Genomic DNA, 288,358 nt, shown 5'->3' on the forward strand with positions numbered 1-288,358 from the left:
TGAGAGGTATGTCTTATAAATTGCCTCAGCTTATTGCCTCAAGGAGAGAAAGAACAGAGCCAAGAGTGTTTGTAGGAAAGAGTATTAAAAAGGAGGGTACTGCACACACATAAACTGAGAAGTCTAGAGATGTGCAAAAGTGTTTTTGCAAATTCTCTTGGCTGAATATTGATGATAAATATTATATCTGGATGGAAAATTCACTAGATAGGTCTAATAGCAGATTAGACACTGCAGAAGAAAATATCAGTAAACTTGGAGATACTGCACTAGACTCTCTCCAAAATGAAGCACAAAGAAATGAAGAATTGTAAAAATAAGCAGAGCATTGGTGACATTTGGAGCAATAGCAATTAGTCTAAGTCCTACATAACTGGAGTACCAGACAGACTGGGCGGAATGGGCAAAAAAGAAATAGTTAAAGAAATAATGGCCAAATTTTTCAAAATTTGATGAAAGCTATAAACTCTCATATTAAGATGTTTGAGGAACTCCAAGAAGAATAAATATAAAGAAAACCAAGCTGAGGAATATCATGAAATTAGTTAAAAAGATAAAATCTTAAAAGCAGCCACAGGAGAGGACAGTGGGGACACATTACATACGGAAGAGCAAAGGCAAGACTGACAGCAGATTTGTCATGAGAAACTTTGCAAGCCAGAAGGCAATGAAGTTACAGCTTTAAAGTACTAACAGAAAACTTTTTGATCTAAAGTTCTATACCCAGAGAAAATAAATTTCAAAAATCAAGGCAAAATAAAAACTTGTTCAGTCATACAAAAGCTGAAAGAATTCACCATCAGAAAACAAGCACTGCCTGCAGTGTGAAAGGAAGTCTGTCAGACAGAAGGAAATGACACCAAATGGAAATTTGGAGCTACAGAAAAAAATGAAGAGATTGGAAATATACAATCATGGCAACGTATAAAAGACTTTATTTTAACTAATTTTAAATCACTTTAAAAGTTCATTGATTATTTGAAGCTACAATAATAGCAAATGTATTATGAAGCATGTATGATAAAATGGCACAATGCATGACAATATGTAAGAAACTTTAGCAAAAACGATAGGAGGAAGGAAATGAAGATATACTATTCTAAGGTACTTACACTATATGTGAAGAAGTATAATGTCATTTGAAGGATAATTGTGATAGATTAAATGAGTATATCATAAACTTTATAACAACCACTAAAAATGTTAAACAGAGATGTACAACAGATAAGTCAACAGTGAGGAGAAAATAGAATGCAGGCATACCTCATTTTATTGCACTTCACTTTATTGTGCTTTGAAGATATCACTTTTTTTTTCTTTTTTTTACAGATTAAAGGTTTGTGTCAATTTCCCATCAAGCAAATCTCTGAGCACCATTTTTCTGAACAGTATGTGCTCACTTCATGTTGCTGTGTCACATTTTGGTAATTCTCACAATATTTCAAACTTTTAAATTATCCTTTTATCCATTATGGTGATCTGCAATTAGTGATCTTTGATGTTACTCATGTAATTGTTTTGGGGTACCATGACCCATGCCCATATAAAGTGGAGAACTCAAATGATAAATGTAGTGTGTCTTCTGACTGCTCCACTGAGCAGTTATTTCTCCATCTATCTTTATCTCTACAGGCTTCCCTGAGGAGGACACAACAATATTGAAAATAGGTCAATTAAGAACCCTACAATGGCCTCTAAGTGTTCAAGAGAAAGGAAGAGTCACATGTCTCTCACTTTAAATCAAAAGCTAAAACTGATTATGCTTAGTGAGGAAGGCATGTCAAAATCTAAGATAGGCTGAAAGCAGACCTCTTGTGCCAAACAGTTAATTAAATTGTGACTAAAGAGGAAAAGTTCTTGAAGGAAATTAAAAGTACTACTTCCATGAACACACAAGTGATAAGGTGAAACAGCCCTATTGCTGATATGGAGAAAGTGTTAGTGGTCTGGAGAGGTCAATCAGCCACAGCATTCCCATAAACTGAAGCCTAATCCAGAGCAAGACCTTAACTCTCTTTAATTCTATGAAGGGTAATAAAGGTTTGAAACGTGTGGAAGAAAAGTTTGAAGCTAGCAGAGATTGGTGAATGAGACTTAAAGAAAGAAGTCATCTTTATAATATAAAAGTGCAAGGTGAAGCAGCAAGTCCTGATGTAGAAGCTGCATCAACTTATCCAGAAAATCTAGCTAAGATAATTGACAATGGTAGCTACACTAAACAACAGATATTTGATGTAGACAAAACTGCCTTATAGTGGAAGAAGATGCCATCTTGGACTTCACTAATGAGAGAGTCGAAGTCAATGTAAGGCTTCAAAGCTTCAAAGGACAGGCTGATTCTTTTGTTAGGGGCTAATGCATCTGGTGACTCTAAATTAAAGCTAATGCTCATTTACGATTCGAAAAATCCTAGGGCTCCTAAGAATTATACTAAATTCACTCTGCCTGTGCTTCTCTACATGGAACAACGAAGGCTGTGCGACAGTACATTTGTTTACAATATGGTTTACTAAATACTTTAAGCCCACTGTTGAGACCTATTGCTCAGAAAATAAGAATCTTTTAAAAATATTATTACTTATTGACAATTCACCTGGTCACCTAAGAGCTCAATGGAGATGTTCAATAAAATGAATGTTGTTTTTATACTGTCAACACAATGTCTATTCTGCATCCCATGGATCAAAGAGTCATTTTGACTTTAAAGTTGTATAATTTAAGAAATAAATTTTATAAGGCTATAGCTGCCATAGATAGTGATTCCTCTGGTGGATCTATGCAAAGTCAATTGAAAACATATGCCATTCTAGATATTGTTATGTACCTCTGTGATTCATGTGAGGAGATGAAAATAACATTAACAGGAGCATAGAAGAAGTTGATTCCAAGCCTCATGAATGACTCTGAGGGGTTTAAGTCATCAGTAGTGCAAATAACTATAGATGTGATAGAAATAGCAAGGGAAATAGAAGTGGAGCCTGAAGATGTGACTGAATTGTTAGAATCTCATGATAAAACTCTAATGGATGAGGAATTGCTTCTTTTGGATAAGTACATAGAGATGGAATCTACTCCTGGTGAAGATGTTGGGAGCATTGTTAAAATGCAAACTAAAGATTTACAATATTACATAAACTTAGTTGTTAAAGCAGTGGCAAGGTTTGAAAGGAATGACTCCAATTTTGAAAGAAATTCTACTGTAGGCAAAATGCTATCAAACAGCATTGCTTGCTACAGAGAAATGTTTTATGAAAGGAAAAGTCACTGATGCACAAAGCTTCATTGTTGTTGTACTTTAAGAACTTGACTCAGTCATCTCAATTTTCCACTATCACCATCCTGATCAGTCAGTAGCCAGCAACATTGAGGCAAGATCCTCCACCAGCAAAAAATATTACAATTTGCTAAGGGCTCAGATGAGAGTTAGGATTTTCTAATAATAAAGTATTTTTAAATTAAGGTCTGTACATTGTTTTATTATACCTAATGCTATTGAACATTTAATAGTCTACAGTATTTAGCAAACATAACTTTTATATGCACTGGGAAACCAAAAACTTCATATGACTTGTTTATTGTGATATTTCCCTTACTACAGTGGTCTGGGACCAAACCTACAGTATCTTTGAGGTATGCCTGTAATAAAAAATACCAAATTAACCCAAAACAAAAGAGGAACAGAAATCAAGTTGGGCAAATAGAAAACAAACAACAAGAATGTAGATTTAACACAACTATATGAATATTTACATTAAATACAAATGAGCTAAACACTTCAATTAAAGGGCAGGGACTTCCAAATATAAAAGCAAGACCTATCTACAATGCTTCTATGTAAAATACATTAAATATAAAGAAATAGAGGCATTAAATAAAATGCTTTGGGAAAAGATAGGCCATGAAAACATTAATAAAAAAAAATAGGAGTTGTTATATTAATGTCCAAGTAGATTTCAGAGCAAGGACTAAATTTCTGGAACAAATTTGAGAATAAAAAAAGATATTTCTTGACAATAAAGTTGTCAATTCATCATGAAGATATTACAATATTAAATGTTTGCGTACCAAATAAAAAAGCTTCAAAATACATCAAAACTGATAGAACTAAAAGGTGGAATAGAATAAATTGACATTTCAAAATTCATCTCTCAGTATATGATAGGACAGTTAGACAGAAAATCAGTAAGAAAAATCAAAGATTTGAACAAAGCTATCAACAAAAGTTGACTAATTGATGTTTATCACACATCTACCCAACCACAGAAGAACATTCAGAAAGATAAACCATATTCTGGGTCATATATTAAGTATACTTATTTAGCCCTTATTTCAGAATGTTAACTATAAAAACATGAGAAAATTTTCAGTTGAATATTGCTGTTATGATAAAATGAAATTTTTTTGTGATAACAAAGAATAAGTTTATAACATTTTATTATGTCTTCTTATATAGCAACATCTTTAATTTCTACATTGAAATGCTTTTTTCTTCTTGTATTATATATGCCACCATGTTGAATTGTATAAAATTATGAGTGTATGGTATTGATAAATTTCATGACATAGAAATGAGTATTACAAAGTAGTCATAAAAAAGGTGGGGCAAGATGTGGCTTAAAGAGGTATGAAATTTATTTAGTCCTCTAGAGCAGCTAGTAAATAGCTGGAATTGTCTGGAATAATTGTTTGGGGAAATCCATGACTGGACACACATCATACACCAGTCTGGAACGGGTGGAAGAGCCGAGATCACAGTGCAGAACTGTAAGTAAAACTCCCAAACTTAGGAGGCTGGTTTCTGTCCCCCACTGGCATGGCAGGCTGTTGGAGACATATCCCTGTGGGAAAAAGAAGCAATCTCTATTAGGAGCAAGGGAAGATAACTCAACCAAGCTCCATTTGCAGGTTTAATTAACAAATTTGGACTGTTGAATATAATATAGATAAACCCAGAGAAAGCAGGAAAGTAACCCTGAGGTCTTTCCCAGCAGAGAGGAGGTGGAGCTGATGAAGAAAAAAAAAACAGAGGCTTTTGGAGCCATCAAAGCTCAAAAAAGTGGAAAAAGGCTGTGCCCCAATAAAAGGGGTACACAGAGCTGAGTACCAACTCTGGTTCTTGACTGGCAAATGTTAGGGGCTGGAGACTGGCTCTGAAAAGGAATTTTACCCCCCCCACACACACCCTCTTTCTTTTATAAAAAGGATTCTAAGCAGCTCATTAGAGAAAACCTCAAGCATTTCCAATTGTCAGTGCTGACCTAGGCAAGGATGAGTTAAGATAAATCTGAAAGACAAAGTAACAAGTCAAGTGAAGGAGATAATTCTATAAAAGACATATCTTCCCAAGAAAAGGAGGGCAGAGCCCAGCTCAAGTGGCAACCCTCTTTCAGAGAATTCAGACTCCTGAGGCCAGGAATCAGAAACAGCCTAAGCTTGCCTCTCACCTCAGCCTCTGTCTCAACCATACCCCTGGCAGGAACTGGGGTTGCTGAGAATTAAAGGCGCCACACCACCTTACATTGGTGGGGAGCTGTGGGCTCAAAACCACCATCAGCTGAGAAGAATAGGAAAAGCAGAGCCTAGAGACTCCACAGGAAAGTCAGAAGACTTGCTGGGTCTCATCTTCAGGGAAACTCAATACTGATTGCATCCTTCTCCTGAGATCTGGGCCTATATTATCTGGGAAAATCTTTTTTTTTAACCCATATATTTTACTCATCTGTCCATACTATAAATAAAAGGAGCATCAGACACAGGGTTTTCACAATTACACAGTCACATAACAAAAGCTATATCATTATTCATCATCTTCAAGAAACATGGCTACTGGAACACAGTTTCAGGCAGCTGAATACACCTTAAACTAAAAGGGGATATCTATATAATGCATAAGAATAACCTCCAGGATAATCTCTTGACTCTCCTTGAAATATCTAAGGCACTGATATTTTATTTTGTCTCATTTTTCTCTTCCCCCTTTTGGTCAAGAAGGTTTTCTCAATCCCTTGATGCTGAGTACCAGTTCATTCTAGAATTTCTGTCCTATGTTGCCAGGAAGATTTACACCCCTGGGAGTCATGTCCATGTAGAAAGGGGGAGGACAGTGAATTTGCTTGCCATTTTGGCTGAGAGAGATAAGCCATATCTGAGCAACAAAAGAGGTTCTCTGGGGGTGACTCTTAGGCTTAATTTTAAGTAGGCTTAGGATATTCTTTTTGGGGATGTTTCATATGAACAAACCCCAAGATTGAAGGCTCAGCCTATTGATTTGGTTGTCCCCACTGCTTGCAAGAATATCAGGAATTCTCCAAATGCAGAAGTTGAATTTTCCCCCTTTCTTGCCATTACCCCAAGGGGACTTTGCAAATACGTTTTTATTCACTGTTCAAATCACTCTGGGATTTGTCAGGGCATCACTCTGGACAAACCTACAAAATCTCATGCCCTACTCAAGGTTCCATATACTTATCATGTTCAATTAAGCTTTCCACATAAATTACATTAGGAAATACACTAGTCAAAATATACATTTTGTACCAAATAAACGTTTTTTGCTTTAGTCTCACACATAAATTAAAGATTTAAAATATTAATTACCATCTATTTTCAACATCCTGCAGTATTGACATTCCTTTGTTCTTCCCCATGCAAAAACATTTTTAAATTTGTACATTTAGTTACTATCATTATACACTCTAGGCATTCCTAGATTATACCATCTCAGTATTTATTGTCTATCTTTCCTTCTGATTTCATTTGTACCCCCAGGCCTCCTCCCTCTATCATTCTCACATTCAGCTTCATTCAGTGTTCTAACATTATTGTCTTACAGTTAGGTAGTATTATGCTATCCGTTTCTGACTTTTTATGATCAGTCCTGTTGCACAATCTGTATCCCTTCAGCTCCAATTACCCAATATCTACCTTATTTCTATCTCCTGATAGCCTCTGTTCTTAACTGAAATTCTCCAAGTTCATTCATTAATGTTAGTTCAGATCAGTGAGACCATACAGTATTTGCCCTTTTGTTTCTGGCTAATCTCACTCAGTATAATGTCTTCAAGGCTCATCCATGTTGTCAAATACTTCATTAGTTTATTCCATCTTACAGCTACATAATATTCCATCATATGTATATACCACAGCTTGTTTAGACACTCATCTATTGATGGACATTTGGGCTGTTTCCATCTTTTAGCAATTGTGAATAATGCTGCTATAAGCATTGGTGTGCAAACTGTCCTTGCCTTCATGTCCTCTGAGTAGATACCTAGCAATGGTATTGTGGGATCATATGGCAATTCTGTACTTAGCTTCCTGAGGAACCACCAAACTGCCTACCATAGTGGTTGTACCATTTGACATTCCCACCAACAGTGGGTAAGTGTGCCTCTTTCTCCACATCCTCTTTAGCACTTGCTGTTTTCTGTTTTATTGATAATTGCCATTCTTGTGGGTGTGAGATGATATCTCATTGTGGTTTGGATTTGCATTTTCCTAATAGCAAGGGAAGTTGAGCATCTTTTTATGTGCCTTTTGGCCATTTGTATTTCCTCTTCTGAGAAGTGTCTGTTCATGTCTTTTGCCCATTTTGTAATTGGGTTGTTTGCTTTTTTGTTGTTGCATTAAAGACTCTATTTATATAGTCTTTTATCTAGACCCTAACTGACATATCATTTCCAAATATCATCTCCCATTGTATAGGCTGTCTTTTTACTTTCTTTACAAAGTTCTTTGATGCACAAAAGTGTTTAATTTTGAGGAGTTCCCATTTCTTTCTTTCTTTTTTCAATGCTCGTGCTTTGGGTGCAAGATCTAGGAAACCATCTCCTATTATAAGATTTACAAGATATTTCCTTTTGTTTTCTTATAAAAGTTTTATGGCCGTAGATCTAATGTTTAGTCTTTGATCCATTTTGAGTTAATTTTTGTATACAGTGTGAGATATGGATCTTCTTTCATTTTTTTGCATGTGGATATCCAGTTCCCCAAGCACCATTTATTGAAGAGACTGTTCTCTCCCAGGTGAGTTGACTTGACTGCCCTATCAAAGATCAATTGTTCATAGATGAGAGGGTCTACATCTGAATAATCTATTTGATTCCATTGATCAGTTTATCTATCTTCATGCCAGTACCATGCTGTCTTGACCATTGTTGCTTCATAATGTACCTTAAAGTCAGGCAGTGTGAGACCCCCGACTTCATTTTTCTTTCTCAGGATATTTTTAGCTATTTGGGGCACCATGGCCTTCCAGATAAATTTGGTTATTGTTTTTTTTTTCTGAAAAGTAAGTTTTTAGTATTTTAATTGATATTGCATTGAACCTATAAATCAATTTAGGTGGAATTGACATCTCAACTATATTTAGTCTTCCAATCCATGAACACAGTATGGCCTTCCATTTATTTAGGGCTTCTGTGATTTCTTCTACCAATTTCTTATAGTTTTCTTTGTATAGGTCTTTTGTATTCTTAGTTAAATTTATTCCTACATATTATATTCTTTTGGTTGCAGTTGTAAATGGAATTTTTTTCCTTGATTTTACCTTCAGATTGTTTATTGCAGTGTATAGAAACTACAGATTTTTGAGTGTTGATCTTGTAACCTGCCACTTTGCTGTACTCATCTATTAGTTCTAGTAGTTTTGCTGTAGATTTTGGGGTTTTTTGACATGAAGTATCATATCATCTGCAAACAGTGAGAATTTTACTTTTTCCTTTCTAATTTTGATACCTTGTATTTCTTTTTCTTTTCTAATTGCTCTGGTTAGAACTTCCCTTGCAATGTTGAATAACAATGGTGTTAGTGGACATCATTGTCTTGTTTCTGATCTTAGGGGAAACTTTTTCAGTTTTTCTCCATTGAGGATGATGTTAGCAGTGGGTTTTTCATATATTCCCTTTATCATGTTGAGGAAGTTCCCTTCTATTCCTATCCTTTGAAGTGTTTTCAACAAGAAAGGATATTGAATTTTGTCAAATGCCTTTTCTGCATCAATCGAGATGACCATGTGGTTTTTCTGCTTTGATTTGTTGATAGGGTGTATTACATTAATTGATTTTTTTTATGTTGAACCATCCTTGCATACCTGGGATGAATCCTACTTGGTCACAGTGTATAATTCTTTTTATGTGCTGCTTGATTTGATTTGCAAGAATTTTGTCAAGGAATTTGCATCTATATTCATTAGAGAGATTGATCTGTAGTTTTCTTTTCTTGTACTATCTTTGGCTGGCTTTGGTATGAGGGTGATGTTGGCTTCACAGAATGAATTAGGTAGATTTCCATCCTCTTCAATTTTTTTGAAGAGTTTGAGCAGAATTTGTACTAATTTTTTCTTGAATGTTTGGTAAAATTCACATGTGAGGCCATCTGGTCCTGGACTTTTCTTATTGGGGAGCTTCTTAATGACTGATTCAATCTCCTTACTTGTTATTAGTTTGTTGAAGTTGTTTATTTCTTCTAGAGTTAATATTGGTTGTTCTTGCCTTTCTGAGAAGTTTTCCATTTCATCTATGTTGTCTAGTTTATTAGCATAAAGTTGTTCATAGTATGTTCTTATTATCTCCTTTATTTGTGTGGGGTCAGTGATTATGTCTTCTCTTCCATTTCTGATTTTATTTATTGCATCCTCTCTCTTCTTCTTTTTGTCAACCTTGCTAAGGGCCCATCGATCTTATTGATTTTCTCAAAGAACCAACTTCTGGTTTTGTTGACTTTCTTGATTGTTTTCATGTTCTCAATTTCATTTATTTCTGCTCTAATCTTCATTATTTTTTGCCTTCTTATTGCTTTGGGGTTAGGTTGCTGTAATTTCTCTAGTTATTCCAAGTGAACAGTTAATTCCTTGATTTTTGCTCTTTCTTCTTTTTTGATGTAGGCATTTAGGGCAATAAATTTCCCTCTTGGCACTGTCTTTGCTGCATCCCATAAATTTTGATATGTTGTGTTTTCATTTACATTTTCCTTGAGATATTTACTGATTTCTTTTGTAATTTCTTCCTTCACCTGCTAGTTGTTTAACAGTGTGTTGTTGAGCCTCCATATATTTGTGAATTTTCTGGCCCTATGCCTATTATTGATTTCCAGCTTCATTCCTTTATGATCTGAGAAAGTGTTTTGTATGATTTCAATCTTTTTTAATTTATTGAGACTTGCTTTGTGACCCAGAATATGGTCTATTCTTGAGAATGATCCATGAGCACTTGAGAAAAATATATGTCTTGCTGTTGTGGGGTGTAATGTTCTATAAATGTATGTTAAGTCTAGTTCATTTATTGTATTATTCAAATTCTCTGTTTTTTTGTTGATCCTCTGTCTAGATGTTCTATCCAGTCATGAGAGCAGGGAATTGATGTGTCTCTTTCTCTCTTATGAACTATTATGGTAGATGTGCCTATTTATATTTTCAGTGTTTGCCTCATGTATTTTGGAGCACTCTGGCTCAGTGCATAAATATTTCTGATTGTTATGTCTTCTTGTTGAATTGTTACTTTTATTAATGCACAGTGTCCTTCTTTGTCTCTTTTAATTGTTTTACATTTGAAGTCTAATTTGTTGGATATTAGTATAGCTACTCCTGCTCTTTTCTGATCGGTGTTTGCATGAAATATCTTTCCCAAACCCTTCACTTTCAACTTATGTTTGTCCTTGGATCTAAAATGCATCTCCTGTAGACAGCATATAGATAGGTCTTGTATTTTAATCCATTCTGCCAGTCCATGTCTTTTGATTGGGGAGTTTAATCCAATAACATTCAGTGTTATTTCTGTAAGGGCAGTGATTTATTCTACCATTTTGCCTTTTGGGTTTTATATGTCATATCAAATTTTTTTTCTTTTTACTTATAGTCTTCATTTCTACACTCTTCTACACACCTCTCTCTGCTGTCTTTTCCTATCTCACCCTAGTGCTCCTTTTAGTATTTCTTGCAGAGCTGGTCTCTTTGTCACAAATTCTCTGTCATTTTTTGTCTGAAAATATTTTAATTTCCCCCTCCCCATTTTTGAAGGACAATTTTGCCAGATATTTATCTGGGAAAATCTGATTAGGGTCAGCCATACCTGGGGAGACCCTCCTCAAAAAAGAGTTCCATGTAGACCGGGCAAAACAAGGGAAAAACAAGAACTGAAAAATTCTGATAAGTTAAACAGAAGCTATGCTAGAGGACTAAGATAAGTTGAATTGAATGCCAAAAAACAGATAGAGAGCAAAGTCATCCAACAAGAAAACCCTAGGTAAAAGAGTGGAAATGACCTCCAGAATAAACTAATCAAGGAAATCAGATGCCTAGACATCTGCAAAAAATTAGGAACCACTAAGATGTTGCCCAGTTGAAGGAACAAACTAACATTTTAAATGAGATACAGGAGTTGATATAATTAATTAAAGATGTTCAAACAAGCATGATAAATCAATTCAAAAATCAAATCAAGAGTTGAAGGAAGATATGGCAAAACAGATGCAGGATATGAAGAAGACATTGGGTGAATATAAAGAGGAATGATTAAAGCTTGGAAAAATGGCAGAACTTATGGGAATGAAATACACAATAGGAGAGATGGAAAACACAATGGAGCCTTAAAACAGCAGATGTGAAGAGGCAGAAGAAAGGATTAGTGAACTAAACAACAGGAAATCTGAAATCCTACACACAAAAGAATATGAAGGGAAGATAATGGAAAAATATGAACAGGGTCTCAGGGAACTGAATGATAACTTAAAGCACACAAATATATGTGTTATGGGTATCCCAGAAGGAGAAGATAAGGGATTTGGGGCAGAAAGAAAAATGGAGGAAATAGTCACTGAAAATTTCCCTGCAATTCCCTACATAAAATTATAGATCCAAGAAGTGAAACGTACCCCAAACAGACTAAAGCCAAATAGACCTGCTCCAAGACACTTACTGTTCATATTTGTCAAGTGTCAAAGACAAAGAGAATTCTGAAAGCAGCAAAGACATGCAATCAATTACATACAAGGGAAGCTCAATAAGACCATGTGTGGATTTCTCAGCAGAAACCATTGAGGTGAGAAGGCAGTGGAATGATATATTTAAGAAACTGAAAGAGAAAAGCTGTCAGCCAAGAATTCTCTGTCTAACAGAACTGTCCTTCAGAAATGAGGGAGAGTTTAAAATATTTTCAGGCAAACAGACACTGAGAGAATTTGTGAACAAGAGACCAGCTCTACAAGAAATATAAAGTGAGCACTATATCAGATCAGAAAAGACAGGACCGAGAGGTCTGGAGAAGAGTATAGAATTGAAAACTATTAGTAAGTGTGAAAAAGAGAGAAAGAAAATAAGATATGATATATCAGAATACAGTCATGATGCCTGCAACAAATGTGGATGACCCTTGAAGACATTGCGTTGAGTGAAATTAGCCAGAAAACAAAAGGACAAATACTGTATTTTCACTAACATGAAATAATATGAGCAAACTTGGAGAGTTAAAATTGAGAATGCAGATTTTCAGGAGACAGAAAGAGGGTAGAGATTGGGCTTTTGATGCCGAAAGAATACAGAATGTTCAACAGGATTGATTGTAAAGATCTACAAATGGATGGCACAATACTATCTGATGTTTGGACAATACTGTATGAACATTGAACAAAAATGAGTGTGAGTATTGTTGAAAGAGGAAGGCTAGGGGTATATATGATACCAGAAGGAAAGATAAAAGATTTAGACTGGGACTGTGTAACTTAGTGAAACCTAGAGTGGACAGCGACAGTGCCTAAATGCACAACTATAAGAATGTTTTTATATGAGGAAGAAGGAGTGAATATCAACAGTGCAAGGTGTTGAAAATTGAATAGTATATGGAAAAAACTACAATCAATGCAAACTAACTTCTATAGCTATAAGTAACATTATAATATGCTTCCATTAAATGTAACAAAGGCAATATACCAAAGCTAAATGTCAATAAGAGCAGGGTTACAAGGAAGGGGTATGGTCTTGGTGTTGTTTCTCCTTTTTATCTTATTTTTTATTTTTTCTTCTTCTTTTTTCCTCTTCTTTCTTTGCAGAAGAAAAGGAAATGTCCTCATATAGATCTTGGTGGTGAATGCATAGCTATGTGATTATATGCTTACATATAATCAAGACTACTATTGTTTACTTAGGATGGATTGTATGGTGTGTGAACAAAACTGTTAAAAAATAAGCAGAAAAATATAAGTGCTGGAGAAAATATGGAGAGAGAAATGTACCTATTCATTGTTGGTAGGGAAGTAGAATGGTGCAGCGCCTCTGGAAGGTAATTCCAAAGGAGGCCAAGTATAGGGTTGCCATATGGTCCTGCAAACCCTGTTATTAGGTATATATTTGGAAGAACTGAAAGCTCTCTTGTTGATCTATAACAGAAAGAGGCACTAACCTGGGGCAGAGAGAAGTCTTTTGTTCAGTGGTAGCTGGTAGCCATTTTTGTCAGTTAAGGTAGCAGTAGAGGTGGGGAGCTACTTCAGCAGTCCAGGAAGTGACCACCTCTTTGATAGTACCTTTCTTAGTTTTGCAGGGCTGTTATGACAAATCCACACAATAGGTTGGTCTGAGCAATAGGAATTTATTCTCACAGTTTTTGGCATTAGAAGTCCAACATTGAGGTATTGCCAGGCTATGCTTTTTCCCAGAGTTTATAGCATGCTAGTGCTGGCTTGCTGGCAGTCCTTGGGGTTTCTTAGCTTGGAGATATGTCTCTGCCTCTGACACTTAATAATATTGCTTTCCTTCTCTTACTTATCCTCTGGTTTCCATCTCCTCTTGTTCAGTTGTCTCCCTATAAGGACTCCAGTCATAACGGATTGAGACCTACCCTCATTCTATTTGACCTCACTTTAACTAATAACACATCCATAGATCCTATGTGCAAATGGGTTCATATCCACAGGACCAAGAATCATGACTTGAACATGTCTTTTGTGAGGGACATGATTCAATCCCCAATGGCTACAATCTGGTAGAGGAGACGTCTACATTAGATCCAGAACCAATAGTATAACGGTAGGTGTAGACTCAGGGTCATGAACTTCAGTCAACTGGGGGCATTTTCAGTTTCTAATCTTTTTACTCTTCTGCACCAACCCCCTTCATTCTTTTACTCTTCCAGCCTTTACAATGCATTTGAAACCAGCTCCTTCTATTAAATGCCCTCTTTTTGAAATACGTAGGGTGGTCTCTAGTTTTCTATTAGACCCTGACTGATACAGTGACTTTTGGAAGGCATTCTTGAAATAACAATTGTTTCAGAAAAAAAAATAATAATTCACTGGTAATTATAACATGCCAGGCATTTTGTTAAACACTGGAAACATAAAATTGAATAAGATATGATTCCTACCCTAAAAAGAAATTTCAGTACACCCAGAAAGAAAGAAATGAAAAGAAATGGTTACTGTCATAAGATACATGTTAAATTCAAAATATGTATTACATGGGTATAGAGGGGGAATAACTAAAAAAAAAAGTTGGTGACTCAGGAAATGAATCTGGGGTAGGTGATGCTTGTGAGAAATTTTGAAAGTTGAATGAGAGAGATGTAGATGAAGGTGAGAAGGGCATTCCAGGGAGTCACAATAGATTCAGATGTGAACTACATCAGAACTACTGTGCTGATGACTTTGGAATGTTATATTCTGAATGCTTAGAGTTAACTGATTCACATAATGTTAACAAGATACCAGTCACCTACTGATGAGCCCCAGCCTTCCATGGATTGCCTTCCTGTTTCATGTCCACAATTTTCTACACTTAGTCTAATGGGAACTCAAGAAAAGTTTTCCTGATTAAGTTCTTGAGAAAGGATACTAAGATTCATTTACATTCATGAACACACCATTGGACCTTTCTTTCAATGAGGAAATATTTTGGTTAATCCTACCAAAAATTCCCCATGTCTGCATAGTAAAGGCAATAGGTTCCAGCTTACCTTTATTACAGGTGCTTAAATAAATTAACAATGAAACTACTAGAAATCCCATGGCTTGCAATTTACTCATCTCATATTCATCTGAATGGGATGATTTTAGTGAGGACATATTTGAAGGTAGAGCATAGGTATTCTCTTCTGCTGCCTACAAAATTTAAATATTAAGAAACAATGGAAAGTGAAATGGCTACAAGATGAAAGGAGCATTATTTTAATGGCAGTTTTTTCTTAAAATGAAGACTATTTCTCATTTGTTTATAAATTTCTTAAAGGCAGGAACTCCATTCACTCAACAGATATTTATTGAGAGCCACTTCATGCCAGATACTCTTCACATGCATTGTATCACTTTAATTCTCCTTGGAGTACATTCATTGAAATCTAGGACAAAACAGGATTCCCTATTTTTAACTAGTGCAGTGGATTGCGAACTTTTTTTAATTTTTTTTTTTTTTGGTCTTAAAATTCTTTTCTCAAGTGAGAGTTCATTTAGAAGTTCAATATCCAATAAATTCCCCAGATATGTATAAATCTGCTCATTTAAGCAGGTATTAGGAGGAACCTAGGGCCTAGCAACTTGTGTCCACTGCCCCCATCCCACTCTGTGGTCCTGAAGGATAACCATAGACACTTCAAGTGTTTACAGAGCACAGTTCAAGAACAACTGACCGATTCAACCCCTCATTTTACTGATAAGGGACTGAGAACTAAAGAGATACAGAGATCTGCCTCTGGCCACATAGTCGCTGAGTTGCAAAATTATCACAGAGTGTGTTATGATCTTGGTTCATGGGGCACAGAAATTAGCAAGTTCTAAGTCTGAACAGATTTAACTTGGCCAAAAGGAACCCACGTGTAATGTTTAAGTTCATGTGTCAAGTCAGCTAGGTGGTGGTGGTGGTATTTGATCAGGGAAGACCTGTCCTAATTGTTACCGTTAGAGTGTTTCATAAATGGATTTACATCATTAGTCAGTTGATTGCATCTGCAAATAATAAAGGAGATTGTCCACAGCAATGTGAGAAGTCTCTTCATCCAATTGTTTGCAGGTCTTAAAGAGAGAACTGAGGATTTTAGTTGTCAGAAAGAAGAATTTCTGCCTCATCTTCAGCCAGCCAGCTTCCCTAGGAAATTTAGACTCAGCATTAGTATCACCTTTATCAAGAGTTTTCAGCTTGCAGCCTGCCCTACAGAATTCAGCTTTGCCAGCCTCCATGGTCTCATGAGCCAATTCCTTATAATAAACCTGTTGGTTCTGTTTCTCTAGAGAACACAGATATAACACCATGTTATATATTAGAAAAGTAAGAATTTTGCAATTGAAAATACAAGATAATGAGACTGAATACTATGTCTGATTATTTATGCTTATTTTCTGTTTTTGTCATATTCATAAATGTAAGAAGAGAAATTCATAAAAATATGTTGCGCTAAGAAATTTTTAGGAACTAAGCTAAAAAAATAACCTAGCATTTCATTTCAATGTATGACTGATTGGTGATTAAATACGAATTCTGGTTGGTTTGTTTTAGGAAAGTTTACCATTTCCTAGATTATGAGCCTAGCTGGAAGTGTTTCCCCTTTGGAAGTGAATGAAGTGGCATCAAAATGTTAAAGCAATTTAAAGTTTTTTAGTGTATGGTTCTAGATTTACTTTAAAATTACTTCCATGTGCTGAAACTTGTTTCATGCAGTCAAATTTTAGTAAAATTTAAATTATGCAAGCACATGAGCTGGAAATGCAATTATATATAATAGACTTTGCCAGGGTATTTGAAATGCCTGGCCTTACTGTATAATTTACAAATCTGTACACAATTAGTTTTTGCAATCTTTTTTTTATCTCTTTTTATAAAGCTATACTTCCCTAAGTTATGTGAGATGCAAAAGCCTGTTACTGAGGGCGTTTTTAAATAAGTGCACATCTCTAACACCTTTAGTGAAATACCTGTACCCTTGCCATTCTGGCCCTTGGTTTGAGTGATTAGTCTCTGGATAAGAAAGCCAAGTTAGTTCTGTCCTTAAAAGAGGGGAATTATATTCTTCTTCCTAATTACCTCCATTCTCATTGCAATACCCTTCTACCACACCACTATCAAGCAAATCATTGATTAAATATTTCTTTGTACCTTCTGCAGAGGCTTCACAAATGTATATTTACTGCCCTCCAGAAAATAATAAATGGAATATATGTTAATAAGCTGCATGAACTTGTCCATATTAGCAAAATCTTTACTGCCTCTACTGGTATTTTAAATAGTAGTTCCAGGAAACCAAAAGTTTTGGGCTATATGTATACCATGGAGAAGGAATTTGCTCTATTCTGTACAAAGGTTGATTTCCTAAAGATGTCACAGTATCGGATCATGACTAGAACTTCTATTTCTTTATCTTCAATAAAATAATAATTATAAGCAATTATCTTCAATAAAATAATAATTATAAAAAATAGTCTTCAATTATTTAAGTTGATCTTAATATGGTCATTCTCTCAGGAGCCACTAAGGATTGGTTAAGGAGGAGTCATTGACATTTGTTTGGAGCTTTTAAGTAGCTGGCACATTCCAGTTTGCATCGCTGTTCTCCAGTTCTTCTTCTGTTAAGAATCTCTGGTTAGTAACTGTACTCTCTTTGGTGGCTTTAGAGTTTTATGCATCTATCTTTTCTCCTTTTGGTATATGGACATTAGACCCTTGATTATAAGGAACAGAGATTCACTGACATCACCTTAAGAAAAATGGAGACCTATTATAAAGATGTGTGGGTGCCAGAATTTAAATGTTAAGATGTTGGGCAGCTCTTCTCTCTGCCTCACCCATGACTCATGTGGTCTCACGTTCATGGTACCATTGCTTCAACCTATGTGTCTGCCCAATCTTTCTGTGAATCCACTCTGCATGCCCCAGAAACAGTTTTGGAAGAAACTAGTCTCATTGGCTTGCCTAATTATATCCTCTTATAGGGCAAAGCCCTTCATAACCAGGCCTTGGGTTGGGTGTTCAGTGCTGCACCCATCAGAGAGGCGCCCTGTCCAGCTTACAGGTGGGCACTGCTGCACTAAGCTGGGGGCTGTAGCCGTGGTGATTTCTGCTAAAAGGAAAATGGCAGTAGGCACTGTTATTAACCTCCCCAGTGCAGGTATAATCAGAAGGCACAAGTGCTCCAGCCTAGTTTAGCTAAGAGAGGATCTTCCAGAAAGAAGTTTGATGCTTGCTTTTTATGGCACATTGAACTTGTGATTCACAAGCTTTGGGCTTCCAAAGAGGAAAGGTTTGGTAAAGCTCAGTCCTGTTTTACCTTGAATGGTATATCTAGAGCCACTTTCCTTTGTCCAGTTACCCATTTGCATTTTGAATAATTTACCTGAAATTTGGTCTGAATATTCTAGCCATTTCAAATTCTACTGGCATATCTGTGTAGTTAAAAATTATTATACTCATGGGCACTTACTCATGGACAGTTTACTGTTCTCTCCTGCCTTCAGAATTTTAAAGGGTAGATTACCCTGCTTTTTGCCAAATTTCTAGGAACAGTGATTTTGGAAATAGACTCAGCTTTCAGAATAATAAAAATAAATTTACCATTTGAACATGTAATAATCCACCAAGATTTCAGAGGGTTGAAAAGTAAAACATATGCAAATTTTTCTAATCACTTTCTCCCTCTGTCTCTTCAGATTCCCCTATATGGAAAACAGACTTCTTCAAGAGCAAAAGAAGCTGCCCAAAAGTGTTCAGTTAAAAGGACACTGGAAAAAACAACCCCGCACACCCATGAATAGTAGTTTGGAAGTGATACTTCCTGTTCATTTTATTGTGACTGTTTCCCTTAAAAAATAATAAGCGGACAAACATGCGGTATTTCTTTGTTCCATGAAAAATAAACTGACATGAAATTAAAAAGAAGGTAAAAATGAACCCTATATTGTGGGGGTCAACAAAGCTGTCTTGTTCTGATGTGATGATGGCACACTTGCTCTTCAGTTCCGTGCATCTGCTTCTATTTAATATGTACACATATTTACCCTGAGGAAATGGGAAAGCTAAGCTGGGCACAGGGCAGCAATGTAAACAGTGCCCAGCCTTCTCTCCGCAGGAACCATTTGCACACCTGTCTTTTTTGGAAATAGTTCAACCAGTTATTTTCTTAGGTACATGTCCAGTTTCATTAGGCTCTGGAAACACCTATTCTGTGTCAACTTTGTGTCCAGGAGAGTCTCGTTTGTTTCAGAGTGAGGAGGTGGGGAGGGGGTTGGTGTTGAAAACTAAGTCGTGCCTATTTGAAAAACACCACTGAGTTCCCAAAGCTTGGGTCTTACCCTCTTTGAGATAATACTCTCTGAAAGACCCTCCCTCACCCTCAGAAATTTGAGTCACAACTTAAAATTTAAAATTTAAATTTTAAAAAGGAACAGGAAGAAGAAGGAACTAGAGAAATGGGACTACCGATAGAAAAAGTGGAGTAAAACTTCATTTATCCACAAATGCTTACTTAGGTCAGGCCTTGAGCTAGTCTGTAAGGTTACAACAGCAAACAACTTTCCACTTTTTGCCTTCTGAATGATAAAAAGCAAACATGTAGCAAACTCTCTGAAGAATAAAATAAAGAGAATGAGACATTAGGAAAGGAATGCCTTTTTATTAGTGTGGAACTTCTGCAGGTAAGAGAATTTTCTAATTTTTTCCATGTCATTCAGGTACTATTTAATAATGGAAACGAAACATAAACTTTGGATAAAATTGTTATTTGAAGGAATTTAATTTCTTAATCCAATGGTGAAAAACACTGATCCATCCACTCATAAATGTGTACATACATACAGGTATATGTATGAGTATGTATATGTGTATTTTATACTGAGAGAGGGAGAGAACATTATACACCAGGTTTGCTTTTAGATGCTTGTTCAATGCATGTTAGATGCAAATACATAAACTAATAATTACAAAATATAGGAAATGTTAATAGAGAGCAACATACATATTAAGGGGCAAAGAAAAATAATCCTAACCCAGCCCGTGAAGGAGTAGGAGAAGGGATCAGGGAAGACTTCTTGAAGGCAATGACCACTGTGTGTGCCAAGAACAGGAGTGAGGTGGAAGGAGGGCATTCCTGGCAGAGAATCTAGCAGTATAAAAGACCTGGAGATAAAAAGCCATCTTTTTTTGGGGGGTGGGGGGGCACTGCAGTAAGGAACTATAAGAAATTTAATATTGCTGGAACATAAACTGTGAGTTTATGAGGATTGAGAGATAGCTAGAGAGATAAGCAGGAACACAAACATAGAAAGTTTTGAATGCCACCATGCTAGGAAAAGCTGCTCAATACAATGTAATAAAAACTAATTATTCATGAGGGCTCATCCAAGAAACATCCTGTCACTTTAATACTCAGGCAGGATATTAAAGATATTTCCCTATTGAACTCTTTTATGGGGTACTCATTTCTGTGATGCTGCCACCTACTCTTTCATTTTCAAATTCTAGCTATTTAGGCCTAATTGCAATTCTGTAGAAGTGCAGAAAAGGAAGAACAAACAATTAAAACTACTTAGAATTTTTTTTCTAAATAAAACAATCAAGAAAAGTTTGCTTAGATTTTTCTTTCTGGATTGCAAAGATCATGACAGAATTATCACACCCAAAGAAGGGTAAACTGGGCTCATTTTCACAAAGGTCAACGATTCTTATAACTAGTGTGATGATATGTTCTGGTTTGCCAGACATAGGATCGATTTATGTCTCATTCTCATTGTAAATACCAATAGTGACCCCTTTCACTCTCAAAAGTGTCTCTATTTGTATAGTAAGTTATATAGTCACCCTGTTTCTAACCAGTTTCAGTAGAAGTTCAACCTCTGTAATACAAAGTGCTCACGCCTCTTGCTATCTATTTCACATCATAGTCAATATGATGGAATTCCAGAGAAACATAAGAATTTGAACAGTGTCTTAGGGATGATGATTAACAGTTTGATCTATAATTTCTGTGATCCATGAACCTTAAATTCATTTATAAACTACATTTAATAAAAAATGAACCCTTGTTGCACCCTTCTGTAAAATAAATAGACAATTTAAATAAAATATAAGAGAGTACAAAAGGACGTTATTGAGACATGAAAAAATTGGAATATAAACTGTAAGCTTTACATTAATGTTAAGTTTCTTGAACTTGGCAACCATGTTTAAGGTGATTACAAAAGTGAATATTCTTATTCTTAGGAAATGTTCATGGAAGTATTAAGTGCTTAAGGAGCATGATGTCTGTAACCTATTCACAAATGTTTAAAATATTAGATAAATATTTAGATAGACAGACAGACAGATGGCAGATGGATAGATAGATGGCTAGATAGTGTGATAAGGCAAATGTGGCAAAATGTAAAGATGTGTGGATCTTTGGGGGTATGTATGTTGGAGTTCTCTAAAAGGGTTTTGTATTATTATTATTATTTTTTAATTTTAATTTTTTATTTTTATTGACAAACCAAAACAACATACAAACACAAACATTCTTAGCATGCAAATATTCCATATATGGTGTACAATCAATGGCTCACAATATCATCACATAGTTGTACATTCATCACCATGATGATTTTTTAGAACATTTGCATCACTCCAGAAAAAGAAATAAAAAGAAAAAAGAAAAAACTCATATATACCATACCCCTTACCCATCCCTTTCATTGACCACTAGTATTTCCATCTACCCAATATATATGTATATAAAATATTCTTATTGACAAATCTTCACAAACATACAGCATACAGTCCATACATGGTATACAATCAATGGCTCACAATATCATGACATAGTGGCGTATTCTCCACCATAATCATTTTTTTATGAAACATAACCACATACAGACACAAACATTCTTACCATATGATCATTCCTTTCCTGTTATATAATCAATAACTCACAAAATCATCACATAGTTGTATATTCATCATCATGATCATTTCTTAGAACATTTGCATCAATTCAGAAAAAGAAATAAAAAGAAAACAGAAAAAAACTCGTACATACCATACCCCTTACCCCTCTCTTTCATTGATCACTAGCATTTCAATCTACTAAATTTATTTTAACATTTGTTCCCCTTATTATTTATTTGTTTTTAATCCATATGCTCTACTCGTCTGTCGATAAGGTAGATAAAAGGAGCATTGGACACAAGGTTTTCATAAGCACACAATCACATTGCGAAATCTATATCATTATACAATCACCTTCAAGAAATATTGCTGCTGGAGCACAACTCTACATTTTCAGGCTGTTTCCTCCAGCCTCTCTGGTCGCCTTAACTAAACAGATGTTATCTGTTTAATGCGTGAGAATAACCTCCAGGATAACCTCTGGACTCTGTTTGGAATCTCTCAGCCATTGACAATTTATTTTGTCTCATTTCACTCTTCCCCCTTTTGGTCGAGAAGGTTTTCTCAATCCCTTGATGTTGAGTCCCAGCTCATTCTAAGATTTCTGTCCCACGTTGCCAGGAAGGTCCATACCCCTGGGAGTCATGTCTCATGTAGAGAAGGGGAAGGCAGTGAGTTTGCTTGTCGTGTTGGCTGAGAGAGATAGGCCACATTTAAGCAACAGAAGAGGTTCTCTTTGGGGTGACTCTTAGGCCTAATTTTAAGTAGTCTTAGCCTATCCTTTGTGGGGTTTATTTTCTTATTAACAAACCCTAAGATTGGGGGCTCAGTCTATTGCTTTGGTTGTCCCTAATGCTTGTGAGAATATCAAGAATTCTCCACTTGGGGAAGTTGAATTTTCCCCTTTTCTCTCCATGCCCCCTAAGGGGATTTTGCAAATACTCTTTTGTTCACTGTTTAAATCACTCTGGGATTTATCAGGGCATCACTCTGGATAAACCTACAAAATCTCATACCCTACTCAAGGTTCCAAGTATCATGGTGTTCAGTTAAGCTGTCCACATAAGTTATATTAGAAAATGCACTAGTTAAAATATAAATTTTGTACCAAATAAACACTTTTTGCTTTAGTCTCACACATAAATTAACGTTTTAAAATATTAATTAACATCTACTTTCAACACTCTGCGTTATTGACATTCCTTTGTTCTTCCTCATGCAAAACATTTTTAAATTTGCACATTTAGTCACTATCATTATACACTCTAGGCATTCCTAGATTATACCATCTCAGTCTTTATCATATAGCTTCCCTTCCAATTTCATATATTTCATATATTCCCAATATATTATAACCTTTGTTCCACCTATGGGTTATGTATTATTTTTGTAACTGTCCGGTAAGTTTGAAATTATTTCAAGATAAAATTGTTCTTAAAGATACAGAAATAAAAGTCCATCTCCCACTCTAAAGCAAAGATGATCAAAGGATTCCAAAAACCTGGGGAAAGCCTATAGTAAAAGTGTAATTAGGAGGCAAGTAGAGGTGCAGATCATTTGCTCTCATGTCTAGTTGGCAGCTTCATACTAAAAATGGATTCCCCAACCTCAATGGCCACTATGAATGGCATATCCAGCACAGCTCAGTTCCTTTGGCCCACTCTCCTTCTCTAACTCTGCGTCTTTTACAGAGAAGAATGATAAGTTTTGAGGTTTGTTTACCCCCATGAAACCATCACCATAATCAAAATAATAAACATATCCATCATGCCCCCAAAGTTCCTACCTGCCCTTAGGAATCCTTTCTTTCTACCCTCTATCCAGTCCTTTACTCCCATCCCCAGCCAACTTTCATATGACTTAAAAAAAAAAACTTTAAAAAAAGCTTTTCTCTTCAAATACTTTTGTAATTACCTAATTTAAACCTTCTGAAGGGCTAAGGTTTCTTGCTAATCCATGTGAAACATACACAGCAATCTGCCTACTTACCTGGCATACTTTCTCATTAAGACTAAATAAAATGCAATGAATTCCAAGGAAGTGAAAATATATTCAGCTTGTTTAACAAGCATAAGGGAAAGAAGTATTTGCTTTAGCGTAAAGCCATTAAAAGCATTCTTTCCAGTGGAAAACGCAATGCCAAAAGCAGTTAGATGCTGAAATGGCCCAAGTTTTTATCGGCTATATTTCACCTGAGTGGAATGCTTTCTGCTTCCATGGAAGTGTCAATTATAGAGCAACTTCCCCAGCCATATCTTTTCCAACAAACTAACTGGAAAGTTTAACTCTGAAGTTTATTTTTGGTTTGAATTATATTTACATCTGCATTCGTTCTGAAAAATAAAATCCCTTTTCTCTGTAATTGTGAAAAGCATTAGGAAAAGCACAGGTCTGCATATCTAGAGATTCTTCTGTTAACTCAGGTTGTGACCCTAAAAGCCATTTTGCCTCAGCTCTTTATTTGTATCATGAGAGAACTGAACTAGAAGAATCTTCCAAGTCCCTTTAGCTCTATATTGTGTAGTTGTGTGGCCTTTCCAGGAACATTTTGTCTAACAATCGGCTCTGCTGGTTTGGATTTGCCCTGGAATGGGAAGAAGAGAAGCATTCAATCTAATAACCAGCTTTCCCCTTCAACAGCACTTCTCTGGCATAGCTATTGGGTCCAGAAACCACTGGTTTAAGCAGAAAATATATTTTCTAAAAATTAAAAATAGGTCCAGAAAGAGTGGAACACCATGCCACAGGGAAAAAACAAAACAAAACACTGTCCTGTGAGAAAGTACTGCTGCTCTTAGAGGGGCCGTGACCTACCCCAGGGCTTGGTATTGTGGCAACAATCATGTGCCAGAGAAAGAATGTCCCCAGGACACTATATATCGTTGTGTCATGGATCTTAATTCAGTTTCTTAGGTCAGCAATTCCCAATCTTTTCATGTCATGACATCATAGAAAATTACATTATTTTACAGTACTATGGGGTAAATGAGGATGCTATGGTCAGAGGTGACCTGATCGGGGATTTTGGCCACCTAGGCCTTACGCAGCCTTTCCAAGGACTGAAGAAAAGATTCATTCTCAACCCCCTGCAACGCATTCATGGTCCACCATGTTGCCATGCACACTGGCTGAGAAGCACTGCCCTGACTGTTGTGTAGTCTAGGTCATATTCCTCAGCTACAAAAGAAGCTGGGAAAACAAGTATTGATTTTTATCTTTTACTTCTATGTGTCTGATAAATTGGGTCATTCTCAAATAGATGTAGGGCAACAAAAAGATAAAAAAGGAAGAGTTGCAAGGAGCATATTCCTGTGCACATATTGATTCCAATAGACCTTGCCAGAGCCAATCAAGCCATATGACAGCAGGAATTCTCTTTGGGCTTGAAGACATGATTTCAAGAGTGCCTGACACCTCCTAATCATATAATCTGTTTGCCTCCCTGGAGCTACTTAAAACAGCAGTACTAGAGTAAGTGGAGTTAGAATTCCATGCTGCATATTTTATACAGGATTGTTCTTTGAACCAGGCCAAAGTCCCTGCTTCAGAGAATCCTTTTATGGCCCTTTTCTGGTCACATCCTCCTGCATCACCTGTGGCGCCACCAGGGACCAAAGGATGTGAACACTCTGAGCCACTCCACCTACTCCTTTTAGACCATGCTATAGATATCCAGGACCCAGAGTTCCCATGCAAGTCACCGTGAGCCCACCTCTGTCCTCTGAAAAAGACCTGCCCTTTCTCAGAGGGCAGCAAACTTTACACAGTTGGTTGCATGCACTTATGACTGACAGAGGCCAATGGGGGATTGTGTAAGCCAATGGGGTTAGAGAGTTTTGCACTCATGCCCCAGTTCCTTGCAGTGAAGGACAGAGCTAGGGTAGAAAGAGAAGGAAGTGGGTGGTGAATGCAGAGTTTCTATTTGTGCTCTTGTCTCAGATCTTGCATCTCCCGTTCCTATTGAAAAGTCAAGACTTCCAGGCCATCCCTGCCCTCAAAGACCATCAAAGTCAGCCAGCCTGTCAAAGCTTCCTCTATACACAACCCTTCACTCCGAATGGAAAAGACTAATCCAGAGGTTGAACAACCTCCATGTACCCACTAACTGGAATCCAACAAGAGACCCAACAGGAAACAATGTGGCCCTAAGAAACTGGGGGAGTGGTTTCAGGTCCCAGATGGTTTTTCAGACTTCAATTTTAATTGAAATCACTACAGTTTTATTGATATTAAATTTTCCCTCCTGCTCTTGGAGTCAATGGCATTTCCATAACCTTATATACACATACATACTCACACACACACACACACACACACACACACACAAAGACAAAAACAAGGAAAAAAACACCTGCTTTCACTTGTACACCCTTGAAAGTATGTCTGTGACTTGTGACTAAATGACGTATAATTAGAAGTGTCTGCAGTTAAATATTGCGTTTTGAGGTCCCATTAGCCTAGTAATGCCTGTCATTAAATACTGTATGAAGCACTCTTGCTCATAGGATGCCCTGGTCACCTACCAGCCCTGAGTTTCCCTGCAGCTCTTCCACAACAAATCACTTACCCAGAGCTCTTCCATCACACATACTAGAACACAAATTCTGGTATGGCTCCTTTGGGCCAGGCAATATCATGCGCTAGGGAAAAGGCAGTTTTCACGGCATCAGCCCCTTCTTTAAGAAACTGCTTATAGTAACTCTTCCTCACATTGTCCTGCCCTCAATCTTCAAACTTCTCCTTAGACCTAACACCAAACACTGTTCTTCTGGATATATCTTTGGCTTCCTAACATCTATAATTGGGGTTGACACCATCTATACTCCTCTGAATACCCTTTCCAGGCTCCCATCTCAGTAGTGATCCTTTCCTTATCCCTCCATCGGGAGAAGTATTCTCCCAATTTGACCCAGATACCAGCCGCCAGATTTTACAATTGTACATGCCCCAAACTGGAAACTATTTGGAGAATACAGTCAACCCATCCCTGCAAATTTTTGAAGAATGAAAACCCTATTGTCACAGCTGCACACATTTCACGCCGAAAGTAAAAATCCCATCAGACGCGTCGCTTATACAGATTCACCTTTTAAATATAAGCTGTCACAAAGGAAGTCACAGAAGCAACGGTCCAGAGAAAATGTCATTATCTGCAACTGAAGGTCTTAACCTGACTGGCAGTGAGTGAAATTATCCACAAAGGACAATTCTCCAGAGAAGGCCCTAATGACATCAGTAAAACAACCAAAGAGATTTTTTTCTGGCAAAGAAGCTAAACCTAGAAACCCTGATCACTAATAAAAGGTGTCCCTCTCTGTCACAGTTTAAGAAGTGGTTAGAGCTTTATATCATTAAACAACTGCCTCCCCCCACCATTATTTCTGTTTCTGCTTTTCAGCTTAGGTCTTCAGTCAGCTGCCAGTCATTCTTATCTGGGAATTCTAATTTTACCATAACACAATAGTCACCTGAAAGCAATGGAGGCTTTTGCCAGTTGAATGAAACTGAAGCTGTTTGATGTTACCGGGAAGCCGGGCACTTCCTCACCTCTGTTCCTTTGTTCCCGCCATCAGTCTGACTGGTAGCCCCGCCCCTCCTCCTTTGCTATTGAAACCCCAAATCTTCAAGGTCCAGCTCAAATTCCACCCTGTTTGGCAGTGCTGTTTCTCACAGCTCTGAAATCAGTGTCACTGCCCATGTCAATAATTTGGTATCTACCATGCGTTGTGCTATGATGCTGGTTTTCTTCTGAAGTCAACTTTCTTACCCTGCTTAGCCTCCTTGAAACTCTAATGCCCTTAGCATTCACTCTCTTAGTTTTGTGACCTATACATAATTATTAATAAATTCATTTTGATTAAATGAATGAACATATAAATAAATGGCTGTTTTAATGCAGAGTAGACTGTTCTCTAAAATAACAGACTTGTTATACGCTTTTAATGAAAAATATAAGACCAATATTTAAACTGATGAACACTGAGACAATACAAGAGCCTTAATTATTAAAGAAAGATTCAGTTCAATGAATTCTATATAGTTAGTCTTAAGTGGAGGCACATATTTTAGAAAGATTTTGAGATTTGAAATAGATTGGGTTTGTTCAAATCCTATTCTTGAATTTGGGGTCAGCTGTGTGCAATGGTAGTATGCTGGGGCACCCTAATCCTGGACTAGCTTAACTGGGGGAGGAGTTAAATCAAAGCAATCTCAGGAACTGTAGATGCAGGGAAAACTTGGACTGTGATCCAAAGGAACTCAGAGGCTAAGCACCAAGCTCAAGATTCAAAGGTTAACCTAGAAAATGGCAAACCAAAGGAAGGAACAGGTCAAGGCAAAGTGTTTCAAAATTAAAATTATCAGCTGGAGAATTCTGAAGAAATGCTTTTATATGGTGCCTGGGTCATTACTTAAGGGTAGAAGTGGAGGCATAAAATAATCACCCAAAACTGAGCCTGGATCCTTAAGCACTAATCCCCAAGGAGCCAGAATACCCTCTTCTATAGATACTGATGTGCCCTCTACCTACAGATACATTCCATCATTCATTTAGTCCCTGTGCTTGCCTCTAATCAATGCACCAATTATTTATTTATTTATTTATTTATTTATTTATTTATTTATTTATTTTCACGGGCAGGCACCGGGAATCGAACCCAGGTCTCTGGCAAGGCATTCTTTTATTTCTTAAAATAATTTTACGTTCCTATTTCAGCCTCCTCCTACTAGACTAAACTTCTTAAGGGCAGGAGTGCTCTCATTTCTTCTTGGTTTATCTCCATAGTACAGCAGACTGCTTTGAACATAGTAGATATTCAGTAATAACATATTTAACTCTAAACTCTAAACTTAGCTGTCTTGTTCACAGTTCTATTTTCCTATCTAAAGAAGTGCCTGGCATATAGTAGACCCGGGAAGTATTTGCTGAGTGAAAGAGATTGAATGCATTGGTGAGTGAAGGTTTGCCAATGTGCCAGACCTTCTCTAGGTGTTGGGGACATGAACTTTCTCACCAGGAGGGTAAAAGATTTAAATTATTGTCACATATTTTATTCTTTGTCATGCTCCACAGGCAGTTTTTAGGGGTGGGGCAGAGTGTGTTATTAAATAGAGATGAATGTAATAATCATTGAGTCATTTGAAAATAAATACCTTCAGATACTCTAGATCAAATGCTAAAAACAATGAAATAAAAACTCATCCAGTCAACAATCTATGGCAGACATTGACAGTCTAAGACTTTATCACTTAATATACAAAGCAATCAAATATTAGTCATAGAAAGTCTAGGTTCACTGTCACAGTTCACCCCCCAATATTTGTGAGAACCAAACACCTCTCTAAATAGCAGTCACACGCCATAAGAATCAGATCAGTAACATCTTCTTTCCCCCAAGGACCTTAAGCCCAACTCTAAAATTACATGCACCTTCCCTTACACTTGTATTCCTAAAAAAAAAACACTACTATCCAATCCAGCAAATCCTTTGACATCCAACACACACTCACATCAACACATGCATGCACATGCATATTCCTGCATGTGCACTCAAGCACACCCACACACACAAGTACACACACATACACACATATCATTGGAGGCAATAGTTAAAAATTTCTCTGAAAAAAAAAACACCTTAAAAATTACTAAATTAGTGGGTCTCAGTCAATTATTAATTTTTTTCACCTATTTGTTCTTCATTCATTAGACGTTTATTGAGTCCCTACTCCTGCCAGGTGTTTTTCCAGGCAGTGCTGAAGATGCAAAAGTAGAAATAAAATACACTCCTAATCTTCAGGGAGTCTAAAAAGCAATGGAGGAAAAGGACAATCAAAATCTGCTATGGTGTGAGAGCTACACTAAAATAGAAATATCAAGAAAGGATTGTTAGTACATTGAGAACAGGAACTCACCTTTACTGAGTTCCCGTTCTGTGCCAGGTGCTTTTCAAAGGGCTTCTCACTCATTTTAGAACACTCTTATGAAATGGTTATTATGTCATCCATTTTCCAAATTTAAAAAAGGAGACTAGGAATTTAAGTACTTGTTCCAAGTCACGCAGCTAGCAAGTAGCAGAATTTTAATCCAGAACCAGGATTTTAATCTAGTTGTTTAAGACGTGCAAACCTGCTCCCTGGATATTAGGGCCTGGCTTCACTGGGAAGATGAAACTTTAACCAAAAATTGAAAGATTAAAAGTCATTGATCAAGCAAATGAGTGTCTGGGTGAGAGGTCACGCTGGATAATATGTATAGTATATTTAGAGGCCCTGGGGAGGTAGAATGCACTGTATATTTAAGGAACGGCAAGTAGATCAGTGTAGCTGAATGAAGAACAGTACAAGATAAGATTGCATTTCATCTGCATAATTTTTCTATGTCTCCTTATTTCTTTCAGAAGTTATTATTCTGGATCAAATATACAACCTTCTTCTCCATAATCAATCTGAGTTTGCGAACTTATGTCTCTTGCCAAAGGGATTCTGTCACTCTCCCTTTGCTGTCAGCTTCGATCTGTTTATTTTTCATCATTGTCTCTAACTCATTAACCTCACTGTGAAGAATGCAGGCTCGTCAAAGCAGCATTACCAATATTTATGTCAGTTTTCAAACTCAATTTCTCAGCATGGAGCAGAAACAACGTAGCTGCGGAATGTTTTTAGTTCATGTGCCCAGAATTTATATAATTGCTTTTCATTTTGGCTACAATTAAAGATATCTCCCTATTTCTCCCGTTGAAACTTTGACTTCCTGGACTTCATGATAAGAAGATAAATAATAATGACTCTTATGGATCGCATTAAAATGAACTGCATTTTTGAGTTCATTGTAAGCACTGGATAACACATCCAAAGTCAAATAAGATATAATTAGGAGGATGACCGTTGACCCTCCCAGAGGCTGGTCTGTCTCTATTTTCTAGGAATACAGATTGGATAGGGTGAGGCCTGGAGAAAGCCTGAATCATCTCTGCTCCTTGACTATCTCTACATCCCTTGAGGACAGGGTCCATCCCTAGTTCACCATTTTTAGTCCCAGCATCTACCATAGTGTTTTATAAAGTAGGACCATGATGAGTTTTTGTTAAATTAATGATTCAGTAAATTGTCCCCGAGTGTCTCTTCTACCTCCTGCTGTGGTTACTGAGAAGTTATCTGCTATTAATACATTGAACAAACCCAATAGGACAGTTGATTTAAGACAGACACCCTATAGCAATAGGGCATCTCTTGGTAGATAGACAATGATAGAGGATGGACCTTGGATGAAATTATAATATATGACTAATCTGAATGCTCACCTCTCTCTTCAGGACTTCAATTCTCTCCTTTAAATCAATGTCTCTGTACAGGTCAAACTAGAACCAAAAGTTATTTTCTTCTCTTTTTTTCTCATCAATATTCTGCATTGCCTCACTGCCCCAATCACAGCTAGATGGTGATAAGGATGGGATGCTGACAGAGACATGACTTTTTAGAATAGAGAGTGTGTTAGTTAGATTCAGTTGTCAACTTGGCCAGGTGAGCATACCTAGTCTTGTTGCTGCGGACATAAGCCAATGATACGTGAACCTCATATGTTGCTAATTACATCTGCAGTCGGCTAGGAGGTGTGCCTGCTGCAATGAGTGACGTTTGACTTAATTGACTGGTGCTTAAATGAGAGAGTGCAACATAGCACAGCCTAAGCAGCTCGGCATTCCTCATCTCAGCACTTGCAGCTCAGCCCAGGCCTTTGGAGATGCAGACAGAAGTCACCCCGGGGAAAGTTGTTGGAATCCAGGGGCCTGGAGAGAAGACCAGCAGAGACCATCCTGTGCCTTCCACGTAAGAAAGAACCTCAGTGGAAAGTTAGCTGCCTTTCCTCTGAAGAACTGACAAAATAAATCCCCTTTTATTAAAAGCCAATCCATCTCTGGTGTGTTGCATTCTGGCAGCTAGCAAACTAGAGCAGAGAGGATGAGGGCTCATAGGTTGGATTTAAGGGACATAAGAAGACATTCTGAGATCAGTAGTGAATGTCCTCACCCACATAAATGAGAGAGTAAGGCTCCTGCATTATCCTAATGTGATTGAGTGGTGAGAAATAGGATTGAAGCAAACTGCCCAAATGGCACCTATGCAGTCACTTACTCAAACTGCATCATCACCAACTGCAGTTAAAGGAAGGGATGCTATCATAACAATGGTGAACCAGTTCCCAAGGCCCAATGTAGTTATGGCTACTGGGTCATGGAGTCCCCAAAGCTAAAACAATGGAGTCAACAATGAAGAACTTGCTCTTGGTTATAGAGCTTTGGTGAATGGAAAACATTAGAAGTTTATTTGGCTGAGCTGCAAGCAAGTGATTGCTCATAAAATAAAAGTGAGCACAAAGCCTGGCCAAATGGCACAAAGCTAGCGATGCTTATGTGACTGAACCCTACTGCAGCCCAGCTTGGCCAATGAGGAGTTGGGGTACTGGTGCAAGAGTAGTCAAAGTCCCCAATGTTGTGATGACATGCACAAGCACAGAAGAAAAGAGGCCTGTGGGTGCAGGCACTCAGAAATGCGAGGAGGTACTTGCGAGAGGAAGGTGTGTCGGCACTCAGGTGCTGGCCCTAAAGCAAGGGATCATGGGAGAAAAAAGGCACCCCACTGTGCCTTGCAGTATAGCCTTTTCCATTCTGCCCTGCTGTTCCTCCCAGACAGGGATTTGCCAGTGGCTGTTGCTGTAGCTCTCATGTCAAATGTGTTTGACTCTTGTCCATATTCCTGCAGAGGAAATGATGCCTGCTTTCAACTGATGGGGTTAGGAACTGGCTCACAGTGGGGAAGTGAAATTAAAGTGACTTTGTGGATGAGATTCGATGTATTATTATGTGGCTGCTGCATCTGCATGTATAATAAAGTGGACATGTGACATGTTGCATTACCCTAAATCCCTTAAGTGTCAGAGTGGATTCTCCCATCCAGGAACTGAAGCATTTGAAAGATGCTAATAAGACATATACATCCCCACTCCAATGACTTGCCTTCCTGTCCTTTCCCAGGTGGTCAGCAGAAACACTATGCAATCCCAGAAAGGGAAAGAGAAATCATAGCATTATAGACTCAGTGGATGATGGGACCTTTAGAAGCCAGTTCTTGGTGCAATATCACCCCCTGCTTGATGCAGCTACCAAGTAAATCCCTTTTAAAACTGAAATGGCAGCTATTCACCTTCTGCTAAGTTCCTCTTGAAACTGGAGGTCTTGTGGTTCTCTGGCCAGATATTCCCATTTTGGGTTGGGTCAATTTTGGGTTGGGTCAATTCAGACTCAGTAGCTAAAAGATGAGAAGACTCCCCAAACCTCATTTGTCAAGTGGAAATAGTTTACTCAAGAACAGCTACCTTGGCCTTAGTGATCTCAATTACAAAAGAGTGATGGCTGCCGTTTAAAGAGAACTTTATACCCCCACTCCACCACTTGAAGCAAACCTGCTGGCTCAATGAAACCCTCATTTTACACAGGTCCCCCCTAGACACTGAGACCTGGTTCACAGGTGGTTTGACTTAGAAACCCAATGGTATCCACTGAGTTGTGGTGGCTGTTTGAACTCTGCCTGAGCTAGGTTGAACTGAAAACGGATATTGTTTCTCTATTCCATGGGCAGAATTCAGGAAGTCCTCATAACCCTTGCCAACACTCTCCCTAATGAAATGTGCAACATTTTTTGCTCTTGGACTGTTGCCAGTGGCCTAATCACCAGGTCTGCTAAAAGCCTACTGACTGGCATACTACAAAGACACCCATCTTTACTCTGTGAAGTGTGGAAACAAGTCATGGTTGCTGATTAAATCGTCTAGGTCACTCATGTAGAAGTCCATGGTAAGGGCCTTTTCTCTAATGAAACCAACTAGAATCCAACTGCTGATCCAGATGGCTGCCATTGCCAAATGGATCCATCACTGCACTGGACATGGTAATGCATGCGCCATCATAGTCTGGGCATGCAACACTACATGTTGCTAATGCGTAATTTCCACTATAGCTTGTGAGTTCTGCAAATGTTGGATTATTTGTCTTGTGGCAAAAGGGTTCATGTTGCATTTGGCATTGACCCTGCCAGAACTGTATCAGACCTTTAACTTTCTCTATGGGTACTGTTGGTACCTCACCACTGTTGACATTTTCCAGGCTACAGTGTTGCTATCTATCCAATCATTCAACTCTGGCTATACCACTGCTAACCTTTAAACTAAATTGTGTCGTATTTTCTGCATTCTGGCTCATTTAAAATCTGACAATGGTATGGCTTTTGTTGCAAAGGTCAGCCAACGATGGGCCAACAGTTAAAATATTTGGTTGGCATTTCATTCTCCACCCTGTCTACAGGCATCAGGTATCACACTGGGATGGCCACTCAAAAACCAAATAAAAAAAGATTTCTTACTCTACTTCTTTCATATCCTTTTTGTCCACACAACTTAGGCAGTTTAGCCACAGAAGAAAGCTACTCCCTGAAAGAGTTCATCCTGGTTAGTAATCAGGATAAAAAGGATGAGAAGTTATACAGACCTATTTTGTAAATTCAGAATTCTACCCTGCTAATTTCCAGTCATGATATGTCTCTCTATCCCAAAACAGCAAGCCTAAGCCAAGCTAGTTTCCACACTTCCGGGTGGCAGTCCAGCCAAAAGGGGGCCCTGGATCCTAAGGTAATTTTGCTTCAGTCACCTGGATTCTCTTGTTGGATTGACATAGTCCTAGAGTATGAAGACAATGACCAGTTGGTTGAGTACATTGCTCACTGAGTTCCCCTACAGTGGCCCTCATGAATGGAATGATAGGGCAAATGTAGCCAAATATTGAAATTGGTGGATCTGGGTATCTGGGTGGAGGGCTTGTTGGAGTTCTCTGTATAGGTATTATATTATTTCTGTAATGATCCTGTAAGTTTAAAAATATTTCATATTAAAAAGTTAATAAAAGGGCAATAGGAAAAAAAGGTAATAGAGAACAAAAGAAAAGTTTAAGCTATGGAGTTGGGCAGTTATTGCTTTAAATTAACTTTGTGACCCAAATAAATTATTTAAGGTCTCAGAACCTCAAGTTTCTTCATGAGCACAAAAGAAATATTGACATCTATCTACCAAGGATTAAGAGATTAGTTATTTTGTGTAAATCATGCATCCTTGAGCCTGATGCCTCCTTCTTTCCCTCACCTACAGCACGTGAAGAGAGCATGTGCTATGTCTCAGAAACCTTAGAAGCCTTTTTCAGTCATTCACCCCTCCACCCCCTATGCCCACATACTCATGGGTGGATTTTCTCCACACCGGCACAGAAGGTCTTTTCTTTACATGCCCACATCCCAGAACACCACCACTTGTGGACTCTGAGGGAGGCTTGTATGTGTAACAAAGTCAGGCATGCCAGGAACTTTCTTTCCTTTGATTGTGGCAGCCCTTACCTTCATCTTTTGGTCCTGAACCTGTGGTTATGGGACAGAAAAACAAGATTAAGAAAGGCCTAACTGCCACTTTCTATGCTGGTGTCAGGGAGTCGGAATCACCTTTCTGGGGCCTCACAACCACTGCCAGATGGAAAAATACCTAGCACTCAGTGCCCCTCCCTCCCAGTGTCCCCTCCTCCTCCTCCAAACCCAGAACGCTTGAACTAACTCCAACACCGCCCCCCCCCCCCCTCCACCTTCTGCTGCCCTACTTCTCACCCTACCCCTGCCAGAGCAGTTGAGCCTCCCAGGGGTGGACAAGAAGTCTTGCCCAGGCTACCTCAAAGTTCTGTACTTGCCATTCTATATATCCTTCATTTGATTTATACTTAAGTTGTAGGTTCTTGGGGACCCTATTTCCCTTCTCCTCAATAATGCATCGCAAAGTACTTTGCATGTTGGAGGCACTGTATGAAAATTTGATGCTGGCCCAGCACTACCTCAGCTCTGACTCAATGCTTTGAATCTGCCACCCCAGGAAATCCAGATTTGGAAGAGACCTCGAGAAGTTGTCTGTGTCATTCCTGTGCAAATAGGCAGGTGAAATGTTTTTGCCTTCATTTTACAGCCAGGGAGCTAGAGAGGATTACTGACATGGCAGCAGGTGATTAGAAGGAGGCATGGGGTTAAGGACAAGCAGAGGAGGGATTAGGGTGGGGTCATCTTTGAATTACATTAAATAAACTATGATTTGCCTTAATGATCATTGAGTTTACAGAAATAAATGTTTCCAGAAAACTCTGGAAAGAACATCCATAATAGCATTTGCTAGAAATGCATTAAAAGACATGGATCAGTATAAAGAATGGCTCCAGCTGCCCAAGAAAACCTGTTTAAAGTTTACAAAGGACAGAAGTAGAAAAAAGTTATTATGCCTTTTCCCTAAAATGCAGCCAAGAGCCAATTGGCACTCACACTGAGTTCTTCTAGAGGCCTCCTTCCTTCAAGCCAAAGAGGAGGATTGTGAGAAGCAGTCAATGAAGGTTTATATAATTTTTCTATCAAATCTAAATAATGGCTTTTTATCTGCTGATCTTACCAGCTTTCCTCTTTTTTGTCTTGTATTTCTTTTTCCTAACAGAGACAGCAATGAGGAAGCGTCCACAGGAGCCTTCCTGTGACTGTACCACCTTAATCTGGTGTAAGAATAGATTCGAAATTCCGCTGATTTGTTTGTATTCCATGTTACTTTTTCCATAGGTAATGGTTTCTATTAAATCCATAAAGCAGTCATTTGCAAATGGTCTGGCATGTTTTTCCTCGTCATAAAATATCTTATGCTACTAACAAGGTTAACTTCATCCACTTGATATTTTCATTGGGTATATATATTTTAGCTCTGAGTCATAAGAAAATAATATAGCAGACAAAAGATACATTCCCTGAGGCAAATGACAAGGGAGATTTTAAACACAGATTTCATTGAGTTGGGCCAGCCCATTACAGATATTAATAATTCCCTTCTGTTGACAATTTGAAGCCTATTTCTGTGAATACATAATACAGTACTATAATTTTAAACCTGAAAGAAATGTTCATATTAATATTCTTCCACCATCTAATTTTCCAGGATGGAAAACTGAGGCTTGGATATTAAATATTGGCTGGACACAGAGCAGAGTCAAAGGCAGGATGGCAAATCAGGTTTCTTTGTTTTTAAGCAAGTTATTCCTGACAAAACTATAATATTGTTCAATAAAAATGTATCACTAGTATGAGGACAGCCTGAAGGAAATTCCTCAAATTGTGGAACTGTAACCCATACTGTACTTTGAAGTTTTTTCTATAGCTACTTGTTAAGCTGAACTTTGAACTTTATCACTTTTCTGAATATTTATTTCCATAGTGATGCCTTGATAAATCCCAGAAGGATTTGAACAGTGAAAAAAAAGTATTTGCAAAATCCCCTTGGGGGAGTGGTGAGAAAGGGGGAAAATTCAACTTCCCCAAGTGGAGAATTCTTGAAATTCTCACAAGCAATGGGGACAACCAAAGCAATAGACTGAGACCCCAATCTTGGGGTTTGCTCATATGAAACTTGACCCCACAAAGGATAGGCTAAGCCTATTTAAAATTAGGCCTAAGAGTCACCCCCAAGAGAACCTCTTTTGTGGCTCAGATGTGGCCTCTCTCTCCAGCCAACACAACAAGCAATCTCACCACTCTCCCCCTGTCTATTTGGGACATGACTCCCAGGGGTGTGGACCTTCCTGGAAATGTGGGACAGAAATCCTAGAATGAGCTGGAACTCAACATCAAGGGATTAAGAAAACCTTCTTGACCAAAAGGGGGAAAAGAAAAATGAGACAATATAAAGTCCTACTAATTTTGAGAGGTTATCCTGGAGGTTATTCTTATGAATTAAACAGATGTCACCTTTTTAATTAAGGCATAACAGAGAGGCTGGAGAGAACAGCCTGAAAATGTAGAGCTGTGTTCCAGTAGCCATGTTTCTTCAAGATGATTGTATATCGATATAGCTTTTGCAATGTGACTATGTGATTGTGAAAACCTTGTGTCTGATGCTTCTTTTATCTACCTTATGGACAGATGAGTAAAACATACGGATTAAAAAATAAATAAATAATAGAGGGAACAAATGTTAAAATAAATCTAGTAGATTCAAATGCTTGTGATCAATGAAAGGGATGGGTAAGGGGTATGGTATGTATGAATTTTTTTTGTTTTCTCTTTATTTCTTTTTCTGAATTGAAGCAAATGTGCTAAGAAATTATCATGATGATCAATATACAGCTATATGATGAAAAAATGTTCATATTGTATATTGATTGTTTTTATTAATAAAAATTTTTTAAAAGGGCATCACTGGGTGGGCCACAGTGGCTCAGCAGGTAGAGTTCTCACTTGCCATGCTGGAGACTTGGGTTCAATTTCCGGTGCCAGCTCATGCAAAAAAAAAAAAGCATCACTAATGTCTTGCACATATAAGCCCTAAGCACCTGTTATTAAGTAAGTTTTTCATGATATTTGCAAAAAATCACTGGTGATAAATTAATAAATGGGAAGAAGAGATAAATCTCCCATGAAGAAGAATTCAAAGTAGTTTATGTAGCTACTCCACCCTCAGGAAGGTGAAACATTAACTCCCTACCCTTTTAGTGTGGGCTGGACACAGTGACTTCCTATGAGAGACAGAGGACAGATGGACAGAGGGCAGACAGAAAGGGGAGAGAAGAATAACTTCACAGTGGAGAAAGCTGAGGAACACTACCTCATCCACATGGTCAAGGGTAACAGTGGTGACAAGTCGTGTTGATAGTGTGCATTCTTGATATGAAGTGATGAGAACGACACTTTACCGTTGTAGTCTTCCTCCCCCAAATTTATAACCCAGTTTAACTATGAGAAAAACACCATACATATCCCAATTGAGGGGCAATATAGAAAGTACCCGACTAGTTACTCCTCAAAACTGGCCACGTCATAAAAAAAAAGGAAGTCTGGGCAACCATCACAGCCCATGACAACTAAATGTAATGTGCGATCTTGGAAAAGAAAAAGGACATTAGATAAAAACTAAGAAAATTTCAATAGAGTATCAACTTTAGTTAGTAAAAAGTGCTTCAGTATTGGTTCAATGAGTGAGAACAATGTAGCATGGTAATATAAGATGTTATATTAATAACAGGAGAACATTGATGAGTTTATTTGGGAATTCTCTATACTATCTTCTCAATGTTCTAAATCTGAGTACCTATGAAACTCTTCTAAAAAATAAAGACTATTCTTTTAAAGAAATTATGGTGAAGGGGTCAGGAGAAGTAAAGCAAATGTTTTATGATGTATCCAATGATCTACTGGCTTGCCACAATATACCTTTCTCCAGTATTATATCCCACGGGTAAACATGCCTCTTGGGATGTTTGTAGAAGACAGACTGATGCATAGTTGGTGCTCAGTAAATATCTGTTAAATAATATTTAAGTTTAAGTTATCCATTAAATATATACATATATATATTAGATTAAATAAGATTTAAAATATTATAACTGATTTTTCAAAATAAATGCACCAAAATTTATATACTTAGCTGAGGGTGTCATGTGCAAAGTAGAGCTTTTGACAGGTTCACGCTGAATTCATTCTTGTTATTATAACTTCAAGTAATTTTAGAAATCTTCTCTTGGAATGTTTTAGCATCTATAAGATCAAGCCCAAACATGTAGGATGAGACCCTGTATGATCTGGGACCTGCCAAGCTCTCAAAACTCATTGCTATTCATTCTTCCTTAAAACATGGCCCTAAAGGCAAATATCCTCCTGCTTGAAAACTTCTCCCCTCCACCAACACACTTCATCCATCAAAACAATTCCAATTCCTCCTTTACCTCCTAGCTGAAGAAACACCCTCTCTGAAAATCTTCTTCACTATCACATATCACTACCTTCCCAAGAGAGAATTAATCATTTTTCTGGTGCTAAATCTTTTGTCTGTTATTGCTGTTATCATAATGAGCTGCATTTATTTGTTCATCTCTTTATTTTCCATATTAGCCTGTGAGCTTCTCAAAGGAAGGAGCCTGGTATCCTTCATCTCTATGCCCACATATACCTACAGAAATGCTAACTTAGTAAGTGCCTGTCGAAGTGAATGGAGTGGAACAATGTTAATTAAGTCTAGAGTTTTCTGACATATTCTTTTTAATAATCTCCATGGTGGTAAATGCTTCAAGGATGGGTAGATGTTTGGGAAAAGATCATGTAATACCCAGTTTGGTGAACAAAGTGGGTAATCAGATTGAGCAATGCGGCTTTGTACAAATCCAGGGACATTCACAAATAATGAGATTAATGTCCTTATATGACTTAGAAGGTAAGTAGATTCATAAACCAGTAAAGACCTTATAACCAAATCTGTACATACTACAAAATACACACACAGATAATAGAATCTGGCTTCTGCAAGTATTAATTCATTTGTTTATTCTACAAAGTACTTTTTATTAAATTCAATAAGAATAGCACTGTCTAGGTGAGGTATTGTAAGAATTAATATGACCAGGTCCTTATACTTCAGTGGTTCACAGTCAAGAGGGTAGAAACAAATCTACACAATTATCAAGAAGTCAGACTATTATGATAAGTGAACAAAAAAAGTGCCAACACTGTACTTTAGAACACAGATTCCAAAGTAGCTAATTTTGATTGGGAAAGTATTAAGAAAAGAGACTCAGAGAAATTATTGCCCTTGGCCAAATTTCATTTATATAATTTGAGTATGGGGTATATGAGGTGGGAGATGGATGGTGTAAGCCAGATTCTGATCACCTTTAAATAAAAGTGTTATTCTGTATAGCAAATGAACCCATTGGACGTTTCTAAGCTCACAGTGATTGCCAGGCCTATGTTTCAGAAACTTAACTCTGTTTCCAGTATGGAGGACAAACTTATGATGATTGGGGTAAGAGCTAAGACTGGAGATGTGTGAGAGGCAGGGAAGCCTGTTAAGTAAGGCATTCATCTAGGCCAACATTTCTCATACTTTTAGTCTCAGGACACCTTGGCACTCGACATTATGGAGGTCCAAAGCAGCTTTTATTTATTTGGGCTATATCTACCTCTATTGACTGTAGTATAACTTAAAATTTTTTAAAAAATTAAAGCACATGAATGCATAAGTACACATTCCCTTAGCCATCAAAAAAATATCATTAGGTTGGGCCCAGTGGCTCAGCAGGCAGAATACTCACCTCCCATGCCAGAGACTCAGGTTCCATTCTTGGTGCCTGCCCATGCAAAAATATATAGATATATATCATCACACAGACTGGAGCTTCTGTAAAACTCTTGATATGAAAATATTTTGAGCTTGTCGCCTTCCAGAAAAAAGGTTTCGGGGAACTTCGGAACACACTTTGAGAATCACTAATGTAGGTACTAGACCCAAGGCAAAGATAGCACGGGCAAAAAGAGCGCAGAGATTACACTTCATAGGTTGACTCAGTAGGACTTGGTGACAGATTTAATTAGTAATGGGGTTGGGTGGGATGGTTTGTGAGCAGATCAATGGGAGAAAAAAAAGCTAAAAATGACTCTCAGATTTTTATTTTGGGGTTCGTGTAGATGGTAATGCTTTCTCCCAACCCCTCCCACCTTTATGTTTGGGATTAACAAAATAAAATTTATATATGTTCACATAATCCTTTAAAAACTTCCCTTTCTTGTTTGTCTTCCGGTTGAGATTCTTCAGCAAACTTAAAGCATTCTACATAGGAAGTACTAAGTCTAGTAAGGACTCAGCATAAATGCTTAACAAATGAATGAGCATTAATTAAACTAATTGAGACAGGTAAATACTTTTCTGATGCCTTGGATAAAAAAAACATAACAAGTGCCAAACACTATTCCTAAACAACGAACCACCTTTTAAAAACACTATTGAAATTATTTTCATAAGGGGGCATCTCTCAACCCTGCCAGTCCAAGAACAACAGTACTAAACCGTCTTTAAGAAACACTCATCAGGGCGGGCCACAGTGGTTCAGCAGGTAAGCATGCTTGCCTGCGATGCCTGAGGACCTGGGTTTGATTCCTGGTACCTGCCCATGTTAAAAAACAAACAAACAAAAAAAACACTCATCACTTAACTGTGCCTTTCTTCAATAAGGTGTGTCCATTTAATTAGCACTAATTTAAGGATTGGTTAGCAGAGTTTCAACATATAACCACGGTCAATTGTTTTATTTCCTGGACTACTGAATCGTCTGATGATTCTGACTGAATCTGAATTCATTTTCACAAGAGAACTTCTTTTCTGAAGTCTTTAGGGAACCCACATTTCATTCCCCTTCCCCTATTCTGTTCCAAACTCTTCTGTTTTTCACCACTAACCTCAATGTACATGTCTGGTTTGCCATTTGATTTCAATCGGTCATACAAAGTAACTGTAATGTTTTCACAAGGCCTGATGACCCCCAGGATTATGCAATAAGCCTCATGGCACAGTATAATAATTAACGTGTTTTAAAAAATTTTCCCCAGAGCATGCAGGCTGATTGTAAGACCTTAGTTCATGGTCGGTTACGTCCCTTTCCCAGCTTTCTATGCACCTACCTCTGCCAGGACAGATGACTCTTGCTCCTCCCTAAGCACGTCTGTGCTTCTGTGCCCTTTCTTATGCCCTTCCCTTCATCTGGTTGTTTTTCCCTCCCTCTTTCACTCTCATTGTATTTTATTTCATTTCATTTCATTTACAAACACTCCATGCCTGCCATACATACACTCCCCCTTCTCCTCTCCCCACATCCCCTGGTAATCTCTAATCTACCTTTTGTCTCTGGGTTTGCTATTTCTATACATCTCTTATAAGTGGCATCATATAATATTAGTCCATATGTGTCTCATTTACTTCACTGAGCATAATATTTTCAAGGCTCCTCCATATTGCAGCATGTCTCAGAACTTCATTCGTTCTTATAGCTCAATAGTCCGTTGTGTAAATACACTACATTTTATCTATTCATCTGCTGATGGACACTTGGGTTGTTCCCACCTTTAGGCTATTGTGATTAATGCTGTTATGAATACTGGTGTACAAGCATCTGTCTGTGACTGTTTTCACTTTATCCTGTATTTCACTTTTTGAGGAACTGCCGTATTACTTTCCATAGTGGCTGCACCATTTCACATTCCCACAAATCTCCTTTTCTTTTTCTTTCATGGTGCAGTTCAAAGGTCCCTTCCTTTGGAAAGCCTCCCCCAGCCCCTCTGGCCTGACTCTTTCCATAGCCCATGATAAGAACTCTTCTCTAGTTGTTTCATGTTTTTGACCTCATGACTAATTAGGCAGTGGCTGCTTTGAGCCATAATGTCACGTGCACAATCAATCCTTCATAATTGTTGCTTAAATGGAATGGAACATGAAACAAGGATTAAAACCTCATAACTCTGCAATTGCTCAAGAATTTCCCACATCCCTGTCCCCATTTAATCTCTCCCCTTGTCAATAAGAAAAGACTTCTCTGTAACATTTAGTACCTATTCCTTAACAAACCATTATATCTTAAGAAGTATTAAATTTCCAATTCCCTTTCTCAGAGTAGACAATAAGGAAGCTCCTAGGTAGGGAAACAAACAAATAAGGTCCAAAGCAATGAGGGAGGCTAAGATGCATCTCCAGATACTCTTTATATTGACCCACCATTTCCTGTCTCTACTCTCTGTGCATACCACAGTACCTTGCCTTGTGATCCAATATTATTAGGCCTTTTACCACTCCAGGAATACAGCTGTCTGAACACATCTCTGAGTCTTTGCTTATGTCACTCCCTTTACCTGGATTGTCCTTCCTCCATTTCTTTGATTATTCTTTCAAGACCAAGTTCACATGGATGCTCCTTCAAGCCTTCCTTGACCAGAATTCAAGAATGTTAGCACTGAAGCAGACCTGCGAAACCCACTGCTCACTCTCTTAATTAACAAATGAGGAAATGAGACCAGTTACTTTGGGTGACTTGTCAAAAATCAGGCAACTTCCCTGGAATCTGAGTCTCTTGACTTGTAACACTGTTCCCTTTTCACCATAAACCCCATGAATCTTTATTCAACTTGTCTCTCAGCCTCCTTATCTGGTCACAGTTGTTTCATGTGCAATAGGTTTGTAATTACCACTAGCTGGTAAAGTCCTGGCAGAGGATGGTGGGAATCGGTGTGGTGCAATGGGAAATACAGGGTATTTGGAGTTAAACCCAGATTCAAATGCAGACTGTACCACAACCTGCGTGTCCTTGGTTATGCTATATAACCGTCTGAGTCTCAATTTCTTTATCCAGTAAAATGAGGTGAAATACAAGTGGGGATCTGTGGGACATCAACACATTGAACAAACCATCAGAAGAGCTGCGCCTCCCACAACGGGCCATGTAATGAGGGTAAGTCCCTCACCTCAATGCACGCAGAGGGTGGGGGCCCCATCTGTAAGGGCCCCTACATTTCTAAACGTTCTAATCATGACTCCATGATTCAGAGCACTGTCTACTAAAGCCAAACACCAGCTTGCTTTTTAAGGGAAATATTTATTCTGCCGCTGAATAAGGTCATAAAGAAAAACAACAGATATCCTTCCAAAGACACAGTCCACAAATTAACAATTAAAAATAAATAACTTCCAAAAAAAAAAAAAGCCCTGAAGCCTGAACTTACGGTCAAGGTCAAGGGCATCTACCTCACACTGTAACTATTTTGCCCTCTTTCCCTGACCTCAGGGACTACATTTCCTACTCGGCCACATATGATCTCCTGTAACCCTTACCTCTGTGCCCCTATACATGGAATTCAACTTTTCATCAACTTTTTATCATTGAAAAGCTGAGCTAAGCAGCAAAGACTGTCCCTGAGCTCTAGGCCAGAGTATGTCATACATCTACTTCTTAACAAGTCACTCCTTTTAGTTTTTAAGAAAACAGGCATTGATTATTATTCTTGTTATTATTGTTTTATCTCCAGGCTTCCCACCACTGGCCCCACTTCCCCATAAGAAGTTTAGGAGATGGTGAACAATTTGATCTCAGGCTCACTAACTTAACAATTTTTCAAAAGTCTGATGATAAGGCATTATTCTGTTTACCCTTTTCTTTTTCTTTCTTTTTTATTATGGGGATATTTATAGCAAAATTGCCTATTTCAATCATTTTTAAATGTACAATTTGGCAGCATGAATTACATTCACAGTGCTGTACCACCAACACCCATTTTCTTTGTATTTTTTATAAAGTAGCCATTTGCGGGTTCACTTCCCCTGTTCAATATTCACTTAATTTAATGATTCAGTAAATGGAAAAATAATTCCAAATTTCAAAGTGCAGCCAAACTGAAGTTTCTCATTTCTTTGAGATTACTGTTTATTGCTCCCCACATAGGTTCTTTAGGACCTTCAGAAGATACTGTTCGGGCCTCGTCTGGTCACTTTACTGGGATGATGCTTCCATCCCGCAGCCGCTACAGGGGTTTCTTGCTATGGCTCACACCTGTCCCCTTCTTTGGAAAACTATCCTGAGCTCACAGGAGCCACCTTGCCTAGAAATGCCTAGGAGGATATATGCCTCTGTACTCCTAGGGCAGACATTCAGGCTTCAGCGTTCCCCTTTAACTTCAACTAAAGCCACATCCTTGCTTAGCTGCTAGCCCTGACCTCACTTCCGTACACATGTCTCCTGTGGACACTCTCAATAAACCACTTGCACAACATAAATAAATCACTTGTTGCAGGCCTAACACAGTAAATGCCTTTGGTTATCCTAATCAGGAGCACTTCAGTATGATTTCTATTTAATTCAAACTTAAATTCTAGAAGCAATCTTACAAATTAATACAAAGAAACAGTCAGCTCATTCACCTTCCCTTCATATTCAAAAATTAAGATAACATTGCAGTTGTTATGCCTGGCACACATGGTGGTTTTAATAAACATTAAACAACTAAGACATTTTCTGATAAATTTTACTTGATTGGAAATAATATCCAATTCAAAATGAAAGTAACTGATAACTGAATGTTTAAAGAAAGGTTTTTGAGACTTTTATATTGCCCACTAACATGTCAGGTTTGAGGATCAGAAGGGAGGTTGGGCTATACTCCAGTCTTCAACTCCCCATTGCCAATTCAAACATGACCCCATCTCCAAATTGTCCTCCCCTGGGGTTAGCCCAGAGAAAAATGTGAACCCTGTCTGGGTCTCAGAAGAATCCACTGTATCTCCAAATTCACCTGGGCAGCAGGATTAACAGTTCATTGAAATAATAATAATATACAAGAATGTGTTAAAAATTTAATTGAGCTTTTTGAAATCTAGTTCAATGATAAAGTGAATAAAGGAATAAAGGAAAAATTCCGGCATGCTTGATCAATTATTCAAATAGAACATAATATTTTTTATTCATAGAATAAGTTGAAATTTTCCTTTTTTTTTTTTTAAAAGGAAAATCCATTTTTATAGCATCATCCTGATCCAGGACAATTCATGTAAGTTGAATTTTAGTACAGAAAAATAAATGACACCTGTAATGACTGTGGATTCAGAGTCATAGTGCTAAAAACCAAAGGAAAATATATCACATTCCATGAAGAATGCAAGGAAATTTCAGGAGTGTATTTTAATTATTTCTGCGATGCGTAAAGAAGTTAATCCTATTTTCAGTACTCTATGAGCTTGTAAAACAATTCACATTTAAAAATAGATATCCATGACTTGAACAACCAAAGAGCAAGTCTACATTTAAAGGAATCAGTCCAGGAGACTCTACACTTTTTCCAATGTGGTTGCTATTGTTTAAACAATTCAGGAAAGGTTCTTTTGGAATTACCTTCATGGACTACAGCACAGTCTTGAGAAATTTTAGTGGTGAAAAATCATTGCCTTTGAGGTTGGATTTGTCCTTCAAAAACAGCCAAAATCTATGTCAGCCAAGTCTGAGGAAAACTGAATAATAGGGTTAGATAATTAAGGGGATTACAGATATTTGGTAATATACAGTGACACTCAAGCAAACAAGGGGAGCTAAAACAAAGGTAAGTGCCATAGCCTGGTCTTCCACATCCTGGACCAATTGTCCATCTCTGAGATCAGTTTGTCTCCATGGTGCTTTCTTTAAGTGAACACTAAAATCTGCTGAGCTTTTCTTATAGCCCTGAAGCTCAGACCTCAGAACACAAACAGAATCACATAATATGACAGTAATACTGTCCAGCAGTAGTCTCTTTCTGAGTGATAATAGCTGGAGGTTTGACTCTTTGCAACCTGTGTGCTTACCAATCATGTTATCGCAACTCTTTCATGATTTGCAGGAGAGCATGGATACTGGAGCCACCCCCGTCCCAGCACTTAATATTAGGGTAAGTTACCTAATCTTTTGGGGGTCTCAATTTTATTGACCATTAAGTACCTTTCTCATGGAGTTTGCAAATGCTTAGATGTTGATGTCAAATGCTTAGAACAGTACCCTGGTACATAGTCAATATTAAATAAGTATAATCAATCAATTTAGTCGATACTAAATATCTGTAATTATTTTATGATGTAGCTGTAACAGGCAAGGAATGAGACACAAGGTTTCAGAAAATCAAAAACAAAAAACAAAACAGAACAGAATACCCCAAACCTAATCCTTTCTTGATTCAGACACTATACTGTCCTGGTTCAAGTTATAGGACCTTAAGAGAACTGGAAGACCTGCTGTGATTCACAGGGCTCCCAGCTATAACAGTCATGAAACGCTGTTCAGAGTCACTTAGGAGAACTATAGCTGTAGGTCCCAATGTGATTTCAGGAGCCTCCAAAGAGGTAGTTGTAAGGTTTAGGAGGCGAAAGAGAGAAGAGGCAGACCAAAAAACCTTAGCGTGAGCGAGTTTATTCCTGCGCTCCCGGGCAGAGCTCACAGAACGCAAGGTAGGGAGTTGTGAGCTCACGGCCACCGGGTCCTGGTGCAGGCGGTTTTTAAGCAAGGGGGTTAGGTGACGTCTAAAAGGGGCGGCACATTTCATACAGCTTGAGTCATGGTGACCTTCCTTGTTCCCCCAACCTAACAGTAGTATTATTGCTGTTATCAGAAAATATTGTATTTTACTGAATATAAGATGTTACAGATCAAAACATGTTTCTGCTCCAGAGCACTAATAGGAAAAACTATTGTGCCTTAGAGTCAATGACCTATGGCAATAAAAGTAAAAAGGGAAAGTTTAGCTTGTTACTAGAAAAAAAATTTTGTTTAAATCAATAGAACTGCACAACATAAACAGTGGACCCTAAGTTAATTCATTAACTATAGCTAATAGTATCCCCCCACTGCCCCAGAAAAAGTTAATGAGAGACATTGAGCGGTCCAGCCTCAGTGGATTCTTCTACATTCTGGAAGGAGGGAAAAGGGCGCCTGAATTCTGAAAAAGAAAACCTCAAGAAGCAATTACAAAAGTAAAAACTGAGCTTCGAATTTAGCTCAGTGAGAAGGGGAAAGCCCCCAGGGAAGACCCTGCTTTATTTGAGGTGAAAGAAATGTCAAACAAAGTGGAAAATTTTGAGTGAGCATAAATGTTTCCTAATGCAGGTGTTGAAAAACTAACCAAGTGAATTTTGAAATTCAGAACTATTTTTTCCATCTGTGGACAGAATACACTGTTTCAGTCAAAACAAAGCAACCATGCAAAAGGGAAGTGTTCCAAAGCTTCTCTTTCCACGTTGAACATTGGGTTTCTGCGTAGGTTTGGGTTTGGACCACAACCACAGTAACCTAAACAGTTTGGTCTTCATCAAGTAGGACCAGAGCCACAGCATATGCTGCAACGAGCATTAATGAATGCAAATGGATCAGGAGACTCCAAAGACCCAGACTCTTTTTGTAGCCGTTTGCTTTTCTATTCCATCCAACTGGATCAGTTGAAGAATATTTCCCCTAAGGGCCAAGAGAGGAAATTAAGTTTAGCATCCACCTGGAACTCCATCCTTTGCAAGGGTATGAAGAGAATATGAACTAGAAGACAGAGAGGGTTACATCTGTAAACAATCCAATTTTCTTAGTATTACAGGTTGAATTGTGTCCCCCCAAAAGATGAGTTAAAGTCCTAATCCCTGGTCCCATGAATGCGACTCCATTTGGAAATAAGATCTTTGAAGATGTGATTCGCTAAAATGAGGACAAATTGGATTAGGGTGGCCCTTAATATGACTAGTGTCTTTCTGAGAGGGGGAGAGTAGACAGACACCAAGGAGAAGACCATGTGACAATGGCCTATAGGTGCAGAGTTATGCATCTATAAGCCAAGAAACATTGTGGGCAAACATCAAAACCTAGAAGAGGCAAGGAAGGATACTTCCCTACAGGGTTTCAGATGGAGTCTTGCTCAGTGAATACCTTGATTTCAGACTCCTGACTTCCAGCATTGTGAGGAAATAAATTTCTATTGTTTTAATCCATCCAGTTTGTGGTACTTTGTTAGGGCAGCCCTCACAAACTAAGACATTTAATGTCCTGAACTGCCCTAAGGAGAATTTTACACAGAAGTGTAGGGAATCCTTCCTTCCAGGAATCCATTGTTTTAACTCACTAATTAATTTTAAAGGAACTGAAAAGTTGTCCCTAAGTTCCTTTGCAAAGTATTCTCCTTCCACCTATTGCACATGCTCTGTATAAAAAGATGACTGCAGGACCTTCTCTTCAGCTGGATTTGGAGGCATTTTTGCACATAGTTTAATCTCTCAAGCAAGCTCCTGAGTCAATCTACTGTTTTTTTTGCAGATAACGAGTATCTTTTAAGACTGATTTATTTCTTTGTCAGCATAAAACCTGGAAGAGGAGCATCAGTATAATGTAACATTATTTTTTAAAGTAGGGTAGAAGTTTTTTTATTCTGTCTTATTTTTACCCATTAAAAACATAACTTCTTTCTATGAAGAGATAATAGCTATGTTTCAGCACTTTCATAGGTATTTATTAATAATATTGCTCATTACCTATTGCAAGTCATTCTAAATTGACTGCTTAACATCTTCCATTTATGATATGAATCAATTACTTGAATCAAAAAACTGAACATCTGGGCCTGGAAATCTTATATTTATACAAGGATATTTGGAAAATAATATTGGCATTTGTTAAAGTAGGAATCAGCAGTGATCTGTCAGAACACTGTCTCAGAACAACATTTACATAACAAATTCTGCAAGATTTTTTATTTTAGATATTTTTAAGAAGCAATTTCCCAAAATATAGAAGTTAACATGTATTGTTAAATTATCTATAGTCTCTTTATAATTAACCCTTAAAGTCATAGTTCAAGTTTTCATGTTGCACTTTTATCCTTGGCACTCTCAGAGTCGGTAACACATTCAAAGCCTGCCCTAGCTTATTGATTATCTTTAATGCTTGATGACCTCCTAGCAATGGATTTGAAACACTCTCTTCCAAGCCCACTTTCTGGTATTTTTCTGAAATGTCAAGGTTTAATCTGTGGTTTATATCACTATGCTTGAGTATCTAAAAGATGGGAGTGATAAAGCACATGACATCACGTATACTATGTTATTTTGACTTTTAAATTTTCCTTAGATATAAATCCTGACTACGGCTGCCAAGAGGTTTGGCAAACATCAGCCTGGTTTTATTACTCATAAGTGGATGAAATCAGAATTCCTTGGCCTTGCACATTCTTGTGGTCTCCATGAAGAGCTCCTCCTTTCTAACAGCGAGTTCATCTGCAATGTTTACTCAAATGTGCTTGGCCCACTAATACTTCTTTTAATGAGAATGCAGTTCCCTGCCAGAAGTACCATTTGGATAATTTACTCTTTCTTTGTTGATCATATCAAGCAAGTCATTGCAAATAATAATACTGTAATAACATATTTCTTTCCAGGAAATGTCATCTGGCTGATGGCATCTAAAACTGGATATTATTAAAATCTGACTTTTTTTTTCATACTGGCTACATTGAGTTTAACACCCCTTGAAGAGGGAATACATGGAGACATTCTCTGCTTGTGATCAGCGTTTTGAGTTGGTGATTAAAGAAAAGCTGTCTGATAGAATGCTTTCCAAGGATCTGTGGTACACTTTCAGGTTCCTTTTTCTATATTGACTACAGCTGTTTTATAAAATACCTCTGAAAAATAGGCCATTGAGGCAGTTCAGAATTTTTTAAATTTCATGTTGTCATTTTCTGAACTTGTATAATCCAAATAACTTTACTATTATCCCTTAATGACAGATTACTGAAAAGTTACTGGCTATGAAAAATTCCATAAACACGGAATTACAATATGGCCCAGCAATTCTACTTCTAGATATATATCGCTGTGTTAGTTAGTAAGCTGCCAGATGTGATATACCAGGAGCAGAATGGCTTTTAAAATGGGGTATTTATTAAGTTGCAAGTTTACAGTTCTAAGCTATAAAATTGTCCAAACTAAAGGCATCCAGGGAAAGATACCTTAATTCAAGGAAGGCCTATGGGTCAGGAACACCTGTATCAGTCGGGAAGTCACGTGGCTGGCATCTGCTGCTCCCTTGTTCCTGGGCTCCATTGTTCTCAGCCTCTGTTCCTGTGGGGGTTCCTCACTTGGCTTTTCTGGGGCTGGCTTTCATTTCTAGGCTTCCTTTGGCTCTCTCCAGATTCTTGCTTGCTTAACATCTCATGGTGATGTCTGCTGGGCTCCAAGTATCTCTAAACATCCATGTCTCTGTTCTCTGAAGCAATTATTCTCCAAGGATCTACACCTACATCAGCTCCACTCTGAAGTTTCTGTCATTTCTGAGGTTTCTCCAAAATGTTTCCGTTTTTAAAGTCTCTAGTAATCAAGACCCACCTGGAATGGGTGGAATCATATCTCCATCTAATCAAAAGTCATGCCTAAGATCGGGTGGATTACATCTCCATGGAGATGATTTAATCAAAAGTTTCCCACCTACTCAGGATTAAAAGAAATGGTTGCCTCTACAAGATTGAATCAGGATTAAAGCTTGGCTTTTCTGGGGTACAGCCAAAGAACTGAAAGCAAGCACTTGGACAGATATTTGCAATCAAATGTTCACAGGAGCATTATTCACAGTTGCCAAAAGGTGGTAACATGTAAGTGTTCATCAATTGATGAATGGATAGACAAAATCTGGTACATACACATACATGGAAGATTATTCATTTGTAAGACAGAATGAAATTCTGGTATGTGCAAAAACATGGATGAACCTTGAAAACATTATACTACGTGAAAGAAGCCAGACACACACAAAAAGCACATACTAATTCCATTTCATAAAATATAGAGAATGAGCAAATTCATAGAGACAGAAAGTAAATTAGAGGTCACCAAGTTTGGGGGTGGGCATAGGGGAATGGAGACTTACTGCTTCCTGAGTAAAAAGTTTCTGTCCAGATGAGATGAGCAGGTTTTGGTAATGGATGGTGGTGAGGAAGCGCCATGTTGTGAATATGATTAGTGCCACTAAGACTTTAGAATGGTTGAAATGAAAAATTTCATACATATATTTTTCATTGAAATGAAAAACATATATATGTATGCGTATATATGTATAGAAAGAGAGATCCACAATTAAAAATAAATTTTAATTTCATTCTGAAATAAAATAATTTGACTCCATCTTATGTTTCATTCTCTCTTATTCTGTCTGTTCTGATGTTATACTAATTACACAGAAAGAAAATCAGAACTAAAGAAAGAAATGTTGATGGTTTTGACAAATCCTATAAGCTCCTTGAAGATTAATAGTTGTTTTCAAGAGAAATTTGTAGAGCACATGTATTAAATTATTTCTCAAAAAAAATGGCAAGAAATACTTATTTGGCAATAGAAAGATGACAAGGAAAAGGGTACAGTCTAGGAAAAAATGTTAAATCTTACTTTCACTATGAATTTGACGATAATTATAGAATACCCAATCAAAACTAACAAATAGAGACTGGGGGCAAGATGGTGGCATAATGAGGTATGGAATTTAATTAGTCCTCTAGGACAGCTAATAAATAGCCAGGAACTGTCTAAAACAACTGTTTGGGGGACTTCAGTGACAGGACACACATCATACACCAATTTGGAATGGGTGGAATGGCTGAGCTTTCATGTAGAACTGTAAGTCTTCCAAACCATGCAGGCTGGTGTCTCCTCCCCCACAAGTACAGAAGGCTACCTTGGAGTTGGTTCACTAATGGAAAAAGAAGCCCTCTGTACTAGGAGCAAGGAAGGTACCTTAACCAAGCTCCAACTGTAGACTTAATTAACCAATTCAGACTGTTTCAAGCTCCAAACACAGATAAATCTGGAGCAAGAATGAAATGAAGTGGGAGGTTTTTGCACTGACAAAGAGGAAGAGGGGCTGATAGGGAAAACAAACAAACAAACAGAGACTTCTGGATGAGCTAAAATTGGAAAAGAGCTGGACCCTAAGAAAAAGGGGCACATGGATCTAGGTAGCAACCCCAACTCTTGACTGGCAAACCTGGTGGTGGCTGGGGTCTGGCTCTGAAAAGGACCTTTTTTTTCTCTTTGGCTTTGTTTTTTTTTTACTTCTTAACAGCTTATTGGATGGAACTGTGGGCATTCTCAGCCTTCAGCATTATGGCAGGCAAGGGCAGAATTAAGGTATGTCTGAGAGACAAGGTAACTAGCCCGGTGATAGAGATAATTCTCTAAAGGGTGTATCCTTAAGTAGTCTTTACTGGGAGCAAGGAAATGAGGCTCAACCAAGTTCTAATTGCAGTTTTAATTCCAGCAGAGAGGAGGTGGTGCTAACAGAAAAATAAATAAATAAATAAAATGAAATAAAATAAAAATGAATAAAAACAGAGGATTTTGGAGTTGGCCGAACTCAGAATATTGGAAAGGGGCTGAGTCTCAAGAGGGGGGTCACAGAGCCAGGTACCAACTCTGGTTCTTGACTGGCAAACCTTGGGGGTTAGGGAAAGGCTTTGAAAAGAGATCTCTTTTTTATTTTGGATTTATTTGTTTGAATTTCCCTCCATTTTTTTTTTCAAGAACTAAGGAGCTCTAAGAAGCTCAATTGCCAGTGGGACCCAGACAAGGATGACTTAAGATAGGTCTGAAAGACAAAATAATGAGTCAAGTGGGGGAAATAATTTCCTAAAGGGCATATCTTCCCCCAATGAAAGGGGTGGGGTGGGACCCAGCTCACACAGTAGACGTCTTTTGGAGAATTCAGGTCCAGGGGCTGGGAATAAGAAACAACCTACACTTGCCTTCTACCTCAGTCTTTGTCTTAACCTAGAAAAGAGGGCCTGCTGAAAATTAAAGGCACCACATAACTTTACACCCTTGAGAAGCTGTGGGATAAGAGGCACCACCTCCTGGGTAGGATAAGAAAAGCATAGTGTCTAGAAGCTTCACAGAAAAGTCTGACAACCTGCTAGGTATTACCCTCAGGGAAACTTGATACTGATCACACTCTCCTCTTGAGACCTGGGCCTGTATAGTCTGGAAAAATTGGATTAGGGTTGATCATATTTGGGGACTTCCCTGAAAAAAAGGTTCCATATAGGCAGGGCACATGAGAAAAATAAGAGCTGAAAAATTCTGATCACTTAAACAGAAGCTATGCTCGAGGCCTAGAATAAGTTGAACAGAATGCCAAAGAATGGATAGAGAACAAAGTAAATCAACAAGAAAACCCTAAGTAGAAGAGTGGAAATGACCTCCAGAATAAACTAATGAAAAAAATCAGCTGTCTAGATACCAGCAAAAAAATATGAGACATTGTAGGAAAAATGAAGATATGGCCCAATCAAAGGAACAAACTAATACTTTAAATGAGAAGCAGGAGTTGAAACAACTTATTAAGGATGTTCAAACAGACATGCAAAATCACATCAAAAATCAAATCAATGAGTTGAGGGAAGATATGACAAAAGAGATATAATGTAAAGAAGACATTGGGAAAACATAAAGAAGAATTTAAAAGCTTGAAAAAACAAATGACAAAACTTATGGGAGTGCAAGGCACAATAGAAGAGATGAAAAACACAATGGAGACTTACAACAGCAGATTTGGAGAGGCAGAAGAAAGGATTAGTGAACTAGTGGACAGGACTTCTGAAAACTTACATGCAAAAGAACAGATAGGGAAAAGAATGTAAAAATATGAGCAGGGCCTTAAGGAATTGAATAACAACATGCAGTGCATTCATATGCATGTGTTATGGGTGTCCCAGAAAGAGAAGAGAAGGGAAAAGGGGCAGAAAGAATAGTGAAAGAAGTAATCAAAATTTCCCAACTTTTATGAAAGATATAAAATTACAGATCCAAGAAACACAGCATACCCCAAACAGAATAGATCTGAATAGACCTACTCCAAATACTTACTAATCAGCTTGTCAATTATCAAAGAGAATTCTGAAAGCATCAAGAGAAAGGCAATCCATCACATACAAGGGAAACTCAATAAGACCACATGTGGATTAACTCAGATGAAACCATGGAGGTAAGAAGCCAGTGGCATTATATATTTAGGATACTGAAAGGAAAAACTGCCAATGCAGAATTCTGTATCTGGCAAAACTGTCCTTCAAATATAAAGGAGAGTTTAAAATATTTTTGGCAAACAGACACTGAGAAAGTTTGTGAACAGGAGACCTTGCTCTATAAGAAATACTAAAGGGAACACTACAGGCAGATAGGAAAAGACAAAAGAGAGCAGTATCAAGAAGAATGTAGAAATGAAGACTATGAGGAAGGTAAAAAGAGAGAGAGGGAAAAAATAAGCTATGACCTATAATATAGAGAAGACAAATGGTGAAGGAAGCACTGCCTTTACAGTAATAACATTAAATATTAATAGAATATACTCTCTAATCAAAAGACACAGACTAGCAGAATGGATTAAAAAGCAGGACCCATCTATATGCTGTGTACAACTCACTTTAGACTCAAGAACAAAAATAGGTTCAAAGTGAAAGGTTGGAAAAAGATCTTTCATGCAAACAATAGCCAGAAAGAGCAGAGATAGCTATACTAATATTAGACAAATTAAATTTCAAATGTAAAACAATTAAAAGAGACAAAGAGATGCTACATGTTCATAAAAGGGACAATTCATCAAGAAGACATAGCAATCATAAATATTTATGCACCAAGCCAGAATGCCCTAAAATACGTGAGGCATACACTGACAACAAATGAAGGGAGAAGTAGACTCCTCTACAATAATAGCTGGAAACTTCAATACACCTTTCTCATCAATGGATAGGAGATTTAAGACAGAGGATTAAAAAGAAAGAGAGATGTTGAATAGAACAGTAAGTGAACTAAACTTAATAGAACACTACACTCCATAATTGCAGGATGCACATTTTCTCAAGAGCTCATGGCTTGTTTTCCAGAATAGAAAACACGTTGAGTCACAAAGCAAGTCTCAATAAATATAAAGAGACTGAAATTCTTCAAAACACATTATTTGGATCATAATGGAATGAAATTGGAAATTAGTAACAGGTGAAGGCCAGAAACTGCACAAATATATGGAGGTTAATCAACACACTTTTAAACAACCAGTGGGTCAAAGAAGAAATTAGTAAATATCTTGAGGCAAATGAAAATGGAAACACAACATATCAAAACTTATGGGATGCTGCAAAGGTCGTGCTAAGAGGGAAATGCATTGCAGTAATCACCTATATTAAAAAAAGAGGAAAGAACAAAAATCAAAGAATTAACTGTTCACCTGGAAGAACAGCAAACTAACCCCAAAGCAAACAGAAGGAAAGAAATAACAAAGGTTATAATAGAAATAAACGAAATTGAGAATGTGAAAACCATAAAATGAATCAACAAAACCAGATGTTAGTTCTTTGAGAACAATAAAATCAATGGACCTTTAGCTAGACTGACAAGAAAAAAGAGAGAAGATGCAAATAAATAAATAAAAAATGGGAGAAGGGACTTATCTACCAACCACACAGATAAAAGGGAGATAAAGAAAGGATACCATGAGCAACTATATGCTAAAACACTAGGCAATGTAGATGAAATTCTTAGAAAAGCATGAACAACCAATACCGACCACAGAAGAAATAGATAACCTCAACAAGCCAATCACAGCTAAAGGGATTGAATCAGTCATCAAAAAGCTCCCAAAACGGAAAAGTTCAGGACAAAATGTTTTCATTTGTGAATTCTACCAAGTATTCAAGAAAGAATTAGTAACAATATGCGCAAACACTTCAAAAAATTGAAAAGGAGGGAAAGCTACCTCACTCGTTCTATGAAGCCAACATCACCCTAATACCAAAGCCAGACAAAGATACTACAGGAAAATAAAATACAGTCAGTCTCTTTAATGAATATAGATTCAAAAACCCTCAACAAAATACTTGCAAATTGCATCCAGGAGCACATTAAAGAAGTTAAAACATTGTTCTAGTTTGCTAGCTGGTGGAATGAAATATACCAGAAACAGAATGGCTTTTAAAAGGGGAATTTAATAAGTTGCTATCTACAGCTCTAAGGCCAAAAAAAAGTCCCAATTAAAACAAATCTATAGAAATGTCCAATCTAAGGCATCCAGGGAAAGATACCTTGGTTCAAGCAGGGTTTCTCTCTCAAGTGAGAAGGCACATGGTGAACACAGTCAGGGTTTCTCTCTCATCTGGAAAGGCATGTGGCGAACATGGTGTCATTTGCCAGCTTTCTCTCCTGGCTTCCTGTTTCATGAAACTCTCCCGGAGGCATTTTCCTTCTTCATCTCCAAAGGTTGCTGGCTGATGGACTCTCTGCTTCTCATGGCTACATCATTCTTCTCTCTCAGAATCTCCGGGCTTTTTCTCTCATAGTTCTCTTTTATAAGATTCCAATAAAATAATCAAGACCCACCTGGAATGGGTGGAGACATGTCTCTACCTAATCCAGTTTAACAACCACTCTTGATTGAGTCACATCTCAAGGGAGATAATCTAATTAAAATTTCCAACATACAGTACTGAATAGGGATTAGAAGAAATGGCTGCCTTTATAAAATGAGATTAGGATTAAAACACAACTTTTCTAGGGTACATAAATCTTTTCAAACCAGCACAAACACCATAACCAATTTAGATTATTCCAATATGCAAAGGTGCTTCAACACAAGAAAATCAGTATATGTAATATACCACATCAATAAATCAAAGTGGAAAAATCACATGCTCCATCTTGATTGATACAGAAAAGGCATTTGACAAAATTCAACATCCTTTCTTGCTGGAAACATTTCAAAGGATAGTAATAGAAGGGAACTTCCTTAACATGATAAAGGAAATATATATTTAAAAAAAAAACAGCAAACATTATACTAAATGAGGAAAGAATGGAAGCTTTCCCACTAAGATCAGAGATAAAACAAATATGTCCATGGTCACCATTATTATTCAACATTGTGCTGGAAGTTCTAGCTAGAGCAATTAGGCAAGAAAAATAAAAAGACATCGAGCAAAACTTTCACTGTTTGTAGATGACATGATACTATAAGTGCCAGTTTGAAACTGTTGTGTACCCCAGAAAAGCCATGTTCTTTAATCCTGATTGAATGTTACTGAATGGGATCTTTTCGATTAAGTAGTTTCCATGTAGATGTGACCCATCCAATTGTGGGTGGGACCTGTTGATTAGATGGTTTCCATAGAAGTGTGTCTCTACCCATTCAAGGTGGGGTCATTTACTGGAGTCTTTTAAGAGGCAACCACTAAAGCCCACACAGTCAGAGACCTTTAGAGATGTAGAAGAAAAACACACCCATGGAAGTCCTTTGAAATGAGAAGCTCAGAGAGAAGGCTAGCAGATGTCACCATGTGCCTTCAGATGACGGAGAAACCCCAAACATCATCAGCCCTTTCTTGAGTCAAAGTATCATTCTCTGGGTGCCTTAGTTTGGACATTATTATGGCCTCAGAACTGTAAACTTGTGACTTAATAAATTCTCTTTTTAAAATTTATTCCATTTCTGGTATATTACCTTCTGGCAGCTTTAGCAAACCAAAACACTATATGTAGAAAATCCTGAAAAATCTTCAGAAAAGCTACTAGAGCTAATAAATGAATACAGAAAAGTGGCAAGATACAAGTTCAACACCCTCAGATCAGCAGTGTTTCTATGCACTAGTAATGAGCAGTCTGAGGAGGAAATCAAGAAAAAATTTCAATTACAATAGCAACCAAAAAATCAAACATTTAGGAATAAATTTAACCAAGACCACAACTGACCTATACATAGAAAACTACAGAAAATTGCTAAATAAATCAAAGATGGCCTAAATAAATAGAAGGACATTCATGCACATGGATTGGAAAATTAATTATAGTTAAGATGTCAATTCTTCCCAAATTTATTTATAAGGTCAGTGCAATACCAATTAAAATCCAAACATCTTATTTTTCAGAAATAGAGAAACCAACAAATGAATTTATTTGTAAGGACAGGATGCTCTGAGTAGCTAAAAATATCTTGAGAAAGAGGAATGAAGTGAGACATCTCATGCTACCTGACTTTAAAGCATATTATAAAACTACAATGGTCAAAACAGTATGGCACTTGCATAAGGGTAGATATACTGACCAATGGAAGAGAATTGAGCATTCAGAAATAGACCCTCTTATCTATGGACAATTAAACTTTGATAAAGCAGTCAAGCCTACTCAACTGGGACAGAGCAGCCTCTTCAACAACTGGTGTTTGAAGAACTGGATATCCATGTCCAAAAGAATGAAAGAGGACCCCTATCTCATACCTTATACAAAAATTAACTCAAAATAGATTGAAGACCTAAGCATTAGAGCTAAAAACATAAAACTTCCATAGAAAATGTGGGAAAATATCTTAAAGATCTTATGATATGAGATACACGCACAGCATGAGTAATGAAAGAAGAAATAGGTAAATGGGATCCCCTCAAAACTGAATACTTTTGTACATCAAAGGACTTTGTCAGAAAATTAAATATGTGAGGCAATATTTGGAAACCACATATCAGATAAGGGTTTAATATCCAGAGAATATAAGGAGATCCTACAATTCAACAAGAAGATGAACAACCCAATTGAAAAATAAGCAAAAAGTTGCTCAACTTCATTGGCTATTAGGGAAATGCAAATCAAAACCAACATGAAATATCTCACATCTACTAGAATGGCCATTATGAAAAAGAAAAAAAAAACAGAAAACAAGAAGTGCTAGAAAGGACGTGGAGAAAGGGGCACACTTATTCACTGTTGATGGAAATGTAAAATGGTACTACTCTGGAGGGCAGTTTGGTGGTTCCTGAGCTAGATATAGAATTGCTATATGATCCGGCAATCCCATTACTAAGTGTATATTCAGAAGAACTGAAGGCAAGGACATGAACGGACATTTACATGTCAACGTTCATAGCAGCATTATTCACAATTGCCAAGGGATGGAAACAGCCCAAATGTCCATCAATGGGCAAGTGGATATCCATATGATAGAATATTATGCAGCAATAAGACAGAATGAAGTCATGAAGCATGCAACAACATGGATGAACCTTGAGGAAATTACGTTTTATGTTGAGTGAAATCAGCCAGAAATAAATAGAAAAATATTGTATTGTCTCACTAATATGAACTAACATTAATGAATGAATTTTGAGCATTAAAGTTGACAAAAAATTTTTCAGGAGATGGAAAGAGGGCAGAAATCAGGCATTTGATGCTGAAGGAGTACAGAATATTCAACAAGATTGACTGTATAAATCCAGAGATGGATAGCATAACACTATCTGATGGTGGCACAACATTGTAAGCATACTAAACAAAGATGAATGTGAGTATGGTTGAAAGTGGAAGGCTAGGGTCATGTATGAGACCAGAAGAAAAGATAGAAGATAAAAACTGGGACTGTATAACTTAGCGAAACCTGGAGTCGTCAATGATGGTGATTAAATGTACAAGTATAATACTGCTTTTACATGAGGGAGAAAGAACAAATGTCTGCATTGCAAGGTTTGAATGTGGTATGGTATATTGGAAAAATATAATCAATGCAAACTAGAATCTATAGTTACAGTAAGTTGTATTATGTTTCTAGTAACTGTAACAAAGGCACTAAACCTCAATGTGAATTAGAGGGGGATATAAAGGAAGAATATGGAATTCTCGGTGTTGGTATTGTTGTTTCACTTTTTTATTTGTATTATTTTTTATATTTTTAATTTTTCTTCCTCTTCCTCCTTCTATGCAGAAGAAATGGAAATGTCCTCCTATAGTTTGTGGTAGTGAATGCATAGCTGTGTGAGTATATTGGGAACCAGATGGATGGTATGGTGTCAGAGTAACACTTAAAAAAATAACCAGAAATATGTTAGTGTTGTAGAAAATGTGAAGAGAGGGATGCACTGTTTCCTATATGCTGTTGGTAAGGAAGTAGAGTGGTGCAGCCTCTCTGGAGGGCAGGGTGGTGGTTCCACAGGAGGCTAAGTATAAGATTGCTATGTGATCCTGCAACACTGTGGACAGGTATATACTTGGAAGAACTGAACACAGGGACATGAATGGACATTTACATATTTGGTGTTTATGGCCGCAGTATTCATAATTTGCAATGGATGGAGGTAGCCTAAGGGTACATGACTGATGAACTTGAAGGGCAAACTGGTAAATGCATACAATGGAATAGTGAGCAGCTGCAAGAAGGAACGAAGCATATATCTAGGTGAATGGACCTTGAGGGCAGTAGTGAAATAAGCCAGAAACAAAAAGACAAACATTATAATGCTTCACTAATATGGACTAACTATAACGTGAAAACTTTGAGAACTGAAATTGAGAGCACAGGTTATCAGGGGCAGGCTTATTGTAAAGATTCCTAGATTGTAAGCTCTTAAACAGGCACATCTATTCCTGAGTTGTAATGGTTATTTAAATTCTGAGATACTGAGCTCTTTGTGTATATCCTTATCATTCCTTGGAACTTAGGGTATCTGTGTGATACCTGAGACTCAGAACTAGAGTTCTGTAGCTCTGAGAGTCAGCATTACCCAATATAGCAACTGTTTAAAAAGCTGCAAAGGAGATTAGACTTCAATCAGAGAGGTGAATGAAGCAGATCTGGTTAGGACTAAGGAAATCAGACTAAAGGATAAAGCATGATATTGACTGTGTTTTAAAACTTCAATTTTTGAGTGAGACCAAAGGAAGAGATATTTATTTGGTGCAAAATTTATATTTTCTGAAGCATACTATCTAATTTATCTTGTATGGTCACTTTATTTGAACACCATACTTACATGGAACCTTGAATAGGGAGTAAGATCTTGTAGGTTTGTACAGGTTAGTGTGATGACTTGATACATCCCAGAGTAATTTGGGCAGAAAATAAAACAGTATTTGCAAAGCCCCTTGAGGCACTGAGGAAAAAGTTGGAAATATTAAACTTCCCTACCTGGGGAATTCCTGATATGCTCACAACCATTGAGGACTAACCAAGTTAATAGGCTTAGCTCTTGATTTAGGGGCTTGATCTTATGAAATTTATTCCTGCATAAGAGAAGATAAGCCTACTTATAATTATGCCTAAGAGTCACCCCCAGGAAACCTCTTTCATTGCTTAGATGTGGCTTCTGTCTCAAAGCCAACTCGGCAGGTAAACCCACTGCCCTTCCCACTAAGTGGGACATGGCTTCAAGGGGTATAAATCTCCCTGGCAATGTGGGACATGACTCCTGGGGCTGAGCCTGGACCCAGTATCATGGGATTGAGAAAGACTTCTTGACCAAAAGGGGGAAGAGAAATTAATTTTTAGTATATTTATTGCATACTAAGTGTACTTGAGTATATATATATATTATATTATATAATTTAGTATGTTAGAATAACTAGAAGGAAATACCTGAAACTGTTGTACCGTATTCCAGTAGCCTTGATTCTTGAAGACAATTGTATAACTATTTAACTTTTACACTGTGACCATGTGATTGTGAAAACCTTGTGGCTGACACTTCCTTTATTCAGAGTATGGACAGATGAATAAAAAAATAAGGACAAAAAATAAATAAGTAACAGGGGGCACAAGGGGCATGGACGTTATTTTTCATCTTTCATTTTTATTTGTATTCTTGTATGTTTTTTTTTTGGAGTAATGGAAATGCTCAAAAATTGATCATGGTGACGAATGCATAAGTATATGATGATACTGTGAATTACTGATTGTACACTTTGGATGATGATATGGCATGTGAATATAAACGCCAATAAAATTGATTTTAAAAAGAATATAAACTGGGCAGGCAATGGTGGCACAGTGGTAGAGTCCTTGCCTGTCATACCAGAGACCTTGGTTCAATTTCTGGTGCCTGCCCCTGCAAAAGAAAAAAAAAGAATATAAACTAACAAATAATACAGGAATTTCTGTCTCACTAAATCAGAAGATTTGAAGTAGGCCATGACATAGGATTGATAGCACAGTTCAACAATGTCAAGACTCTGGGTCAGGTAATATCTACTGAATGCTTCATTCATTTAACATGCCTTTAATAGCCCCTTGGCCCCCCTGGTGCCAGCCTTTGTGCCAGGAGAGGGTGACAGAGTGTTGGCCCTGGGCCTCGTACAAGGCTCTAAAGCTGCTACAAGCAAAAGGAAAGTTAGAGTCTTTGTTTTTGAGAAGCTAACACTGTTTTCATAAGGAAAAATCTCATATATATGAGACCACAGTAAAATAGACAGGTGTGTATTCGATTGTCACAAATGTACCAGCTTCTGGTTCCTCCCTGTGGCTGTCTCTCAATAGATCTGAATTTCTTCTGCTTATAAAGTTCTCCAGTAATCTGGACTAAGGCCCACCCATAGTCACCTGGGCCACGCCTTAACTAAAATGATAACTTCAAGAGGCCCTATTTACAATGGGTTCACATCCACAGAGTGTGAAGTAAGATTCAAAGCACTTTTAAATTGGAATGCATAATTCAATCTACCACAGACTATGGTTGACTTCTGTACTTCTCTCCTGGACATTTGCTAAAATGTGTATAATGCAGTAAAAAGAACTGAAAACCAAGGAGTAAAACCAAGAAAATCAAATTCCAAGCAGGAATCTGGGAAAGAACAAGCATGGGAACTGGCCCAATCCATTCTATTTTGATTCCTGTTTTACAGATGAGCGTAAAGAGGCTCTAGAGTTCAAGGGGAGATACTAGCGAGCTAGCCGGAAACAACCTCAGTTCTGTCTGACTCCAAAATTTGTCCTAAATTTGTACCACAGTGAAAACAATTTCAAGTAATATATATATATATATATACATATATATATATATATTCTTCCATCCACTTTTCTATGCTCTCATACTTGGTTTTCATGAAGAAATCATGTCAGGAAGAAAGAGCCTCTTTATCAACGACTCTAGTCTGAAGAACTCCCTTTAGTATTGTTTATAGGCCAGGTATAATGGTGATGAACTCACTCAGGTTTCATTTATCTGGGAATGTCTTAATCTCTCATTTTGAAAGACTGTCTTAGTTGAACTTTCAAGTTTGCCTCTAAATCTCTTTCTGAAATTTTGAAAATTTATTTCAAGTATTTTCTCTCTAACATAACATACTTAACTTCCCTTATGAAGAATGATGGATTAAATAATTTTCACTTTCCTTATTTTCTGAATTTACATGTATTTATATAATCCATAAATACTTTGCTTTAAACTTATTTGTTAATAATATTAAGTCTGTTGACATGTCATCTGATCTTCTCAACACTTGATTTCTTAAACAACAAAATGAGAAGATTGGATAGAGGTGATCTTTAAGGTAACTTTCTATAGTTAAACTGAATTTTGAGGAAAATTCTTTCCAAGAAAACTTAACTTATTCACATTATGCTTTCCACTTCACACCTTTAAGAAGGAATACAGTAAATCTCAAGGTCACTATTAAATGGACATAAACCTAAAATATTCCACACAGTTGAATAATTTATTTTTACTCCAAATTCCTCACATTAAGATTCCTCAATGAAGCCCAAGTAAAAGTTATCAAAGTTAAAGAGAAAATTAAGTTATTCTATCTTTGGCCCTGAACTTTCCCATCTTCATCTCTGTGGAATTTTTGTAATTTTCCCATATTGGTAGAGTTAAAAGTTACAAAAAGCTTCTGTATGGTCTGAACTCATAAAATGACCTCATTCACATGGGAAAGCATGTTAAAATACTTCATTAAGAATTTCTTTACCCAATATTTCCAACACTAAGTCTTTTGTAAAAAAAAAATTGGTTACTTTTGAGAGGTGCAAGTAAGTTCTGCTTCAAATTATGTAAAAGAAATAAAGATTACTCTTAATGATATAATGGAGATTCTGTACCATGTAAAATAACATTTATGAAGTTAATCTACTATGTAGTGATTTAAATGTTTCATGACTTTCTGGGACACACTAAATTATTTCTATTATTAGATTCAGGTTCCTTTATCTCCTAAAAGCTATTATTGTTTCTAGACATATCATATCACTTACGAGGTAGCTAACTTCGTGACAGTAGGCGTATCAATGGTAAAATGATTGTTTAATACTGCAACAAATGTAAATGAAAAGATCGTGCATATTACACCAAAATAAATTCCAGATAGATCAAAAATGTACAAGGAAAGGAAGAAAGGCAGGGAAAAAAAAGAAGGAAAAAAGACAGGAAGGAAGGGAGAAAGGGAGGAGCAAGGATATTTCGTGGCTGGTTGATGAACTGAAAGGTTGGTATAGTAAACCATCAGTCAATTAATTGCAGTTGTGTCTGATTGCATCTGTGAACAACTAAGCCCTGTTGCCCACAAACAAGATAATCAGTTGAAGACTTTTAAGGGGGGAGAGACTTTTTCGCTGCTTCTTCAGACAGCACTCCTCTTCTGTGGAGCTCATCCAGATCCTTCATCAGAGCTGCCAGCTTCACAGCCTGCCCTACAAGATTTTGGACTCTTCCATCCTACAGTTGCATAAGCCGCCTTTATAAAATGCATATTTACAGATATCTCCTGTTGATTTTGTTTCTCTAGAGATCCCTGACTAATAACAGCTTGGTACTGGGAGTGGTACTTGAGAACAGAATCTTAAAAACTGGGTTTTTACAATTGGTTTTCTACTCTGATTGACTCAAGGGCACTAATGACTCTGCTTCCAATAATCAAGATGGCACTGACAGTCCATGGTGTGAATTGGCAAGACAGATATGCAAAATATCACCATTAGATTCTGTTAATTTTACACTTATATGAGGCAAGGGTGTGGGTAACAATGTTTTTGACATCTTTACAGAGTTTTGTGGAATTAAGAGATATAATGATGATGGCTGGTTGTTGTCAGACATGCTGAATACAGTGATGAGGGAAAAGGATGAGTTGAAGGCTTCAAATTTGCAACGTAAACACCATATGAATGATGTAAAAGTTTCCATGTGTGCCCTGAAAGAAAATCTTATTTTCTGTGATTGCAGACTTGAGATCTCTGAAAAACAGACTTAGATCCTAATTGTGCCAGTAGCAGATTTACAACATAAACTAAAATCTCAAACTGCAGGTTGTCTGCTGTTAAGTAAGGGCTTCAGTTGGGAAAGACTGAGATCCTGAAATGTGGGATCAGGTTATATGACTTGATAATGATGATTATGGGGAGATAGAGTCCCTGGAATCTGTTGAGTCTTTGCTAGATAGACCTGTAATGGAATGCCCTGAAGAAAGCGATTTCCAACCTCCAGTCTTCCTTAAGGAAACAGCTTCTAGCCTCCAGTCTACCCAGAGGTGTCTGCCATCCAACCTTCACCTAAAGAGATTAAGCCTTCAGTGCCTGCTAAACCTATAAGCACCTCCCCTGGGGAAACAGCCCTCAATTCTCTGCTTGGAGCAACTAATCCTGTTTCACCAGATTAGACTGCAATGGAATGCCCTGAGTTAATTGCCTTTAAAGACACTTCTATTTCTTTTCATGACCCCCTCCCCCCCAGCACCACCCCTCTTTTCTTCAAGACCTATAACTGGACTAAAGACCCAAGAGGCCCGGAAAGTGTGACTGATGAGGAGGTTATGTTATATTCCATAGGAACTGCATGAGTTTTCCAATCTATAGAGACATGAATCAGGGAATATGTGTAGGAATGGATATTAAGGATGTGGGATAATGGTGGAAGGAATCTAAAGTTAGATAAGCCAATTTTTTTATATTGGCTCACTAAACAGAGATTCTGCATTCAGTGTTGTAGTTCAAGGAGTTAGAAAGGGCATTAACAGTTTGTTTGGATGGTTGACTGAAACATGGATCAAAAGGTAGCCAACATTATCAAAATGTCAGAACTGCTTTGGTATACTATAGATGAGGGGATCCAGAGGCTTAGAGAGATTGGAATGTCAGAGGGGATTTATCATGGAAGACCTACTCATACACCCCAGGAATGTCCAGAGGATACATATTTCACCAGAACCATGTGAAATAAATTTGTCAGATTAACTCCATCATCCCTGTAGAGGTCTGTGTCGCCCTCTTCTGTAGGTCAGATATTACTATGGGAACTGTTGCCACTGAGCTGGAATCCTTAAACACAGTGGGAATGATTGGATCCCGAGTTAGCAGAAACCATGTAGCTCCAGTTAATTGCCATAAACAAGGTGGGCATGGCCACCATAATAGACAGCAGACTAAAAGCAGCGGTAAAAAAAAATCTGACTTGCAGAGACTTGTGGCATTGGCTAGCAGATCGTGGGGTAAAATAGATGAGCAGTTTACAAAACTCTTCATTGAGTTATATAACCAAAATAATTCTAGGTCAAATGAACAGGCTAACTTGAACTACAAGAACAGAATCACAGCCCCATAATCAATTCCCAGATTTGACACAGTTTACAGACCCAGATCCCCTTGAATGATGGGAGGGCCGGTACCCTTGGGAATGGACCCTTTTACACTGCCCAAAATTTACACTGTTAACCTTCCTCCCAGCCCTCCCCAAGGATACCTATGGCCTTTTACCAGGGTGACTGTGCACTGGGGAAAAGGAAATGCTCAGATATTTTTGGATTTATTAGATACTGGCTAAGATGTGACAGTAACTCCAGGAGACCCAAAACGTCACTCTGGTCCACCAGAGTAGGGGCTTATGAAGGTCAGGTTATCAATGGTGTTTTAGCTAAGATCCATCTCACAGTGGGTCCAGTGGGTCCTTGGACCCATTCTGGGGTGATTTCCCTGGTTCCAGAATGCATAAATGGAATCGACATACTCAGCAACTGGAAGAATCCCCTCATTGTTTCTTTGACTTGTGGAGTGAGGGCTATTATGGCAGGAAAGGCCAAGTAGAAGGCACTAGAACTGCCCTTACTTAGCAAAATAGTGAATCTGAAGCAATATCATATTCCTGGAGGGACTGCAGAAATCAGTGCTACTCTTAAGGGCTTGAAGAATGCAGAGGTGGTGATTCCCACCACATCCCCTTTCAACTCTCCTTTTTGGCCTGCACTGAAAGCAAATGGGTGTTGCGGGATGACAGTGGATTAGTGTAAACTTAACCAGGTGGTGATTTCAATTGCAACTGCTGTTCCAGATGTGATATCATTGCTTGAGAAAGGCAACATATCACCTGGTACCTGGTATGCAGCTATTGATCTGGCAAATGCTTTTTTCTCAATAGCTGTCAGTAAGGACCACCAAAAACAGTTTGCATTCAGCTGACAAAGCCAGCAGTATACCTTCATTGATCAGTCTCAGGGATATATCAAATTTCAAGCCCTATGCCACAATCTTGTCCACTAGGACCTTGATCACTTCTCCCTCCTATAAGACATCACATTGGTCAATTATATTAATGATATCATGTTGATTGGACCTAGTGAGGAAGAAGTAGCAACTACACTAGACTTATTGTAAAGGATTTGCATGTCAGGGGTTGGGAGATAAATCCAACAGAAATACAGGGGCCTTCCACCTCAGTGAAATTTCTAGGTGTCTGTGGTTTGAGACATGTGGAGCTATCCCTTCAAAGGTGAAGGATAAGCTGTTGCATCTGGCCCCTCCTACAACCAAAAAACAGAACCTAGTTGACCTCTTTGGATTTGGAAGACAACCTATTCCTCATTTGGGTGTGCTACTCTGGCCCATTTACTAGTAACCAGAAAAGCTGCTAGTTTTGAGTGAGGAGTAGAACAAGAGGAATCTCTGTGACAGGTCCAGGCTGCTATGCAAGCTGCTATGCTATTTGGGCCACATGATCCAGCAGATCCAATGGTGCTGGAAGTGTCAGTGGCAGATAGGGATGCTGTCTGGAGCCTCTGGCAGGCCCCTGCAGGGGAATTACAATGCAGACCCTTAGGATTTTGGAGCAAAGCCTTACCATCTGTGCAGATAACTACTCTACTTCTGAGAAACAGCCTTTGCCTGCTACTGGGCTTTAGTAGAGCCTGCATGCTTTACCATGAGCCACCAAGTTACCATGAGACCTGAGTTGCCTATCATGAACTGAGTGTTGTCTGACCCACCAAGCCATAAAGTTGAATGTACACAGCAGTTCCCCATCATAAAATGGAAATGGTATATATGAGATGAGCCAGAGCAGATCTTGAAGGCACAAGTAAGTTACATGAGGAAGTGGCCCAAAGGCCCATGGTCCCCACTCCTGCCACATTACCTTCGCTTTCCCAGACCAGAGCTATCACCTTTTGAGAAGTTCATTACAGTCAGTTGACTGAGGAGGGGAAAACTTTGGATTGGTTTACAGATGGATCTGCACCATATGCAGAATGGCTGCAGTGCTACAATCCTTTTTTGGGATTTTCTTAAAGGACAGTGGTGAGGGGAGATCTTCCCAGTGGCAAAACTTCAAGTAGTGTACCTGTCTGCTCATTTTGCTTGGAAGGAGAACTGGCCAGAGTTATGTTTATATACTGGCCCATGGGCGTTGCTAATGGTTTGGCTGAATGATCAGGGACTTGGAAGGAGCATGATTAGAAAATTGGTGACAGAAAGCTATGGGGAAAAGTTATGTGGATAGACCTTTCTGAGTGGGCAAGGAACATGAAGATATATGTGAATGTTCACCAGAGGGTGACTTCAGCAGAGGAAGGTTTTAATAGTCAGGTGGATAAGATGACCCATCCTGTGGATACAAGTCATCTTTTTTTCTTGGCCACTCCTGACATTGCCCTATGGGCTCATGAACAAAGTGGGCATGGTGGTAGGGATGGAGGTTATGCATGGGCACAGCAATATGGACTTCCATTCACCAAGGCCAACCTGGCTCTGGCCATTGCTGAGTACCCAGTCTGCCAGCAGTAAAGACCCACGTTAAGTTCCCAATATGGCACTATTCCCTGAGGGGATCAACCTGCTACCTGGTGCAGGTTGATTACATTGGACCACTTGTACTTCCATCATGGAAGGAACAACAATTTGTTCTAACTGGAATAGACACACTCTGGTTATGGGTTTGCCTTCCCTGCATGCAATGCTTCCACAAAAACTACCATCCATGGACTTACAGAATGCCTTATCCACTATCATGGTATTCCACACAGCATTGATTTTGATCAAGGAACCCACTTCACAGCAAATGAAGTGTGGGAATGGGCACATGTGCATGGAATTCTCTGGTCTTACCATGTTCTCCATCATCCAGAGGCAGCTACATTGATAGAACAGTGGAATGACCTTTTGAGAACCCAGTTACAGTGCCAACTATGTGGCAATACCTTTCAGGGCTGGGGAAATGCTCTCCAGGAGGCTGTGTATGCTCTGAATCAGTGTCCATTCTATGGTGCTGTTTCTCCAATAGCCAGGATTCATGGGTCCAGGAATCAAGGGATGGAAATGGGAGTAGTACTACTCACTAACACCCCTAATGATCCACTAGGAAAATTTTTGCTTCATGTCCCTGAAACTTTGAGCTCTGCTGGTCTACAGTTCTTAGTTCCAAAAGGAGGAGTACTTTCACTAAGAGACCCAACAATAATTCCACTGAACTGGAAGTTAAGACTGCCACCTAGCCACTTCTTCTCATGCCACTGAATCCAACAGTCATGAAAGGAGTTCTGTCTGGAGTGACTGATCCTGACTATTAAGGGGGAAATAGGACTGCAACTACACAATGGAGATAAAGAAAAGTTTCCCTGGAATACAGGATGAGGGTTTCTCTCAGTACTACCATGCCCTGTGATTAAAGTCAATGGAAAACTAGAACAAACCAACCCAGGTATGACTACCAATGGCTCAGAAACTGCAAGAATGAAGGATCGAGTCACACCACCTGGCAAAGAACCATGGCCAGCTGAAGTACTTGCTGAGGATAAAGGGAACATGGAATGAGTAGTAGAAGAATGTAGAGATAAATATGAACTATGACCACGTGAACAGTTACAGAAATGAGAACTGTGATTATATGAATATTTCCTCCCTGTTTTGTTATTAGTATGTTTGCATGGGTACATAAGCAATACCTCATTTTCCTCTTATCATATGCCACAAGTTGTATTGTTCATGTTATACTGTTTAAGTCATAGGATATGAAATATAAGAGTGCATGTTACCTAAGGACCTGCAGCCTATTCTGGAGAGATGTAGTGCATTTCTAGTTGTACACAGGACAGTTGAATAGTGTTAGACAAAACATATGTCTGTTACTGTATTCTATTTTGGAAACTAAGCATGTTGCAAGGTGATGTGTATAGATGCCAATTGACAAGGGGTGGACTTTGATAGCTAGGTTCTGGTGTCAACTTGGTCAAATGATGATGTCCAGTTGTCTGGTCGGGCAAACACTGGCCTGACCATTGCTGCAAGGATATTTTGTGGTTGGTTGATAAACCAGAAGGCTGGTATATCAGTCTGTGATCAACTAAGCCCTGTCTCCCATAAAGGAGATAATCCAATCGGTTGAGATTTATAAGGGGGAAGAGACAGTTTTTCACTGCTTCTTCACACAATAAGCCTCTCCTGCAGAGTTCCTCCAGACCTTTCATCAGAGCTGCTAGCTTCACAGCCTGCCCTATGGATTTTGGACTCTTCTATTCCCATGATTGTGTGAGACACCTTAATAAAATTCATATTTATAGATCTCTCCTGTTGGTCCTGTTTTCTACAGAACCCTGACTAATACAGCTTCTGTATGATTTGAACTCATAAAATGACCTCATTCACATGGGAAAGCATGTTAAAATACTTCATTAAGAATTTCTTTACCCAATATTTCCAACACTGGAATTTTTGTAAAAATAGTTTACTTTTGAGAGGTGCAAGTAAGTTATGCTTCAAAATAGGTAAAAGAAATAAAGATTTCTCTTAATGATATATTGGAGATTCTGTACTATGTAAAATAATATTTATACAGTTAATCTGCTATGTAATGCTTTAAATGTTTCATGACTTTCCGGGACACCCTAAATTATTTCTATTATTATATTCAGGTTTCTTTTTCTTCTAAGAGCCATTGTTGTTTCTAGACACATCACTTACATAGTAGTGAACTTCATGACAGTGGGCATATCAATGGTAAAAATGATTATTTAATACTGCCACAAATGTAAATGAAAGGACCTTGCATATTACACCAAAATAAATTCCAGATAAATCAAAAATTTACAAGTAAAGAAAGAAAGATAGAAAAAATGAAGGAAAGAAGGAAAAAAAGAAAGGCAGGAGGGAAGAAAAGGAGGAGGAAGGCAGAGAAGGGGAAGGAAGGAGGAATGAAAAAAAAGAAAGTCCATGTATTATTCAGAGTTTTCCTGGGAAACAGAACCAACAGGAGATTATATACATATATATTACATGTATGTAATGAGATTTATTATATATATGTATATGTATATATGTAATGTAATGAGATGTATATATATATGTAATGAGATTTATTATAGGAATTGGCCAAGGTGACCATGGGGGTTAGTGAGTCCTAATTCCATAGGGTAGGACATAAGTTAGATACAGTGGTGTTTGTGAATTGCAATGGATGGAGGTGACCTAAGGGGAAATCAGCTGAAGAATGGAAGAGAGAACTGTAGTGTATACATTCAAAGTGCTACTGAGCAGCTGCATCAATGGAATGCATGCTTAGAGGTATGCAACTAGGTGAATGAACCTTGACGTTATGTTGAATGAAATAAGCCAGAAACAAATATTATTATGCCTTACTAATGTGGACTAACTGTGATGTGAAAACTCTGAGAATTGAATCTGAGGGTTATCAGGTGAAGACCTATTGTAAAGTTTCTTAGATTGTAAACTCTTACAGCAGTCACATCTATTCCAGAGTTGTAACTTCTTTCTAAATTCTGAGATGCTGAGCTCTTTTTGAATAACCTGGTCATTTTTGGAACTTAGGGTATTCATGAGACCCTTGAGACTCAGAGCTAGAGTTCCACAGCTATGCAAGTCAGCATTACAGCAACTGTTATAAACACTGAAAAAATGGTCAGACTTCAATTAGACATATGAATGAAGACGATCCAGGTAGGACTAAGGTAAAGCAGACCAAAGGGTAAAGGATGATACTGACTGCATTTTAAAGCTTCAAAATGTTTATTTGGTGCAAAATTTATATTTTTGGCAGCACGCTATCTAATATAACTTGTGTGATCTGCTTATTCAAACACCATAATTACATGGAAACTTGAATAGGAAGTGAGATGTTGTTGGTTTGTACAGGTTGGTAGGACACCTCAATACATTCCAGAATAATCTAGGCAGAATATTAAAAAGTATTTGTGACGGGGGTTCATGGGTGGTTCAGTGGTAGAACGTTCACCTGCATGTGGGAGACCTGGGTTTTATTTCAGGACCATTTACTGACTCCCCACACACACACCGCCAAAAAAAAAGTATTTTCAAAGCCCCCCTCGAGGGACTGGGGAAAAAGATGGAAATCTAAAACTTTCCCATCTGGTGGATTCCTTGTATTCTTGCAAGCATTGGGGACTGTACTGGTTTGAAACGGTTTATGTACCCTAGAAAAGCCATGTTTTAATCCTAATTAACCTTGTGGGGGCAACGGTTTCTTCTAATCCCTATTCACTACATTACATTGGAAACTTTAATTAGCTTATCTCCATGGAAATGTAACTCAATCAAGTGTGGGTATTAAACTTGATTAGGTAGAGACATTTCTCCACTTATTCCAGGGGGTCTTGATTGATTTTACTGGAATCCTTTAAAAGAAGAAACACTTTGGAAAAAGCTAGAAAACAAGAGAGGAAGCCATGAGATTCTGAGAGAGCAGAGAATGCCACAGAACCATGAAGCAGAGAGTTCACCAGTCAGCAACTTTTGGAGATGAAGAAGGAAAACACCTCCCAGGGAGCTCCATGAAACAAGAGGCCTGGAAAGAAAGCCAGCAGACACCTCCATATTCTCCATGTGCCCTTCCAGCTGACAGAGAAATGCTGAACATCACTGGCTTTCTTGAACCCAGGTGTCTTTCCCTGGATGCCTTAGTTTGGACATTTTCTCAGCCTTAAGAACTGTAAACTAGCAACTTATTAAATTCCCATTTTTAAAAACCATTCTGTTTCTGGTATATTGCATTCTTGCAGCTAACAAACTAGAACAGGGACTGACAATTTTTAGGGCTTGCCCCTATGAAACTTATTCCTACAAGAGAGAAGCTAAGCCTACTTATGATTATGCCTAAGTGTCACCCTCCAGCGCTTTTGTTGCTCAGATGTGGCCTTTCTCTCTAAGCGAACTCTTAGAGAGTGAACTCATTGCCCTCCTCACTACATGGGACATGACTTCAAAGGGTGTAAATTTCCCTGGCAACATGAGTCGTGACTCCAGAGGACAAACTTGGCCTTGGTATCATGGGACTGAGAAAGTTTTCTGGACCAAAAGGAGGAAGAGAAACTAAACAAAATAAAGTTCTGTGGCTGAGAGATTTCAAGTAGTGTCGAGCAGTCATTTGGAGGTTATTCTTACTCAGTACATAGCTATCTTCTTACAGTTTTTGGTGTACTGGAGTAGCTAGAAGGAAATGCCTGAAACTGCTGAATCCAATGCCTTGATTCCTGAATATGACTGAATAATTGTAGAGCTTTTAAGGTTTAACCATGTGATTGTGAAAACCTTGTGACTGACATTCCCTTAATCCAGTGTATAGACAGAGGAGTAAAAAAAAAAAAAAAAAAAACAAAAGACAAAAATAAATAAATAAATAATTGAGAGGGAGAGGGATATAGGATGTTCTGGATATTCTTTTTCAGTTTTATATTTACTTTTATTCTTATTTTTATTTTTTGTAATAATGAAACTGTTAAAAAACTGATTGTAATGATGAACACATAGCTATATGGGGATACTGTGAACCACTGATTGTACAATTTGGATGATTATATGGTACGTGATTATGTGATATATTTCAATAAAATTGCTTTTAAAAGATTTTATGATATGTAGCAAAGGCAGTACTGAGAGGGAAAATTTGTAGTTCTAAATGTGTACATTCAAAGAGAGGAAAGACTTTAATTAAAGACCTAACGCTACACCTGAATAAACTAGGAAAAGAACAGCAAAGCAAGCAGAGGGAAAAAAATAATAGAGAATAGGACATAAATAAATGAAATTGAGAATGAAAAAAGAATAGAGAGAATTAACAAACCCAAAGTTCTTTGAAAAGATTGATAAAATTGGCAAAGCCTTAGCTAGATTGACAAAATAGAATAGCGAGAAGACAAACAAATAAAATTGAGAATGAAAAAAGAATAGAGAGAATTAACAAAACCAAAGTTCTTTGAAAAGATTGATAAAATTGGCAAAGCCTTAGCTAGATTGACAAAATAGAATAGCGAGAAGACAAACAAATAAAATTGAGAATGAAAAAAGAATAGAGAGAATTAACAAAACCAAAGTTCTTTGAAAAGATTGATAAAATTGGCAAAGCCTTAGCTAGACTGACAAAATAGAATAGCGAGAAGACACAAATAAATAAAATCAGAAATGAGAGGAGGGACATTACTGCTGATCCTAGAAACATAAAGTATCATAAGAGGATATTATGAACAACTGTTTGCCATCAAATTAGAAAACCCAGATGAAATGGAAAAATTCCTAGAACTAACCTAACAACTTACACTGACTCAAGAAGAAATAGAAGACTTCAGCAGAACAATTACTAGTAAAGAGAATGAATCACTCATCAAAAACCTCCCTAGAAAGAAAAGTCCAGATGGCTTCACAGGTGAATTCTACCAATCATCCCAAGAAGACTTAATACCAATCCTGCTCAAATTCTTCCAAAAAATGAAGAGGAGGAAACACTACCTAATTGATTCTATGAGAACAACATCACCCTAATAGAAAAGCCAGATAAAGATACTACAAAGAAAGAAAAGTACAGAACAATTTCTCTCATGAACATACATGCAGAAATTCTCAATAAAATACTTGCAAATTGACTCCAATAGCACATCAAAAGAATTATACAACATGGTCAAGTAGATTTTATGCCAGATATGCAAGGGTAGTTCATCATAAGAAAATCAGTTAGTGTGTTATACCACACATCAACAAAAAGAAGGAAAAAACACATGATCATTTCAATTGATGCAGAAAAAGGCATTTGACAAAATCCAGCATCCTTTGCTGATAAAAACACTCAGAAAAATAGGAATAGAAGGAAAATTTCATGAGATGATAAAGGTATATATGAAAATCTCAGTGCAAACACACTACTCAATGATGAAAGCTTTCCCTTGAAGATCTAGAACAAGACAAGGATGCCCATTGTCACCACTGTTATTCAACATAGTACTGGAAGTTCTAGCCAGAGCAATTAGACCAGAAAAAGAAATAAAAGGCATCCAAACTGGAAAGGATGAAGTAAAACTTCTATTATTTGCAGATGACATGATCCAATATACAGAAAGTCCCAAAAAGTCTACAACAAGCTACCAGAAATAATTTAAAAATTCAGTAAAGTGGTGGGGTACAAGATCTGTACACAGATATCAGCAGTGTTTCTAAACACTATTAATGTGCAAACTGAAGAGGAAATCAAGAAAAAATTCCATTTATAATAGCAACTAAAAGATCCAAATATCTAGGAATAAACTTAACTAAGGTTGTAAAGGATCTGCACAGAAAACTACAAAACACTGCTAAAAGAAATCAAAGAAGACTTAAATAAATGAAAGGATATTCCGTGTTCATGGATTAGAAGACTAAATGCTAAGCTGTGGATTATATGCAAAATTATTTACAGATTCAATGCAATACCAATCAAAATTCCAACAGCTTAATTTGCAGAAATGGAAAAGTCAGTTATTAAATTTATTTGGAAAGGTAAAGGGCCCTGAATAGCTAAAAAAAAAAAAAAATCTTGAAAAAGAAGAATAAAGTGGGAGGACTGACACTTCCTGGCTTTAAAGCATATTATAAAGCCACAGCGGTTGAAACAGCATGGTAAAGCATAAAGATAGACATACTGACCAAAGGAATCGTACTTAGAGTTCAGAAATAAACCATCAAATCTATGGTCAACTGATTTTTGACAAGACTCCCAAATCCACTCAACTGGGACAGAACAGTTTCTTGAAGAAATGATGCTGGGGAAACTGGATATTCAAATCCAAAAGAATGAAAATTTCCCCTTTCCCACTCCCTATCTAAAAATTAACTCAGAATGGGTCAAAGGCCTAAATATAAGAGGCAGTACAATAAAGCTCCTAGAAGAAAATATAAGGAAACATCTTCAATAAATAGTGATAGGTGGGCGGGCCACGGTGGCTCAGCAGGCAAGAATGCTTGTCTGCCATGCCAGAGGACCCGGGTTCGATTCCCGGTGCCTGCCCATATTAAAAAATAAATAAATAAATAAATAAATAAATAAATAAATAAATAAAATAGTGATAGGTGGGGCAGGCAACAGTGGCTCAGTGGCAGAGTTCTCACCTGCCATGCTGGAGATCCAGGTTCGGTTCCCAGTGCCTGCCCATGTTTAAAAAAAAAATAGTGATAGATAGTAGTTTCCTAGACCTTATACCCAAAGCATAAACATGAAAGAAAAAATAGATAAATGGTACCTCTTCAAAACTGAATACTTCTGTGCTTCAACAGACTTTATCAAAAGGATGAAAAGGCAGCTGACTCATTGGGAGAAATATTTGGTAAACACATTTTGATAAAGGTTTGATATCCAGAATATACAAGGAAATCCTACAACTCAACAAGAAAAACACAAACAACCTAGGGTGCAAGGGTAGTTCAGTGGTAGAATTCTCACCTGCATGCAGGAGAACCCTGCATGCAGGGTTCGATTCCTGGCCTATGCACTTCCCAAAACAAACAAGGAAGCAAACAAACAAACAAAAAAATTCAACAAATGGTACTGCAATAATAGGATATGCACATGGAAAAAGAATGAAATGTGACCCCGCCATACAGCATACAAAAAAAAAATGCACACACACATACACACACACATACAAACAACCTAATTTAAAAATGGGTTAAATACATGAATAGAAATTTTTCAAAGAGGAAATACAAATGGCTACAAAGAACATGGAAAGATGCTCATCATCACTAGCTCATAGGGAAATGCAAATCAAAACCACAATGTGATATAATTTCACATCCACTAGAACAGCTACTATTAAAAAAACAGAAAACTACAAGTGCTGGAGATGATGTGGAGAAATTGGAGCACTTATTCACTGCTGGTGGGAAAGTAGCCGCTGTGGAAGATGGTTTGGCAGTTCCACAGAAAGTTTAGTATACAATAACATATGACTCAGCAGTCCCACTTCAAGGTATAATACCCAAAAGAATTGAAAGCAGGGAAGGTATTCATACATCAATATTCATAGTGGCATTATTCACAATTGCCAAAAGATAGAAACAGCCCATGTGTCTATCAAGCGATGAGTGGGTAAGAAAAATGTGTATATACCTAAGATGGAAAATTATTTAACAGTAAGAAGAAATGAAGTCCTGAAGCATGCAACAACATGGATGAATCTTGAAGACATCATGTTGAGTGAAATAAGTGAGACACAAAAAGACAAATATTGTACAACTACTAATTATAAAATGTAAACTCATATGCATAGAATCTAGAATACAGGTTACCTGGAGATAGAATGAGGCTACAGAATGGGAGTTCTTTGCTTAAGGTGTGCAGAACTTTTAACTAGGTTGAATTTACAAGTGTGAAAATGGATAGAGGTGATGGTAGCATATTATTGTAAGTTTAGTTAACAGTGCTGAATTGTGTGAATGTGGTTGATAGGGTAAGTATAGAGTCATATATGTCACTGGAAGGAAAGCCAGAGATTAAAACATGGGATTGTATAGCATAGTAAATCTTATAGTGGATGATGACTGTGATTAAGAGTACAAATATAAAAATTCTTCCATGAACTAGACAAATATAAGAAATTATTACAAGAGTAGAGTGGTATGTGGGAAAAAACATACCTATTTCAAACTTTGGACTATAGTTAACAGTAATATCTTAATATTCTTTCATCAACAATAACAAATGTACCACAGTGATGCTAGGGGTCAATAATAGGAGGTATCAGGGGTGGGGTGGGGATGTTTTGGGTTTTCTCTTACTTTTTTTTTGGAGTAATGAGAAAATGTTCTAAAATCTATTGTGGTGATGAATGCACAACTATGTGATGATACCGTAAGCCACTAATTGCATACTATGGATGGATTATATGGTGTGTGAATATATCTCAATAAAATTGTTTTAAAAATAAGCCCAAGAGGTGATGCAACAGTGGCTCAGTGGCAGAATTCTTGCCTGCCATGCTGGACATCTGTGTTTGATTCCCAGTGCCTGCCTGTGCAAAAAAAAATTAAGCCCAAGAGTAAACTAAACAAACAAATTCATCTTTAAAACAAAGACGAAGTTGGAGGACTCACACTTCCTGACTTTAAAGCATATGCAAAGCTATGGTGGTCAAAACAGCATGATACAGAAACAGGAAAAGATATATCAACCAATGAAATAAAACTGAGACTTCAGAAACTGACCCTCACACCTACTGCCACTTGATTTTTGACAAAACTACCAAGTCCACTGAATTGGGAAAGAACAATGTCTTCAATAAGTAAGGCTGGTAGAACTGGATATCTATACATAAAAAAGTGAAGGAGTATCCCTATCTCACACCATATACAAAAATTAACTCACAATGGAATAAACAGCTAATTATAAGAGCCAGGATTATGAAAATATAGGGAAACATCTCTAGGATCTTGTGTTAGGCAATGGTTTCTTAGACTTTACAATTTGCTGTACAGGCAACAGAAGAAAAAATAGATAAGCAGGATCTTCTCAAAATTAAAAACTTTCTTACTTCAGAGGACTTTGCCCCAAAAGTGAAAAGACAACTTACTCAGTGGGAGAAAATATTTGGAAACTGCGTGTCTGATAAGGGTTAAATATTCATAATATAAAAAGAAATCCTACAATCCAACAACAAAAAAATGAACAACCCATTATAAAATGGACAAATGACTTGGATAGACATTTCTCCAAAGATGAAACACAAATGGTGAGAAACCATTATGAAAAGAAGCTCAACACATTAGCTATTGGAGAAATACAAATCAGAATCTTACACCCACTAGAATGTCTACTATTTAAAAAACAGAAAATAAGTGTTGAAGAGGCTATGGATAAATAGAAACACGCATCATTGCTGGCGGAAAGATAGTTTGGCTGTTCCTCAGGAAGCTAAATATAGAATTACCATACAACCCCGCAATCCTGTTACTAGGTATCAACCCAGGAAAATTGAAAGCAGGGACTTGAACAGATATTTGCAGATTATTGTTCTTAGAGGCATTACTCACGATTGCTGCAAGATGGAAGCTAGTCGATGAATGGATAAACAATACGTGTTGCATACATACAATGGGATATTACTCAGCTGTAAAAAGGAATGGAGTCCTGATGCCTGTGACAACATAGGTGAACTTTGAGGACATGCTGAGTGAAGGAAACCAGACACGAAAGAGCAAATATTGAATGATCTCACTTATTTGAACTAATTATAATAAAAAAAAACTCATAGAGTTAGAATCTAGTATATAGATTATCAGAGAATATTATAGACTATAGATCGGTAGTAGAGAATGGGGAACTGATGCTTAATTTGTAAAGAATCTCTAGGTTGATTGTAAAGGTTTGGAAATCGATGGTGGTGATGGTAGCATATTATTGCGTGTGTGATTAACACTGCTGAATTATGTAAGTGAATGTTGTTGATAGGGGGAGTTTGGGTTTGTGTATGTTACTCTAATGAAAGAAAATAAAACATAGGAAACAAGTGAACCATGTTGTGGATGATGGACTGGGGTAAATAGTACAAGTATAAGAATGTTCTTACATGAATTAAAAGAAATGTATGACACTAATGCAAGGTATAATAAATAGCGTGGTATGTGGGGAAAATATGTCTAAAGTAAATACACTTTACTTTATTTATGGGAATGCTGGGGGTTTTTACATGACTTTTATGTAAACCTATAACTTCTCTGATTAAAAAAATTTTATCGGGCGGGCCATGGTGGCTCAGCAGGTAAGAATGCTTGCCTGCCAAGCCCGAGGACCCGGGTTCGATTCCCAGTGCCTGCCCATGTTGAAAAAAAAAAAAATTATATCTTTAAAGTCAATCAAGTGTGAACAGGTTAAATAAATTATGGCACTCTATATATCGCAAAATGATAAATAGCTGTGTGTTTTAAAAAATGAGAATGCTTCTTTGTTCCAATAGGCAACAAAAAAATCAAGATCTATTTTCAGGTAAATAAAAGATGCAGAATACATTTTGAGTGAAAAATGGGGGAATCTATATATGTAATTACTTGACTATGCAGAACATACCTCTGGAAGGATTCACAAGAAACCGGCAATATTTGTTACTTCTGAAGTGGGGAACTGGGTGGCTGGGGAAAAACAAAAACAAAATGTAACCTTTTGAAAGCTGTGGATCCATTAAATACTCATTGCTTCCATATTATTGCCAAGAACTGTGAGAGACAGAGACGGAAAGATTTCTGCCCTTGTGAAGCTACAATTGGTTAGAAAGAGAGAGGAAACAGATATGATACGTTAGAACCATTACATATTAAACTGGCTGGCCCCAACTGTAAATGCAACAGACAAAGGAGCTAGAGACAGAATAAAAACGCTCATGGGGAAGAGAACATCTGAGTTGGCTTAGATGAGTTAGTATTCCAGGAAAATGTGTGTGGGTCCAACCAGCCTGAGGACAGGGTGTGTGCAGGAATTTGATTAGTGGGAATTAATTATGGCTTGACTTCTTTTTAAAAAAAATTAATTTAATTTTACTTTACTTTTTGTTTAATTTTATTTTATTTGCCAATTGGATTCTAATCATTCATATGTCATGCCCGTAGGACTTTGAAACACCTCAGTGACAGATGGAGACTCCTGGTGATCTTGCCAATTCATTCCTGGGTATAGAATGAGGCCGTTTGTTTGTTTATCCTGTGCTTTTGTCAAGCATTTATCCAATGGGCACGATATCATCCTTGCGGATCTACAGTGCTGAATATATTCACCAGCTATATTTATGGTGGTACCAGTTGATTACAAAGCAAATATTAGCAAGTGTCCAAATTTAATAATATTAAAACTACTTCCACACTAAGACCTTTCTCTTTTGCTCTCTGATAAACTGATATGAGAGAGACATTTAATTAAAATGCATGTATTTCATGTATGGAGCACTGAAAGCTACAGAGGTAAAATTTCAGTATCACTGACCCTGGTTCAGCAGGCTGAAAGGTCTAGCTTCTGGATTTTATTAGCTTCTTTCAGCATAAGATTCTTGCACCTTCCCACATCAGTTCCTAATTCCAATTAGGAATTGAAAACATCCAACTCTGCCACAGAGACAAGCACACACAGCTTGCTTCCTGCCATGGAAGTCTTCCTTGTGCTTTTTGCTGGGAAAAAAAACAACAACACAGGAATCAAAGCATTTCCTTGAACAATGGAAGCCAAGATAAATCCACTTATTGTAAGAAACAATAGAAATGCAATTTCCACTGGGATCAAACTCAACACAGCTGATTAGCATTTCTTTCATGCTTAAGCATTTGGCTTAGATGTCAGGTTAGGGGTCAGGAGGGGGAAGTCAATTAGCCAATACATTAATCATGAATGTTCACCAAAAAGTAATTAACTTGAGTTTTACTCCTTCAAATTCCCTTTCTCATTCTTAATGATCAGTGTTAGGTATCCTTCCTTGGACCATAATTTTTATGTGGTTTTCACATTTTTCTGGCTTGACAATAAGATGCTTACTCTACAATTAACAAAAGAGACCACCCGTCAACTGCCATGTCTTTGTATAATATTTTGTTATGTTCTACATTGTTGTGTTTTTAATCCATCTTCAATAATGATTATAATATCCTAAGAATGAAAAGACAGGTTTATTGTTATTATTTCTGTTCAGTATGTAACCCAAGTGGGTAGGGGTGGGAAACTGGGAAAAGCAGAGCATAGGATATGTTCCTTTGGCAGGGATAACCAACTTTGTTTATGTATCCATTTCCAGGCCATAAAAACTTTTACCTTCTTTTCAGTAAATCTGGTGCTTAAAACAGAATCAAATCCAATTTAACTTTGCTGCTGAGAAAAGGTAGACTAATCACAGATTTTTGTTGATTCCAGAGGTATACTCAGTAATGGTATACTTTACTGTATATGTGGGTTTTTTTTGCCTTGTCTTCTCTCTCTGTTCTTCCCCTAACCATTCAGCTGGACCTACTTACCTTTAATATCAAAAGTTACCTTTTGTTTCTTCCCTGCCCCCTCTTTAACCTACTTTCCTGTCACGTTTTTAATTCCCCATTGCCTGATGCTCCAGGTTCACTTGCTTTTGTTACCAGATGTCAAATTGCTGACTTCAAAGCTTAGCTTTATTATCTTCTCTTTGTCAGTGCACTTTCTAACTCCACACACTTGCTTCATTTTGGCTTCCACACTGCCCCCAGTGAAAATACCCTGGTGAAACCCTCTCTTCTTGGGCATTTCACAAATAAGGAAATACCCATTTCGAAAACGTGTTTCAAAAGGAGCACCTCTGCATTCCATTGCACCCTGGACTCTGCGTTCTTTGAGGTCTGATATAAATGTAATATTCATTATTTTATCCCCAGCATCTAACACAATGTCATACATACGAGATAGTAAGTCAAGAAATGTGCACTGAATGACCTTGCAGGACAGTAACAAAAGGTTTTTCTGTCATTTGCCACATATCAAACCAAAGATTTTGTTTTGTTGGCAAGATGCAGATTAGGTTCTCTTATATTTAATTTCCTGTTTTGCCCTCACTGCTGTAGCCACATTGTGCAGTATGGGCGATACATACAATGGGTTCCGTGGATTTATACAGACTTCATCAAATAGCCCCTTCAGTGAGAGATGGACACCATGAAGCTACCCTCTGAGGTTATGATTAAATTCCCCCAAATTAATAGAAAGTAAATTAGAAAAGGTTCAGAAGATTGGCTTAAAGATAATCAAGAAATTGGAAAATTAGGAAAACAACTTCTCTAGGATGCTGTAAGAATGCCTATTATATTCTTTCCCTAAAACCACCGTATTCTTAAACTAACTTGAGTTCGATTGCAAAGCTTGCCGCCAATCTTGCTCTAAGGCAAAGATATATAGACAAATGTATTGCCAAGGAAAAAGTTCTACAACACATGACTCCACAAGAGAAAGACATATCACAACAGAGTGGATGATATTGTTTCTGTAAAACTTGAGACAGAGAGAAAGAGAAATACTATCTGGAAGACTTTAAAATTCATATATAAATACATATAACTAAGTGTACAAATTTTAAGTGAATGAATTTTTCACTGCTTGATGAATTTTTACTTTATATACACCTAATCAAATAAAAATATTGTACATTTCCAGGACTTCAGAAGGCTTCTTCATGTCTTCTCTGTAAAGAATGTTTCCCAACACATTCAGTGGGTACCCTAGGAATGGAATTTAAATGGTTTTTAACTTTCTTATTTATATCTTTCCTATTGCTTGAGTTTTCTACATTAGTACGACCGGTATAATCAGAAAATCAATAAGTCATTCTCTTTGTAGACTTTTTGAGATGCCAAACTGCTAATGAACCACTCTCAGGAAAAGGGATATAAAGCTTCTGAATTACTGATTACTTAGCTTTCAAATATAACTCCTTTATTTATTTATTTATTTGTAAATTTCTTTTGCTTGCTTGTGCTCCTTGGTAGCTAGCAAAATGTTTTTTTTTTTTTTTATGAAGCTAGTTATTTTATAATTTTATTTGATAATCAGTTGCTAGTTTTTATCTATATTGACTATCTATTGGATTTTGAAAATGGTTTTAGGCACATAGGTAACCATTGTATAGAACTTGTTTGGTGAATCTTTCTACTCATTGTGTTTTTTGGACAGCCATGCCTGGATACAGTGTGGGACATTCCTTATTCTTGTGGACCAGACAGCTTTGTTGAGCCTGCCAATGCACATTTCTGGTCTTCCCATCTCCTTCATGGCAAATTTCTGGATGTCTGTGAGTGCCAGTGGAGCAGGCTTCTTGAAGCCTGCTCCGTGGTTATTCTTGTGAATATTAATTGCTTACTCCCTGGTCACCACATCACTGATGGCAGAATGGCCCTTCTTCTCCCCACCCTTCTTTGTGGGAACCATTCTGCCCAGACCAGGTTAGCTCTTTACTTTTTTAACGGCTTAATGTCTCAAATGTGCAAGGCACTATGTCCATACTTAGCTGAGTTTCATAGGAGGGACAGCATACTGCTAGGGTTGGACATTGTATGGCCATCTGCAATCAAAGAGGGAACAAGTCCAGTTGAAAGGAGACACAGAGAGAAGGCAGATCAAAATTTATATTTTTTATATATCAGACTTAGTGCTGATAAAACCAGATTGAAGAAAGCCGTTTGGAACTGCCGTCACAATCAGGTTGCCAGTACTTATCCCCATGAGCTCAATTTACACACCCACTGCCCTGCCTCATTTGCAGGGACAGCATCTACTTGGGAAGCTCTTACCAGGAAGAGAGAAGGGTTACAATCTCAGGACCCACTGTGCCAGGAGAGATAGGAAGCCAAGAGTTCGGGGTCTCCTTCCAGACTCACCAACAGATAAGTGAAGGTTCATGAGAAAAAGGCAAAAGTTCTTTTCCTAGTGTCCCTAATTTTCTTCCTTCTAAAGAACTCAAATGGATGTGTTCTTTCATCGAAACATGTGATTCAAAAACCAGTTCTTGCAAAATCATGGATATGTGGTTGACTGAATGATCCTTAAAGTCTCAATAAGTTCAGATCCTATGATTCCAGAGGAAGGGAACTTTGTCTCCTTTTTCTTTTCTTTCTCTACAAAGCTTCTTAGAGCAAATTTATAAATAAATAAACAAGTGCAATAAGATAAAAAAGATATATTAAAGGATTGTGTGGGATCTTGTAATTCGAAAATATCTTCAGCCACACACCTACTGGGAATATCTGCATTACTGAAAAGCCAAAGAGAAACTGGCTTACTAGTAACTGATTCCTTTGGGGTCTAAATTACCAAACTCATCTTAATCTTAGTGTCAAGACCAGAAATGATGAGTCACTGGAGTTTCTGTGTAAAGTGCAGTTGACAGTAGATTAAATGCTGAAGCTGAAATTCCCACCAAGTCTGTTTTTGTAAACAGTGAAACATATTCCAGACCCATTTCCTGAAAGGATGTTCTCAACTTTCCAACTACTCTGCTAACTTAAAATTGGACTTAGACAGACTTCAACTGGAGAGTGTGAGGATGCCGAAAAGGAAACACATTTTCTCTTCGAGTAAAAAAACTTCAGGGTGGGGTGGGAAGGGGAGAAGGTTACTTGATAATGACTTGCTTCCTTTTCAAAGATTTCTCAGAAAGACTTGATGCATATTTGGTTACTTACTTTTTATTTCACAGATGAACTTTTTACTGAAATATAACATTTGTGTAAAAAAGAAAAAGAACGTGTGAGAGCAGCCCCATGATCTTTTTTAGAATGGACACACTTGTGTAACCAGCCCACATGAAGATTTAGAACATTACCAGCACTGTCAAAATTTCCAGTTGCCCTTCCCATTCATTTCTACCCCCAAGGGGACCGCTTTTCTGACTTCTAACCCCTACACTAATTTTTCCTAATTTTGCTCTATATTGTTGGACTCATACAGTATGTACTCTTATGTGCCTGGACCCTTCTGCTCCATATTATATTTGGGAGAATTGTACATGGTATTACATGTAATAATAGTAGTAGTCCCTTCATTTTCATTGCTGTTTATTATTCCATTATATAAACATGCCACAATTTATTTATACATTCTAAGGTTGATGGACATTTGAATAGTTTCCAATTTGGGGCTACTATGAACAGTGTTATATTAGATATTCTAGTATATGTCTCTTGGAGAATATTTGTACACATTTCTGTTATATTTCAAGGGAGAAGTCAAGTATATATGTGGGGTCCACGTTAGTAGATACTGCCAAACTTTCCCCAAATTGTTGGGGCAATTTACACTCTAAAAAGGATCTTCATCCATCCTTGGTATGAATTCTTTTCAGTTGGCAATTCTGGTGGATAGTATCATATCATGGTTTTAATGTGAATTACCCTGATGAATACTGAGGTTGATCATTGTTTTAAGCCAGATAATTGCCTGAAAAGATACACATGCCTTAACTCCTGGAACTGTGAATGTTAATTTATATGGCAAAAGGGACTTTGCAGATGTTATGAAGGATCTTGAGATGGAGATTTTGCTGGATTATCTGGGTGAGCCCAATGTAATCACAATGGTACATATAAAAATGAGGCAGAGGGAGATTTTATGACATAAAGGAGAGAGCAAAATGATGGCATTAGCAGAGATTGAAGTGATGAACTTTGAAGATGTAGAAAGGGACCATAAGCTAGGAATACAAATGGCCTCTAGATGCTGGGAAGAAACCCAAGGATATGGCTTCTCCTCTCAGAGCCTCCTGAAGGAACCATCCCTGTTGATAGCTTGACTTTAGCCCAATGAAATCGATTTCAGACTTCTGGCTTCAAGAACAGTAAGAGAATAAATTTATGTTGTTTTATGTCACTAAGTCTGTGGTGATTTTTTTACAGCAGTGATAGAAAACTCATACAATCATCTTTTCACATGTTATTTGGCCAAGCAGATATTCTCTTTTGTGAAGTGCTTGCCTGATTAAGTCTTTTGTTTATTTTTTAAAGTTGCATTCTTTTTTCCTTTGATTTGTTGGCATTCCTTATATATTTTGCATTCAAACCCTTTGTAGGTAATGATATTTATAATGCATTCTCCCACTCCATGGCTTTCTCCATCCCCTTTCTTAATGGTATCATTTAATAAAACCAAAGTTCTCAGTTTTAATGATGTCAAATGCAATCAATCCTTTCTTTTATGGTCAGTGCACTATTTAAGAACACAGGATCATGAAGACATTCTCCATGAATTCTTCTATAGGTTTTATTTCCTCTCACATTCAGGTTTATGACTCATCTGCAACCGATATTTGTGCACTGTGTAAGGTAGGTGCTAAGGTTTACTTTTTCCATTACGTATATCCAAATGATCTAGAACCAGTGATTGAAAGTGCCATCTTTTCCTCACTGAATTTCAATTACACCATTGACATATATCAGGTGACTGTATATCTATACACTGTATATGTGTATGTCTATTTCTGAATTTTTTTATTCCATTGCTCTATTTATTCATCTTTGCACTGTGAAGAAAAGAGTTTACATACCATTGCAACACTGCTATCCTTTGAAAGTCTGATATAAGGTTGGGCCTTGGCTGGTTGTCTGGAAGCTTAAATTTCAGGAGTGTTCCAACCATTCCTGATAAGAGTGGTTCTCTGTGTCTACTGTTTGTACAAACAATGTGGTTTCTACTGAACATTTGCTTTCCTTGTGGGAGTTTGAAATTTGGGAATATAATAAGCAGAAGGAGTCTATGTGACTAACCTCCTGGGCACTGAGTCTATAATGAACTTCCCTGGGAGACAACATTTCACCCATGTTATCACAACAAGTTGCTGGAAGAATTAGTGCATCCTATGTTACTCCACTGGGAGAGGACTTTGGAAACTTGGACCAGGTTTCCTCATACTTCACCCCACACACCCTTTCCTTTAGCTGGTTTTGCTTTGCATCCTTTCACTGTAACTAGTCATAACCATAAAGATGATCATATGCTGAGTTCTCAAGTCCTAGCAAACTGCTGACTTTGGGGCTGATTTTGGGAGACCTCCAACACAGTATCACTACATACTGTATTAATTCTATAACTTTATAGTCATAATATCTGGTAGTTTAAGTTCTCCAACTGTGTTCTTAAGATGGCCCTGTTTTTTTTTCCCTATGAATTTTCATATAATTCTTTAATCTACTCAATTTATAGGGATTTTATTTTTACTTTATTTGATCTATAAATCTGTTTGTAAGAATTGGTTTCTCTACAATATTGAGTTTTTCAATCCATTAATATGGCATAGAAATGGGAAAAAAAAGTCATTCTAAAGGAAAGAGAAAAACAGAAATTGAAACAAACAAAAAATTCAGCAGCTTAACTAACTAATACAAGCAATATTGTACATAATAGCTAAAAGCTAGACCCAAACCTAATGTTGATCGGTTGGTGAATGGAAAATGAAAATGAACTATTTTCAATGAAAATACAATGGTATTGTATACAGTGAAATTATATGCAATGACAAACTATTCAACAATAAAACGAAATCACTACTGATACATGATACAACATGGATAACTCAAAAGCACTGTGCTAAGTGAAAGATGCCAGATGCAAAAGACTACATATTGTATGATTCAATTTATATGAAATGGGAAAAGGGAAATCTATAGATTTGCAGATTAGTGGTTATCTGGAGTTAGTGTGGAAGTGAGGATTGACTGAAAGCAGGTATAGAAGAACTTGCTAGTATGATGGAAATGATCCCAAACTAGATTGCAGTGATGGTTTTACAATTGTATAAATTAACTTAAAATCACTGAACTGTATACTTAAAATAAGTGAATTTTATGGCATGTAAAAATGCACTTCAATAAAAACGTTAAAAAAGAATATATAGATTGTGCATTCAGAAGGTAAAAATGAATCAAGTTAAGCAATATACTGAAATTTTCTGAAGGTGGTTGCTGGGTAATAGCATTTCATAATAATATTCCTTCTAATTTTATGTATGCTTTAAAGTTTTCATAATAAAGAATTTTAAAAGAGAGATGAAATTAAAATTGCTTCATAAATACACACAATGACTATTGCTTATTCAATATAATTATTATACATAATTTTAATTTTCAAGACATTATATTGAATGTGGCAGTATTCAACAGAAAACTGGCCAAAGAGATGCAAATGATTGATGCATTAGTTAGATCCGGCTTCACATATCGTGTTGTATCCAACAACTTCCGTAGTCCTATTACAAGTCAAAAACCATGGTGTTCAGAAATTATACAGCTCAAGAGACCTGGAGAGGTCACCAGATGGCCACAACTTCTGAAAGGGTCTCACACAAAGTTATCTTCTGCTTTTAAATATTTCAAGCTGTACATGGAGAAGGTATTCTAAATCCTGTTGGTATTTTAGGTCAGCACAATCTGGCTGTGTTAATGAATACTTTCTTTAGTCTTCTGAAAGCCAAGTCAAACAAAGCATACTGAAGAGCCAGAAGGAAGTTACACGTACATTATAAGCCAGGCATTTAAGAGCAAAGGACCTAAGCAATACATAAAGAGAAGAGGCTAATTAAGGAAAACTGCTGAGGAATTAAATACACATGGTATTAGAGAGTTTTTTGAGAGTTTTTAAAAAAGACGTCCCAGAATTTCTGGGAAGACAGAGAAATAGGATAGGATGACTTCACCCCTGCTCCAGGAAAAACTAGTGAAGTAACAAAAAAATGACCAAGACAGCAGTTCCACGGTGCAAATGATCAGAGAGGGTCTTATACACTGTGTAGGGAGATCCAGGATGAAAAAGCAGGGAAATTGGGACAGAAAATGGGGTAAATGTGCTCAGTCATGACTCTACCTGGGGCAAATGGAAGCAGGCAGGAAGGAGTGGGTCCTGAAGGCATGGAGCACCCCTGCATTCCTGTCTGCCTCCATAGCTAGCTTGGGAGATCTTTCCTCTCAGGCTTAAAGCTGGGAGCTCCCGTGGGGAACCAGGAAGCCACCAGATTGGTTTGCCTGCACACAGACCTTCCAGCCAGTGCACAGTGCCTGCCCCAGCCCCTGAGTCAGGGTATTGTAGGTACCTGTTTTTTTTTTGGCAGAGACTGGGGTTTCCTCCTTTTGGGTGGAGGAGGAGATGCAGAATGGAACCGGTCTAACAAGCAGTGGCAAAAGAAACTCATTAGGTCCTGCTAACACTTCCCTTTCCCCACAGAGATCCAGAGCTGACAGGCATACACAGGCAGAGAGGTGTGGCCAAGAAAGTGAGTTGAGCCACACCACACCACTAGTCTTTTCCAATTGGCTGAGGGAAGGGGCAATTGAAATATTCAGTACCACATCCCAAGGTCATCCCGAGTGGGACCCTGGAAACCACCAGATCCATCAGGCCCACAAAAAAATTCTCCATCAAGGTACATACTGTCCACTCCCCAGTCCCAGGGATGGCAACTTTCAGTGCACACCAAGACTAGTGGCCTTAGCTAGGATTGCACCATGTCTCCATCATGTTCAGCCAGCTGCTGCATTCAGGGAGAGGCGAGAACTGAGGGAAAGAGGTGGCCCAAGAGTGCCATCTACTAGAGAGATATATAAAATGTAATCTGGCAAAATGCCTATCTGCCTAGCTTTCAACAGATCTTCAAGTAGAGCTGCATCTCCTGCATGAGATCTAGGCCTTCATTTGGCAGGGAACTACTGATAACCAAGAGTAAAAGGAGATGTTTAACACAAACCCAAGCAAATAGAAAATCTTAGGTAAGTAAGGAAAATCAACTTTCAAAATAACTTTATCAAGAATCAAATGCCCCAAAGCCAACAGAAAATTGCAAAGGACATGAAGATGCAGGCAGATATGACCCAACTAAGTGAACAAATTAAAACACCAGAGGAGATATGCAATTTGGAACAACTAATCAAATACATTCATATAACTCTCTTAAATGAATTCAGTGGGTTGGCTAAGGACATAAAGGATATCTAGAAGACACTAGAAGAGCATAAGGAAGAACTTGAAAGAATAAATAGAAAAATAGCAGATCTTACAGAGATGAAAGATATTGTACACCAAACTAAAAATATACTAGAGCCACACAATTACAGATTTGAAGAGGTAGGAGAAAGAATAAGTGAACCAGAAGACAGGACAACTGAATCTGAATGCACAAAAGCACAAATGGCAAAAAAGATGGAAAAATTGGATTTGGACCTCAGGAAAATGATGGACAACATGAAGTCCACAAATATAAGAATCACTGATGTCTCAGAAGGAGAAGAGTAAAGGGCTAGCAGGGCTAGTTGAGGAGATACTGGAAGAAAACTTCCTAACCCTTCTAAAAGAAGACATAACTATGCAAATCAAAGAAGCCCAACAAACCCCCAATATAATAACTATAAATAGACCCACTCCTTGTATGCTGAAGAGAAGCAGAAAGTCCTGCAAGCAGCAAGAGAAAAATAATTCGCCACATAAGACTAAGTCCAGACTATTTAACAGATACCATGGAGACAAGAAGGCAGTGGTATGATCTATTTAATATTCTGAGAGAGAAAGACTTCCACCCAAGAATGATTTATCCAGCAAAGTTATCCCTCAAAAGTGAGGGAGAGGGTGGGCCATGGTGGCTCAGCAGGCAGAGTTGTCACCTGCCATGCCGGAGACCCAGGTTTGATCTGTTGTCTGCCCATGCAAAAAATAATAATAATAACTAAATAAAATTAAAAATAAAAAGTGAGGGAGAGTTCATTTCCCGGATCATGTACCCACCCCCTCCCCCCTGCCAAAAAAAAAAAAAAAGTGAGGGAGAGATTAAAATTTTCAGACAAATAAATGCTGAGATAATTTGTCAACAAGACACCTGCCCGGTAAGAAATACTAAAGGGATTCCTCCTGGCTGAAAGAAACAGACAGGAGAAGGAGGTCTGGAGGAGGGCACAAAATTGAAGAGGATCAGTAAGGGTTACTTATAAAAAAGAGACAGGGAAAAGAATATGGAGATCTGACAAATAAAAACCAAGGGATAAAATGGTAGATTCAAGAACTACCTTTCTAGTAATAACTTTGACTGTTAACAGACTAAACATACTGATTAAAAAATGAAGTTGGCAAACTGGATTAATAAATATGATCTATCCATATGCTGCTTACAAGAGACTAATCTTAGACCCAAGGATACAAATAAATGAAAAAAGATATCCCATGCAAGCTGCAAGCAAAGGAAAGTAGGAGTAGCTTTAGTAATATCAGACAAAATAGACTTTAAATATAAAGATATTATAAGAGACAAGAAAGAGTACTACAAATTAATAAAAGGGACAATTTCTCAAGAAGAAATCACAATTGTAAACGTTTATGCTTCCAATCAAGGAGCTCCAAAGTACATAAGGCAAACATTGGCAAAACTGAAAGGAGCAATAGATGTTTCAACAACAATAGTGGCAGACTTCAATATACCACTTACCTCTATAGATAGAACAACCAAGCAGGGGATCACTAAGGAAATATATACATGAATTAGACCTAACAAACATATATAGGATGTTATACCCCCAAATATGAGGATATACATTCTCCTCTACTGCTCATGGAACATTCTCCAGGATAGATCATATATTGGGGTACAAAACTGGTCTTTATAAATTTAAAAAGTTTGAAATTATTCAAAGCACTTTCTCTGGCCACAACCGAATGAAGTCGGAAGTCAATAACTACCAAAGAACCAGAACTTTCACAAATATATGAAGATTAAACACTATTAAACAATAAGTTGGTCAAAAAATAAATTGATAGAGAAATTGGAAAATATCTGGAGATGAATGAAAATAAGAATAAAACCTGTCAGAAACTTAGGGATGTGGCAAAAGCAGTGATGAGAGAGAAATTTATTGCCCTAAATGCTTATATTAAAAATAAAGAAAGCAAAATAGAAAACTTAACTGCTCACCTGGAGGGACTAGAGAAAGAACAGTAAACTAACCCCAACGCATATAGAAGAAGAGAAATAACAAAAATTAAAGTAGAAATAAATGAATTGGAGAACAAATTAAAAAAAGAAAAAAAGAATCAATAGAAGCAAAAGTTGATTCTTTGAAAAAATCAGTAAAATCAATGGACCTCTAGCTAGGTTGACAAAGAAAAAAAGAGAGAGAATGCAAACAAAAATAATAAAAAATAAGAGGGAGATCATTTCCATGGACTCTGAAGAGACAAAATAATAATAATAAGAGGATACTATGAACAATTACATGCCCACAAATGAAATAACTTAGATGAAATGGACAAGTTCCTAGAAACACATGAAAAACCTACCCTTACTTGAGAAGAAATAGAAGGTCTCAACAAACCTAACACAAATAAAGAGATTCAATCAGTCATCAAAAAATCTTCCTACAAAGAAAAGCCCAGGGCCAGGTGGCTTCACAGAGGAATTTTACCACATATTCCAAAGAGAATTAACACCAATCCTGTTCAAACTCTTCCCAAAAACTGAGAAAAAAGGAACACTACTTAACTCATTTTATGACACTAACATCACTCTAACACCAAAACCAGATAAAGATCCTACAAGAAAGGAAAACTATAAGCCAATCTCCCTCATGAATATAGATGCAAAAATTTTCAACAAATACTTGCAAACTGAATCCAACGACATATCGAAAAAATTATAAACCAAGACCAAGTGGGGTTTATATTAAGCATGCAATGGGTGGTTCAACACAAGAAAATCAATAAATGTAATACAACACAGTAACAAATCAAAAGGGAAAAATCACATGATTATCTTGATTGATGCTCTAAAAGCATTTGACAAAACCCAGCATCCTTTTCTGATAAAAACACTTCAGAAAGTAGGAATCAAAGGCAACTTCCTCAATATGATAAAGGGCATTTATGAAAAACCCACAGCCAGTATCATACTTAATGGTGAGATACTGAAAGAATTCCACTAAGATAGAGAATGAGACAATGATGCCCATTGTCACTACTATTATTCAACATTGTGCTAGAAGTTCTAGCTAGAGCAATCAGACAAAAAAAAAGAAATAAAAGGCATCCAAATTGGATAGGGAGTAGTAAAGCTTTCCTTATTTGCAGATGACGATTCTACACTATGAAAGTCCTGAGAAACTATGACAAAGCTACTTGAGCTACTAAACTAATTCAGCAAAGTCGTGGGATACAATATTAATGTGCAAAAATCAGTAATGTTTCTATATATGAATAATCACCTAACTGAGGAGATAATTAAGGAAAAAATTCCACTCAAAATAGCAACTAAAAGAATCAAGTAGGGCGGGCCATGGTGGCTCAGTGGCAGAGTTCTTGCCTGCCATGCTGTAGACCCAGGTTTGATTCCCGGTGTCGGCCCATGTAAAAAAATAATAATAATTAAAAAAAAATAAAAGAATCAAGTACTTAGAAATAAACTTAACTAAGGATGTCAAGGACCTGTACACAGAAAACCATAAAACATTGCTCAAAGAAAATCTGAATAGATGCAAAGACAGTTTGTGCTCATGGTAGGAAGGTTAAATGTTTTTAAGATGTCAGTTATAACCAAATTGATCTACAGACGCAATACAATACCAATCAAAATTCCAACAACCTACTTTGAAGACCTGGAAAAGCTAGTTATCAAATTTGGAAGGGAAACAGAACTTGAACAGCCAAAGATATTCTAAAAGAGAAGAATGACGAGATGGACTAACCCTTCTTGATTTTAAAGCTTACTACAAAGCCACCGTGGTCAAAACAGCATGGTAGTAGCACAAAGATAGACATATTGATCAATGGAATTGAATTAAAAGGCTCGCTGTGATGTAGGGGCCAGCCTGGCAAAGCAGGAGGAGAACCCAGCTTAGGGCTTCTATGTTCAATTCACAGCTCTGTCCCTAACTAGCTGGGTACCTGTGAGCAGGTCACTCCTCTGTCGACCTCTGTTTCTTAATTTGTAAGATATTAATGAGCACTGCTTTGCCCCACTCTGAGGCCTGTCACTTTCTGAAGAGATAGTACATCTGAAAAGATGAAACAGTTGAGTTACGCTGTAGGATCATCTAGTCGTAGATCTTTAGTCTGAGTCAACACAGATTTACTGTTTTCTCAGAACTCTTTTTGTCAAATTGTTTTTGACACTGCTCCATAGCTTCTAATTTTTTATTTCCCCCTTCTACTTTTTTTCATCTAAATTTACAGGACCAGAAATTCTCTTTTATATCACAAAACAGGACAAGCCAATCCCAGGCAAAATTGTAAGGTTCCTCCTCTCACTCCCAGACATCTTTTGGGTGCCATCTCTTTCCTTGATCCAGTTTCAGGTGCCTAGGGCCACCTGAAGTTTATTGTTGCAGCTTCTACTGCCTGTTATCTCTTTACCCCCAGTGCATGGTTTTCTCACCACACACCCAACCTGTGCTAATGATGTGGCTCTCTGTCCTCACCTGTTAACTAACCAGAAAAGAAATCAAATGGTTCAAGTTTTAGAACTGATAGGAAGAGCAGATCAGTATTTGCGGAAAGAGGAATTAGAATCACATTTCTATAACCTGCTACCTTCATAGCCCATACATGGGAGGGGTTGTGGTTGTGGCCACAGACCTCTGCCAGACCAATGTGGGTAGGTGAGATGGAAGTTGGTTAGGAAGCTGAAATCATAGTAGGGTCAAATTCTGTACCAGTCCCCAGAGGAAGCAAAAAGAATCCTACAAATCTGAGTAGACAAAAGAAAAATATTGTTTTTTGTTTTTAACATCAGGGCTAAAAAATATATGCTTATTGTCTGCCTGCAAAATAAGTGTTTGGAATTTATTTTGCTAGTTTTGAAATGCAAAGTGTTGAGGTATATGAAAAGAACACTATGAGGGTTGTGGGTGCATGTGTGTTTGATTTTAAAATGATAACCGTAGACTAGTTAAGACTTTCTGGATGTACTGTCCTGATGTAGTTTGCATGGTTTTGTTTTTAATTAGGTGGAAAATGTGACGTTTTCAGGACAGAGAGCCTATGTAGGAGGGAGATTCAGGGAAGATGAGTCAAAACACACCTGGAAACTCCCTTAATATTCAAGCATCCCAAAGCACATGGCTATGGAAGGATGTGTAACTAAGAAATGAAGGTAGGTTTTCCCATGAACCATTTATTTCTTTGTTAACATAACAGTGCTTCCTGGCAGAGTTAACAGCACATTTGAGGTAGAAGTGAAAAACCAGTGTTTGTTCATGAGAGAAGTAGTCTTAGTCATGAAATACCAATTTTGCAACTCTCTAATGCAACCGAGAAACATTCTGGAAGAAGACAAGCATGTCCAGAGTTTGCCAGAAGAGTTTTAAAGAAGTTTTAAAATTTGATATTCAAATGCTTCCCACCTTTTGTCAAAACAAAACCCAATTATTAATCTTTTGTAGATTGTTACCTGAATTTGGTTATGTAAGTCACAAAAGGTGGTGCACAGTAAATACAAGGCATAGCCTTTACCTTGAAAGAGCTTCTGGAAGAACTGAAAAATGTGGGATCTGGCTGAGAACTGAGAAGGAAGGACTTAGGCAGAGAACCATAATGAAAGGTACTGTATTTCCTTATTTCAGCAGCCCCATACAATGTCGAGGTCTACCAGAAGGCATGCCGTCTGAGCCTGTCTACTCTTCTTGCTACTCCTCTGTCTTGTTTTCTTAGCAGAGAATGGCATAATAGGTCAACTGTCACTATCCAGGGCCAGCCTACATGCATTTGCCTGCCCTGGTATGACAAAGTGGAATTTGAGAGGGTTCCATGTCTAAAAATATTGTCCCCCTGCCTGTTCCAGGGTGTAGGGCTCTGCGGTTAGCATATTCTCCCTGTATAGGCAGCGTGATAGAACTTGGACTTAGATGTCAGGAAGACCTGAGATCAAACCTCAACTCTAAGCAAGTCCCTTCTTTTTGTGAACAACTCTTTGCACATCTGTCAAACAGGGTAACATACATGAAACTGATGAGATAATAGGAACTCATTACTTATTTTCTTTCTTTTCAGTCTCTTAATGCAAATACTCCAGAGTTGAGCAATATCCCCAGCTCTTATCATTTCACAAATTGGATCCCTGTGTAGGTAAATTAATTACCACTTTCAGCTATTATCCAGAATATTGGTGCTCTCCAACCACTCAAGGTTAGAAATCTTGCCTTTGGCAAAGATTTTTCTCTTGTGGGTGTTTTTGTTTGTTTGTTTGTTTTGTTTTTGCTTTTCTTCCTTACTTTCATATTTTTCTTACTTCATTAGACCATTCTGGAGAGCAGGAACTGTATCTGATTCATTTTTGTATCCCGGATGTATGATAGGACATATTCAGTAAATATTTGCTAGATGAATGAATGAATAAATGAACAAATCCTCGAAGAAGAAGGAAAAAACAAGACGGGTCATGTTGTTAAAAGGTATAAGTACTCCCTTAAGAAAAAGAAAGTGGAGAGGGCCCAAACACAAAACAAAACAAAAAATTGTTTTACCTAGTTTACAATTTTATCCAGAATCAGGGCTGCTGATGCTGCTTTAGAAAGCCAGTAAATTATTCCCCCACAGACATGTTGGGGGATACCATGACAGTTGTTGCAGCTGATTCCATGAATAAGATTAGAAAGCCTTCTTTTTCTGAAAGTTGCTTCAGCACTGTGCTGGTTTGAAATTGTTATGTGCCCCAGAAACAAACTTGTTCTTCTAATCCTGATTCAATATCGTAGGGTGAGATCTTTTGATTAAATTGTTTCATGAAGATAAAATTCACTCAACCATGGGTGTGACCTTTTGATTGGATGGAACTTCTTGACTAAATGGAGATGTGACTCTGCCCACTCAAGGTGGGTCTTGATGAGTTTACTGGAGTTCTTTAAAAGAGGAAACGTTTTGGAGAAAGCTTAGAGCCAACAGAAGCACCAGAGCCAACACGAGACCCAGATGTTTGGAAATGCAGAAAGCAAATGCCCCCTGGAGAAACTGTTTGAAACTAGAAGCCAAAGACCCCAGCAGCTGCCAGCCATGTACCTTCCCATCTGACAGAGGTGTTCTGGACCCATCAGCCTTTCTCGCGTCAAGGTATCTTTCATTGGATACCTTAGTTTTTATAGCCTTAGAACTGTAAACTTGCAACTTAATAAATTCCCTTTTTACAACCCATTCCATTTCTGGTATATTGCATTCTAGCAGCTTTAGCAAACCAATACAGGCAATTTTTGCAAATATGAGGAAGGCAGACACTGAATCTTCCTGGAAACATTTCTCAGTGATACTGAAGTCTCAGCTACATTGTTTTTAATCTCTCTGCTACACTGTATATGTAACTGGGTACTTTAATAAAACCCAGAGGGATTGGAAAGAGAGCATGGAGTGAGCATGCAGGGACTTCTCAGGCAGCATGAAACCTACCCACTGTCTCTGAGTGTCCTTTCTGGTCCAGGCATTTACTCAAGTTAAGCAGTGTCCTACAGTGAAGACCAATGCCTTGTTTTATTTTTAACAGTTACTCCCACATTAAGAATTATTTCCAAAAACATAGTCACTGTGCCCAAATAATAAGAGTCTGGAGGACTTTCAGTGTTTTTGTGCTCTGTACTAAAACCACCTCCCCCCCGCCCTGAACCCTTAGAATCTAGGTTGAGAATAGATTGCCTATGCAACCACCACTTTCCTCAAAATAATTTTATCTCAGTCACTTTGTTGCCCTTCTCTGGCACTGATCTTGGGAGGATCACTCTTGCTTACTCACACAACTCTTATCTATTTTAGCTTGAGGGACTATGTTGGAGGTTCTGGACTCTTTGTGCAAATAAGCCCAACCCCTATCCAGGGCACTGTATACTGCAAGGAAAGGCAGGTTTGCCAAGCTCTGAAAAATTATCTAAATGAATAAATGCTCAAGGAATATAAGGTATGCATTCCATTCTCAAGTGTTTATAAAAAACTAGATAGATTAGATAAATAATGATGGTAAGTAGATAGATGATAGATAGATAGGTGATAGATTAGATAGAAAGACAGATGGACAAAAAACATGGACATAGAATGATACAACAAATGTGACAAAATGTTAACCGTTGGTAAATTCTGGGTATCTGGGTAGGGGGATTTCTATAGAGGAGTCCTCTATATTAGTTTTGTGTTAATTCTGCAACTTTAAGTTTGAAATTATTTCAAAATACAAAGCTAATTTAAAGGGTATCTAAATGTACCTAATTCATGGCAAAACTAAAGGCCAAAACAGAGACCTTCCAAGGACAAATAGGTCTGCTCTATGGTGATCTTTTCTTCCTAAAAATACAGAGAAGAGTTAGCAGATTCTCTAGACTAGTACTAGTCAATAGAAAAGACATGCAAGTCATAAATGAAGTCACAAAGGTCATTTTAAATCTTCTAGTAACTATATTTTTAAAAAGAAATGGAAAAAGTTGAAATTAATTTTAATAATATTATTTAACCCATGTATCTGATATCTTACCATTTCAACATGTAATCAATACAAAAGTATTAATGAGATATTTCACATTCTGTTTTTCATATTGCCATCAAAATCCAGTATATAAATATTTTACATGCACAACATATCTTAATTCAGAATAGCCATGCTTCAGGTGTTCAATAGTTGCATATGGCTACTGGTTAACATATTAGAACAGCTCTAGATTTTTGTAATCTACACTCCATTATATAGGACAGGTTCAAGTTTCTGGTGAAAGTGGCCTAATGAGTTCATGTACTGACATGTACCATGTGATCAAAAGATACAACTATAGTAAACTAGAAAATAAATGCCACCAGATGGTTGCTTCCTCAACACAATATTATGCCAAAAGCAAAGATCAACCTTAACAAGAAAACATGAAAAGCATTTCAATTAAAAACAGGAAAAAGACAAGGGTGTTCTTATAATCATTGTTATTTACAGTAATGGAGGTGCTAGACAGTACAATTAGATGAGAGAAAAACATAATAGTTATAAAAATTTGGAAATAATTATCGTTATTTTCAATTTATATGATTCTAGGCCCAGAAAATATAACTGAATCAACTAAAAAGCTATTTAAAATAGGAGATGGCAATAGGTTGACTAGATACAAAGATCAGTGTGCAGAAATTAACAGTTTTACATACACAAGCAACAACCATTTAGAAGCTATCATAAGGAAAGTTAAAATAAGGAACATTTAAAATAACAAACAAATTAAAATACTTGGGAAATAAAGATGAAATGTTTAAGATCTCTATGAAGGAAAGTTTAAAGTGCTACAGTGCATTCAGTGCACACACACAGACACAATGATTGAAAATAGAAGGCAGACCACATTCTTGGGTAGAAAGGTTCAAAATCACAAAAAAACATAAGTATTTTAAAATTTTGAAGTAATATTTAAAACTTTGCAAATATTTTTTTTTGTAACAAGACAAGATAGTGCCAAAGTTAGTATTAAAAAAAAAATGAGAAGAGGTGAGGGAAGAGGTCAGAGTAGAGAGCTCCAAGGACTCAGTCCTTTTACCAAATCTATTAAGCAAAAAGGTACTGCCTGAAACAACTATTTTGAAACTCCAGAGGCCAGAAGAACACTTTACAGCATCCAGAGAAGAGCAGGAGGAAGAGGCTGATAAATTACAGAGGCTGATAAATTAAGAGGCGGGAAATTTCTCTCTCTACGCAGCTGCTCCCAGGGCCCATCTCCATTCTCATGGCAAGCCACCATTGGACCCAGCTTCTAAATATCTCACTGTGACAGAAAGGGACGTAAAGATCCTCTTCCCCAGGAACAAGGGTGGACATGGCTGAACACTCAACATGGCTTTTGATTAGTGAATTTGGACCGTTGTGGCTCTGCTCTGAGGGCAGCTATAGTTTCAACCCACCACAACAAAGGTGGTAGCAACCACCATTGGTTCAACCCCCTCTGCACTTCCTCAGGACTCTGGAGGGACATTTAGTTGAAGGGAACTGCATCTGCTTGGCAGGGCAAGAAAGCTCCGCTTTGGGGAGCCATTGGAAAAGCTCTTGGTGCCCTTCCTGATCCCTTCCCCAGGGCACTTTGAAGTGGGTCTGGCCTTGTTTTGGCTGGGAAAGACTGACTTGTGAAAGTCCTCTCTGGACAGCCCCTCCAGTGCAAAAACAGCTTGAAACAGGAAAGGGGTATAAAAGACTACAGAGGCAGACCATCTGGAACAAAGACCTGCTATACAAACACCCAGAAAAGTGAGGATGATCTCCTGGGAAATAGGGAAGACAATCAAATTCCTGTCAACAGGGGAGCTCCAAAACAGATAACAAGTAAAAGCCAAGGAGACAGAGGCCCAGAAAGTCAGGGAAAACACTGCACATGGCATTCGCCTTGGACCGACCTTCCTGATAGGAGGGCTGAAGCTCAAGAAAATCTCCGTTTTCTTGCCGGCTGTTTACAAAATTAAGAAATAGATATCTAAGAGAATAAATCCCAGAATTAACATTTTAAAATACTAAGATGTACAGTGTGCAGCTAAAAAAGAATACCAGACAAAGAAACAGGAATGATGGCCCAACCAAAGGAAGAACACAAAAATACAGAAACCACCAGTGAAGAAGATAAGAATGTAAATATACTGAACCAAGCCTTTCGAAAAACAATCCTAAAAATGCTGAAGGAAATGGAGAAGAGGAAACTAGGTAGGAGGGCACTGTGCTTCAGGGCCGTGGTTGGTTTAGCTGGTGCTGTGGTTGGTACTTCACTTTTAGGGAAGCTCCTGGAGTCACTGACTGGAAAAATTTGTGGTAGAAAATCTTGAAGGTCAAAGACAATTTTTTCTCCTTGGCTCCACCCTCTTCCTGGTTAGCAAACCTGGTGTTGTAGGTTTGTAGGTTTACCCTGGAGGGGTAAGGGAAGCTTGGAGGGACTATGAAATTACCTTCTGTGCAAATGCAAGCCTGAGTGTATGTGTTTGTGTCTATGTGCATGAGTGCACACACCTGCATTTAGGAAGCTGGGAAGAACCTGTGTGATTGGAGATGAATGGAGAAGTATAATCCCTTCTCTTTCGTACCAGGCACTCTTAACTATTTGTTGACCTTTCCCACCAGCCAACAGCCTTTTCTAAAGAGGATGTGGCCCACAGCTTCTGTTCATTTTCACTACAGGACCAGGCATGAAAGTTAAAACTAAATGAAGAATTTTTTCTGAATATCATAAGTCAGTATTTATTGTAGATCACTGCCTTTACATGGCAGAATCATGCAGACGTATGCCAAGTTTGATATTCTGGTGAGGAACAGGACCCATGGAGTCATCCTTCTGGATCCCATATCTAAATCATTGAGGACTTGCTTAGTAGACTCTTCCATGGGATATTATAGAATAATGTATAATATATATCTCCTTTCAAAATGTTGATAATTTGCATTGTGAGTGACTCTAGAGCACGTGTTTTAAATTCTTGGACTTAAGTGGAGCAAAGTTGTAGGAGCTGATGGTGATGGCAGCATTGACTGCTGTTAGGCCTCCTAATCCTTGGACAGATCCAGAGTGCTGCAGTATCCTGCACGGTCTAGTTGACGTAGTGGAAATCCTTGGCAAAATTATAGAATAACAGCATGATGCTCATACTCTACTAATGGGGAATGCAGAAAGTTTGGCAAATAGAGGATGAACAATTTTTTTATTACTGATGTAAAAAGTGATAGTCATGTGCAAATGCTTGAAGACTGTCCAAGAAAAAAATTCATGAACATAATAAGGTTCCTGGAAATTCAGGGCATCCATGCAGATGCAGAAGTATGAGATGGTCCTGAGTCATACTTACCTAGTTGGTGAAGACAGCCTTGTGTTTGAATCATCCTGAAAAAGATTTGTCCCACTTTTAACCAGCAAAGTCCACAGTGTTTGTGCAGGATGGCATCTTGCTACCAAATTAAATATTTTAGTACAACACTCTTTGATGTGGCATCAGCTACTATTACAAATATTCCAATGAAGGAAGAACATGCCAACATATCTGCCAATTATGATGTAGAGCTACTTCATCACAAAAATGCACATCAAGATTTCCTAAAGGGTGGGGATACCCACTGAGATGGCAGCAGTAGAGAAGCCACATTTAAAGAAACAATAACATTAAAGTGGTATATCCCAAGGACTAATAGCATTGAATTACACTATTGCACTGGAATAGAGTTTATCAAATTTTAGCTGTAGATGTAAATAGTAGACCTTCTCCTGCCTTACTAATTTTTTTCTAATTGGTCATTCTGTTTTATTGGAACACCATGTAAGTCAGATTCTAAAGTTGCTAGTTAATATGCTTAGTAACCATGGAGAAGAAGTATTTTTGCACATCCTCAGCAGTTCTCAATTCATTCTAGAAGATCCTCCTTCAATTAGTGAACTGTGTGTTTAACAGATTAACTCCTTTTCTAGACTGAAATGTAAAATCAATGGGAGTCTTGAGATCCCTTAGGAATGAGCAAAAGATCAATTAGAAAAACATGCACATTACTGGCCTATGATTATTTCACAAACCACCATTTTCAATATGCAAGCTGTAGGCCCATTAACCAGTGTTATTGTGAATGCATCTTGGACAGAAGATATGTTAAACTGTCAAAAAACAATATACAAATTAGTTGATATGGAAAAAAAAATGATCCTCTGTCTATTTCCACAGTTGGTACAAGAGGAAAAGGCACCAAGAGAGATGAAATATACTATGTCACGTGAAATAAATTAGAAACCCTTGTCAAAGTCCATATTACCAATGCAGAAAAATATCATACAGTCTTGGAATGTCTGATGGCATGTGGAAACAAACCTCTAGAGGAAGAACGAAAGAAATAAGGGAAAAAGAGGACAAGTCAGAGAAAGCAATGAAATATTATGATCAAGAAAAATCTTGGCAAGATTCAGAGAAATTAAAAGTATTTTAGAATGTTGAAAAGAAGAATTAGCTGAAGCTGAGACTATAAAAATTCAGTTGATTCCACAGAACCTTCAAATAAGAAGCAGCTTGTTGAAATAACTGAAACTCTACCAGAAGAAAAAGAAAAAGGCCTGTGTCCTTGTTATCCTTGTGGAAGAACAGAATCAATACTGCCAATTTCATAAAACATTAGGACTTTGCTAGATGTTTGAACTCTGTCAATAACAGAGCTGAGTTATATCAACATCATAAAGAAGAAAATGGGGTGGAGATGACAGAAAATGGAATAGCCAGCCTATAGTAAAGAGTGACTCGAAGAACTAAATTTAATATAGCACATAACTATTTGGGACAGAATTCGATAAAAGTGTTTTTATAGAAACATTGTATAATTATGTGGACTGGGCTGGTTTCTATATTTTAAAAATATTTCCACTAACTTTATCTGTTTTATACTAATTTTAAAATTGACACATATATCAAAGGTGTACATTTGAGATTTGCCCCCCTAAATCACACAAATTACTTATGGGAAAGGGTTTTCCTCTGGAAATTTTTTTTCTAATTCTTAGGCTTCTCTTTTCCAAATAAAACCGTTAAAATACTTTTTAAAAATATTTAAGAAAAGGGATGCGAGGGTAGTTTAGTGGTAGAATTCTCGCCTGCCATGCGGGAGACCTGGGTTCGATTCCTGACCCATGCACTTCCCCAACAAACAAACAAAAACAAACAAATGAAAAAACAAACAAACAAAACTAAAAAATTCAACAAATGGTGCTGCAATAAGGGGATACTCACATGGAAAAAGGATGAAATGTGACCCCCGCAACACAGCATACAAAGGAAAAAAAAATATTTAAGGAGATGAGAACCAAAGGATATCTTGAAAACAATGAATGAGCAATATGAGAGTCTTAGTAAAGAGATAGAAGTTTTAAAAAGGAACCAAACAGAATGACTGGAGTTGAAGGCCACAATAACTGAAGTGAAAAATGCTCAAAAAGGTTTCAAGAGAAGACCGGAGCTGGCAGAGGAAAGAATCAGTGAACTTGAAGACCAGACACTTGAAATGAGTCAGACTGAGGAGCAGAAAGAAAAAGGGCAGAAGGTGAAAATGAGGGAGTTGTGGAAGCAAATGAGCTAAACACGAACCCCACTGCTATAACAGGAACCCCACCTGTTGGCTTTATGTAACTCACTTCACCTCTCTGAACCTCAGTTTCCATGTCTGTAAACCAAAGACGAAAAAAAAAAAAGCTTGCTACTTACTCTACAGAAATGGTGTGAGGATCAAATTTGAAGGGTAAGAGTGCTTTGTAACTTTAAAAGTATTTATTACCAATTAGTTTATTATCCAGGAAGGTATAATCCACATTCACTCATATTTAATGGTCATTATCACCTAAGGGATAGAGTTAGATTTGGTAACCCTAACTAGGACGAAAGCAGAATTCAATTGGTAAGTTAATGCATTTGTGACTCGGAAGACTGTTAACAATGCCTTATAGTTCAGGCATGGAAAATCACTGAATGTGAAATTCAGCCCATATTTGTCACTCAGAATATACTCAATATACCCAAAGACTGAATGAGACTTAACAGAGGTCCACAACCATTCTTTGTCTCAAATGGGCCATTGGCAATAAATGCTTTTGTAAAGAGGAACAGCTGAAATATGGGAGGAAATTAGGATATGATAGGATTTCCTGTAAGGTGAATAGACAAAGTATAGCCCTTTATAAACAGTACTGGTAAGTTTTACATCAGTGCCTGACAACGACCTTTTGTGCTTTTAAGTTATTTCAATTACAGTAACATCAGACGAGGTAGCCAAGAGCAATTATTATAAATGCAAAATGTTTTCCTGTTAATGTGATTTCCCTCTCTGAAAATCAATGCATACCTCATGCTCAGACACACCCAGAAAGGCTATGCACAGGTACACATAGATGGAGAAGAATACCTATTTGCTTTTGTTCTCTCATTTTCTTCATAAAATGTTATACTAATCAGATTATCATCAAATACATTTGGTCCAGGGAAGGTAATAACAGGCTTCATTAAACACTTATGAAATGTGAGTCCCCAAATTAGCATTGCTTAGTCATACAAGTTAGGGTAGCTTCACTGAGATTTGTCCTAAACAAAGTCAAACACTCTTTCTTTAAGAGCTGAAAATTATGCAATATTAAAGAATCGGCCCCTTACTTTACTATTAAAATTCATAGATCCCTTAATTATATATTTTTTAAAATTTCAAGCCTAAATTATTTAACACTTAGAAAATAAGGGGAGATATTATTCTGTCATGAGTTTTCAAAGGGTCTTTTTTTTCCTTTTATATCACTTTGGTTACCTGACTGCTATCAAGGAAAATAATTTCCTTTAAAATTGTATTCTACTTCAAAGTATATTTCCTGTACTTTATGTGTGTGTGTGTGTGTGTGTGTGTGTGTGTGTATCAAGATGATGTATAAACACCAATGTGGTAATGACCAGCAGGCAATAGGTAGGGAGAGAGCCCAGAAGAAAGAGAAAAAGTCAGCATTTAGGAACTTGGTCTTCAAGAGAAGTGCACATCACAATAACATGAAGGTAAGTGTTTGCAGATGGAGGTCAGGAAGGCAGGACTGCATGCCTCTGTGATGGACCTTTAATAAAACCCTAGACATTCAGGCTCAGGTGAGCTTCCCTGGTTAGCAACCCTTCACATGTCTTGTCACACAGCATTAGTGGGATAATTCAGCACATCCCATGCAACTCCATGGGGAGAAGACACCTGAAAGTTTACACCTGGTTTCTCCCTACTTCACCTCTTGTGCCTTTTCTCTTGGTGATTTTAATCTGTATCCTTTTGCTATAATAAACTGTGAGTATAACAAAAAAAAATTAAGATTTGCAAATGATATATTTCACAGCCCAGAAAGCCCAAATGAATCAACTAAAAACCTATTTAAAATAAAAGAAGGTGACAGGTTGGCTAGAAATGTAAATCAGCATGCAAAAATCAATAGTCTTTTCATATACAAACAACAAGACTTTAGAAGCAATAACACAAGAATGGGTTCCATTTAAAGTAACAAACAAAAATAAAATACTTGGGAATTAAAGATGAAATGTGTAAGACCTATGTGAAAAAAAAATCTTAAAATACAAGAGCGTGGGCCATGGTGGCTCAGCAGGGAGAGTTCTTGCCTGCCATCCCAGAGACCAGGGTTTGATTCCCAGTGCCTGCCCATGCAAAAAACAACAACAAGAACCACAACAACAAATTGAAAATAGGAAGGGGGACCCATCTCCTAAGATTTGGGTTCACCACAAACCCTATGAATGGTCAGGTGTTCCTTTACATGGTGGCTCCTGGAACAACTGGGCCATGTTTGGGATGCACCCAAACCTAGCAGGTAGATAGAAGCAGCTGGTGTAGCATTTGCATTGTATTCTAATATTGCCCCTGCCATGCCTTTTTTTTTTTAAGTTTATCTTGTTAAATTGTATCTTTGTAAACTGACTTAAATTCCTTTTGCAGATTAAAAGAACATGGCTGGATGTCCGGGAAGATGACCGAATAGAGTAGCTCCAGATTAGCTCTGCTCCACAGAAAAGTTAGAGAAGGGAGAAGAGGGTAACTGAGATGGTGATTCAGGAATGCGGCTGACCTGAGAGAGCCTTCTGCACCACATAGGGCAGCCCTAGTTGCAGAGGCTGATGAACTGAGAGGCAGAAAGCTGGACCCTGGCATGGAGGCATGGAACCCATGGGAGTGCATGGACAGGAGCCAGGGACTAAGAAGTAAGCCAGGTCATGTTCCTAGGGCTCACTACCCTCACCAGTGCAGCCCCATGACTGGCAACTCACCCCACATCCCATGCACCTGAACCCCATCACCTGCCCCCATTCCCTGCACTCCAGGTGCCCCCACCCCACCAGCCCTCAGTGTACATACCTGCTCCACACTCCCACCCCAAATGCAGCCCAACCCACTTCTCCTGCACCCCTCTCAAGCACTACTTCCCCCTCCCTGTTCCCTGAAGGCTGTTGTCAGAGCATAAAGACTGAAGGTACTAATCTCCACACCCAGGCTACACCTGCCTCCCTGCCCACAGTGTCACACAGCCTCACCCTGCCCCCTTGAGCTCTGCACATCAGTTTATGGCATTCCTAGGCCCACGCATGTGCACAGGTTCCCAATCATGTCATTCAGCTCTGGGAACCTCAGTTTACAGCAGTCCTAGAACCACTCATGTATACAGCCCTCAGCCATACTTCCCAGCTCTGAGAAAGTGCTGACCTGCACACCCAGGTCACATTTAACCCCAATCCATGGAGGCATAATGCCGACTTGTTGCCACATGTCTACATATGTGCACAAAGAGCCCCATGCCTTAGACCAGCGCATGCAAGGGTTACATCCCCCAGTCTGGTGCACTCACACAGCTACATCCTCCCTGGCCACTGGGCACCCTCAGCATAAGATCCCAAACCTGTGCCTATATCTGTCCTGAAGCAAATCTCTGCACTGAGTGCCCCAGCCCATGTGCTGCTTGCTCCCTACTGTACAACTATCCTGCAAACACAAGGCCTTCGACTACTGAAAGAAATCAACTCCCATAGTAAATCAATGAAGACATTTGCATGCCACGAAGACAGCAGAAGATCACTAAGCATATCACAATGCAGACAGATATAGCCCTGCCTAATAACCAAATTAAAATGCCAGAAGAGACGCAGACATTGGAACAACTAATCAAAGATGTTCATACAACTCTCCTTAATAAAATAAGTGGGATAGCAAATGACATAAGGCAGATCAAGAAGATAGTAGAAGAGCATAAAAAGGAATTTGAAAGAATAAATAGGAAAATAGCAGATATCACAGAGATTAAAGACTCTGTTGACCAAATAAAAAACATACTAGAGGTACACAATATGAAATTTGAAGAGACAGAAGAAAGAATAAGTGATATAGAGGACAGGATAACTGTCTTTGAAGACTCAAAATAGCAAATGGCAAAAGAAAAGATGGAAAAAATTGAATTGAGACTCAGGGAAATGATACACAAAACAAAGCATGAAAATATAAGAATCACTGGTGTTCCAGAAGGAGAAGAGAGGAGTAAAGGGCTAGGAAGAGTACGTGAAGATAAAATGGGGAAAAACTTTCCAACCCTCATAAAGGACATAAATATACAAATCAAAGAAGCCCAAAGAACTTCAAACAGAATAAATCCAAATAGGCCTTCCCCAATGCACATACCAATCAGTCTGTCAAATGTTGAAGAGAAGCAGAAAATCCTAAAAGTGCCAAGAGAAAAACAATCTACTACATATAAGGGAAACCGACTGAATTCAAACTACCCAACTAGCACCCTGGAGGTGAGAAGGCAGTGGTATGGTATATTCAAGATCTTGAAAAAGAAAGACTTCCAACCAAGAATTATGTACCCAACCAAACTGTGCTTCAAAATTGAGGGAGAGATTAAAGTTTTCACAGACAAAGGAGTCCTAAAAGAATTTGTCAACAAGAGACCAGCCCTACAAGAAATACTGAAAGGAGTTCTGGTAGCTGAAAAAAAAAAAAAAAACAGGAGAGGGAGGTCTGGAGGAGGGCACAGAATTGAAGAGCAGCACTTAAGGGTACTAAAGAATGAAAAGAGAAAGAGGAAGAAGAATATATAGATCTGGAAAATAAAATAAAAAAGATAAGATGGTGGAATCAAGAAATGCACTTTCAGTAATAACTTTGAATGTTAATGGACTAAATTTATGAATTAAAAGACACAGATTCAGACTGGATTAAGAAACAATCCAGCTATATGCTGCTTACAAGAAACTCATCTTAGACACAAGGATATAAATAGTTTGAAAGTGAAAGGATGGAAAAAGATTTTCTGTGCAAGTTGTAACCAAAAGAAAGCAGAAGTAGCTATACTAATATCAGTTGAAATAGACTTTAAATGTAAAGACATTATAAGAGACAAAGAAGGACATTATATACTAATTAAAGGGTCAATTCACCAAGAAGATATAACAATCATAATGTTTATGTTCCCAATCAAGGAGCTCCAAAGTACATGAGACAGACACTGGCGAAACTGAAGGGAGTGATAGACGTTTCAACAGTAATAATCAGAGACTTCAATACACTACTCTCCTCTATAGATAGAACAACCAGACAGAAGACCAACAAGGATTAGAGAAGTTAAATAGCTTGATAAATGAATTTGACCTAACAGACATATATAGGTCATTGCACCCCAAAGCACAAGGTTATACATTATCCTCTAGTGCTCATGGAGCATTCTCCAGGATAGATCATATGCTGGAGGACAAAACAGGTCTTTATAAATTTAAAAACATTGAAATTATTCAAAGCACTTTCTCTGATCACAATGGGATGAAGCTGGATCTCAATAACCACCAAAGAATGAGAACATTCACAAATATATGGAGATTAAATAACACACTCTTAAACAAACAGTGGGTCAAAGAATAAATTGCTAGAGAAATCAGTAGCTATCTGGAGATGAATGAAAATATGAATACAACTTATCAGAACTTATGGGATGCAGTTCTTAGGCTGTGCTGAGAAGGCAATGTATTGCCTTAAATGCCTATATTAAAAAGAAAGAAAGAACAAAAAGTGAGGACTTAACAGCACACCTGGAGGAACTTGAGAAAGAACAGCAAACTAACCCCAAAGCAAATAGGAGGGGAGAAATAAAGATTAAAGCAGAGATAAATGAAGGGGAAAACAAAAGAGCAATAGAATCAATAAAATCAAAAGTTGGTTCTTTGAGAAAATCAATAAAATTGATAGGCCACTAGCAAGACTGCTAAAGAAAAAAAGAGAGAGAGAGGATGCAAATAAACAAAGTCAGAAATGAGAAGGGGTATGTTACCACAGACCCTGAAGAAATAAAAGAAATCATAAGAGGATACTATGAACAACTGTATGCCAACAAACCAGACAACTTAGATGAAATGGACAAATTCCTGGAGACTGTTGCCACAGTTATATGCATATACAGTTATATGTATGTGCACAAAGGGCCCAGTGCCTTAGACCAGTGCACACCAGGGTTACGCCCTCGAGACCAGTGCACTCGCACAACTACATCCTCCCTGGCTGCTGGGCACACAAATATTAGAATGTTAATGGGCATGTGAAGACATAGTAAGAGACAAGGGAGGCTGAAATATGTTCTACAACTAATTGTGGTATTGTGCTTTGAAATTCATAACTTTTTCTACATATGTCATTTTTCACAATAAAAGAAGGGGAAAAAGTCGATTGTGATGATAAAAAATATTTTCCCTCTAGCCTCCTATATTCTGGAGCAGCTAGAAGGAAAAATATGAGAGGATCATATGACAAACTCTGGGATCTGTCCTGTAACTACTTGTTGAAGACTTTTGCTTTGAAAACTATTGCTTTTTTATTTCTTTGCTTTGTATATATGTTTATACTATACAATTTTTTAAAAAAGTTAAAAATAAAAAAAAATTCCTTTTGCAACGTGGAGAATTTTAAGTAAATGAGTCAATAATAATAGACAGGATTAATGTGCCATCTTTCTATGTGGACTCAGAATGTCAATGCTGCTGTGGTCTGTAGTTGGCAGAAAGAGATTCTATGCAGAAGGTGAGAGCAGATTTGGGGCAGAATAAGGCCTCCTTCCTGCCCAGATGCCTCCAAAACTCAGAGGTCTCTGACGAGATCACTTCATAGACCAGATCTCTGCCCCAAAACACAGCTTCATTTCAAAGGCATTTTTCATCTCAGTCGCCTCAGAGGTAGGGTTTCAAATAAAACTCCATCTCTTCTGCCACCTCTCAGCCAGCCCCCATCTTTAAGTAAAAAAGGAGAGTGCAAAAATTCAAGACTTTTTTTGTGTGTGTGTGTGAATTTCTGTATGTTAGATATTTGGTAGGAAATGCATATTAATTTTGCAATTGGCAAAAAGAGTCTAAACAATGTATTGGAAGGAAGGCTCTTTTTAAAGTATATGAATGTCTTCTGCAAACATCTTGCAGTTTATATCTCTAAACAAACCCAAGAAAAAAGTTTTGGTGACCTAAGTCAGCTCTCAAGTGAAGCTTGAGTAGAATGGAAATCTAATACTAATGCCTTCCAGCACCCCAAGAAGCCTATGGCTTCTTTGTGTGGGATCACATGTTGGAACAACTCTTTAAAATTAGGTCTTACTATTTAATATTTGACATGTACAATGTTGATGTTCAACAATGACATGACTCATGACCTGGATATCCAGACATTGTACTAGGGCCCAAACTGGACTATTTTGTGAGAATAAAATAGTTTTCACTAAATCACACAACTTTGCTGGACACATCCTCCATGAGTCTTCAAATGCTCATCTAAGAGCCTCCTTCCATGGGTCATTAAAAGGAATGACCCCAGATAGTAGGTGCTTTCTAAGATCTCCCAAGGAATTCCTTTGCTTTGAACAGTTGCAAAAATGAAAACCAGGAGACCCAAGGCAAGGGTTTGGGGGTCCACAGAAAGTTACACTATAGAGGACTCTTTCTTCCCACTCTGCCTGGTTTTATTTGAAACCAGGTCCAAATTAAAACAAAGAGAAGACTTGAAGTCAATAAAGAGCAGTCCAATCCTACATGTCTAGCTTTAAGTTTAACAGATGGGTTATGGGGAGGATAGGCAATGAGAGACAGCGGTATGTAAACAGCCTCAGTTTTCTCATTTTTTGCTTTGTAAACCAGGTAATACAACTGACTTTTCAATACTGATTCAACTTGGACATTATTCTATATACAATTGAAGATATGAAAGTAAGAGAGAGAAGGAGAGAGAGACTGATCCCTGCCCTCAAGAACTTATAACCAAATGCACAGAAAAACAAACACATGGAGGCAAATTGTAGACCAACTAAATGTGAAAAATTATTTCAATAATATAAGGGCTTTCTGAAGACTCAACAGAAGAATAAGTTTTCCAATAAAGAAAACCCCCCTTCATTACTGAACTTCTCATTAATCTAGATAATTTTCATATCAGGAAATAAGTTTAACAAAAGCAATTTGTCTTTCTGAACCAATGATGAAATTAGAATCTTAATTATGCATCAGCGTGGCTCTTTCTTACCTTCCCCACTCCACAAATTCCTACCAACTTTCTGTAAACTACCATTTATTTAGAATAGTAGTTTCTGTGTTTCACTGTTTTAAAAATCATTTAATTTAACCCTTTCAACAGAAGTGTGAAGAAGGTGCTAGTATTATCCCCCTTTATCAAATAGAAATGTCAACTGACTTGCTTATTACTTTCTGCTAGCAAAAGACAGAGATAGTAGACCTGATTCCAATGCCCACTCTCATGCCCTAAAACTACACTGCTCCCGGATCACTGCTCTCCTGGCTATAACTACAGTCTCTTAAATGTCCTGAAACAGTGGTGATGGGAAGTTATATGAAATCCATTGATTGAGGATTCTGAAGAAACTGAACAGAATTCAGGGTAGACAAGGGATAACATATTCTAGATTCTGGAAAAAAGCTGAAAGGACAGAGAATGGAGGAGGTATGTTTCAGAAGAAAGAGAATAAAGTAAAAGAACCATTGTACGCATTTGTGCAGACTGTACCTGATGACTGCAGGAGGCCCCATGTTAAATGTGTCTCCTGAGGTTGTTCAGTGCACAAACTGTGTAGCATTACCAGGAGTAAAATATAGTTGGCAGCACCAAGAAAGCAAGAACTTGGGTTCTCGTTTAAAAGAGAAGGATGATGATTCATAGGGACAGTATAATCTATGGATGGCTTAGTTTATATCGCCCAGGGCTTTGATCTAAGACCAAAGTTAATAATTACTCATGGGACATATATATATATATATATATATATATATATATATATATACATGCATACATATATAAAATAGATGTGGATTGATTACCTGAATACAATGAAATTGTTGTTTTATGGCATAAATTTCTCTTTTGTTAAAGTAATTTTTTCTTCTTTGCAGATACTTCATTTTTGGTTCATTTAGATTAGATTTTTCTTAAATAATATTAAAAATTGAAACTTTTGTAAGGAGTGGGATGGAAGTGGAGAACTTCCAAAAGTCAATGTAAAAAGAGAGAGTGAGTAGAAGAGAGGGAGGGAGGGAAAGAGGACTTGCTAATAAACCTGCCAAAAAAAGGAAATAAGATTTTGAAAATATGCTGTTTATGGTATAAAACCCAAGGCTTTTTAAAATGAGGGCACTGTTCACAAGACTATTAGAGTAATAATTTTATTACACTTCAAAGGGATTTAAGACTAAAGAGACAGTGTGCCTTTTATTTCAGCTGTAAAAAAATCCAAATTAAAATTTCTAAAACAACATATTCATGCCCTAAGCTTGCTCCCAACCTACCATACCCTTCAGTTATTTCCAGCCAGTGGGGAATGAGTAGAAATGGGAGCAGCATAAATCTACAAGTTATTTCCCAGAAGATTGGACATTTCTCAGATTAAATGGTTTATGTTCCCAAAAGTTTAAGATTAAAATAAAATTCTCACCAAACAAAGGGGTAAAATAGAATAAGAGGAGCTGAAATGAGAGATACAGCAAATTAGAAGTCTTGGGGACATGATGACATTTCTGGTTCTCACAGAGAATAAAATCTTGAAGCAAGATAAATATCCATTCATGAGACTTTAGGCAGGACTCAGTGATAAAGAACTGCTACTCAGTATCTAGAATATACAGCCCCAAATTTGTTATACAGGATCTGAAAGTGAGAGTAGTTTCTGGAAGGAAAAAGGACTTTGAAGTCACATAAATCTGGGTTCATATCCTTTTTCATTTACTCACCTAATAATTATTCACTGAGTACTATCTTTATAACAGACACTTAATTTTTTTAGAAGTAGGTCATATTCTTTCCCTTTGGAAAATTAATTGTTTTCTATGTGCCCTTGGAAAATACCCAGCCTCTGCTGGCCTCATCTAGAAAATGGCGATTATTAAAACATCCACTCAGATATAAAGTACTTGGGGAAAATGTAGGTTTACCTTAAATGTGAGCCTTCTTTTCCACTAGCAGTGTGATTTAAAGAAGCTTTCCTTCCCCCAAAACTAACATGATCACAACCTCCTCATGGAAAAGAAAGTGGGAGTTATAATGGTGTATTTAATACAGGATTTATAATGTTGGATATGAAAAACTCAAATCATGGAAGCGTATTGAATATGTAAATGTTACATAAGGTAAAATCTCATTTATTCATTTACTCTCTACTAAAAGCCTTATTACTAATTTGTTGATTTTTAAATTGTTTGTTTTCTTCTGGCTACATACAAGTTCATAAAAATTAAAAGTATATAGTCCAAAGATTATAGAGTCCAAAAGAGCAATTGGAGTTATGGACTCAGGCTGCCACATGCCATTGACAAGAAAATGAAGCCAAGGTGAAATTATACAACATGTCCAAACCTTGCAACTTCTGCATAGCAAAGCTTATCAGTGGAACCTACTACTGATGATAGTGCTGTATGTGTTGATCAAATCAGTTGCTAATCATCTAGTGTACCAAAACATTTATCACATAAAAGAAGGGTCATGTTTTTGGCCCTAAAGCAAGTCTCAAAATATTTCAAAGGACTGGGATAATACAGACTATATTATCTGATCAAAATGAAATTTAAATGAAATCAATAAGAAACAACACATGAAATATCCACATCTATTTAAAAATTTTAAAATATGCTTCCAAATAAGCAATGAGTCACAGAAATTACAAAGGTAATTAGAAAATAATTTGAACTATATAATAACTAAAATCATATCAAAATAAATACATAAAAATTTTGCAGTATTGAAAGAAATGCTATGGTCTTTAATGTATATATTAGGAAAAGAAATAAGATAAAAGCAATGAAATAAGCACATGAAAAAAGATGTTCAACATCATTAACTATTAAAGAAACGCAAACCCAAACCACAATTTGATACCACTTCACATTTACTGGATGGCTATAATTAAAAATGAATAAAAAAAGAAAACGAAAACAGGAAGTAACACATGCTGGTGAGAATGTGGAGAAATTGGAATCCTTATAAATTGCTGATAGAAATGCAAAATGTAGCAGCTTATGTGGAAAACATATCGGCAGTTCCTCAAAAAGTTAGAAACAGCCAGCAAAAACTGGCTGAGCCATCATCCTAAAAACAGTTAAAAAGTTGCAGTAACTAGGCAAGCACTGAATCAATAAAATACCATTTGAAAGTGATAATAGAAGTTTGCACTGCTCTTCCTGTTCTCTCCCTGACCCTCTCCACAGTATGGTATGAAGCTAGTCTGTTCTGAAAGAAACAGTAACTCCTATGTGCCTACTTGGTGTCTGTATGTACAGTGCTAAACAATTAGATGGCAGCCTGAAAGATGAATCAGGACACTAATCTCTTGCTCACCATCCCAGAACTTACCCTGCAGGCAGCTTGCACACATCTAAAGGAATATTGTTTTTTTAAACTTACATCAAAACAGACTGGGGCAAAGCATTCTGAGCTTAAAGACATACAACAGAGTGCATGGGAGGAGGGGGACGTCTATTTTGTAGGAAGTAAGACAGTTTAGGGACTAACTCTGAGAGTTAATACTTAAAACATTGAAATGTAACATGTGCAAAATAAGAGTACAAGATAAAGAAAAGAGATAGGAAATGATGACTCATCCAAAGAAACAAGATAAAGTTTCAGAAATCATCAATGAACAACACTAGACTTTGGACACACAAAACATTTTTTAAAAATGCTCTTCAATATGCTTAAAGACATAAAGGAAAGCACAGAGAAAGAATGAAGGGATATTAGGAAAATGATGAATAAGCAATATGAGAAACTCAACAGGAATGGAAATTTTAAAAAAAGAGCCAAATAGAAGTACTGTAGTTGAAGACAAGAATAACTGAAATGAAAAAATCCCTAGAGAGTTTCAAAATCAGATTCGGGCTGGCAGAAAAAGCAATCTGCAAACTTGAAGTCAAGACCATTGAAATTATGCAGGCTGAGGAGCAGATAGAAAAAATAATAATAATACAGCAAACAAAACCTAAGAGACCTGTGGGACACCATCAAGCACACCAATACATTCATTGTGGGAGTCCAGAAGGAAAGGAAGAGAGAAGAGGACGAAAGGAGAAACAGCAGGAAACTTCCTAAATTTAACAAAATACATGAATATGCACAATCAAGAATCCCAACAAACCCCAAAATTGGTAAACTTGGTGAGAACCACACCCAAACACAACATAGTCAAACTGCAAATGCCAGGGACAAGGAGAGAGTTCTGAAAGCAGCAAGAGAAAAGCAATTGCTATGGAAAAGGGAGTCCCAATTAGATTAGGTTCTAATTTCTCCCCAGAAACCATGGAGGCAAGAAAGCAGTGGGATCAATGAACTAAAAAGTTAAAAGAAAATAATTTCCAACCAAGAGAATTTTGTGACCAGTATGACTGCCTTTCAGAAATGAAATTAAGACATACAAAAGCTGAGGGAGCTCATCACCACTAGACCTATCTTACAAGCAGTGCTAAAGGGAATTCTTCAGACTAAAAGGAAAGGACAGCAGACAGTAGATCAAAGTGGCATGAAGATATAAAGATCTTTGGTAATTATCAACACCACTAATGTATTGTATTTTAGGTATGTAACTGTACTTTTTACTTCTTTCAGTTTCTAAAATGGAAATGTACAAACAATAATCAAAACATAAAAAGTAATAATTCTATGATTTTGAGCACAGTATATAAAGATAAAATTTGTAACAAGTAACACAAAAAGATGGGTGAACAGAGTGGTAAGGAACAGTGTATGCGTATGTTATTGCAGTTATGTTAGCATATCATACATGAATGTTATAGAATTCATACACTAAATTTAAGTCCAATGATAACCACAAAGAAAATAGCTAAATATATATATGCAGAAGAAACCAAGAAGAGACTCATATGGTACATCAGAAAAAAGCAAATAAATATGAAAATAGGCATTAATGGAAGAATTAGGGGACCAAAAAGATATGACTTACAAAGACCAAAGGGCAAACAGCAAAAGAAAGACCTGCTGTTCTTGTTTGCTAGCTGCCAGAATGCAATATATCAGAAATGGAATGGCTTTTAAAAAGGGAAATTTAATAAGTTGCTAGTTTAGAGTTCTAAGGCCAAGAAGATGTCCCAATTAAAACAAGTCTATAGAAATGTCCAATCAAAGGCATCCAGAGAAAGATACCCTGGTTCAAAAAGGCCGATGACGTTCAGAGCTTCTCTCTCAAGTGAGAAGGCACGTGGTGAACACTGTCATGGTTTCTCTCTCAGCTGGAAGGGTACATGGCAAGCATGGCATCATCTGCTAGCTTTCTCTCCTGGCCTCCTGCTTCGTGAAGCTCCCTGGGAGGCATTTTACTTCTTCATCTCCAAAGGTCGCAGGTTAGTGGACTCTCTGCTTCTCATGGCTGTGTCATTCTTCTCTGGCTGTCTCTGAATCTCTTTTTCATTCTCCAAAATGTTTCCTCTTTTATAGGACTTCAGAAACTTATCAGGACAACACCCAAATGGGTGGAGACATGTTGTCACCTAATCCAGTTTAACAACCACTCTTGATTAAATCACATCTCCAGGGAGATGATCTGATTACAGTTTCAAACATACAGTACTGAATAGGGATTATTCTGCCTTTATGAAATGGGATTTAGATTAAAACATGGCTTTTCTAGGGGACATACATCCTTTCAAATCAGCATAACTTCATTATCAGTAGTTACTTTAAATATAAATAGATTAAACTCTCCAATAAAATGGCAGACAAAGACAAAATGGATTTTAAAAACATGACCCAAATATATACTGCCTATAAGAGATTTTACTTAAAATCAAATACAAAAGTAGGCTGAAAAGGAAGGAAAGAAAAAAATATATATACCATGCAAATAGTAACCAAAGAGAGCTGGGGTATATAAACTAATATCAGATAATATAAAATTTAACTGAAAAACTCTCAAAAGGGACAAAGAAGGACATTATTCACTGATAAATTTGACAGAAGGGTTTTCTGTGTTTTTTTTTTTTTTTACTTGAACTGGTAATGTTGTAAATTGGCTTCATATTCTTTGGCCTGGAAGATGTTTAAATCTGTCTCTTTCTTTCATGGGCACTTTCAGAGGCTCACCTCTGGGGTCCCTCTGGCTAAAGTGCCTGTGACAGGGGTGATGTGCCATTTTAAGTTGGCCTCCCTACCTCAACTCTTGTTTCTCTAGCAGTCTACTTGACAAGGACTCTGGCTATTTGCATCTCACCATCCTTCCCCATTTTGTTCCCTTAAGCAGAACTTTCAATGGCTCCAGAGCAGTTCACTCCCCTCTGTGACCCACATCTGGCCAAGGAAATATTCATTCCCCTCTTTGACCAGCCTTGGAGGGAGTGTGGTTATTTCCGTATCATAGCAGTGATTCCGTTGTGTTCCACCATCTAAGTTGCTCACTGGCAAATCTTCTAACCATTTTTGTCCCTCAGATTTCCTAGGGTAGGAACTAAATACCAATTCATTCTGTTTTTCAAACTCTAGATGATATATATAAGACACCTCCATTTGATTCAGGTAAAGCCCCCCTCATATTCATTTTAGGATGGTAAGACCAGTCATTTCTGCTCAAACCAGTTTGTGGAATATGGAAGCGAGGTTCAGAGCAGAACCTTTTCCAAAGAAATCTTTTTCATAAAATGCTCTTTCCCCTTTCATTTTGACATATTTATTTTCTCAAAGTTATAAAGAATAAAGAGGCACTCAGTGATCATAAACTGGTTCTCGATAATCTCCTTCAAAATTCTGCATCTAGGAGACTGTTTCACATCTATTTTTTAATATATTTCATTAGCACCTCAGTCAAAATGAAGATAGGAAGCATTCTACTTTCACATACTGTTATTAGTATATTATTGTTTAAGGTTTTAGGGATAGCAAATATAGTAATCAATAGTCATATGTGCAAATCCACACAAGGGCCAGGCAACTAAAACGAATGAGCAAAACAGACCTGAGGTTAAAAAGATTATTTTCCCTGCTTTGAGTTGGAGATACATTTTATCTGCCATGAGAAAAAAAAGAGAGATGTATGATGTGGTAGTTTGAAGCTATTATGTACCCCAGAAAAGTCCATGTTTTTTAATCCAGTCCTGTGGGTACACAGTTATTGTGGATGGAACATTTGATTAGATTATTTCAATTGAGATGTGGCCCACTTCATTCAGAGTGGGTCTTATCCTCTTGCTGGAGTCCTTTATAAGAGGATAAAACACATATAGAAGCAGAGATGAGATCCAGAGAAACAAGAGAAGTTTAGAGAGAAAGCCGCAGATGGAGAAGCCAGAAGCTGAAGCAACAAAACCTAGGAGAAAAGGACTAGCAGATGTCACTGTGTTCTTTGCTATCTGACAGAGGAGTCCAAGCTGGGCTTAACTTGTCTTCAGAAAAGGTATCATCATGTTGATTTAATAAACAAAGCCTTAATTTGTACATTTCCACAGACTAAGAACTATAAATTTGTAAGCTAATAAATCTCCATTGTAAAAGCCAAACCATTTCTGGTTGGCTTCAGCAAACCAAAACACATGATGATAAATGGCAATTTATACTCAGCGTAAGGAACAAAAGAAAAAATATACACTCAGCCTCAGTATTAAGGGGCAATAAGGAATGGTGGGGTCTGGGGAAAACTGGAAATCAGAATGACTAGCTTAAAGATGACAGTCATTACTTGGCTGAGGCCAACTGTTTCCATAAAGGACCACAAACACAGTTTTGAATATTTAATGATTTTTCAGGCAAGGCAGGAAAATTGATATTATTTTTATATTCATACCTGATTCTTTAAAGTTTGGCTCAAACATTTTTTTTCCCTATAGCATGCAGGCCAAATAATACTGCTAGTCTATAATCTCTACAAGAGGGACACTAATAGTGAGCTAATGCCTCACATATCAGAGCAGAAAGTCAATATTTCATTTCCTGGCTGCCAAAACAAAAACCATATAATGATTTGACCTAAACTATAGGACTGTATTTGCTCCTGTACTTTGTATATATGTATATATATATACATATATATATATACAAAATATAGATCTGAGGCTAGGATACATCTGAAATGCAGGCATTGGAAAGGCAATTGCTTTCTTCCCAAAGACTGGTGTTATAGGGCTGGCTGCCAGGGATCTTTGGTCCTTTATTTCTCTGTCATGTGACAATATACATGGCAGCCTCTCTTGGACTTTCTGGTTTCTGTTGAATTCTAGTCTCTTCCCATGTCTTTCTCCTTTATAGCAGTCTAAATTTCATTCTTCTTAAAAAGGACTCTGATAATAAGATTAAGACCCATCCTGATTAAGGTCTAGCCTGATTAAGACCCATCCTGAGCACATTTTACCTGAAGTAACCACATCAAAAGGTCCTAATTACAATGGGTTCATTACCACAGTAATGGATAAGTTTAAGAATAGGTTTGTCTGGGGTACATAGCTCCAGACCACCACAGTTGATAAATAGTTTCTAAAATTAATGCATTTACAAATAGTAATTTTAGCACATTACTGAGATTTAAGGAGGTAACAAGAGGAGAAAGCTAAGAGAGTTAAAAGCAGTTGTCTCCAAGGACAGCATAAGAAGGACTACTGTTTCTATTAGTCTATAGTATGTTAGATTTTTAAAACTTTGCCTGTATGTCTTTGATAAAAAATATGGATTGAAAGGAATCAAAATTCCTCCTGCAAAAATCCAACTCTAATTTTACTTCCCTAGCTGGAACATATATCTTCCCAAATGGGAATCAAATTCAGGGATGGGGAAGCTCCCCTGAGCTTTGGAAGATTCAGAAACAGAAGACTCCTTCCTACACCACGGCCATAGCAGCAACTCCATCAGCTTTGCAGAAATGTTAACTTTGCAGGGTCCATTGACCCCTGTGCCTAGTTTCGGTATCTGTACCCTCCTCCTCTCTAGCACTGGCTTGCTCAAGATCTTGATCTTTGCACTCACCCTAAACAATGTAATTCTTGATGGTTGCTCAGGGAAAACAATGGCAATATCTGAAGACCTGCAAAGAACATAATCAATCCAAGGACCTAGCTAAGCAGTTGACCAACCCTATCAAATATTCAATGACCATGTGATATTTTATCACTGATCTTCCTACCTCCTCCCATTGCCCCCATCTCTCTAATCCAATGCCATTCTCATGATTACATAACTGCTCACTAAAATTGGAACCCCCACAGTAGCCATGACTACCTCCCCTCATACCTCTAAAATATCACTGTCTCTATGGATTCGCCAACCAGATTATGAGACCATGAGCACAACCCATCCCCCCTTTCCTTGGGACCAGATTCATTTGTCCTCAACTAATTCTGTACAGAAAGATGCACAGAAGACTAATCTTAACACCGAATGATCTACACTAAACTACAGAGTTTGTGTTTGTTTTATTTGAATAAAATAGCTAATAGTAGTTGAGTGTTTTGCTATGTTCCAGGAATTGTTCTTATCTCCAGGAAGTAGATACTATTTTTATCCTCATTTTAAGCCTAGGGAACTGAGGCACAAGAAAGTTAAGTAATGTGCTCAAAGCCCAAAATTTAGTAAGTGGCAAAACCTGGATTTTAATCCCAGCTCTTTCACCAAAGCCTGTTTTCAACTTTAGTTTATATTTAAAACAAACTGCATAGTCCTTCAGTATGAAACAACACATGGATGCAAAATGATACGAAAATAAAATAGGCTATAATCATCAATATCAAATTCTATTATGTCTAGGAGATCTCTTTCCACAGTGAAAAGAGTTGAAGATCATTGACAAATTTTAATATGCTCAATACTTATACTCTTACTCCCTCCTTTTTTCACCAATTAGAAATTTCCCAAACAGCATTCTGAGTCTTTACAAATTCAATTATTAAAGAAACAACCAAGGCCCATTCGCTAGAGGCTGCTCTCCTATCTATGGTATTTGTATTATCTTTTGTTACAGCCTAAAATGGCAAAGCTGTCAACAGAGTGATGGCGACCACACAGATGTCCAGCAGATGTCACTAGAATCCCACAGATCATAAGGTTGATGCCTTGGCTAACCAACTACAGTTACATGCACATCCCACTTCTGTCAAGGCAGGTTGTGCTAAGTTCATTATTTCAATAAATGTTTAAATATAACTCTAGTTGCTTATTAAGATAGCCTGCCAAAATTCAACTCACTTATCTTCTGGAAAAACAAAACAAAATAAAATGTACTTCTTGAAATAACAAGATAACCTTGGGAAAAAGAGGCAATCATGGCAGGAATGACAACTCAGACGGTTTGAGGTTCTTTTCTCTATGATATTCACCAAAAACTGTAACTACATCTAAGATCAGGGATACAATTGAGTGGACATGGTTTCCTGAGCTTTTCATTGTCCTTCCTAAAGGTGCTCCCCAGGTTTAGTGGTCAAGACAGGTAGGTGGTCAGTAAAGCCAAGGTTAAATCAAGAACTTGGCTACATCAGAAGAACCCAGAACTCAGGTCCATGGCTTTTTATACCATTTAACCCACGATATTACTTATAAGGAATATATTGCTGCACCAATCACTTACTTCAGAGTTCTAGAGCCTGAACAGTTAGCATACCTACGGCAGCCCTACCCACAACTTACCCCAGGGACTGTGTTTGATTTATTTGGAAACCATCTCAAGTATCACTATATGTGCAAATGCAGCCTCTGTGGACACTCACAGAAGACTCTTGTCAACAATCTTCAGAGCCTGGTGTATATCTACTATTCTACTTATTGTTCATTTCAGAAATACGACATCCCAAATGGAAGGATGAACATGGTGATAAATATTAGCATACTTTTTATTATGACTTAGTTGAAGTAATTCATTTATAGGACCAGTTATCAACTATACAGTGTTGAGAAGCAGAACTTCCTTAGACAAAGCCACTGAGAACAGCAATGTGCCTGATAAACCCAACCAAGACAACCAACATGTTCTTCTACTTGTACTTTTACTTTTTTTAGTTTAAAATGTTTAACGATATATCAAAGACAAAAGGAGACTGTTGAAACCACTGAGGAAAAGTTTATATTTAGACAAGATTAAATACTGAGACTAGATCCTTCGTAGTGAAAGGGCCTAAGATCAGAGAATTTTACCCAAAGAACAAAAAGCATTCCAGAATATTCTGTGATGTCTTCTGAGGGCTTTTGTACAGGATGATACTTCTGCTTGAACTGTCCTCTCTTTTCTCTGCCTGCTAGTTCTAGTCATCATTTAAGGCTAAGTTCAAACAGTTTTTTCACTGTAAAATATTCACCTTCCTCAACCACAGTCAAAATCAACAGTTTATACCACTTTGCCCTCAGTATTTCTTACCAACTACCATTAAAGAGCTTATCAAATGAAACCACCATCCAGCAGGAAACTTGAGGCAGTATGTATAGGGAATAGGAACATGGGATCCAGAAGCAGAATCTGGCTTTGATTCTGGTTCTCCCATATCCTAGCTGTATGGTCTTAAGAGTATTATTATTCATAAAATGGTATAACAATATATGTACCTTATTTGGTTGGTGGGAAGATTACTACATTATCTGTAAAATATACAGGAGAATGCTTGGCAAAAAGCAGTCTTCCAAAATTATTAACTATTAGATGTCACTTTGTTATTTTTTGAATGTTTTTTCCACCTTACCATCCCCAATTCAATATAGCTCAGTTTTCTGAAGTATTCTAGAATTTGCCCATTATTTTACTTGCAATCAATCAAAAAGCATTTATTAAGTACCCTTGTACTCAACAGCACTGTATTTGATACTTTAGAGATTGGATTATACACATGATACAAGCTTTTGAGTGATTCATAGTTCCAATAATTGAACTACGAAACAGTTTAACTATATATTCAGAGCTGGAGTACACAATACTTTGTGCTTATACATGCTTAACATTAAGGATGTTTCAGCATGTCTCAAATCAAGTACCATTTATTATGGGCCTGGAAATATATTTTCAGTAGGAGCACAGAAAGGAATAAAGGTTTATTCCCCTCTCACCTTAAACACTAGCTGGCCATATATATGTCTGTCAAATGATCATAGTGAGTAAATCAGACAAATTAAGTAAAAAATCATCCCCAATAAACTAACTAGAACTGTCACAAGATTATGGTTATTGTCTGCAATGAAATAAAGGCCCAAGTTCTTCTACCTGCAAGACTGACCCCTCTACCCCCTCCCTATACCCTGTGTGCTTTGTTGCATATGTCTTCATTCTCTTTATACAGTCACTAGCCAAACACAGAAGTTGGCACTTTCATTTTTGAAAATGAAAGTATCAAGTGAAATCCTTTATACTCTCACTTTGCAATATCCTTTCTGCCTTCACCACGTGTAAGCTTCTAGAATCTGTAAACCTTTGATGGGCATGATTTTGCTTTAGTTATCAAGAGAAGTCATTTCAGAGTGAGAAATAGACAGCTCATAATACATTTACACAGCATGAATGCTTTTATGCAAATCTAAATCATCTTTATTAAACATTGTTGTCCTCATGACTTAAAATATTGGGGAAACCCCCATCTGGTCTTTTCTAGCTGACATACAGATTTTTCATTCAGTCTCAAGTCTAGACTTTCTTAAATAACAGCCACACACCTCAACACTCTTGAGATCTAGGCGTGAGATCTGGGTGTGAAACTTGGTTCTATGTCTTCTGGAGAACCTTCTGTTTCTTCTAGAGAACACTAATAAAACCATATATTCTCTTCTGTTTTTGTTTGCTTCCTAAGGGGAAATCTAGGGGCCATGGACACAAATTTCGGTCCCTAGAATCTCTTATGTATGTGTTCTAGTCTTCTTCTCCCACTTCTAATTTCCTTTGCTTATCTGCCTCTTTATTCTTTTTTCTCTGCTTTTGTAGTAAAATAGGACTCGACTGTAATTTAACAAATAAAACTTCAAATGCATTTGCATCAACTTTGGACCACTTATAATGATCAAGTCACTACGGGTCTCACTTTAGGGGAAACATTTTTACTTACGATAACAGTCTTTAAACATACACACACACTCCTGAGTTTACTTTTCTTCCAAGAATATAGATAGCATTTAAAATGGTAGTATACAAACAATCTTAGGACACAATCAGAGATGGATTAATTCAGTTTGGCAAGTAGACTTCTGTTTGGGTGTGGAGCAGTTTTCAAAAAGCAAGTGTAGTAGTTTCTGCTGCTGGGATCAAATCTCATGTGGAAGAGCAAATGAAGTATCCAAAGGAACAGCAACAATTGATCACAGTTGAGTCAAGCTTTTGATATTGGAGATTAATAAGTAGGTAACAAAATATCTCAACAGGTGGGCAGAGCTTCTGGGACCAGAAGTCAGCAATTAACTTTAAGGAAAACATAAGTGTAGAAAAGGGATTTAGACCTATTTGGAGTTCAGGGACAGAATCCCAATCACTTGGAAGGGAAGAGGCAAGATAAGGTCCCAGTCTCCTAGACAACAGGATCCTAATCAGGCTGCCAAGAGAAGGACTTAGACCAAGGGAAGAGACAGAAATTAAGTTACTAGAAATAAGGTTAAATATATACTTCAGATATTCTGCTTCTGGTAATAGAGGACTAGGCAATTCAGAACAGATCTTTCTCTGTGAATAATCAGAAAAGCTGGACTATATTCATATATCAGTATTTTCATCAATATGCTACCAAGTTAGGTGTATGGTATATCTTCCTACAACTTTTCACTTTCAACCTATTTGTATCTTTGGGTCTAGCATTTCAGCCAGTAAGGCAAAGTCAATATTAGTAGGTTATAGATGTAGGTTGTATACTATAAACCCCAGGATAACTGCAAAGAAAGTGCTTTAAATATATACAGTAAAAAAATCAGAAAAGGATCTGTGAGATACATCACAAAAGATCAACTATACAGAAAAGGAAGTTTCAATAAAGGAAAAGAGAGACAAAAAAAAAAGATCTAACATATAAAACCCAAAGGACAAAATGGCTGAAGCAAGGTTGGGAAAAAATTCCATGAAAATAGTAACAAAAAGACATGGGGTAGCTATATTAATATTAAACAAAAAAAGATTTTATGTCAAAAGCTGTTATAAGACACAAAGAAGGACACTATATACTAACAAAAGGGGCAAGCCACCAAGAAGAAATAAAAATCACAAATATTTATGCACCTAACTATGGTGCACCAAAATATATGGGGTGAACACTGGCAAAATTGAAGAGAGGAATAGTCATCCCTACAATGATAGCTGTATTATTATTGTTGGAGACTCCAATATACCACTCTCTTTACTAGATAGAACATCTAGAAGGAAGATCAATAAGGAAACAGAACTTGAAAACCATTGTAAATGAAACGAACTAGACCTAAAAGACTACATACAGCATTGCACTCCAAAACAGCAGGCTATACATTCTTCTCAAGTACACATGAATCATTCTCCAGGATAGATCACATGGGAGGTCACAAAACAAGTCTCAACAAATGTAAAAAGATTTAAATTGTACAAGGCATCATCTCTGACCACAATGCAATGACGCTGGAAATCAATAACAGGCAGGGAACAGGAAAATCCACAAATATATGGAAGCTAAGTAACACACTCTTAAACAATTAGAAGAATTGTCAACTTAGATGAAATACCAAAAATATCTTCAAAAAGATCTTCATAAGAATAGAATTGGAGGATTTTAAAGCATATTGCAAAGCTACAGGGGTCAAAATAATTAGGGGCTGGCACAAGGATAAATGCATTGACCAATGGAATAGAATTGAGAGTTCAGAAATAGACCCTCATATCTATGACCAATTGTTTTTGTTGGGTTTTTTTTTTTTTTTTTGGCCAGTTGTCTTTTGACAAAGCTTCCAGGTCCACTCAATTGGGAAGCAATGGTCTTTTCAACAAACAAGCCTGGCAAATTGGATCTCCATATGCAAAAGAATGAAACAGGACCCTATCTCACACCATATACAAAAATTAAGTCAAAATGGATCAAATATCTAAGTATAAGAACCAGGACTAAAACTCCTAGAAGAAAATTCATGGAGGCATCTATAGGATCTTGGTTAGGCATTGGTTTCTTAGACTTTACACCCAAAACACAAGCAACAACAACAACAAAATAAATAAATGGGGTCTCATCAAAATTAAAAATGCTTTTGCATCAAAGGACTTTGACACAAAAGTAAAAAGACAAGCTACTCAATGGGAGAAAATATTTGGAGACTACATATCTGATAAGAGTTTAATATTTGCAATATAAAAATAAGTCATACAACTCAACAACAAGAAGACAAAAACCAAATTTAAAAATGGATAAAAGACTTTAATAGAAATTTCTCCAAAGAGGAAATACATATTGCTAAAAAGCACACGAAAAGAGGGTCAACAACACAAGATGTTAGGAAAGTGCAAATCAAAATCACGAGATATCATTTCACACCCACTAGAATGGATACTATTTAAAAAACAGAAAACTACAAGTGTTGGAGTGGATGTGGAGAAACAGGAACATGCCTTCTTTGCTGGTGGGAGTATAAACTGGTATAGCCATTGTGGAAAACAGTTTGGCAGTTCTTCAGGAAGCTAAATATAGACTGTCCATAGACCTGACAATCCTGCTACTAGGTATATACCTAGAAGAATTTAAAGTAGGAACTCAAACAGATATTTTCACACTGATGTTCAAAGTGGCATTATTCACAATTTCTAAAAGGCAGGGGCAACACAGTTGTCCACCAACCAATGGCTGGATAAACAAAATGTGATCTGTACATACAATGGTATATTATTCAGCCATAAAAGGAATGAAGTCTTGCTGCATGAGACAACAGGGATGAGACTTGAAGACATTATTCTGAATGAAAGAAGCCCAACATAGAAGGACAAATATTGTATGTTCTCACTGATATGAACTAATTATAATAAGCAAAATCATGGGCTTAGAATTTAGAATATAGGTTAACAGGAGATATATTGGGTTGGAGAATGTGGAGCTGATGCTTAATTTGTTTTTGTACAGAATTTCTATTTAGGTTGATTATAAAGGTTGGTAGCACATTATTGTGAGTGTAATTAACAGCACTGAATTATAAATGTGATTATAGTTAAAATGGGAAACATTAGGGTGCATGTTACTAGAACATGAAATTAAAAGTTAAAACATAGGACTGTATAACACAGTGAGCCATATCAGAGACAATGGATAACAGATAATGGTAAAAGTATAAGAATGTTCTTTCATGTATTATAACAAATGTACAACACTAATACAAAGTGTTAACAGTAGGATTGTGTGCTGGTTTGAAACTCCTATATACCCCAGAAAAACCATGTTCTTTAATCCTGATTCAATATTGTTGGATGGGAACATTTTGATTCCATGGAGATGTGACCCACTCAATTGTGGGCAGGGCCTTTTGATTAGGTGGTTTCCATGGAGATGTGTCTCTACTCATTCAAGGTAGGGTTGCTTATTGGAGTCCTTGAAGAGAGAAATACTTTGGAAGAAGCTTCAGAGCCAACACAGAGAGAGATGTTTGGAGATGAAGGAAGAAAATACCCCTGGATAAGCTGTTTGAAATGAGAAGCCAGAAGAGAAAGCTAGCAGATGTCACCATGTGCTTTCCAAGCTGACAGAGAAATGCTGAATGTCATTAGCCCTTTCCTGAGTCAAGGTAACTTTCTCTGGATACCTTAGTTTGGACATTTTATGGACTTAGAACTGTAAACTTGCAACTAAATAAAAACCAATCCAGTTAGTATGAGGCCCTGATATATCCCAGAGTAATTTGGGCAGTGAATAAAGAAGTATTTGCAAAGTCCCCTTGGGGTACATGGGATAAAGGAAGAAATATTCAGCTTCCCCATTTGGAGAATTTCTGATATTTTTGCAAGCAGTGGCAACAATCAAATCAATAGGCCAAACCATTGCTCTTGAAGTTCACCCCTATAAAATTTATTCCTGAAAAGGACAGGCTAAGACTACTTAACATTGCACCTAAGAGTCACCCCCAGAGAACCTCATTTGTTACTCAAGTGTGGCCTCTCTCTCTAAGCTGATGTTGCAAGTGAACTCACTGCCCTCCCCCATTAAGTGAGACATGACTCCCAGGGGTGTAAATCTCCCTGGCAATGTGGGACATAAATCCTGGAATGAGCCAGGGCCCAGCATTAAGGGACTGAGAAAACCTTCTTGATGAAAAGGGAGAAGAGAGAAATGAGACAAAATAAAGTGTCAGTGGCTAAAAGATTTCAAACAGAGTCAAGAGTTTATCCTGGAGGTTATTCTTACACATAGTACAGATATCCCTTTTTAGTTTAGGGTGTATTGGCATGGCTAGAGGGGAGTACCTGAAACTATACAGCTGTGTTCCAGTAGCCTTATTTCTTGAAGATGATTGTATAATGATATAGTTTTTACAATGTGACCATGTGATTGTGAAAACCTTGTGTTTGATGTTCCTTTTATCCAGGAAGGACAGATTAATAAAATACATGGATTAAAATAAACAAATAATAGGGGGGAATATTAAAATAAATTGGGCAGATGGAAATACTAGTGGTCAATGAGAGGGAGGAGTAAAGTATATGGTATATATGAGCTTTTTCTTTTCTCTTTTTTATTTCTTTTTCTGGGGTGATGCAAATGTTAAAAAAATGATTATGGTGATGAATACATAATTATGTGATGATATTGTGAGCCATTGTCTGTATATCATGTATGGGATGTTTGTATGTTGAGAATGTTTGTATGTTAAGATTTATCAATAAAAATATATTTTTAAAAAAGAATAAAGTTAGGGGATGATGAATTTTAAAAAAACATTAAAAGAAAAACCCATGGTGCATGGATGATTCAGTGATAGAATGCTTGCCTTCCAAGCAGGAGACCCAGGTTTGATTCCTAGACTATGCACCCCATCCCACCCCCCCAAAAAATCAACACTTTTCTGGTATATTGCATTCTGGTAGTATTAACAAACCAAAACAGATTTTGGTACCATAGAAGAGGGGTGTTGCTGCAGTTGACAAATACTCAACTTAATTGAATGGTTTTTAAATGGCTAAGGGGAAGATTCTGGAAGGGTTGTAAAGAACTTGATAGAGAGGGCCTAGAATGCTTTGACGAGATTGTTGATAGAAATGTGTACTCTAAAGATACTTTAGATAAGACCTTAGACAGAAATGATCCATGTGTTATTGCAAACTGGAAGGAAGGTGATCCTTGTTTTACAGTGGCAGAGAATCTGACAAAGTTGTATACTGCTGTTGGATGGGAGTTAGAATTTAAAGGTGAAAACCTAGGGTACTTAGGAAATTTCCAAACTAAATGTGGAAAATGCAGCCTGGTTTCTCCTTCAGCTTATAATAAAATGCAACAGGAAAGAGATAAGTTGAGAACTGAACTCTTACAAAGAAACCAAAAATTTATGGTCTGGAAATTTTTTGGTTTAAAGAAAGTGAGGCCTCAGTTGTTTTGGTTTGCGACCTGTTGGAATGTAATATACCAGAACTGGCAAGGCTTTTAGAAAAGGAATTTAATAAGTTGCAAGTTTACAGTTCTAAGCCTATGAAAGTGTCCAAACTAAGGCACCCAATGAAAGATAACTTAATTCAAGAAAGGCTGATACATCTAGAACACGTCTGTCAGCTGGGAAAGCACATGGCTTGAATCTGCTGGCCCCTTGCTCCTGGGCTCCACTGCTTTCAGCCTCCGTTCCTGTAGATTCATCACTTTGCTTCTCCAGGCTGGCTTTTATCTCTCAGCTTCCCTTGGCTCTCTCTAGGTTCTGGCTTGCTTAACATCTCATGGTGACATCTGCTGGGCTCCAAGTATCTCTAAACCTGTGTCTCTGCTCTCCAATGTTAGCATCTGTGTCAGCTCTGCTCTGAAGTTTCTGTCAGCTCTGTCATTTCTGAGGTTTCTCCAAAATTTTTCCACTTTTGAAGATGGTAGTAAACTAATCAAGACTCACTTGGAATGAGGAGTCATGTCTTTGTCTAATCAAAAAGTCACACCCACAATTGGGTGTGTCACATCTCTGAGAAGATGATCTAATCAAAAGTTTCCAACCTACAGTATTGAATCAGAATTAAAATAAACAGCTGCTCCCACAAAATTGGATCAGATTAAAACATGGCTCTTGGGGGGGCTCAAATAGATTCAAGCCAGTACACCAGTGAATAGGGTCCCACAGGAGAATTTAACCAAATGTAGAAGTAGTCACCCATTATAGGACAAGCCAGGATTGGAGATGGGCTAGTCAGAAAGGATTTTTGGAAAGTTCAATTATCTGATGGTTATGATACCTGCATACTGCATAGAAAACCAACAAGAGTGTTGTGAAATCTGTATAAATGGAACAACTGCGAGTCTGGACTAATAGGGACAGAAAAGGGACAAACTGAAGGAAAAATAACTTCAAAGGCAGAACCATGGAAGCCAAGGTCTGAAGCCAAGAAATCTTGGGCCAGAAGAGCAGACCCACCCATGCACTTGAAAAGGGTGAGTTTGCCCCAAAGGCAGAGGGCAGAACTTCTACCTCAATGTTCAGAAAATGTTTTGGTGCCCCATACCTCAGAGAGTGTGGAACACATTCCTTAGGGATAGGGGAGAGCTTTGCTGCTGCCTCGTTGTTCTGATGGGGTTGAATGTGTGCCCTAGAAATGGCAGAGTGTCCAGGTGCTGCCCCAATGCTTGGAGAGGGTGGAGTCAAGAAAAAGGTGGTCTCCCTAATATCTTCCAAGGTTGCAACCCTCACCCCAGTGTTTGGAGAGAATAGGGTCACTGTGTGGGCCCTTGGAAAGGATGGGACTGCCACTTTCTAAAGCCCCAAGGATGACTGACTCTCAGACTTTGAAATCTAATGGAGTTTTCCCTGCAGGTTTGCAATCTGCTTGTGTCCAGTGTCCCCTATTTTCCTTCCAATCTTCCCTTATGGCAATGAGATCATCAATCCTATGACATTTCCTCCTTTGTATATTGGCAGCATATAACTTGTTATGAGTTACATAGATCCACAGTCAGAGAATTTTTGCCTTAGAATAGACATGCCTGTAACTGACTGTGCCAGTTTGAAAGGATCATGTACCCTAGAAAAGCCATGTTTTAATCCTGATCCATCTTGTGGATCTTTTAATCCCTATTCAGTACTGTAGGTTGGAAATTTGATTATATTATCTCCACACAGATGTGACACACTCAATTGTGAGTAAAAACCTTTGATTAGAGGGAGATGTGACTCCATTCATTCCAGGTGGGTCTTGATTAGTTAATTGGAATCCTTTAAAAGAGAAAACATTTTTGGAGAAAGGGAGAGAACCATGAGAACCACAAGAGCCCATAAAGCCTGCAACTTTGGGAGATGAAGAAGGAATACACCCCTGGGTAAGCATCATGAAACAAGGCCTGGAGAGAAAGCTAGCAAACAGTGCCATGTTCACCATGTGCCTTTCCAGTTGAGAGAGAAACTTGGAACTTTATCAGCCTTTCTTGAGTGAAGGTAACCTCTTGTTGGTGGCTTAATTTGATCATTTTTATAGACTTGCTTTAATTGGGATATATTCATGGCCTTAGAACTGTAAACTTTATTCTGTTTCTAGTATATCACATTCCAGCATCTAGGAAACTAGAACACTGACTTTGATGAGATTTTTGTACTGTTTCTGTCTTTAAATTGTATTTGTACTGTTACTGAAACGGTTTAAGGCTTTGTAATCTTGTATTGGAATGAATGTATTTAACATAGAGAAAGAACATGTCTTTTTCTTGGGGCCCAGAAGGTGAAATGTGCTGTTTTGAAACTGTTGTATACCCCAGAAAAGCCATGTTTTGAAATCTTGATTCAATATGGTTGGGTGGGATTTTTTTTATTAAGTTGTTTTCATGGAGATGTGACCCACCCAATTGTGGGCAGGACATTTGACTAAGTGGTTTCCATGGAGATGTGTTTCCACCCATTCAAGGTGGGGTTGCTTACTGGAGTCCTTTAAGAGGGAACCATTTTGGAAAAAAGCTTCAGAGTAAACACAGAGAGAGACATTTGAAGGTCCAGAATGAAAAATAGGTGGTATATGGGAAAAAATGCATCCAATGTAAATTATGGGTGATATTTAATAGCATTATTTTAAAAATATTTTATCAATTGTAACTAAGGTAACTACTGTTAAAAAATAGTACTTTATAAAAAAGTGTCATCATCAACTGTAACAAGTGTTTCCACACTAGTGTAAGGTGTTAGTGGTGGGGTGGTATATCGGAATCCTGAATTTTATACATGATTGTTCTGTAAACTCACAACTTCTCTAATATAATTTTTTTTTTAAAAAAAAGAGAATTAGCAGAGGATGTGGGAAGATGACATAGTAGGAAGCTCCAGGAATCAGTCTCTCCACCAGAACAACTATTGAATGGCAGGAATTGTCTGAATCAAATAAATTGGAACTCTACAATCTAGTACATATGGTACAGCATCCAAGAAAGAGTGGGAAGAAAATGCTGGTCAATTCAGTAAATAGGGGTGAATTTCACTCTCCATGCAGTGGTTACCATCCCCCATTCCCCAGCCTTGCAGCAGGCAGCAGTAAGATCCTCCACCCCAGGTTCTGGCGCAGTTTGCTGGCATCAGGGTGCAGTGTGAAGACAAAGTTCCCCCAAATTTAAAAGTGTGCAGTCTGATAGCTGATCACTGCTTTGGATAAGCTACTTCGAATTTGCTGGATGCCCAGCATTAAGGGCCGCAATCATTCCAACCCACCTTGGCCAAAGCAGCAGAGGAGACTCAAATAAAGTACCCATTCTCAAACTATGGAAAATGGTGAAAGGGCTGCATTTAGTGGGCAAGTGCTGAATAAAGAAAATGCAGCTTCAAAAAGACATAGGAGAAGCTCCTGACACCCTTATTGGTGCCTCATTTCCTCCCAAGGACTGTGTGGAGCTGGCCAGCCCTCCCAATGTGGGTCCTTGGCCTTGCTGCAGCTGGAAAAGTCTCACCAAGAAACGCCTTTCCAGTTTACCTGACCCAAGATTTTGCCCTCCAGGCAAAAATCACTTGAGAGGGCGGGCCGCGGTGGCTCAGCGGGCAAAGTGCTTGCCTGCTATGCCGGAGGACCTCGGTTCGATTCCCGGCCCCAGCCCATGTAACAAAAACGGAGAAACAGAATACAATAAAACAAGAAAATGTTTAAAAATGTTTCCCTTTCTTCCTTCCTTCCTTCCTTCTATCCTTCCTTCCTTCTCTCTGTCTTTCCTTTAAAAAAAAAAAAAAAAAAAAAAATCACTTGAGAGAGCTAAAGAGGTTCAAGAAACAATTAAGGTAAACAATCTAGGTCAAAAGTTTACCTGCTTTAACTCCTACAAGACAGCATCAAAGGCAAAAAGAGAAAGTCTTTTTCATAGGAAGTAGATGGGGCATTCAAATTACTGTAGAAAGGGGAATTCTTAAGGCTACTAGCAAACACAAGCCCAAGACAAGACACAGGCTCAGTAAACACAGGGAGTACCCTGCACTTTGCATTTGACCTGAACAGGACTTCCTAATAGGAGAGTTGAACTAATGGATATAAGGAAGGGGAAGTGAGAATCTTAACAGACAGAAAGTTTTACAAGAAACCAAAAGAACTACTGGAGTTGAAGACCACAATAACTGAAGTGAAAAATTCCCTACAGAGTTTCAGTCACAGATTGGAGCTGGCAGAAAATGAATCAGTAAACTTGAAGACATGAGAACTGAAACAAGTCAGACTGAGTAGAAAAAGAAAAAAGTATTTGAAAAAGTGAAAATGGTCTAAGAAATCTGGGAGATACCATTAAGTGTACCAATATATACATTATGGGATTCTGAAAAGCAGAAGAAGAGAAAAGGGCAGAAAGAATACTCAAATAAATAATGACAGAAATTTCCCCCAACTTAGCAAAAAGCATGAATATGCACATCCAAGAAACCCAGTGAATACCGAAGAAGGTAAATTTGAAAAGAAATATGCCGATACATGGTAGAAAAAACTGTTGAATACAAATGACAGGAGAGAGTTATGGAAGCAGTAAGAGAAAAGTAATATGCTATGTATAAGGGAATCTCAACTTAATTTAGTGCTGATATCTCATCAGATACCATAAAGGTAAAAGTTAATGGGATGAAATACTTAAACTGCTGAGAGAAAACAATTGCCAAAAAAGAAATTTGTATCCAGGGAAACATTCTTTCAAAAAGGAGGGAGCGATTAAGACAATCACAGATAAACAAAAGCTGAGGGTGTTCATTACCATTATACTAGTGCAACAAGCAATGCTAAAGGGAGTTCTTCAGACTGACAGGAAAGGCAGGAAAGGACACTAGAAAGTGAATCAAAGTGGCATAAAGTAAGAAAAACCTACAGTAAGGTAAACAATGGGTTATAATATTATGGTATTGTTTTTTTTTTTGGTATCTCCATTTCTTACTTCTGGTAGGAGCTAAAATGCAAATACATAAAAAGTAATAATAAATCTATAGTTTTGGACATATAACGTATATGAAGATCTAGTTTGTAACAAGTACAAAAAAAGGTGGAGGAATGGAAGAGTATAGGAACAGTGCATGTGTATGCTAATGAAGTTAAGTTGGAATATAATCAAATATGAATGTTACATATTTAGGATGTTAACTTCTAGCCCCATGGTTAAAGAAAACATGAAAAATATATTGAGAAAGAAATGAAAGGGACTCAATATGGTACAATTTTAAAAATTAAATAAATATGAAAGGAAACAATGGGAGAACTGAAGGTAAAAAAAGATATGACTTACAAAAACAAAATGGAAGAAGAAAGGAAAGTCCTGCATTATCAATAGTTGGATTGCAAATGGAATAAATGGATTGTAAATTGTAAATAGATTAAACATTCTAGTCAAAAGGAACAGATTGGCAGAATGGATAAAAAGAATGACCAACAATGTGACATTTATAAATTCAAAGTAACTAAGTTAAATTGAAAGTAAGTAGGTTGAAAATGGAAAATATATACCATGCAGGAAGTAACCAAAAGACAGCTAGGGTAACTATACTAATATAAAACAAAACAGACTTTAAGTAAAAAACTATTACCAAGAAAAGGATCATAACTTATATTCTGATAAAAGAGTGAATTCAACAAGAAGACATATCAATTATAAATATATATGCAGCTAACAGTAGAGCCCCAAAACATATGAAGAAAATACTGAAGGATTTGAAGGGAGGAATAAATAGTTCTACATTAATAGTAGGATATTTTAACATAACACTTTCAATAATTGATAGAATATCTAGACAAAAGATAAGTAAGGAAATAGAAGACTTGTATTATATTGTAAACCAACTAGACCCAAAGGACCTATCTTGAACACTCCACCCAATAGCAGCAGAATAAAAATTCTTCCCTTTTGCACATGGATCATTCTCAAAGATAGACCATTTGTCAGGTCACAAAACTAGTCTCAATAAATTCAAAAATATTGAAATAATACAACATGCCTTCTTTGACCACAATGGAATGAAGCTAGAAATCAGTAACAGAGAGAGAAATGGAAAATTCACAAATGTGTGGAAATTAAACAAAGTACTCTTAAACAATCAGAGGCTAAAAGATTAGAGCAGAGATAAATGAAAAAGAGAGTAATAATAATAGAATCAGCATAATCAGAAGTTGGCTCTTAGAAATGATCAATAAAATTGGCAAACCTTTGATCAGATTGACAAAGGAAAAAGAGAGAGGACACAAATAACTAAAATCAGAAATGCAAAAGGGTCATTACTACTGACTCCACTGAAATAAAAAAGATTATAAGAAGATACTATGAATGACTGTATTCCAAAAAATTATATAACCTAGATGAAATGGACAAATTCATAAAAACATATGAGCTACTTATAATGACTCAAGAAGAAATAGAAGATCTCAACAAACCAATAACTAGAAAAGAGATCTTATCAGTGTGATGATTTGAAGTTGTATATGCTCCAGTAAATATCATGCTCTTAAAATGAATTCATTCCTGTGGGTGTGAACCCATTGTAAATAAAATCTTTTCATGTGAGTAGGATCTTAAGTTGAGATGTGATCCACCTCATTCAGTATGGGTCTTGATTCTCTTACTGGAGTCCTTTATAAGAGGATAAAAGACAGAGAAAAGATATAAAAAAACAAAACAAACAAACAAACAAAAACAGAGAAAGGCAGAGAGAAAAGCCAGAAACAAAGAAGGAGCCATTGAAGCTGGAAGCAATGGAACCAGCCACTGAAGCTGGAAGCAATGGAACTCAGGAGAGAAGACAGGCACCAACATATGTCACATGTGTGGCCATGTGACAGAGGAGCTGAGAATTGCTGGTAGTGATTCTTCAGGGAGAAAGCACTGCCTGTTGGTGTCTTTATGTGGACGTTTTCATGGTCTAAGAACTATAAATTTGTAAGTTAGTAAATCCCCATTGTAAAAACCAACACATTTCTGGTATATTGCATTTTGTCAACTTTAACAAACTAAAACAATCAGTAATCAAAAACATCCCAAGAAAGAAAAGCCCAGAACCAGAAATCTTCACAAGGGAATTTTACCAAACATTCCAAGAAGCATTAACACCAGCCATGCTCAAGCTCTTCCAAAAAAATTGAAGAGGAAGGAACACTCCCTAATTTATTCCATGAATCCAACATCACCCTCAAACCAAAGCCAGATACAGATACCACAAGAAAATATATGAAAAACCCACAACCAGAATCATACTCAGTGGTGAGAGACTGAACGCCTTCCCCCTAAGATTCAGAACAAGACAAGAATACCCCTGTCACTACTATTATTCAACACTGTACTAGAAGTTCTAGCTAGAGCAATCAGGCAGGAAAAAGAAATAAAAGGTATCCAAATTGGAAAGGAAGAAGTCAAACTTTCATTATTAGCAGATGACATGATACATACTTGGAAAATTCTGAGAAATCTACAACAAAGTTTCTTGAGCTAATAAACAAATTCAGCAAATTGGTGGGATATAAGATTAATATGCAAAAGCAATGACCTAACTGAGGAGTCAATTAAGGAAAAATTTCATTCAAAATAGCAACTAAAAGAATTAAGTATCTAGGAATAAATTTAACTAGGGATGTAAAGTATCTCAACACAGAAAACTATATAACATTGCTAAAATAAATCAAAGATCTAAATAAGTGGAAAGACATTCCCTGCTCATGGGTAGGAAGGTTAAATATAGTTAAGATGTCAATTGTACCCAAATTGATCTACAGATACAGCACAATACCAAAGAAAATTCTAACAAGCCAATTTGAAGACTTGTTACTAAATTCACTTGGAAGGAAAGAGAACTAAAATACCTTTTTAAAAAAATCCTAAAAAAGAATGAAGTGGGAGGATTAAAATTCTTGATTTTAAAGCTTATTATAAAGCCACAGTGGTCAAAACAACATGGTACTGGCACAGAGATAGAAGTATTTACCAACGGAATTGAATCAAGAGCACAGAAATAGACTGCCAAATCTATGGTTAACTGCTCTTCAACACGGCCCCCAAATCCAATGAATGGAGGCAAAAGAGTCTTTTCAATAAATAGGCATGGGAGAACTGTATATCAGTAGCCAAAAGCATGAAAGAGGACCCTTACTTACACCCTACACAAAAATTATCTCAAAGTGGATCAAAGACCTAAATGTAAGAACCAGTATCATAAAACTTCTAGAAGAAAATATAGGAAAACATCTTCAAGACTTAGTGTCATGGTCAGGTTCATGTGTCAACTTGGCCAGGTGTTGCTGCCCAGTTGTCTGTTCGGGCAAGCACTGGCCTGACTGTTGCTACAAGGACATTTCATGGACTTAAATCACGATCATGTTGGCTGCATCCTGTGTCTTCTGCAATGAGTGATGCTTAACCTAATCACCAGAAGGCTTTTAAGGAGGATTTAGAGGACACACTCACTGTTCCTGCTTCAGCCAGCCAGCTTCTCCTGAAAGCTCATTGAGGACCTTCATGAAAGCTGCCAACTCATGGCCTGTCCTACAGAACTTGGATTCTTATATCCCCATGGTTGCCCTGCCAGCCTCTCCAGAGAGTTTGTTGAGAACCTTCATTGGAGCTGCCAGCTTGTGGTCTGCCCTACAGACCTTGGACTCTACAGTCCTCATCCCCATGGATTTGTGAGACACTTTAATAAATTTTATATTTACAGATATCTCCTGCTGATTCTGTTTCTCCAGAAAACCCTAGCTAACACAGCTTGGTACCAGGAGTGGTTCTAAGGAAATAGAATCTTCAAAATGGCTTTTTATGATTGGTTTTCTACTCTGACTAGACTCAAAGGCTCTAATGACTGTGTTTCCCAAAATCAGAATGACACTGCCAGTCCATGGGGTGAGCTGGTAAAAGAGATAGTCAAAATGTCACCGTTGGATTCTTCTAATGCTTCACTTATAAGAAGCCAGGCTCTGGGGGATAATATTTTTGACACCTTTATGGAGCTTTGTGGAATTAAGAGGTATAGAGAGATATTGGCTAGTTGTTGTTAGACATGCTGTATACATTGATGAGGGAAAGGGATGAGTTGACAGCTTCAAATGAGAAGTTTACACAGCTGTATGACAGATGTAAAAGTTTCTAGGAGTGCCCTGAAGGAAAATCTTATTTCCTGTAGCCACAGACTTGAGATTTCTGAAAATCAGACTCAGAGTCTCATCATGAGAGCAGCAACTTTACAATGTAAACTGAAACCCCAACCTTGCATGGTGTCTGTTGTTAAAGTGAGGGAATTGATTGGAAAGGAGTGGGACCCTGCGAAAGGGGATGGTGACATATGGAATGATAATGATGGCTGTGGAAACCTTGAAACCCTAGATCCTGCTGAGTCTTTTCTAGATAATCCTGTAATAGTCTGCCCTCAGGACATAGCCACCCCCACCTCCAGTCTGCTCTGAGGAGTTGGCCACCAAACCTCCACCTGAAGGGAGTAACCCTTTAGTGCCTGTGAAGCATGTAATTAACCCCCATGGGGAAACAGCCCTTGCTCCTCTGCCTGGAGTGATTAATCTTGTTTTGCCAGATGAAACTGAAAACAAATGCCCTGAAGCAATCAGCTTGGAAGATACTTCCAATTCTTTTCATGACTCACCCCACGACCCCTCTTTTCTTCCAGACCTATAACTAGACTAAAGTCCCAACAGGCCCCAAAAGGTGAGGTACAAAGTGTCACCCATGAGGAGGCATGCTATACTCCAAAAGAACTGTATGTGTTTTCCAATTTATATAGACAGAAATCAGAGGAATATGTGTGGGTATAGATCTTAAGGGTGTGAGATAATGGTGGGAGGAATATAAATCTGGATCAGGCTGAATTTATTGATATAGGCCCACTAAACAGAGATTCTGCATTCAATGTCATAGCTCTAAAGGTTAGAAAAGGCATTAACAGTTTGGATGTTGGCTGAAACATGGATCAAAAGGTGGCCAACATTGCTTGAGGTTGAAATGCCAGATCTGCCCTGGTATAATGTAGATGAGGAGATTCAACGGCTTAGATTGGCTTAGAGAGATTGGAATGTTAGAGAGGATTTATCATGGAAAGCCTGCTCATACACCCCAGGAATGTCCAGAGAATGCACCTTTTACCAGAACTGTGAGAAATAAGTTTGTGAGACTAGTCCATCATCCCTGAAGAGCTTTAATAGAATGAAGGAGAGGTACACATGATCATCTCAATAAATGAATAAAAGGCCTTTGACAAAATCCAGCATCCTTCCCTGAAAAAAAAACATAAAAACTTTAAAAACTAGGCATAAAAGGAAACTTCCTCAACATGATAATGGGTATATATGAAAAACCCACAGATAATATCATACTTAATGGTGAAAGATGGAAAGCTTTCTCTCTAAGATCAAGAACAAGACAAGGATACTCATTATCACTAATGTTATTCAACATTGTACTGGGAGTTCTAGCTAGAACAATTAGGCTGTTGAGGTGGGGCAGGAGGGCTAGAGAGGAACATGAATGGAGCAAAATGGCTGATCATGGCCCAGCTAGAGTGCAAACAGTTTATGGAACAACATGTACAAACATTCAACTCCAGACAGAGAAAGTCTTGATTGAATTTGCCAATGGCCCTGATTGTCTAAACAAGTGCCAGCTACTCCTGAAAAGAGATAGTTCATCTTACTCCCAGTTACTGTCAGCTACATGCCTTAGATAGCTTTTACCACACACAAACAACCCCCTATCACTGGAGCAATGAACAGATATTAAGAGTTATGTGCTCAACTACATTGTCCCTCACTGAAGTTAGCTACTTTTGTGACACAAGCACTCATTCAGTTATATGCCAGAATTACAGAACTGGGCTGGTTTGACTGTCAAAAGGATAACTATGTCTTCAGAAATGCAATCATGTGATGCCACAAGGTTTTTACAGGATTGTGTTGAATACTGCATTATTGAATCACAATTTTATCTCAGCTAACCAATGAAATTAATCAAGAAGACACCACTCATCCTTTGACCAAACACAGAAAAGTAGCCTTTCCCTTCTGATTCATCATATTTGATATCTTTACACTTTCCTGTAATTTATTAAAACAAGAGAGTACATAAGCTTGAATGATGAAAGTCAGCATGGCTTGCTCATGCAACTGCTCAAACTCACTCATAACTGCCTAAATTTTTATTTCATCAGCACTTCTATTGATAAGTCTCCAGGTGACCTGTGTACAGTACATATTCCCACCAGATGGAGATCAGCATTTTTAGATTCTTTATCTCTGCAGCTATTTTTGACATGTATCATTCCATTCCTCTTTCACTTGCATCTCTGGTATTAAGCTATTTAGTACAGATCACCTCAATCAGAAGATCCCAATTTAACAACTCAGAGATAACCAAGCTTCTGTCATCTTGTCAATGGTGTTAAATGAATACTGGAAAATTCTAAGAGTTTATCAGGCCCAAACAATTACCATGAATTTTGCAGACTACTGACCCAAATGAAAAGTAAATATCAACTGGGAGAATTACTAAATGTGAAAAACTACCTGAGGTCATTTGATCGATAGCCAATTCACGGTGACTAGTCTATAGCACTGGGAATTCCCCCCAGAAAGTGTGCACCATCTCCTGAGCCTATGACAGCAGTTGGTATCCTGTGCCATATGTCAAACCTACAGAGCCCCACATGCTGAAAATTTATACTCTTGACATCACCAAAGCCTACATTACATCCTTTTGGAATCTGTGCACAGCATACTGAGAGATGGGCTAGAAGATCGTCTGGAAAATACAGGTCTGGTCCAGTAGCTGTTGGAACAACTTTCTATAATTGGGCATTTTGAATATAAGAATACATGTACGCCTTGTGCTGCTGTTTGACCAGTTGGCCCAATACTTTGACCAATTGCTCCAGTCCTATCAGAAGCTGCTATAGAGTACCGGCATAAGCCCTGCGGATATTGCAGTGTAGGAAAGAAGGCTGACATGGCTGGTTTACATGACTGGAGCAGTGATTAGGGCCAGATTTCTTTTGCTAGCACTGATGAGCAAGATTCTATGGATGGCGAGTTTGTCTGTGAATTACTCCAGCTGATGAGCCTAACATATTCACATTTGGTCCAGGAGGGCAACAAGAAGTTAGAACTGGCCATGCTAAGCTTTTTTGAACAGGTTAATAAGATTTACTTTGGGAACTAGGTACAGAAATCCTCTAAGCTGTACCACCAATTATCAGAAGTTCTGGGCTTGAATAATGAGACCATGGCTTTATTGTCTTCATGGGAAAAATCATCACCAACTTGAATACTGGGGCCAATTGGAACCAATTACCTCCAAATCAGTAACAGATACAGTAAGATAACTAGTGAAGCTTAGTGCAGTATGGTTCATACTGAACAATCAAAGGAGCAAGCACCTTTCACCTAATAGACATGCGGTGTTGGACTACCTTCTACATAGCACTTGGATGTCTCTTCATAGTAGATTAAGGAGAGGATGAAGATCAGTATGAGTATTTCATGATGCCACTCACAGCATTGATTAAGGCTATGACCCAGATGTTTGGCACTAATACTTTCAACAAGCAAGAGGCAAAGAGAACTCTAGTTTGCTTAGTAAGAGACCTCAGTGGGACAGCATTTGCCTTGAATGCCAAGACCAACTTCATGATGTTGTTTGAATGGAGAAATCCATCTTACATGCCAATTCTCCAGCAGGCAATTGAGTTATGGTTCCATAATCCAATGCATATCAAACTTGTACTCAAACTCATGGCTAAAATAGATAGATCCCAGCAACTCAGTTTGATGTCTCTTCTCCAAATAGTCATCTTACTATTCTGAGAAACCAACAAGATGATAACAATGTATGGAAATACATCTGATACTAGGAGAGGTCCCAAGGATCGGGTCTATGCAGTAAAGCTCAAGGGCATCTCCATCTGTTCTCCATGTGGAAGGCTGCTCTTGGTGTAAATTATGTCAATTTTGGAGTCTTCTGTTCCTATGGGGATGATGCTCTGGACAATGTGCTGCAGATCTTCCTCAAGCTGCTCCTCTTTATTCTCCACAGTGATCTCCTGGATTATCCCAAGTTTAGGCAATTTCATTAGTTTTTACTGGAAGTCCTGACCCGGGATCATATGAACTTTATTGCAGCCCTGGAACCTCATGTCACCATGTATATTTTCTTTCCCATTTCCAAAGGACTTACTGCAGTTGAAGCCATGGTATGCATAGGCTGCTACTCATGCCTGGATCACACCATGACATACTTCTTTAAGCAGTTGTCACATAACACCCAGAAGAAGATGACATCTCTGAACCAGAAGAGTGACCATTTTCTGCAAATCAGCAGCAACATCCACAGGTGATCCAGCAAATGCTGTTTATGGTTCTGAATACCATCATCTTTGAAGGCTGTAAGAATCAATGGTCTATGTCCTTTCTCCTCCTTTATTTCCCTCTTAATACTACTTAATGAAAATTATTTTTCTGACCTAAAGACCAGTATTGTGAACAACCAGCCAGGAGAGAAGCAGAGAGCTATGCATCTGTGTTTTGAAAGCCTCATGGAAGGCATCACGTGAAATCTTGTGAAAACAGAGACAGGTTCACCAGAACCTGTCAGCATACGGGTTGAGAAGTCAATGACATGATGAGGAATAACTGTTATGGCATGAATAGCAATGACATGATGAGCTGACACCTCCTTGGACAATACCTGCACAAGGCAGCAACCCTTTGGCCTAACCCAGAGGGGCAAACAATTACAAAGGAGAGGGCCTGGCTGATCCTGGCTTCTTCCTCTATGGGTTTGGGGTAAATGGTCAATCAGCTATTTCCCCAGGGAATATGGTAGGCATGCATTCACTGGGGGGCAGGGTACTCCTGGTTCCTAGGGAATTAGATGGAAGGGGGTAGAAGGAGACAGCAACACATAGGTGTGAGACTCCATCCCCTCTCCTCTTAGAGCCACCCAAGGAAAGAGAACCTCCAGCGTTCTGAAACAACCTCCTTGTATAAACATATACATATTTTTCATAACATTTTGAACAAAGTTGATATTGACTCAAGTTTAAAAGCAAAAAGCATGATTGAAAACTTTTTTATAGATTCTAGTGCACCAATGCATGAGATTCTAGATTCTAGAACCAATACAAGGGACTCTATATGCAAGTGAAGAAAATGTATATTCTGGAGGCCTGAAGCTTTCCTGGGCAAGCATATGTGAAAGTGTAGAGATACATTTAGTGACACAAGTAGAATGGCAAACAAAAGTAAAAATAAAAAATGAATATTTTTTATTGCCCTTTTCTCACCCTAAAATTATGACTTCCTGTTACTATATTAATCCTTGCTATTAGGGACTCTAAACTATCCATTCCCATTAACTATAGAGGCTGCCCTGGGTCCTCTAGACTTTTGCAGTACAAACAACTCCAGCTAAAAGTATTTGGTGCTATTATCTCCATCCTTTCCCCACTTTTTCTTACACTCATCCTCAGACGGATACCTCTTGCTTTTAAAGCAGTCTGATTATATATATATATATATATATATATATATATATATATATATATATATATATATATATATATATATATTATATATATATATATAATATATATATATATTATATATATATATATAATATATATATAACTATATATTTAAGGTTATTGTTTTCTGGAACATAAAGACCCGAGAGAAGTAATTAAACCAGTTGCTCTTCTGTTGAACAACTCGCAATAATCCAACTTGTACCACACAGTATGTGTGTGCATATATGTGTGTGTGTGTGTATACACACTGCCTTCATGAATGTATGAAATGGAGGAAATTACTACAGTGGAAGGTTTCTTAATAACAAGGTCTGCCTAGTATGAAGTATTTACCATTCTTCCATGCCTTCAAAGAATATGGATTTTTATAAAATTAAAACCACAATAAATGTCTTTGAATATTAAAAATTAACCTATAGAGGAAAAAAAGTTGTTTGTCTTGCATTTTTCCCATATTGTTGCTGCTAGTTGTTTGCATCTCTAGTTCAGCTCTTGCCCATGGGACAGTCAGATTTTATTTTTATTTCTCTTTTCTATCCCCAGAAACAACCTGTTAATTAACTTTTTTTCCTTCTCCTCTGATGACTTTTTGGTGTATCCTTTCTTGTGTGATCAGATTGCAGATAGACTTCTAAGGGTGTTTGCTGCATACAGTGTAAACTTTTTTGTGTGTGTGAGAAAAAGAGAGACATTCATTTATTAGTGGAAACATAAATTACAATGTGTAGATGAGGCAGGAGAAGCCTGAAGAAACCTTAAGGGGAGCAGGAGGAAGAGAAACAACAAAGCAGACAAGTGGGGACGGGGGCAGTTTGTCACCAGATTGTCATATTTCTGTATCTGTGGGTCAAGAAGGTAACCTGGAGTATCAGTGGCCTACTGATATGTAGCAAATCACCATAAATTTAGCACCTGAAAACCACACACATTTGCTATCTTCCATTGCTGGGGGTCAGGGTTCTGGGCACACCTCAGCTGGGTCCTTTGCTCAGGGTCTCTGGGTCCTCATCACAGGTGGAAGTCAATGAGCAGGGCTCCGAACCCATGAGACTTGGGTTCTTATTCTGGGCTCACTGATCGATGGCAGAATTCAGTTCCTTGTGGTTGTAGGATGGAGGCCCTTGGCTCTTAGAGCTTCCCGCTGCTCTCTGCCACATAGCCCTTCTACAAAGGACACGTTGCTTCTTCAAGGCCAGCAGGAGAATCTTATTCCAGTCTTCAACTACGGCATCGTATAATTTAACAAAATGAAGCAGCGACCCATCTCATCATAGTTGCAAGGACCTTCCATGCTTGCTGGGAGTGGGGAGGGGCTCGCAGGATGTGAACACGGGGACCTGGGACTCTTGAGAGCCATCTTAGCATTCTGCCAAGTCCCAGGCTTCTGAGATCCAGCACGATCCCCATCTCTCTCATTGACAAATATTATAATACTTTGAGTGAGTCACAAGACCCTGTTTAAGACCCTGTTTCTAACTCCTGCTGGACTCTGTTACCAATGACATATTCCAAGTTTATTCTCGAATGTCGATTCACATCATTGGGACCATACAGTATTTGTCTTTTAGTTTTTGGCTAGACTCACTCAGCATAATGTTCTCTAGGTCCATCCATGTTATTACATGCTTCATAAGTTTATCCTGTCTTAAAGCTGCATAATATTCCATCGTATGTATATACCACAGTTTGTTTAGCCACTCGTCTGTTGATGGACATTTTGGCTCTTTCCATCTCTTTGCAATTGTAAATAACGCTGCTATAAACATTGGTGTGCAAATGTCTGTTTGAGTTTTTGCCCTTAACTCCTTTGAGTAGATTCCCAGCAATGGTATTGCTGGGTAATATGGCAATTCTATATTCAGCTTTTTGAGGAACTGCCAAACTGCCTTCCACAGTGGTTGCACCATTTGACATTCCCACCAACAGTGGATAAGTGTGCCTCTTTCACCGCATCCTCTCCAGCACTTTTCATTTTCTGTTTTGTTGATAATGGCCATTCTGGTGGGTGTGAGATGATATCTCATTGTGGTTTTGATTTGCATTTCTCTAATGGCCAGGGACATTGAGCATCTCTTCATGTGCCTTTTGGCCATTTGTATTTCTTCTTCTGATGTCTGTTCAAGTCTTTTTCCCATTTTGTAATTGGGTTGGCTGTCTTTTTGTTGTTGAGTTGAACAATCTCTTTATAAATTCTGGATACTAGACCTTTATCTGATATGTCATTTCCAAATATTGTCTCCCATTGTGTAGGCTGTCTTTCTACTTTCTTGATGAAGTTCTTTGATGCACAAAAGTGTTTAATTTTGAGGAGTTCCCATTTATTTATTTCCTTCTTCAGTGCTCTTGCTTTAGGTTTAAGGTCCATAAAACCGCCTCCAATTGTAAGATTCATAAGATATCTCCCTACATTTTCCTCTAACTGTTTTATGGTCTTAGACCTAATGTTTAGATCTTTGATCCATTTTGAGTTAACTTTTGTATAGGGTGTGAGATATGGGTCTTCTTTCATTCTTTTGCATATGGATATCCAGTTCTCTAGGCACCATTTATTCAAGAGACTGTTCTGTCCCAGGTGAGTTGGCTTGACTGCCTTATCAAAGATCAAATGTCCATAGATGAGAGGGTCTATATCTGAGCACTCTATTCGATTCCATTGGTCGATATATCTATCTTTATGCCAATACCATGCTGTTTTGACCACTGTGGCTTCATAATATGCCTTAAAGTCCGGCAGTGTGAGACCTCCAGCTTTGTTTTTATTCCTCAAGATGTTTTTAGCAATTTGGGGCACCCTGCCCTTCCAGATAAATTTGCTTATTGGTTTTTCTATTTCTGAAAAATAAGTTGTTGGGATTTTGATTGGTATTGCATTGAATCTGTAAATCAATTTAGGTAGGATTGACATCTTAACTATATTTAGTCTTCCAATCCATGAACACGGTATGCCCTTCCATCTATTTAGGTCTTCTGTGATTTCTTTTAACAGTTTTTTGTAGTTTTATTCATATATGTTTTTTGTCTCTTTAGTTAAATTTATTCCTAGGTATTTCATTCTTTTAGTTGCAATTGTAAATGGGATTCGTTTCTTGATTTCCCCCTCAGCTTGTTCATTACTAGTGTATAGAAATGCTACAGATTTTTGAATGTTTATCTTGTAACCTGCTACTATGCTGTACTCATTTATTAGCTCTAGTAGTTTTGTTGTGGATTTTTCTGGGTTTTCGACATATAGTATCATATCATCTGCAAACAGTGATAGTTTTACTTCTTCCTTTCCAATTTTGATGCCTTGTATTTCTTTTTCTTGTCTAATTGCTCTGGCTAGAACCTCCAACACAATGTTGAATAATAGTGGTGATAGTGGACATCCTTGTCTTGTTCCTGATCTTAGGGGGAAAGTTTTCAATTTTTCCCCATTGAGGATGATATTAGCTGTGGGTTTTTCATATATTCCCTCTATCATTTTAAGGAAGTTCCCTTGTATTCCTATCTTTTGAAGTGTTTTCAACAGGAAAGGATGTTGAATCTTGTCGAATGCCTTCTCTGCATCAATTGAGATGATCATGTGATTTTTCTGCTTTGATTTGTTGATATGGTGTATTACATTAATTGATTTTCTTATGTTGAACCATCCTTGCATACCTGGGATGAATCCTACTTGGTCATGATGTATAATTCTTTTAATGTGTTGTTGGATACGATTTGCTAGAATTTTATTGAGGATTTTTGCATCTATATTCATTAGAGAGATTGGCCTGCAGTTTTCTTTTTTTGTAATATCTTTGCCTGGTTTTGGTATGAGGGTGATGTTGGCTTCATAGAATGAATTAGGCAGTTTTCCCTCCACTTTGATTTTTTTGAAGAGTTTGAGGAGAGTTGGTACTAATTCTTTCTGGAATGTTTGATAGAATTCAGATGTGGAGCCATCTGGTCCTGGACTTTTCTTTTTAGGAAGCTTTTGAATGACTGATTCAATTTCTTTACTTGTGATTGGTTTGTTGAGGTCATCTATGTCTTCTTGAGTCAAAGTTGGTTGTTCATGTCTTCCCAGGAACCCGTCCATTTCCTCTAAATTGTTGTATTTATTAGCGTAAAGTTGTTCATAGTATCCTGTTATTACCTCCTTTATTTCTGTGAGGTCAGTAGTTATGTCTCCTCTTCCATTTCTGATCTTATTTATTTGCATCCTCTCTCTTCTTCTTTTTGTCAATCTTGCTAAGGGCCCATCAATCTTAGTGATTTTCTCATAGAACCAACTTCTGGTCTTATTGACTTTCTCTATTGTTTTCATGTTTTCAATTTCATTTATTTCTGCTCTAATCTTTGTTATTTCTTTCCTTTTGCTTGCTTTGGGATTAGTTTGCTGTTCTTTCTCCAGTTCTTCCAAGTGGACAGTTAATTCCTGCATATTTGCCTTTTCTTATTTTCTGATATAGGCATTTAGGGCAATAAATTTCCCTCTTAGCACTGTCTTTGCTGCGTCCCATAAGTTTTGATATGTTGTGTTTTCATTTTCATTCGCCTCGAGGTATTTGCTAATTTCTCTTGCAATTTCTTCTTTGACCCACTCGTTGTTTAAGAGTGTGTTGTTGAGCTTCCAAGTATTTGTGAATTTTCTGGCACTCGGCCTATTAGTTGATTTCCAACTTCATTCCTTTATGATCTGAGAAAGTGTTGTGTATGATTTCAATCTTTTTAAATTTGTTAAGACTTGCTTTGTGACCCAGCATATGGTCTATCTTTGAGAAGGATCCATGAGCACTTGAGAAAAAGGTGTATCCTGCTGTTGTGGGATGTAATGTCCTATAAATGTCTGTTAAGTCTAGCTCATTTATAGTAATATTCAGATTCTCTATTTCTTTATTGATCCTCTGTCTAGATGTTCTGTCCATTGATGAGAGTGGTGAATTGAAGTCTCCAACTATTATGGTATATGAGTCTATTTCCCTTTTCAGTGTTTGCAGTGTATTCCTCACGTATTTTGGGGCATTCTGGTTCGGTGCGTAAATATTTATGATTGTTATGTCTTCTTGTTTAATTGTTCCTTTTATTAGTATATAGTGTCCTTCTTTGTCTCTTTTAACTGCTTTACATTTGAAGTCTAATTTGTTGGATATTAGTGTAGCCACTCCTGCTCTTTTCTGGTTGTTATTTGCATGAAATATCTTTTCCCAACCTTTCACTTTCAACCTATGTTTATCTTTGGGTCTAAGATGTGCTTCCTGTAGACAGCATATAGAAGGATCCTGTTTTTTAATTCATTCTGCCAATCTATGTCTTTTGATTGGGGAATTCAGTCCATTAACATTTAGTGTTATTACTGTTTGGATAATATTTTCCTCTAACATTTTGCCTTTTGTATTATATATATCATATCTGATTTTCCTTCTTTCTACACTCTTCTCCATACCTCTCTCTTCTGTCTTTTCATATCTGACTCTAGTGCTCCCTGTAGTATTTCTTGCAGGGCTGGTCTCTTGGTCACAAATTCTCTCAGTGACTTTTTGTCTGAGAATGTTTTAATTTCTCCCTCATTTTTGAAGGACAATTTTGCTGGATATAGGAGTCTTGGTTGGCAGTTTTTCTCTTTTAGTAATTTAAATATATCATCCCATTGTCTTCTAGCTTCCATGGTTTCTGCTGAGAAATATACACATAGTCTTATTGGGTTTCCCTTGTATGTGATGGATTGTTTTTCTCTTGCTGCTTTCAAGATCCTCTCTTTCTCTTTGACCTCTGACATTCTAACTAGTAAGTGTCTTGGAGAATGCCTATTTGGGTCTAATCTCTTTGGGGTGCGCTGCACTTCTTGGATCTGTAATTTTAGGTCTTTCATAAGAGTTGGGAAATTTTCAGTGATAATTTCTTCCATTAGTTTTTCTCCTCCTTTTCCCTTCTCTTCTCCTTCTGGGACACCCACAACACGTATATTTGTTGGTTCATATTGTCCTTGAGTTCCCTGATACCCTGTTCAAATTTTTCCATTCTTTTCCTGATAGTTTCTGTTTCTTTTTGGAATTCAGATGTTCCATCCTCCAAATCACTAATTCTATCTTCTGTCTCTTTAAATCTATCATTGTAGGTATCCATTGTTTTTTCCATCTTTTCTACTTTATCCTTCACTTCCATAAGTTCTGTGATTTGTTTTTTCAGTTTTTCTATTTCTTCTTTTTGTTCAGCCCATGTCTTCTTCATGTCCTCCCTCAATTTATCGATTTCATTTTTGAAGAGGTTTTCCATTTCTGTTCGTATATTCAGCATTAGTTGTCTCAGCTCTTGTATCTCATTTGAACTATTGGTTTGTTCCTTTGACTGGGCCATATTCTCAATCTTCTGAGCGTAGACTGTTATCTTCTGCTGCCGTCCAGGCATTTAGTCAGATTTCCCTGGGTATCGGACCCAACAGGTTGTAAGATTTTTCTGTGAAATCTCTGGGTTCTGTTTTTCTTATCTTGCTCAGTAGGTGGCACTCATGGCACACGTTTGTCTCACGTGTTTGGAAGGGATCCCCCCAGTCACCGTTCTCCATGGCCTGGGGATTTCCGATCCAATTCTCTCAGCTGGTCCGGGGGGGCCGCGCGTGGTGGGGGTGTCAGCTGCCGCGGCTTGAGGGGACCCTGTGGCTCCTATTATTAATGCCCCTATTGGCGTTTGGTTGGACCCAGTCCCTGCCACTGTCGGAAATTCCCTCCTCTCCCTGGAGGGGTGCCGGTCTCCGGCCGCCGCGGCCTGGGGAACTCACCACCAGACCAGTGAGCCGCCCGTGGGGGAGGGGCGCTGGTTGCCGGCCACCGCGGCTTGGGTAGCCCTCTGATCCAAGACTCGTAGCCGGTCCAGGAAGCCGCCCACAAAAGAGGGGCGCCAACCACCGCAGCTTGGGAAACTTGCCTCTCCGAGACTCGCAGTCGGCCCGGGAAGGAGGGAGGGAGGTGCTCCGGCAGCCAGCTGCCGCTGCTTGGGTAATCGCGTGCCACTCGGGGATCTCACCGCAGCAGAGTCTCGCAGTCAGTCTAGCCAGTCCAGACTGGGGTACGCTGTGTGTCCATTCCCTGCCATGGCCCCGGGAGCTGTTCTGCACTGTTTCTGTTCACCTAGTAGTTGCTCTGGAGGAGGAACTAAGATGCGCGTATCTTACTAAGCCGCCATCTTGGCCCCACCCGTGACATCTCCAGTGTAAACATTTTAACTACCAAAACTTTAATGATTTCTACTGGAAAAAAAATTAACTCAAAATGGATTAAAGACCTAAATATAAGAAAAAAACTATAAAATTCCTAGAAAATACATAGGGAAGCATCTCAATAAATGCACACACAACAAAAGAAAAAGCAAATAAATGGGACCTCATCAAAATTAAAATTTTTGCACATCAAAGGACTTGATCATGAGAGTAAAAAGGATAATAAGAGAAAATATTTGGAAACCACAGTCCCGTAACAGTTTAAATCCAGAATATATAAAAGAAATCCTAGAGAAGGGACAGGAAGACACCTGAGGCAGCAATTCAGGAGTGCAGCTGACCTGGGAGAGACTTCTGTACCACATGGGGTAGCCCTGGTTGTAGAGGCTGTGGAATGGAGAAGGAGAAAGTTGGACCCTGCTGCAGCAGTGCGGAGCCCACAGGAGTGCACGGATAGGAGCCAGTGACAAGGAAGTAAGCCAGGTACTACCTTAGGAGCACTATACTCACCAGCACAGCCCTGTGACCTGTGACTCACCTCATACCCCATGCACCCAAACCCCGTCATCTGCTCCCATTCCCCATGCTCCAGGTGCTGCCAACCCACCAGAACCCAGCTCATGTATTTGCCCTACAATCCCACCCCAAGTGCAACCCAACCCACCTCTCCTTCACCCCTCCTGAGCACTACCTCCTACCCCTGCTGTTCCCTGCAGGCTGTTACCAATGCATAAAGGCATCAGGCACTAACCTTCATCCCCCCTGCCCATACTGCCACACAGCCTCACCCAGTCCCCCCCACACACACACACTCTGAGCTCTGTGCATCAGTTTATAGCACTCCAAGGTCCTCGAATACACACAGGTCCCCAGTCACATCATTCAGCTCTGGGAACCACACTTTACAGCAGTCCTAGAACTGCACTTGTGCACTGCCCTCATCCACACTTCCCAGCTCTGAGAAAGTGCCAACCTGCGCAGCTGGGTCACATCTGCCCCGAATCCACACAGGCATAACACTGACCTGCTACGACAGCTCTATGCATGTACACAAAGGACCCAGTGCCTTAGACCAGTACACACCAGGGTTAAAAACCCAAGACTGGTGTACCAGCACAGCTGTATCCTCCCTGGCTGCTGGGCACTGATGTTCACAAACGTCAGTCAAACATCCTCAACCTGTGCCTACATCTGCCCTCAAACAAATCATCGTACTGAGTGCTCAACCCCATACCCTGCTCCCTGCTGTACAGCCATCCCAAAAACACAAGGCCTTAGACTACTGAAAGAAATCAACTCCCAAAGTAAATCAATCAAGATATTTGCATGCCACGAAGACAGCAGAAGATCACTAAGCATATCACAATGTAGACAGAAATAGCCCTGTCTAATGACCAAATTAAAACATCAGAGGAGACACAGACATTGGAACAACTAATAAAGTTGTTCATACAACTCTCCTTAACAAAATAAGTGGGATAGCAAATGACATAAAGGAGATCAAGAAGACAGTAGAAGAGCATAGAGAGGAATTTGAAAGAATAAACAGGAAAATAGCAGATATCACAGAGATTAAACACTCTGTTGACCAAATAAAGAACATACTCGAGGTAGACAATATGAGATTTGAAGAGAAAGAATAAGTGATATAGAGGACATGATAACTGTCTTTGAAGACCTGAAACAGCAAATGGTAAAAAAAAAAAAAAAAAGGGAAAAAATTGAATTGAGACTCAGGGAAATGATACACAAAACAAAGTGCACAAATATAAGAATCACTGGTGTCCCAGAAGAAAAAAGGAGTAAAGGGCTAGTAAGAGTAGTTGAGGATATAATGGGGGGAAACTTCCCAACCCTCATAAAAGACATAAATATACAAGGTAAAGAAGCCCAAAGAACTCCAAACAGAATAAATCCAAATAGGCCTTCCCCAAGGCACATACCAATTAGTCTGTCAAATGTTGAAGAGAAGCAGAAAATTCTGAATTTTCCTGACAAGAAAAAACAATCCACTACATACAAGGGAAACCAAATAAGACTGAGCTCAGACTACTCAACTAGCACCCTGGAGTTGAGAAGGCAGTGGTATGACATATTCAAGATCCTGAAAGAGAAAGACTCCCAGCCAAGAATTATGTACCCAGACATATTGTCCTTCAAAACTCAGGGAGAGATTAAACTTTTCACAGCCAAAGAAGTCCTGAAAGAATTTGTTAACAAGAGACCAGCCCTACAAGAAATACTAAAAGGAATTCTGTCTGCTGAAAAAAAAGACAAGAGAGGGAGGTCTGAGGAGGGCACAGAATTAAAGAGTACCACTAAGGGTAATTTAAAGAATACAAGGACAAAGAGGGAAAAGAATATATAGCTCTGACAAAATTTAAAAAGATAACATTGTGGAATCAAGAAACATCTTTTTCAGTAATAACTTTGAATATTCATGGACCAAATTTACCAATTAAAAGATACGGATTGGCAGAATGGATAAAGAAACATAACCCAGCTATATACTGCTTACAAGAGACACTTCTCAGACAAAATGATACAAATAGTTTGAAAGTGAAATGATGGAAAAAGATTTTCCATGCAAGTTGTAACCAAAAGAAAGCAGGAATAGCTATACTAATATCAGTTGAAATAGACTTTAAATGTAAAAGCATAAGAGACAAAGAACACTATATACTAATGAAAGGGTCAATTTACCAAGAAGATATAATGATCATAAATGTTTATGCTACCAATCAAGGAACTCCAAAGTACATGAGATGGACATTGGCAAAATTGAAGGGAACGATAGATGTTTCAACAACAATAGTAGGAGACTTCAATACATCACTCTCCACTATAGATAAAACAACCAGACAGAAGATCAACAAGGAAATAGAGAAGTTAAATAACTTAATAAATGAATTAGACTTAACAGACATATATAGGTCATTGCACTCCAAAGTAGAAGGATATACATTCTTCCCTAGTGCCCATGGAACATTCTCCAGGATAGATAACATGCTGGGGCACAAAATGGGTCTTTATAAATTTAAAAACATTGAAATTATTCAAAGCACTTTCTCTGATCACAATGGGATGAAGCTGGATCTCAATAACCACCAAAGAATGAGAACATACACAAATATATGAAGATTAAATAACACACTCTTAAACAAACAGTGGAACATAGAAGAAATTGCTAGAGAAATCAGTAGCTATCTGGAGATGAATGAAAATGAGAATACAACATATCAGAACTTAGGGGATGCAGCAAAGGCTATGCTGAGAGGGAAATGTATTGCCCTAAATTCCTATATTAGAAAACAAGAAAGATAAAAAAAACCCAAAAAAACAAGAAAGAGCAAAAATCGAGGAATTAACAGCACAACTGGAGGAACTTGAGAAAGAACAGCAAACTAACCCCAAAGCAAGTAGAAGAAGAGAAATAACAAGGATTAAAGCGGAGATAAATGAGTGGGAAAACAAAAGAACAATGGAAAGAATCAATAAAACCAAAAGTTGGTTCTTTGAGAAAATCAGTAAAATTGATAGGCCACTAGCAAAACCAACAAAGAAAAAAAGAGAGAGGGTGCAAATAAGCAAAATCAGAAATGAAAGGCATTTAACACAGACCAAGAAGAAATAAAAGAAATCATAAGAAGATATTGTGAACAACTATATGCCAACAAACTAGACAACTTAGATGAAATGGACAAATTCGTGGACACACACAAACAAGCTACACTGACTCAGAAAGAAATAAAGATCTCAAAAAACCAATCACAAATAAAGAGATTTAATCAGTCATCAAAAATCTTCCTACAAACAAAAGCCCAGGGCCAGATGGCTTCACAGGAGTATTTTATCAAAAATTCCAAAAAAAGAACTAACAACAATCCTGTTCAAACTTTTCCAAAAAAACTTTGGAAAAAGGAACTTTACCTAACCCATTTTATGAAGCTAATATCATTTTAAAAAATATTTCTCTGTTGTTTTCCACCTGGTTGAACATATGCGATAAAAAGAAACACAATGAAGACAGAATAAAGCTAATATCATTTTAATACCAAAATTGGGTAAACATGTTATAAGAAAGGAAAACTACAGACAATCATTACAATCTCTCTAATGAACATAGATGCAAAAATTCTCAATAAAATTTTAGCAACTCGAATCCAACAACATATTAAAAGAATTATACACCATGACAAAGTGGGGTTTATACCAGAAATGCAAGGATGGTTCAACACAAGAAAATTAATTAATGTAATATAGCACATAAACAAATCAAAAGGAAAAAATCACATGATCATTGCAATTGATGCTGAAACAACATTCGACAAAATTCAGCATCCTTTTCTGATAAAAACACTGCAAAAGATAAAATTTAAAAGAAACTACCTCAATATAATAAAGAGAACATACAAAAAACCAATAGCCAGCATCATATTCAATGGAGAGAGACTGAAAGATTTCCGCCTAAGATCAGGAACAAGAAAAGGATGCCTAATGTCACCACTATTATTCAACATTTTGCTAAAAGTTCTAGCTAGAGCAATCAGGCAGGACAAAGAAATAAAAGGCATCCAGATTGGAAAGGAAACCAAATAATTATTTGCAGATGATATGATACTATATTTGGAAGATCCTGAGAAATTTGCAGCGAAGTTACTTGAGCTCATAAATTCATCAAGGTGCAAATAATAAAATTAAAGTGCAAAAATCAGTAACTTCCCTATACATAATCAATGGCCTAGCTGAGGAATCAGATAAGGAAAAAATTCCATTCAAAATAGCAACTAAAAGAATCAAATACTTAGGAATGAACTTAACTAGGGACATAAAGGATTTGTACCTAGAAAACTACATAACATTGTTAAAAGAAATCAAAGGAGCTATAAGTATGTAGAAAGACATTACATACTCATGGATAGGAAGGCTGAATACAGTTAAAATGTCAATTCTCCCCAAATTGATCTACAGATTCAACACAGTTCCAATAAAACTCCCAACAACCTGCTTTGAAGATTTGGGAATGCTAATTAGCAAATTCACCTGGAAGGGAAAGAGAGCCCGAATAGCTAAAAGCATCCTATAAATGAAGAATAAAGTGGGAGGATTAACACTCCCTGACTTTAAAACCTATTATAAAGCCACAGTGGTCAAAATAGCATGATATGGCACAAAGATAGAAGCATTGACCAATAGAATCGAATCGAGAGTGCAGAAATAGACCACCAAATCTATGGTCAACTGATTTTTGAGAAGACCCCAAATCCTCTGTACTGGGACAAAATAGTCTTTTTAATAATTGGGCATGGAAGAACTAGATATCAATAGTCAAAAGAATCAAAGAGGACCCCTATGTTATACACTACACAAAAATTAACTCAAAATGGATAAGAACTAGCACCATAAAGCTTCTAGAAGAAAATGTAGAGAAACATCTTCAAGACCTAGTACTAGGAAGGAACTTCCTAAACTTTACACCCGAAGCACAAACAACAAAAGAAAAAATAGATAAATGGGAACTCTTCAAAATTAAATTCTTCTGTACCTCAAAAGACTTTGTCAAAAAGTTGAAAAGGCAGCCAACTCAATAGGAGAAAATATGTGATAGGAAATCACATATCAGACAAAGGTTTGATTTCCTGTATATACAAAGAAATCATACAACTCAACAACAAAAGAACAAACAACCCAATTATAAAATGGGCTAACGATATGAATAAGCATTTTTCTGAAGAGCATATACAGATGGCTCAAAAGCACATGAAGGGATGTTTATTTTCATTGGCGATAAGGGACATGTAGATCAAGACTGCAATGAGATACCATTTCATACCTATAAGAATGGCTGCTATTAAACAAAAAGGAGACTATAAATGTTGAACAAGATGTGGAGAAATTGGGACGCTTATGCACTGCTGGTGGGAATGCACAATGGTGCAACCACTATGGTAGATTGTTTGGTGTTTCTTTAGGAAACTAAATATCGAGTTGCCCTATGGTCCAGCAATAGCACTACTTGGTATGTATCCAGAAGGGCTGAAAGCAATGATGCAAGCAGACATTTGTGCATCAATGTTCATAGAAGCATTATTCACAATCACCAAAAGATGGAAACAAACCAAATGCCCATCAGCAGATGAGTGGATCAACAAAATGTGGTATATATATACAATGGAGTATTAAGCAGCAGTAAGACAAAATGACATCCTGGAGCACATGACAAGATGGATGAGCCTTGAGGACATAATGCTGAGTGAAATTAGCCAGACACAAAAGGACAGATACTGTATAATTCTACTTTTATGACCAGCATAAAGGTATAATCAGAGGTTTATAATACAGAATATAGAGGACTTAGAGATACATAGACGCTAGAGATGGGTGAACCATTAGCTAATGAGGTTGAACTCCAATGTAAGGGAATAGATAGGAGTGAAGGTGATTCTCTAGGGGTCTATAAGTAATATTACCATATTGAAAATGAACAAGATTGAAATGGGTTGTATAGACCTATGTGTTCCACTGGTTACACTAGAATTATGAATTAGTTCTTGCAAGAATTACTTCAAAGATATGATTCTTTGAGTGTTTAAGTCCAGGGTACACGGAGAAAATTGCTATTGCATGTTATGAGATATGTTCAAAAGGAAACCATCAGCACAACCACAGTAACAGAAAAGGGAAATAATAGGGGGAGCGACAAGAGATAAGAGGAGGTTTAGATTTCCTATTTGACAAGGGTGTGTTTATTGGTTTTCTTTCTCTTGGGAACATTGAAATTACCTAAAATTGAAGAATGTTGATAGACTGTTGTCTTTGGATCCTCTACATGATGCCCGATGAATGCAGGTGTCTGAAGGACACACTGATGGAGAAGTAGATTGGCGAATGATGGTGTATACTTATGAACAAAGGTTGTTCTGCTACAAAAAGGAACAAAGTCGTGAGCCATGCAATGTGTATGAACATGTGGACATTTGGTGAGACAAAATAAGCAATAAACAAAAGAACAAGAATGGTACAGCCATCTTTAGAAAATGATTATAAGAAAACAGGGACCTAGATTGCAAGCTTTTAGAGCAGACACATTAAGTCCAGAGTGGTGATTTCTGGATTTTGAGAGGATGTTTTCTATATATATAACCTGATATTTAGAGATAAGGACAAAGCCAAACAGGTTGGGATTAAAGTAAATCAGAACCTAGGTGTAAGGAAGACAGTGTCTATATTTTAGAACCACACACACTCTTTGAGACCAATGGAAGAAAGGTTTATTTGTCTGGAACTGAAATTTTCTGTAGTACATAATCTAATTCAACCTATCTGCATAGCTCATTTGATTTCAATTTGAAAACACAGGGAACACAGAATAAGAAAGAGGTCCTTTAATCCTGTAGAGATTACAGTAATGCCTGGATACATCCTAGAGTATATTAAGCAGATAATAAAAAAGTATTGGCAAAGTCCCCTGAGGGATGGGAGAAAGAATATTGAATTATTAAACCTTACTATCAGGGAATCCCCTGATACTGTGTCAATTTTAGGGACACCCAAATCAACAGGCCATGCCCTCAATCCTGAGGCTTACTCTTGTAACACTTATGTAGGTATTGGAGAAGCTTAGACTACATATAGACATGCCTAAGGGTTACTTCTGGAGGACCTCTTTTGTTCCTCAGATGTGGCCTCACTCTCTTTAAGCACAATTCTGCAAATGAAATCATTATCCTCCCCCCTATCTGGTACATGACATCCAGGGCTGAAAGTCTTCCCAGTGATGTGGGAGATGACTCCCAGGGATGAATCCAGACCTGGCACCATGGATCAACAATTCCATCCTGACCAAAAGGGGGAAAAGACACGTAATTAATAAAGTATCAGTGGCAGAGAGCGTTCAAATAAAGTCAAGAGGCTACTCTGGAGGCTGCTCTTACACACACTTCAGTTAGACCTTTCTACCTATCATAACCTGCCAACCCCAAACCAGGACCATTCCAGCTAACCCTAAAGAACATCTAAGGCAATATATAAGATTCCACAAGGGTTCCATGCACTAGAATAACTTTCCAGAAACCTACAACCTCCAGATGGGTCCCTGGTACAGATAAGTCCTGAAACTTAGCTCAGCCTCTCCAGGACATCAGATAGTTCCATCTCCCTACCCCATATTAGTGGCAGACCCTTCCAATATGAAAAATTTGGAATTGCCATAGCCCAAACACCCATAAAGAGAGGGATGGAAAGATCAAAGGTGATACAGAGAAGACAGGATTTAACAAATGAATATGAATACTGAATCATTAAATTGATATCTCTTTTACTCTCCAGTATTTTAGAGCAGGTAGAAGTGAAAACCTAAAATTGTGAAATTGTAACCCATGTCAAACTCTAAAATACATTCTACAACTATTTGCGGTGCTATGCTTTGAAATTTATAGCTTTTCTGTATATACGTTACTTTTCACAATAATAAAATGAAAAAAAAAAGTCGAATGTGATGACAAAAAAAAAATTTAAGCCCTCTAGCCTCCTTTATTCTGGAGCAGTTAGAAGGAAAAATCTGAGAGGATTGTATGGTAGCCCATGACAAACTCCGGGATCTATTATGTAACTACTTGTTGAAGAGTCCTTTGACAACCATTGCCTTTTTATTTCTTTGTTTTGTACATATGTTATACTACACAATAAAAAAAGTAAAAAATCAAAAAAAGAAATCCTACAACTCAACAACAAAAAGACAAACAGCCAAATTTAAAAATGGGTAAAAGACTTCAGCAGCCATTTCTCCAAAGAAGATATATATAAATGGTCAATAAACCCATGAAAAACATGCTCAACATTATTAGCCATCAGGGAAATGCAAATCAAAACCACAATAAGATACCATTTCACACCCACTACAGTGGCTATCATTAAAACAAATAAGAAGAATTGGAGAGAATATTGAGAAATATGAACACTCATTCATTATAGGGAAGGGGGATGTAAAATGGTGCAGCGAGTGTGGAAGGCAGTTTGGTGGTGGCTCCTCAGAAAGTTAAGTATACAATTACCATATGACTCAGCAATCCCACTTTTTTCTTTTCTTTTCTTTTCTTTTTTGCATGGGTAGGCACTGGGAATCGAATGCAGGCCTCTGGCATGGCAGGTGAAAACTCTGCCTGCTGGGCCACCAAGGCCCAGCAATCCCACTTTTAGGTATATACCCAAAAGAATTGAAAGCAGGGACTCAGATATTTGCAGTTGATATTCATAGTGGCATTATTCACAATTGCCACCCAAAGATGGAAGCAATCCAAGTGTCCATCAACTGGTGAATGGATAAACAAAATGTGATATATACATACAGTGGAATATTAGTTAGCTGTTAAAAGGAATGAAGTTCTGATACAACCCAACAACAAAAAGACAAACAGCCCAGTTTAAAAATGGGCAAAAGACTTCAGCAACAATATGGATAAACCCTGAAGACATCATATTAAGTGAAATAAACCACACAAAAAGGATAAATATTGTATGATTTCAATTATATGAAATAAACAGAAAAAGCAAATTTATAGAGTTAGAATATAGAATATAGTCTCCATGACTGGGGGTGGGCATAGGGAATGGGAAATTTAAGCTAAAATTTTACAGAGTTTCTATTTTGGGTGATGGAAATGCTTTGGTAATGGATGATGGTTATGGTAGCACAACATGTAAATGTAATTAACAACACTGAATTATATATTTGAATGTGGCTTAAAGGTGAAATTTTAAGTTGTATATATGTTACAATTATATAACATACATACATTATAATAAAAAATTTTTTAAAACAGGACTGTACAACACAGATAGGGAAAATTAATGTAAACCAAGGACCATAGTTAACAGTATACGTTACAAAAGTGTTTCTTATATCAATTGTAACAAATGCATAACACTAATGTAAGGTGTTATCAATAGGGGGTATATAAGAACTCTTGTATTTTCTGCCTGATTTTTCTGTAACCTGATTTTCTGTAACAACCTCTCCAATAAAAAATTAAGTTAAAAAAAGAATTAGCCAAAAAATTTAAAAAGAGATACTTAAGAGACATAACCAATATAATGAATGACCCTTAATTGGGCCATATCTAAAAAAGAATAAACATACAAAAGACATCTAGGGGAGGACAACTAGGGAAATTTGAATATGAACTTTATATTACATAATATTAGGAAGAACTGGTAACTTTAGAATAGTGGTATTTTGTTATTCAGTGCGTTGAATGAGATTTCTTCTAATAGCAGAACAACCTTATTTTCTGCAGATTCATTCTAAAGTACTGAGTCTCATGATGACTTTAGTGTACTTTGAATGGTTCAGGAAAAAAAATCATTCAGCCAAAAAAGTTACTGGTAAAGCAAATACCAGTCAAAATACTATTTGATAACCATGATGAATATATAGATGTTCATTAAACTATTGTTTCTCTTTTTTGTGTTTGAATTTTTCAAAATTAAAGTTTAAAATTTAAAAGAATTAGCAAAAAGGAAGACAGATCAAATACTAAAATACAGAGAAAGAAAAGAAGGAACATACAAAAAAGAGCTTAACATATGGGATACGGTAGAATTGTCTAACATATATGTAATTGGAGTCCCAGAAGAAAAGCAGAAATAAAATGGAGCAGAAGCAAGACAGGAAAAGATAATGTCTTAGAGTTTTCCAAAATTAATGAAAGATATAAAGCAAAGGATTCAAGAATCACAAAAAAAAATACCAACAGGAAAAATACAAAGGAAATCATACCTATACACATCATAACTAAACTGCTGAAGACCAAAGACAAAGAGAAAATATCAAAAGGAATCAAAGGAAAAAGAAAACCAGTAAGAGTGGCAACTCACTTCTCAACAGAAACAGTGGAAACCCAAAGACAATGAAACAATACCATCAATATGTTGAAAGAACATAACTGCTCTCCTTGAGTTATGGCAAAATTGGCATCTCTGAGCAGTGGGGAAAGCCTATTGTTTAAGTAAATGTTGCTAGGTCCATTGGATAGTCATATAGCAAAAATAAAACATTTTCCCTAATAAATGAATAAACTTCATTTTATTCAAAAAATTAATTCCTGGTGGATTGTATATCTAACTATGAATGGTAAAGCAATTAACCTACAAGAAGATAACATAGGAGAATATTCATGACTTTGGGATTGGAAACTATCTTAAATAGGATAAAGAAAGCACTTTCAATAAAGAAAATGATAGAAAAATCATACCTCATTAAATTTCTGCTTTTCAACAAAACATCATCAAAGTTGTGAGCATAAAATAGGAGAAGCCACAAAATAGGAGAAGATATTTAAAACTGATGTAATTTGACCAAATATCTGTACCCATAATATATGAACTTCTACAATTATAAAAAAGGCAGTCAATTAAATAGAAAAATGGGCAAACAACTTGAGCAGATACTATATAAAAGAAGATAAGTTAATGGTTACTAAACATTTGGAAAGGGGCCCAAATTCATTAGTAATCAAAGCAATACAGATTAAATCATATGAGAAACCATGATACACCCAGGGTATAAAATTTAATAGACTAATAAAACCATTTTTTGCAAGAATAGGACTAAATTAGAACTCTCATACACTGTAAGTGACTGGCAAAGTGGTACAACTATATTGGAAAACTGCTTGGCATCATTTACTAAAGTCGAGCAGATGCATACTCTGTGACCCAACAATTTAACTCCTACATATATACCCCACAGAAATACATGGGTACACCAAAAGACATATACAAGAATGTTCAGACAAGTGTTACTCATTGAAAGGTTTAGGAAGCAAAAGAGAGAAAAGGCAGACAAAGAAACCTTAGAGTGAGGGAGTTTATTCCTGTGCTCCCCCGGCTGGAGCTCACAGAACCCCTAGGTAGGAAGTGGTGAGTCCGTACCTGGGTCTTGGCATGGGCAGTTTTTAAGCAAGGGGGTCAGGTGACATCTGGAAGAGGCGGCACATTTTGCACAGCTTGTGTCACGGTGACCCTTCCTGTTCTCTTGACCTAATATTCCAGCCCTTTTGTGATAATAGGGTGCTGAGATCTTTCTGGCTACTTCCTGCTGTATTGGGGGCAGTGTGGGTTTATAGGCCCGAACCATTATAGTCAGGAGAGGGGACAGGTTGGCTATAGGAATCTGATGAGGAAGGTAGGTGGTGATAATGATGCAGGAGCATTTGGTTGATTACCATCCATGACAGTTCCTTTATGCATCCTTGAAGGAAGTTGAGGAGACAGGGTGCTAGAAGAATGAAAAGACAGATTAGGATAACTAGTAGCAGGAGGAGCCATTTGACAGAGGAGAAGAAAACAAGCTCAGGGTAGAGTTGGTTCCCTGTTTTCTATGGTAGAGATCTTCTTTTAGTTATTTCATCTCTGGGCTGGAGACCATGGGGAGGATCAGCGGGATCAGTCTCCCTGGGTTGTGGCCAGAATCAATTGGTGTGTTCCTGTAGCAAATGCCTGATTAAGGAGAGATAAGGTAAGTAAGAGCCCAGAGGAGGAGGTTGCACCGGCAGATGGTGATTGAGTAGGAACTGGCAACCGTACATGAGCTCAAAAGGACTTAAGAAAGTAGGTGCCCATGGAGTGGCACATAGTCAGGCAAGGGCCAGAGGAAGGAGGTTGACCCAGGACTGTCATAATTCAATGGCTAACTTGGTCAACTGCATTTTGATAAGACCGTTAGCTCATTCCACCTTACCTGAGGATTGGGGTCTGTATGGAATATGTAGTTTCCAGTCTATTCCCAAGGCAGATGAGGCCTGCTGGACCACCTGAGAAATAAAGGTTGGGCCATTACTGGACTGGATGGAGGTAGGTTGTCCAAACTGGGGAATGATTTGTTTTAGGAGGATGTCAGCAGTCTCCCGTGTAGTAGGGAAAGCTTCTATCCAGCCTGTAAAGGTGTCAATTATAGTTAGTAGGTATCAGAATTTTTTGTGAGTGGGCATGTGTGTGGAATTGATTTGCCAGTCCTGCCCCAGAAGATGACCCCTTAGTTGATCGGTTGGGAAAGTGGGGCACAACTCTCCTTGAGGGTTTGTCACCTGGCAAGTGGGATAGGAGGAGCAGACTGAGTCAGGGATGGGTGATGGAATAAGGACTGGAGGAACTGTGTGAGGGCTCTGGGTCTGATATGAAGTGACGAATTTACCTGAGAAAGAATATTGGGGACCTGTTTGGTTGGGAGAGCAACCTTGTTATCAAGGAAGATCCAGCCCTCTGGAGTAGTAGAGCCTCCCTGTGCAAGGAGGTTTTCATGTTCCCTGGAAGAATAGGCGGGTTGGAGGGAGGGAAGAGTAAAGAAAAGAATTGGTGCTGGAGGGTTTAAAGATGAGGGTTCTTTGGTCAGTTCCCATGCAACAGCATCGGCCCAGTTATTTCTGCGGGTGACTTTGGATTTATCCGTTTGGTGTCCTTTGCAATGGATGATGGCCACCTGTGATGGTAACTGAAGTGCCTGAAGCAGGCGTTGGATAAGTTTAGCATTAATTACAGGTGAGCCCTTGGTGGTAAGGAACCCTCGCTCTCTCTAGATGACCGAGTGGCAGTGTGCAACCAGAAAAGCATACTTGGAGTCTGTGTAAATGTTGGCAAATTTATTTTTGGCTAGGTGTAAGGCTCTAGTGAGAGCAATTAATTCAGCCTTTTGGGATGTGGTTCCCTCTGGGAGCCATACAGTCTCAAGTATTTCAGTGGAAGAAAATATAGCGTAAGAAGCCCTGTGCTTTCCCCGTTGGTTTACCATTGAGCTGCCGTCAACAAAGAGGGTGAGGTCTGCCTGTGACAGTGGTGTGTCTGAGAGGCCCTGGCATGGGGAGGTGAGCTCTTCCACGATTTCAGTGCAAAGGTGAGTGGGCTGTGGAGAGGGGTTTGATAGGAGGCTGTGAGGGAGAAGAATAGCAGGGTTGAGGCCAAGCAAGACAGAGAGTGTGACATCTGAGTTTTCCAAGAAGAGTAAGTGAAACTCCTGGAAGTGGGAAGGACTGAGCAGGGGAGAGAGATTTATGGGATAAGAGATCTTGTAAACAGTGGGGTGATAGGACTTGGAGAGGCCTACCCAGACTAAGTTTAAGAGCTTCACGAGTTAGGGTGGCGGCCACAACCAGTACTTAGAGACAGGGAGGCCATCCATGGGTGGTGGGGTCCTTAAACTGGATTAGAACTGGTTTATGATGGGAAGCTATTAGGGGAGTTGAGGTATCCCATACCTCTGGGTTCCCTAGGTGAGGCAGTAGGGGAGGTGAGGGAAGGGTGGAACCCTGGAAGCCTGGACATAAGGAGGTAGAGGCCACACATAAGGGTAATAGTAAATTTGTTTGAGGTCTTAGTATCCAGTGAAGTGAGGCCTCTAACTTGGTAAGAAGATCCCACCCCATTAGTGGGCTGGGGCAAGAAGGCATCACTAAGAAAGAGTATGTAATGGGGTAGCCTTCTATTAAACATGTAAGTATTCTGTTAGTTAAGGGGCATGAGGATGGCCATCTATGCCCATAACTGTGACCTGGGAAGGAAGGAGTTGACCCAAGTATGAGGGGAGGACAGAGAAGGTAGCCCCTGTGTCTACCAAAAAGGAGGTGGACTTACCCGCTTACCTTGATTGTTACCCTGGGGTCGATGAGGGTGATTGGAGTTGCTGAGGCCAGGTGTCGTCAGTCGTCAGTGGCCAGGCCCAGGACTGCCAGCAGTGGGTCCGGGGTTGGAAGGATGGCCCCTCCATGGCCAGGCACCGAGGGGCAGTCACTTTTCCAATGTCCCTTTTTTCCACAGAGAGGGCATGGTCTCTTGGGTGGTTGAGGACTGGGGCACTGACGGGACCAGTGTCCGTCGAGGCCACATTTGAAGCATTTTCCTAGCACTGGATTAGTCACAGCCAGCCTCTTGTCAGTTGAAGTGGGACACAGGGCCACACTCAGGGATTGAGTTTGGAGGTCCGCCCTTCGGCAGTCCCAGGACTCCTTTTCCACTCCCTCCAACTCATCATGAGTATTAAAAATTTTAAAGGCCATGTTTACCAGGTCATGAATAGGGGCCTGAGGACCATCCTCGATTTTCCTAAGTTTGCACTTTATATCTAGAGCCAACTGGGATATAAAATGTGTGGCTAAGACAGTTTTACCAACCTCCAAGACAGGGTCTAGGTGGGTATATTGGGACAGGGCTTCTGTGCGCTGGTTTAGAAAAGTGGCAGGATTTTCCTCAGCTTATGAAAGTTTACGACTTTATGGGAAGCCTTTTGCATGCTGGTTATGAGGCACATAAGCATTTTGTCTCACCTAGTCCATCCATTTTTCCCCGCTAGAGAGTCAACCTGAGAGTCCCACCCTGGCTCTTGATCTGGCATCGCCTCGGCCCCTACTGGCATGTTGTAGTTGGTTAAATGCACCTGGTTAGCATGAGCCCTGGCCACATTGAAAATGCAGTCTATCTCATCTGTGGTTAGGGAAGAAAAAGAGCAGATTACATGAACATCATGCCAGGTAAGGTTGTAGGTGTTAGCCAAATATTGGAATTCCTTAGTATAGGATCATTGGAGAAGGAGCCTAACCGTTTCTTGATCTGAGAGAGATCAGCCAGGGAGAAGGGAGTGTGTACTCAAATTAATCCTTCAGGTCCTTCAACTTCCCTGAGGGGGCAGAGTAAAGTACTTTTTAGCGGGTATGGGAGCTTATAGGTGAGTGAAGAACCAGGCGGTTGCAGAGGTGCTGGTTTAGGGGGAGGAGGGAAAGGTGGTGGCTGGAGAACCGCTGGAGTGGAAGGAGGAAGAGAAGGACAAGATGGTGACTGGAGACCCACTAGAGCAGAAGGGGGAAGAGAAGGACAAGATGGCAGCTGGAGAGCTGCTGGAGCAGAAGGAGGAAGTAAAGGACAAGATGGAGGCTAGAGAGATGCTAGAGCAGAAAGAGGAAGAGAAGGACAAGATGGTGGCTGGAGAGTTACTGGAGTAGAAGGAGGAAGTGAAGGACAAGATGGTGGCTGGAGAGCCGCTAGAGCGGAAGGAGGAAAAGAAGGACAAGATGGTGGCTGGAGCACCGCCAGAGGAGAAGGAGGAAGTGAAGGACAATATGGTGGCTGGAGAGCTGCCGGAGGTAGAGGAGGGTAGAGCAGGGGAGAAGAGGATAGTTTCCCTAAATATGGTGGAGGCCCTGGTCATTTAAAGGAAGAGGAATCGAGGGGGGTCAGGAAAGGAGGAAACTCCATCAGGCTGTTCATCCAGGAGTGAGGGCTTAGGGGTCTTTTAGGCTAGAAGAACCTGGGCCATAGAGCAGGAAGTTCAGAGAGAGGGGCAGGAGCACAGAAGAAAAAAAAGCCTGGACATAAGGAATCTCGGCCCATTTGTCATTCCTCCACCAAAAGTTGCAGAGGTCTGTAAGGATATTAAAATTGAAAGTCCCATCCTCAGGCCAATGGGAATCATTGTCCAATCAATATTGGGGTCAAGCCTTATTACAAAAATAAATGAGGCATTTTGGCCAGATATCTGGAAGTAAATCCAGTGTAGATGGGTTAGTCAGGAGACAACCCAGAGGAGTACAAGGTTTGGTTTTTGAGGATTTGTTGCCCATACTGATGGGTCTCAAAGGACAAAGGACTGGCCCACGGGGTGTTGGCATCCCAATGCCCTGAGAGAGTTGTCAGAGCTCTTACGAGCGGGGGCTCATCTCCCCAGGGGATGTCTCACCCTGGTTTGAGGCCCTTTCAGGTCCTGGACCTGAAAATCGGGAAGGAAATGAGAAGCGGGGTGTCCCCACAACTTTTTGAGTCCCGGGAAAGGGTGTGAGGCTTGTAGGTGTCCCAGTTCACCTCAGCCCTCGGAAGAGAACCTGATGTGAATTCACAATTTTCGGAGGATAATTTACAGACAGGCTCTCTTGGAATGGTGAGACCCGACAGCAAGGCTAGTAGGGAAGGGACTTACCCAACCTGTGGTGGATGTTGTGGTGGGCCGAGAGATCCCCTGTCACTGGATATGTGAAGGAAAGAGGAGAGAGGAGGCCAGGTCTCCCCTGGCCAGGTGGGTGGCACCTGCGCTCTCCTCCCAAGTTTCGGCACCAAATGAAAGGTTTAGGAGGCAAAAGAGAGAAAAGGCAGACAAAGAAACCTTAGAGTGAGGGGGTTTATTCCTGTGCTCCCAGGTGGAGCTCACAGAACCCAAGGTAGGGAGTGATGAGTCTGTGTCTGGGTCTTGGCATGGGTGGTTTTTAAGCAAGGGTGTCAGGTGACGTCTGGAAGAGGCGGCACATTTTGCACAGCTCGAGTCATGGTGACCTTCCCTGTTCTCTCGACCTAACACTCATAAGAGCCAAAATAATAATAATAATAATAATAATAATAATAATAATAATAATAATAATAGGGGAAAGTGCACACCACCAGAGTATATAAATAAATTTTGGTATATTTGAACAATGGAATTCTCTGCAATAATGAAAAAATGAAGTACTGCTATATGCAACAACCATATGTAGCTTTAGGTCAGTCACTGACACAATTGGAGGAGGGTAAATTTCACAGTATTTCTTGCTACCAAGGCAAGCAACTGAATCAGTAGTGTTTTTCCTTTTAGCTTCTGGTATTTTTTTTTCTTCCATTCTCTGTTATATAATAAAACCATATTCTACCAAAAACAAAAGCATACTATCAAATCTATAGAGACCCTATTTAGAGTCTCCAGATTTCTGCTTCTATCCAGACTGATTGTTCCAGACCTGCTACAAAGCTGTCATCCTGGGACTTATTTTTCTCCCTCTCTTAAATCTACTCTTTTCAAGATTACATTTTTTCTTCTTTATTGCTTCCTACCTCAACTTATTCTAACATATGCTAAAGTAATTTTCAAGGAAATGGTGCATTGTTGTCTGGACAAGCTGGACCAGTTGTGAGCCCACCCAGAACTGTGAGTTCTCGAAACCATGGCAGCCAGTGCCCCTCACCCACAGGCTGCTCTCCAGAGGGGAAAGGAAACACTTAACTAATAGCAAGTGCTGAGCTCAACCAAGGTCCAATTGTGGAATTAATTAACAAACTCTGACTACTAAAAATAAGCCCGGAGCTCAGCTGAACCTCAAGTAAAAGCATAGGTAGCTGGTTCCCCACCCCACCCCCCACTGCCCCAGCACAGAGAGGGCAGGGCCATGGAAAAAGAAGAAAAAAAAAAAAAAACAAAGGTTTTTTTGCGATTTGAAAAGGTCTGGGTCCTGAAGGAAAGGAGAAGACACATAGGACCTGGAGATACACAGAGCAACATACCAACTTAAGCTCTTGATTGACAAACCCAAGGAATGGGGGTCCTGCTCTGAAAAGGATTTTTCTTTTTCATTTTTGTGGCTGTTTCTACTGCTTGATTGCTCTTTGGATACAGCCACAAGTATTCTCCAACTCAAACTGCCACAGGCATAGGCAGAATTGAGCTTATGTGAGTGTCTATAGACTGTACCTTCCACAGGAGAAGGGTGGGGCCCAGCTCAGGTAGATTCACTCCCTCAAGGAATTTGGACACCAGGTTCTGGAAAAGTGAAGCAATTAAAGCCAGTCTATAACCTCTCCTCTGTCTCAACCATGCCCCAGCAGGAAGAGCTTGCTGAAGTTAAAGGTACTGCATCACCTCATGCTGGTGGGACCCTCAGGTGACAAGCACTACATACTGCGCAGGACAGGAAAAACACAGAGTCCAGGGACTTCATAGGAAGGCCTTTCAACCTGCTGAGTCTCACCCTCAAGGAAAACAGAACCAGATGTCTCTACCTCCTGAGAGGAAGCCAGTTTGGTTTGGGAAAATCTGGCTGGGGTCTATAATACCTAAGTAGCCCTCCTAAGGGGGTGGGGGAAAAGCACCATAGAGGTAGGGCAAGAAACATGAAAACAAGAACTGAAATTTTCTGATCGGTTAAACAAAACCTAAGCTACATGTCCAGAATAATTTGAAATGAATGTCAAAGAACAGATAGACAAAAAAGTCATCCAGAAAGAAAATCCTAGATTAAAAAAGTGGAAACAATCTCCAGAATAAATTAATTAAGGTAATTAAATGCCTAGACGCCAGCAAAAAAATAATGAATAATACTAGGAAAATTGAAGATATGGCTGAGTCAAAGGAACAAACCAACAATTCAAATGAGATACAGGAGTTGAAACAATTAATTCAAAATGTTCAAACAGACTTGGAAAACCTCACCAAAAATCAAATCAATGAATTGAGGGAGGATATAAAGAAGGCAAGGAATGAACAAAAAGAAGAAATCGAAAGCCTGAAAAAACACCACAGAACTTATGGGAAGGAAAGACACAGTATAAGAGATGAGAAAAACAATGGAAACCTACAGTGTCAGATTTCAAGAGGCAGAATATAGGATTAATGAACTGGAGGACAGAACATCTGAAATCAGACAAGCAAAAGAAAATATAGGGAAAAGAATGGAAAAATATGAGCAGGGACTCAGGGAATTGAATGACAACATGAAGCACACAAATATATGTGTTGTGGTTGTCCCAGAAGGAGCAGAGAAGGGAAAAGGAGGAGAAAAACTAATGGAGGAAATTATCACTGAAAATTTCTCAACTCTTATGAAAGACTTAAAATTACAGATCCAAGAAGTGCAGCACACCCCAAACAGAATAGATCCAAATAGATGTACTCCAAGACACTTACTAATCAGAATGTCAGATGTCAAAGAGAAAGAGAAAATCTTAAAAGCAACAAGAGAAAAGCAATCCATCACATACAAGGGAAGCCCAATAAGACTATGTGCAGATTTCTCAACAAAAATCATGGAGGGATGATATATTTAAATTACTAAAAGAGAAAAACTGCCAAACAAGAATTCTATACCCAGCAAAATTGTCCTTCAAAGATGTGGGAGAAATTAAAACATTTACAAGCAAAAAATCACTAGAGAATTTGTGACCAAGAGACCAGCTCTGTAAGAAATAGTAAAGGGAGGACTAGGGACAGATAAAAAAGACAGGAGAGAGGTGTGGAGAAGAGTGTAGACATGAAGACTACCAGTAAAGGTAAAAAGAAGAAAAATTAGATATGGCATAGAAAATCCAAAAGTCAAAATGGCAGAAGAAAGTACTGCCCATACAGTAATAACACTAAATGTTAATGGATTAAACTCCCCCAATCAAAAGAAACAGACTGACAGAATGGATTAAAAAACAGGACCCATCTATATGCTGTCTACAGGAAATGTTTCTTAGACTCAAGGATAAATACAGGTTGAAAGATATTTCATGCAAATAACAATCAGAAAAGGCCAGGAGTAGCTATTCTAATATCCAACAAATTAGACTTCAAATATAAAACAGTTAAAAGAGACAAAGAACGACACTATATATTTTAAAAAGGGACAATTCAATAAGAAGACATAACAATCATAAATATTTATGCACTGAGCCAGAATGCTCCAAAATACATGAGGCAAAAACTGAAAAGAAAAATAGACACATCTACCATAATAGTTGGAGACTTCAATTTCCTACTCTCATCAATGAACAGAACATCTAGACAGGGGATCAATAAAGAAACAGAGAATTTGAATAACACAATAAATGAGCTAGATTTAACAGACATTTATAGAGCATTATGCCCCACAATAGTAGGATACACCTTCTTCTCAAGTGCTCATGGATCATTCTCAAGGATAGACCCTATGCTGGGTCACAAAGCAAGTCTCAATAAATATAAAAAGATTGAAATCATACAAAACACTTTCTCACATCATAAGGGAATGAAGCTGGAAATCAAATCAATAATAGGAAGAGTGCCAGAAAATTCACAAATATGTGGAGGCTCAACAATACACTCTTAAACAACCAATGGGTCAAGGAACAAATTACAAGAGAAATCAGTAAATATTTTGAGGCTAATGAAAATGAAAACACAACATATCAAAATTTATGGGATGCAGCAAAGTCAGTGCTACAAGGGAAATTTATTGCCCTAAATGCCTATATCAAAAAGGAAGAAAGAGCAAAAACCAAGGAATTAGCTGTCCACTTGGAAGAACTAGAGAAAGAACAGTGAGTTAACCCCAAAGCAAGCAAAAGGAAAGAAATAATGAAGATTAGAGCAGAAATAAATGAAATTGAGGATATGAAAACAATTGAGAAAATCAATAAAACCAGAAGTTGGTTCTATGAGAAAATTAATAAGACTTATGGACCCTTAGCAAGGTTGATGAAAAGAAGATGAGAGAGGATGCAAATAAATAAAATCAGAAATGGAAGAGGAGACGTAACCACTGACCCCACAGAAATAAAGGAGGTAATGAGAGGATACTATGAAAAACTTTATGCTAATAAACTCGATAATGTAGATGAAATGGACAATTTCCTAGAAAGGCATGGACAACCAACATTGACTCAAGAAGAAATAGATGACCTCAACAAACCAATCACAAGTAAAGAAATTGAATCAGTCATTAAGAAGCTCCACAAAAAGAAAAGTCCAGGACCAGATGGCTTCACATGTGAATTCTACCAAACATTCAAGAAAGAATTAGTACCTCTCTTGCTCAAACTCTTCAAAAAGATTGAAGAGGAGAGAAAGCTACATAGCTTGTTCTACAAAGCCAACATCACCCTCATATCAAAGCCAGCCGAAGATATTACAAAAAAAGAAAACTACAGTCCAATCTCTCTAGTGAATATAGATGCAAAAATCCTCAACAAAATCTTGCAAATTGAATCCAGCAGCACCTTAAAAGAACTATGCACCATGAACAAGTAGGATTCATCCCAGGTATGCAAGGATGGTTCAACATAAGAAAATCAATTAAAGTAATATACCATATCAACAAATCAAAGCAGAAAAACCACTTCATCACCTCGATTGATGCAGAAAAGGCATTTGACAAAATTCAACATCCTTTCTTTTTGAAAACACTTCAAAGGATATGAATAGAAGGGAACTTCCTCAACATGATAAAGGGAATGTATGAAAAACCCACAGCTAACATCATCCTCAATGAGGAAACACTGCAAACGTTCCCCTAAGATCAGGAACAAAACAAGGATGTCCACTATCATCATTGTTATTCAGCATTATGTTGGAAGTTTTAGCCAGAGCAATTAGATAAGAAAAACAAATACAAGGCATCAAAATTGGAAAGGTAGAAGTAAAACTCTCACTGTTTGCAGATGATATGATACTATATGTCAAAAATCTACAGCAAAGCTACTACAGTTAATAAATGAGTACAGCAAAGTGGCAGGTTACAAGATCAACACTCAAAAATCTGCAGTGTGTCTATACACTAGTAATGAACCATCTGAGGGGGAATTTAAGAAAAAAATCCATTTACAATTCCAGCCAAAAGAATAAAATATTTAGGAATAAATTTAACTAAAGAGACAAAAAATCTATACAAAGAAAACTACATGAAATTGTTAAAAAGAAATCACAGAAGACCTAAATAAATGAAAGGGCATGCCGTATTCATGGATTAGAAGACTAAATATAGTTAAGATGTCAATTCTACCTAAACTGATCTAGAGATTCAATGCAATACCCATTAAAATCCCAACAACTTACTTTTCAGAAATAGAAAAACCAATAACCAAATTTATCTGGAAGGGCAGGCAGAGTGCCCCGAATAGCTAAAAGTATCCTGAGAAAGAAAATTAAGTTGGAGGTCTCCCACTACCTGACTTTAAGGAATATTATGAAGTAACAGTGGTCAAAATAGCATGGTACTTGCATACAGATAGATATACTGATGAATAGAATTCAATAGAGTGTTCAGATATAGACCCTCTCATCTATGGACAATTGATCTTTGATAAGGCAGTCAAGCCAACTCACCTGGGACAGAACAGCCTCTTCAATAAATGGTGCCTAGAGAATGGATATCCACATGCAAAACAAAGAACGAGGATCCATACCTCACAACCTATACAAAAATTAACTCAAAATGGATCAAAGACCTAAACATTAGATTTAAGACCATAAAACTGTTAGAAGAAAATGTAGGGAAGTATCTTATAAATCTTATAATAGGAGGCAGTTTCCTAGACTTAACACCCAAAGCACAAGCATTGAAGAAAGAAAGAAAGGGGAACTCCTCAAAATTAAACACTTTTGTGCATCAAAGAACTTCATCAAGAAAGTAAAAAGATAGCCTACACAATGGGAGACAATATTTGGAAATGATACATCAGATAAAGGTCTAGTATCCAGAATATATAAAGAGATTTTTCAACACAACAATAAAAGACAGAGTATCCAATTACAAAATAGGCAAAAGACTTGAACAGACACTTCTCAGAAGAGGAAATACAAATGACCAAAAAGCACATGAAAAGATGTTCAACTTCCCTTGCTGTTAGGGAAATGCAAATCAAAACCACAATGAGATATCATCACCAGAATGGCCATTATCAATAAAACAGAAAACGACATGCTGGAGAGGATGTGGAGAAAGAGGCATGCTTACCCACTGTTGGTGGGAATGTCAAATGGTACAGCCACTGTGGAAGGCAGTTTGGTGGTTTTTCAGGAAGCTAAATATAGAATTGTCATATGACCCGGCAATACCGTTGCTAGGTATCTACTCAGAGGACATGAGGGCAAGGATACAAACAGACATTTGCACACCAATGTTTATAGCAGCATTATTTACAATTGCCAAAAGATGGAAACAGCCTAAATGTCTATCAACAGACGAGTGACTAAACAAACTGTGGTATACACATATGATGGAATATTATGCAGCTGTAAGACAGAATAAAGTTATGAAGTATGTCACAACATGGATGGATCTTAAGGACATTATGCTGAGTAAGATTAGCCAGAAACAAAACAACAAATACTGTATGGTCTCACTGATATGAACTAACATTAATGAATGAACTTGGAGAATTTCAGTTAAGAACAGAGGTCATCAGGAGATAGAAAGGGGTAGATAATGGGTAACTGGAACTGAAGGGAGACAGATTGTGCAATGGGGCTGATTATAAAAATTCAAAAATGGATAGCACAATACTTCCTAACTGTAATCCAATAATGTTAGAACACTGAATGAAGCTCAATGTGAGAATGATAGAGGGAGGAGGTGTGGAGGCACAAATTAAATCAGAAGGAAAGTTATACGATAAAGACTGAGATGGTATAATCTAGGAATGCCTAGAGTGTGTAATGATAGTGACTAAATGTACAAATTTTAAAAAGTTTTTGCATGAGGAAAATGAAGGAATGTCAATACTACAGGGTGTTGAAAATAGATGGTAATTAATAGTTTTAAACTTTAACTTGTGTGTGAGTCTAAAGCAAAAAATGTTTAGTACAAATTGCATATTTTGACTAGTGCATTTCATTTCCTAATATAACTTATGTAGACAGCTTAATTGAACACCATAAGTACATGGAACCTTGAGTAGGGCATGAGATTTTTAGGTTTGTCCAGAGTGATGCCCTGATAAATCCCAGAGTGCTTTGAACAGTGAATAAAAAAGTACTTGCAAAGTCCCCTTGAGGGAATGGTGAGAAAGGGGGAAAATTCAACTTCCCCAAATGGAGAATTCTTGATATTCTCACAAGCAGTGGGGACAACAAAAGCAATACACTGAGCCCCCATTCTTGGGGTTTATTCATATGAAACTTAACTCCACAAAGGACAGGCTAAGCCTACTTAAAATTAGGCCTAAGAGTCACCCCCAAAGAGAATCTCTTTTGTTCCTCAGATGTGACCTCTCTCTCTTAGCCAACATGACAAGCAAACTCACTGCCCTACCTCTCTGTATGTGGGACACGACTTCCAGGGTTATGGACCTTCCTGGCAATGTGGGACAGAAATCCTAGAGTGAGCTAGGACTCAGCACCAAGGGACTGAGAAAACCTTCTCTACTGAAAGGGGGAAGAGAGAAATGAGACAAAATAAGGTGTCAATGGCTGAGAGATTCCAAACAGAGTCAACAGGCTATCCTGGAGGTTATTCTTATACATTAAACAGATATTGCCTTTTTAACTAAGGTGTAATGGAGAGGCTGGAGGGAACTGCCTGAGAATGTAGAGCTGTGTTCCAGTAGGCATGTTTCTTGAAGATGATTGTATAAGGATACAGCTTTCATAATGTGACTGTGTGATTGTGAAAACCTTGTGTCTGATGCTTCTTTTATCTACCTTATGGACAGATGAATAAAACATATGGAATAAAAATAAATAACAAACAGGGAAACAAATGTTAAAATAAATTTAATAGATTGAAATGCCAGTGATCAATGAAAGGGAGCGGTAAGGGGTATGGTATGTATGAGTTTTTTTCTGTTTCCTTTTTATTCTTTTTTCTGAATAATGCAAATGTTCTAAGAAATGATCATGATGATTGTGGTAGTTAGGTTCAGGTGTCAACTTGGACAGGTGAATGTGCCTAGTTCTGTTGCTGTGGACATGAGACAATGGTATGTGAACCTCTGTTGTTCATTACATCTGCAGTTAGCTAAGAAGTGTGCCTGCTGTAATGAGTGATGTTTGATATAATTGGCAGGTGCTTAAATGAGAGAGCTCAACGTAGCACAGCCCAAGGCAGCTCAGCATACCTCATTTCAGCACTCGCAGCTCAGCCCAGGTCTTTGGAGATGCAGAAAGAAATCACCTGGGGGAAAGTTGTTGGAACCCAGAGGCCTGGAGAGAAGACCAGCAGAGATCACCCTGTGCCTTCCCATGTAAGAAAGAACCTCAGTTGAAAGTTAGCTGCCTTTCCTCTGAAGAACTAATGAAATAAATCCCCTTGTATTGGAAGCCAGTCCATCTCTGGTGTGTTGCATTCTGGCAGCTAGCAAACTAGAACAATGAGGATATATATATTTATATAAAAGAAATGGTGCATTTGAAGTAAATTATCTGAGTCCTTTCACATCAGAAAAAAAGCTTTCTCTTTGTTCTCCTACTTGATTAATGGTTTGGGCTATTAAATAAAATTTTTATTAAAAATCATATAACCGGACAGGCCACGGTGCTCAGCAGGCAAGAATGCTTGCTTGCAATGCCAGAGGACCCAGGTTCGATTCCCAGTGCCTGCCCATGTGTTCTGGTTTGCTAGCTGCTGGAATGCAATATACCAAAAATGGAATGGCTTTTAAAAAGGGGAATTTAATGAGTTGCTAGTTTACAGATCTAAGGCTGAGAAAATGTCCCAATTAAAACAAGTCTATAGAAATGTCCAATCAAAGGCATCTGGGGAAAGATACCTTGGCTCAAGAAGGCCGATGAAGTTCAGGGTTTCTCTCTCATCTGGAAAGGCACATGGTGAACGCAGTCAGGGCTTCTCTCTGAGCTGGAAGGGCACATGGCAGACACGGCATCATCTGCTAGCTTACTCTCCTGGCTTCTGGTTTCATGAAGCTCCCCGGGAGGCGTTTCCCTTCTTCATCTCCAAAGGTTGCTGGCTCACGGACTCTCTGCTTTGTGGTGCTGCAGCAGTCTCTGCTCTCTCTGAGTCTCTCTGAATCTTTCATTCTCCAAAATGTTTCCTCTTTTATAGGACTTCAGAAACTAATCAAGACCCACTCAAATGGGTGGAGACATGTCATCCCCTAATCCAGTTTAACAACCATTCTTAACTAAATCACATCAGCCAGGGAGATGATCTCATTACAGTTTCAAACATACAGTATTGAATAGAGATTATTCTACATTTATGAAATGGGATTTATATTAAAACATGGCTTTCTTAGGGGTCATATATCTTTTCAAACCAGCATACCATGTAAAAAAAAAAAAAAAGAAACAAAAAAAATCATATAACCAATCTTCTCAACTTGTAGTGCTGGAACAGTTGCACAAAAAAGATTAATTTGGACACATTGCACACCATTCACAAAAATTAACTCAAAATGGATATATAAAGAGCTATAATTATAAAACCTCTCAAAGGAAACCCAGAAAAAAAATCTTCATGATTTGGGTTGGGCAAAGAGTTCTTAAATATTTTATCAAAAACATGATCCATAACTGAAAAAAGTTGATAAATTGGATTTCATCAAAATTAAAAACTTTTGTGCCTTAAAAGATACCTATATGAAAAATGTTTTAAAAGAAGCCACTGATGGGGAGAAAATATTTCCAAATCATATACCCACTAAAGGACTAATACCCATAACATATAAAAAGCACAATTCAATAATAAGAGAAACAACCCAATTGAAAATGGACAAAATATGTGAATAGACATTTTACCAAAGAGGATATATGAATAGCTGATAAACACATGAAAAGATGCTTAACAACATTAGTCATGAGGGAAATGCAATCGAAACCACAATGAGATATTACTTTATATCCACTAAAATGACTATAATAAAAAAGACACAATAACAAATGAAAAGCAACTTGGCATTCACTCTAATTTTTTTTTTGTATGCTATATGGTGAAGGTCACATTTCATTCTATTTCCATGTGAGTATCCCATTATTGTAGCACCATTTGTTGAATTTTTGTTTGTTTGTATTTTGAGGAAGTGCATGGGCCGGGAATCAAACCCGGGTCTCCCACATGGCAGGTGAGAATTCTACCACTGAACTACCCTTGCACCTTTCCTCTCTAACTTTTTTAACTTTTCAAAAGTTAAAGATAAATTTACCATACAACCCAGTAATCTACTCTCGCTAGCTACCGAAGAGAAATGAAAATACATGACCATGCAAAGACTGATACATGAATGTTCATAGCATCATTATTCAATATAGCCAAAATTGGAAACAAACAATGTCAATCAACTGGTGAATTTAACCCCATAAAGGATAGGCTAAGCCTACTTAAAATTAGGCCTAAGAGTCACCCCCAAGAGAATCTCTTTTGTTCCTCAGATGTGATCTCTCTCTCTTAGCCAACATGACAAGCAAACCCATTGCCCTACCTCTCTCTATGTGGGACATGACTTTCAGGGTTATGAACCTTCCTGGCAATATGGGACCAAAATCCTAGAGTGAGCTAGGATTAAGCAAAATGCAATATATCCATAATGGAATACCATTCAGCAATGAATAGAAACTTTCTACTGATATATGTTACTTTACTGGTAAAGCGCAAATACACTAAGCTAAGTGAAAGAACCTAGATGCAAAAGACTACATACTGTATGATTGCATTTATGTGAAACATGGAAAAGGCAACTCTATGGAGACAGAAGTAGATCAGTGGAGCTTGGAGCTGGGCAGGGTGTGTGTGTGTGCCTGTGCATGCACGTATGCATATCCATGTGCTTGTGAAAAATGACTACAAACAGTTACAAAGGATCTTTTGGGGTGGTGGATATGTTCTAAAATCAGATGTGGTGGTAGGTTCACAACTTTGCAAATTCACTAAAAATCATTGAATTCTTCACTTAAAATGGGTGAGTTTTATGGTATGTAAATTATACCTCAGTGAAGCTATTTTAAAAATCATATAACCTCAGAATGTTAAATGGAACCCTCTATGTTGTCCAGTATGATGCCGGTCAGAATCATATTCTTGCTGGGTGGCCTGGATCATTTTTTTGTGTGTGTTTTCTTTTTTAAACCCCTGGAAACTTTTTTCTATTTTCACAATCCACCTGCTTTTTATTTTTTTACTCAACATTAGGTTTTTGAGAGTTATCCATGTCAATATATGGTAATTTTAAACACAATTATCTATTTTTCCTAATATAATGTTGCAGAGAATATTCTTGTTTGTGGTTCTTTAAGCACATGGAGCAGCTTCTCTGGGGAATATATGTATAAGTGGAAGTGTTAAGTCATAGTCTATGCACATCTTCAACTTTACTAAACATTGACAAAACACTTTCCAAAGCATTTGTTCCACTTTAAACTTCCACCTACAGTGTATGATAGTTCCCATTTTCTCACACCCTCACTTAGTATCTTTAGAATTTTATATTTGGGATGCAAAATACATTAGCAGAATGTTAGGAATGAAAATAATCTCCTTGTCCTCAAGATTCTGAAATTCCACAATGATGTGTTTAAGTACTGGTTTTTATGTTCATTTAGTTGGGCCTTAGATAGTCCCTTTGAATCTGAAGATGTTTATCTTTTAACTCTGGGGAATTCTCATCTAATGGTACTTGACCATTTTCTCTTCCTTATTGTTTCTAACCTCTCCTACAGGTTCACTTGTGTGGTCTTACAAGTTGTAAGATGCACACCTGCATAATCATAAACAGCTCACCTGCCTTTTGCTGGAATTTCTATTAGATGGATATCAGGCCCATTGAAATGACCTTTTCTGATTCTTACCTTATTTTTTCCAGCTCAACTTTCTGAGATCTTTCTTCAACTTCTGCTTTCCAAATATTCCACAGTGTTTTTCTTAGGAAGATCTCTTTCTTCTTAACTGATTATCCCTTTTTCAAGATAGCCTTCTCTTGTATTACAGACTTAGAATTTTAAAGAGGCTACTAATCATGCACAAAAGTTATATATTCTCTTAAATCCCCTGAGTCATCTCTGTTTCCTTTGAGTTCAATTTGTTTATCTTTGTTCTTCATATTTAAGATGGAGAATTAGAAAGGCTAATCAGAAGCTATTACTTATGGGTAATGTTTGTTTGTCTAATGTTTGCTTTAGAACGAGTAGGTAAGGACCAGCCCCGATATGCCAGGATGCCAAGGCTGCCCTGATTTTGCCCAGACACTTTATCAGAGTTGTCTATATTTTGCCCACTTGATTTAATGTTTTCAGAAGGAAAAAAAAAGTCCTCCATTATTTCTCACATTAATTTATCTGTTTTTAGCACCATCCACTATAACCTGGTGTCAGCAAAGTTTGAGTTCCTCCAAGGTTGCAGATTGGCTTCCATTTTATCAGCACTCCTCTCTGCGTGTTTTCTAGCCAACAGGTCATTTGCTCTATTTATTGTTATTGATACATCTATTTTTCACATCTTCCAGAAGCAAGTTAAAATTCTCGCCCTTGCTTCCTTTCCTTTTTTTTTACCTGACAATTTTATATATATTTTTTCCATTATTATAAGTTTTCATGGGGACTCCAGAGGGGAAAGTAAAACAGCATGAAATTCAGGTCACCAATTTGAACCAGAAGTCTCAAAATTAATTTGGAGATTAAAAGGAAATTTGTGTCCCAAACTAATGATTTAGAATATATTATTTATACCTAATTAAGACAACGTATTAAAAGGTACTAAATTATAATCCATAATTTAACAAGCACAAATTAATAGTGCACAAACTCTTCCTGATTTTACATAGAGAAGAATATTAGAAAATGAATGGATGGTGATGCCTTAACAAGTGGAACCCACAAAGTCAGTGGGAGAAATGTTCATGAAATCAGGGTCAGAGAATCAGGGTCAGAGAAAAAGAAGATGAACTGTCAAACAACTCTTCTTAAATTCGACCTCTTTGTTTTCAAGGGAAATAATTATAAGAGAGACTTAGAATATGAGGAATCTGCAATGTATTCAAGCTGGAAAGGGTATTCCAAACAGCATTTGAAAAGCACAAAGGTTTCAGGGGGCATGGTGCGTTTGAGGACTGAAAGTAGTTTTTTATATCTGGAGCATGAAGTATAGCTAGAGAATAATTTGCAACACAAATGTAAATTATTGTGACATGGACCATTACTGTCTCAAAAGTATTTATAAAGAATATTGCTATTAAATGTGCAAAAACATTGCGAGAACAGAAATCATGACATTTCCTTCTAAACCAAACTCATATTTCAGATTCTTTGAACTCTGGTTAGATTATCTCTCAGTTTCTCTGAACAAATTACGTTGGACAGGTTTTCTTCCTCCAAAATTGGAGTTTTCTCTTTCCCTTGGAAATATGTTGAAGCTAAAACTAATTTCTCCCATACCCATTTACTAGACAGTCGTGTAAGTGTTTTTATAAAACTCTAAATGCCATTTATTAATCATTTCCATCAGCTCAATGCAATTAGAGAAGTTTTATAGATAAATTCATTTATTCTAAGTTGGAAAATAGGAGTCATTTGCCCTTTCATATTTTAAGAAATCAGAGGTAGTTTCTATTTTCTCTTCATCTTATATGAGAAATATAATGGGTTCTGAAGATTAACAAATTCACCCAAAGACAACCATTGGTAAAGATTTTCAAATCAAACGAACTAGTTAGAACTCAAATTGATGAACACACTTAGTTTAAATCAAGGTCTCATTCATTAAACTAATCCCCCCCCCAAAAAAAGAAATCCAAATTGAAAATGGTATTTAAGACTTGTATTTTTGCTACAGTTTCATAGGCCTCACTTTTTCATTTCACATTTCTGCCTCACTTAAATATTCATGGAAGATTTTTTTTTTTTGAGTTTGTTCCAACATCAGTGCTTAAATATAGAATCTCTTGGATGAGTAAGCACTTAACCAGAGTTTACTCCTAAACAATCCCACATGCCCTTTTCACTCTTAACATTTAAGTTATATAATTTATTATTCTATGCCTTTCCTAACCAAAAAAAAGGAACATTTAAACTGGCGAGTGTTTGTTCTTCACAAACACTTCCTAATAGGGATCAGTGTTGCAAATCGTATCTTAAGAAAAGGTTTGTCTAGGCAAAAATTTTACCAGATGACCCATTTATTAAGTAGGAATTTGTAAAGCATCAGCTATCAGCATAATGTAGGCATGGAGTAGCAAAGAGAACAAATATAAATATAGTCACCATATATCAGGAGCACATTATCTTATGGGAGAGAAATACAAAGGAAATAGGCTGTTAACATGGCTATCCATGAGTGTAAGCCAAAAGAGAGTGCAGTAAGTCAGTTTTCTATACTTGCCTATTAAAGTATGCCCTGTGGAGATTCCCAGACCCCTCCTCAGGAGTTCACTGATTGAGTCTGGGAAGGACTCAAGTAATCCAAATGTACAAGAGCGAAGTATTAATTATTGTTACAATAAAGCAAAACAAACTGAGCTGATGTACCCAAGTAGTGTGCCATTAAGGAAATTAACTATCAGCTGAACCTAATAAGATAGAGGGGATTTAATTAGGTTGGAGAGGCAAAAGAAGTTTGTGAGTGTGTATGTATTTTAGCAAGAGCTATGCTAAATGATATGAACTAAAAACTTAGCATCAGCAATATGATTTGAGCCCTTGGGACTCAATGAATAGATGTGTTTGGCTGGAGTAGGAGGACTCATTTTAGCAGTAGGAAGTTAAGAGTGAAACAAGATATATAAATAATATATTATAAATTAATATTAAAATAAAATATATGTATAATAAGTGATACATATAAAAACATAAAATTTGGAAAACAAAGAAACAATTGATAAATTGATACATGATGTTTTGGATTTGGGTGGATTAGGGACAATAGAATAGGTACATCAACATCTAATCCAAGGGAAAATAAAGACAAACAAAAACAAAGGACAGGTAATTATGACTAAGAAAGGAAAGAAATAATAATTAAAGAATAAATTAAAATAGTAAGTCTTTTTTAAATAAATTAAAATGTCAATGAAATGAATAGTAATCTAAGGAAATACAAATTTCTAAAATTGACACAAGAAGAGTTTGAATGAGTTGAGAAGACTGAGAACATGTGAAAATTAAAATTTTGAGAAAATTAGTAAATAACTCAAAAGAGCACCCATTCCATATCATTTCATAGGGCAATTTGATAACCCCTAAAGAAACTGGTAACTATGATACTATTAAAACTGTTTTTACACATTTTTAAAACAAAATCTCATTTATTTTTGTCCTACATTGATCATTTTGCATCACTGTAATACCCAAATAAGTCACTTAAAATTTTTAAAAAACTTAGTATTTTCCTTTTCCAGTCATGTTGTAGAAACTGGTAACAGACCTGTCCTGAACTAAATATATGAAAGAAGGGTTTTCAGACATTGGGAAACAGGCCACATAAGACTGTGATCTCTGAAGAAGAAAAACAAATGAAGTGAACTCTATGACTGTCACAACTTTGTGTCTGGTGATACATTCCAAACCACATTGTGGGGATTGGTAAGTCCAAAAGAATATGGTAATCCTACCAAGTTGAGAAAAAAGAGATTCGAGTTCAGAAATGTTGAGATGCCTCAAGTTTTCCAGGCAAATTACCTTTGATGAGGGAGCTACACAGAGGAAGTACTCCAGAAATTTGCCAATGAGTCCTCTTGGGTCTTTGGTTGAATACTAAACTGCTCACACATATGGCAGAACTCCAAAAACTGACTAAGGAGCAATCACTGAGGAAAGTCCTTGAGAAATTCAAGATGGGCCTAGAATATATTACTGCCATAAGGCCAGTGTCCTTTCAAGAATTCTAACGAGATATGTTGTAATAATAGAATTTGAAGATAAAATAAATTAACTCTATAAAATTTGTAAGTTCACAGTGATTCTCAGAAGAAAAAATAAAATTCTCAAAAAAAAAATAGTGAAACAAGATTTTACTAAGATACATAAAGGCCAAGAAAACTCACTTTGTGGAAGAGACAATGTGAAGCCATGAAATACAAAGATATTTGAGCTGAGGAAGGATCTGATGAAATCAGTTCTTTAAAATTTTTATCAAGAAGTGGTATTTAGGATAAATGCATGGACAACGCCAGGAGACCAAGTCTACTCACTCATTCGCTCACTTAGCAAGCACCCAACATTATTGAGCACCCAAATGGGTATGTTAAATGTTCTCTGCAAAGTAGGATGAATGTCCAGCTATAAACATCAGTGGTCAGAAGAAATATAACACAAATTCTGTGAGTTGTCTATGTTTGATCTTTTCATTAACTAAAATTTCTCTTTGTAGTCTGAGTTAATTTGGGACTGGCCTAACAGCTTTAAGTTCTGTATTTATGCTAATTTGCCTAGCTATTTGGAGTCACTGCATTTACAATTAAAAGTTGTGTAATTATTACAAAACTACTCTGTAAATGAAATGAAAAGCAATTTTGTTCCATCCAAAATGTACTTGAAAGATTTGGGGGAGAAAAAACAGATTAAAGGCATACTGCAACTAGATTGGTAGGTGGCCAGACATCGAACTATATAGCCAAGTGAATTGGTTTAATGTTAAATGAATTTGGTAGAACAGAGAGGACTCAACCAGGATGCATAATAATAAATACTGAAACATATTTAAGTTTGGTAATCTGACTGGAGGTTTGACCCCTGGAATGGTGCTTGGAACGTGTCATATTTTTCACTTCAGAACTTTTGAACTCTCAGTAAGAGAAAGCACATCCAGATAAGTTATTTGTCTTGAGTTATTATGAGCATCAATAGCACACATTCCAACCTGCAAGAACTTGCAAATGTTTCTATTTTCTTTAAATCGACTTAAATCTCTTTCTGAGAACCCCATCCTACCAGATGATGGGAAATTTTATCTGAATTTTTATCTGTGTTAAGGGTCAAAGACAGAAAAGTCATGTTTCTAACAGGGTTGACTAAGTGGTGTCCAATGGACTAGATTTAGCTCATTGATGTGTTTTATTGGCCCCAAAAATAGATGGTATAAACAAACAGAATTCATTAGCCATTACAAAGTTTCTGCGTACAGGCCAAAATTAAAATCGGAAGCTCTCATGTAAAGTTTGCATTTTTTTGGCTTCTATTTAAAACTCAGAAGAATTGGCAATGTAGCCTACATTAATTCTTGGCAACAATTGACTGGAGCTGAACAGCACCTGTACCTTTTAGAATGAGTATTTTCTTGTGGCTTGCCACAGTGCCCAATCTCTTCACGATCTTACACCCAACTGTATCAGTCAGGCATTTGATTTTTGCCACTCAAGTCCCCGAGTTTTGGGGGGCAAATGTAAACAGGGCTAGATAACCCAGCACAACAACTATGCAGGTACTCAAGCTACCTTCCATACAGGGACATGAGAACATGGGAATTGTTTTTGAAACTGATATATTATTAAAATACTGATGCAATCATGAGGAATGCCAGAATTACATTGGATTTTCTACCAAAATTATTTTATGGTTTACAGTTTTTGTTTTCAATTAAATGGGGGAAGGAGCAAAGGGCACATCAACAATTTTTCTGTGCTTGGGGCTATAAAGGGCATTTATTACATGGACACTAAACTGGGACTCAAAGTTTCTACCTCGAATTCTCAGTTTTGTCTAGATTCAGAGATTATAGTACCTACAGTTGGAATTACTTAGAGTCCTTTGTCAGAGATCACAAATAAAATTAGCACTGTAGCCTGTGAACTCTTATCTTCTATGGTAAGGATATAAAAATATCCAAGGGCAGATGAGGGGAAGAGAAAAAGGAAGAGCTATGCTTGTTTCTAATTTTGCTCTTCATTAATTGGGATCAAAGTGGAATATACAGACCTGTGCCAAATCCCTTTGAACTTAGCTTGAAGTTACCACCTTTCCTCATATTTTAGTGAGACTAAGTTGTATTTGGTTCATGGCCAGACAGCATAGTTCAATAATGAGTGGTAAGAACTGAGACAAGGTAAAAAACATAAAAGTATAAACTTTAATGATTTTTTTTTTTTTTTTTTGGCATGGGCAGGCTCCAGGAATTGAACGTGGTTCTCCAGCATGGCAGGCAAGAAAAAAATATAAACTTTAAGACTGCTTTTGAAAAAAATGCTCAACACTAGTAAATTTCAAAACATATATAGTTATGAATATAGCAACATATTCCAATATAATTGCCAACAAAAATTGGTGGTGAACTATTTGCCAAGCATTATACAAAACTCTTTATGTATATTATTCCTTTTTAGTCCTCATAGTTATTTTCTGAAAGAGGAACTATTACTAACCCTTTCTCACAAATGAAGAAACAGCAGTAAAGAGTATATGACAGGCAGTACTACAGTGGCTCAGTGGCAGAGTTCTCGCCTGCCATGCTAGAGATCCAGGTTCAATTCCTGGTGCCTGCCCATGTAAAAGAAAAAAAAAGTATATGACACTTAGGATGACACAAAAAATCAGTTGTGGAACAGAAATTAAAAGCCAGATCTGCCTGATTCCAGAGCCTGAGTTCTTCATAGGTATAGCCTACCCTATACTAAAGTATTTAGAGAAGATACCAGAAAAGAAAATATAATTCACATGCAAAATTACAGATGACTGAAGAGAACAGGATGACAAAAGGAAGACATGATACATCATTCCTTTTAATAAACATATTTGTTTATTAAATTCCCATGTTAAAAAAAATTGTCTAGAATAGTCAAATACTTAGAGACAGAGATTAGATTACTGGTTACCAGATGAGAGGGGAATGGGAGTTATTATTTTATGGGTACAGAGTTTCTGTTTGGGGTGATGAAAGAGTTTTGGGAATGGATGGTAGCACAATATTGTGAATAATTAATGTCACTCAGTTGCAGTTAAAATGGGAAATTGTGTTGTGTTTATGTTACCACAGTAAAAATTAGAAAGAAAAAAAAATTGTCATAGCAGGTCCTAAAACAGATTCTAACTATATGCTGTCTATTGATGAACACATAAAAGAAAATGATGCAAAATGATTAAAAGTCAAATGTTAAGGAGAAATATTAGTTGAGTACAAAGAGTTGCTACCACTGCTTTAATATCAGATAATGTACTCTCAAAGTAGCATTGACAAAAAAGAGAACTATTTTCTAAATTATATTTATATATTCATAATAATGTTATATAAACATATTATTAAATGCAGACTTCAAAAACAATAATACTAGAATAAGAGATACCAGGGAAAATGGCATATGCAATATTGATGAGAGAATAGCAGATTCCACCCTACCCCATATCTGATGGGTAAAAAATAAGCAAAGATACAGGGGGTCTGAGAAAAGCACACAGATGAATTTAAAAGATAGTGTACTGGGGGAAAATTGTTACTGCATGCTATGGGCTGTGTTTAACAGGAAAACATCAGCAGTAACACAGCCACAGGAGGGGTAAATAATGGGGGGAGAGACAAGACTTAAGAGGAGGTTTGGATTACCTATTTAGTGAGGGTCTGTTTATTGGTTATCTTTCTCTTGGAAACAATGAAATTATCTGAAATCGAGAGTGCTGATAAACTGTGGACACTGGACATTATATATGATGCCTAATGAATGCAGATGGTTGAAGGATGCACTGAATGAGAACTAGAATGGCAAATGATGGTGTATACATATGATCGTATATTGTGCTGCTACAAAAAGGAACGAAGTCATGAGGCATGCAGCAATGTGAATGAACCTGTGAGACATTTGGTGAGGGAAAATAAGCCAGAAATGAAAGAATAAGTATTACTGGTCTCCTTTAGAAAATGCTTATAAGAAAACAAAGGGGATAGTGCCAAGATGGTGGCTTAGTGAGGTGTGAGATTTTGTTTGCCCTCCAGAACAGCTACTAAATAGCCAGGAACATTTCAGAACAACTCCTGGGGCCACGTCAGTGACTGGACACACAGTGTATCCCAGTCTGGACCAGCTGGACCAGCTGTGAGCCCCCCTAGAACAGTGAGTTCCCCAAGCCATGGTGGCCGGTGCCCCTCCCCCACAGGAATTTACCAGCAGCAGGGGCTGAGCACAACTGAGCTTCAATTGTGCAACTGAGCTTCATTCTAGAAAGGCATGAACAACAAATACTGACTGCTGAAAATAGGCCCCCAGCTCAGCTGAACCTGGTCAAAGCAGAGGTTGCTGATTTTTGCCCTGGTGCCGAGGGGGCAAGGCTGATGGAAAAAGAAAAAAGAAAAAAAGAAACACAGGATTTTTGTATCAGATAGTGCATAATACTTGAAAGAGTCTGGGCTCTTAAGGAAAGGAGGAGGCAGATAGGATCTGAAGGTACACAAAGCAACATACCAACTTATGCTCTTGATTGGCAAACCTGAGGAACAGGGGTCCTGCTCTGAGAAGGATATTTCTCTTTCTTTATTTCTTTCTTTTTTTTTTTTTTGTGGCTGTGTTTCTACAAAGGTTGGGCTGCCTTTGAATACAGCAGCAGGGCTTCTCAGGCTGCAACTGCCCTAAGCATAGGCAGAAAACAGCTTGTTGGAGAGCTTGTCTGGAGCCTGTGCCTTTCCCAGGAGAGGGGTGGGGCCCAGCTCAGGTGGATTCCCTCCCTCAAGGAATTCAGACCCCAGGGTTTGGAAACTTGAAGCAGTTAAAACCAGCCTACAACCTCTCCTCTGTCTCAACCATGCCCCCAGCAAGGAGAGTCTACTGAAGTTAAAGGTACTGCATCACCTTATGCTGGTGGGACCCTCAGGCAGACAAGCACCACATACTGGGCAGGATAGGAAAAACACAGAGTCCAGAGACTTCACAGAAAGTCTTTCAAACTGCTGGGTCCCACCCTCAGGGAAAGGGACACAGGTGACTCTTTCCTCCTGACAGGAGGACAGTTTGGTCTGGGGAAATCTGGCTAGGGTCTATAATTATTAAGTAGACCCTCCTAAGGGTGGGGGAAAAAGGCACCATACAGGCAGGGTAAGGAACAAGAAAATAAGAAATGAAAAAATCTGCTCTGTTAAACAAAACTAAGCTAGTGGTCTAGAATAAGCTGAACTGAATCTCAAAGATCAGATGGACAACAATGTCATCCAGAAGGAAATTGTAGGTAAAAGATGTGAAAACAATCCCCAGAATAAACTAATTAAGGTAATTAAATGCCTATACACCAGCGAAAAATAATGAATCACACTAGAAAAATTGAAGATATGGCCCAGTCAAAGGAAAAAAACAATTCAAATGAGATATAGGAGTTGAAACAATTAATTCAGAATGTTCAAACGGACATGGAAAATCTCATCAAAAATCAAATCAATGAATTAAGGGAGAATATAAAGGAGGCAAGGAATGAACAAAAAGAAGGAATCAAAAGTATGAAAAAAACATCGCATAACTTATGGGAATGAAAGGCACAGTAGAAGAGATGAAAAAAAAATGGAAACCTATGATGTCAGATTTCAAGAGGCAGACAATAGGATTAATGAAGTGGAGGATGAAACATCTGAAATCTGACAAGCAAAAGAAAATATAGGGAAAAGAATGGGAAAATATGAGCAGAGACTCAGGGAATAGAATGACAACATGAAACACATGAATATACATGTTGTGGGTGTCCCAGAAGGAGAAGAGAAGGGAAAAGGAGGAGAAAAAGTAATGGAGGAAACTATCACTGAGATTTTCCCAACTCTTATGAAAGACTTAAAATTACAGGTCCAGGAAGTGCAGCAAACTCCAAAGAGAATACATCCAAATAAATGTACTCTAAGACACTTACTAATCAGAATGTCAGAGGTCAAAGAGAAAGAGAGAATCTTGAAAGCAGCAAGACAAAAGCAATCCATCACATACAAGGGAAGCCCACCAAGACTATGCATGGATTTCTCAGCATTGACCATGGAGGCGAGAAGACAGTGGGATGATATATTTAAAATTACTAAAAGAGAAAACTGTCAACTAAGAATTCTATATCCAGCAAAATTGTCCTTCAAAAATGAGGGAGAAATTAAAACATTTTCAGACAAAAAAATCGTGAGAGAATTTGTGACCAAGAGACCGGCTCTGCAAGAAACATGAAAGGGAGGACTAGAGACAGACACAAAAAGACAGGAGAGAGAGGTGTGCAGAAGAGTGTAGTAATGAAGACTATCACTAAAGGTAAAAAGAAGAAAAATTAGATATGACATATAAAATCCGAAAGGCAAAATGACAGAAGAAAGTACTGCCCATACAGTGGTAACACTAAATGTTAATGGATTGAACTCCCCAAACAAAAGACATAGACTAGCAGAATGGATTAAAAAAACAGACTCATCTATATGCTGTCTACAGGAAACACATCTGAGACCCAAGGATAAATATAGGTTGAAAAGAAAGGTTGGGAAAGGCTATTTCATGCAAATAACAATCAGAAAAGATCAGGAGTAGCTATACTAATGTCCAACAAATTAGACTTCAAATGTAAAACAGTTAAAAGAGACAAAGAAGGACACTACGTATTAATAAAAGGAACAATTGAACAAGAAGACATAACAATCATGAATATTTATGCACCAAGCCAGAATGCTCCAAAATACATGAGGCAAACACTGAAAAGAAAAATAGACACATCTACCATAATAGTTGGAGACTTCAATTCTCCACTCTCATCAATGGACAGACTATCTAGGCAGAGGATTAAAAAAGAAACAGAGAATTTGAATAATACAATAAATGAGCTAGACTTAACAAACATTTATTGAACATTACACCCCACAAGAGCAGGATACACCTTTTTCTCAAGTGCTCATGGATCATTCTCAAGGACAGACAATATGCTGTGACACAAAACAAGTCTTAATAAATATAAAAAGATTGAAATCATACAAAACACTTTCTCACATCATAAAGGAATGAAGCTGGAAATCAATAATAGGTAGAGTGCCATAAAATGCACAAATATATGGAGGCTCAACAACACACTTTTAAAGAACCAGTGGGTCAAGGAAGAAATCACAAGAGAAATCAGTAAATATCGCGTGGTTAATGAAAATGAAAACACAACATATCAAAATTTATAGGATGCAGCAAAGGCAGTGCTATAAGGGAAATTTATTGCCCTAAAAGCCTACATCAAAAAAGAAGAAAGGGCAAAAATCAAGGAATTAACTGTCCACTTGGAAGAATTAGAGAAAGAACCACAAACTAACCCCAAAGCAAGCAAAAGGAAAGAAATAATGAAGATTAGAGCAGAAATAAATGAAATTGAGAATATGAAAACAATCAAGAAAATCAACAAAACCAGAAGCTTTTTCTATGAGAAAATCAATAAGATTGATGGACCCTTACTGAGGTTAACAAAAAGAAGAAGAGAGAAGATGCAAATAAATAAAATCAGAAATAAAAGAGGAAACATAACCACTGACCCCACAGAAATAAAGGAAGTAATGAGAGGATACTATGAAAAACGTTATGCTAATAAAGTAGACAATGTAGATGAAATAGACAACTTCCGAGAAAGGCATGAACAACAAATACTGACTCGAGAAGAAACAGATGACCTCAACAAATCAATCACAAGTAAAGAAATTGAATTAGTCATTAAGAAGCTCCCCATAAAGAAGAATCCAGGACCAGAAGGCTTCATATGTGAATTCTACCAAACATTCACATCCTGCTCAAACTCTTCAAAAAAACTGAATAGGAGAGAAAGCTACCTAGCTCATTCTACAAAGCCAACATCACCCTCAAACGAAAGCCAGACAAAGATATTACAAAAAAAAAAATCATAGATCAATCTCTAATGAATATAGATGCAAAAATCCTCAACAAAATTCTAGCAAATTGAATCCAGCAGCGATTAAAAGAATTATACACCATGACCAGGTAAGATTCATCCCAGATATGCAAGGATGGTTCAACAGAAGAAAATCAATTAAAGTAATACACCATATCAACAAATCAAAGCAGAAAAAACACATGATCATCTCGATTGATGCAGAAAAGGCATTTGACATAATTCAACATTCTTTCCTGTTGAAAACACTTCAAAGGATAGGAATAGAAGGGAACTTCTTCAAAATGATAAAGGTAATATATGAAAAACCCACAGCTAGCATCATTCTCAATGGGGAAAAACTGAAAACTTTCCCCCTAAGATCAGGAACAAGACAAGGATGTCCACTATCATCACTGTTACTCAACATCTGTTGGAAGTTCTAGCCAGAGCAATTATATGAGAAAAAGAAATACAAGTCATCAAAATTGGAAAGGAAGAAGTAAAACTCTCACTGTGTGCAAATTATATACTATATGTCAAAAACCTTGAAAAATCCACAGCAAAACTACTAGAGCTAATAAATGAGAACAGCAAAGTGGCAGGTTACAAGATCAACACTCAAAAATCTGTAGTGTTTCTATACACTAGTGATGAACAATTTAAGGGGGAAATCAGGAAAAAAAATCCATTTACAATTGCAACCAAAAGCATACAATATTTAGGAATAAATTTAACTAAAAAGACAAAAAACCTATACAAAAAAAACTACAAGAAATTGTTAAAAGAAATCACAGAAGACCTAAATAGATGGAAGGGCATACCATGTTCATGGATTTGAAGACTAAATATAGTTAAGATGTCAATTCCACCTAGTAGAATTCAATTCAATACCATTCAATGCAATACCAATTAAAATCCCCAACACTTACTTTTCAGAAATAGAAAAACCAATAACCAAATTTATCTGGATGGGCAGGGAGCCCTGAATAGCTAAAAATATCTTGAGAAAGAAAATGAAGTCTGAGGTCTCATGCTATCTGACTTTAAGGCACACTATGAAGCTACAGTGGTCAAAACAGCATGGTATTAGCATAGAGACAGATATACTGACCAACGGAATAGCATAGAGTGTTCAAATATAGAACCTCTCATCTGTGGACAATTGATCTTTGATAAGGCAGTCAAGCCAACTCACCTTGGACAGAACAGTCTCTTCAATAAATGGTGCCTAGAGAACAGGATATCCACATGCAAAACAATGAAAGAGGATTCATATCGTACACCCTATACAAAAATTAACTCAAAATGGATCAAAGACCTAAACATTAGATTTAAGACCATAAAACTTTTAGAAGAAAATATAGGGAGGTATCTTATAAATCGAGGTGGTTTCTTACACCTTACACCCAAAGCATGAGCATTGAAGAAAGAAAGAAAGAAATTGGGAACTCCTCAAAATTAAACACTTTTGTGCATCAAAGAACTTCATCAAGAAAGTAAAAAGATAGCCTACACAATGGGAGACAATATTTGGAAATGATACATCAGATAAAGATCTAGTATCCAGAATATATAAAGAGACTGTTTAACTCAACAAAATAAGCAGACAACCCAATTACAAAATAGGCAAAAGACTTGAATCGACACTTCTCAGAAGAGGAAATACAAATGGCCAAAAGGCCCATGAAAAGATGCTCAACTTCCTCTCTATTAGGGAAATGCAAATCAAAACCACAATGAGATATCATCTCACACCCACCAGAGTGGCCATTATCAATAAAACAGAAAATAACAAGTGCTAGAGAGGATGTGCAGAAAGAGGCAAACATCCATTTTTGGTGGGAATGTCAAATGGTACAACCACTGTGTAAGGCAGTTTGGCAGTTCCTCAGGAAGCTAAATATAGAATTGCCATATGACCCCACAATACCATTGTTAGGTATCTACTCAGAGGACATGAGGGCAAGGATACCAACGGACACTTGCGCACCAATATTTATAGCAGAATGATTTACAATTGCAAAGAGATGGAAACAGCCAAAATGTCCATCAACAGACGAGTGACTAAACAAACTGTGGTATGTACATACAATGGAATATTATGCAGCCGTAAGACAGAATAAAGTTATGAAGTATGCAACAACATGGATGGACTGTAAGGACATTATGCTGAGTGAGATTAGCCAGAAACAAAAGGAAAAATACTGTATGGTCTCACTTATATGAAGTAACATTAGTGAATGAACTTGGAGAATTTCATTGGTAACAGAGCCCATCAGGAGGTAGAAATAGGGTAGTATTGGGTAATTGGAGCTGAAGGGATACAGATTGTGCAACAGGACTGATTGTAAAAACTCAGAAATGGATAGCACAATACTACCTAAGTGTAATACAATTATGTTAAAATGCCGAATGAAGCTGAATGTGAGAATGGTAGAGGGAGGAGGTGTGGGGGCACAAATTAAATCAGAAAGAAAGATAGATGATAAAGACTGAGATGGTATAATCTAGGAATGACTAGAGTGTATAATAATAGTGACTAAATTTAGAAATTTTAAAAATGTTTTTGCATGAGGAAGAACAAAGGAATGTCATTACTGCAGGGTGTTGAAAATAGATGGTAATTAATATTTTAAAATTTTAACTTATGTGTGAGACGAAAGCAAAAACTGTTCATTTGGTACAAAGTTTATATTTTGTCTAGTGCATTTCCTAATATAACTTATGTGGACAGCTTAATTAAACACCATAAGCACATGGAACCTTGAGTAGGGCATGAGATTTTGTTGGTTTGTCCAGAGTGATGCCCTGATAAATCCCAGAGTGATTTGAACAGTGAAAAAAAAGTATTTTCAAAGTCCCCTTGGGGGAATGGTGAGTAAGGGGGGAAACTCAACTTCCCCAAGTTGAATTCTTGATATTCTCACAAGCAGTGGGGACAACCAAAGCAATAGGCTGAGCCCCTAATCTTGGGGTTTGTTCATATGACATTTAACCCCACAAATGATAGGTCAAGCCTATTTAAAACTAGACCTAAGAGTCACCCCCAAGAGAACCTCTTTTCTTGCTCAGATGTAGCCTCTCTCTCCAGCCAACACAACAAGCAAACTCACTGCTCTCCCCCTGTCTACATGGGACATGATTCCCAGGGGTGTGGACCTTCCTGGCAATATGGGACAGAAATTCTAGAATGAGCTGAGATGCAGCATCAAGGAATTGAGAAAAACTTCTCGACCACAAGGGGGAAGAGTGAAATGAGACAAAATAAATTGTCAATGCCTGAGAAATTCCAAATAGAGTCGAGAGGTTATCCTGGAGGTTATTCTTATACATTAAATAGTTATCACCTTGTTAGTCAAGATATGATGGAGAGGCTGGAGGGAACTGCCTGAAAATGTAGAACTGTTTTCCAGTAGCCATGTTTTTTGAAGATGATTGTATAATGATATAGCTTTCACATTGTGACTGTGTGACTGTGAAAACCTTGTGTCTGATGCTTTAACAAATGGAATAAAAATAAAAAAAAAATAGGGGGAACAAATGTTAAAATAAATTTAGATTGAAATGCTAGTGAACAATGAAAGGGAAGGGTAAGGGGTATGGTATGTATGAGTTCTTTTCTGTTGTCTTTTCATTTCTTTTTCTGAATTGATGCAAATGATCTAAGAAATGATCATGATGATGAATATGCAACTATGTGATGATATGAATTACTGATTGTATATGTAGAATGAAATGATCATAATTAAAAGAATTAAAAATTGAAAAAAAAACAGGGGCCTAGATTGTAAGCTCTTATAGCAGACTCATTTAGTCTTGAGTGGTAATTATTATTTCTGGGTTTTGAGAGGCTGCTCTATATATCTATAACGTGGTATTTAGAGATAAGAATGAAGCCAATCAGGTAGAGATTAAGGTAATTCAGAACACAGAATTAAGGAAGACATTGCCTATATTTTAGAACCCCACCTACTCTTTGAGAGCAAAGGAAGAAAATTTTATTTTTTCCAGAACCTAAATTTTCTGTAGTACATAATTTAACTCAACCTATCTGTAAAGCTCATTTGAACAACTGAAACACAGGGAGCCCCAAAATAAGAATGAGGGCCTTTAATCCTGTATAGTTTAATACAATGCCTGGATACATTCTAGAATATAGTAAGCAGATAATCAGAAAGTATTGGCAAAGTTCCTTGAGGGATGGGAGGAAAAGTATGGAACCTTTAAACTTACCATTAGGGATTCCCCTGATACTGTGTCAAAGATTAGGGACACCCAAATCAATAGGCCAAGCCCTTGATCTTGAGGCTTACTCTTGTGAAGCTTATGTAGGTAGTGAAGAAGCTTAGTGTTCCTCTAAGTATACCTAAGAGTTATTCTGGAGGACCCCTTTTTTACTTAGATGTGGCCTTGTTCTCTCTAAGCCAAGTCTATAAGTGAAATCATTGCCCTCCCCCGACATCCAGGGTGAAAGCCTCCCTGGAGGCATGGGAGATGACTTCCAGGGTTGAGTCCAGCTCTGTCACTGTGGGACCAACAATTCCATTCTGACCAAAAGGGGGAAAAGAAGTGTAACTAATAAAGTGTCAGTGGCTGAGAGAGTTCAAATAGAGTTGAGAGGCTACTCTGGAGGGCACTCTTATGCAAGCTTCAGTTAGGCATTGCTACTTATCATAACTTGCCAAACACCAAGCAAAACCATTCCAGCCAATCCTAAAGAACACTTGGGGCAATATATAAGATTCTACAAAGGTTCCATGTAAAGGGTAACTTTCCAGAAAGCTACAACCTCCAGATGGGTCCTTGGACCAAATAAGTCCTGGGACCTAGAGGGCCCAGCCTCTCCAGAACATCATCTAGTTCCATCTCCCTACCCCATATTATATTGACAGCCCCTTCCAACATGAAAACGTTAGAATGGCCATAGTACAAATACCCCTAAAGAGTGGACTAGAAAGACCAAAGGCGATGGTGGAGTTATACAGAGAAGGTAGGGTTTAACAAATGAGTGATTGCTGAATCATTAAATTGATATTTCTTTTAGTCTCCAGTGTCTTAGAGCAGCCAGAAGTAAAAACCTAAAATGGTGAAGTTGTAGCCCATACCGAACTCTGAAATCTATTCTACAACTAATTGTGGTGCTGTGCTTTGAAATTTATTGCTTTTTGTTTTGTATATATGTTATTTTTCACAAAAAAAGAAAAAAAATTCAATTATGATGATAAAAAAAATGTTTATTCCTTCTAGCCTCCTATATTCGGGAACAGCTAGAAGGAAAAATCTGAGTTGATGGTATGGTAGCCCATGACTAACTCGGGGATCTGTCCTGTAACTACTTGTTGAAGACTGCTTTGAAAACGATTGCTTTTTTCTTTCTCTGCTTTGTATATATATATGCTATATTATAAAATAAAGAAAGTTAAGGGGAAAAAAGTGAAAGGAGGCACCCTCTAGACCTCTACTCTGCCTCTCACTGCTCAAGGAAGGTTATGGCAATTCAGGGTGGCCAATCTGTCTTCAAGGACATGGTGATCAGATTGTGGCACCATTAGAAGATGGGTTGATTCAAAGATAGATAGATAGCTGAAAGTGGTGAAAAATAAAAAATCAAATGGACAGTCACAATTATTATTAGCTCATTGATTGAGAGTTATTCAGTTGCAACTGTCTTAGACAATCAAAATTACAAGGTTTGGATTTTCTTCAACTTTATCTTCCCATTTTATCGAAATTCTTTGGTTTCACATTCCTGTTAGTTTCTAGTTGTCCTTTCTTGTTTGTTTTTCAAAGCATTTTGTTTGTTTTACACTTTATTTTCTTTCTTGAATGATCTGTTTCCTCTGGGACTTTTTTCCTTGTATATCTTGGTCTAGCTCTTTCATATTGCTGTATATTTCTCACATATGTTGATCCTTTATAGTTCCTTCATAATTTAGAATTAAAGACTTGATGGATCATTTCATGTAGCTCATATGGTTCTCTCCTCCTGCTATATAATATGCAGACTTCCTGTCTTTCTATATTGAAATGGCACGTCAACTAGCATGCTGCTTTTAATGGTTAGCAACCATGTCAAACCCATCGTCTTGCTAATTTTATGTCTTCAAATTATTTAGTTTCTCTGAAATGAGGCTCATTCTTTTCTTTTTTCTGAAAAAAGTGAGAGAGGTAAGAGAGTGGGGAGTAGACTGGCACAACTGTTCTGTATTTTCAGGCCTCTTCTCATGCCCACTGTGTGTGTGTAGACTGGTTCAACTCCCAGTCAAGCTGCTTCCCCATTGTACTATAGTTTGGGCTTCATTTTGGCCATCTGTCAAACTTCTGTCAAACTTTGTCTTCCAGAATTCTGCTGAAATTTCCTACCTGCTGATGAATTATCTTATTATCTTCACTCATATAATGTTTATGTAACTTTTCATGTATCAATAATGCTATTTCAGTGGGGTCTCATAAGGGATGTGTTAGTTAGATTCAGTTGTCAACTTGGCCAGGTGAGCATACCTAGTCTTGTTGCTGTGGACATAAGCCAACAGTACGTGAACCTCATCTGTTGCCAATTACATCTGCAGTCAGCTAGGAGGCGTGTCTGCTGCAATGAGTGATGTTTGACTTAATTGGCTGGTGCTTAAATGAGAGATTGCAACGTAGCACTGCTAAGCAGCTCAGCATTCCTCATCTCAACACTAGCAGCTCAGCCCAGGCCCTTGGAGATGCAGAAAGAAGTCACCCTGGGGAAAGTTGTTAGAACCCAGGGGCCTGGAGAGAAGACCAGCAGAGACCATCCTTTGCCTTCCACATAAGAAAGAACCTCAGTGGAAAGTTAGCTCTCTTTCCTCTGAAGAACCAACAAAATAAATCCCCTTTTATTAAAAGCCAATCCGTCTCTGGTGTGTTGCATTCCGGCAGCTAGCAAACTAGAACAAGGGATATAAGGCAAATACATATGCTCAGGGTATTATCTAAGGCATTTTTTGTAGTGCTATATTTATAACATAAAAGGGCAGACTTTACAGTTTTAAAACCATGATACACAGCATGAAGTCCCACTTAAAGATGATTTATGAAAGGAATACTATAGCATTTAGAAGGAAGGCATCAACATTGCAGAATACTTTTGTAGACAAGCTGATGTAATGTGAGTGGATTTTTATTCAACAAAATAATCAGAAAAGACTGAAAGAGAGCTCTTTGATGCCAAACTGGGAAAGGGTTGAAAGGTAAATTGCAGAGTCCTTAATAATGAGACATTTTTGGTACAAACTAATAGAATGACTAATAGTGTGTGCTGATTAAATAAATCTTCAGATGAGGTAAAACTAGAAGGCTAAGATATTTAATTGAATCAGGATTTTTAAAATGTCATGACTTGGAACAATGGGCTTAATCTAAGAGAAAAAGTTTAATAACGATAAGTGTAGCCCCCGGAACACGGCCCAAGAAACCAACTGCACAAAAGTAGTTTAAGAGCAACAGGTGTGATGACATAGATGTTAAAAATAGCAAATGGAATTTGAAGTTATCTAATTAGAACCCTAAAAAAGGCCTGTATAGGTCTGTTCCTCTCTGAGTTAGTCAGTCCTTATCTGCAGTGTAGTATTTAGTTCTTGGAGCCACTATATAGGAGAAAAATTATACTGTGGAGCAGATTGGAGACACTCGTTTGGCTAGTGAAATGATCATGGGAAGAATGAATAAAAGAAATGAATGAAGTATAGCTGTTTATGTTGAGTAGAGAATATGAAAGTACAAAAAAATTTTTTTGAGAGATTTTATCGTGAAAGAGAAGTTAGACCTACACAATGTGGCTCTGGAATACAAAACTGAAACAACTGGGTGAAAGTTCTAGGGAAGCAGATTTTAGCTCAATTTAAGATAGAACTTAAAAGCCATCAGAGCTGAAATAAATTGGGTTCTTTGAGAGGAGTGATTTCCCCTTTCCTGGTGCTGTTAAGGCAGAACTGGACAATGCCCCGACAAAATTTGCATAGCAACTAAGCATTGGCTTAGGCTTAAATTCTTTTCAATTCTGAGGTTTTATGAGATATGAGTGGTAAGGGGGAATATATAGGTTTGACGGTTATGTTAAAAAAATCAGTCAACTCAGCTGTTTCAAAATCAATCACTGCTCTATAAATCACGGCCTTGTTTTCAGCAATATTTCCTAGGATATGTACCATAAGCTTCTATTTCATTTCTCAAATCCCTTACAAGGAAAGAAAAAAGAAAAGGAAATGGTATTTTATCTGTTTTGTTATTCTGATGTTACAAAAATTGAAGATGCTTAGACTTCTGATTGAACAATTTTCTTAATTGTTAGCTAAACTTTCACTATTATCTGTGAATTTCAAGTATTCATTCCATGTCTGTCTTTAATATCATAGATTATCAAGAATTATCTGGATGTGCCAAGGGCTCAACTACTTCTTTTAAAAATTATGTTAAGATTTTTATTTTATTTTTTATTTTTCACATGGGCAGGCACTGGGAATCCAACCTGGGTCTCCGGCATGGCAGGTGAGAACTCTGCCTGCTGAGCCACCATGGCCCACCCTAATGTTGAGATTTAAAAAGAGTATTTAACTGTTGCCCAAGCTCATGGCTATATGATAACTTCTGGAGCTATAGAAACATGTTCAGTTTGTAAAAATGCTAATAATTAAGCATTTTAATTAATTAAAATGATTAAGTGTACTATTGGCAGATTTATAGTTTGAAGAATAATCTCTAAAAAGCTAGTTTCACAAAAAAATTTACAAAATTATTCTAGTGTTACTAGTTTAAAAGACCTAGGAACACAACTAACAAAAAAGGTCACCATCCCTAATTCACTACATGTCCTTACCTCTTCTTATGCAGGTTAAATTTCATGGTCAGCTTCTATTATCTTTTCCAAGCATATCATCCTCAATACCTATGTTCTTTTCTTCCTTTGTGGCTCCTGCTTGATGAAACATTGAGTAGGTCCAATGCTCTGCCTACTCTGTGTTTCTACCCATGTAGATGAATATGCCTATGGAAAAACACACAATGATTCAGACTATTCTCCCTTCAAATTCACAGCTACTATTCTCAAATAGGCCCTTAATTCTGCATGATATTAATACCATATTCTCCTGGTACATTCATTTCTGTATTCTCATTGACACCCAATTTATATCTTCTCCCTTAGACTCAACCTTCTTAACACTGCCTCCTAGATCCTCAAACTGCACTGCTTCCTATTTCCCTGAGAAATAGGAAAATGTCTACACTAGCCTACCACCAACCACATCTACCTATCAAACTGCATCTCTGCTGTACACTCTGCTACTCTCTGCTTATTATGGATGAACTATTTTTATGCCTAGCAAAGGCCAGCCCTGCTAGCCTGGAACACTTTCCCAGATATCTGCATGACTTCTTATGTCACCTCTTTCAGGTCTATACTTCAATATCAATTTATCAGTGAGTCTGTTTTATTTAAAACTGCACCCTCCACCCGCACCTTCCAGTCTCCATATTTGTTCTCTTTAGCACTTATCACCAAGCAGTACATCATATATTTAACTTGCTATTTTGTTAAATGCCCATCTCCACACAGAAGGACCAACTTCAGAAAGATATCAGTTCTCCCTAATTTAAGTTGGTATACTTAGTAGGATGGCAATAAAAGTAACTAGATATCTATGGTACTATGCCAGTAAATTCTAAAGTTTCACATAGAAAAAAAAATTCAAAAAATAATTGTCAAAAATTCTCTGAAATTTGAGAGCAAAAAGGGGAAACTAACCATACCTTTCTAATAAGTAGATCATTAGATGATTAAAATAGTGTGGTACAGGTATATTAATAGACAAGTCAATGGAACAGAATAAGCAGCATAAAAGAATTTAACATATCAGAGGGGGTGTATCTCAAATTATTGGGGGAAAATATGTCCTCTTCAGTAAATGATTTGGGGACAATTCAGTAGCCATTGGGGGAAAAGTCAAATCCAAAGTATTTGTAAATTTATGGCAATTCCAATGAAAATCCCCAAAGATAACTTTGTTGGTTTTTGAACCTTGTAAATCACTTCTAAATTCCCACTAGGAAATGAGATGCATTAGAGTTTCCAAGAAATTTTGAAAAATAAGACTATAAATAGGGGAGTTGATACTACCAGGTATTAAAACTTAATATAAATTGATGTTAATAAAAAATTATGGCCTTGACCCATGAATAAGCAAATTTACCTACATTCATGTCCATCCCTTCCTAGAACATAATGGGTTCTTCATACATGTTTGTTGGAGATAGAATATAATTTTCAAGTCAGTAAATTAAATTTGCTCACTGATGCATTATTTACATTTGTGGAAACAATGCAATCTCCATCATCAGAACAATGATTTATTAAATTACACACACACACAAACATACACACTCAAAAACACATGGGTGAATCTCATAAGCTAACGATAAATTGAAATATTTTATTCCAGTTATATGAAGTTCAAAATATTGCAAAAATAAAAATAAATTTTATAGGCACATATATATGTAATAAATATATAGGACAAAAGCAAGGGGCTGCTACCTTTAGAGAGGCTTGCTAGCAAGGTTGTCCTTTGACTAGTATCAGGGAACATGCAGAAAGGAGAGGACATCACCATGTGAAGGGAAGTCCAAGGAACCCAAAGATTGCTGGCCAACCAAAAACACTACTGACCTCAGGAGTAAATAGGCATTTTAGCCTGTGAAACTATGAGGCAATAAATACCTGTTATGAAGCCAACCTATCTTGTGGCTGGCACATTAAGACATCCACTTGATCATATGTATTGTCTTTTCTTATTTTCCTAGATTCAATTTCCAATTTAAAAAAGTATCTGTGAGGCTGGGGCCAAAGTGGAGGCTTAGTGAGGAATGGGACTTAGTCCATCCTCCAGAGCACCTACTAAACAGCCAAGAATTGAACAGAATGTGGCTGGGGCCACATCAGTGACCAGACACACAGAGTACCCCAGTCTGGTCCACCTGGACTGGCTGCAAACCCACCCAGAACCATGAGTTCCCCAAGCCATGACAGCCAGCACCCCTCCCCCACAGGCTGCTTCCCAGAGGGGAAAGGAAAGAGACTTGACCAGCAGCAGGGGCTAGGTGCAACCAAACTGCAATTGTGGAATTAATTAACAAATTCTGACTCCTAAAAATAGGCCCTCAGCTCAGCTTAACCTTGAGTAAAAGTGGAGGTAGTGCAGAGCAGGCAGAGCTGATGGAAAAACAAAAAAGGAAAAAAAAAAACAGGTTTTTTGGATTGTATAGCACATAACACTTGAAAGGGTCTGGGACTTGAAGGAAAGGAGAGGGCACATAGGACATGGAGATACACAGAGCAACATATCAACTTGAGGTCTTGATTGGCAAACCCAAGGAACAGGGGTCCTACTTTGAAAAGGATTTTTCTTTTTGTGTGTGTGTGGCTGTGTTTTTACACATTGACTACTCTTTGGATATAGCCTCAGGGCTTCTAAAGCTCCAACTGCCCCAGGCATGGGCAGAATTGAGCTTGTTTGAGTGTATATCTGGAGCCTGTGTCTTCCACAGGAGAGAGGTGGGACCCAGCTCAGATGGGATCCCTCCCTCAAGGAATTCAGACCCCAGGGTCTGGAAAAGTAAAGCAATTAAAGCCATCCTACAACCTCTCCTCTGTCTCAATGATGCCCCCATCAGGAAGAGTCTGCTGAAGTTAAAGGTACCACATAACCTTATGATGGTGAGACCCACAGGAAGAAAAGCACCACATACAGGGCAGGATAGGAAAAATGCAGACTCCAGAGGCTTCATAGGAAAGCTTTCAACCTGCTGGGTCTCACCCTCAAAGAAAACCAACACAGGTGACTCTTTCCTCCTGATAGGCCAATTTGATCTGGGAAAACCTGGCTGGGGACTATAATACCTAAGTAGACCCTCCTAAGGGCAGGGGGAAGGGGGAAGGCACCATGCAGGCAGGGCAAGAAACAAGAACTGAAAAATTCTGATCTAAACAAAACCTAAGCTAGAGGTCTAGAACAAACTGAACTTAATGTCCAAGAACAGATAGACAACAAAGATATCCAGCAAGAAAATCCTAGGTTAAAAAAAGTGAAAACAATCTCCAGAATAAAGTAATCACAGGAATTAAATGCCTAGATGCCAGCAAAAAAATAACAAATCATACTAGGAAAATTGAAGCTATGGCCCAGTCAAAGGAACAAAACAAGAATTCAAATGAGATACAGGAGTCGAAACAATTAATTCAAAATGTTCAAACAGACTTGGAAAACCTCATCAAAAATCAAATCAATGAATTGAGGGAGGATATAAAGAAGGTAAGGAATGAACAAAAAGAAGAAATCAAAAGTATGAAAAAACATCGCAGAACTTATGGGAATGAAAAGTACAGTACAAGAGATGAGAAAAAACAATGGAAACTACAATGTCAGATTTCAAGAGGTAGAATATAGGATTAGTGAACTGGAGGATGGGACATCTGAAATCCAACAAGCAAAAGAAAATACAGGGAAAAGAATGGAAAGATATGAGCAGGGAATTGAATGACAACATGAAGTGCATGAATATATGTGTTGTGGGTGTCCAGAAGGAAAAGAGAGGGAAAAGGAGGAGAAAAATGAAATGTAGGAAACTACCACTGAAAATTTCCCAACTCTTATGAAAGACTTAAAATTACAGATCCAAGAAGTACAGCATACCCCAAACAGAACTGATCCAAATACATGAACTCCAAGACACTCACTAATCAGAATGTCAGAGGTCAAAGAGAAAGAGAGAATCTTGAACAGCAAGAGAAGAGCAGTCCATCACATACAAGGGAATCCCAATAAGACTATGTGTAGATGTCTTAGCAGAAACTATGGAAGTGAGAAGACAGTGGGATGATATATTTAAGTTACTAAAAGAGAAAAACTGCCAACTAAGAATTCTATATCCAGTAAAATTGTCCTTCAAAAATGAGGGAGAAATTAAAACATTTTCAGACAAAAAATCACTGAGAGAATTTGTGACCAAGAGACTGGCTATGCAAGAAATACTAAAGGGAGCACTAGAGACAGATACAAAAATCCAGGAGAGAGTAGAAATGAAGACCATCACTAAGGTAAAAAGAAGAAAAATTAGATACAACATATAAAACCCAAAAGGCAAAATCGCAGAAGAAAGTACTGCCCATACAGTGGTAATGCTAAATGTTAATGGATTGAACTCCCCAATCAAAAGACAGACTGTCAAAATGGGTTAAAAAACAGGATCCATCTATATGCTGTCTATGGGAAATGCATCTCAGTCAAGGATAAACGTAGGTGGAAAGTGAAAGGTTGGGAAAGGGTATTTCATGCAAATAACAATCAGAAAAGACCAGGAGTAGCTATACTAAGATCCAACAAATTAGACTTCAAATATAAAACAGTTAAAAGAGACAAAGAAGGACACTATGTACTAATAAAAGGAACAATTCAACAAGAAGACATAACAATCATGAATATTTATGCATCAAGCCAGAATGCTCCAAAACACATGGGGCAAACACTGAAAAGAGAAATAGACACATCTACCATAACAGTTGGAGACTTCAATTCTCCACTCTCATCAATGGACAGAACATCTAGGCAGAACAATACAATAAATGAGCTAGACTTAACAGACATTTATAGAACATTACACTCCACAATAGTAGGATACACCTTTTTCTCAAGTGCTCATGCATCATTCTCAAGGACAGACCATATGCTGTGACACAAAGAAAATCTCAATAAATATAAAAAGAATGAAATCACAAAAACACTTTCTCACATCATTAAGGAATGAAGCTGGAAATCAATAACAGGCAGAGTGCCAGAAAATGCACAAATATATGGAGGCTCAACAACACACTTTTAAACAACCAGTGGGTCAAGGAAGAAATTATAAGAGAAATCAGTAAATATCTCGAGGCTAATGAAAATGAAAACACAACATATCAAAATGTATGGGATGCAGCAAAGGCAGTGCTACAAGGGAAATTTATTGCCCTAAATGCCTATATGAAAAAAGAAGAAAGGGCAAAAATCGAGGAATTAACTGTTCAATTAGAACTAGAGAAAGAATAGTAAACTAACCCCAAAGCAGACAATAGAAAAGAAATAATGAAGAGTAGAGTAGAAATAAATGAAATTGAGTACATGAAAACAATCAAGAAAATCAGCAAAACCAGAAGCTGATTCTATGAGAAAATCAATAAGATTAATGGACCCTTAGTGAGGTTAACAAAAAGAAGAAAGAGGATGCAAATAAATAAAATCTGAAATGGAAGAGGAGGCATAACCACTGACCCCAAAGAAATAAAGGAGGTAATGAGAGGATACTACAAACAACTTTAGGCTAATAAAGTAGAAAATAAAGATGAAATGGACAACTTCCTAGAAAGGCATGAACAACCAACATTGACTCGAGAAGAAATAAATGACCTCAACAAACCAATCACAATAAAGAAATTGAATCAGTCATTAAGAAGCTCCCCAAAAAGAAAAGCCCAGGACCAGATGGCTTCACATGTGAATTCTACCAAACATTCAAGAAAGAATTAGTACCAATCCTGCTCAAACTCAAAAAATTGAAGAGGAGGGAAGGCTACCTAACTCATTCTATGAAGCTAACATCACCCTCATACCAAAGCCAGACAAAGATATTACAAGAAAAGAAAACTACAGACCAATCGCTCTAATGAATATGGATGCAAAAATCCTCCACAAAATTCTTGCAAATTGAATCCAGCAGCATCTTAAAAGAAGTATACACTGTGAATCTGGCAAGTAGGATTCATCCCAGATATGCAGGGATGGTTCAGCATAAGAAAATCAATTTATGTAATACACCATATCAACAAATCAAAGCAGAAAACCTCATGATCATCTCGATTGATGTAGAAAAGGCATTTGACAAAAGTCAACATCCTTTCTTTTTGAAAACACTTTAAAGGATAGGAATAGAAGGGAACTTCCTCAACACAATAAAGGAAATATACAAAAAACCCACAGCAAACATCATCCTCAATGCGGAAAAACTGAAAACTTCCCCCCTAAGATCAGAAATAAGACAAGGATGTTCACTATCACCATTGTTACTCAACATTTTGTTGGAAGTTCTAGCAAGAGCAATTAGACAAGAAAAAGAAATACAAGGCATCAAAATTGGAAAGGAAGAAGTAAAACTCTCACTGTTTGCAGATAATATACTATATGTCAAAAACCCTGAAAAATCCACAGCAAAACTACTAGAGCTAATAAATGAGTACAGGAAAGTGGCAGGTTACAAGATCAACACTCAAAAATCTGTAGTGTTTCTATACACTAGAAATGAACCATTTGAGGGGGAACTCAAGAAAAAAGTTTACAATTTTATAATTTACAATTTACAATTCCAGCCAAAAGAATAAAATATTTAGGAATAAATTTAACTAAAGATACAAAAGACCTATACAAATAAAACTACAAGAAATTGCTAACATATATTCCAGAAGACCTACCCTGGATAAAAGGAGTTGCAGACATAAGGTTTTCACAATCACATGGTCACACTGTAAAATCTATATAGTTATACAATCATCTTCAAAAATCAAGGATACTGGAATACAGTTCAACAGTTCAGGTACTTCCCTCTAGCCACTCCAATATACCATAAACTAAAAAGGGATATCTATATAATGCATAAGAATAACCTCCAGGATAACCTTTCAACTCTGTTTGAAATCTCTCAGCCACAGAAGCTTTATTATGTCTCTTTTCTCTCATCCCCCTTTTGGTCAAGAAGGCTTTCTCAATCCCATGATGCCAGGTCTTGGCTCATCCTTGGAGTCCTATTCCATGTTGCCAGGGAGATTTACACCTGTGGGAGTATACCCCATGTGTGTGTGTGTGTGTGTGTGTGTGTGTGTGTGTGTGTGTGTGTGTGTATGGTGGGGGGGTGATGTGAGGGCTGTGAGTTCACCTGTTGAGTTGGTTTAGAGAGACAGAGGCCACATTTGAGCAAAGAAAGAGGTTCTTCAGGGGTGACTCTTAGGTATAATTATAAGTAGACTCAGTTCCTCCTTTGCAAGAATAAGTGTCATAGGGGTGAAACACAGGATCAAGGGCTCAGCCTGTTGAGTTGGTTGTCCCCACTGCTTACAAGAATATCAGGAATACCCCAGATGGGGAAACTGAATATTTCCTCCTTTCTCCCCAGCCCCCCAAGGGGACTTTGCAAATGCATTTTTATTTTCTGCCCAAATTACTCTGGGATATATTAGGGCATCACACTAACCTGTACAGACCAACAAAATTGTTCACCCTATTTAAGATTCCATGTAATTATGGTGTTTGAATAAACTGATCACACAAGTTAAATTAGCTAATGCTCTACCCAAAATATAAATTTTGTACCAAATAAACATCTCTTACTTTGGTCTCACACAGAAGTTGAAGTTTTAAAATATGGACAATATTCTAGTTTGCTAGCTGCCAGAATGCAATATACCAGAAACAGAATGGCTTTTAAAAAGGGGAATTTAATAAGTTGCTACTCTACAGTTCTAAGGCCGAGATAATGTCCCAACTAAAACTAGCCTATAGAAATGTCCAATCAAAGCCATCCAGAGAAAGATACCTTGGTTCCAGAAGGCCAATGAAGTTCAGGGTTTCTCTCTCATCTGGAAGGGCACATGGTGAACATGGTATCATCTGCTAGCTTCTTCTCCTGGCTTCCTGTCTCATGAAGCTCTCTGGGAGGCATTTTTCTTCTTCATCTCCAAAAGTTGCTGGCTGGTGGACTATGCTTCCTGTGACTATGTATTTCTGCTCTGCTCTGTCTGAATCTCTCATTCTCCAAAATGTTTCCTCTGTTATAGGACTCCAGAAACTTATCAAGACTCACCCAAAAGGGTGGAGACATGTCATCACCTAATCCAGTTTAGCCACCACTCTTGATTAAATCACATCTCCAGGGAGATGATCTGATTACAGTTTCAAACATACAATACTGAATGGAGATTCAAAGAAATGGCTGTCTTTACAAAATGGGATTAGGATTAAAACATGGCTTTTCTAGGGTACATACATCATTTCAACCAGTACAGAAAATATCATCTTTTATCCTGTATTCTGATTTACCTTTGTCCTATCCATATCAGCTTCATTTATATCTGTAGTCAAAATCTGATCCCTTTTATAGCTTTTTAAACAGTTGCTGTATGGGGTATTGCCTCTCATAGCTTCAGAGCTCTAATTTCGAGTCTCAAGTGTCACATAAATAACTGAAGTTTTAAGGAACTTCCAGGTTATACACAAATAGCTAAGTATCTCAGAATTAGAAATAACAGTTACAACTCTGGAATAGATGTGACTGCTATAAGAGTTTGCAATCTAGGTTCCTGTACAGTATACCCCAACCTGATAACCCATGCTCTTGACTTCAATTCTCTGAGTTTGTATATTATAGTTAGCCCATATGAATGGGGCATGATAATATTTGTCTTTTTGTTTCTGACAACAAACTTAATTTTATTATAAGATATATAACTATTCAAATTTTCTATTTCTTGTGTCTATTATTCATAATTTTATCTTTTCTAGGAAATTGCCATTTCACATAAATTGTTGAAATTAATGGTGCAAATATGTTCATAATATCCCCTTATTATCCATTTTCTATCTGTTGGGTCTATAGTGATGATCCTTTTTCATTCCTAGTAATGCTAATCTGTGTTTTATCTCTTTCTTTTGATAAGTCTAGCTGGAGGCTTATCAATTTTAGTGATCTTTTCAAAGTAAAACTTCTGGTTTCACTGATTTTCTGTACTATTTGTCTTTTTTTAATTTCAGTGATTTCTACTCTTATCTTTATAATTTCCTTCTTTTGGGTCTAATTTACTCTTTTTCCCAAGTATTTTTTTTTAAGTAGATGCTTAGATCAATTATTTCCAACCATTTTCTTTTTGAATATTTATAGCCATAAATTCCTCTCTCAATACTACTTTAGGTGAATCTAAAATATTTTGGTATGTTGTGTTTTCACTAAAAGTTAGTTCAAAACATTTTCTATTGCCTCTTGTAATTTCCTTTTTGACTAGGCTATTAAGAACTGTGTTAATTTTGAAATATTTGGGCAATTTAGGTATGTTTTGTTATTCATTTCTAATTGAATTCAATTGTGATCAGTTAAAAAATTCTGTAGGTTTCAGTTATTTTAAATATATTGAGATTTATTTTATAGCCCATCATAAGGCCTAAATTCCATGTGTGAATGTTCCATGTGTTCTTGAAATGAGTATGCTTTCTGACATTGTTGGGTATAACATTCTATAAATGTTGATCAGGTCAAGTAGGTTGTTGTTCGTTCACAACTTCTGTATTACTTACTGAGTTTCTGTTTATATGCTCTATCAATTATGAGAGAATAGTCATAATCTCCAATTATATTTGTAGTTTTTCTTTTCAGTTTTATCAGTTTGCTTTACATATTTTGAAGTTCTACTAAAGGGTTCACAAAAGTCACAAAAGACTTTTGACATGGTTATGTATTACTGATGAATTGACTCCTTTATCATTTTAAAATATCCTTCACCTCTAGTGATGAAGCCTACTTTGTCTGATATTAACATTACCACGACAGATATGTTAATATACATTGTATGTTCCTTTTATATCCTTTTAAAATTTAACATATCCATGTCTGTATTAAAGTGCTTTTCTTATAGACAGCCTATAGTTGTCTTTATCTTTAGTCTAATACTCTCTGCCTTTTATGTAGAATGTTTAAACCATTTAATTTTAATGTAACTATAAAGTGGTGATTTAATTCTAACATCTTTTTTTTTTTTTTAACATGGGCAGGCACCGGGAATCGAACCTGGGGCCTCTGGCATGGCAGGCAAGCATTCTTGCCTGCTGAGCCACCATGGCCCGCCCTAATTCTAACATCTTATTATTTGAGTTGTATTATCCTGTTTGTTATTCATTCTTTTCCTCCTCTTTTCCTGCCTTTCTTTGGATTAATCGTTTTTCATTATTCCATTTTGTCTCCATCATGGCTTATTAGTTATACTGCATTATTTTTTCAAAGTGGTTTTACGTTTAAAAATTTTCATCTTTAACTTATCATGGTCTACCTTCAAATAATATTATACCATTTCATGTATAATATTAAAACCTTACCGCCTTCTGGCATCGGAGGCAGTGGCTTAGGGGGCAGCAGAATTCTGCAAGCCAGTTATGTATTAGTGAACTGCAAGGAGTTTTAGTGGTCTGAAGGCCGAGTAAGTTGGGAGGTTGGGAGTATTTAGAGGAATAGCTTAGAATGAAGCTAAGTCTTATCAAGGTAATTAATGTCTGTCACCTAGGAAAAATAACAAACCTAGGTAAAACTGGGACCACACCATGGACATTCCAGGTTGCCTTCTGTACACCAAGACTGGATCTGTCCCAGACCTGACCCATCACACACTGCATAATATTCCCGGAATTCCAGCCATAGCTCAGTTCACACTATCGTCACTGATGGAACATCATGAAGTCTTGGCAGAACATAAGGAAGGACTTGGAAAGTTTATAGGCATGCCTATACTGCTCCCTGCACTATTCAGTGAATCCCTGCCCAGCTGGTTATGTAACAAACAAGTCTGTGTCTGTGTCAGGTGTTGGAGGCTGAGTGAAAATGATTGCTTCCAGCAGGCAATTCAGCAGGCCCTTCAGCCAGACTAGTTCCAGTCCCCAGATGGAGAGGCATCTTGCATGGAGAAACTTCTATAAAAAGAGCCAGAAAGTCAGTTGACTGATCTCTTCTGTTTCTGGATAATTGTCTGCAACTACAGGTAGAGTCAGGCTTCCTTCAGAGAAATGTGATCATTGGAGTGATTGAAGGTGTGGAGACATGATGGAGGAGAGGCTGCGTCTCTATCATGAAATGGAGCACGAGAGACAGTCAAGCATCCTATAGGTGGCTTCCTTCTGGATGGCTTTCAAGGGAATCCCACCATCTTAGAGATGAGACTGCACTTGCTTTCCTCAGTCACTGTGGAGCTGCCAGAGAACAACTCAAGGTTTATCTGTGGTTAACCGGCCAGATGAGGTGCTTGAGTGCATTGAAAATGGAGTGAACTTATTTGTGAGTTTCTTTCCTCATCAAGTGACAGATCGGGTATGTGCCCTGACTTTTAGCTTTGATTACCACCTGAATCCTGAAGAGACATTATTACAACAAAATGGGACACAAGAAGAAATTAGACATCTGGATCAAACAAAGAAAGCTAAAACAACTAGTTGCACTGAATAAATGACATCATTTGAAATTAATCTGAAGGAAAAAGAGTACCAGAAGGACTTTGGCCTGCTGGTGAGGGGCTGTTCCTGTTACTGCATACAACTAACACTTGTGCATATAGTCACCACCACCTGGTAACCAGTGAGCTGCTGGCTGGGGTCCTTATTACGATTCACAACTTTGAACACTACTTTGGATAATGTTATTCCATCCAGAAAGCACTAAAAAATGACAGACTGGTACAGGTGAAAAAGCTCATCCACAGGCAAGCATCTTGAGATTTGGCAAGTACGGGTCTGACTCTTAACACTGAGCCTGTAACACTGTTATAATGTGAGAAGAGAAGAAATGGTGTTAGCTTTAATTATTTATGCTTGGGAATAATGTCTGCCCCAATAAGGAATGTCTGTACCAAACTATGCATTTGTGAGGCTGACGAGATTTCTTTTAAGGACTTAAATGACCTGGATTGATCAGACAGAACTGAACCATGACCTTGTTTTTTCTTTAAAATATTTATATTAAGATATCTTCATGCACCATACAATTCATCCAAAGTTACAATCAGTGACTCAAAATATCATTACATAGTTGTGTATGCATGATCATGATCATTTTTAGAACATTTACATCACTCCAGAAATAGAAATAAAAAGAAAAAAGAAAAGCTCATACATTCCATACCCTTTACCCCTCCTCTCATTGACCACTGGTATTGCAATCTACCCTTTTTTCACCCCTTATTTCTCCCCCCATCATTTTTTTTTTCCTTATTTTTTTTTACTCATCTGTCCATATCCTGGATAAAGTGAGCATCAGCCACAAGGCTTTCACAATCACATGGTCACATTGTAAAAGCTATGTAGCTATGCAGTCATCTTCAAGAATCAGTGTTGCCGGAATACAGTTCAACATAACCATGATCTTTTAATGTTTCTAGGATAACTCTTTTAGTCACTAGGCTATTAAAGGCAAAGCTTTAGATGCAAGAGGGACAGCCTCAGAGAGGGGATATTGAGATCTGACAGTCTACTGAGTTGGATTGAGAGAACTGGTCATAAGTTGTACAACTTCTATGGATATATGCCTGAAACAGAGAAGGAGTCTGGCTGAGTCAAGAGTTTTCTTTATTTTGATCCTTATACTCTCAGGAGATTCTTTTGGACACTTCCACTTTCCAAGCTGCCCTGGCAGGGCAATTAAACAGAAATGATTCTCGTGACTTAACAGGTCGCATCTCTCTGGAATGTGGGACCCACCCATTGCTCCTGTGACCCAGTGGCCCAGGCCATACTCCCTCAATTTAATCCCATAGTTTATTTGTGACTTGTCTTCCTAGAGCTGATATGGTTACGTGTTAGGAGCTGAAAGTTTGGTCTGTCCTTCAGCCTCACTAAAAATCTAACCACCTAATAACTATAGTCTCATCACTTGTGGAGATTTATTCACTGTGCTCACTGCATTGAACTCTGGCATAGCAATTGGAGGATAGGGTTTCTATTCTCCTCATCTGTGGAGCCCAGCTGAATCACTTAACCTCTCCATTCCTATTTCCTCCTGAATAAATGGGGATAGGGACAGTGAATAGGGCTAAATGAACTTCTAAGATTCTGTCTAGCTCTAAATTTTAAGAAAAAAATTTTAGATTAGAGCCATAACCTCACTTGCCCTCCTTGTTTATTGATCATTGTAGACCTATTGAAAAATGCAGCAGGGCCAGGAGTGAAACAACAGCAGAGATATTGAAAAAATAAATGGTTTGGCCTGTGGACTTTGAAATGGTTGATGAATTGGTATCAGCAGATTCTGAAACTAGGAAGGACTTCCCAAGCCATTTCAGAGTATTGGTTTTAGTGGCATTTGTGTTGATGACATGTGACAGGGATTTTCATTTTCTTTGTAATTTTCTATATTTTTCAAGTTTTCCATAAGGAATGCATAATACCCACACATGTACACACACAGTTTTTGTAACAACAACAGCAAAACCAAAAAAGAGATACTTTTTTTGTGTAGGGGGGAGAAATGTATTTGTTTTACATTCTTATGCTGTATTTTGCTGTTTGTTATTATTTTAATGGGCATTACTGGATGTTTTAAATTATTATGTGGTTCTGTGTTTTTATGTATTGAGAGTACATTTATATGGTTTTCTTTTATTCATGGTAGTTATAAGTTTTGAATTCATAGAAATTTCTATAACTCTCCTCCAGGAATGGTTAAGGACATTAAATATAGAAGAGAGTTTCTGTTCTCAAGGATCTGATTGTTTTGAAATGTAATTGGATTGAGCATATTCACATGTTCATGTTTCTGCTTGGTGCCAAAGCCATGGATTTGGAGGAGTATCCATAAGTATCCCAAATTTCAAATAAAATTATTTTTATAAATTATAAACATAATTTACAAAATATAAAATTATATATTTTATATAAATATAAGATTATATTTTATATGAAATATAAAAATTATAATTTATATTTATAAATTTTATTTATGTCCTAAACACTGAAGTTCTGCCCAACATTATTGTTTCCTGGGTCTTTTTCTTATTAGTACATTTGAAAAAATGTTTCTTTTCTTTAATGCTGTAAATTTATTAAAGGCAATCATTTTGAAATTAAAAAAAGAGTATACTTCCATTTCCCTCTTCTATCCTTTCTGCTATTTTTGCTTTTACACATAATATAAGCCCCACATACAATATTAGTGTTTTACTTTAAATTGTCAATTACTTTATTTCAGCATATATGCTTTGTCCCTCAACCACAACTTCAGTTACACATATATTAGATAGTTCAGTATTTTCACGCAAGTCACTGACACTCTTTTTAATTTTTAGCCTTTTTCATTTTCCTGTGCTTCAGTGTAAATAATTTCTATTCCTATGTCTTCAAGTTCATAGAGCTTTCCTTTTGTATAGTTTAATTAGTTGGGAAGCCAAAATAATATATTTAGGGAAAAAACTACCTTTGGGAATAATTATTAATTCACAAGAAATTGAAAAGATAGGACAGAAAGTTCTTGTGTACCCTTCATCCACTTTCCCTCAATGTTAAATTTTATATTTACAGTACAATATCAAAGGCAGGAAATTGACATTTGTGCAATGTGTGTGTAGAGTTTGATGTCATTTTGTCACATGTATAGATTCATGTAATCTCCATCACCTAATATCTTGATTTTTAAATAATAAATTATGCATTTTAGAATAGTTTCCTATATACAGAAAAGTTAAAAAGATAGTACAGTTTCCATATACTTGGCACCCCATTTTCCTCATTATTATCAGCTTTTATTAGGATAGTACACTTGTTACAATTAATGAACCAATATTGACACATTTTTATCTAAAGTCCATAGTTTATTATGGCAGTTGTAGGTTTACATGATAACATGCAGAAAGTGCAAAGTTTCCATATGTCCCCCTTCACACACAGTTTCACCTATTATTTATATTTTGCATTAGTGAGATAATCTTGTTGCAATTGATGAAACATTATTATTATAATTACACTACTAACTATAGTCCATAGGCTACATTAGGGTACACTATTTGTGTAGGGCAGTTCTATGTTGATTTTTCCCCTGGTAACATATTCAACTTAAAATTTTCCATTTTGCCCACTTTCAAATGTACAATTCAGTGGTGATTATTATATTCCAAAGTTGTGCCTCCATCACCATAATCCATTTCCAACCCTTTTCCGACACCCCAAACATAAAGTCTACACCAATTAAACATTAAATCCCCATTATCAACCCCCACCCAGACTCTGGTAAACAGTATTCTAGTTTCTGACTTTCTAAATTTGCATATTCTGCTTATTTCATGTAAGTGAGATCATGCATTATTTGTCCTTTTGTGTCTGGCTTATCTCACTCAACATGATTTCTTTAACACTCATCCATTTTGTAGCATGTCTCAGAACTTCATTCCTTTTTACAGCTAAGTAACATTCCATTGTTATGCACATACCAAAATTTGTTTATCCATTCATCTATCAGTGAACATTTATGTTGCTTCTACCTTTTTTGGCAATTAAGAGTAATGCTGGGCGGGCCACGGTGGCTCAATGGCAAGAATGCTTGCCTATGATGCCAGAGGACCCGGGTTCGATTCCCGGTGCCTGCCCATGTAAAAAAAAAAAAAAAGAAAAAAAAGAGTAATGCCACTATGAACATCAGTGTGTAAATGTCTGTCAAGTCCCTGCATCAAATCTTTGTGGTATAAAACTAGAAATAGGATTGCTAGGTCATATGGTAACTCTATACTTAACTTTCTGAGAAATAGCCAAACTGATTTTCAGTGTACCTTCATAATTAGACATTCCTATCAACAATATACAAGGGTTCTTATTTTTCCACGTCATCTCCAACACTTATTTCCCATATGTAAAATAGTAGCCATTCTAGTGGTGAAATGGTATCTCATTGTGGTTTTGATTTGCATTTCCCTAATGGTTAATAAAGTTTAGCATCTTTTCATGTATTTATTGGCCAGTTGTATATCTTCCTCAGAAAAATATCTACTCAAGTGTTTTTCCCATTTTTTAACTGGGTTGTTTACTCTTTGTCATCGAGTTCTAAGGAGTTCTTTATATATTCTGGATATTAATTCTTGTCAGAATATGGTTTCCAAATATTTTCCCCATTCTGTAGGATGTCTTTTTACTTTCTTGATAAAGCCCTTTGCACAAAATTTTGTAATATTTATTAAGCCCTAATTATCTTTTTGTTGTTGTTATTACTCATCTTTTTTATATAAAATCTAAACCATTGCCTGATACAATGTTCTAAAGATGTTTCCCTAGGTTTTCCTCTAGAAATTTGATAGTTTCAGTTCTTATATTTAGATCTTTGACAAATTTTGAATTAATTTTTGTTTATAGTGTGAGGTAGGGGCTTACCTTCATTCTTTTGCATGTGGATATTCAGTTTTCCTAGCACCATTTGTTGAAGAAACTATTATTTCCCTGCTGTGTGGACTTGGCCTCCTTGTCAAAAATTAGTTGGCCATAGTTATAAGGGTATATTTCTGAATTCTCAATTCAATATTATTTGTCTATATGTCTGTCCTTGTTTTGATCAGTGTAGTTTTAAGTTTTAAAATCAGGAAATAGAATCCAACAACTTAGTTCTTTTTCAAGAAGATTTAGTAATTCATGACCTCTTACCCTTCCATGTGAATTTGATGATTGGCTTTTCCATTTCTGCAAAGGAAGCTGCTGGAATTTTGTTTGGAATTGCATTTAATCTGTAAATAACTTTGGGTAGAATTGAAATCTTAACAATATTTAATCTTCCATTCCAAGGTTGGATATCCTTCCATTTATTCAGGTTTTTAAAAATTTCTTTCAGCAATGTTTTGTGGTTTTCCATGTATAAAGAAAGTCCTCTACATCCTTGGTTAAATTTATTCCCAGATATTTTATTATTGTAGTTGCTATTCTAAACAGAAGTTTTCCCTTATTATTCTCTTCAGATTGCTCATTACTAGCGTATAGAAACACCACTGATTTTTGCATGTTGGTTTTATGCCCTACCACTTTGCTGGATACATTTATTATCTCTAGTTGCTTTGTTGTGATTTCTGAGGATTTTCTATAAATAGGCTCATGTCACCTGCAAGGAAAAGTTTTATTTCTTCCTTTCCAATCTGGGTGACTTTTATTTCTTTTACTTGCCTTTTATAGCAAGACCTTTCAGTGGTGAAAGTAGACATCCTTGTCTTTCCCAATCTTAGAGCAACAGATTTCAGTTTTTCACCATTGAGTGCGATGCTGGCTGTGCCTTTTCATATATGCCCTTTATCATGTAAATGATGTTTCTTTCTATTCTTAGTGTTTCTTTTAGTATTTTAATCAAGAAGGGATGCTGGATTTTATCAAATGCCTTTTCTGTATCCATTGAAATGATTATGTGGTGTGTTTCACTAATTGATTTCCTTATGTAGAGCCACACTTGCATTCCTGGGATAAATCCCTCTTGAGCATGATGTCTAGTTCTTTGAATGTGCTGTTGGATTCAGACTCTTGGTATTTGCTGAGGATTTTTGTATATTCATGAGGGATATTATGGTCTGTAATTTTCTTTTCTTGTGATATCTTTATCTGAGTTTGTTATTATGGTAATACTGGCCTTAAAGAATGCATTTGGAAGTATTGGTATTAATTCTTATCCGAATGTTTGGTAAAATTCACCATTGAAACCATCTGGTCCTGGGCTTTTCTTTTGGGGAAGGTTTCTGATGACTGATGCTAATTTTTTTTGCTTATTATTGATTTGTTGACATCTTCAATTTCTTCTTGAGTCAGTACAGGTTCTTTGTGTGCTCCTAGGAATCTGTGCATTTCATCTAGTTTTCTAATTTGTTGGCATACAGTTGTTCATAGGACTGTAGTCTCTTATATTTCCTTGGGGTTGCTAGTCCTCAAATTACATTTTTGGTTTAGTTATTTGCAACCCTTCTATTTTCCTTTGTTAGTAAAACTAAGCATTTGTCAATTTTATTTGTCTTTTCAAAGAACCAACATTTGGTTTCATTGATTGTATTATTTTATGTTTTTAAAACATTTTTATTATATAATCTAACATATGCACAAAGCAAAGAAAGATGAAAAGCAATAGTTTTTGAAGCACACTTCTACAGGTAGTTACAGGACAGATCCCAGAGTTTGTCATGGGCTACAATACCATCAACTCAGATTTTTCTTTCTAGCTGCTCCAGAATATTGGAGACTAGAAGGAGTAAATATTTTCTCATCACAATTGACTTTTTTTTTTTCTATTTTGTGAAGAATAACATACATACAAAAAAGCAGTAATTTTCAAAGCACAGCATCACAATTCATTGCAGAACATATTTCAGAGTTTGGCATGGGTCACAATTCCACAATTTCAGGTTTTTACTTCTAGCTGTTCTAAGACACTGGAGACTAAAAGAAATATCAATTTAATGATTCAGCTATCATATTCTTTTGTTAAACCCTACCTTCTCTGTATAACTCTACCACCACCTTTGATCTTTCTATCCATCTCTTTGGGCTATGGGCATTCTAATGTTTTCATATTGAAAGGGGCTGTCAGTAATATGGGACAAGGAAATAGAAATAGCTAATGTTCTGGAGAGGCTGGGTCCTCTAGGTTTCAGGATTTATCTGGTCCAGGGGCCCATCTGGAGGTTGTAGGTTTCCGGAAAGTTATTCTAGTGCATGGAACCTTTGTAGAAGCATATATTGTCCTAGGAGTTCTTTAGTATTGGCTGGAATGGTTTTGGCTGGGTTTTGGCAAGTTATGATAGGTAGCAATGTTTAACTGAATCTTGCATAAAAGCAATCTCCAGAGTATCCTCTCTACATTATTTGAACCCTCTCTGCCACTGATACTTTCTTACTTATACTTCTTTCCCCTCTTTTGACCAGGATGGAATTGTTGATCCCATGATGCCAGGGTCATCCATGGGAGTCATCTCCAATGCGGAGAAAGGGAGACTTTCACTCCTGGATTGTCATGTCCCACGTAGAAGGGATGGCAAAGATTTTACTTACAGAGTTGGGCTTAGAGAGAGTGAGCAACAAAAGAGGTCCTCCAGAAGTAACTCTTAGGCATACCTACAGGTACACTAAGCTTCTCCACTACCTTCATAAGCCTCACAAGAGTAAGCCTCAAGATCAAGGGCTTGGCCTATTGATTTGGGTGTCCCTAATGTTTGGCACAGTATCAGGGGATTCCTTAATGGTTAAGTTTAATAGTCCCATATTCTTTTCCCATCCCTCAAGGGACTTTGCCAATACTTTTTTTATTATCTGCTTACTGTATTCTAGGATGTATCCAGACATTACATTAAACTATACAGGATTAAAGGCCCTCATTCTTATTTTAGGCTCCCTGTGTTTCAATTGTCCAAATGAGCTTTACAGATAGGCTGAGTTAGATTATGTGCTATAGAAAATTTAGGTTCCAGACAAAATAAACTTTTCTTCCTTTGGTCCCAAGTAGTAGGTGGGGTTCTAAAATATAGATAATGTCTTCCTTACCCCTGTGTTCTGAATTACCTCAATCCTGAGCTGATTGGCTTCATTCTTATCTTTAAATACCACATTATAGATATGTAAACAGCCTCTCAAAATCCAGAAGTAATAATTACCACTCCAGACTAAATGTATCTGCTATAAGAGCTTACAGTCTAGGCCCCTGTTTTCTTATAACTATTTTCTACAGGAGATCAGCAATACTTATTCTTTTTTTTTTCTGGCTTATTTTGCCTCACCAAATGTCCCACAGGGTCATTCACATCATTACATACCTCAGGACTTCATTCCTTTTTGTAGTAGCACAATATTTGATCATATGTATCCATCATCATTCTCCAATCTAGTACTCAGTCAGAGCACCCTTCAGCCATTTGCATTTATTAGGTATCATGTAAAATTCCCAAAGTCCAAAGTCCATCAACACTCTCATTTTAGATAATTTCATTGTTTCCAAGAGAAAGATTACCCATAAACACACCCTCACCAAGTAGGAAATCTAAACCTCCTCTGAACTCTTGTCCCTCCCCACATTATTTAACTCTGCTGTTGCTGTGGTAGTGCTGATGCTTTCCTTTTAAACAAAGCCCATAGCATGCAATAGCAGTTTTCCCCCTGTACCCTAGACTTAAACACTCTTTGTACATGAATCATACCTCTGAAGTAGTTCTTGCAAGAACTAATTCATATTTCTAGTGTTAATCAGTGGGACACATAGGACTGTACAACCCCTTTAAATCTTGCTCACCTTCAATATGGTAATATTACTTATAGACTGACTAGAGAGCCACCTTCACTTCTATTTATTCCCTTACATTTGAGTTCAACCTCATTGGGTAACTGGTCACAAATCCCTACCTTCTATGTATCTCTAAGTCCCTTAAAAAATATTCTGGCTTTCTGCCTCCGCTGCCACCATGGCGCCCGTGAAAAAGCTTGTAGCAAAGGGGGGCAAAAAAAAGAAGCCGGCTCTGAAGTTCACCCTCGACTGCACCCACCCCGTAGAAGATGGAATCATGGATGCTGCCAATTTTGAGCAGTTTCTTCAAGAAAGAATCAAAGTTAATGGAAAAGAATCAAAGTTAATGGAAAAGCTGGTAATCTCGGTGGAGGGGTTGTAACCATTGAAAGGAGCAAGAGCAAGATTACTGTAACCTCAGAGGTGCCTTTTTCCAAAAGGTATTTGAAATGTCTCACCAAAAAATATTTGAAAGAAGAATAATCTACGTGATTGGTTGCGCGTAGTTGCTAACAGCAAGGAAAGCTATGAATTACGCTACTTCCAGATCAACAAGGATGAAGAGGCGGAGGAAGATGAGGATTGAAACTCGCTTTTCCTGGAATGTTTTATATAAATCCTTGAATAAAACTTGGGAACCAAAATGGTGGTGATCCTTGTAACTTTGTGCTGTGTATTGAGCAGAAAACTGGAAATCATAGTAAAAGGGCTTCACTTGGGTTGACACACTTAATTGTAATAAGAATTTTTTTTTCTTGAAAATTTCTGTTCTAGTAGTCTTACCAAATAGAAAGGCTCCTTGAAGGGAACCGATGATGCTCCATTGAACCAGGTAGAAGGTGGTGTGGAGTGTCGGCTTCAGGCAGTCACTATTTTATTTTAAAAGTATGACCATACATTTTATCTAGTGCTTTTCTCAAAGGACAAGTTCCAGGCAGATTCCTAATTGAAAGCAAAACTAATGGTTTCTGTCTGAAGTTCTTGTAGTGAGAAAATGGCAGTGTCAGTTTTAAAAATGCAGGTTTCTGGGCATTGGTCTTTTTCTAAATTACAAATTACTCTTAATATACTATTAAGTATGTTAAACCTTTTTCTTCCTATAGCAATAAGATACGGTCTTTTAGAATGGCTACCTATTCTCCTATTCAGAAAAGGGTTTAGAGAATGATTATCAAAGTCCCAGGTTTTAAATTAAAATTGTGTTAAAAAATGAATTGGTAAATAATCACTTTCTGTGAGTCCTGGCTTTGTAACAACGGGAGATGAGATCCTGACCTTGCAGATGTGGAGGGCTGATTGTCTCAAAGTAATGTGGATTCTTTGGTGCTGAGAGTTTAGGAATCTTTTCATTGAGGGTGGGGCATGGAAGAGAAGTTATTGGGAAACAATTCATGCTTAGGACCGTCGAAAGAAATTTTGAGATTCCAGGAAATAGTTGCTTCCACACCATTTAAGCAATGACTGGTTTTAATGTCAAAAATGATGCTGCAAATTAATGTAAAGAACCAAACTGAAAGTGTTCCTGCAAGGCATTGGGGAAAAAAAACATGTCTTGTCCCCTTAGGATTTTGTTGCCTCATATTCAGAGACAACAAAAGTGGTTATTAATGAGGCTGTAAAGATGTCATTGCTGGCAGAAAAATGCCTAAGGGTGGCCTTGAAAAGAGACCCTGATGCCTTGTGTTGCCCATTTAAAAACTTGGAAACAATTCTGCAGAAATGTCTTCATTGTTCTATAATCATGGTGCATAAAATTCATGTTTCTAAAGAGCTCGCTACAGCTAATTTCCACACCTGAGCTTCTTGTGATCCGCTAGTTGCATAGCCGGAAATTAAATGTGCCAGCCCAACGTTGGCTCCAGTTTGACATTCGGTATTCCTTGGATTGAATTGAATATGTTGAAGCTTTGCTATTTCATTTGCGGTAAAGGCTCTAGCATTTTCTATTTCTATGCAAATTTCTTGAAGCAGAATTGTTTGCACATTGCTCCTCTGCCCTGGCAGGAGTCAGGATTGTCTTTCAAACTTAACTGAGGCATCAGTTGCTTTAGAGGGTCTGTGTGACTGTCCCTTGCCCTGACTATTAACTCTGAAGTTTGTGATTTGGGTCAGCAAATGTTGCTGGTTTGTTGCATTGATGTTCCTATGTAGCAGTTCCTAGTTTGGTTGTAAAAAAAAACTAACCCTGGGCTGAAATTAGCTTATTAGTTTTTTTAAAACTGAATTTTCCCAGATTTAAAAACTTGTAATAAAATTGAAGCACATTGGTTTTTCTATTCCTTTTTGATCTCTTGTAATTGAGGGTTTTAATTACATTTTATATTAAAGTGGCTGACACGTGAAAAAAAAATCTGTATTATAAGCCTCTGATTTTACCTTTACCACGGTCATAAAACTGGAATCATCAGTCTGGATTATTTCACTCAGCAATATGTCCTCAAGGCTCATCCATCTCATCATGTGCTTCAGAACATTTCATCTTACTGCTGCATAATATTCCATCATGTGTATATACCACATTTTGTTATTTCACTCATCTGTAGATGGGCATTTGATTTGTTTCCATCTTTTGGCGATTGTGAATAATGCTGCTATGAACATCGATATGCAAATGTCTGCTTGTGTCACTGCTTTCAGCTCTTCTGGGTATATACCAAGTAGTGCTATTGCTGGGCCATAGGGCAACTCAATATTTAGTTTCCTAGGGAACTGTCAAACTGTCTTCCATGGTGGCTGCACCACTATACATTTCCACCAGCAGTGAATAAGTGTTCCAATTTCTCCACATCCTCTCCAACATTTATAGTTTCCTCTTTGTTTAATAGCAGCCATTCTTATAGGTGTGAGGTGGTATCTCATTGTAGTCTTGATCTGCATTTCCCTTATAGCCAATGAAAATGAACATCTCTTCATGTGCTTTTGAGCCATCTGTATTTGCTCTTCAGAAAAATCCCTTTTCATGTCTTTAGTCCATTTTATAACTGGGTTGTTTGCTCTTTTGTTGTTGAGTTGCATGATTTCTTTATATATACAGGATATCAAATCTTTCTCTGATATGATTTCCAAATACTTTCTCCCATTGAGTTGGCTGCCTCTTCACCTTTTGACAAATTCTTTTGAGGGGCAGAAACATTTCATTTTGAAGAGTTCCCATTTATCTATTTTTTCTTTTGTTGCTTGTGCTTTGGGTGTAAAGTTTAGGAAGCTACCTCCTAGTATTAAGTCTTGAAGATGTTTCTGTACATTTTCTTCTAGAAGCTTTATGGTGCTAGTTCTTATATTTAGGTGTTTGATCCACTCTGAGTTAATTTTTGTATAGGGTGTAAGGTAAGGGTCCTCTTTCATTCTTTTGGCTATTGATATCCAGTTCTCCTACACCCATTTATTGAAAAAAACTGTTTTGTCCGCATTTAGTGGATTTGGGGGCCTTGTCAAAAATTAGTTGATCATAGATTTGGTGGTCTATTTCTGCACTCTCGATTTGATTCCATTGGTCAATTCTTGGAAGTACCATGCTGTTTTGGCCACTGTGGCTTTCTAATAAGTTTTAAAAGTCAGGGAGTTTTAATCTTCCCACTTCGTTCTTCTATTTTTAGGATGCTTTTAGCTATTCTGGGTCTCTTTCCCTTCCAGATGAATTTGGCGACTAGCTTTGCCAAGTCTTCAAAGTAGGTTGTTGGCATTTTTATTGATACTGAGTTGAATCTGTAGGTCAATTGGGGGGAATTGATATCTTCACTATATTTAATCTTCCTACCCATGAGCAGGGAGGGTCTTTCCATCTATATAGATCTCTTTGATTTCTTTTAGCAATGTTATATAACTATGTAGTCCTTCATGTCCCTAGTTAAGTTCATTCCTGAGTACTTTATTCTTTTAGTTGGTATTTTGAATAGATTTTTTTTCTGTAAATTACTCCTCAATTAGGTCGTTGCCTGTGTATAGAAACATTACTGATTTTTGCACATTAATTTTATATCCCGCCACCTTGCTGAATTTGTTTATTAGCTCAAGTAACTTTGCTGTAGATGTCTCCAAATTTTTCAAGTATACCATCATGTCATCTGCAAATAATGAAAGTTTCACTTCTTCCTTTCCAATTTGTATGCTTTTTATTTCTTTGTCCTGCCTGACTGCTCTAGATAGAACTACTAGTACAATGATGAATAATAGTGGTGACAGTGGCCTCCTTGTCTCATTCCTGATCTTAAGGGAAAAGCTTTCAATCAGTCTCCATTGAATACAATGCTGGCTCTTGGTTTTTCACTTATGCCCTTTATCATATTGAGGAAGTTACCTTTGATTCCTACCGCTTAAAGTGTTTTTATCATAAAAGGATGTTGAATTTTGTTGAATGCTTTCTTAGCATCAATTAAGACAATAATGTGATTTTTCCCTTTCAATTTGTTAATGTGGTGAATTACATTAATTGATTTTCTTATGTTGAACCATCCTTGCATTCCTGGTATAAACCCCACTTGTCATGGTATATAATTCTTTTAATGTGATGTTTGATTTGATTTGATAATGTTTTGTTAAGAATTTTTGTATCTCTGTTCATTAGAGAGATTGGCCTGTAGTTTTTATTTTATAGTATCATTACCCAGTTTTGGTATTAAAATATTAGCTTCATAAAATGAGTTAGAGAGTGTTCTTTTTTTTTCCTCTCATTCTCTCTCAACTTTTTGGAAAAGTTTCAGCAGGATTGGTGTTAGTTCTTTTTGGAATGTTTGATAAAATTCCACAGTGCAGCCCTCTGGCCCTGGGCTTTTCTGTGTAGGAAGATTTTTGATGATTTGTTGAATCTCTTTACTTCTGATTAGTTTGTTGAGAGCTTCTATTTTTTCCTGAGTCAGTGTAGCTTCTTTGTGTGTTTCCCAAAATTTGTCCATTTCATCTAAGTTGTCTAGTTTGTTGGCATACAGTTATTCATAGTGTCCTCTTATGATTTCTTTTATTTCTTCACAGTCTGAGGTAATGCACCCCTTCTCATTTCTGATTTTGTTTATTTGCATTCTCTCCCTTTTTTTCTTTGTCAGTCTTTGTAGAGGCCCATTAATTTTATTGATTTACTCATAGAACTATATTTTGGTTTTATTGATTCTATTGTTCTTTTGTTCTCCCATTCATTTAACTCTGCTTTAATCTTTGTTATTTCTCTCCTCCTGTTTGTTTTGGGTTTAGTTTGTTTTTCTTTCTCAAGTTCCTCCAGGTGTGCTGTTAAGTCCTCGAGTTGTGCCCTTTCTTGTTTTTATTTTTTTATTAATTTTTAAATTTTTTTTTAAAAATTACAAGAAAGAAACACAAACATTCCTAACATATGATCATTTCGTTCTGCATATAAAATCAGTAATTCACAATATCATCACATAGTTGCATATTCATCATCATGATCATTTCTTAGAACATTTGCATCAATTCAGAAAAAGAAGTAAAAAGATAACAGAAAAATAAAACCAAAACAGAAAAAAACTTATACATACCATATCCCCTGCCCCTCCCTTTCATTGATCACTAGCATTTCAAACTAAATTCATTTTAACATTTTTCCACCTATTATTTATTTTTATTCCATATGTTCTACTCATCTGTTGACAAGGTAGATAAAAGGAGCATCAGACACAAGGTTTTGACAATCACACAGTCACACTGCGAAAGCTATATCATTATACAATCATCATCAAGAAACATGGCTACTGGAACACAGCTCTACATTTTCAGGCAGATCCCTCCAGCCTCTCCATTAAATCTTGGATAACAAGATGATATCTACTTAATGTGTAAGAATAACCTCCAGGATAACGTCTTGACTCTGTGTGGAATCTCTCAGCCATTGACACTTTATTTTTTCTCATTTTGCTCTTTCCCCTTTTGGTTGAGAAGGTTTTCTCAATCCCTTGATGCTGGGTTTCAGCTTATTCTAGGGTTTTTCTCAATTCCTTGATGCTGAGTCTCAGCTCATTCTAGGATTTCTGTCCCACATTGCTGGGAAGGTCCACACATCTGGGATTCATGTCCCATGTAGATGGGGGTGGTGGTGGTGGTGGTAAGTTTGCTTGTTGTTTTGGCTGGAGAGAAAGGCCACATCTGAGCAACAAAAGAGGTTCTCTTGGGGGTGACTCTTAGGCCTAATTTTAAGTAGGCTTGACCTATCCTTTGTGGGGTTAAGTTTCATATGAAGAAACCCCAAGACTGGGGGCTCAGCCTATAGCTTTGCTTGTCCACACTGCTTGTGAGAATATCAAGAATTCAACTTGGGGAGGTTGAATTTCCCCCCATTCTCACCATTACCCAAAGGTAAATACTTTTCCACTCACTGATCAAATTTGGGATTCATCAGGGCTTCACTTTGGACAAACCAACAAAATCTCATGTCCTACCCAAGGTTCCATGTACTTATGTTGTTCAACCAAGCTATCTACATAAGTTATATTAGGAAATGCACTAGTCAAAATATAAATTTTGTACCAAATAAACATTTTTTTTGCTTTAGTCTCACACATAAGTTGAAATTTTAATATATTAATTACCATCTATTTTCAGCACCCTACAGTAATGACATTCCTTTGTTCTTCCTCATGCAAAAACATTTTTTAAATTTGTACATTTAGTCACTATCATTATACACTCTAGGCATTTGTAGATTATACTATCTTAATCTTTATTGCCTATCTTTCTTTCTGATTTCATTCATGCCTCAGCCCTCCTCCCTCTATCATTCTCATATTCAGCTTCACTCAGTGTTTTAACATAATTGTATTACAGTTAGGTAGTATTGTGCTGTCCAGTTCTGTGTTTTTATATTCAGTCCTGTTGCACAATCTGTATCCCTTCAGCTCCAATTACCCAATATCTTACCCTATTTCTATCTCCTGATGGTCTCTGTTAACAGTGAAATATTCCAATTTTATTCACTAATGTCAGTTCATATCAGTGAGATCATACAGTATTTGTCCTTTTGTTTTTGGCTAATCTCACTCAGCATAATGTCCTTAAGGTCCATCCATGTTGTTACATGCTTCATAACTTTATTCTGTCTTAAGCTGCATAATAATCTATGGTATGATATACCACAGTTTGTTTAGCCACCCATCTGTTGATGGACATTTTGGCTGTTGTCATCTCTTGGTAATTGTAAATGATGCTGCTATAAACATTGGTGTGCAAATGTCCGTTTGTGTCCTTGCCCTCATGTCCTTTGAGAAGAGGCAACATATAGATGGGTCCTGTTTTTTAATCCATCCTGCCAGTCTATGTCTTTTGATTGGGGAGTTTAATCCATTAACATCTAGTGTTATTACTGTATGGGTAGTACTTTCTTCTACCATTTTTGCCTTTTGGATTTTATATGTCATATTTAATTTTCCTTCTTTTCACCTTTACTCATAGTCTTCATTTTTATACTCTTGTCCACACCTCTCTCTTCTGTCTTTTTGGTGCTCCCTTTAGTGTTGCTTGCAGAGCTAGTCTCTCGGTCACAAATCCTCTCAGTGATTTTTTTGTCTGAAAATGTTTTAATTTCTCCCTCATTTTTCAAGGACAATTTTGCTGGATATAGAATTCTTGGTTGGCAGTTTTTCTCTTTTAGTAATTTGAATATATCATCCCACTGTCTTCTCCCCTCCATGGTTTCTGCTGAGAAATCTGCTGAGAAGTCTTATTGGGCTTCCTTTGTATGTGATGGATTGCTTTTCTCTTGCTGCTTTCAAGATTCTCTCTTTCTCTTTGACATCTGACATTCTGATTAGTAAATGTCCTGGAGTATGTCTGTTTGGATCTATTCTCTTTGGGGTATGCTGCACTTCTTGGATCTGTAATTTTAAGTCTCTCATAAGAGTTGGGAAATTTTCAGTGATAATTTCCTCCATTAGTTTTTCTCCTCCTTTTCCCTTCTCTTCTCCTTCTGGGATACCCACAACATGTATATTCATGCGCTTCATATTGTCATCCAATTCCCTGAGTCCCTGCTCATATTTTTCCATTCTTTTCCCTATATTTTCTTTTTCTTTTCAGATTTCAGATGCTCCATCCTCCAGTTCACTAATTCTATCTTCTGCCTCTCAAAATCTACCATTGTAGGTTTCCATTGTTTTTTTCATCTCTTCTACTGTGTCTTTCATTCCCATAGGTTCTGTGATTTGTTTTTTCAGAATTTTGATTTCTTATTTTTGTTCATTCCTTGCCTTCTTTATATCCTCCTTCAATTCATTGATTTGGCTTTTGATGAGGTTTTCCCTGTCTGTTTGTATATTCTGAATTAATTGTTTCAGGTCCTGTATCTCATTTGAATTGTTAGTTTGTTCCTTTGACTGTGCCATATCTTCAGTTTTCCTAGTGTGATTTGTTACTTTTTGCTGGTGTCTAGTCATTCAATTACCTTAATTAGTTTATTCTGGAGATAGCTTTCACTTCTTTTACCTAGGGTTTTCTTGCTGGATGAATTTGTTGTCTATCTGTTCTTTGACATTCAGTTCAGCTTTTTCTGGACTTCTAACTTAGGTTTTGTTTAACAGAGGAGAATTTTTTGGTTCTTGTTTTCTTGTTTCTTGCCCTGCTTGTATAGTTCCTTCCCCCACCCACCCACCCTTAGGAGGTTCTTCTTAGGTATTATAGACCCCAGCCGGATTTTTCCAGACCAAACTGGCCTCCTATCAGGAGGAAAGAGTCACTGGTGTCGGTTTTCCTTGAGGGTGAGACCCAGCAGGTTGAAAGACTTTCCTGTGAAATCTCTGGGCTCTGTTTTTCTTATCCTGCCCAGTATGTGGCACTTGTCTGCCTGCAGGACCCACCAGAATAAGATTATGAGGTACCCTTAACTTTGGCAGACTCTCCCTGCTGGGGACATGGTGGAGACAGAGGAGAGGTTGTAGGCTGGCTTTAATGGCTTCAAATTACCAAGCCCTGGTGTCTGAATTCCTTGAGGGAGGGATTCCACCTGAACTGGGCTTCACCCCTCCCTCGGGAAGGCACAGGCTCCAGAAAAGCCCTCAAACGAGCTTATTTCTGCCTGTGCCTGGGGCAGTTGCAGCCTGAGAAGCCCTGTCACTGTCAGACAAAATAGGTCTTTATCAATTTTAAAACATTGAAATTATTCAAAGCACTTTCCCTGATCACAATGGGATGAAGCTGGATCTCAATAACCACCAAAGAACAAGAATATTCACAAATATGTGGAGGTTAAATAACACACTCTTAAACAACCAATGGGTCAAAGAAGAATTGCTAGAGAAATCAGTAGCTATCTGGACATGACAGTCAAGCCTTTGTAGAAACATAGCCACAAAAACCTCTGTTTCCTTTTTTTTTTTCTTTTTCTGTCAGTGCTGCCCCCTTGGTGCTAGGGCAAAAATGAGTGACCTCCACTTTGACCAGGTTCACCTGAGCTGGGGGCCTATTTTTAGTAGTCATAATTTATGAATTAATTCCACACTTGAAATTTAATTTCACTCAGCCCCTGCTGCTGGTAAAATTTCTTTCCTTTCCCCTCTGGGAAGCAGCCTATGGGGGAGGGGTGCCAGCCACCGCAGCTTGGGAAACTCATGGTTCTGGGTGAGTTCGCAGCCAGTCCAGCTGGTCCAGACTGGGGTACACTGTGTGTCCAGTCACTGATGTGGCCCCAGGAGCTGTTCTGTATTGTTTCTGGTTATTCAGTAGTTGTTCTGGAGGAAGAACTAAAATGCACACATTGCTAAGCCGCCATCTTGGCCTTTCTTGTTTTTTAATATAGGCATTTAGGGCAATAAATTTTCCTCTCACCACAGCCTTTGCCACATCCCATAAGTTCTGATATGTTGTATTCTCATTTTCATTCATCTCCAGATAGCTACTGATTTTTCTAGCAATTTCTTCTTTGACCCATTGGTTGTTCAAGAGTGTGTTATTTAATCTCCACATATTTGTGAATGTTCTTGTTCTTTGGTGGTTATTGAGATCCAGCTTCATCCCATTGTAATCAGGGAAAGTGCTTTGAATAGTTTCAATATTTTTAAATTGATAAAGACCTGCTTTGTGCTCCAGCATATGATCTATCCTGGAGAATGTTCCATGAGCACTAAAGAAGAATGTATATCCTGGTGTTTTGGGGTGTAATGACCTATATATGTCTGTTAGGTCTAATTCATTTATCAAGTTGTTTAACTTCTCTATTTCCTTGTAGATCTTCTGTCTAGTTGTTCCATCTATAGGGAACAGTGTTGTATTGTATTCTCCTACAATTATTGTTGAAACATCTATCACACCCTTCAGCTTTGCCAATGTCTGTCTCATGCACTTTGGAGCTCCTTGAGTGGGAACATAAACACTTATGATTGTTATTTCTTCTTGGTGAATTGTCCCTTTAATTCATATATAGTGTTCTTACTGGTACTCTTACTGGTACTAGTACACCTACTGGTACTCTTCTATTCTGTTTCCTCTTCCAGACCTCCCTCTTCTGTCTTTTCTTTTTTCTCAACTGGCAGAACTCCCACTAGTATTTCTTGTATGGCCGGTCTCTTGTTGACAAATTCTTTCAGGATTTGTTTGTGAAACTTTTAATCTCTCCTTCAGTTTTGAAGGATAATTTGGCTGGGTACAGAATTCTTTCTTTTTCAGGATCTTAAATATATCATACCACTGCCTTCTCACCTTCATGGTATCAGTTGAGCCATCTGAACTCAATCTTATGTAGTTTCCCTTGTATGTTATAGATTGTTTTTTTCCTTGCTGCTTTCAGAATTTCCTGCTTTTCTTCAGCACTTGATAGACTGATTTGTTATGTGTCTTAGGGAAGGCCTGTTTGGATTTATTCTCTTTGTAGTTCATTGAACTTCTTTGACTTGTGTATTTATGTCCTTTGTAAGGGTTGGGAAGTTTTCTCCGACTGTATTCTCAACTAATCTTCATAGTCGTTTACTCTTCTCTTCTCCTTCTGGGACACCAATGATTCTTATATTTATGCTCTTTGTCTTGTCCTTCATTTCCCTGCGATCCAATTCAAAATTTTCTATCATTTTTGCCATCTGCTGTTTTGGGTATTCGAAATCAGTTGTCCTGTCTTCTGTATCACTTATTCTTTCTTCTGTCTCTTCAAATCTTCTGTTGTGTGTCCCTAGTATGTTTTGTATTTGGTCTATGGAATCTTTAATCTCTGTGATATCTGCTGTCTTTCTATTTATTCTTTCAAATTCTTTGTTATGCTCTTCTAGTGTCTTCTTGATCTACTTTATATCATTCGCCCTCCCATTTATTTAGTAGAGTTATATGAATATCTTCGATTCATTGTTCCAACGTCTGTGTCTCTTCTGGTGTTTTAATTTGGTCATTAGGCTGGGCTTTATCTGTCTGCATTGTGACATGTTTAGTGTTCTTCTGTTGTTTTTGCTGCATGCAAATATCTTGATTGATTTATTTTGGAAATTGATTTCCTTCAGTAGTCTAAACCCTTGTGTTTGTGTGATGGATGTGTAGCAGCATATAAAGCATGGTGTGGGGCACAACAGTGAAGTGATGCATTGCACCTCAGATATAGGCACAGGTTGGTGATACTATGCTGGTTCCTGTGAACATGGGCGCCCAGTAGTGGGGAAGGATGTGGCTCTGTGGGTGCACAGGTCTGCGGTGGGGGGGGGGGTTGGCTCTGGTATACGCTGTTCTGGGGTGCAGGGCCCTTTCTCTGCAGAGCTATGGAAGCAGGTGGCATTATGCCTGCATGGGCTGGGGGTAGATGTGATCTGGCTTCAGAGGTCAGAGCCTTCACAGAGGTGGGGGATGTAACTGTGGTTTGTGTGCATGCATGGATCAAGGAGTGCCATAATCTGATGTAACTGTGTGCAATGCTCAGGGGTGGTGGGGTGGGTCTGTGCTACTCTATGGGCTTGGGGCAGGTGTAGCTTGGGTATGGAGGTAAGCACCTGAAGCCTTTATGCACTGGCGACAGCCTGCAGGGAGCAGCGAAGGGGAGGTAGTGTTCTGGAGGGACACAAGAGAGGTGGGTTGGGCTGCACTTGGGGTGGGGGTGGGGGGCGGGTATGCGTGTGAGGAGTTGGTGGGGAGGGGGCACTTGGAATAGAGTGTGGGGGTGGTAAAAGGGGTTCAGATAGGTGGGGGGGGTTAGTCGTGGGTCATAGGGGCCGCACTGGTAACTGTAGTGCTTTCAAGAAACATGGGTTGACTTACTTCCTAGTCCCCGTCTCCTCATCTGTGCACTTCTGAGGGCTCCCAGCTCCTGTATTAGGCTCTTTGCACTAGCCAGACAGTCTCCAGTTCTCTGCTTCTCAGTTCCTCAGCTTTTGCTACTAGGGCTGCCCTATGTGGTGCAGAAGACTCTCCCAGGTCACTTACACACTGGAATCACCATCTCAGTTGCCCTCCCATCCATTCTCTAACTGTTCCTAGAAGCTGAGCTGAACTCAATTTATCCTATTCTGCCTTTGTCGTGGAAGTCCCTCTACTATTTTTATTCTCTATTTCATTTATTTTCATTCGAATCTTTGTTATTTCTTTCCTTCTGTTTGCTTTCAGTTTAGTTTGTTCTTTTTTCCCTAGATCTTCTCATTGTGAGCCTTGGTCTCTGATTTGAGATTTTTCTTCTTTCTTAATGTAAGCATTCAGAGTTATAAATTTTCTCTTACCACTGACTGACTTTGCTGCATCCCATAAGTCTTTTTTTTTTTACATGGGCAGGCACCAGGAATCGAACCCGGGTTCTCTGGCATGGCAAAAAAGCATTCTTGCCTGCTGAGCCACCGTGGCCCGCCCCCCATAAGTCTCTTTTTATGTTATGTTTTAATTTTCATTTGCCTCAAAATAGTTTCGAATTTCTTCATGACTTTTTCTTTGGTCCATTTGTTGTTTAAGAATATATTGTGTGGGACTTCCGGAGAACATGGCGGCTTAGTAAGACGTGCGGATCTTAGTTTCTCCTCCAGGACAGCTACTAGGGGAGTAGAAATGATACAGAACAGCTCCCAAAGCCACGACAGAGATAAAAAAGACAGCGTAGCCCATCCTGGAATGGCTGGCTGGCTGAGAGAACCCGCTCTGGTGAGATCGCCGAGGGGCGCGGGCTTCACCGGGCAGGGCGGCAAGCAGCCGGAGTCACTCCCTTCCCCCTCCCTGGGCCGGCTGGGAGAATTGGACAGGCGGTCCCCTCAAACCGCGAAGGCTGGCGCCCACACCACGCGCGGCCCCCCGAACCAACTGAGAGAATTGGATCGGAAATCCCCAGGCTGCGGAGAACGGCGACGGGGGGGGGGGCCCTTACAAACCCGTGACTCCCCGAGAACGTGCACTCTCCCGGGTGGGCCGCTGTGGCTGGCGCCCTCCCGCCAAGCTTGGCGCCCCGGGCCGACTAGGAAATTCGGACGGGCGCTTTCCCGGGCTGCAGCAGCCAGCGACCCTCCCCGCGTTCAGACCCCGGGCTGGCTGACACTCTTCCAAGCCGCTTCTGCTAGCAACCTCCAGGACAGAGAGAGTTTCCCAAAGTTAAAGGACCCACAGCACCTTTTACTGGTGGGACCCACAGACAAACGTGTGCCATGAGCGCCACCTACTGAGCAGGATAAGAAAAACAGAACCCAGAGATTTCACAGAAAAATCTTACAACCTTGTTGGGTCCGACACCCAGGGAAATCTGACTAAATGCCCAGACGCCAGCAGCAGAGGTTAACTGTCCACGCTCAGAAGATTGAGAATATGGCCCAGTCAAAGGAACAAACCAATAGTTCAAATGAGATACAAGAGCTGAGACAACTAATGCTGAATATACGAAAAGAAATGGAAAACCTCTTCAAAAAGGAAATCGATAAATTGAGGGAGGACATGAAGAGGACATGGGCTGAACATAAAGAAGAAATAGAAAAACTGAAAAAACAAATCACAGAACTTATGGAAGTGAAGGATAAAGTAGAAAAGATGGAAAAAACAATGGATACCTACAATGATAGATTTAAAGAGACAGAAGATAGAATTAGTGATTTGGAGGATGGAACATCTGAATTCAAAAAATAAACAGAAACTATCGGGAAAAGAATGGAAAAATTTGAACAGGGTATCAGGGAACTCAAGGACAATATGAACCACACAAATATACGTGTTGTGGGTGTCCTAGAAGGAGAAGAGAAGGGAAAAGGAGGAGAAAAACTAATGGAAGAAATTATCACTGAAAATTTCCCAACTCTTATGAAAGACCTAAAATTACAGATCCAAGAAGTGCAGCGCACCCCAAAGAGAATAGACCCAAATAGGCATTCTCCAAGACACTTACTAGTTAGAATGTCAGAGGTCAAAGAGAAAGAGAGGATCTTGAAAGCAGCAAGAGAAAAACAATCCATCACATACAAGGGAAACCCAATAAGACTATGTGTAGATTTCTCAGCAGAAACCATGGAAGTTAGAAGACAATGGGATGATATATTTAAATTACTAAAAGAGAAAAACTGCCAACCAAGACTCCTATATCCAGCAAAATTGTCCTTCAAAAATGAGGGAGAAATTAAAACATTCTCAGACAAAAAGTCACTGAGAGAATTTGTGACCAAGAGACCAGCCCTGCAAGAAATACTAAAGGGAGCACTAGAGTCAGATACAAAAAGACAGAAGAGAGAGGTATGGAGAAGAGTGTAGAAAGAAGGAAAATCAGATATGATATATATAATACAAAAGGCAAAATGTTAGAGGAAAATATTATCCAAACAGTAATAACACTAAATGTCAATGGACTGAATTCCTCAATCAAAAGACATAGATTGGCGGAATGGATTAAAAAACAGGATCCTTCTATATGCTGTCTACAGGAAATACATCTTAGACCCAAAGATAAACATAGGTTGAAAGTGAAAGGTTGGGAAAAGATATTTCATGCAAATAACAACCAGAAAAGAGCAGGAGTGGCTACACTAATATCCAACAAATTAGACTTCAAATGTAAAGCAGTTAAAAGAGACAAAGAAGGACACTCTATACTAATAAAAGGAACAATTAAACAAGAAGATATAACAATCATAAATAATTACGCACCAAACCAGAATGCCCCAAAATACATGAGGAATACACTGCAAACACTGAAAAGGGAAATAGACTCATATACCATAACAGTTGGAGACTTCAATTCACCACTCTCATCAATGGACAGAACATCTAGACAGAGGATCAATAAAGAAATAGAGAATCTGAATATTACTATAAATGAGCTAGACTTAACAGACATTTATAGGACATTACATCCCACAACAGCAGGATACACCTTTTTCTCAAGTGCTCATGGATCATTCTCAAAGATAGACCATATGCTGGGTCACAAAGCAAGTCTTAACAAATTTAAAGAGATTGAAATCATACACAACACTTTCTCAGATCATAAAGGAATGAAGTTGGAAATCAATAATAGGCGGAGTGCCAGAAAATTCACAAATACGTGGAGGCTCAAAAACACACTCTTAAACAATGAGTGGGTCAAAGAAGAAATTGCAAGAGAAATTAGTAAATACCTCGAGGTGAATGAAAATGAAAACACAACATATCAAAACTTATGGGACGCAGCAAAGGCAGTGCTAAGAGGGAAATTTATTGCCCTAAATGCCTATATCAGAAAAGAAGAAAAGGCAAAAATTCAGGAATTAACTATCCATTTGGAAGAACTGGAGAAAGAACAGCAAACTAATCCCAAAGCAAGCAAAAGGAAAGAAATAACAAAGATTAGAGCAGAAATAAATGAAATTGAAAACATGAAAACAATAGAAAAAGTCAATAAGACCAGAAGTTGGTTCTATGAGAAAATCAATAAGATTGATGGGCCCTTAGCAAGATTCACAAAAAGAAGAAGAGAGAGGATGCAAATAAATAAGATCAGAAATGGAAGAGGAGACATAACTACTGACCTCACAGAAATAAAGGAGGTAATAACAGGATACTATGAACAACTTTACGCTAATAAATACAACAATTTAGAGGAAATGGACGGGTTCCTGGGAAGACATGAACAACCAACTTTGACTCAAGAAGACATAGATGACCTCAACAAACCAATCACAAAAAATTGAATCAGTCATTCAAAAGTTTCCTAAAAAGAAAAGTCCAGGATGAGACGGCTTCACATCTGAATTCTATCAAACATTCCAGAGAGAATTAGTACCAACTCTCCTCAAACTCTTCAAAAAAATCGAAGCGGAGGGAAAACTACCTAATTCATTCTATGAAGCCAACATCACCCTCATACCAAAACCAGGTAAAGATATTACAAAAAAAGAAAACTACAGGCCAATCTCTCTAATGAATATAGATGCAAAAATCCTCAATAAAATTCTAGCAAATCGTATCCAACAACACATTAAAAGAATTATACATCATGACCAAGTAGGATTCATCCCTGGTATGCAAGGATGGTTCAACATAAGAAAATCAATTAATGTAATACACCATATCAACAAATCAAAGCAGAAAAATCACATGATCATCTCAATTGATGCAGAGAAGGCATTTGACAAGATTCAACATCCTTTCCTGTTGAAAACACTTCAAAAGATAGGAATACAAGGGAACTTCCTTAAAATGATAGAGGGAATATATGAAAAACCCACAGCTAATATCATCCTCCATGGGGAAAAATTGAAAACTTTCCCCCTAAGATCAGGAACAAGACAAGGATGTCCACTATCACCACTATTATTCAACATTGTGTTGGAGGTTCTAGCCAGAGCAATTAGACAAGAAAAAGAAATACAAGGCATCAAAATTGGAAAGGAAGAAGTAAAACTATCACTGTTTGCAGACGATATGATACTATACATCAAAAACCCGGAAAAATCCACAACAAAACTACTAGAGCTAATAAATGAGTACAGCATAGTAGCAGGTTACAAGATCAACATTCAAAAATCTGTAGCATTTCTATACACTAGCAATGAACAAGCGGAGGGGGAAATTAAGAAACGAATCCCATTTACAATTGCAACTAAAAGAATGAAATACCTAGGAATAAATTTAACTAAAGAGACAAAAAACCTATATAAAGAAAACTACAAAAAACTGCTAAAAGAAATCACAGAAGACCTAAATAGATGGAAGGGCATACCGTGTTCATGGATTGGAAGACTAAATATAGTTAAGATGTCAATCCTACCTAAATTGATTTACAGATTCAATGCAATACCAATCAAAATCCCAACAACTTATTTTTCAGAATTAGAAAAACCAATAAGCAAATTTATCTGGAAGGGCAGGGTGCCCTGAATTGCTAAAAACATCTTGAGGAAAAAAAACGAAGCTGGAGGTCTTGCACTACCTGACTTTAAGGCATATTATGAAGCCACAGTGGTCAAAACAGCATGGTATTGGCATAAAGATAGATATATCGACCAATGGAATCGAATAGAGTGCTCAGATATAGACCCTCTCATCTATGGACATTTGATCTTTGATAAGGCAGTCAGGCCAACTCACCTGGGACAGAACAGTCTCTTCAACAAATGGTGCCTAGAGAACTGGATATCCATATGCAAAAGAATGAAAGAAGACCCATATCTCACATCCTACACAAAAGTTAACTCAAAAGGGATCAAAGATCTAAACATTAGGTCTAAGACCATAAAACAGTTGGAGGAAAATGTAGGGAGATATCTTATGAATCTTACAATTGGAGGCAGTTTTATGGACCTTAAACCTGCTCTTAAAGCAAGAGCACTGAAGAAGGAAATAAGTAAATGGGAACTCCTCAAAATTAAACACTTTTGTGCATCAAAGAACTTCATCAAGAAAGTAGAAAGACAGCCTACACAATGGGAATCAATATTTGGAAACGACATATCAGATAAAGTTCTAGTCTCCAGAATTTATAATGAGATTGTTCAACTCAACAACAAAAAAAGACAGCCAACCCAATTACAAAATGGGAAAAAGACTTGAATAGACACCTCTCAAAGGAGGAAATACAAATGGCCAAAAGGCACATGAAGAGATGCTCAATGTCCCTGGCCATTAGAAATGCAAACCAAAACCACAATGAGATATCATCTCACACCCACCAGAATGGCCATTATCAACAAAACAGAAAATGACAAGTGCTGGAGAGGATGCGGTGAAAGAGGCACACTTATCCACTGTTGGTGGGAATGTCAAATGGTGCAACCACTGTGGAAGGCAGTTTGGCAGTTCCTCAAAAAGCTGAATATAGAATTGCCATACGACCCAGCAATACCATTGCTGGGAATCTACTCAAAGGAATTAAGGGCAAAAACTCAAATGGACATTTGCACACCAATGTTTATAGCAGCGTTATTTACAATTGCAAAGAGATGGAAACAGCCAAAATGTCCATCAACAGACGAGTGGCTAAACAAACTGTGGTATATACATACGATGGAATATTATGCAGCTTTAAGGCAGGATAAACTTATGAAGCATGTAATAACATGGATGGACCTAGAGAACATTATGCTGAGTGAGTCTAGCCAAAAACTAAAAGACAAATACTGTATGGTCCCAATGATGTGAATCGACACTCGAGAATAAACTTGGAATATGTCATTGGTAACAGAGTTCAGCAGGAGTTAGAAACAGGGTAAGATAATGGGTAATTGGAGCTGATGGGATACAGACTGTGCAATAGGACTAGATACAAAAACTCAAAAATGGACAGCACAATAATACCTAATTGTAATGTAATTATGTTAAAACACTTCTGTGAAGCTGCATCTGAGCTATAGTTGTTTTTTTAAATATATTTTTGTATTTTTTATTTTTATTTTTATTTTTTCTCTATATTATCATTTTATTTCTTTTTCTGTTGTCTTGCTATTTCTTTTTCTAAATCGATGCATATGTACTAAGAAATGATGATCATACATCTATGTGATGATATTAAGAATTACTGATTGCATATGTAGAATGGAATGATTTCTAAATGTTGTGTTAGTTAATTTTTTTTAATTAATAAAAAAAATAATATATTGTGTAATTTCTACCTATTTTGACTTTCCATTTCTCCATCTGTTATTGATTTCTACTTCATTTCATTGTGGTTGGAAAAGATGCATTGTATGATTTCAATATTTTAACATTTATTGAGGCTTGTCCTGTGACCTAACATGTAGTCTATTCTGGAGCATGACCCATGTATACCAGAAAAGAATGTGTATTCTGCTGCTGTGAAGTGAACTGTTCTATATATGTCCATTAGGTATAGTTGGTTTATAGTATCACTCAAGTTTTCTATTTCCTCATTGATATTCTGTCTAGATGTTCTATCCATATTGAAAGTGGTGTACAGAGCCTCCTACTATTAATGTAGTACCATCTATTTCTCCCTTCAAATCTGCTATATATGCTTCATATATTTTAAGGCTCTGCCATTAGGTGCATATATATTTATAAGTGTTATGTCTTCTTATTGAATTGGTCCACTTTTCAGTGTATAGTGACCTCGTTTATCCCTCATAATAGTTTTTAAATGTGATTTTATTGAGCTATATTTACACACCAAACTATCCATCAAATGTATACAATCAGAGGGTTATGAGGATAGTTCAGTGGTAGAATTCTCACCTGCCATGCAAGAGACCCAGGTTCGATTTCCAGTCATGCACTTCCCCAAACAAACAAAGAAATGAACAAAAACAGACATACAAAAATTCAGCAAATGGTGCTGTAATAACTGGACACTAACATGCAAAAAGAATAAAATGTGACCCCAACATACAGCATACAAAAAAAAAAACCCATAAAATCAATGCTTACAGTATCACCATATAGTTGTACAATCATCACCACAATCAATTTTAGAACACTTTATAATGCTTTTTTACATGAAGTCTATTTATCAAATATTAGTATAGCTACCCATGCTGGTTTTTAGTCACTATTTGTATCCTTTCACTTTATACCTATCTGTATCTTTTGGTCAAATGTGTCTCTTGTAAACAACAAATAACAAGCTCATGCTTTTTTTTTTAATCTATTGTGTCAATCTGTGTCTTTTGATTGGAGAGTTTCATCTCTTTACATTCAGTTTAATTACTGATAAGGCAGGACTTAGTTCAGCCATTTTGTTCATTGTTTCTTATAGGTTTCATATATTTTCATCTCTTTATCTTTATTGAAGCCTTCTTTGTGATGTAACTGACCACCTTTTATGATATAACATATTTTTCTCATTTTGTTTTTGTATATTTTTAAAATACTTTATTTGTATTTTAGAAACCTTGGGGTTTCTATAAAACCTAAGTCTATAACTCACAAGATCGAAATGATACCAACTTAACTTTAATAGTACATATAAGCTATGTTCCTATACGTTTCTATACACCACCTTTACATAGTTCACCTCACAAATTACATATTTATATATTATGAGTCCCAAACCATTGATTTGGATACATTTTATGCATTTGCCTTTTACATCATGTAGGGGGTAGAAAGTAGAGTTACAAATAAAAAATATAACAGTACTGGCATTTATATTTACCCATGTCATTATCTTTACCAGAGATTTTATTTCGTCATGGGGCCTCAGTCAATTGTCCAGTATCCTTACTTTTTACCTGAAGAATTTCCTTTTACATTTCTTGTAAGAGCTGGATACAAACAATGATCTTATGTTTTTCTTGGAATGTCTTAATTCCTCCCTCATTTTTGAAAGACAGTCTTTCTGGATATAGAATTATTGTTTGGCAATTTTTTTGCTTTCAGCACTTTAAACATGTCTTCCTCTGCTTTCATGCCTCCATGGTTTCCAAAGGGATACAGACAGTCTTATTAGGGTTCCCTTGTATGTAACATGTTGCTCCCTCTTGTGGCACTCAGAATTCTCTATCTTTGGATTACATTGTTTGATTATAACATGGCATGGTATGAATCAATTTGGATTTATACTGTTTGGAGCCTATTGAACATTCACGTCTTTTTTAAAATTTACACCGTTTTTTTTTTTTTTGAGGGAAAGCCATGCCATACATAGAATTCTTGGCTGGCAGTTTTTCTCTTTCAATACCTTAAATATGTCATACTACTGCTTTCTTGCCTACATGGTCTCTGATGAGAAATTGGTTCTTAGCCTCATGGAGGATCCCTTGTAGATGAATAAATTACTTTTCTCTTGCTTCTCCCTTTATCTTTGGCATTTGACATTTTGATTTCTATATGTCTTATAGTAGTTCTATTAGGGTTTATCCTGTTTGGAGATTGTTGGAATTCTTGTGTGTGTATATTCATCTTTCATCAGATTTGGGAAAATTTCAGCCATTATTTCCTCAAATATTTTTTCTGCCCCTTTTTCTTCTCCTCTCCTTCTGGAGCTTGCATATTGTGTATATTGGTATGCCTCATGTTATCCCACAGGTTCCTTAGGCTCTACTCAATATATTACACTCTTTTCTCTATCTGTTCTTCCAACTATATGCTTTTAATTGTCCTGTCTTTTAGTTTGACTATTTTTTTCTTCTGACTGTTCACATATGCTATTGGATGCCTCTACTGTATTTTCACTCTCAATTACTGTATTTTTCATCCCTATAAGTTTCTTGTATTCCTTTTAAAATTTTCAAATTCCTTTTTTCTCATACATGGTCTCCTTGATACCCTTTAGATTTATATCCGTATTTTCCTTTAGCTCATTGAACTGATTTAGGAGATCTGACTAAACATTTTTATTAGTTTTTCCAATGTTTGTGCTTACCCCAGTAATATCCATTTTTCCCTCATAACCATACATATGAGAAGCATCCTGATTCTCAACATGTGCAAAGAACATTCACTACCTTCCACAACATCAGGCTTCACTGAATCTCCATTCTGATATTCATCCTTCAAGTTGAACTCTAAACCATATTTTCTTGTTCTGCTTTTTTCACTCTCACCAAAGTGACTAGTCTTTTTTCTCTATATTATACTTAGTTGAATTGAATTGGTTTTGGTTTTGAAGGCAGAAAGAGAATAAAATAGCTGTGAAAGAAGCTGAAATCCATACTGGCTTTTTTTTTTAATGGTCAAAACATGCAATATTCTAGTTTTTTCTATGCATAACTCTTTATAGATTTTTTGGGTAACATTTTGATAATTCAGACCTTTTTGATTTACAGGCTGTCTTCTTAGGGACTACTTGGAAAAACAAATGAAAACAAATGTGGTTAGAAAAAAAGTTACTTGAACAGATTTATTGCTGCCTATTACAGTCAACCACTGTATTGTCTATAAAAGTTTAACTATTGGAATTTGAGAATAAGAGATAAAAAGAAAAATGATAGAAGTTTCCAAATTCTCTGTGAAATATCTTAATGGAAACTGATCTTGAGAAGAATCATTTTCTCCATGGATACTTCTTTTTTAAATATCACTCATATAATTGTGGTGCTTCATCAATGCTAAGTTCCTTTTGTGGAAGAAGTATGGTTTTAACTTGCACAATTGAGGTTAGGTACTTTTTGAATCTTCTTGTAAAATTATTTCTGCATTTATTTATTTATTATTATTATTTAATTTTTTTAAACATAACATAGAAACACGAACATTCTTACCATATGATCATTCCATTCTTAGTATATAATCAATAACTCACAATATCACCACATAGTTGTATATTCATCACCACAGTCACTGCTCAGAACATTTGCATCAATCCAGAAAAAAGAAATAAGAACAAAAATGAAAAAACTTCACACACTATCCCCCTTCCCCCTCCCCTTCACCAATAAACAGCATTTCGATCTACTAAATTTATTTTATCATTTCTTCCCCCAAATATTTATTCATTTCTAACCCATATGTTTTACTCATCTGTCGATAATGTACATAAAAGGAGCATCAGACACAAGGTTTTCACCATCACGCAGTCACATTGTGAAAGCTCTATCATTATACAATCATCTTTAAGAAACATGGCTACTGGAACACAGCTCTACATTTTCAGGCAGTTCCCTCCAGCCTCTTCATTACACCTTAACTAAAAAAGGTGGCATCTATATAATGTGTAAGAATAACCTCCAGGATAACCTCTCGACTCTGTTGGAATCTCTCAGCCATTGACACTTTATTTTCTCTCATTTCACTCTTTCCCCTTTTGGTCAAGAAGGTTTTCTCAATCCCTTGATGCTGAGTCCCAACTCATTCAAGGGTTTCTGTCCCACACTGCCAGGAAGGTCCACATCCCTGGGAGTCATGTCCCACTTAGAAAGGGGGAGGGCAGTGAGTTTGCTTATTGTGTTGGCTGAGAGAGAGAGAGAGAGGCAACAACCGAGTGACAAAAGAGGTTCTCTGGGGGTGACTCTTAGGCCTAATTTTAAGTAGACTTAAATTCTACTTAAGGTTCTCTGGGGGTTAAGTTTCATATGAACAAACCCCAAGATTGAGATCTCAGCCTATTGCTTTGGTTGTCCCCATTGCTTGTGAGAATATCAAGAATTCTCCACTTGGGAAAGCTGAATTTTATCCCTTCCTTGCCATTCCCCCATGGGGACTTTGCAAATACTTTTTTATTCACTGTTCAAATAACTCTGGGATTTATTGGTGCATCACTCTGGACAAACCTACAAAATCTCATGCCCTACTCAAGGTTCCATGTACTTATGGTGTTCAATATTAGGAAATACACTAGTCAAAGTACACATTTTGTACTAAATAAACATTTTTGCTCTAGTCTGATGCATAAGTTAAAGTTTTAAAATATTAATTACCATCTATTTTCAACAACCTGCAGTACTGACATTCCTTTGTTCTTCCTCATGCAAAAAAATTTTTAAATTTGTACATTTAGTCACTATCATTATACACTCCAGGCATTCCTAGATTATAACATCTCAGTCTTTATCATCTATCTTTCCTTCTAGTTTCATTTGTGCTAACACGCCTCCTCCCTCTATCATTCTAACATTTAGCTTCATCCAGTGTTCTAACATTATTGGATTACAGTTAAGTTGTATTGTACTATCCATTTCTGAATTTTTACAATCAGTCCTGTTGTACATTCTGTATCCCTTCAGCTCCAATTACCCAATATCTTATCCTATTTCTATCTCCTGATGGTCTCTGTTCTTAACTGAAATTCTCCAAGTTCATTCACTAATGTTACTTCATATCGGTGAGGCCATACAGTATTTGTCCTTTTATTTCTGGCTAATCTCACTCAGCATAATGTCCTTAAGGTCCACCCTTGTTATTACACACTTCATAACTTTATTCTGTCTCATAGCTGTACAATACTCCATCATATGTATATACCACAGCTTGTTTAGCCACTCATCTGTTGATGGACATTTCAGCTTTTTCCATTTCTTGGCAATTGTAAATTATGCTGCTATAAACATTGGTATGCAAATGTCTGTTTGTATCCTTACCCTCATATCCTCTGAGCCGATACTTAGCAACTGTATTGCTGTATCATATGGCAGTTCTATACTTAGTTTCCTGAGGAATCGCCAAACTGCCTTCCACAGCAGTTGCACCACTTGACATTCGCACCAACAGTGGATAAGTGTGCCTCTTTCTCCACATCGTTTCTAGCACTTGTCATTTTCTGTTTTATTGATAATGGCCATTCTGGTAGGTGTGAGATATTATCTCATTGTGGTTTTGCATTTCCCTAATAGCCAGGGAAGTTGAGCATCTTTTCATGTGCCACTTGGTCATTTGTATTTCCTCTTCTGAGAAGTGTCTGTTCATGTCTTTTGCCCATTTTGCAATTGGTTTGTCTTTTTGTTGTTGAGTTGAAAAATCTCTTTATATATTCTGGATACTAGACCTTTATCTGATATATTGTTTCTAAATATTGTCTCCCGTTGTATAGGCTGTCTTTTTACTTTCTTGAAGAAGTTCTTTGACACGCAAAAGTGTTTAATTTTGAGGAGTTCCCATTTATTTATTTATTTATTTATTTATTCAATGCTCAAACTTTCAGTGTAAGGTATAGGAAACTGCCTCCTATTATAAGATTTATAAGATATTTCCCTACTGTTTTCTTCTAAAACTTTTATGGTCTTAGATCTAAGGTTTAGGTCTTTGATCCATTCTGAGTTAATTTTTGTATAGGGTGTGAGATATGGATCCTCTTTCATTCTTTTGCAGTTCTCTAGGCACCTAAAGAAGAGGTGTTCTTCTTGAAGAGGCTGTTCTGTCCCAGGTGAGTTGGCTTGACTGTCTTATCAAAGATCAATTGTCCATAGATGAGAGGGTCTGTAACTGAACACGCTATTCAATTCCATTCAACAGTATATCTCTCTGTATGTCAGTACCATGCTGTTTTGAACACTGTAGCTTCATAATACACCTTAAAATCAGGTAGCATGAGACCTCCAATTTCATTTTTCTTTCTCAGGGTATTTTTAGCTATTAGGGGCACCCTGCCTACCCTTCCAGATAAATTTGGTTATTTGTTTTTCTATTTCTGAAAAGTAAGTTTTGGGGATTTTAATTGGTAATGCATTGAATCTATAAATCAATTTAGGTAGAACTGACAGCTTAACTATATTTAGTCTGCCAATCCATGTACACGGTATGCCCTTCCATTAATATAGGTCTTCTATGATCTCTTTTAGCAATTTCTTGGTGTTTTCTTAGTATAAGTCTTTTGTATCTCTAGTTAAATTTATTCCTAAATATTTTATTCTTTTGGCTGGAATTGTAAATGGAATTTTTTTCTTGATTTCCCCTTCAGAGGGTTCATTCTTAGTGTATAGAAACACTACAAATTTTTGAGTGTTGATCTTGTAACCTGCCACTTTGCTGTACTCATTTATTAGCTCTAGTAGTTTCACTGTGGATGTTTTGAGGTTTTTGACATAGAGTATCATATCATCTGCAGTGAGAATTTTGCTCCTTCTTTTCTAATTTTGATGCCTTGTTTTTTTGTTCTTTTTTGTATAATTGCTCTGGCTAGAACTTCCAACACAATGTTGAATAACAATGGTGATGGTGGCATCCTTGTCTTGTTCCTGATCTTAGGGGGAAAGTTTTCAGTTTTTCCCCATTGAGGATGATGTTTGCTGTGGGTTTTTCATATATTCCCTTTATCATGTTGAGGAATTTCCCTTCTATTCATATTCTTTGAAGTGTTTTCAAAAAGAAAGGATGTTGAATTTTGTTAAATGCCTTTTCTGCATCAATCTAGATGATCATGTGGTTTTTCTGCTTTGATTTGTTGACATGGTGTATTACATTAATTAATTTTCTTATGCTGAACCATCCTTGCATACCTGGGATGAGTCCTACTTGGTCATGGTGTATATACTTCTTTTAATGTGCTGCTGGATTCAATTTGCAAGAATTTTGTGGAGGATTTTTGCATCCATATTCATTAGAGAGGTTGGTCTGTAGTTTTCTTTTCTTGTAATATCTTTGTCTGGCTTTGGTATGATGGTAATGTTGGCTTCATAGAATGAGTTAGGTAGCCTTCCCTCCTCTTCAATTTTTTTGAAGAGTTTGAGCAGGATTGGTACTAATTCTTTCTTGAATGATTGGTAGAATTCACATGTGAAGCTATCTGGTCCTGGACTTTTCTTTTTGGGGAACTTCTTAATGACTGATTCAATTTCTTTATTGTGATTAGTTTGTTGAGGTCATCTATTTCTTTTCGAGTCAATGTTGGTTGTTCATGACTTTCTAGGAAGTTGCCCATTTCATCTACATTGTCTACTTTATTAGCATAAAGTTGTTCATAGTATCCTCTCATTACGTCTTTTATTTCTTTGGGGTCAGTGGTTATGCCTTCTCTTCCACTTCTGATTTTATTTATTTGCATCCTCTTTCTTCTTTTTGTTAACCTCACTAAAGGCCCATCAATCTTATTGATTTTCTCATAGAACCAACTTCTGTTTTTTGCTGATTTTCTTGATTGTTTTCAGGTTCTCAATTTCATTTATTTCTGCTCTAATCTTCATTATTTATTTCCTTTTGCTTGGTTTGGGGTTAGTTTGTGGTTCTTTCTCTATTTCTTCCAATTGGACTACTGATTCCTTGATTTTTGCCCTTTCTTCTTTTTTGATATGGGCATTTAGGGCAATAAATTTCCCTCTTTGCACTGCCTTTGCTGTATCCCATAAATTTTGATATGTTGTGTTGTCATTTTCATTTGCCTCAAAATATTTACTGATTTCTCTTGTGATTTCTTCTTTGACCCACTGGTTGTTTAAGAGTGTGTTGTTGAGCCTCCATTTATTTGCGAATTTTCTGACACTCTGACTACTATTGATTTCCAGCTTCATTCCTTTATGATCTGAGAAAGTGTTTTTATGATTTCAATATTTTTAAATTTAGTGAGGCTTGCTTTGTGACCCAGCATATGTCCATCCTTGAGAATGACCCAGGAGCACCTGAGAAAAAGGTGTATCCTGCTCTTGTGGGGTATAATGTTCTATAAATATGTTAAGCCTAACTCCTTTATTGCATGACTCAAATTCTCTATTTCTTCATTCAGCCTCTTTCTAGATGTTCTGTCCATTGATGAGAGTGGAGATTGAAGTCTCCAACTATTATGGTAGATGTGTGTATTTCTCTTTTCAGTATTTGCCTCATGTATTTTGGAGCATTCTGGCTTAGTGCAGAAATATTTATGACTGTTATGTCTTCTTGTTGAATTGTTCCTTTTATTAATGCATAGTGTCCTTCTTTGTCTCTTTTAACTGTTTTATATTTGAAATCTCATTTGTTGGATATTAGTATAGCTACTCCAGCTCTTTGCTGATTGTTATTTGCATGAAACAGCCTTTCCCAGCCTTTCACTTTCAACCTATGTTTATCCTTGGCTGAGATGCATTTCTTGTAGATAGCATATAGAGGGGTCCTGTTTTTTAATCCATTCTGACAGTCTTTGTCTTTTGATTGAGGAGTTTAATCCATTAACATTTAGTATTATTACTACGGGCATATGGGCAGTATTTTCTTCTACCATTTTGCCTTTTGGATTTTATATGTCATACCTAATTTTTCTTCTGTTTTACCTTTACTGATAGTCTTCATTTCTACACTCTTCTTCACACCTCTCTCTCCTATATTTTCCTATCTTTCTCTAATGGTCCCTTTAGTATTTCTTGCAGAGCTGGTCTCTTGGTCACAAATTCTCTCAGTGATTTTTTTGTGTAATAATGTTTTAATTTCCCCCTCATTTTTGAAGGACAATTTTGTAGGATATAGAATTCTTAGTTGGCAGTTTCTCTCTTTTAGTAACTTAAATATATCATCCCACTGTCTTCTCACCTCCATGGTTTCTGCTGAGAAATCTACACACAGTCTTATTGGGCTTCCCTGGTATGTGATGGATTGCTTTTCTCTTGCTGCTTTCAAGATTCTCTCTTTCTCTTTGACATCTGACATTCTGATTAGCAAATGTCTTGGAATACGTCTATTTGGGTCAATTCTGTTTGGGGCATGCTGTACTTCTTGGATCTGTAGTTTTAAGTCTTTCATAAGAGTTGGGAAATTTTCAGTGATAGTTTCCTCCATTAGTTTTTCACCTCCTTTTCCATCTCTTCTCCTTCTGGGATACCCACAACACGTATATTCATGTGCTTCATGTTGTCATTCAATTCTCTGTGTCCCTGCTCATAATTTTCCATTCTTTTCCCTATATATTTTTTTGCTTGTCAGATTTCAGATGTCCAATCCTCCAATTTACTAATCCTATCTTCTGTCTCTTGAAATCTAACATTGTAGGTTTCCATTGCTTTTTCATCTCTTCTTATACTGTGTCTTTCATTCCCATAAGTTCTGTGATTTGTTTTTTCAGCCTTTTGATTTCTTCTTTTTGTTCATTCCTTGCCTTCCTTATATCCACCCTCAATTCATTGATTTGATTTTTGATGAGGTTTTCCATGTCTGTTTGAACATTCTGAATTAATTGTTTCAACTCGTATATCTCATTTGAATTGTTAGTTTGTTCCTTTGGGCCATAGCTTCAAGTTACTAGCATGATTTGTTATTTTTTGCTGGCATCTGGGCATTTAATTACTTTAATTAGTTTATTCTGGAGATTGTTTTCACTTTTTTTACTTAGGATTTTCTTGCTGGATGACTTTGTTGTCTATCTGTTCTTTGACATTCAGTTCAGCTTATTCTAGACCTCTAGCTTAGGTTTTGTTTAACACATTAGAATTTTTCAGTTAGTTTATTGTTTCTTGCATTGACTGTATGGTGCCTTTTCCCCCCTTTAGGGTGGTCTTCTTAGGTATTATAGACCCTAGCCAGATTTTCCCAGACCAAACTGGCCTCCTCTCAGGAGGAAAGAGCCACCTGCATCAGTTTTCCCTGAGGGTGAGACCCAGCAGGTTGAAAGGGTTTCATATGAAGCCTCTGGACTCGGTGTTTTTCCTATCCTGCCCAGTGTGTGGTACTTGTCTGCCTGTGGGTCCCACCAGCATAAGGTGAAGAGGTACCTTTAACTGCAGCAGACTCTCCCTGATGGGGCCATGGTTTGAGATAGAGGAGAGGTTGTAGGCTGGCTTTAATCACTTCAATTTTCCAGACCCTGGGGTCTGAATTCCTTGAGGGAGGTGATTCCACCTGAGCTGGGCCCCACCCCTCTTGGGTGAAAGGCACAGGCTTCAGCCAAAAAGCACTCAAACCAGCTTACTTCTGCCCATGCCTGGGGCAGTTGTAGCCTGAGAAGCCCTGCAGCTGTATCCAAAGAGTAGTTAACCCATAGAAACACAGCCACAAAAAAGAAAAAGAAAAATCCTTTTCAGAGCAGGAGGCCCATTCCATGGGTTGGCCAATCAAGAACTTAAGTTGGCATGTTGCTATGTGTATCTCCAGGTCCTATGTGCCCCCTCCTTTCCTTCAGAGCCCAGAACCTTTCAAGTATTGTGTGCTGTCTGATCCAAAAGACCTCTGTTTCCCCCCCTTTTTTCTTTCTCCATCAGCCATACCCCTCTGCGCCAGTGCAAAAACCAGCAACCTTAGCTTTTACTTGAGGTTCAGCTGAGCTGGGGGACATTTTTAGTAGTCAGAATTTGTTAATTAATTCCACAACTGGAGTTTGGTAGTGTTCAGCCCCTGCTGCTAGTAAAGTTTCTTTCCTTTCCCCTCTGGGAGGCAATCTGTGGGGCACTGGCCACTGTGACTTGTGGAACTCATGGTTCTGGGTGGGCTCACAGCCAGTCCAGCTTGTCCAGACTGGGGTAAGCTGTGTGTCTGGTCACTGACATGGCCCCAGCAGTTGTTCTGTACTGTTCCTGGCTATTTACCAGCTGCTCTGAAGAACGAACTAAATCCCACACCTCACTAAGCCACCACCTTGGCCTGAGAGCTTCTTCCTGTGTCTTTATATGACTTGAGTTTTTGTCCATGACTTGGCATTTGATTATTTTGAGGTGCTAACTATAGAATTTAGTTTCTCCTCCTTGCCTAAGGTTTTAGTGTAGATTGCTGTATGTTAATGCTTTCCTTCAATATTTGGTGCAGTTTATATTGCACCTTTAGAGTAACCCCTGATTAAAAGTTCAGTTTTTCTTGGATCTTTTTGCACCTGCACCTACCCTCTGTGTGTGCAGTAACTTTCAAAATTACTCTTGTATGTGTGATTGTTTCCCCTCCATGAGATGATTTCCTTTCTCCTGCTTCTCCTCTGGGAGTCCTGAGCTGCTCTCTTTGCATCTGTGCAAATTTCACCCCTATTTGCTATTATTTTTTCCATGCATCTCTGATGCTTTGGAGTGCCCTTTCACTTCAGCTCTCCACCTTGAGTCTGCACTGCCATTCAGAGACTCAGTTTCCTCTTTCTGTGTGGCTACTCCTTCTCCAGTAATTTCCACTTTAGGGGATCTGGACCCATAGAGCCAGATGTGGGCAATATTCAAAGATACTCATTTTTTTCATTTAGGTGCACCAGGAATTAGGGTCTGGGCTAGAAGTGTACACAGCTTGCTAAAAGTTCTGCTGTGAATCACTTTGATTTCCTGGGGACACTTTGAATGCATAAGCATCCTAACCACTAGTGATCAAGAATGGGCCTATATGACCTTGGGTTCTCATGCTTGAGTGTGCATGATTCTCTAAGTTGCTGCCATGGGTGGCTCTGTGGTCAGCAACCACAGCAGGAGGTGCTGCAGCCAGAGAGCTGCCATTGTGCATCTCTTGAGCCATGTGGTTCATGCGGGACAGGTCCAGACTAGCAAATCTACTGTACCACTTTCCTACCTTATATAGTTGTTTTGCTTCCTTAATTCATCATTTTAAGAGTCATTTTCCAGTCCTGATCATCCTCCAGAGTTCTAAGATAGCTGAATTTGCCCTGTATTTAGTTGACTCTGTTTTCCATCATTTTCACCTAATGACTTCTTTCTATTGTGGGACCCATCTTGGCTGTGACAGTTTTTCAGACTTTCTTTCTGTTTGATATCCTTGATACTTTTCAGGAATAATCTTAGGTATTTTGTAGAAGGACCCTCAAATGGATTTGTCTGATGTTTGCCTCATGATTAGATTGGGGCTATAGGTTTTGGGGATGAGGATCATAGAATTAAAATGCCATTTTCATCACATCATATCAAGGGTGCCTACTTTCAACATGACATTATCAGGCTTGAGGTAGGGTTTTCTGTTTCTGTACTGTAATTTACTCCTCTTCTCCCTTTTCTGCATTGTACTCTTTGGAAGGAAGTAATTATTTGTAGTCCACACTTAAGGAGTAAGGAATTATGCTCCACAACCTTGAGAACAGAGTACCTACAAAAATTATTTTAATTATTTTGCAAGGGAGATTTTTCTATCCTCCCCCATTTATATAATTGAATAAATATTCAATAGTTGAAATATCAGTATGGGCTCATGGGAATTTAGCTTACACTTTGGATTATAGTCCAATATTACTTTATTTTGTTGTTCAATTTTTCCAGCTTTGTCCACATTTTTAGTCACCTCCTGGATCTCTATGACATATTCCCATCAGTGTGGGTGTGTATGCATGTGCATGCACATGTTTAGTACTTCCTTGCCTTCTTGTACTACAAGATGCTCCAGATTCATCTTGCATCTTACGTTCTTCCAGCTCCAGTCTTAAAATCAGCCATTACTCCAAATTCCCTGGTTGCTTCTATTGGAGAATGGAATTAACAACTGAGGTCTTGGTACTAGGTGCATTTGTGGCTACTGGGATATTGTTGCTTCTAGGCCATCTCAAGAAAATAGATACTTGGAAGCGAATATATATGTGTATATACTAATATATATGGATTATATACACATGTGTGTGTGTATACACATATATATATACACACACACACACAGACACATACATATAGTTCTGTATGTAATGATCTGTATCTATATTAAGTAAGCATGAGTTCATATATCTCCAAATCACTCATCACTATATGGATAACTCCAGCCATTCTCTTAGCTTATCTGTAAACTCTAACACCAACAATAAGGAACCTGAGTCCCAACTCTTTCATCTATTTACTTACTTGTTTGAATTAGTTTATTATTACTTCAGATATTTTAATTTTTCAGCTCTAGAAGTTTCATTTGGCTCTTAAAGTTTCCAGTTTTCTCTTCATTAGTTTCATGCTTTCCTTTAAATTGGTGCATTTATTTCTAATGACTGTTATAATCATCTCTGTCACTTCTGGCTTTCTGTCTATTGATATTTATTTATTCTGATTTATTGATCTTATTTATCTTGAGTTACATAGTCTTGATTTTTCATGTCCAGTAATTTTGAATTTGTTGAATGCTGGTTATTTTTAATGTTGTAGCAGTGACTGTCTATATATCTTCCCTTCAAGAATATTGAATATGTTTAACTGGTAGTTAAGTCACTTGCTTTGTTAGGATGGGTGTAGTTGATCTAAGGCTGGTTGTGACTCTTTAGGGTATCCACTGAATGCCCCAGGTATTCAAAAAGATTTCTCCATTCAGACTGTTTGGAATTCAAAGCTCTCCTAGCTCTGGGAATTATTCAGCTTTCAGCAACCAGGGACTTTTATTTGCCTGGTGCTGCGGTGTTTTACCCTATGCATATGTTGCTTAGTATTTGGACCAAACTCAAGATGACCTTTGCAGATTTCTTGAACTCCTTTTCCACATGGCTTACTCCTATCTATTACCCTGCTCTGACAAATTCCAAGCACTTAACTTTTCCAAAATCTACCTCTTCAGCTCAACAAGATTATCAGATCATTTGGGTTCTTCCTTTTTGCACCATGGTCCAAAAAGTACCTTCATGCAAGAAGGCAGAGGTGATTTTCTTCTCTATTACCCAAAGTCTGAAAGTAGCTTAAGGTAAAAAATCAAATGTGGTACCAGTTAACCAATCATGGTAAGACCCTCTACAGTTCTGATTGCTGTTTTAGGGCATATATATTTAAAATTAATTACATTTTCTAATGTGATGTCATATGTCAGCATATGAAAATGTAATTATCTTGAACCCTTATTATTTCTACAGTTTGTCTGTAAATATAATTTTGTTTTCCATATAGGGAATTATGACAATTAAAAATGACCATTTTTTTTTCAATTCTTAGAATTTTTATTTCTTTCTCATGCTGCATTGTCTTGGACTTCCAGTACAATGTAAAATAGAAGTGGTAATGATAGGTGTGCTGGTTTGAGAGTAGTATGTTCCCTATAAAAACCATGATTTAATCCTGATCCAGTTTTTTGGCAGCAACCATTTCTTTTAATCCTGATACAATATGGTAGGTTGGAATCTTTGATTAGATTATCTCCTCAGAGATGTGATGCATCCAATTCTGCATGTGACTTTTGATTAAGTGGAGATGTGACTCCACCCATACCATGTGTGTCTTGATTAGTTTACTGGACTCCTTTAAAAGAGGAAACATTTTGGAGAGAGTCAGAAACAACAGAAACAACAGAGCCACCAGAAAGCAAGCCAACAGAAACTTCAGAGCTGACAGAAAGAATAGAGACATGGATGTCTGGAGATGCTTGGAGCCCAGCAGATGCTGCCATGTGCCTTCCATGAGATGTTAAGCAGACCAGAACCTGGAGAGAGCCAAGGGAAGTCAAGACACGAAAAACAGTCCAGAAAAGGAAAATGAGGAACCCTACAGAAACAGAAGCTGAAAGCAACAGAGCCTAGGAGCAAGAGACCAGCATCTGCCAGCCACTTGACCTCCTAGCAGATATAGCTGTTCCAGACCCATGGGCCTTTCTTGAGTGAAGGTAACCTCTTGTTGGTGCCCTAATTTGGACACTTTCACTTCCTTAAAACTGTAAACATGTAACTTATCAAATTCCCCTTTGGAAAAGCCATTCCAGATCTGGTATATCGCATTCCAGCTGCTTGCAAAACTAATATAATAGTGTGTTAGTTAGGGTTCTCTAGAGAAACAGAATCAACAGGGAACACATGCAAATATAAAATTTATAAAAGTTTCTCATGTGACCGCGGGAACACAGAGTCCAAAATCTGCAGAGCAGGCCGATGCAGGATCTAGACGAACTCCACAGGAGAGGCTCACCAGCCGAAGCATGAAGAGCCTGTCTCTTCTGAATCCTCCTTAAAAGGTTTCCAGTGATCAGATTAAGCATTACTCATTGCAGAAGACACTCCCCTTTGGCTGATTACAAATGGAATCAGCTGTGGATGCAGCTGACATGATCATGATATAATTCTATGAAATGTCCTCATCAAAACAGACAGGCCAGCACTTGCCCAACCAGACAAACAAGTATGACCACTTGGCCAAGTTGACACATGAACCTGACCATGACAGTCCACCCCTTGTCAACTTGGCAGCTATACATACCACCTTAAACCATACCTAATTTCTAAATAAAATACAATAAAACATGCATTTTTTTCTTTCACCTAACAATACTCAACTGTCCTGCATATAACTGGAAACACATTAAATCTCTCCAGAATAGGATGCAAATCCTTGGGTAATATTCATTCTTAAACTTGATATCTTACAACTTAAATAGTATAACATGAACGAAACAGCATTACAGTCCTGTTTTTGTAACTAATTACGTGTTTGTAGTTCATATTTATCACTACCTTCTTCCACTACCCATTCAATGTTCCCTTTACCCTCAGCAAGCACTTCAGCTGGCCATGGTTCTTTGCCTGGTGGGGTGACCCAAACCTTCATTCCTGAAGTTTCAGAGCCATTGGTAGTCTTGCCTGGATTGGGTTGTTGCAGTTTTCCATTGGTTTTAATCACAGGGCATGGTAGTACTAAAAGATGCCCTAGGGGATCTCCTATATTACAAGAAAAATCCTCTTTACCTCCATTATGTAGCTGCAGTCCTACTTCCTCCTGATAGTCAGGCTCAATCACCCCAGGTAATAATGTAATCTCCTTCTTGGCTTGTTGATTCAGTGGCATAAGTAGCCCAAAGTGACCAGGTGGCAGTCTTAACTTCCAGTTCAATGGAATTATTGTCATTTCTCCTAGTGGAAGCACTCCCTGTTTTGGAACCAAAACCTGTAGACTAGCAGCGCTCATTTTCACAGGGACGGGAAGCAAAAATTTTCCTAGTAGATCACTAGGGGTAACAGTGAGTGGTACCACTCCCATTTCCACCCCTTGGTTCCTGGACCCATGGATCCTGGCTATGGGAGGAAAAGCACCATATAGCAGATGCTGACTCAGAGCATATACAGCTATCTGGAGAACATTACCCCAGCCTTTCAAGGTATAGTTGAAAATTGGCACCATAACTGAGTTTTCAAAACCTAGTTGGCACCAAAACTGAGTTTTCAAAAGGCCATTCCACTATTCTATCAATCCAGCTGTTTCTGGATGATGGGGAACATGGTAGAACCAGAGAATTCCATGAGCATATGCCCATTACCACACTTCATTTGCTGTGAAGTGTGTTCCTTGATCAAAAGCAATGCTATGTGGAATACTATGATGATGGATAAGGCATTCTGTAAGCCCACGGATGGTAGTTTTGGCAGAAGCATTGAGTGCAGGGAAAGCAAACCCATATCCAGAGTATGCGTCTATTCCACTTAAAACAAATTGCTGCCCCTTCCATGAAGGGAGTGGCCCAATGTAATCAACCTGCCACCATGTAGCTGGCTGGTCACCTTGGGGAATGGTGCCATATTGGGGGCTGAGTGTGAGTCTCTGCTGCTGGCAGACTGGGCACTCAGCAGTGGCTGTAGCCAAGTCAGCCTTGGTGAGTGGAAGTCCATGTTGCTGAGCCCACACATAACCTCCATCCTTACCACCATGACCACTTTGTTCATGAGCCCATTGTGCAATGACAGGAGTTGCTGGGGAAAGAGGCTGACTGGTAGCCATAGAATGGGTCATCTTATCCACTTGATTATTAAAACCTTTCTCTGCTGAAGTCATTCTCTGGTACGCATTCACATGGGACACAAATATGTTCATGTTTTTACTCCACTCACAAAGGTTTATCCACATACTTCTTCCCCAGACCTCTTTGTCACCAATTTTCCAATTATGGTCTTTCCAAGTCCCTGACCATCCAGCCAAACCATTAGCAACAGCCGATGAGTCAGTATACAAACGCACCTCTGGCCAGTTCTCCTTCCAAGCACAATGAACAACCAGGTGCACTGCTCAAGGTTCTGCCCACTGGGAGGATTTCCCCTCACCACTGTCCTTCAAGGACACCCCAGAAAGGGGTGGTAGTGCTTCAGCTGTCCACTTTCAGGTGGTACTGCATATCGTGCTGAACCATCTGTAAATCAGACCTGAGTTTTCTATTCCTCAGTCAATTCACTGTAAGGAATTCCCCAAAAAGAGAAGGTAATGTGGAAGGAGTAGAGACCATGGGCATTTGGGCCACTTCTTCATGTAACTTACCTGTGCCTTCAGGACCTGCTCGGGCCCTATCTCGTACATACCATTTCCATTTTACAACAGAGTGCTGCTGCACATGCCCAACTTTATGGCTTGGTGAGTCAGACAACACCCAGCTCATGATAGGCAACTAAGGTCTCATGGTAACTTGGTGGTCCATGGTGAAGCATTCAGTCTCTACTAAGGCCCAGTAACAGTCCAAAAACTGTTTCTCAAAAGGAGAGTAGTTATCTGCAGCAGATGGTAAGGCTTTGCTGCAAAATCCTAAGGGTCTGTGTTGTGATTCTCCTATAGGGGCCTGACAGCATCTCTATTTGCCACTGACACTTCCAGCTCCATTGGATCTGCTGGATCATATGGCCCAAGTGGTAGAACAGTTTGTACAGCAGCTTGGACCTGTCACAGAACCTCCTCTTGTTCAGGTTCCCACTGAAAATTAGCAGCTTTTCTGGTCACTTGATAAATGGGCCAGAGTAGCACACCCAAATGAGGAATATGTTGCTGCCAAAATCCAAAGAGACCAACTAGGCGTTGTGCCTCCTTTTTGGTTGTAGGAGGGGTCAGATGCAGCAACTTCCCCTTCACCTTAGAAGGGATATCTGGACATGCCCCACACCACTGGACACCTAGAAATTTCACTGAGGTGGAAGGCCCCTATATTTTTGTTGGATTTATCTCCCATCCTCTGACATGCAAATGCCTTACCAGTAAGTTTAGATTAGTTGCTACTTCTTGCTCACTAGGTCCAATAAACATGATATCATCAATATAATGGACCAGTGTGATGTCTTGTGGGAGTGAGAAATGATCAAGGTCCCTGCGTACAAGATTATGACATAGGGCTGGAGAGTTGATATACCCTTGGAAGGTAGGACAGTGAAAGTATATTGCTGACCTTGCCAGCTGAAAGAAAACTGTTTCTGGTGGTCCTTACTAATAGCTATAGAGAAAAAAGCATTTGCCAGATCAATAGCTGCATACCAGGTACCAGGGGATATATTGATTTGCTCAAGCAACGATACCACATCTGGAACAGTAGCTGCAATTGGAGTTACCACCTGGTTGAGGTTACAATAATCCACTGTCATCCTCCAAGACTCATCGGTTTTCTGCACAGGCCAAATAGGAGAGTTGAATGGGGATGTGGTGGGAATCACCACCCCTGCATCCTTCAAGTCCTTAAGAGTGGCAGTAATCTCTGCAACCCCTCCAGGAATCCGGTATTGCTTGTTAGTTACTATTTTTCTAGGTAGGGGCATTTCTAGTGGCTTCCACTTGGCCTTTACCACCATAATAGCCCTCACTGCATGAGTTAGAGAACCAATGTGGGGATTCTGCCAGTTGTTCAGTATGTCTATACCAATTATACATTCTGGAACTGGGGAAATAACTATGGAATGGGTTCATGGGCCCACTGGGCCCACTGTGTGATGGACCTGAGCTAAAACTCCATTGATCAACTGGCCTTCATAAACCCCCACTCTGACTGGTCAACCAGAGTGATGTTTTGGGTCCCCTGGAATTAATGTCACTTCTGAACCAGTGTCTAATAATCCCCCAAATATATGATCATTTCCTTTTCCCCAAAGCACAGTTACCCTGGTAAAAGGCTGCTGGTCTCCTTGGGGAAGGCTTGGAGGAAGATTAACAGTATATATTTGTGGCAGTGTAACAGGGTTCTCCCCCAAAGGGACCTGGTCTCCCCTTCATTCAAGGGGCTCTGGTCTGTAAACTGTTTCAGGTTTGGAAATTGATTAAGGGGCCGTGACTCTGTGTTTTTGTAATTCAGGTTAGACTTCTGTTCACTTGACCTAGAACTCTTTTGTTTATACAGCTCAAACAAGAATTTAGTAGACTACCCTTCTATTGTATTTCTAGATACCCCATGATTTACTAGCCAATGCCACAAATCTCTGGGAGTCATATATAATTTTGATGTCTGCTTTGAGTTTGCTGTCTATTATAATAGCCATGCCTACCCCGTTTTTGGCAATTGAGTGCTACCACCTGGCTTCTGCCAACTCAGGATCCCATCATCCCCATTGTGTTTATGGATTCCATCTCACTGATAGCAGTTCCTACAGTAATATCTGACCTACAAAGAAGTGCAACCACAGGGCTCTTCAGGGATGATGGTGCTAGTCTCACAAATTTATTTCTCATTGTTCTGGTAAAAGGTGCATCCTCTGGACATTATTGGGGTGTAAGAGCAGGCTTTGCATGATAAATCCACTATAACATTCTAATCTCTCTAAGCCTCTGGATCCCCTCATCGACATTATACCAGGGCAGTTCTGGCATTTCAACCTCAGGTAATGTAGGCGACCTTTTGATCCATGTTTCAACGAACCATCAAACAAATTGTTAATACCTTTTCTAACCCCTCATGCTATAACACCGAATGCAGAATCTCTGCTTAGTGGGCCCATATCAATAAATTCAGCCTGATCAGCTTTATATTTCTCTCACCATTACCCACACCTTTAAAATCCATTGCCACACATATTCCCCTGATTTCTGTCTCTATAAATTGGAAAACTCACACAGTTCTTTTGGAGTATAACGTACCTCCTCATGTGTGATACTTTGTAACTCACCTTTAGGGGCCTGTTGGGACTTTAGTCTAGTTATAGATCTGGAAGAAATGAGGGGTGGTGGGGGTGAGTCATGAAAAGAATTAGAAATATCTTCCAAGCCATTTGCTTTAGGGCCTTCATTTGCAGTTTCATTTGGTGAAACAGGATTAATCACTCTATGGCTAATCCCTTCAGGAGGAGGTTGGGTGGCCAACTCCTCAAGGTAGGCTGGAGGTGGGATGGTTATGTCCTCAGGGAAAACTATTACAGGGTTGTCTAGAGAAGACTCAGCATGACCTATGGTTTCAACCTTACCCCCAACATCATTACCAATCCATATGTTGCCATCCCATTTTTTTAGGGTCCCACTCCTTTGCAATCAATGCCCTCACTTTAATGGCAGACACCATGCAATATTGAGATTTCAGTTTACATTGTAAAGTTGCTACTCTAACAATAAGATTCTGAGTCTGATTTTCAGAGATCTGAAGTCTATGGCTACAGGAAATAAGATTTTCTTTCAGGATACTCATAGAAACGTCTACATCTTTCAGAAAGTGCTTAAGCTTCTTGTTTGAAGCCTCAAGCCCATCCTTTTCACTCCTTAATGTAGTCAGTGTATCTAACAACAACCAGCCAACATCTCTATACCTCTTATTTCTACAAAACTCTGTAAATATGTCAAAAACATTATCCCCCAGAGCCTGGCTTTGTACAAGAGAAGCATTAGGAGAATCGAATGTTGATATTTTGACTATCTCTTTTGTCAACTCACTCCATGGATCAGGAGTGTCATTCTGATTATGGGAATCAGAGTCCTTAGTGCCTTTGAGTCCAGTCAGAGTAGAAAACCATTCATAAAAACCCATTTTTAAGATTCTGTTTCTTAAGAACCACTCCTGGTACTAAGATGTATTAGTTAGGGTTCTCTAGAGAAACAGAATCAACAGGGAACACTCACAAATATAAAATTTATAAAAGTGCCTCACGTGTCCGCAGGAAAATCCACAGGGCAGGCTGTGAAGCCAACGATTCCGATGGAGGATCTGGACGAACTCCACAGGAGAGGCTCGCCAGCTGAAGCATGAAGAGCCTGTCTCTTCTGAATCCTCCTTAAAAGGTTTCCAGTGATCAGATTAAGCATTACTCATTGCAGAAGACACTCCCCTTTGGCTGATTACAAATGGAATCAGCTGTGGATGCAGCTGACATGATCATGATTTAATTCTATGAAATGTCCTCATCGCAACAGACAGGCCAGCACTTGTGCAACCAGACAAACAGGTACCACCACTTGGCCAAGTTGACACATGAACCTGACCATGACAAATAGGAATAGTTTCTTGCTCCTGGTTTTAAAAGGAATGCTTTTTTGGCATTTCAGTCCGGTGTTTGATGCTTACTGTAGCTCTTTTTCAGTTCCTGATTCAGATGCAGATTAAGGAAGTTGTCTTTTATAACAAGTGTTAGATTTTGGGGCAGGGGTAGGTTGAAAAAAAATGGCCCCCTAAATATATATATATATATAACCTACTCCTTGAACTTGTGAATATTACATTACATGGGAAAAGATGTGATTAAGTTAAGGATCTTGAAAAGAGGAGATTATCCTGAACCATCTGGGTTGCCCTAAATCTAATCTAATGTATTCTTAAAAAAGAGAGGCAGAGGAAGGATTTTACACAAAAACACACACAGAAGAGAAGGCAATGTGAACATGGAAGCAGAGACTAAAGTGATGTGGCTACACTCAGGGAATGCTACAGAAGCTAGAAGAGGCAGGGAACAGATTTCCCCTTAAAGCCTCTGGGTGTATCATGGCCATGCTAACACCTTGACTTCACAATTGCCCTCTACAATTTTTAAAGCATAAATTTCTGTTGTTTTTAGCCATCCAGTTGGTGGGAATTTGTAATGGCAGCTAAAGTAAGTGAATATAGTTTTTATTTAATAAATGATGTTGTCACAAAAAATGAATTTTCTGCATCTATTGAAATAATCAGATAATTTCTCTCTTAATCACTTAATATATGAGTTACATTAATGGAGTTTTTCTAAATTTGAACCAAGCCTATAGTGCTAGGATGAGCCCAACTTGTTCATGATATAGGCATATATATGCTTTATCTGTTATTTCTTCTGATTCTCTAGCACAATACATTGTTTCTTTGAGTTCAATTATTTTTGACTAAGCAATACTAACTTTAGCAGGTAGAAATAATGTTTTTCCCCTAAAGATGTCCACACTATAACCTCCAGAACCCAGGAGGTTCTATAGCAAAAGGAACATTTGCAGTTAGAGAAGGCCACAGGGAGAAGCAGGACGTCAGAGAGAACCTACAAAGCAAAGGAGAGGACATGTGATGAGAAAGCTATGGAACCCCAAGGATTGCCAACAAGCAGCCCCAGAATGCTAGTCTTTGGAGAGAAAGAAAGCCTTGCTGATATCTAGATCTTGGACTTTCAGCCTCAAAACAGTGAGCCATTAAATTCTATTGTTTAAGCAAAAACAAAACAGTATTTTGCAGATATTATTATGCTAATAATCTTGAGATGGGAGACTATCCTGGATTATTCAGATGAGATTAAGGTAGTCAGAACAGTTCTTTTAAGTGAAAGAGGGAGGCAATAGATGTGCAAGAAGGGAAATGTGAGGAAGGAAGTAGCATCTGCATGATTTGATGTGAAAAGGACCCAATTCTCTTGCTGGCTTTGAAGATGGAGGAAAAGGGCCACAAGCCAAAGAATGCAGGTAGCCTCTAGAAACTAGAAGAGGTGAGGAAACAGATTCTTCCTTAGGGCATCCAGTCAGAAGAGGTGCAATAAGGCTGACACCTTTTTAAACCCTCAACTTTCCATAAGAAGATAATTTTGTGCCATTTTAAACTATCAACAGTGTGGCAATTTGCTACAGCAGAAATAGGAAATGCATTCACTCATTATCCTTGAAAATTTATTTGCAGAATTTTTTGCAGGAGTTCCTGAAGGCCTCAGATGAAGGTGCAGTCCTCCAGAGATTTGTCTTTACTGCTAGGTGCCTGTGTGGGTTTGAAAGTATTATGTACCCCAGAAAAGTCATGTTTTAATCCTGATCCAGTTTGTGGGAGCAATCATTTCTTTTAATCTTGATTCAATATTGTTGATTGGAAACATTTGATTAATTATCTCCATGGAGATGTGGCACATCTAAATGTGGATGTGACCTCTGATTAGATGAAGATGTGATCCAATCCAATTCAGGTGGGTCTTGGTTAGTTTACCAGAAGCCTTTAAAAGAGGAAACATTTTGGAGACAGGCAGAAACGACAGAAATGACAGAAACCTCACAGCCGACAGAGCAGATGTAGACGCCTGGAGAACAGTTACTTCAGAGATCAGAGACATGGATGTTTGGAGATGTTTGGAAGCTATCAGATGCTGCCATGTCATATTGGCAAGCCAGAACATGGAGAGAGCCAAGGGAAACGAAGTGATGAAAGCCCGCCCCAGAGAAGCAAAGAGAGGAACCGCCACAAAAACAGAGGCTGAAAGCAATGGAGCCCAGGAGCAAAGGGACCAGCAGATTCCAGACACATGACCACCCAGCTGACAGAGGTATTCCTCACCCATCAGCCTTCCTCGAATTGAGGTATCTACCCCTGGATGCCTTAGCATGGACATTTTTATAGGCTTAGAATTGTAAACTTGTAACTTATTAAATTCTGCTTTTTAAAAGCTATTTCAGTTCTGGTATGTAACATTCTGACAGCTTGCAAACTAATACAGTGCCTATAGGTGCTACTAGTCTGGAAGCACATTAAACTACATGAAAGGCTTTTGGTAATGTACATCTTAGCTGCAAGTTCATGTAGAGGTTAGGTTTTGTTACACTTTTCTGCCTTGCCCTGCCCCCCTTCTTGATCTAATAAAACAAGGAAATTTTTCTCATAGACCTCTTGTGTAGAGAAAGAGGAATGAGTTTACTTCATTTTTACCCTTATCCTGGGCTATAACCCTTTGAGGTTCCAGCTTAATCCGTGGGGACTCTCCTATTAGACTTTCCGACTTGGGTGGACTTTATGCTTTGACTTCTGTCCCTTTACCCCAAAAGGCTATCAAAATCCAAAGTTCAAGTTTGCCTGGAATGGACAATGTCTGCAAAGCAAAAGCAATTTTGGGGTTCTGATTACCACTTTGGGTTTTCCCTTTATTTAGTTTTTGTCCTGGTTTCAATGCTTTCAAAGCTTTTCAGACTTTTTTTTTCTCTTTTAGCCAGCATTTGTAGTTGTTTCAGTAATGGGGCTGGGCTGAATAGCCTAGTCCATCATATTCCATGAAACCTATTGAATATTTGGCATTCTCTGTCAATTCCATTACCTAAATTTTTTACTTATCTGGTTCTGCTGTGTTTTATTTCTAGTGGCTCACACTCATGAGGCTTTGTTTTCCTGTTCATTAACCTACTATTCTGTCTAATTATAATCTTATTTTCAATAGAACTTTGTCTAAATTCTTTGAAGGCTAATTTGAAGTTGCTTTCCTCCAGAAAGAATGCACATTTACTTCTGTCAGTTTCCTGGAGGCATGCCAACTCAGTACCACTTTAGAATCATCTCTTTGCTTGAGGTTTTTCATAACACTCAGGTAGTATACATTTGGACCACAAACTTGCATCAGGTCTGACTTGTGGTTAGCATTTTTCTTCCCTCTCTTCACTCAGTTCCAATGTGGATACCGGCAAATTTGCTTCATAGCTACTTACTTGCTATGTCATTTAGTAAATTAATACCCTTGCATTCTGGGACGGTATCTCTTTCACTGTTCTCTGTTTGGTTACCGTTAAATTGTCCATGAACCTCTCATCTACCCTGGGTGTGTTAACAAATTGAGTTGTTAATCTGCAAACACATGAAGAAGACAATGATTACAAGAAGATATTGTGAAGCTGTGAGGCCTTATTTGGATGGCCACCTTGATAACTCCTATTACTGTACCCTCAATTTATAATAGGTATTTGTAGCAGAAAGTTAGAGCCCAGTGATGTAAGCCATTTGGCTTTTCATTGATAGTCCCTGTCTTATCACACTCTCGGTATTCTCTCACTGTGTTGCAACAAACTAATTTGGTCTCTTTCAATGATGGTCTGAAATTAGTAAAAATTTGTAGAGTCAGTATAATCTGTTATTTCACAACAGCTACATAAAACTTTAATGTGTGTAAAAATCCTCTTTCCATAAGCAACTTGTACTGGTGTTCACTTGGAAAGCCTGTGAGGGAAAATTTATCTGTGGGGTGGACAAATAAATTGGGTTGGGAGTAAAGAGATATTCATGGGAAGGAGGAGGACATGAATCAGCTACTCTAGTCATAAGGGGACAAATGTTAATCTTAAATCAATATTAAATCACAAAGGCCATGAATTTAGAAGTTTTTCATTATTTTTTATTTTACTGCTGCTAATTTTTGCCATTTGACCTTTAGCCTTTTGAAGAACCATCTGTCTAACAAACACACAAATGCATACACCAAACCCAAAATTCCTACTTAAGTAAAGCTCATGAAAGAAATGTTTACTTTGTACTTTCAATATCTTGATTCTCTCACGAAATGCTTAGTTTCACTATCAAATCTGATGAGTTTGTGAATTATGATGCACTCATTTTTTAAAATGAGGGTTAACATTGCTATTATTGAAAAGGAGCAAGAACATTTAAAAAAAAAAAAACTCTCTGAATCCCCCCATACTAACACAATTGTTTTTATTTTTCAGTCTTTGCATATATACTTATATGTTTGCATAACAGTCATGTATGTTAACATGTATCGAGTTTGTTTTCTACTCTCCTCCCTTTGTACTTTCAGTGGTCTGTCATATGCACTTCCATATTTCTTGCCTAAACACAATAATTTCTATTGGCTGAGTAATATTCCATTTTATTTTATATTTTAATTTACTAAACCATTGTAGCATGTTCGTTTTCTAAGGACTTTGCCTTTCAATTTTTTCCATTGGATGGGAATTAATTCTGGTTTGGCCAATGCTCCAGGCTTCCACTCCAGTTTAAAAATAAACCATATAATTCATAGATCATTACAGCTGATATTGATAATTGATATATACTTGTGTTTCCCAATTGGTAGTCCCAGTCACATATTCAAATTTGAGCTAATTAAAATAGAATAAAATTAAATCTCAATTCCTTGGTTGCAGTAGTCCTATTTCAAGTGCACAACAGCCACACAGGGTTACTGCTACCAAATTAGGCAGCACAGATATGGAACATTTTCATGTTCCCAAAAAGTTCTTTGGTAAGTACTGCTCTAGATTGTGTTACGTGTTACTGACCTATCGGCCATGGCTGAATCAGCCCCTCTGATTTACTCCTAGAAATGATCGTCTCAGGGGACAGGCCAAAGTTAACCAAATTACAAGGGAATGCCACAGGCTTTAGCAAGTGAGTTTCATACTTTACAATTTGGAATATCTCTTCCAGTAACTAGAATACTCCTGTCCACTAATCGGTAACATCTTTCCATCTCAACCTTCAGAATCTGAATTGATGACCACTGAATCCAAATGGGGACAATCAAATTCCTTTCCCCTTCCCTTAGGAATCTGTAACTGGGAAGAGATTTTGAGTCAGGTCCATTGGGTATCTAAGGCTGTAAAACCAGAAACAGTCATCGTATTTCACTATATCAAGCAGAGAGGTGGATAAAACAACAGAAAGAAAACTTAATCAGGTAAGGAGAAATGAGGTTGTCTTTTGTGTTTTCTGTATTCTGATTCGGGTCCCTTTCTTTCACCTAGCTATGCTCCTGAACCTCAAGTTACATCTTCTTTTATGCTTTATCTAGCTTGAAATGGTTTGTTATATTGGAAATCAGAATCGTAACTAATATATCCTCCCAGTTGTGAGTATCAATGTGTTCACATTCTGGATATACATACAGCTGTGCATAAACTTTGTATCCAGTAGTTGCACTATGGGTCCAGACTCCCTTTTAGCCCTCTCCACCCTTCTCTGCTTTTCCTCTTGCTTTATCTCCTCCCCAGTTTAAGAGTGTGCTAAGGCTATCTTTTCATCTCTTTTCCTTCCCCTAAACAAAATAATGCCCTCTGCTGATTTTCTGGGTGAGGAAGCTTTATTAAATAAAGTCAGGTAACCTGTTAACAACTGATTATATTCCTTAGCTTGCACTGCATTTTAATCTCTCAGTCAACATTCATCTAAATGATTGAATAATCTTGCATAGATCAATGCAATGAGGCTTGAGCATGAGTAGAACTGAGCAAAGTACCTACTCACAAATAAGTAGTATAGGGATAGCAGGCTACTTTAAATGGAAAGATTAAATGAGACCTCTCCAAGGAGGGGACAGAAGCATGAAGTCAGCTATGCAAAGAATGTGAACAGCACAAACTAAGAGAAGAGGCACATACAAAGGTTCTCAGGTTGGGAAGAGTTAGCATTGTTAAGGAAGAGAGGAGTAAAATATGACCAGAGTGATGTGAGCACAAGGGAAAGTTGTGAGAATTGAAGCAGACAGGGCTTTTCAAGCCATGGTAAGAGGTTGGGATGATATCTGAAGGGCAATGGGAAAGTATTTAAGATAGGGGAATGATATAATCTGATTTGTCTAAAAAATAAATTATCCCTCTGGCAGGGGGACCACTTAGGAGGCTACTGCAAGAGTCAAAACGGCTTGGCCCGTTAGGATTGGGGGCAAGAGGGGCAAGAGATAAGAAGAACTGATAGCTTCTGAAAATAGAAACGTAAGTTCTCTGATGAAACAGTTATCCAGTCCCCTATTTAAGATGTCAATGAAGCAGATACAAAGATTCCAAACCGTCAGGAAGGGTCTTATTTTGTTTCATATGGCTCTGGGCTCATGTCTTACTGAACTGATTCCAATCCCTCAGAGTAAAAGTCTGTCCTTTTCCTCCCTTTCTTTTGGCTGAGTTCAGAAGTAATTGTTTGAAAATGAATTTCAACAAGAAGACAGTGGCATTACCTTCAGTAAATGTTTACTCTAAATCTGGTATTGACTATTTTACATTGCACGAAGTAACAAAGAAGGCATTTTGTTAGAAGCGTCTCCTATTTCATCTAGGAATATTGACTTTGTCCTCTTACTCCATATAACCTCAGGCAAAATTCCTTTAGAATGATTCAGCTTCCTTAAGAGGAGGAGCTGGGTTCCCTCTCACCTGTCCAGGCTAACTGCGTCTCGAAACGCGCAGACCAGCATCCTCATTGTTGTCTACGTCCATCAGGCCCACTTGGGGACACGTAGCGAGCATCTCCTGCACAAGTTGCTGCAGGCACTGCTTTCGTCTCCTGCCCCCACCGGACCCGAGGCTTTTGTATATAATATTTCTTCCCTAGCCTATCTGTTAAACGGCTTGGGCTCACTGTTACTAAATACATGAATGACAAAGAACGGTTCTTTCGGTTGTTAATCTTCAGGCTACTGCCCAGGGATATTCTGAAAAAAGCAACTGAACCCAGCAGCTCGTGCTAAGAAGCCAATCCACATGGAAACAACGGGAATCATATCATTGCTATTTCCTAAACCTGCCGTTTTGTCGGGACATTTAGTTTTTCTTGGGACCTACGCTTTGGTGTCGCCTGTCAGGCGAGACGAGAAACTTCCGGCGCGGGGAGAGGCGAGGCTAGGAGCGCGGTGGGCAGCGAGGCCCCCGGCAGCGACACTCTAGCCTGCCTGCGTCGATGGTGCCGCGAGGCCGCCGGGCCGCCGCCAGGGGGCGCGGTGGGCGCCGCGGGCCTCCGAGCTGCGCGGCCGGCCGAGGCCGCCATATTGGATGCCGCAGCCGCCGCCGCCAGCTCTGCTCCAGTGTCTTCGCCGTGCGCGGCTGGCTCCTGCGGCCAGAACGGTGGGGAGCTGAAGCAGGAATCTGTCAGAGGAGAAGGGAGAAGGAGGTGTAAAGTGTAGGGGTCGGAGACAGAGAGAGAGGGAAGCACGAGCGCGCGAGGCGGAGAAGCGGAGGCGCCGCGGCCGAGCCCTGCCCCGCCGCCCGCCTGCCCCAGAGGTGCCCGTTCGTTCCCGGGCTGAGGTCTGCCGGCCGGTGGCTATGCCGGGGTCTCGCTGCCCCTGAGGTCTTTCCCGCCGCCCGCTCACTCCACGCTTGTTCGGGCCGCGGTTCCCCTTTCTCCGGGCCGCGCCGCCGCCGCCGCTGCGCTCCCCCACCCGCGCAGGGCCGCCGCCTCTTCCGCCGCCACCCGGGGCCTCCGCGCTGACAACATGGAGGCCGTGAAAACCTTCAACAGCGAGGTTGGTACTGTGGCCCAGCCCCCAGCCCGGAACCAGCCGTGTGAGGGGGTGGATGCAGGCCTGCGGGCCTTAGAGCGGGCAGGTGGGTGGGTGGGCGGCGGCCTTGTCCTCCGTGGGGGAGGGGTGTCCGGCAGTCGGGGGAGGGGTCGGGAGAGGCCCAGGCCGGGGAGGGTCCGGATGCCCGCGCCCTGTGAGTGGCTGCGGGTGGAGGCGGCCCCGAGGGCCTTTCCCTAGACTCGGCGGGTTTCGGTGCCGGGGCGGCCTGGGACTCTGCCGCCCACCCTTCTTCTCGGTCGTAGAGGGTTTAACTGGACGCACACTGCACTCTCCAGACTTTCCGGGGTCTTCAGGGAGGCAGGTCCAAACCGGGGGCAGTGGGAAAAGAGTACCTGCGGGGTGGTGGCCCCCGATCACGTTGCACGTAGTGTTTGCAAGCGAGATGCTGTTGGCTAGGTAACCTGCCAACCGGGGACCTGGGCCACGAAGATGGTTGGTAGGGAGGCAAGGTTTTTCTGCCATTTCTTGTATGCTTTCTCCCCCCTCATCACAACCATCACGACCTAAAGGCTCAAATGGTAGGAGAGTCAGATGGTTAGAGGAATGTGTGCATCTCAGATCGCTAGAGATGTAAAGATGCTGAAGGAAAGCATTTCCTAGCGGCTTATTCAAGTATCATTGCAAATCCTAGATTTTTTTTTCTAAACACAGGATTGTCCAGTTTTCATTATTTAAGTGGATTTATTAATGTGAAGGAAGACATATTGATAAAATATCGTTACTTTTAAACTACTGATTTAAATAGACCTTAATGCAAACATTAATAAATGTAACAAGTGCGTTTTTACACAACCAGAATGATCGTACGTAATTACTTGTATGTACACTTAGAAAAAATAATTTAAATATGATGTTATCTAAATTGCAATAATTTATTAATCTAAATGTGTAAGTGCTAATACTTTATTCAGTAGTATGCTTGTTGAGCAATCTCTTAGATATTCACCTCTTAAAGTACCAGACTATTGCTGTGATAATCCTAATAGGCCGATATTTTTAAAAGTCGTGTAACAAGCTTTATCTTACTTGCACTCTCACTCTCTTATTTTTTTAAAGATTTAGCATTTGGAAAGCTTAGTGAAGAGGCTAAAAGTTGGGTAACATTCATATGTTTGGGGCTCTCCATAGTAGAGTAGAACAGCAGTGACCACAGTACCTGCAGCACTTTTTTTGTAAAGGATTTTCTTTTTTTTTTCTTTCTTCTTTCAACTTCTTGTTAAGTCATTAGAATAACTTGGGAAAATTTTTCCAGTTGATTTATGATTTTATAGCTGCTATTTTGGGGGCAGATACCTCCAGCTATGAAGCATGTTTCCACTGCACTATGCTGTAGTGGTTAAACAGCATTGAACAACAAAAAAAATTAAACTATACTGTATTTAATGATACTGTATTCCAATTTATTTTTAATAGTTTCATGATTTATTAGTTTCAGGGTACAGGAAAAATAACTGTGTAACCTTTTTATTTGCTGCAGAATAAGCACTGGTATATAATTATTTTAAGATTTTAAAATTATATATATATAAAAACTTTCCTCTTATTTCCACTGCAAGTATTTGATTTCCCCTTTCCCCCTCACCTTTTTGACATATGTGTTCCTCTTTGAGTTGTTTCTTATAGGTCCTGCCCCCTCCACCCCCACGGCAGTTTTACATGTAAGCCCTCATCTGACCTCTGTAAACAAGTGGTTAACACACTATAGTGGTCACAGTAGTGCCTAGTGATGTGGAAATGTCACTTTCTGTTTTTCATTTTAGTGTTGATATTAAGGATAAGGGACCTATATTTACATGCCTGTTGGTGTTTCACTTCTCTTCTCAATGAATCGTCACAGGAACCTCAAATGTGTAGTAGAATTCTCTTTTTGGTGTATGTAGAACTCTGCCCTTTCCCCCTAGGAATTTTAAAGAACTTTAAAATCTTTTAACTCCCTTATTTACTAACATGTTTAAACTTCACCCAGTTTGGAAATGATTAGCATTTTAACATGTTTAAACTTCACCCTGTCTGAAAAATGATTAGCATAAAAATCATAGCTGTACAGATTCCCAGACAGAGTTAAGGAAGGGATAAACATTAAAAGAAGATTCAGAGTAATATACTTTTTGTGTGTGTGGTGACGGGTAGGGGAGATGTTTAAACACAGTACCAAATAATCTTGTTATATTTTTCCTTTTTTGAGTGTAGTTTCTATGTGAATTTCCATAATACTTGTTGATGTAGTAAAAATTTGGTTGTTGCATGTTAGCATACAGTGGGAAATAGCTCAATAATGAATATTTTCATGTTAATCGTGTATTATAAAGAGCAAAAACAAAACAGGAATCTGAGTTACAGGATTAGGAGAAAAAGATGTTTTAGAATGTTTGCTTATAGTGAATGTGGCTGAGCCCATTAGAATTCTGCTGAATTTAAAGGTATTTTGAAGCATGGAATTGTCAAAAAATTCCATTAATTTGTCTTATAAGGCAGACAGAGTCAACTCTAAGCATAATCATTGTGTAATGTTTACCAGCAAGATTTTTTTTTCCAACAAGATACTTTGATATTTCATTTCAAAATGTTTAAAATATAAAAAGCTCAGCTTTTATGGCTTGCTGACTTGCAGTTTTTCACAAGATTGAGTCCCTCACACCCTTCATTTTCTGATTTAGTAGAGAAAATTGGTTTGAAAACAGGAACAGATCAGAGACTTTTAAATTAAGAATATAAATTCTTCATCTGCAAAACATTGTTGAGCATCTGAAATTCCCTGCCCCTATGCAGAATAAGTAGAGTGTTTTTTTCTCTCCCTGCTTCATAACTCTGTAAACGGGTTCTGTGACCTCCCACCACTATGCTAATAATCATTGTCAGAAGATTGAGTTTTTCAAGTGCCCACTGTGATAGTTTCATAGGAAAACCATACTTTACAGATAAGTTTCATCACTATAATGAAAGAATTAATCCCAAAATCAATCCTGAAACCATGAAATAAAATTTGTCCAAATCGGAATATAAAACTTCCTAAGAGTCAGTGTTTGACCATAGGAGATTATTCACATTGCAGGGTATTATAATTATAGCTGCTCTGAGATGTTGTAAAATGGTTTGAAGTTCTCACCTCAGTAAAAAGAGTCTCACATATTGACTGCTTAAATCTGGACCATTTTAGAACCATAGTTGGTGCTGGAATGCACCAATTTGATGTCAGCACTTACGGATGGTCATCGTATGGATGTCATTCTGGTCTTTTTTTTTTAGACAGGAGTAAAAAGAAAAGAATGAGGAATGTATGACTTTCTCTTTAGAAACTTACTTTCATAAAATGGGAACTCTTAAGGCAATATTTGGAAAATATGAGAACCTATTTTTGCATTGGCTATATTTGACAAGAAAGTAAGTGGAGGAGGTGTTTTACTTGTGTATTGGGTTCGCTTGATTTTTAAGGACTTTAGAAAAAACATAGCCATAATACCATTACACGCTACAAAAAGTTAACAATAATTCTTTAGTATAATCAAATACTAGTCATGATCAAAATTTTTAAAGTTTCCTTGTATAGCTGTTTGCCTTACTGTAGTTTTCTTCCCCTCCGTGATCCATTTTCTTTTGCTAATCTGAATAGGTAGATGTAGTACTATATGCAGAGATGTGTCATAAAAATGAAGGTTTTTTTTTTTTGGTTTGTTTGTTTTGCATCAGCAGGCACCAGGAATTGAACCTGGGTGTCCGGCATGGCAGGCGAGAATTCTGCCACTGAGCCACGTCGCACCACCCAAGATTTAATTTTAATGTTTGACTTTACCTTGGCTCATAAATTCTGAGAGGATTGTAGTCCCTTTCCTCACTTTAGGATACCTAAGTCCTTAGTGAATTTTTTGTTTTGCTCTGGGGTCTTTTGGTTAGTCCGATAGCTTACTCCTTTTCTTTCTTTTGTTTAATCCAGTTATTTTTCTCAGATAAGTTGGAAGTTTGCTGAAAAATCATGCAGAAGAATCATAGTTCACACATATCCCCCTCCCCCATTATTAATACCTTGCATTAGTGTGGTTGACAGCTTACTCTTTAAACTGCTCTAGGATGCAGACTTCCCAGAGTCAGTTTGACATCCAGAACATTTTCCTTATCTTCCATATCAAAGGTGAAATCCTTCTTCCACCAGATTTACCCCATTCCAGTTTTATCTTCAGAGGGTGCATTTTGTCTTAACTAAAGGACTTTTTATAATGTGTCCCAGCAATATCTAGTAGTAGACATTGGTTGTTAGAGAAAATGGTAGAGTGAATAAAGGCATGTGAAATTTGTTTTTTGTTTGTATATTTCCCCTTGTGTTTGGTTCAGGAAAGGAAATTTATGTGAAATAACTTTTAAACATTGCCTTTTTCATTCGTTTTTGTGTACCAGGGACTGTTCCTTTTCTTTCCTGTATTTATTCTCTATGAGTGTTGTGGTTAGTTGTATCAATCAGGCCATCTGTTTTGTTTCTATCTTGTGAAAATCTTGTAAAGGTGTAGTATACTTAGTGTTATAAAGGAAGTGTTCACACACATACAGACCCACACACACCATTGTCTAGGATAGGGTTTCTCAACCTTGACACTTGATACTTGAGAATGATAATTATTTGTTGTGTGGAGCTGTTTAGTGCATTGCATGATGTTTCATAGCATTCCTGGCCTTTACCCACTAGAAGCCAGTAGCACCCTTTCTGATTGTGGCAAACAAAAATTTCCCAGACGTTGCTAAATGTTACCTAGGGGCAAAGTTATCCTGGTTGAGAATAGATTTAGATTTAAACCGTTTTAAAACATCTTTACTTTCCCATGAGGCCTGTACATATATAGCATAACGCCTTAACACATGGTATATGCTAAATAAAGATTTTTTTGAATGGACGATCTCATCCAAGATGTTAGCATTTCTGAACATTTGATTTTCTTCTTTATAAATGATTGATTTGAGATTATATTTGGGTTTCTTATTAGTTGGAAGATTCTTTGATTAATACATAGCAAGCATTATTTGTGTGTGTGTATGTATGGTGAGCATCACATTTCATTCTTTTCCCATGTGACTATCCCATTCATTGAATTGGGGGAGGGGGCGGGGGGGGAGTGCATGGGGCAGGAATTGAACCCAGGACTCCTGCATGGCAGACAAGAATTCTACCACTGACCTATGCTTGCAATCCCCCATACAAGCATTATTTTGAAGTCACATTTTATGTCACTGTAAAAGTATGAGAGATTAGATGGAAAGCTTAAAATCAAAACTCTGATCTGTATATTATTTTCATTTCTTACTATGTGGAGACTGGAAATGGTGCTATTCCATTTAGGTTCCAATTTGGTTAAATGGATTCTGAGTTTTATGTTTTATAGTAATTATGTTCTCTGCTATTTTCAAATCTTTTCCTCTTTTGTTTTCTAGTATAAAACAGCATAAGGTAAAGATTTTTTTTCCCCTTAACCACACTTTTGAACGCTAGAATATAGAATAATTGAGACCTATGATAATGATTTAAGATATAAAAAATTTTTTTGGCAAGGTTGAAATCTACATGATAAAACAACCATTTTATTATAGACTGGCATTGATTTTGTTGTAGTAATTTTTTGATTAACATTTGGAGGACTTTTATAACCTCATCTTCTAAATAGTCGTCATATTTTATGATCACTCTTTTTTTTTAGAAGGGGTGTATAGTTGGCTTAGAATTAGAGATGGTATTACTGTTTACACATGCAACTTCAGATACCTCTTTCTAGAACCAGTTGTGCTGTTACTGGACAGCTTCTTACTCATAGTGGTATGAAAGAATGTAATCAACCTTGTCTTTGAACACTGGATGAGCTCCTGCACTCTTAATTGAGCTCATTTTATGTGGTTTTGTTTTCTCAACATCTTTCTCTACTCCTCTCTCTCAGGATTGTGCCTCTACTCCTGCTTGTACAGACTGCTTTTCCAGCAGCATGGACACGAGAAGCATAGTAAGATGATCATAACCCACATAAGGCAGGCCCTTTGGAAAATATTAGGTTTAAATTTAGTAGTGAAATTATGCACTGATTATATGGGCAGTACTTGGGAACAGAATAAAGTTTGTCACTTAGAATATATCAATAATTTTAAAGGGACTATGTAGGGAATAAGTTGAATTTCTTCACAAAAATAGGTTCAATGAAAAGGAAAGTTATTGTACTTATTAGTGATCATGGATGATATATCAACTCTTGTTACATTTACTTGCATTCTGCTCCACATAATTTTACTTCATTTTTTTTAAAAAAAGAATATTACCTATTTGAGTGAATTGTAGTCCTCTTAATTTGATGGATGGGAATGAAATACATCTTATGTTTTGATGTAGTTCTTCAAACTATAAGATAAATTATTGACAGCTATGTTACAGAATAGGGAAACAAAAAAACTAAATCAGTTTTTTTATTTCCTAATTATAGAGGAGCAGATTGTGGTAGAAATACTACTAATTATGAGAAATTAATGCTCATAAGAAATTTTTCTATAGCGTGTAATTTCTTATCTACATAAATTATCTCTGAAGTTTGATGGTAAATGTGATTTATGTACTGTCTTCTAATATTGGTTTTATGCACTTATTTTGTCTTTCTAATTTGTTTTGTAAGAGTTTATGATGCAACCACATTTTAACTTTCCAGACATTGCCAAGTGTTCCCAAGGGGCAAAATTGACCCTGATTGAGAATTGATTTCGGTCCCCTGTTAAACTGTTTTAAAACACTTCTGTATTTTCTCATGAGCTCAGTCCATAGCACAGCATCTTAACACATAATATATGCTAAATAAGAATTTTTTGAATGAATAAACGATCTTGTCCAAGATGTTAGCATTTCTGGACATTTGATTTTCTGCTCTGTAAAGTACATGAGTAGGGAGTAGTATGTGAATATATTATGGTATTTACTATGGTTCTGGAAATAGAAGGATGTTGGAAATTACTGCAATTTAATCAGAGTGGGGAATAGGTTTGTTCATGTTCTTTAATGACAGACTTGAACCACTATTATTAATGTATGCCAAATTCATTTTAAAAATAATTTTGCAGCCTTAATGTAGGTTATATAGGTTCATTTGATTGACTTAAGAGTTCATTCTTTTATTCATTTGTTCGTTCATTAAACCAGTACTTAATGTATGCTTACTATGTGTCAGGCAGTTTCTATCTGCTGGAATACATTGGTAAGCAGAACAAGCAAAGACCATATGCTCTTGGAGCTTATGTCCTTATGATCCTTATCCTTTTGCCTTGTCGGCTTTGTGTGCAGTGAACTTGTTGCACAGCTAGTGAGGCCGGTAGGTATAGCCTACTCTGAATTGTCCTTTGTCAGGGTTTGTAGTCATTGTATCACTTCTGTAGGCTCAGTTCTGCCTGGTCCGTGCTAAAGACCTGGTCGTTTAGACTCCAGATTGCTTGTTTACTACTTCATATAGAAACTCAGCAGACAGGCTTACTTACACAAGAATATGGACCTGTTTTTCAAGACTGTGATAATGAGACTAGCTACATTAAATTTTATATTATACCAACTTGTTGTATGTTTTTAAAAAAATTTCCATTTGATATTTTGGAATCATAACAGTATTTCTTATAAAATAGGGCTTTAACAATGTTTTCTTTGGTCCAGGAGATGTATTCTCTGCATACAGATGGTAAAAAATCTTTGGACTATCTCTCTGTTGTAAAGTTATTTTCTAAATTTGATGTGATTCCTCATGTTTCATTTGAATAGCTTGAGAGAAGGCTAAAACAGTTTAGGTGCTGTACTTAAGTGGGTAGAATTGAGAAATAATGATTTTAAGATTTCCATAGAGTGATACTGGTTCACAGTTTCTTCAAGGTTGACCTAGTTAATAACTTCCTTTATTTAGTAATATCTTTTACACTATAAAGTTTTATGACAAAATAAAAAGATATGTTTGAATTTATTGAAGTACTTGACGTATATGTGTAAAATCCTGTAAAATAAAGGATTTTTTTTTCTTAGTCATTTTCCCCTTCAGATAGAATGCTGAATAAGTTAAAGTGTTCACAAACCAAAGCGTTCAATATAGCAGATGTCTAATTTAGTTTCTAAAACGGCTGTGTGTTATAATGAAAAATGCCTGGATTATGTATTTTTGAAATACTTTTTATTTACCAAACATTTGTTAACATTTGTGAAAAGTGAGCCAGTTTATAATGTTTAGTGTTTTATACTCTGCCCCTTTCTCCCATCCAGGATAGTCTTAAATGGATCTTTAAGATAATCTCTGAGACAGTAGGATAGGTGCGCTCTCCATTTTGCAGACTAAGAAACTGAAGCCCCCCATTGTGATTTTACCAAGGAAACATAGCTTTTTAAGTATTAGAGCGGGGCCTAACAGGACCCAGGTATCTTAAACAGTGCTGCACATGTTTTTCTTACCCTTTTTTTATGTATGCTGTATGGCGGGGTTACATTTCATTCTTTTTCCATGTGAGTATCCCGTTATTGCAGCATCATTTGTTGAATTTTTCTTTGTTTGTTTTGCTTGTTTTTTGGGAGGCGTGGGGGAGTGCATGGACCAGGAATCGAACCCGGGTCTCCCGCATGGCAGGCGAGAATGCTACCACTGAACTACCCTTGCACCCCCTTTCTTACCCTTTTGAGTAAAGGAGAGCTATCACTCAGTTTTTCACAGTTCCTTTTTACTGGCATGATGGCCAAAAATAATAAATTAACTTTCTGTGTTCCATAGTTTTTTATTTTTACAACTTTAGATATACAGAAAAGTTGTAAGAATGATACAGAGAGTTCTGTGTTCCATTTATCTGCATTCCTCAACCTCATGTTTACCATCTCATTCTTTCTCTCCCCGTACGCAATGCCACACACAAACTGTTTTCTGAAGTTTTTGTAAGCTGCAATCATGATCCTCTTTTTCTCTAAATAATTCTTTGTGTTTTCTAAAAACAAGGACATACCCTTATATAACCATAGTACAGTCATCAGAATCAGGAAATTGGTATTTCTACGCTTGTCTTCAGACACCAAACCGACCAGTAATATCCTTTATAGAAAGAGTAAATCTTACATTACACTTTGCCTTCACTTGTCTTGGGTCTTTACTTTCCTCCAGTCTGAGATAGATGGTTAGTCTTTTTTCTTGTCTTTCATGACCTTTGATGATGCTCGATAAGACAGGCCAGTTATTTTTAGAATTCCCTCAATATGAGTTTGGCTGCTATTCTTTCATGATTAGTTCATGTTGTGTATTTTGATAAGAACATTCAAAAGTAATGTGAATCATATCAGAAAGCACGTTATGTCCATTTAACCTGTTAATAGAAATAATTAACTTTTATCTGTAAGCTTTCTTCATCATAAAGTTATGTATTTACGTTATGATTAATAAATATCTTATGGGGAGATATTTTTGAAACTATGTAAATATCCTGTTACTCATCAGATTTTCACCCACTTGGTTTAGTTTCCATTGATGGTTCTTTACTGAATCAGTATTATGATGATTACCAGAAGGTGATTTTGGTGTTCTTTACTAGTTGAATGTAAGAAAGAGCTTTCCTTTCTCTGATTTCTGTAGGTATGTTTATATGCATATCAGGGTGGACTCACTGATTCTTTTTTATTCATAGGGTTATTTTGATGCTCAGACTGTCTCAGTTTTGTACGGTATGAGCTCCTTCAACCCGGCTCCTGTGGCCTTTCGACAGGTGCCCATCCTCTTTTGAGTATTCCCTAACACTCTATCATAGTAAAATATTTCCTAGGAATCACCCATTTATTCAGGGATCTGTAGATTCTTTTATTGTACAATAGTATTAAGAAAACAACATCTGGAGGCCAAGTAGAGATGCTCATTGCTGCTTGAGTAGCTTTGCTTCTAGGTCCTTTAAGCAAATAGAGCTAGAATATGTGCATTTATTATTATTGTGTATATTAATGTATCTGTTTTATTTCTACCTGTCTCTCTGTACCTATCTAAAAAGCCTTGAGTTGATCATATCTCCAATTCCAGCCCACCACTGTTGATAGGGTTCATTCAAGCCTTCCCCTTTTTCAAATCTGTAATTCCTTCCTCTGACAGTTATCCACAATATATTTATCTTTTTATTTGCTCAATCCTGAAATACAGAGAAAGTAGTTTCAGAATTGCTAAACTATATATCTGTGAAAAACAAACCAATTAACTAGAAAATAATATTTGTTTAGAGTTCTTTTTTTCAGCCTGAAAGTATATAGTCAAAATACTATATTCAAACATCACTTGGTTAGTTTTTTTTCCTTAATAATAGTTTTTCTGTTTGTTTGAAGCATTAAGCAGATTCATGTTTTTGTTGTCCGTATTTCATTTGGGGTTTTCGTGCCTTCGTGTTTGTTTGTTTTTTATCTTATTTTTTAGTATGTAATACATTAATGATTAATTAGCTTTAATCCTTTACTTTTTCCTAGCTTCAGCAACATAACCACTTATGCTATAGTAAAAAAAACAATTACCACTTACTAATGTTCTTCAAATCAAATAATATTCGTGAATTCAGAGCTTGGATGTGGAGAAGGGCTTAAGGTGAAAAATTTGTTTCTCATAGTGCAGGTTCAGCTCATAGGTGAAAGAAAGCAAATATTCAGAGAATTTTCTTCCTCTTGTGAGTGGAATTTCAGACGAGGGTGCATATTTTTCTGTAGAAGATCAGATGGTAAATAGTTTAGGCTTTGTGGGCCACTTAAGGTCTCTTTTGCTTATTCTTTTATCTTTTTTTTTTTTAACAATTCTTTCAAAATACCTGAGGTCCTACAGAAACAGTCTCAGGAACCCATAGTTTGCTGACACCATTGCAAACTCACACCTGAGAATTGGATTAGTAGCATTCTGTTCTAAATCATAATTATAATTGAGCGGAAAAATACACTCAGTACAGACTTCATGAAACTTAACATAAAAATTATTTTGAAAAGCCGTCTAACGAAAATATTAATTCACTTAATTTTTGAGCCCCTGCCATGTGCAGATAATTCTCTAGGCTCTGGGGGTTCACTAATGTACAAGGCAAGCGTCCCTTCCCCCTAAAAATTCTGCCCTCAAGGAGTTTATATTCAGTTTGTGGATGTACTTTGAAATCCATAGTTCTTGTTTTTCCTGATTTAGTGACATTTTATCTAGCAAAAGTTGTTTTCATGTTAATTGCAGAGAAAACATTTTTGCTGGAAAATAGTAAAAATGTAGAAAATGATAAAGATGTATCTGGCTCATTCCTTTCTGTCTTCCTTTTTTGTGATGTATGATTATTTTTATTTGAAAATGAGTTGATGCTTTGACTTACGAGTTAAAAGACTCATGTAACCACCTCACTTGTTAAATGAAGACAATAAAATAAAACCTCACTAATTGATACAAATAACCTGATCTTAATTTAGTAATAAGTATGTTGTATTACAGAATTTTTAAAAGTGTATTATTAAAGCACAACACAGTAGTTCAGCTAACTCTACTTTAAGGCTTCAGTGAATAAATGAGAATAAGAATTATATTTTATAAAGAACTATCCAAAATTGAGGACCACTGTGAAAGTAGTTGCTTGTGTTTTCTTGAATTAGTGAGAAAGTCTCCTAATAATGTCACTATTCATTTACTTAATAAACGATCAAGAACCATTAATTTTCAGGTTTTCCATCTTATCCTTGGCTTCAAATGTTGTCAACACCTTTGAATAAAATCGGTCAAATGAATTTTTACCATGATATAGGGCTATTGTTTATATGGCTTCTAAGATAAAAGTAATTTTTCTATATGAATTTAATAAGCCAGTAACTGCTTTTGTAAGGGTTATTAACATCTTTGCCCCCTTTTTTTTTATACACCAGGAGAGGTGGTTTCTATTTTTATAGCAGTTCCTCTTAATGAGCAGAGTTCTCCTAATTCTCTTTTCCAATTTAGCATATAGCTCAGAACCTCTGTTGAAGACCTGTATGTGCTTTGTGGTAATTAGAAGAGCAAGGGTTGTGACAAAGCTGAATGGTAGTAATAACCTAAAGGAGTTGGTCAGAGGTTGCAACATTATTCTTTGTACAAATTTACCAAACAGCACCTAGATTTATTTGCAAAACCAAAAGATTAAATACCTCAGGCCTGTTAGAGATGTATCAGTTGATTCCAAATAATCTTGACTGCTTCCCTTTATTTTACTAGTCTTTCAAAATTGTCAGACAATTTTGTTATTTTATTGTCATACGTTTTTCAAAATGCTAGGATACATTAATAGCCTCTGAAGGTTTTGATGTAATAGCAACTGGTGGTTGAAGAGAATGCAAGAAAATAATTACTAGTTTTTGAGTTTTGATATTTAGACATATTTGCCATCCATTTGGTATTATAGTCTGCAGAGTGATTGCCAGTGTTAATCAGATATGTCTCTTTTCTTAGAGAGCTCATGTTTTTAACGAGGTAATTGTGATGAGTATGATAGAAAGGGGAATAATGGAGCCTAAGTAAACTATCTGTACACTACACTATATATACAGATGTACACAGAATGCAAGGAGAAGAATGGTGTAAAGAGTAGGGGCATTTTCAAGGAAATGACAACTTCGGATGGGAGTAGGATTGAGGGTAGTGATTGGAGAATTAGGCAAGGATATTCTGAAGAATGAATGGCCTTAGTATACTATGCTCAGGTCTTCATATGAATCAAAAGGGAGTGGAGATTCTGAAGCGTTAAACAAAAAAGGCCATCTTTTGGGGGCAGGCAGGGGAGGGATGATAGAGAAGAAGAGGGTGAAATTTAGTAATAATAGGGAGTTAATATGAGGAAGAGAATGGTGCCAGGGTATTGGCTTATGTGACTAGGTGGATAATGACGTGGTACCACTCACCAAAATAGGTAAACTAGGAGGATCAAGAAGCTTGAGGAGAAAGATAATTTGGGGGTTTGGGTTAGATAAGGATCATTTTTTTCCACCTAGAATGAAAACAATATCCTCACTATGGAAGGAGGATTAAAATCACCTGTAACTCAACCGTTTGAAGACTTCCTGTTTCTAAAAAACAATGCTTTTGCAATATTAACAGTATTTATACTGTTTAGTAACAGTAGTTATTTTGTTGCTATTTGTTGAATCATCTTGAATATTTGGTGTCTGTGGGACATCAAGGTAGAGATAGATGGATATATGGGTGGGTCAAGTACCTGGAGAGGATAGAGATGATTTAGGAGAGGGTACAGTTGTCTACGGAGATTATATGAAGAGAACCAGGTTTAGAGCAAAATCTTGCGGAATCTTTTCTGTTCCTTAGTTTTGTTTATTTGTTTTAAAAATCCAAGCTTTGACCTTTATTTTCCTTCTGTCGCATTGTTTGTGAGTATAAGGAGATTTAAAAGCAAGTCTGCATGGAACATGCCTGATTCAAATTCTGCTTTTACATCAGATGTTCTTGTATATGTTTAAAACTTAAGTAATATATTGAGTGGTCTATGAGTAAAATTAAGGATTTGAATTTCGTTTAATAAATTCTTATTAAAATTTGTTAACTAAATCCTATTCATATCATTCAACATTTTATTTAATCTCTTAGTCACATAGTTCCTTATCTTTGTCTGTAATAAGCAGTTTATTATGATAATGGAGTTGTGGTGAATCTAAGCTCGCGATATCATTAGAAATAGAATCCATTTTTCTTAAGCTACAACTGTTTGGAGATTTATTATGAAGAAGCTTTAAAAATGCATGCCTCTTTCTTATTCTCTTTTTGGCCCTTTCATTGTTACTAGTACTCCTAAAATTAAAAGGAGGTAAAATTTATCTTCTCATTTTGATATTTACAAAGACATGCGAATGAACTGAAATTAAAGGAAGGTGGATTGTTTGGATTCAAGTGAAAATTTAAACTGACAAAGTCATTTTTGTGTGTGTCTGTATTTGTTTATGTTTATTAAATTTTTCCTTCTATGGAGAATCATTTCTGTTGGCTGAGTGGGTTTTAATTGTACAGTACTTCCTTACCAAGGAATATCTATTTTTCTGTGGCATCTGTGTCTGGGTACTCCTTGGTGATGAAGTATTGTACAACCAACTGCAGAAAAGTAAAAATAAGAAACCTTTGAACCTTTAAATATAAAGCTCATGTATCTTGTGCCTTTTTTGTATGAGAGCAATTATTAAGTCTGTATCCTTAGCATGATGTACTACTTCCTTTTAGATTTTTCTTTGACTGTTCTTTATAAGTCTCCAGATATAGGTGATTTAAAGTATGAAAAGGCTACAAATTAAGTATGATGGCTGTCAAAGAAGGATGTGACAGATGACTGGCAAGGAAAGAGATAGTGGTTTTGCCATTATAGAAAGTGGGATTAGATAAGATTATCTTTAGTATCCCTTAAATACTTATACTAATGAACAGGTGTTCTAGTTTGCTAGCTTTGGACCCTAAAAAAAGACATGTTTTCCCCATATACAAAATACATTCATTTCATAACAATATTGGAGAACCTTAAACCATTCCAGTAGCATTTCAAATACAGGATTAACACAAGATTAAATCAGTACAAAGTCTCATCAAAGTTAGTTAAAGGCTCGTACAATCCTAAGAAAAAATTGTCCTCTGGCTTTGAACCTGTAAAACTCAGAACACGTTATTTACTGCCAACATATAAAAGAGGAACATTCATAGTGTGCTGGTTTGAAAGGATGTATGTCCCCTAGAAAAGCCATGTTTTAGTCTAAATCCCATTTAATAAAGGCAGAATAATCCCTATTCAATATTATATATTTGAAACTGTAATCAGATCATCTCCCTGGAGATGTGATTTAATCAAGAGTGGTTATTAAACTGGATTAGGTGATGACATGTCTCCACCCATTTGGGTGGGTCTTAATAAGTTTCTGGAGTTCTATAAAAGAGGAAACATTTTGGAGAATGAGATTCAGAGAGCAGAGAATTCTGTAGCATCACAAAGTAGAGTCTACCAGCCAGTGACCTTTGGAGATGAAGAAAAACACCTCCTGGGGAGCTTCATGAAACAGGAAGCCAGCAGAGAAAGCTAGCCGATTATGCCATGTTCGCCATGTGCCCTTCCAGCCAAGAGAGAAACCCTGGCCATATTCACCGTGTGCCTTTTCACTTGAGAGAGAAACCCTGACCTTCATCAGCCTTCTTGAATCAAGGTATCTTTCTCTGGATGTCTGTGATTGGACATTTCTATAGACTTGTTTAATTGGCACACTTTCTCGGTCTTAGAACTTAGAATACTTG

General features: G+C 37.7%; 1 protein-coding gene, 1 long non-coding RNA gene and 5 pseudogenes across 5 annotated transcripts in view; 5 read left to right on the forward strand and 2 right to left on the reverse strand.

Annotated features, from left to right (window-relative positions):
• Positions 1–80,020: 80,020 nt before the first annotated feature.
• On the reverse strand, positions 80,021–206,093 carry LOC143674045 (uncharacterized). The gene is made up of 5 exons (XR_013170833.1): positions 205,983–206,093; positions 204,267–204,434; positions 82,511–82,692; positions 81,605–81,666; positions 80,021–80,707 (listed from the first exon to the last, which is right to left on the reverse strand). It is a non-coding gene; the product is annotated as an uncharacterized LOC143674045 (long non-coding RNA).
• Positions 85,059–85,456, reverse strand: LOC143662479 (large ribosomal subunit protein eL31 pseudogene; annotated as a pseudogene).
• LOC143654318 (integrator complex subunit 13 pseudogene) lies at positions 102,536–105,212 on the forward strand (annotated as a pseudogene).
• Positions 143,019–146,200, forward strand: LOC143654324 (exportin-7 pseudogene; annotated as a pseudogene).
• A 7,361-nt stretch (positions 206,094–213,454) lies between the features above and the next one.
• LOC143662491 (queuine tRNA-ribosyltransferase accessory subunit 2-like) lies at positions 213,455–215,991 on the forward strand (annotated as a pseudogene).
• An 8,659-nt stretch (positions 215,992–224,650) lies between these two features.
• On the forward strand, positions 224,651–225,198 carry LOC143662503 (large ribosomal subunit protein eL22 pseudogene; annotated as a pseudogene).
• A 47,762-nt stretch (positions 225,199–272,960) lies between these two features.
• The window catches only part of SCAF8 (SR-related CTD associated factor 8), a 224,653-nt gene continuing 209,255 nt past the window's right edge, over positions 272,961–288,358 (forward strand). For 2 of the 4 annotated variants that reach the window (XM_077149336.1, XM_077149334.1), the window contains exons 1-2: positions 272,980–273,047; positions 279,017–279,079. In XM_077149336.1, coding sequence (XP_077005451.1) covers positions 273,018–273,047; positions 279,017–279,079 — 93 coding nt within the window. In that variant the 5' untranslated portion in view covers positions 272,980–273,017. Of the gene's footprint in view, positions 273,048–279,016; positions 279,080–288,358 lie in introns of all 4 variants that reach the window. The other 2 variants (XM_077149338.1, XM_077149337.1) reach the window with 2 other exon arrangements.

The sequence above is a fragment of the Tamandua tetradactyla genome, chromosome 2, assembly GCF_023851605.1.
Source record: "Tamandua tetradactyla isolate mTamTet1 chromosome 2, mTamTet1.pri, whole genome shotgun sequence".
NCBI classification, from domain to species: Eukaryota; Metazoa; Chordata; class Mammalia; order Pilosa; family Myrmecophagidae; genus Tamandua; species Tamandua tetradactyla.